The following is a 288,358-nucleotide window of genomic DNA, read 5'->3' on the forward strand; positions in this document are numbered from 1 at the left end:
CAGACTGCGCGGAGCCCTCGCCGGGTGAACATGGATTATTTTTTTTTGCGCTCGTTTTTTTTTTTTTTTTTTTAATTGCGTCGGTTACTATGGTTTTTTATTTGGCTTTTTTGGGGCTGAAAAAAGAAGATTTAGAAGAAAGAAAACATCGAATGGTAAGTAAAAAATTTTTGTTTACAGGTACTTAGTTAAAGGTCCCCCCCTCATTATTTTTAGGGTGAGGGGGGTAGATAGGTTTTTTTTTTGGGGGGGAGGGGAGGGGGTGACTACGGGTTTGGAGACCCCTAGTCACCTGGGGGGTGGGACTTTTTTTTTAGGGCCCCCACGCGCGGCTCCGGGTTGGGGGCCAGGGGGGAGGACATTAGGTCCCCCCGCCTTTTTCGTATTTAGGGCCCCCACCCGCGGCTCAGGGGTGGGGGCCAGGGGGGAGGACCTTAGCCCCCCCTTTTTAGTACTTAGGGCCCCCACCCGCTGCTCAGGGGTGGGGGCCAGGGGGGAGGACCTTAGGTCCCCCCCCTTTTAGTATTTAGGGCCCCTACCCGCCGCTCAGGGTTGGGGGCCAGGGGGGAGGACATTAGGTCCCCCCATTGTGATTTATGGCCCCCACCCACAGCGCAGGGGTGGGGGCCAGCGGGGAGGACAGTAGGTCCCTCCCCCTCATTATTTTTATGGCCCCCACCCACCGCGCAGGGGTGGGGCGGAGGGGGAGGACACTAGGTCCCCCGCTCATTATTTTTATGGCTCCCACCCGCCGCCCAGGGGTGGGGGCCGGGGGGAGGACAGTAGGTCCTCCCCCCTCATTATCTTTATGGCTCCCACACGCTGCCCAGGGGTGGGGGCCAGGGGGAGGACAGGAGGTCTTCCCCCCCATTGTAATTTATGGCCCCCACCCGTCGCACAGGCGTGGGAGCCAATAGGTTTTTTTTTTTGTGTTTTTTTTTTACAGTGAGCAGCCACTGGCTGCTCACTGCTTACTAGACATGCCCCTACTCGCAGTATAGCGAGTAGGGGCAGAATTTACTAATACTAAGTAATCTTTACTTAGTATTAGTAAATGTGGCTGAAAGACCAATTTAGGTCTTTCAGCCTTTTAGTAGATAACTCCCTAATTCCCACGGTATTAGGGAGTTATCTACTAAGCGGCTGCAAGATGCAGCCGCGGATCGGAGTTTGCATGCCACAGTCCAGGTGTTAGTCCCCTTGAAACAACTTGTGGGTTTTAAAATTCGACTGCCTATTGAAGTCTATGGCGGTTCGCGGGTACGCGAACATTTGCCGAAATTCGACATCACTATTAGGCACTTATTGCAGAACTTTGTTATCTTTATTAGTATTAATATTTATATAGCGCCAATTCTGCAACACTGTGCAATGGGTGGAAAATCAGTCAAGTATGTGTAACCAGACGAGATGGATACACAGGAATAGATGGGGTTGAGGGTCCTGTTCAAAAGAGTTTATGAGAGGTGAGAGTTGATTGATGAAAAAAAGATGATTGAGTGCTGGGGGCAGAGGCAGCTCTTTAACCCCTTAAGGACTGAGCCAAATGTACACGTTGTGATAAGTGTTGTCGCGAACCTGAAATTTTCGGTTCGCGAACGGCGAACGCAAACTTCCGCAAATGTTCGCGAACCGCCATTGACTTCAATAGGCAGGCGAATTTGAAAACCAACAGGGACTCTTTCTGGCCACAAAAGTGATGGAAAAGTTGTTTCAAGGGGACTAACACCTGGACTGTGGCATGCCGGAGGGGGATCCATGGCAAAACTCCCATGGAAAATTACACAGTTGATGCAGAGTCTGCTTTTAATCCATAAAGGGCAGAAATCACCTAACATTGACACCTGTCCTCAAAGCCCCTGATACACACTGACACAGAGCAGAATAGAGACTGTTCCCCGTCCTCAGAGACCATGATACACACTGACACAGAGCAGAATAGAGACTGTTACCCCTACATAGGGTCACTTGGCATATATGGCGGGGTCGTGGGAGGGGGAGGATGACTTTCACCTCTTCCCCTGTTAAATTCCCATTGTGCTGTGACATCACCCTTATACTCTGTGTAAAACATACTATTTAATTTGATCAGCATGGCCACTTGAGTTTTTATAGTTTTCACGCTGCTTGTAGTTTATATATGGTTCACAAAAATCAAACAAACGATAAAGTAAACATGTAAGGATTCAGAATATTCTTTCAAACCCTTACACATTGTGTGTACGTATTTTTTGTCTTAAGTTTGTGGCTTTAAAGAGGTTCAAGTTGTTTCTATGATGTGCATAACCTGTTCTTGTAAATGTTAAATTTTTCCTGGAATTGTAATTTTTGAATCTGAATAAAGATAGTCAAATCCCTGATACACACTGACACAGAGCAGAATAGGGACTGTTCCTCCTACATAGGGTCACTTGGCAGATATGGATTGACACCTGTCCTCAAAACCCCTGATACACACTGAAACAGAGCAGAATAGGGACTGTTCCTCCTACATAGGGTCACTTGGCAGATATGGATTGACACCTGTCCTCAAAACCCCTGATACACACTGACACAGAGCAGAATAGAGACCGGCGGTCTAGTAGTGTGGACACCCAGCACAGGTTGTTCTCCTTCAGCCTTTTTATACGAGGGTCCCTCAACAGGCACGACAGCATGAAAGACCCCATTTGCACAAGGTTGGATGCCGAGCTACTCATTTCCCGTTCCTCCTCCTCACACAGAGCAGAATAGGGACTGTTCCCCCTACATAGGGTCACTTGGCAGATATGGATTGACACCTATCCTAATGATCCCTGATACACACTGACACAGAGCAGAATAGGGACTGTTCCTCCTACATAGGGTCACTTGGCAGATATGGATTGACACCTATCCTAATGATCCCTGATACACACTGACACAGAGCAGAATAGGGACTGTTCCTCCTACATAGGGTCACTTGGCAGATATGGATTGACACCTGTCCTCAAAACCCCTGGTACACACTGACACAGAGCAGAATAGGGACTGTTCCCCCTACATAGGGTCACTTGGCAGGTATGGATTGACACCTGTCCTCAAAGCCCATGATACACACTGGGGGAGCTACTGTCCTCCCCAACCCCTGCGTGGTGGGTGGGGGCCATAAATCACAATGGGGGGACCTACTGTCCTCCCCCCCTCGGCCCCCACCCCTGCGCGGTGGGTGGGGGCCATAAATCACAATGGGGGGGACCTACTTTCCTCCCCCCCGGCCCCCATCCCTGCGCGGTGGGTGGGGGGCATAAATCACAATGGGACGGACCTACTGATAGGAGTGGAGTATTGTTCATCAGTTTAATACCTTCCGCGTCTCCTATCAGTGGACGTGTATATGGCAGCCATTTTAGGAACCGCACACCTGGGACCCGAGCAAGGTCACCTCGTTCAAGCTGCTCTGGTTCCTTGATGAGCCAGCTGCCCGTGAGTTAACATGTCCCGTGGAGAAGCACTCTGTCCTGTAAAGCCTCACCACAAAAAAATTAAATAAATAACAGCACTCGGAGTGGTGAGTTTAGTAAATGTTCATATCAGTTTAATACCTTCCGCGTCTCCTATCAGTGGACATGTATATGGCAGCCATTTTAGGAACCGCACACCTGGGACCCGAGCAAGGTCACCTCTTTCAACAGGCGACATGATTTGGCCCTGTAAAACTATCCTGGATATTCTCTACAATTTCTATGGATATGGCATTGATTTATGTAAGAAGGGCTGCCAGGTAAGTTCCCACATCGCGATCGCAAAAAGCTGATAAGGAAAGTCTCTGAGGTAATACTTCAAACCTGAATGGCACTGCTGCCATCTTCTGAGTTAAGATGATAAATCTGGTGGCTGAGGAGGACGCACCCAAGGGTAACATTAAAGCAAGAAATGGTGTATTTTGTAAACCCATCAATTAGATAATACATATATGTATAAGATAAATACATATTTAGCCTGTTTCTTACAAGAGTCCCATATAAACCAGTCTGTAAATGACTAAATCCACATAGTCTAGCACAAAGTATCGAGTTTCTTTTTATTGCAGTCTTACACCAGGTAAGCAAAAAGGAAGGGTAATAGGCGCTCACTATTGTAACCAGGCAGCAGTATACAGAACAAGGATTCCCCAACCTTGTGAGTGAATAGTAGAAAAAGAGAAGGCGTATACTGCGCTTATTGTTTTAAATGTAAAATATACAAAAATACATACATATGTTCTTGGATATTCCAATTAATCGTGACCTCAAAGAGAAATAGAAATAAAAGGATAATAGCGCAATACAGCAAATGTTGTTTAAAAGATAGATGATAAGTAACTAAGTACAGTCCACTCACATGAAATAGAGCTATAACAGAGCTCTACTGTAAAGCGCTTGGACGGTACAATCCCCGTCTTTGGATTTGTGGTGGTTGCCGCAGATGTTTTCAAGGTGCCATATGTATAGTTGGTATAAAAAGAAAAGATGGCAGCAATATGGTGAAGTAAGTCCAAATGGTAAAAATAAATAATAAATAGTAATGTACTTACACTTTCCAGAGCATGTAACCTGCTCTAGTGTAAACAGCTTAGGTGGTATGATCCCCACCAAGGATATACAGGATACCAGGAAATGAAGATTATAAGTCTAGAAAGTAACTTAAAGGACCACTCTAGGCACCCAGACCACTTCAGCTTAATGAAGTGGTCTGGGTGCCAGGTCCAGCTAGCTTTTACCCTTTTTTTTATAAACATAGCAGTTTCAGAGAAACTGCTATGTTTATTCTGAGGGTTAAGCCAGCCTCCAGAGCCTCTAGTGGCTGTCTCACTGACAGCCGCTAGAGGCGCTTGCGTGCTTCTCACTGTGAAAATCACAGTGAGAGCACGCAAGCGTCCATAGGAAAGCATTATGAATGCTTTCCTATGCGACCGGCTGAATGCGAGCGCGGCTCCTGCCGCGCATGCGCATTCAGCCGATGACGTCGCGAGGAAGAAGAGGAGGAGGAGTAGAGCTCCCCGCCCGGCGCTGGAGAAAGAGGTAAGTTTAACCCCTTCCTCCCCCCAGAGCCCGGCGGGAGTGGGTCCCTGAGGGTGGGGGCACCCTCAGGGCACTCTAGTGCCAGGAAAACGAGTATGTTTTCCTGGCACTAGAGTGGTCCTTTAAAAGTATACTTTAATATAAACAAACTAAACAATGAAATCTAAAATATAGATATAAAATATAGTCCCACTTAACGCGTTTCGCCTAATAGGCTTCTTCAGAAGTGTGGTGTGAAGTTCAAACAGTCCGTTTATATATCTTCATTGATGAATAGATGATTTCCTGGTGAGATGACTTCCGGGTTTCGGCTTTGTGCTGACACGCATGCGTCAGACCGGAAATGGCGCGACATCCGTGTCGCACCGGAAGTGATGCGATGTTCCAATTCAGGCCGGGATGAAGATATGTAAATGAAGATATATAAACGGACTGTTTGAACTTCACACCACACTGAAGAAGCCTATTAGGCGAAACGCGTTAAGTGGGACTATATTTTATATCTATATTTTAGATTTCATTGTTTAGTTTGTTTATATTAAAGTATACTTTTAAGTTACTTTCTAGACTTATAATCTTCATTTCCTGGTATCCTGTATATCCTTGGTGGGGATCATACCACCTAAGCTGTTTACACTAGAGCAGGTTACATGCTCTGGAAAGTGTAAGTACATTACTATTTATTATTTATTTTTACCATTTGGACTTACTTCACCATATTGCTGCTATCTTTTCTTTTTATACCAACTATACATATGGCACCTTGAAAACATCTGCGGCAACCACCACAAATCCAAAGACGGGGATTGTACCGTCCAAGCGCTTTACAGTAGAGCTCTGTTATAGCTCTATTTCATGTGAGTGGACTGTACTTAGTTACTTATCATCTATCTTTTAAACAACATTTGCTGTATTGCGCTATTATCCTTGTATTTCTATTTCTCTTTGAGGTCACGATTAATTGGAATATCCAAGAACATATGTATGTAATTTTGTATATTTTACATTTAAAACAATAAGCGCGGTATACGCCTTCTCTTTTTTTACACCAGGTAAGACTCCTCCAACCATGCCCACCATAAACACAGTACACAAAGGTCACAGACAGCCCACCATATATACAAAACACTGCAAACAGTTACCTCACAAACATATGGTCCCAGGCACAAACATAGACATGCTCACAGAAACATACATTCACATACAAGGATACTCACTGTCAGACACACACAGGTAGACAATGCCAGACACACTCAGAAACACACACAGCCAAACCCACATTGTAACTATATGTCTGTATTAGTCAATATTCGTGTCTCTGTGAATCAGTGTGTTAGTATGTATGCATGTGCATGTATTCGTGTGTGTATATGTATTTGTGCATTAGTTTATATGTAAAGGTGGTATGGTAAGGGCTATACATAGGTAAAGTGGCAAGCAACATATATATTATATACATACATACATATACAATACATTGGGAAACACATATATGATATGTATGTAAAGAATTATAGAATATGTAGGGATAATATATATGACACTGTTCTCTTATCTGTAACTTTATTATTTGGCAAATGATTTTTTAAAAGTATAACCAAAATTTTAATTTTTGTTTCCAATAACCCCTTCAGCCTACACTTATATATACACAACTGCCAGGCTATACAACCATACCCCGCAATCGTGTATAAACAATTAGCATAATTGCTAACTCAATTTGTTTATTGCAAATTATGCCATAACTACAGTCAGGGAACTCACAACGCAGCGGCACAAGGAAGCCGCAACAGTGGAAGTCTCTGTATTTAACGCTGCAAGCATGCCCTTCTATATGTCTACTTCTCCTAAAAAACACCCTATTTTGTTTTTCACTAATGTTGTTGGTGGGGGCCTCATGTTTGAGTTTTTCAATTAAGGTGTCACAAAGTCTAGAGCTGCTACTGGCTGGGGGACAGTCAGGAAATGTTCCTATTAGTGCCCTGCACAATATATACATACTATTTAGATTATGTATATAGTTACAGGACACTGAATTACCCATTTTCTTTCCCTTTTGGTTTGTCTGATTAAGTTCCACTAATCAATTTTTCAGTACCAAAATTCTGCCAAGCCAGACAAACTGAGGGCACCCTAAAAAATCCTGAAAAATCTTTATTTGTGAAAAATATTATCTCACAATGCACAAGTCCAGAGCCAACTTTTCCTGCAGTAGTCTAAAATTATAATGTTAAAAATAACAGAAAGCAGTTTAAAAAACACTGCAAATTACTGCAAGTGTTAACAAGAGGACTCAGATAAACAAGTTTGCAATCAAGAGGAAGTGAACAAAACAAAAACAAAACAAGACAAAGCAATCCACAATCAACCCCACATGTGTGAGTAACCACACCATTGGGGGTACTCATTAATAGGTGTACCTCTGGGAACTGGTGCACAAACCCTTTAATGTGGCAGTCAATAGTGCACTATGGACAGGAGAGACAGATCATGTGGTCCCTTTCTCAGTGGACTTGGTAATCTCTACTCCAAAAAGGGGAAAGCCATTAGAACATTTGCCATTATTCTCTAACATGAATCTAGAGTTTGTAGTATGTATCTGATGTCCAATGAGTTGCAAACTTATATATGAGAAAGTGATACATTAGAAAATGACTTATATTATCGACAAAAACCCACATTTTAACCAACTGAGCCATGCTGGTTCTTCAAGTAGACGTTTCAGTTGAGGGCTTCCCGCTGTGGTAACTTAAGAATCTTATATTAAAAAAGAGCTTGACTGTGTTGATTTGCCACCTCACCAAATCAATCTTCTATTAACCTCATAGTAAATGGAAGGGCAAGGGTGCATAGGTTAATAGATTCCTTGCAGATAGTCTTTAGTTTAAAAAAAAAATCTATTTTCTATTATTTACATTATAGTTTTTTTTAATTCCAGAGGTTAGACATTTCACTAATTTCTACAGCTATTGTGTGCTATCAGATAAAGATTATGTCTTGCAATAAAATACAGGCATTAAGTGATTTATGTCCCTCTTGGACATTCTCATATAGTCTCCCACTGTTAATTCAGTGTCACTCAGCCACACTACTAAAGAAGGGGAGAAAATATAAATATTTGTATATATTGTGTGGGTACCCACTGGGGCTATCTCAGGAGATGGGAGGCACTTGCCCCTGAATGTTAGGTAGTAATATTATTTGCTTTAAAGGGACAAATGAAAATCGCTATATAATAGATATACCCCAAATGAAAACATGCATGCATTTAATTATGCGTTTGTTTTTAATTGAGCATATATGTCAAGATTTGGTTTACTCTCAGTCTGGTAAAGTACCTCACAGTACCACTACCTGTCTGTGGTGCTATTGGAGATTGCTGCACCCAGACTTAGATCTCTCTATGTTCCCAGCTGGCCTTACTTTACAATTATCTTCTCCCTATGTAGTTGAGCATCACCCCTTTCGGTTTGCCAGTTAATTAATGTTAATATTGATGGTCTGTGATGGTCTGGTCCTTTTATTCCTCTGTATCCAGAGGCCTTTCATGCATTTCCTGTATCCAGAGGTCTTCCTGGGTTCCCTGTATCCAGAGGCCTCCCCTGCCTTCCAGAGGCCCTTCTCCTACATTCAGTTATCTGTATTTGTTTTTTTATTGAACTGTCTTCCTTGTAAATAACAATACACTTATATTTTTGCTTGACTTGTGTATATATTGGTTTCTTTGCATTCTGGGCTCCACCCTATAGAGGTTGTTGCACTGGTTAGCACACCTTCCCTGTCAGACCCATGACAATATATTTTCAAACAGCTTGTAAAAGCTACATACCTCTTGTCTGAAGCAATTACAAGCTTTCTCCTTGTTCCAGAGTACAAACTTTCTGTGGCTGTCCAATTACAGAATTCACAATTCAGCTCAATGAGAAGCCTTTGCAAGGCAGATGCTCTGACCTATACACAAAACTAAGTCCTGCGCTCAAATCCCCACTACTCCTGTGCAAGAGCAATGACCAGAGTACACATCAACCATGATACATACAATAAAACCAAAGAATAAAAGTTACTTGTGGACTATTACAAATCCCTGTGCATATTTATATAAATTGAGGTTTTTAGTTTCACTCCAATGGTCATTAGATGTAAGCCCACCTGCCACGTCAAGGCAAACCTCTTAAGTGGGCCCTACACTAACAATTCACTTTGCTTGCTTCAGCTGAAGGCAAAAGAAAAGCTCTAATGAGACAGAGAGGAGTATTTTTTTGAACCTCTTACATACTTATTAAACCTTAATAGGGAACACATGGGATAGGTTAATACAAATACACAAATAAAAGTCCTATGCTCAAACTTCCACTACTGCTGGGTGGCAGCAATGACAATAGTACACATCAGCCCCAATACATGCAATAAAACAAAAACAAAAAAAAGTTACTTGCGCATTATTCCAAATCACTGTGCACATTTATATAAATTGAGGTTTTTAGTTTCCCTCCAATGGCCATTAGATGTAAGCCCACCTGCCATGTCAAGGCAAACCTCTTAGGTGGGTCATACACTAACATGCCCTGAGCTATTGCTAAGATGCTCTCACCTATTGCTGCTTCTTGAGTTTAGCTGCAACCGGGAAGTGACAGGATATGTTCTCTGCTTGAAAGCCAGGATTATATAACAAGGTTAATGTAAAAAAGTTGTGAATATGAGAACTCTGAGAATAGACAAAAGCTTAGGAAAACTTGATAGCTTGACCTTCGGTAAACTCCTGTTCAGGTCACAAACTAGTTTTCGCTCACGTGTGCCATTACAGACTGAACCTATACCATTTGCATACATATTTGATTCTTTATTTTGCTAGGTAATTGATTCTTTATTTTGCAAGATTTTCACACCACACAATTTTGTTTTTTAGCGTGACTTCTCTGCTTGCAGATTTTTCTGAGGACACATATTCTGGGAAGCTGCAACAAATGCAAGTCCCAATATCACAGTCTGAATTTGTTCTATTTTTTTTTCTGGCTAGGAAGTCTAATAAAGCTTACCTCGAATGCTTAGTTGGGGACCCACTGCATGACCTAGATTCTGACATATGGGCAGCTAAAATTAAAAAAAAAAGTTCAGGAAAAAGTTACAAACTAGATAGGAAATAATAGGTTATAGAATCATAGTAAAAAAGACCAGAAGAAACACATACCTTAACTAATACTCCAATGGAAAAAAAGAAAGCCAAATGCTAGTTGCATCCAATTGTGAGACTCAGAGTATACTATGCAAAAAGTCAGCTGCTTATATAAGTAAATCTAAGCTTATAGGAAAGTCTGTCATCGTCTGTAGAAATGTCACAATTGACCACAGAATAAAAAACAAACAGAACCAATCGAAGATCGAATATGCCTGTTGGCGAGATGCAAATTTGTGAGGACCCATATGAAAAACTAGTTCAGTCTCCCAATCATTACGGCAACATTTTGGTGATGTCAAAAAACATGGAAGTAAAGGGCAGGCAATGATTTTTCAGGTTAGAAGAAGGACCCAGGACCCAGTTGCTGCACTTATAGTCATAGTTCTATATATATAGTTCTGTAGGTAAAGCAAAGTGATAGACAAAAACATGTTTAGGTATAGAACTATAGTTAAACTTCACAATATGTAAATACCACTGGGCCCAAGGACACAACAATAGCCAGTGCTCATATGAAAGAGGCTAACAAATAAAAACAAACAAACAAACAAAAAAACAGTGCATGGAGATTGCTTAGCATGGTCAGGAAAGAGACAGATGAGTTGGCAGCATGGTATGAGTATCAGTGACACTGACAGCCTAAATGATGGATTCCTTCTGCTGTGCCTAGGTAGTGGTACTTCCCAAGAGCTTTCCCCCACCTGCAGTGTAGCTGGGTACATGAGTGACAGGTCACTGAGCTTTGTGGGACGCTTCGGGAGTTAGTGAATTTGCCTGCCTAGTTTTGGGGTGAGGTAACACAGCGTTGGGACATTGCCCGCCGACCCTGCAGCCTCCTGTGTCTTCATCTTCATCAACCATCTAGGAACCCATGCAGGGAGCCCTATCAAGCCATGCCAGGCAGCTGGTTGGGCTGTGGAGGCCATGACTCGGCTCAGCAGAGTAGAGGTAAGTCCCCTGGTGCAAGGTGATGTTTGAGCCCTTTCTTCCAGGGCTGCACAGAAGCATTCACACATCTGATTGAGCTTCTGCAGGATACTTTTGACAGTGCCTGGCTGTGGTCTGGATAAGCTGTGTGAGTTAGTGGTGGCTGTGTCCATGTTGGCACAATTTATTTGATAATGCCGGCAAGTTGAAGCATCCTTTCAGCCTCACAGGAGATTTGCAATTTAACCCAGTGGGGACCAGGATAACCCGCCGGCCCAGAGTGGGGGAGAACGGGGCAGCAAGAAGGGGCTGTGTTAAACAGAGCCGGAGAGCGGCCACCTCTCCCGCCAGATGCATGCATTAAGCCTCGTTTGGGTTTGAGGTGAATCAAGCAGGTAGTGCTTCGTGGGGTCATCCAAGACACCTCGCTGGGTTCAGGCTTCAGGTAATTCCCAAAGGGTGTTGTAAGTGATCACACCAGATAGGTAATCTGCCAAGATTCGATTAGTAGCTGAGGAGCACTCTCGAGATGCGTGCTGCCACAATGAAGCCCAGGCTCCTCACCCAACACCCATATTTTTTAAATGAAACAGATAGCCAGGGGGGGCCCAGGTTGTGCAGGCCTGGCCTAGAGGGCAGGGAAAAAAGACTGGAGACCTTGGGAGGGAGAACTTCTATTTATTATTTAATTCCTGTCCTAAACAACCAAGTGGGCAAGATTATCCTATTGTGATGCTGCTTTGGTTATAGCCAGGAAAAACTAATCTTTGTTTATCTTTAAAATTTAGATTTTCATAGTTATTCACTAAAATGAGAATTGTAGAAGAGTTCATCCTTTTATCAAAAAAAGGAGAAACCAACTTCAAAAGTGTGATAAAAATCACTTTCCTCAGTAACAAAAGAATTAAAAAAAAGCCTAAAAAACTTGAAATCCAGTACCAGCAATGTCTGTAATCTACTCATGTGCATAAATTAGTAAACAATGCACATACAGTTGGAAATATGCAAAAACGAAGCGAGAGCATGCATTATCATGTAGAAATGACTATGTGATCGAAGAAAGTTATTGGCAGGAAAAAACTTTGCTATTTATAATTTCAAATTAAATTTTTTCAGAGAGAAAATAACACCTATTATCCTCTAATACGTAATATATCTCCTTTTCACAGTATTAGTCTTCCATCTCCACCTTGTGTCTCATTTCTCCTCTTCCCCTAAATAAAAACTACTGTTCCAAATAATTTAATAAAATGATGAGATTTATTCAGTAAATTTAGAGAATTAATCTGTGAACAACAAATTGTATCTCAAAATAGCAGAATTGGAAACATTCATACCACAAATCCTGGTTTAGTAAATTTACACCTGTTCATTCTTTTTAATCGTTATATCTAGTGAAAGTAAATTTATGGCAATACAAATATATATATATATATATATATATATATATATATATATATATATATATATATATATATATATATATATATATTATACATTATATATATATTATACATTATATAAAAAAATGTATTGAAAAAACTAAATAAATAAGATGTTTCAATTTAATATAAAGTTGCATATTGCTGAGAAGATCTTAAAGTTGCATTGTTGAATAATAAACTAAATATTGACTATATAAAATATTCCTAATTATAGTCTTGGCTGATAAACTAGAAGGATGCTTCTCAAAATGTTAAAGTAAAGTGATTCTTTACAGGCATTCCTGTTTATTTATGCAAAATGTTAATGGATGAAAGAACAATTATGGCAACAAAGGCACTAGTTTCATCAAAATTTCATAATACTACAAATCACTTAAAGGTTTCCTATGCTTCACTACGTTCATCATTTTGTTGGCCTGAATGGAGAATTTATATGGGAACAAGTGTTTGAACTGATGCACAGATGTCTACATTCGCAACTGTTAATGACAAAAGTAAAAATTGGCAGACATTGTTTAGTGCACTATTTGAGTTTGCTGATCTTGCTCATAGTTACAGTTGTCAGGCAATAAACTGAAGAAAGTCAAATTTCAGCATTTAGAGATCTCCATGAGTTAAAATAGAAATAGATCATTTGGACAAGAGTGGGCTCAATTTTTGTTTCAATATTTTAAGCAAGTATTGATTGTTTGATTGGCACTAAAATGTTATTTAACCCCTTAAGGACACATGACATATGTGACATGTCATGATTCCCTTTTATTCCAGAAGTTTGGTCCTTAAGGGGTTAAAACATAACAAGGGGGGGCGTGGCTAGCCGAGCAAGCAACCAGACGTGCTGATGTGGAGCTCCTGCAAGCCCCATCGATAAAAACACTATTTAGCCACGAAGATTAATCTTAAAACAACCAAAAGTAAACCTGTGCACAACAGAACCCCCACAGAGAGAAATGGGACGGAAAAACCGCAAACTGACCCACTCGGGGAGCTCTAAACAGCCCGATATCCGTACGTCCTTCGACAGGCCGCAACAACAGGCGCAGCCCAAGATGGCGCCCGAACGGGCCCGAGACTCTAGCTCTTCCGACGACTACCTAGAGGAAGATGACAACGAGCCATCGGGGACACCGACCCGGGTGTACCCGAGCGAAGACTCAGACTCCGACACCTCACCCTCCACTAAAGGGGACATTAAAAGACTGCTGGTGGACCTGCGGGAGGTCTGGAAGGCCGACCTGGCGGGGGTGCGGTCTGAAGTTGACGGAATAACCACGCGGATCAGCGCAGTGGAAACAAGGGAGGGGGAGAGAAACCAAGAGCTGACAGCAGCAAAGGCCCAAATAGAGGCCATGTCCCAGCAACTTACCAGACTCACACGAGCAGTCACCTCGCTGGAAGCGAGGCATCGTAAGAAAAACATAAGGATTCGCGGAGTCCCGGAGAGTGTGGGTATAGAGGCCATACTGGGTGTGGCGAAACCAACCTCGCCACTGGGCCCTGGAGAAGCCTGTTTGCCCGCCTCCTACCTGCTGACTATGGCCCCTGGATTATTTGGGGCATATTGTATTTTATTGTGCGACTGCTGGCCCTTTAAGTACAGTGAATGGTATTTTATTGTACTGCTGCTGGCCCTTTAAGAACTGTCTGGGGACATATTGAGACTTCGGGTAACAATACCCTTTAAGACTATGGCCCCTGAAAAGGAATGGACTTTTATTGGGTGTGTATGGCCCTTTAAGAACCGTCTGGGGACATCTTGTAACTTCGGGTAACAATGCCCCTTTAAGACTATGTCCCCAGACCTGTAAAATAACTTGTTCCTGGCTTTCTCCCACTTGGTTCAGTAAATAGGGCTTACTGAACCAAGTACCACACAGGCGGACCACCCAGAAGCTAAAGTGTGCAGGCAATTTACCTCCCAAGCTGTGAGGTTACTGCAGGTTAATTGCCGAGCGCTGGGTGGCCGCCATTCGGCAGCCGAACACGTGGCGGCGGCCATTTTGGTCATTCGAATGCGGTCAGCGGTGTATGCTAAAGATTCTGTGGAACTAAAATCGGCTACACATTCTGCCGAACACCGCTGACCCTTACCTTCTCCCATACGGAACTTGCAGCTCCAGAGACTAAGTCCCGTTCGAAATGGGACTTAGTCGTTTTTTCGCATGAAATTGACCGACCGCACAGCCCAAATCTATGGAACTGTTTTGGGCAGGAAATTGTGCTTGCGGTCGGTCATAAAGGACTTCCAGCTAACTTTTGATCCACTGGATGGATTTGTCTGATTTTTGGAAGGGTTTATGTTTAAAGTGTGCTGATTCCAAATATGTGGTATTTGGGAAGATTGGATGTATGGATTTAAAGTTATAGCACATGTATAAAAACTGTAGTTTCCTGGCTGTATAATTATGTTAACTGGTTATCTGAGGGGAGGGGATGTGTGGGCTGAACCATGTATGTGATTGGTTATTTTATGCCTCCCCCTGGGTGTGGCCTGTAAGTGTACAAGTGTAATAAAAGCCAGGCTGGATGAGCCAGTCGAGAGTTCCTGTTTTACCCTCAAAGTGATGTGTCGTCTCATTATTGGGGGAAGGATTTATTGTATGCTGTTCCAGTTGACTGCTAGGAGTACAAGCCTATTCGTATGGTTCCTATTCAATGGTCTACAGCATTCATACGCTTGGGAGAATTTAAAGGTTTCTCGGATTCGGTGATTGTGGTGTCTGCCAGAGTGCTTGGAGTCCTCAGGAAGCACTAGGAGCATCCATTAACGGAGGTACCAAGTCGGGGTGCCAGGTGATCCGTTACACTGGGCTTCGCCAACACAGTCGCTGAAACACTGGGAGTGCGACCCACAGCAGGAGCCTCACCCGTTACGGCGGCATTCAGAATTAGAAAGGCCCCAACGGCACCAGCAGACGCCCCAAGGGACGTCATAGCAGTCACGCAAGATATATCCACGAAAAGTGCGATCCTGGCCCGCTCCAGGAGCAACCCTACCACCATGGTGCAAGGCAACCCTGTCCGGATTTATGACGACCTCCCTTTCACGGTGCTCCTGGAGAGGCGGAGGTTCATGCCCGTGACAAGGGAACTCCGCGACAAGGGAATACGATACAGATGGGGAGCATCGGGCACCCTCATAGTGCAACAGGGAGATTTGGTGCTCACTTTATCGGCACATGAGGACCCGGCGGACTTCCTGAGGGCGCTACACCTGCCGACACAAACCTCCTCTACAAGGAAGGAAAACACTAACCTCAAGCCCGAGGGGCCCAGCCGGGCACGGAAGCAGACCACTGACGCCGAACACACGCAGCATAAGATAAGAGTTCTGCAACCACCATAGATTGGGGCACTGGGCGGTAAGCAAGACTTTTGCTACCCCAGAGGACACAAAAACACCCACCTTGCCCCCTGCCCAGGTCTTAGCCTGAATCGCTCACCACGGCCTCACAGGGACTCTCCCAACAGATGTGAACCGTCCACATTACCATACTCATGTAAATTTTTATTATTATTTTATATATTTTAATGGTTTTTTTTCACTACACAAGTCACCTTTTGCAGTGTAAAATGTTTTTCTATTTTTCGATAAGGAAGGAAGAGCAATTCGCTAATTTTGTGATTCCCTGGCTGAACAAACGTTTTGATGGACAGTTGTGTCTATGCAGACTTTGCTTTCATGCTACCTGCCAACCTAGCAATGAGAAATAACTGGGCAACTAGTAGTTTTATGAGAACCTAAATGTTTTATATTCACTTGACTAATATTAGACACACTGGTTTATAGAGTGTAATGTTTCTTTCCATCTGTGCTTATGCATGTCTTGTCGGAAGTAACTCGTAGGGTGCGAGGACAAATGCATTACATGCCTTAGTAAACAAACCAATTGTTCCGAACGCAATCCACAATGCCATTGTTAGAACTAGGTTCCTCACATGTGACAAGTGACGCACGTCATCATAGGGTAATTCTAGCAGGACCTGCACGGCCGTTTAACAATACGTACCGTTCGCTAGAAATCTTTAATCTAGATGCAGTTTTGATAGCCTGGTAGATTGGCAATTATGGTCTCCCAACGTCTTTTGAGGGAACCCCTTTTTTCAAATTTAAATTTTCTGTATTCCCGTTGGCATTTAACGATGAATACCACTTTCACCCTGATTCGAACTTATACCTGCATCACCCACCTGAGTGTTTGACATGACCGGGAGATGGCGTGCAAACCAGTTACCCCTGCGGGTCATCCGGGGGGATTGTACCGCTGTCTCTGCGATATGCCCCGCACTCAGGCTCAATATCTCTGAGGGAATCTCAATACTTACACGAGGCGTCAGATCAGGTGTATTACCGACACGAGTCGAAGCCCACTCACATATTCCAACACAAAAGTTTACCTGGCCATATCGAATGGGTAATCCTCGATAACCTGATAGGTAATATAAATATGTCACCCCCAAGACTGCACTGTTGTCACACTGAGAATAGATAAGCTTGAATCTACCATTATACGCTGTTTACATCACATGTCTACAATGTTAACTTTGTTAATTTTTATATCACTTTCCAAGGTGCACTGTATTTCTTATGCCATGTCATTTAATGTTAATGAAAGGTTCGCTGCACTATTGTGGCGCAGCGGGCCAGATTGTACTTTCATGCACAAACAAAAATAAAGAATTTAAAAAAAAAAAAAAAAAAAAAACATAACAAAACTAGGGGGCGGGGCCTGACCGCGGAGCAGAGAGGACGCTTGCCTCAACAGCTCCGGCTAAGGGACCAAAATAAGCGACATTACTTGCAAGCACGGTGAAAAAAAACAGGCAACAAAGGCCACCAGGAGCAAGGGAATATCGAGGAGAACGCACAGACACCTGACAAGCGACACACCCGACACCCTGGAACGGCCTTCTAACATGGCACACGCGGGAGAGACGGCCAAAAACGACAGGACACCCGACAGGGAGACCTCGTTCCCCCCCTATGGCCCGGCGGGGGTTATCCCGGGCCACCCCCACTTAAGCACCCGGTCAAGCTACCCCCGAGAGGAAAATTCAGTTAGTCCGGAGGAAGCTCCTAAAGCCCACAAAATGGCGGCCGCCTCATGTTGCTACACCAGCATCGCTGAACGAGCGGGGCAATGTTTGGCGGAGGCCACACACAACCCTACTCCCGGCTTCCCACTGCCCCCTCTATCGGAGAGGCTTGATCGTCTACTAAACGATTTTTGGGCCAAACTTGCCTCTCGGCGGAGCACCCGTCAAACAGACCCACTGGCAAAGATTCCGCAGAATCTCGCACGGCGGCCACCAGCTCCTGGATGGGGCCGGAGAGCGGCTCGATCAGCGGGGGGGAAAAGGCGGACGAACCGACGAAAACCCTGACGCAGCAAAATCGGGCCAGCGGTATGCCGCTCTTCAACCAAGCAGCGACCCTTCCAGACAATGCCCCCTCCAAGCGACCCCCCCATACCAAAGAACACCAAGCAACCTAGGAGAACACGCTACACAAGGGGACAGAGAGCCTCAGTAACACTCTACCGCAGAACGGACGCAACAGGCTCACAGCAGTACATCGGAACCCAGTATTGGAGGACCCCACACATACAGCTAGCTGGACTCTGGCAAACACATACCTGCAACCTCCCAGCGCGGGGCATTGGCTGGACAGCCCACAAACATCACGACACCGAGCCCCATCGAGAAACCAGCAGACTTATGCACCCCAAACCCGACAACCTACCAGAAAAAGGAGTTGGCTAAACAGCCACATGCAGGTCCCGGGGGTCAAGCTCCACTTTGGGGACATGAGATGAATTGACCTGCAGCTGCATTATAAGCCTTTAGCAAAATTGAATCATATCTCCTCTGGCATGACTAATGAGGGGGGGCGACCCAGAGGCTTTATTGTCTTATTATTTTGTTATTGTTATTTTTATTATTAGTATTTTATTTAGCTTTACCTCGCAGCGAACCCTAAAGCATAATGGCTCAATCTGTTATATCTCACTGTTGCTTTCTTATTAGACAAGCCCGTCCCAGCACACATGACACTGTCCCCAAACAGGATATCTTATTATGTATCAATTGTCCGGCATGCTCAACATTTACTTAACTAAGCGAGACTTGTAGCTGTCGTAAATATGGCATAAGCATCAGGGTTAGTGACTTAGCGCTGCATTAACTCTTTGTTCACCAGGATGTGCAGAGCTGGGGCCTTTTGTCTTTCATTAGCCCACGGTCGACTGCCTCTGAGATAAAAGACGGCGCTGCATTATTATAACTCACCCTAGAGGAAACTGATGTTATAGACCGTTCTACCTAGCCTGACTTCTCTTGTCTAACCAAAAAATCAAGCAGATTGTTTAACGCTTAGACTTCTCTTTCTAGCTTGTTTTGCTATGTTTTAATGTGTCTTATGTCTTGAAAAAAGAACAAAAAAGTGCAGTCTTTATTGACATTACCCATATCTATAACAACTCTCTACATGCTTATATTTTGTCAACTTCAACTCATGTATCTTTAAATGCACTACAAAAATAAAGAATAAAAAAAAAAAAAAAACATAACAAAACTTAATATAACATATTTATTATGCGGTACAGAAACTCCAGGTGATATGTATAATAAATTAAACATTTTTGTTTTCTGTACGCACCCCACAGGGTTAAGTCCTCCTTTTACTATTCAGGTAAGTGTCTGAAAGGGGTTTCAACCTCTTCAGCAAAGTCAGAAGGGGGACAGGAGGGAGGGGGGCACTCCAGGACTTTCTAGTGCCAGTAAAACGGGTTTGTTTTCCTGGCACTGGAGCATCCCTTTAAAAGTTTTGTAAAATGAAATGCAGTTCTTCAATCAATAGGCTACTATAATGAACTAATACATCAAAATGGTGCACATCCAATATTTACCCACTTATAATATATAAAAAAGTGCTAAAATGATAGATCCCATGAAATATTGCAACCAATTATAAAGTGGAACAGTGCATGAAAAGTGCTACTAAAAGTAATGTATGTGATGACAGCAATCCTTTAATGCATACATCAATACTTATATGAATTTCTATGAATCCACTAGATTAATATATAAATAATTTCACCATAACATATCATATTCATAAAGTGGTATAGTGCATGGAAAAGGCTGCTCACACAGTAAACACCCATCAAGAATCCTGTAGACAAGTCCAGCAAATTCTGAAGTTTCTCAGAAAACTCAGTCACCCATGCTAAGCATTCTGAGAAATTAAATAGTGTAAAGGTTCCCATAATGCTCCTTGACCTTGCCAGCCATGCAGATGCAGACCTACGTTATATGGCACCTGAGGCAGAAAAGTATTTTGGCAGACCCCACCCCTCCAAACTGTACCACCTTAACCCACTATTGTTAGGGGAATAACAAACACATAATGACATTCATATACAAATACACATTTGTGTACATACACATTCATATTCACGTGTACTAACATTCATCATGTACATAAACACATTCATATACACACACATGCACACATACTCACAGACACACACACACATTGGTATAAATGCATGAACGGACACATAAATGTACAGACACAGACAAGTTGTGAATGTGTGTAACTAAGAGAGTTTAAAAACCAATAACAGACAGTAATACAATAATTAAGTATATTAATGAATACTGTCAGAAACAATATATAATGTGTTTAAAAGTGGACAAATGAAACCAAATACTATGTATGAATTAAAGCTGCTCAGACACCTAAAAAAACATGGCTAATTCCTGTTCATGGACAGATCGGTTCTTAGAGGATTTAAAGGGACACTATAGGCACCCAGACCCTTCAGCTCATTGAAGTTTGTCTGGGTGCAGTGTCCCAGGTCCCTTAACCCTGAGCAGGTAATTAATGCAGTTTCTCGGAAACTGCTAAAATTATTTGCTATGGTTAACTCCACCTCTTGTGGCTGTCTACCAGACAGCTACTAGAAGGTCTTCCGGGCATTGAATAATGTTTTCCTATGGAGAAATTCTAATTCGAGAGTGGCTATTGCCCTGCATGCGCATTAGGTCTCCCCCGCCTGCTGACATTGGAGTAGAGAAGACGGACCTGACCCAGGTAAGTGACAGAAGGTTTTTTCACCCTCCCTGCTCCATGAGTGGGGAGGCCTGGCACTATAGTTTCCCTTTAAGAAAACTGTCTGGAAATACTTGCCTTACCATTTAGTGCAATGTTTCACAGCTCAACTATCGCACGTGTTATAATTTGCTGGATATATATAATAAGCTTTAAAAACCCAGATAGCATTTTTAGTACTCTGTCTAATCTTTTATAGAAATTAAAGATAACATAAAACTGATAAGAATCAATTTGACTTTAAACCACTTCAAAATGGTTTAAATTCACGAGATCACAAATATTTAATCTACAATTTGTCATTCTATATTGTTAACCAAGTTCAGCTCTCATTCCAGTTCATCATTTCTCTTTAAAGGACCACTCTAGGCACCCAGACCACTTCAGCTTAATGAGGTGGTCTGGGTGCCAGGTCCTTCTAGGGTTAACCCATTTTTTCATAAACATAGCAGTTTCAGAGAAACTGCTATGTTTATGAATGGGTTAAGCCTTCCCCCTATGTCCTCTAGTGGCTGTCTCATTGACAGCCGCTAGAGGCGCTTGCGTGCTTCTCACTGTGATTTTCACAGTGAGAGCACGCCAGCGTCCATAGGAAAGCATTATGAATGCTTTCCTATGTGACCGGCTGAATGCGCGCGCAGCTCTTGCCGCGCGTGCGCATTCAGCCGACTGGGAGGATCGGAGGAGAGGAGCAGGAGGAGATCTCTCCGCCCAGCGCTGGAAAAAGGTAAGTTTTAACCCTTTTCCCCTTTCCAGAGCCGGGCGGGAGGGGGTCCCTGAGGGTGGGGGCACCCTCAGGGCACTCTAGTGCCAGGAAAACGAGTATGCTTTCCTGGCACTAGAGTGGTCCTTTAACTATCAGTAAAATGTATGTATGTAGTAATACTCTAAATGGCCTCAAATCCAATCACTGAGCTCAAGCTCAACAAACAAGTATAACTGTAGATGGAATAAAAGACCTGTCTTTTTCCTTTTTCTCTACACAGGTAGGAATTACAAGCTAGAGTGATATATAAAATATCTAACTAGTACAATTACAATTATCCTAGAACAAGTTTATAAAGTGGAACAAATGGTTTATACAAAGAGTTGGCACAATTGCTAGCAAACATTTAAAAAAAAAAAAACATTACGGTAAAAGTTCACTTATAAAAGTAAAAAAAATATTGCAATTAGTAGGGGGCAAGTGAAATTAATTTGTAAGATCAACAGTAAGATTATATTGCATTTGAAATTATTTGAGAAGAGTTTAATAAGAGCACCTGCTTCCAATATTATTGATTTTAAAAACATTATTGATGCTATCTTGCATTAATAAGAGCTAGACAAAGTGTTGCAATTAGATTTATTCAACTGTAGTGCCCCTAAATGTCCCCAATGAGTTACTATTAGACCAAAATCTAGACTATGATGTTATATTCAAGTGCCAAAATATCACCAGAAAACTATCTATTTGGGACTTCTCTAAATGAGCATATTTTTGGTCAAGTATTGGGACTTCAAATATCTTGCTTCATCTGGTAACTACAACCTCATATTTAGTGGCATCTGAATCTTCTAAATCATGGTTTAATCTAAATTTGTCAAATGGTAACAATTAATTATTTGAGAAAAAAATCATCCAGATTATGTAGATAGAGATACCCCCAAAAATCAACATCAACCCCAGGAGTATCATATTTTAAAATGGACACTGGCATGGCCCTGGACCACAAAATTGTTCCCTGTATCTGCCTAAAAACTATATCCCAAATCTTTAACATTGTCCCGGTTGTGTAAAGTATTTTCCTGATTTTAGGTCACAAATTATGAAGTTTACTATAACAGTTCATTAATCAAATCTGGAAGTAACTTTCCTTTTCAATTAATAACCACTGAGGTAGATCGGCAGTCAGCATAAACTTAAAGGACCACTCTAGGCACCCAGACCACTTCAGCTTAATGAAGTGGTCTGGGTGCCAGGTACCTCTAGGATTAACCCTTTTTTTTATAAACATAGCAGTTTCAGAGAAACTGCTATGTTTATAATGAGGGTTAATCCAGCCTCCAAATCCTCTAGTGGCTGTCTCATTGACAGCCGCTAGAGGCGCTTGCGTGCTTCTCACTGTGAAAATCACAGTGAGAGCACGCAAGCGTCCATAGGAAAGCATTGTAAATGCTTTCCTATGCGACCGGCTGAATGCGAGCGCGGCTCCTGCCGCGCATGCGCATTCAGCCGATGACGTCGCGATCAAGATGGAGAGGAGGAGGAAAGCTCCCCGCCCGGCGCTGGAAAAAGAGGTAAGTTTAACCCCTTCCTCTCTCCAGAGCCCGGCGGGAGGGGGTCCCTGAGGGTGGGGGCACCCTCAGGGTACTCTAGTGCCAGGAAAACGAGTATGTTTTCCTGGCACTAGAGTGGTCCTTTAAAGTGCTGTACGACATTCGTTGCAAACTAATAACTTTGAAAATCAGGTACACCCAAACCACCATTCGCTCTAAAATGTTCCAGAATAGACCATTTGATCCTGCTAGGTTTGCCTGACCAAATATATTTTATTATAGCAGAATTAAGTTTCTTAAAAAAGGAAAGTGGGATGGACAGTGGGATGGCCTTTTAAAAAGTATAGTATTTTCAGGAGAATATTGTATTTTATTCACCTACTGTATTAAGATCTAAAATATTGGACATCAATTGGTCTGACCATGCCCCAATAATGTTACATGTTTCTGAGTGCTTCTAAGTGACTCCAGACAGACCATGGAGATTAATTGACAACTTGGTTTTGGAACTTGAAAATAAATTACTAGCTGAAACTACCCTTACTAATTACTTTAACCCCTTAAAGACCAAACTTCTGGAATAAAAGGGAATCATTACATGTCACACATGCCATGTGTCCTTAAGGGGTTAAAGAGAATTTGGATCCAGACCTGGCTCTTGAAACAGTTTGGAATGCTCACAAATCTGTTATGAGAAGTCACTTTATTCAACGAGCATCCTACTTGAAAAAAAATAAATCTAAAAATGTGAAATCTTTGGAGAAGGATTTATACAACTTAAATCAGGCGAATAAACTTGGCCCCTTTATTACTGGCTATGATAAATGACATCAAGCAACAAATTGATACTATACAATTGACTTGTACAAGCTTGATTTTGAAATCAAATATTATATACAGATTTTCTCGCCATTAAATGTTTTTTTCTAAAGATACCATTATTTTCATCATATTTTAGAATTTACTGTAAAAAATATTATAAAATATGATGAAAAAATGTAACAAAACACACCTTTTCTAACTCTGACCCCCAAAATCTGTTACGCATCTACAACCGCCAAAAACACCTATGCTAAATAGTTTCTAAATTTTGTCCTTAGTTTATAAATACCCAACGTTAACATGTTCTTAGCTTTTTTTGGAAAGTTACAGGGCTATATTTACAAGTAGCACTTTGCTATTTCCAAACCATTTTTTTTTTAAATTAACGCAAGTTACATTGTAACACTTATATCTGTCATGAATCCCTGAATAACCCTTCACATGTATATATTTTTTTAAAAGAAGACAACCTAAGATATTAAACCTGGGGTATTTGGACTCTTTTGTGCTCTTTTTATGCAACTATTTTACCACCAATCTATGCCTAATTAAAAAAAAAAAGAATAATTGGTCATTTGTTTGACACACATAGCAATTTAAGAATACATGTACAGAGAATTTTAAGGGTTACTGCCAAAGAACACCCTAGTATGTGTTCAGCAACATCTCCTGAGTACAGTGATACCTCCAATGTATAGGTGTGTTGGGTTCTCTGGTGGCTAAAAGACCTTATCTGGAGGGTGCGCCGGCCAGTGTCAGTTACCCCTATCAAACCATACATTTTGGAAAAGTAGACAGCCTAGGGTATTTCAAATGGTGGTATTTTAACACTTTCCATGCACTAATTCTACCACCCGTGTTTGTCAAACTTTTGTTTAGTCATTTTATTTTGTTATTTTTCTCTCACATTGTACTTTAGGCATGGATTCTCAATTCCTGTTATGGGTTACTGACAAAGGACACCCAAATATGTGTTCATCAACATCTTCCGAGTACAACAGTGCCCCCAATGTACAGGTTTTATGGGTTTTTACACTCATACAGGGGTCAAATATGGGACTTTTCCCTTTCCATGTTTGCACATTGAAATTTGCCAGATTGGTTTGCTGGGCCTCTGTTGCCTTTGAGACCATATAGCAGCCAAGGAATGAAAATTAACCCCATCATGGCATACCATTTGTAAACGTAGACAACACACAGTATTCAAAATGGGGTATGTCCAGTCTTTTGTGGTAGCCACTTAGTCACAAACGCTGGTTAAAGTTAGCGTTTTTATTAGTTTTCTGCATTTTTTTCACACAAAAACTGCACTTTTACTGGTGATGTCATTGTCACTGTCACGTTTTACTGTTGTAAACACTCATATTTGTGTTCAGCAAAGTCTCCCGAGTATAACAATAACTCCCCATGTACAGGTTTTATGGTGTTTTGAAAAGGTACAGGGTCAATATAGGGATTGCCCAATTCAGTTTGCCAGATTGGTTTGCTGGGTCTGTGTTGCCTTTTGAGCCCATATGGTAGCCCAGGAATGTGAAATAACCCCATCATGGCATACCATTTTCAAATGTAGACAACCCAGGGTATTCCAAATGGGGTATTTCCAGTCTTTTGTAGTAGCCACTTAGGCACAAATGCTGGCCTACGTTAGCGTTTTTATTTGTTTTTTATAAAAAAACTATTTTTCAATTTATATATATATATATATATACATATAATATGTGTGTATATAATACCTATGTGTGTGAGTGTGTATACACACACACACACACACTTTTATTTCCTATATATGTATAATATATTATATTTAACACATTTTATAATATAAAATAGCAAATTGGATTTAGGGAGGTGCAACAGAGAATAAATAATGAACAGATTATACTTATATTTAGTGAATCCTGATTTCGACCTAGAATTCAAGAAAAATGCATAGTATAATACTGTAACACTTAAAAGCAGAGTGAAATCAGAGGTAATGGGTCACTCACGATCTGCAGAGCCTTAGGAAGCAGGCTCTAGCTGTAAAAGCATGCGAATAATAAGCTTATGCAAGCTATCTCCACTGGTTCCTGGTGATAAGGCCCTTTTTCTCCCCACAAAGGACCACTGTTAGCTGTCCTGTGTCCAGTGGGCCTCCCTAAATCCAATTTGCTATTTTCTATGTATGTTCATTGTGCTTTTTGGTGACTTTGTAGCACTTGGGAGTAGTTGCATCCTTTCCTAATAGCGCCAATCCACCCATTTATTTTTCCTGGTTTACCAGGAATTATATATTTGCTTCTTTTTACATTTTATAATATATTATACATATTTAATGCATATATTTGATTTCATTAATGAAATCATATATGTGTAATATATTATAAAATGTTTTACTTATATAAATATATGTATTATTTTTTTTTTACTTTTTAGCAGCCTTGGGGATTGTCTGACAGCTCAACACACAGTGTGTGCTTGTGTGACTTGGTAAGTGTGTGCTTTGTCATAGGTTGCGTCTGTGCCGCCATCTTGACTAGGCCCTGACGGTCCCGTTTGGTTGAGGGTTTTGTCGCTTGGGCAGGCAGTAATGCGGGGATATTCATCCCCAGCGAGGACCGGGATGTCCCCCGCCGGTCCAGAGCGGGGGGCAGCAGGCCTGTAGTGTGCTCTTGCTTGTGAGTGCGTCCCGTGCTGGGAGATTGGCCACCTCCCCCGGACCTCAGGCTCCTGCCTGGTTCAGGCCGCATGGCTGGTGCAGGATTTTCCACGGTGCACCGGTGCCAGGCAGGTACCATTTTATTGCTCATGTCGTCCTTTGTGTGTTCCCGGACACCGTTTGCCACTAACACTATTGTGTTGCTCGGTAGCAACGCTCTTTTGCCTGTTGTTGCAGGAGCTCTTAGAATATGCGACCGGACATCTTGGCTGTCAGGCCATGCCCCCTTGTCCCATCTTTTAAATATTATCTTCCTTCCTCCAGCTAAGTTGAACTTTCTGAATTCCTATAAAGTCCATTTGGCTGGGGTCACTGTTATGTTGATTTTTTTAAATGAAAGGATAAACTATGTTTAATAAAGCCATTCCTAATATTCCTTGTATCCTTATTTGCAGCGGACGAGTGGTACGTCCTATACAAGCAAGTCCACATGGACAGTCATGATATAGATCACTATTTTTGGAATAACACGTAATAACCTCTTTAATCTTAAAAATTACATTTTATTTTGTGGACATGTAAACTCTTTTATATCTCTTTTCTTACTGTGGGTATTTTTACATGCTCCTTAAGTTCCCTAACTATAAAATCCCTTTGGCTCATTAAATTGATGTTTTATTGACTTTTTTATATTTACATGATTTTGTGTGTTAAATTGCTTCTTAAATTAGGAACACCTCTATAAATAATTTTAGGTTTCTCAATGAGTATTTTATGAAATGCTTTGTCATTCTATATAATTGCCCAATATTTAAAAATGTTTTTTTTTTCAGCTGGTTACTCTGACAATTAAAATCACAAATAAAAGTTAATTGATTAATATTTTCTAAATCATAAATGTCTTTATATTTTATTAATCTGTCCTTATTTTCAAGACCAACTTCTTCGTAAGCTCTACCTTCTTCATAACCTTTATCTCTAAAATCACTGTAAATGTTTTGTGCCTGCTCATGACATAATATTATCTGTACAATTGTGTTTGATTTGTAATAATTGTGCTTTTGGTACATTTAAGAGCCATGGATAATAGTGGCAACTACTCTCCTGGATGTCACTGTTTGCATGCATTTTTTATTTTTTTTTCAAAAAAAATGCTCAATTTAATTTTATTGTCATCTATCATTTATGTAAACATGTTAAGTCCAAAAAGCTCACAGAACTTCATTAAAGCTAATAAAATTTTTAGTAGTGGCACGGGTGATGATGATGATGATGATGTTATTTGGGGGGTTACCCCTCCCCCCAGATCCGACAAACTGGCAGTGTTTGGGAGCGCTAATACTCATATTCAGGGGAGGACCAAATGTACACCCCTTCACCCACACCTATTGGCAGTGGGTGGGGTTAAATATTCATTTTCAAGGTGGATGGCCTAATGTAATTCACCTACCTTCACCCATGGATTAATCTAACAATTTATTTAACAAAGTGGGTGTTCACCTTGCCTTAATAATGACATGCCCCACTTCCCTGAAACCCATCCCCCTTTCCAGGTCCATAAAAAATAAATGTCCATACCTACACCTCCCACCCTAATAGTAGTGAAAGGGGCCTTTTAAATAAATACCTGTAAAAATATAGATACTTACCATTAGAAGTATTATTTCTTCTAGTTCTTCAGCCTCAAAAGGAAGTCAAATAAACATCCATAATTCCTGACACAATTAATGAAAATTAAAAAACCCAATTCACAAAAAAAAGTTGGAAAAATTTAAAGCGCAAAGAAATTAAATTAATCCATCTTCACTCATGGAAGGCTTGTCGCAGAGTAAGCTCTCAAAGCAAGGAACCCCTTTATAAATACTTACCCATGATATGTCAGCTATTACATTATGTGGGAAGATTGTAAGCCAAACAATCAGAACTCTCTAAAATCCTAGTCTCATTCCATTCAGGAACATGACAGAAAATGTGAGTCAAAGTAATTTCAGTCTGGGACAGGTCATCCCCTTCACCAACCTCATTAAACATAAATAAATAAAATTACTCAATTTGTTGATGCAGCCCCTTCTTTTTTAAAAAAATGCCTTTCATTGTACTGGTTGCACCCTGCCCAGGGCTAGATTTACATGTCAGGTGCTTGTAGACACAATATTCTGCTTCCAGACCCACAAATAGGGCAGATAAATGAATTATTAGCAGGGCATTCCATGCCTAAACATATCTAAAATACAAATTCACATTTGATAATTGCATAAGTATTAATGTATGTATGTGCATATTTCTGCTCTGATTGTAATGTATTGTGTTTGAATATGTGGGTATAGTGAGTGTATGCAGTTGGGTAAATGCATGCTGGGTTAACGATAAGGTTAGAAGTGGTTATAGTTAGGGTTACCAGACCCACCATGTTTTCAGGGGCACATGTCACATATACATATGAAATGGGGTTGCCCTGTAGAATGTAGAATTCAGAAGAAGGTGTGTATGATTAGGTAATTAGGCAATGAAGAATCCTGCAGAATATGCATTATACATACAGCAAGGCAACTCTTTTCATTATTATTATTATTATTTTATTAATATAACACAATTAAATGTGTCCTTGAAAATATGGTGAACCCGGTAATCTTAGTTATGCTAAAAGGAGGTGTAAGGTTAGAGAGGGATTAATATCAAAGTTAGATTACATAGGGTGTTTAGTGTTAAGGATATTAGCCATTTGAGATGGGTTTAAGTTGTAGTATAAAGGCTGTTTATGATTATTGAGTTTAGGGTTAGAGGGTTAGAGTTTCAATAATTTATTATTGTGGTACTTAAGATGTTTTGTTTTTAGGAGGTGTTAGATATAGCATTAAGGTAAATTGTTTATTTTCAGGATTAGTCTCTGAGTGATGGAGTTTGAAGGGTTATTTAGTACTCACCCTACATCTTCTGTAGATCAGTCAGATTGATGACATTAGAGCAGCAGGAGTGGTTATACAGTGTGCATCACTCAGAGCTTCCTCTACTCCTCCTGACAGCTGTAGAACTACAGCCGGTGCAGCTACATCAGGGATCGCATGCTGGGGCAACACATCGGGAGGCCCATGGATATATTTTCTGAACAGGGGTCTGCTTGGGGGAGGTTCAGCCCTTCAATAGCGCGACTGGGCCCCCGTCATATCACCAATGCTGGGAGGAAGTGAGAGCAGGTCACTTCCTCCCAGATACATATAAAGTGCCACAGTGGAAGGCAGAGACAGGAGGAGGAAGAGAACAAGGCACAGACAGAAGGAGGGAGAAGAAACATACACCCAGCTCCATCCACACACTAACTTCAGCATCAGCCAGCAGCAAGGACCCCAAGGAAGCCACCCTCCTGTACATAAAAAGTATGTTGACATGAGGGCAGGTAAAAAGATAAGACTTATGATGTGTGTATGTGTCAGTGTGTGAGTATTTATGTGTTAGTTTGAGTATCTGAGTGCCACATACACACACTGATGCATGCACACACACTATGTATGCATCAGTGTGTTTATATGTATGTATCTGTGTGCATGTCAGTGTGTGTAAACATACATGTATGTGGCAGTGTATGTGTATATGTGCATACATACCAGCAATCAAACACCAACACTATATGCATACACACCCTTGCAATCAAATGCCAATATTACATTCAAACACACCCTTGCAGTCAAACACCAAAATTATGTGCAAGTACAGATGGGTGTGTGTATGTACATACATACCAGCAATCAAATACCAACACTACATGCAAACACACTCTTGCAAACAAATGCAAGCATTGCATACAAACACACACATGTAGTTAAACACCTAAATTATGTACAAGTACATATGGATGCTACAGTAGGAGCGTGTGTATCAGCAAAAGGAATTAGACATGCATAATTTGTGAGTTGTGAACAATAAATACTTGCTGACTAAGAGACTGTTATGTTGTAAACAAGCTATCATCAGACATAACAACACTCCATAGTAAAATGCCAATAGTATATGCAAACACCCCTTCATTCAAACACCAACATTTCATTTAAAAGTTCACCTGCATTGAAAAGCTAAAACAACATACAAACACACCTCTGCATTCAAACATAAACATTACATAGAGGTACACTACTGCATTCCAAAGACAATAGTACAAACACATACTTACATGCACACACACATACTCCATACAAAAACACGAATACTTTCAAACTCACAAACACTTATCACAAACACAAATCCTTTTGAAGAAAAAAGTTCAAGTATAGTATGAATTCGAGCGCACAGCAGCCCAAACAGATATCCAATATGACTAGGTTATATTACATTACATTACAAGACATGGCACACCATCTTCAAAGACCATTTGACTTGAATATTCTATGAAATTAATTATGAAATGAACTCTGGATTTGTAGTACCATTGTTTCTTCTCTTGTATGAGAACATATACTCAACTCACCGAATTGAAGAAATTGCCTCTCCTGGGCCCCATTCCATAATGTACGTCATTAAAACAGCATCCTGTTTCATTTGCTAAAACAAGATTTTGACTGAAATACTAAGTTTAAGTTCTGAGTTTTATGTGCTAAACAAATAAATGTCGATTTTGCTAGTTAGATGTTTGTTTGTTTTTGGCTTAATAACAATATTTCTATTTCATTGTACTGGTTTTGCACCACCTGGATGAGTGTTGTGGTGCCTGCTACCACTGCAAACACAATTGGGAGAAGCTGTGTTTTTTTCCACACTGAAGGAGGGTCACTGAAACTACAGACTGGATGTGTGGGAAAGCTTAGTTCTTGTCACGGTAGTAGGGATTAGTGAGTGGTCAATTGCCCACTAACATTTTCCTTTCCTTTTTGGACATATCCTCTTTCTGCTGAAGAACCAAATTTGTTCAGCCTGTGCAAGTCTATTACTTTTTCCTCCAACTTTACCTTTCCATCGTATTCAAAAGCTTTATAGATACATGTTTATGGTTATTTAAATTATGTTTTATTACAATAGTAACAGTTTATTTGAACTATACCAATAATATGACCTTTAACAATTTCAGCAATGGGGGAATGGACAGATACTGATCTGATCATGTATTAACGCAAACATTAGAATAGACCTCTAAGAATACATTGTACACAGTGGTCTGAACACACACCTGTAGTTTGGTTCTCTTTTATCTGTACAGAATAACTCAGTGGAAACATCAGTGTCAATTTATTTGATATACAGTGTCTTGTCAGGGTAAACAATTCAAGCTTCCAGAGAGTGAGATTTTGCAAACATATTACCTGCTTGGAATATTAAGCAATCATGTTGCATACTGTGATATTACAGATTTAGCCTGCAGAAGTTAACACTTCTAAATCAGAATGGTTCTGTGCAGTATTGTCCTCCATTGTGCTATTAAAAAAACACAATCACACTTATGTGGCTATTAAATTGAAATACTGCATGTATTTCCTGAATTTTTTTTTAAAGAACAATAAAAACACATATATTGTACTTTATAGGTTTAATTGTATTGTTTTATTGTTTATGTTATTATTCTGCTGCATTCACATCAAACCTGTAATGTAGAACAAGTAAACAATATATGTGGGAGGGGGGCTAACATGCAAGATGGCCGGATGTGTCCATCTGTAGCTTTGGATACAATGAGCTAACATTAAGCCTTTAAACTCACTATTTTGGCTACCAGTGGCCTTAAACTACCGGAGTCCTTGTTATATTACCAGCTGGTGAAACTTTTTTGTCCAGACCAGAACAGATACCTGAGCGGTGAATCTGTCCGACCTTGAGGCCTGGTGTGTCATCTGTGCCGGTGAATCGTAGAGGAGGCTGATCTCCCACCGTTGAGCACGCACCTTGCAGTCACCTTTTTTTTTTTTTTTAATTCTTTATTTTTGTTGTGCGGGTGGTTACAGTATGTTTAGTGGTCGCCACAACAGCGGTTCACATGGTTCACAACAGTTTGACAGTGGCATGAGAGAACGCACAATTTTTGTTAATTTTAAAACATGCTTAACCAAACAGATAAAAAGGTTGATAAAATAAGATGAACTCAAATATTATAAGGTATACTGACGATTAGTTGTCAATCCTATTTTGCTGTATTGTATTAGTCATAGTGTAGGGGCACAAATAGCATATTAGCAGTAACTACTTGAGAGAGTGTGCCTCAGAGATGTACTATGTGTATACAGGCTGGGGGACAACATATAACAAACATTTAACATTGCTAAAGCCTGCCACTGCTGTGTAGACATATTTCTATCCACTCAGGGTCTAGCCTGCTCTATTGGATATGTTTCAACTAAGTATTAGGGCACTAGAAACAAGGTACCACAAACAACTTTATACTGGCAAGCTGGCGGTGGCCTGAAAGAATAATAGACTATGATATAGTCATTAAGAGAGTATAAAGTCACACGTTTATCAGTTGCTGGGTGAGGTAATCGCTGGGGCATGGTTTGGTAATTACGGTATGGCGTAACTGGACAAGATGGCGTCCATCAACTTGGCGGGCTCCGAATTTAGTTGCAGTGTCTGCTGTGCTGGGAGTGTCTGCGGTTCAGCCAATCCCCCGGTTCGGGAAGTCTGCTGTATATGGAAAACGGTAAGTTGGGTTCTCTCGCCCTTTGGTCCGCGCACCCTCTCCTGTGAGCCATGGGGGGGATCTGTGTTCCGATTCTCACGCTGATGTTAGCCCTCGCTGCCTCCCGATTAGTCCCACGGCCATACCTGCGGGTTCCCGTGTGAGGGGTAGCGCCTTGTTGCGTGTGGGCCGCTCGGGAGCAAGTTGGTCGTGCTCGCTGGTGGGTCCCATGCTGAGGCGTGAGGGTGTGCTTGCCGGCATCTGTGGTGCAGTCACCTTTAATGGCCCCATTACCCTCCTTTGGACCAGTGGAGGATATTCATTTCTGAGGTGGAAAATTCCTAGTCAGCTACCTTGATTCAAGCTTCTGTAAATCTGTAATATCACAAAATGGCGACCGCGTCTGTACCTCAGCCCAGTCAACCAGCCCTTGTTGGTCTTGAGTCGAGTGAGTCATGCAATGCTAGATTCAACGCTATATGTCAGGAGTTCTGGCACAAGCTCAGCATCCTATACAAGGTACTCACCCCTCCAGCCACTCTGCTGCTCACAACAGCTGACCTTGCCACTGGTTCCTCTTCCGGGCCGTGGGCCCGCCTGGAGCAGCGTCCATACACCCATAGGGGAGACTGAATGCAGAGGACCCCGTAGGCATGAGACTCTGCCACCTGGAGATGAAGGGTGTATGGACTTGGGGCTCTAGCTCACTACAGGGCCTGGAGCTGCATTAATTGGAATGCATGGCTTGGTGGAAAGCCCTACTTTACACGGCTTAATATCCAGTGGTGCCCTCACAGTGCTGCGATGGCAGAGAGGAATGCCAGTTCTTATTAGAAACTGTATCAACGGCTGTGGCCCGCTTGTGGCATCAGGTGACTTGGGAGCTTCTTGCCATACAAAGGGATTTCAGAGTCTTTTATTCTTATCAGCCTCATGTTATTTTTTTATGTTGCTTAATTACACCAAGTGGTACTAAGTCATCTGATTTCTCCTATTTTAGTTAGAGCAGCTGAATCTGTTCTCTGTGCCCCAGCTTTACCCTCCTTCACTTACAGTTTTGCAAGCCTAGCACAGTGAAACTCATGTCGTATCTTATGTTCTTACACAAAATCAGCATGGTATTTCTTTTCACTATACTATACATTTATACCACAAAAATGAGGCAGAATTAGCTTGGGGTGCAAATGCTGCATTACACTATCTCTGACATACTCATGTAATGATCCAAGCTAAGCTATTGTACATATGTTACACCTTGTTATAACTCCTTAATATATGTCATGTTTCTCTTCAATGCCTCAATTAAACCATTATTGACAAAAAAATATGTATGTGCCTTTCTATCACGTTTCCTATAAGTTTATTAATTATTATTTTTTTGTGGAAAGGGTTAACTGGTGCTTGAGAAGGATGGTCCTGTGGCTGTTCAGCCAATCACAGAGCATAAAGCGACTTTATCAGTGATATAACACCCTCAAGCTCACCACCAATAGAGGAGAAATGGCAGACACCAAAACCAAGAAACAACAAACTAAACTCTTTATTTCCTACGGAGACAAAGAAAATGTTTACCGCAACTGACGATGTAATTTCGTCTACGCGATGTTCTTTTGAAGGAATTATCTTGTAGTTTCATTGCCATTCAACGTTTTTGCTCAATCAACCTACCCAACTGGGTAAGGTTTTTGCATGCCATACTTCACCCATCTTATTGAATGTCACCACAGGCAGAACAGAACTGAAATTTGCATGACTACTCAGTTTTAATCAAGACAATACACTGTGAAATATAATGACAGGCGTATGAAGCGTATAAATTGTAATAATAGGTTTCCCTATGGTGAAACCTTTGTGCATGACCCGCTGGAGCCCTGATATTGCGCAATCACATCACAGCATGCTGTAAAATGGGCATATAATTACATTAAATATATTACCAATGAATGTCTATGGTCTTAACTCCGCACATAAATGGCATCTATTACAGAAAGTAGTTTAATATAAGGACATTGATATTGTCTGTGTTCATGAGAAACATATTGCTAGAAAAAAAAATCCCTACTTTAGCCATCTCAATTACAACCAGGTTGTGCAGTCCATAAACCACACTAAAAAAATTGCAGTTTTATCACAATTAAAAATGACACAAAAGAACACTATAACATAATAGCTGGAACAATTAATGGCCCAGGCCTAGTTATAATAAATATGTATTTGCCAACTGACAATCCACTCTAAGCCATGTCCACCATTTCTAAAAGAGAAAGGGGTGTGTGGAGGCAAAGCAAACTATTTGGGAACCTACTCAATGAGAACAAATTTTATGGCAAGACAGGAGGCTTCATATTTGCTCTATCTTTCTTTACTGAACCTCCCAGCAGCAAAGGAACAGTTAACAATAATGTAAAAAGTTCAACCAATCAGATTGTATAACAGTATTATATGATGTCATCAAACTCCTCCCATACCCTCTTTCTTTGCTGTTTGCCTCCCAGGTGAGTCTGTTCCAATTACTTAGCTCTTAATTTCTAACCATTATACTATATTCTAAACCTACAACTACCTTATTACTACTGTTTTTTAAGGTCTTAACTATTCTCAAACAATTTAATGTGCCTGTTATCCTTTATTACACTTGCACTCAACATATAACACTTATCCGAATTTATTGTGTTTTCCCCTTTAAAAGGAGCAGGGTTAAACCCGCAAGTATTTCGTTGCTTGCGGCCGCGGTCTCTTCCGAGTGACCGCGGCTCTACTTTCAACTCTTTTATTATTATCGCGGACTCCATTTCCCAAGAGTCCACGGCTCAATTCCGCGGCTATTTTCCGCGCCCTTTGGGTTTCCCGCCCTTTCGCGGCTATTTTCTGACGCGCTTCCTTTCTTCTGGCGGCGGCCATTTTAAACCGCGGTTTTGCCTCAAAAGGACACAGATCGCTTGTCCCAACATTGGATTTGGTAAGTACCCTTACCTGATCGCTAATCAACAATTTAAAGTGCCCACTTTGTATACTGAATTCTCATTATACTCATTTGTGTTTCATTAACAGGCTATATCTGCTGTGTTCTCCATTTCTATTAATAAAGAAGGCCTTGTGGGTGAACCCCACCTTTTTATCAGTTAAAAATTGTTACTCATTTTATGTTCATTGTGGGTGACCCCCACCTTATTCTTTTATTATTCAATCTCTTACACACCATTGCTTAAGTGAGTGACCCTCACTGGTATAACATATATTATTTAAAGTGCATCACACTTTACTACAGACAGACATACACCTTTTAATAAAAGGGTCTAACTATTTGTGTGGTAACCCCACCATTTCTTTGGTACAGTGGAACAAGCCACTTGAATACAGGGAGTGCAGAATTATTAGGCAAGTTGTATTTTTGAGGATTAATTTTATTATTGAACAACAACCATGTTCTCAATGAACCCCAAAAAATCATTAATATCAAAGCTGAATATTGTTGGAAATAGTTTTTAGTTTGTTTTTAGTTATAGCTATTTTAGGGGGATATCTGTGTGTGCAGGTGACTATTACTGTGCATAATTATTAGGCAACTTAACAAAAAACAAATATATACCCATTTCAATTATTTATTTTTACCAGTGAAACCAATATAACATCTCAACATTCCCAAATATACATTTCTGACATTCAAAAACATAACAAAAACAAATCAGTGACCAACATAGCCACCTTTCTTTGCAAGGACACTCAAAAGCCTGCCATCCATGGATTCTGTCAGTGTTTTGATCTGTTCACCATCAACATTGCGTGCAGCAGCAACCACAGCCTCCCAGACACTGTTCAGAGAGGTGTACTGTTTTCCCTCCTTGTAAATCTCACATTTGATGATGGACCACAGGTTCTCAATGGGGTTCAGATCAGGTGAACAAGGAGGCCATGTCATTAGATTTTCTTCTTTTATACCCTTTCTTGCCAGCCACGCTGTGGAGTACTTGGACGCGTGTGATGGAGCATTGTCCTGCATGCAAATCATGTTTTTCTTGAAGGATGCAGACTTCTTCCTATACCACTGCTTGAAGAAGGTGTCTTCCAGAAACTGGCAGTAGGACTGGGAGTTGAGCTTGACTCCATCCTCAACCCGAAAAGGCCCCACAAGCTCATCTTTGATGATACCAGCCCAAACCAGTACTCCACCTCCACCTTGCTGGCGTCTGAGTCGGACTGGAGCTCTCTGCCCTTTACCAATCCAGCCACGGGCCCATCCATCTGGCCCATCAAGACTCACTCTCATTTCATCAGTCCATAAAACCTTAGAAAAATCAGTCTTGAGATATTTCTTGGCCCAGTCTTGACGTTTCAGCTTGTGTGTCTTGTTCAGTGGTGGTCGTCTTTCAGCCTTTCTTACCCTGGCCATGTCTCTGAGTATTGCACACCTTGTGCTTTTGGGCACTCCAGTGATGTTGCAGCTCTGAAATATGGCCAAACTGGTGGCAAGTGGCATCTTGGCAGCTGCACGCTTGACTTTTCTCAGTTCATGGGCAGTTATTTTGCGCCTTGGTTTCTCTACACGCTTCTTGCGACCCTGTTGACTATTTTGAATGAAACGCTTGATTGTTCGATGATCACGCTTCAGAAGCTTTGCAATTTTAAGAGTGCTGCATCCCTCTGCAAGATATCTCACTATTTTTGACTTTTCTGAGCCTGTCAAGTCCTTCTTTTGACCCATTTTGCCAAAGGAAAGGAAGTTGCCTAATAATTATGCACACCTGATATAGGGTGTTGATGTCATTAGACCACACCCCTTCTCATTACAGAGATGCACATCACCTAATATGCTTAATTGGTAGTAGGCTTTCGAGCCTATACAGCTTAGAGTAAGACAACATGCATAAAGAGGATGATGTGGTCAAAATACTCATTTGCCTAATAATTCTGCACTCCCTGTAAATTAGTGGTCTTCCCCACTATTGTGTGCCGCCCTTTACACCAACTGCGTTGATTTGGGTGACCCCCATCTTTAATCCACTAAACACTTTGGGTGAACCCCATTTCAATCTGATCTCAGATTTTTTGTTAACTCATTTATTAAAACTAAAACATGTCTGTTAATAATGAACCCGCAATGTCTCAAGAACTTAAAGCCTGGCTAGTCTCCACAATAGCCAAATCCATCCCTAAGGCGCTAGCAGCCTTCCATGAAAAAAACTGGCGATATCAATCCCATCACTCACATACCCTCTGACTCAGAGGACTCTCAGCCTTCAGACCAAGTACCAACTCGCAAACGCCCTTGGAAAGGGAGTAGTATTTCCACGGGCAAGGGCAAGGCTCCTGCCAGGTCCCTGAAATTATCAACCATTCGCCCAGCACATAATATTTTTGACCCCTTGGAGGGTTCTACATCTCATAGGGGCAATGAAATTCAAGACTACTTTGGCTATTCTGATGAGGACCGCTCAGCGAATGTGCTAGGGGATACCTCATTGGAATTTGTCAATGAGACCTTTATTACTCCAGAAGACACTGATACAATTATGCTAAAGAAACCCGAATCAGACATCCTCCTGGATGCTTCAGGTGCCCCCTTATTTGACCCTAGTGTCATCAGACATCCACGGTGGGCTGAATGTGCCCCACCGGACCATATTTCGAACTTTTGCAAAATGTGGTTACGCAAACCACTTGAAAAAGAAATTAGGGCAAAACTCAGAGCCGAGTGCCCTAGACCTACCATTCCCAATAAAGTGACTCTCACTCCAGAGTTTGATCCACTCTTTGTGACCTTCCTAGCTGATCTGAGCTCCCGAGAACTGGGACCAGAGGCCAACGGATTACTCTTTGGAGACTCATTTATGAAAGACCTCTCCAAACACGTAGCGGTATTCACTACCCTAAATAAGGCCCAATCAGGCCGTTTTACTGGGAGAGCTGGATGTTATAGAGGCCGAACAAACAGCAGAATTGCCTTCACAGGCTACAGGCCTCACCCGTCAGAAAATTATTTGGAGTCGGGTCAACCCCGACCATACCATAGTGTAGAGTTACTTACCTTATCCGGGGGCCGGCCGCGGTCCTCTCTTCAAGCCGCGCGCGGTCCTGCAGCTGCACGAGCCGCGCGCGGCTCATCCGACTCTTCTAACAGGAAGGCGGGCAGTGACCGCGAGATGCGGTCACGTGTCTCGCCTGAATCTAAGAGCGCACCGCGAGTCTCGGGCGCGCTCTTAAAGAGACAGTGGGAGCCTAAATTGCAAAAAGGCTCCCATTGGCCCTTGTCATGCCACTCACATGTCATGCCACTCGCTCCCGGAAAACTCTCGCACCTAAGACCTTATAGGGGACTGGCCTTGGGTGTGATTTCTAAGTCTCCTACATTGCCTCCTAACCGACTGCTTCTCCCTGTTTCTTTACATATGGGAGAGAGTTGTATAGTTGAAAACATATACGCTCTGGTTGACTCCGGGGCAGCTGAAAATTTTATAGACTCTGGTTTTGTAAAGAAAAACAACATTCCCATCAGAGAGAAGGAGATACCCTTGGCCGTTGAGGCCATAGATGGTAGACCATTAATTTCTCCAGTTGTTACTCATGAGACTGCACCGTTACACATGTACATGGGGGTTTTACACTATGAAACCATTCGGTTCCAGGTCATCACCTCTCCCTCTTCACAATTAGTGTTAGGGTATCCATGGTTACATGCCCACAATCCCATTTTTGACTGGGAGACAGGGCAGATACAATCATGGAGTGAAGCCTGCCACGAGTCTTGTACTATTGAAGTCACGCCTCTGAATTCTATTAATGTTCCTACCATTCCTCCTTTGTCTACGGCTATACCCTCCAAGTATTTATCTCTAAATGGTTAGAGTTAGGACCCACCTAGGGGGGTCTGCCTTGATGTGGCAGGTGGGCTCAATCCTCTCATGGCCATTGGAGGTAACTAAAAGACCTCCATTTGTTTTAAAAATACATAGGGATAAAGCATAGAGCGCAAGTAACATGTTTTTCTTTGGTTTTTACTATGTATTGGGGCTGATGTGTACTGTAGTCATTGCAGCCGCCCAGTAGTGATGGGAGTTGAGCGCAGGACTTTTCTTTCTGCATTTGTATCCAATTTTTGTATTACTCAGCCTTGTTACAATGCAGCCGCCCATCCCATGTGTTCCCTATTAAGGGTTAATAATGTATAGGGGTGTATATAAAAAAATACCCCTTTCTGTCTCATTAGAGATTTTTGCCAGAAGCTCAAGGAAGCAAGGTGAATGGTTAGAGTTAGGACCCACCTAGGGGGGTCTGCCTTGATGTGGCAGGTGGGCTCAATCCTCTCATGGCCATTGGAGGTAACTAAAAGACCTCCATTTGTTTTAAAAATACATAGGGATAAAGCATAGAGCGCAAGTAACATGTTTTTCTTTGGTTTTTACTATGTATTGGGGCTGATGTGTACTGTAGTCATTGCAGCCGCCCAGTAGTGATGGGAGTTGAGCGCAGGACTTTTCTTTCTGCATTTGTATCCAATTTTTGTATTACTCAGCCTTGTTACAATGCAGCCGCCCATCCCATGTGTTCCCTATTAAGGGTTAATAATGTATAGGGGTGTATATAAAAAAATACCCCTTTCTGTCTCATTAGAGATTTTTGCCAGAAGCTCAAGGAAGCAAGGTGAATGGTTAGAGTTAGGACCCACCTAGGGGGGTCTGCCTTGATGTGGCAGGTGGGCTCAATCCTCTCATGGCCATTGGAGGTAACTAAAAGACCTCCATTTGTTTTAAAAATACATAGGGATAAAGTATAGAGCGCAAGTAACATGTTTTTCTTTGGTTTTTACTATGTATTGGGGCTGATGTGTACTGTAGTCATTGCAGCCGCCCAGTAGTGATGGGAGTTGAGCGCAGGACTTTTCTTTCTGCATTTGTATCCAATTTTTGTATTACTCAGCCTTGTTACAATGCAGCCGCCCATCCCATGTGTTCCCTATTAAGGGTTAATAATGTATAGGGGTGTATATAAAAAAATACCCCTTTCTGTCTCATTAGAGATTTTTGCCAGAGGCTCAAGGAAGCAAGGTGAATGGTTAGAGTTAGGACCCACCTAGGGGGGTCTGCCTTGATGTGGCAGGTGGGCTCAATCCTCTCATGGCTATTGGAGGTAACTAAAAGACCTCCATTTGTTTTAAAAATACATAGGGATAAAGGATAGAGCGCAAGTAACATGTTTTTCTTTGGTTTTTACTATGTATTGGGGCTGATGTGTACTGTAGTCATTGCAGCCGCCCAGTAGTGATGGGAGTTGAGCGCAGGACTTTTCTTTCTGCATTTGTATCCAATTTTTGTATTACTCAGCCTTGTTACAATGCAGCCGCCCATCCCATGTGTTCCCTATTAAGGGTTAATAATGTATAGGGGTGTATATAAAAAAATACCCCTTTCTGTCTCATCAGAGATTTTTGCCAGAGGCTCAAGGAAGCAAGGTGAATGGTTAGAGTTAGGACCCACCTAGGGGGGTCTGCCTTGATGTGGCAGGTGGGCTCAATCCTCTCATGGCCATTGGAGGTAACTAAAAGACCTCCATTTGTTTTAAAAATACATAGGGATAAAGGATAGAGCGCAAGTAACATGTTTTTCTTTGGTTTTTACTATGTATTGGGGCTGATGTGTACTGTAGTCATTGCAGCCGCCCAGTAGTGATGGGAGTTGAGCGCAGGACTTTTCTTTCTGCATTTGTATCCAATTTTTGTATTACTCAGCCTTGTTACAATGCAGCCGCCCATCCCATGTGTTCCCTATTAAGGGTTAATAATGTATAGGGGTGTATATAAAAAAATACCCCTTTCTGTCTCATTAGAGATTTTTGCCAGAGGCTCAAGGAAGCAAGGTGAATGGTTAGAGTTAGGACCCACCTAGGGGGGTCTGCCTTGATGTGGCAGGTGGGCTCAATCCTCTCATGGCCATTGGAGGTAACTAAAAGACCTCCATTTGTTTTAAAAATACATAGGGATAAAGGATAGAGCGCAAGTAACATGTTTTTCTTTGGTTTTTACTATGTATTGGGGCTGATGTGTACTGTAGTCATTGCAGCCGCCCAGTAGTGATGGAAGTTGAGCGCAGGACTTTTCTTTCTGCATTTATCTCTAAAGACTGTCTTTGATAAAAGAGAGGCTGACAAATTACCGCCTCACAGACCCTACGATTGTGCTATTGACTTGTTGCCTGGCACTATACCTCCAAAGGGCAGGGTGTACCCTCTATCGGTTCAAGAAAACCGTGTCATGGAGGAATACATTAAGGAATCATTAGACAAGGGATTTATTAGGAGATCCTCTTCTCCGGCTGGAGCGGGGTTCTTCTTTGTATCAAAAAAAGAAGGTGATTTAAGACCGTGTATCGATTATAGAGGTCTAAATAAAATCACCATCAAAAATGCATACCCTATACCGTTAATCACAGAATTATTTGACAGGCTCAAACATGCCACGGTATTCACCAAACTGGATCTTAGAGGAGCATACAATTTAATACGTATAAAGAAGGACCACGAATGGAAGACATTATTTGTTATTGCATACTTGGATGACATTTTAATATATTCTACAGATTTACACACTCATCACAGACATGTTACGACAGTTCTGAAGACCCTTCTTGCTAATGGTCTTTATTGTAAACTAGAAAAATGTCTATTCGACCAATCCGAAGTCCAGTTTTTGGGGTATTTGATTTCCGCTAAGGGTTTTCGTATGGATCCCCGGAAGCTCGCCGCTGTCATAGAATGGCCTCTACCACAAGGTCTGAAAGCCATCCAGCGTTTTCTTGGTTTCTCCAATTATTATAGACGTTTTATCAAAGGTTTTTCGTCTATTGTAGCACCTATTACCCGTATGACAAAAAAGGATGGCAATACTCGTGTCTGGTCTACCGAGGCACTTCAGGCTTTTGAATTTCTTAAGACTACGTTCGCCTCTGCACCTATTTTACAGCATCCTGTCCCCTCATTGCCCTATATACTTGAAGTTGATGCTTCCGATATCGGGGTAGGTGCTGTCTTATCTCAAAGAGAGTCGCCTGAAAAGCCATTGCATCCTTGTGGCTTCTTTTCTTAACAAATGTCCAAAGCAGAAAAAAATTATGATGTGGGTAATCGCGAACTCCTTGCTATCATTTTAGCACTCAAAGAATGGAGACATTTGTTAGAAGGCACTAAGGATCCCATCCTCATATTTACGGATCATAAGAACCTATCCTACCTTAGCGAAGCTAAAAGATTGTCTTCCAGGCAGGCTAGGTGGTCACTGTTCTTGTCTCATTTCAATTATATAATCACCTATAGGCTAGGTGATCGGAACACTAAAGCGGACGCTCTGTCCAGACAGTTTGAAACTATTGACAAACAGGAGATTGATGTTACTCCTGTCATTCCCCCAGACAGGATAATAGCAACTACTATATTGTCTATTTCCTCGTCCCTCTTGCAGGCCATACAGGCGAAACAAAGCATGGCACCTAGCGAGAGGCCTAATGATAAATTGTTCGTTGACGTTCCCGAGAGACGGGATATTCTGTCACTATATCATGATACTAAGACTGCTGGACATCCTGGTATTTCCAAATGGTGTCAGCGGTTTCTCGGTATTTTTGGTGGGATTCCTTACGAAAGGATGTCACTGACTATATAAGTGCTTGTACTACTTGTGCCTGTATGAAATCCTCTTGTAGAGTTCCTTGTGGGCTGTTGCATCCGTTACCCGTTCCCGAGAGACCTTGGTCTAATCTATCAATGGATTTTATTGTTGAATTACCCCCTTCGAATGGTAACACAGTCATCCTGATGATAGTAGATCGGTTTTCCAAAATGGCTCACTTTGTGTCTCTTCGCAAGGTGCCCACATCCAAGGAACTGGCTCTTATTTTCGCTAGAGAAGTGTTTCGGTTACATGGTATTCCCTTATCTATTGTATCCGATAGGGGTAGCCAATTTATTTCCAGGTTCTGGAAAACCTTTTGTTCGGAAATGGGTATTTCTCTCTCATTTTCTTCCGCTTACCTTCCCCAGTCTAATGGAGCTGCTGAACGTGCCAACCAGTCTCTGGAGCAGTACCTCCGTTGTTTTGTGTCTCACCATCAGGACAATTGGTCTGACCTGCTTCCTTGGGCTGAATTTGCTCGGAACAACGCCACTCATGATTCTTCCGGCAAAAGCCCTTTTTACGTCGTCTATGGCCAGCATCCCGTTGTTCTTCCGGCTGCATTCTCCTCACAGGGCATGCCAGTTCTGGATGAGCATTTGGCTGGTTTGCGTAATACTTGGGAGCAGGTTCAGCGTTCTTTGGTGGACTCTGCTGCCCGCCAGAAGGCTCAGGCTGACAAGCATCGCAGAGCGGCTCCTTCCTATGTTGTGGGGGACAGGGTTTTGCTTTCCACACGGAATATTCGCCTCCGGGTGCCTTCTATGAAATTGGCTCCCCGCTTCATTGGTCCTTATCATATTATACATAAGGTTAATCCCATTTCTTATGCCTTGGGTCTGCCTAAGAATCTGCGTATACCTAATGTCTTTCACACCTCGTTGTTGAAGCCTTACGTACGCAACCGCTATACCCGGCATGCTCCTCCTCCCCCTCCTGTCTCTGTGGAGGGTCATGAGGAGTTTGAAGTGTCTGCTGTTCTTGACTCTCGTTTCCTTAGGGGTCGGCTTCAGTACTTGGTACATTGGAAGGGTTATGGGCCTGAGGAGCGCAGTTGGATTTCTGCTGATGCTGTTCATGCTCTCCGCCTTGTGCGTTCTTTCCATTCGCGTTTTCCTGCCAGGCCTGGTCCTGCCCGCCCGGAGGGCGTGTCCTCAGGGGGGGGTACTGTAGCGTTACTTACCTTATCCGGTGGCCGGCCGCGGTCCTCTCTTCAAGCCGCGCGCGTTCCTGCGGCTGCACGAGCCTCGCGCGGCTCATCCGACTCTTCTAACAGGAAGGCAGGCAGTGACCGCGAGATGCGGTCACGTGTCCCGCCTGAATCTAAGAGCGCGCCGTGAGTTTTGGGCGCGCTCTTAAAGAGACAGTGGGAGCCTAAATTGCAAAACGGCTCCCATTGGCCCCTGTCATGCCACTCACCCCATACACTTACCTTTTGGGGGTGTGGAAGTGACAGGAGCCAATCACATTAGTTTGGAAGCTACTTATACTTACCCTTTTCCCTTAGTTCCTTGCCCTATCGTGGTTTCTGTTTCAGTTCCCTTTAGCGCTTGTTGTGTTCAGTTGTGTTCCTCCGTATTTGACCTTGGCTTTGTATTCTGACTTCGTTTTCGCTTTATCCTTGTCTGTTCTGTTTGCCGGCTTGCTGTTTCCTGTGTACCAGACCCCGGCTAGTCCTCGTTTACGCTGTCTCTTTGTGCCCTTGACCTCGGATCGTTCCTGACTCTGTACTTCTCCTATATACGTCGAGTCCGGCCATTCTAAGGTCCGGTAGACGTATCTCTCCTCTGTGCTGTCTTCTGTTTAGCTGGATCCTGCGTGTAGGGGTATATTCTCGTTACACATAGGCAGTTATTCAACAATAGAGGATCTATCCGGGGAGGTGGATCTGCCTCCTTACGCGGACGCACTGCTTCAGGTAATAAACCTTCCCTCTTTCAATGTACCTATAGCAGGTCGACTAACCCATTTTTTCCAACAGTGATCAATACATCCACCTAACAGACGAAGTTCGTATAGAACTTCATTGGTGGCTCCACAACATGGAAGCCTGGAATGGCAAAGCCATCTTCGGATCCCAACCAGATTTCATTCTGGAATCCGATGCCAGTCTCCTAGGTTGGGGCGCCACTTGCTCCAAACGGTCCACAGGAGGCCTATGGTCCCCCTCCGAGAAGGCACTGCACATCAATTGCCTAGAATTGATCGCAGGATCTTTTGCAATTCGCAGTTTCACAAAAGACTGCTTCAATTGTTCACTAGTACTACGCATGGACAACGTCTCTGCAGTACATTATGTGAATCGTTTGGGAGGCTCCCGATCCAAGTTACTGTCGGACCTTACCAAGGAACTCTACCAATTCTGCCTAGAGAGAAACTTATCTATCAGAGCGGAATACCTTCCGGGCACGGACAACCTAGTCGCAGACTGGTTCTCCCGCCATTGGAGGGACGTAAGCGATTGGCAATTGGCCCCTCACCTATTCTATCAAATTCACTGTCTTCGTGGCCCCCTCTCACTGGACCTATTCGCATCTCGGCTCAATCGCCAGATGGAGACCTTTTTCAGCTGGCTCCCAGACCCCCAGTCCCGGGCAGTCGATGCATTTCTGCCTCCTTGGCCGGTGACAGGCGCATATGCATTCCCACCTTTCTCCATGATCCAACACACCCTTTACAAGGTCAAAGCCCTAGTAGTAACGATAGCCATTGTCACTCCCCTATGGAGAGCCCAGACTTGGTTCCCAACCCTACTAGAATTATCTGCGAATTACCCAATTCTTCTACCCTGACTTCCCGACATCCTCAAAAACCCAACAGGGCTCTGTCACCCACTTGCCCTTTAGGGCCGACTCCAGCTTGTGGCCTGGACCATTTCAGGGGATCCTGGAACGTGTCGGGACTTTCGGAGATAGCTCATGCTCTCCTATGGGACTCATGGGCCCCAGGTACCAGACGAGCTTACCTCTCTGCATGGCGATCTTGGGCCGGCTGGTGTTTGGAAAGGGATACCGATCCCTTTTCAGCACCTCTGACCATTATTCTGAATTTCCTATCTACCCTTTTCGATCAGGGCAAGTCTTACAGAACTATTAATGTTTTTAGATCAGCCATCTCTGCGGCCCACAACCCTATTGATAATGCATCAATAGGAAAACACCCTTCAGTCTATAGACTTTTACGATGAATCAGGCTAGCCAGACCTCCCTGTCCTAAATATTCTAATTTCTGGGATGTCACTCAGGTTTTCTCCCTTTTAGAATCATGGCCCTCTAATGAGAATCTGACATTACGCCAACTTTCTGCCAAACTGGCCTTACTCCTATGTCTGGTATCCTTCCGTAGGGTCTCAGACATTCGAGCCTTCGATTTCCACGCCATAACCTTCTCACCCGAAGGCATTACCTTTCATATTACCAGGCGTACTAAGACTAATTCATCATCTGTCTTTTACCCCTATTTCCCGAATAGACAATCACTTTGCATGGCGCTCTGCACAAGGCATTATATAAATGCCACAACCTCTCTACGTCCCCCTACAGGACCCCTTCTCGTATCCTACGCCAAAGCACACAAGCCTGTTTCGACCCCCACCGTTGCACGGTGGATCAGATGGATACTAACCCAAGCAGGAGTTGACTCTTCCTTCGGAGCGCACTCGGTCAGAGGAGCAGCTTTATCCTCAGCCTTTTGTGCGGTAGTTCCCTATCAGACATCCTGACATCTGCGGATTGGTCTATGGAGTCAACCTTTCGTACATTCTACTTCAAACCTATGTCACACACTGCATCCTCTATCATTTAGGAACGTTAAAACAGCAAATATGAAGCCTCCTGTCTTGCCAGAAAATTAGGGATTATTCTAGCTTTAGTGACTGAATAATCTAAATTTTATTAACGACAGGAGGCGAATATTCCCCCCCCCCCTTCTTTTTTCTCATTATTATTATTATACCCGCCCAGGTAAGTTACTATATATGTTCCAGTCTATCTGTTCCACACAATTCATACACCATCTGTCATAGGTTCACGCCACAACACTTCTAACCTAGTGTTTGAAATATTCCACATTATTTTACAAGAAGTAATTACAGTTATTGTTCTTAACATGCATGCCGTAAAATTGCATTCATCTAGTATGAGAACCTATACTCTCATGTCTTTTTTCTCTATTCCCTTAGTGTGAAAAATACCTACACGTGTACATATGGATTCTTCAATCACGCTGAATATTTACATGGTTGACTACATCAGGACTTCAACTTAGTCCACAGTTCATCGTTACGGTTTACACGGTTGACATAGACATATCATCGGCCACAGCAAGAAAGAGGATATGGGAGGAGTTTGATGACATCATATAATACTGTTATACAATCTGATTGGTTGAACTTTTTACATTACTGTTAACTGTTCCTTTGCTGCCGGGAGGTTCAGTAAAGAAAGATAGAGCAAATATTCGCCTCCTGTCGTTAATAAAATTTAGATTATTCAGTCACTAAAGCTAGAATAATCCCTAATTATTTGACATCTACACAACAAGGGACCCCCACAATCAGGGAATACTCTTACTACTCACACATACATAAATCAAATATTTGACAACAGTATCTTGTCAAATTTAGCTACACTTTCTAAAGTGCATTCCATACAATATGGACCAATCACATGATCAAAGGAGGGGGGGGGGGAAGGGTGTTAAAAACTTTTATTGGTTGAAAAGTATTTTGAAAGTTTTTTTTTTAAATAATAGATAGCAGCTACTACACTGAATGTGTAAAGCTCCAAAAACACACAGAAAAGTGACAATTTAATGTAAAAAACAGTGGAGCGCTATCTACTTGTAAAGTGCAACAAATGTGCTAAATGCAAAATATCAAAAGGGTAATAACTTAACTGGCATAAATAACCATCTGTAGTGTGCCAGCACGTATACCTTCAAAGAGCAATTGATACAAAATAGTGTAAAACCTGAATACATACGATAAAACAAGAAATCCAATATGGAACACTCACGTGATCCAGAACTAATAAACCTAGCTCTGGTGTGTGTAGCCTTTAGGTCTGTTTTGGCGGACCTACATTAAACAATCCCATGGTTAGACCACAGTCGTGTCTACCTACAATTAACACTAGGTCCATTGAAACCTACTTACCAGAGAAGGCGCATTAACGATCAGCTTTTACAAAAGGGTCAAACACAGAGGCATGTCAGTATGAGTCTCTGCAATTACTTTCAATTACGAACACTATGGTTAGCACACCAATCAGTCCTAATGGGACAGTTTACTTAGCATATCAATTGTCCATTAGGAAAGCAGGGTAAAATAACACAGTTGCACTGTCCCTTAAATTAACAAACCTATCTCATATACATATAGGAGGTCCCCTTACGGATGATAATCTTTCCAATGTAAAGCAATAAGGAGCTCAATGCCATCCAATTAGAAGGGTCATAATTTTTGCAAAGCAGGCTAAAGGATAAATATTACTAAAATGGTAATAAAGCAGGATGCTCCATATATAAATATACAATCCACAAGAAATAGCTAATATTTGTGCCAAGTTTTATTATTCTATATACAATTTAAAATTAAGTTAACACACTTATCAAGCTAGCCAAGCTGAAATTGACCTATTACTTTGGGATATGCCATTGCAGCAGATATCCTTAGAACCCATTGTACAGCGCTACGGAATGTGATGGCGCTATATAAATAATAAAATAATAATAATAATAACAGGAAAAGGTCCTTGCGGGGGATATTTCTGAACAGAAGGTACTGCAGGCATAGTCTCTACCTCCAGGGAAGTTACTTACTTAATCTCTTATAATATCTCCAAAAGACAGGTACGATACCTTGCACATGTCGTAACATTGCAGAAACCGGGAAACCTCAAATTTGGTGTGCAAACTTGAGACCAAACTTGAGACCAATATCATTATTAAATATAAATTACAAACTTTATGCTAAAATTCTATTAATTCGACTAGCGAAAACATTACACTATTTGATCCATTATGATTAGTTAGATTTGTATAAGGAAGGCAGACAGCATACTCTACATGATGGGTCATTACTATGAAAGACATGGTCAATAAGGGGGTTTAGTTGGATGCCTACTTCTATCTATGGATGCAGAGAAGGCATTGACTGACTGCATTGGGTATATATAGAGAAAGTATTATGAGCATGCATCTTTTCCACATCATTTGTGCAGGCAGTCATGGGGTTGTACTCACAGCCTGCAGCCCAAGTGCTCTCAGCACTTGATATAAGCAATGGAACGAGGTAGGGGTGCCCGATGCCACCACTTTTGTGATGTCTGATATCTAACTCATGTCTAATTAGAGATACAACTGGAATCCAGGGAGTGACATTACCTTATATGTCACCTCAGAAAAGTGGCATTGTTTGCGGATGATATCCTACTCTGATTAACAAAGCCCTTTGCCTTGCTCCCGTACTGGGGTACTGGGTAATAATAGTGAAGTATCGTATTATAGATTAAATGCATCAAAATCACAGGAACTAGGAATTAAACTAGGAATTAAACCCACATCAGCTACAAAATTTAAGAGATTATTATACTTTTGATTGGAAACATGAATCAATTCAATATCTAGGTATTCACCTATACCCCAAAACGGCAATGCTGGTTCAACATAACTTAAAGAAAGTATAGAATTTGGTCAAACAGAACCTTCACAGTTGGAATGCATTTGACATCTCATAGACAGTGAGATGTAACACAATTAAAATGATGTTCCTAGCTAACTTTCTGTACCTATTCGAATCAATCCCCTTAGCATTTCCATGAGCAAGTTTAAGTTCTACTCAAAGGGTTTTACATTTCTTCATTCACTCACATAAAAAATACCCAAAGGGGCAGTTACAATTCTATATAAAAATAGGATGTGGGGAGGCATGGGTATCCCTAACATGTTGCAATACTATCAGGTGACAGACCTAGCACAAATGTTATAATAGTTTTCTTACCGGGCTATGGTTCAATGGGTAGATCTGGATTACGTCACAGTAACCTCACAAACTCGCCATGCACTCTGGATCACTCACCTATCCCCAGATTCTCTATCCCTTTATCAAACTACAAAGCACTCCTTACAACTCTGGTAAAATCTAGCAAAATGCATCCCAATCATGGACAAATTATCCATGGTAGCTCCTGTTCAGACAATTCACAACTGGATGGTGTGTATAGATGCTCCACTCTGGGCTGACAGAGGCATTAGAACAATTGTCCACCTTTTTCAGGATTCACAAATGACAATATTCCAACAGTTATCTTCTCAATATCACTTACATCCTACAGACAATTACAAATGTATTCAAGTAGAACACCTATTAAGTTCACCTCTACTACAACACCTATTAAATTCACCTCCACTACAAAAGGCTTTAGTGCATACAAAAATAACTCCACTAGAATTATCTATTACTCACCCTGGGAAGATGACAATATTGATATCCATGTGTTATCGTACAATTCAGGAACACATAGCAAACCTACCTACCAATTAGCTTGGAAAAAAGACTGATCACAGATACAGATTGGCAAACCATTATTGCACAACAAAGGATTAACACACTACACTAGAACTACTTTATAAAATATTACCTCAGTGGCACATAACACCAAACAAATGTATCCATATACAATTGTGCTCAAAAGTTTACATACCCTTGGAGAATTGGTAATATATGTACCATTTTTGAAGAAAACATTACCTTGTACTTTTCTGCTGACCGTGGCTCGGTATGTAGCCTGCTCATCACATCCACCGGAGAGCTAACAAACTCATTGACTATTTATACACAGACTATTTATACACAGACACAGACATTTAACCTGTGTGTATCAGTTTGTGTATCTGTAACAAGGCCAAACATTCAAGGGTATGTAAACTTTTGATCAGGGCCATTTGGGTGATTTCTGTTATCATTATGAGTTAAAAGGAGCCAAACAACTATGTGATAATAAATTACTTCATATGATCACTATCTTTCAATAAAATGCATTTTTTTTTTGCATATTCAGTCATATTTTCAAAATCAATGCCAACATTTCACAGTTTCTGCCAGGGTATGCAAACTTTTGAACACAACTGTATATCAAGGAAAATCAAGTCTATGTTGAGGTATAAAGAATAAATAATGGTCTCAAGGTAGTAGCAAAATTGGCAGCTTAATTGGGAAAAAGCAGTGGTGAGTGTGGTATCTATTATTTATTTACTATGCCGAGTTATATGCACCATATATACATTATTGAACCCATTTGTGTTGAGGTTGCGGACAAATGGGTTCAATACTGAATATGTGGTGGGGTTGCTCTAAGATTAATTAAGTGTGGTGCACAGTATATACACTTCAAAATTCCTACTAGAGTGTGCTATTCAGGGTAGATATCATTGAGAACTCAATAAATGGCAAATAAAAAAGTTGGGATTCTACCATTGTGTTTAAAGTCTCCTCTCCTGCAACTATCACTATAAAACAAAACACTAAGCCCCCCGTGAATCGTATTCTAGCAACCTACTTTTTGACCCCTTGTGTCACTACACCCCACTCCCTCTAGCATGTAAGCTCATTGAGCAGGGCCCTCAACCTCTCTGTTCCTGTGCGTCCAGCTTGTCTGGTTACACATACTTGTCTAATAGTCCACCCATTGTACAGCGCTGCAGAATTTGTTGGCAAGTTATAAATAATAATAATATCAATAATAATACAGCTAAAAACTGGAAGTCTTTAGAAGTACCCGACCTTAATCAAGTAAAATTCTTGGGGGACCTCAAAAATGACATTATAGGAATTCCTTACATAGTGTGACAGTGTGCCAGGGGGAGGGGAACCCAGCAAGTGTTAAGCACGGGAGATGGTTGAGCCAGAGGAATTTCTTTATGTTAATTTGTGTTATACTTTAAATATTATTTTACCTTTTTTATTCTACAAATTATATAAACCTATTGTGCATTGTGATCCGTGATATTTCATTGTATATGACCAGCTTTGATGGGCGCACTGTATGCCTCACTTTGTCAACTAAAATTAATGATTGTAAAATGTAATGATTTTGCAAATTACCTATATCAGTATTAGGTTTGGAGATGCATATGCCTCTTCTAAAAATATTGAGTGATAAGTCTTGAAAATACAAAATGCATACATAAATAATAGAAACACTCTGGGAAATATAAACTTATATAAAGAAATTATTTAGAAATGATATAGACAATAACTGCTTCTATAAAGACATTGTCTTTATCAGAGCATCTTACATGCTTCTATCTCCTATCTTGGTGTGCTTCATAGGAATATTAATCCTCTTATTTCTGTCTTGTTTATTCGAATCGTGACAGGCTGTACATGTGAACTGGTGTTCATGGAGCTAGCTAAGCAGCAGTCCTTTTTATCCATTACACAGACTGACTACCAGACTGTTGACAGAATGCATCTGATCACCTCCAACTGAGAGTTTGGGGGCAACAGGTCAAGCCATCACTTATCACTTAACCCTTTGATGGCAGCTTTGAAAGGATTGCTTATGTCTTCTCTGACACTGAAAGGCTTTGTCTGTGTTCATTTTGTGCAGCTTTTTTTCCTTTGAAATATATTTTTTTCTAAATAAATTGATGCCAAAATTAAGTTGCATCAGTTATTTCAATTCTGGTTCTGGAAAACCATGGATTTTAGAGTACTAATGTGATATCACATGAAATAATATAAACCTCTCTCCATCACTGGTAATAAAACACTCTTCCACCTTTCTATTGACACTTTCCTATATAAGGCTTCTGAAGAATGGTGATGGTGTAGTACTAAAGTGTGTTAACCCAGTGTGAGAAGGAATGCTGTGTGATGCTAAATTAGGTCTTGACAGGTCAGTAAAAAAAAAAAAAACAGTTTTGTTTTTTTTTCCCTGCCATGCTAAAACTAAAATCTTAATATTTTATCCTTTTAAATAGTAGGGCATATTTTCATCTCCCTTAAAATCATTAAAAGGCAAGTTTACTGTTTTTTGTTTTTTTTTATTTATTTATAATTTATAATTATCAGTCTGCTTCATTTTTTTTCCTAATTCTTTCTCCACCTACCGTTAAAACATGTTCCTTCTTAATAGATTCTCATTATATAAATGTATATTAATTGACTCTTTCGATCCCAAGCAATAACCATATTTTACTAATCACTGGTACTGAAAGGATTAACATAACCCGTCAGTTGTCAGCGGGATAAGACATATTCACTTTCAATGATGTGTGTGTGTGTATTAACCCTTTCAACTCCACAGCAATTTACACATTTTACAAACCTCTGGCACTGAAACTGTTAAGACAGAGATAGATAGAGAGAGAGAGAGAGAGAGATTGTGTGTGTATTAATTTATTAACTATTTCAAATAAGTCACCACGTTATATAAACCACTGGGGCTGAAAAGGTTAACATATATTAACTATCGTCATTTTTGTGCCAAAAATGGTTAATTTATATCCACTATATCCACTTCCAGTGATGTTTACATTTATTAACATTTGCAGTTCAGCAGAAATCACCACGTTTTGCTAACCACTGATAGTAAAACAAAAGTGGTGTTTTCTATGGAAATGTAAAGGTTAAGGAATATACATTCACTCATCATTATATATTTATATACATCATTTCAATCTTAGAGGTGACAAATGACAGCGGATATATGTTAACCTTTTCAGTCCCAGTGGTTGATCAAATGTGGTGATTCCTGTGGGACAGAAAGAGTAAATGAATATACCTTACATAGTGAGAATCTGTGAAGAGGGATAATGTTTAATGAACAGGTGGAGATAAAAAAAAAAATCAGAAAGTGAGCAGAGTGCAAATTACTTATTATTAAAAAAAAACCAAAAAAAACAGTAAACTTGCTGCTTCATATTTGTAGAGGGAGATAAAAGAATTTGGGAGAAATGGTTAAGATCGTCTTTATACCAGTGCAGGGTTGATATAGGAGGACAGCAGATTTATTGACCTGTCAGGACTTCAATCAGCCTCTCTCAGCATGCCTTACCGCTAGTTCCTGAGAGAAGGGGTAACACATCTCTATGGGTAACACACTTTAGCACGACAATGGTGATGTGCACGAGAGGCGGGGTATCTACATGTGCGTGATGCAGGTAGGACCTCTTGAGCTTGGAACAGAAGACAGAGGCACGTTGCACACTGCTGGGAAGACCACACAATTCTACTTCAAATCTACAGCATTCTATCGTGTTTGCCTTCTCTCCCATTGCCTAGTTACTTGTATCTGGCTGAAAGGTTTTCTCTCTGCCACTGTTCAGAGGAGGGGGGAGAAGAAGACGAAAAGGGGGGTGGGGAGGGGGGAGTAGGAGAAGAGGAGGAGGAGGAGGAAGATGTGAGAGAGGCTGAAGGGACTTTAGATATAGCAGTCACATCCTAGCACATCTTACCTATAAAGTATACCTTCCTGCACTCAAAATGGATAATACATTGAACATAGACTTGCCTTTTGCTGAGACACTATTCAACAGCACCATTGGAGGAGTGGGCTATGATGGACCCCTGTATGCCATGCGATGTCCCTTTGGTGCCATGGGAAATTCTACCAGGCTGGATGGAAACCAGTCCTACCTGTGCAACCGTCCAGATACTTATGGCGAGGACACCAACTCTATCGTCATAGCAATTATCATCACAGCTCTGTACTCCATGATCTGCGTGGTAGGGCTCTTTGGAAATGTCCTGGTCATGTATGTTATTGTCAGGTAAGCAATGCACCCCCCCCCCCTTTTCCAATGGCCCACAGATTGCCATTATACTCCTCCATACAGTTACCAAGGGTTGTATCTAACTGTGCTTGGGTTGTTACCATCACAAGGTAAACATATGGGTCCAAGACAGCCATTCTTCTCCATCATGCAGGTGATCAAAAGTTATTATGTATCAGAAAGCATTTCAGCATATCATATGTACTTTAGTTTTATTAAGTTGTGTCAGGAGGACCATGACCATGACCATGTTATGAGAGGTTATCATTTTAAACTATCAAAACAAAATGTCATAAACTCCAGGGTGAATTGAATAATTTAATGAAATTACAATTCAGAATAAAAAATGGTGGTATTTCGCACACATTATGTGTTTTAATTAAAATATGAAATTGTGGAGAACTGTTACTTGGAGTTGAACAGTTCAGTGAGTCAGCCAGTCAGTGATTGCACTTCATGTATTGTTATGATAAAGAAAGTTTCACCAATGTGAATGTGTGACTTTCCATATTCTGCAATTTGCACTACCTTAAAACATCACATAGATGTTTCAGTAATTTTAAACCAGTTGTTTTGGGGGGTTTGACATCATGATGCTACCAAAGTGTGTTGTGTATATACTCTGTGTGACCAATCATTGTAAAGGCAATGCTGTACAGGTGCAATCTGATTGATATGTATTACAAAAATACTAGATTTCGGTTGCTTTTATTATTTTAAAACCATATAGAAAAATATGGTGCCTTTTTTAATTTCAGGAAAGTGGATTTAATTGTAAAATAGTTGAGGTATGATCTAGAATGAAGAGCGATTATAGGACAATCATGCACTCAGGCAATTATGTGTAAACAGCGCCATCTTTTGGGAATGTTTCATATCAAAATGGAAGTGATAAAACTATATAATACATAAGTGCTACTGCAGTGCTAAAGGTATACAAGGTATACCTATATATGTGTGTGTGTATATATGTGCTTTAAAACATAATAATTAATAAAATAGAGTATATATATATATATATATATATATATATATATATATATATATATATATATATATATATATATATATATATATATATATATATACTCTATCTATATTGTAGGTATAATTATTGTTTATCCTTTAATATTTGTAATGTACAGTGGTTGATAGGGAAGACTGTACAATCAATGAACTTGTGTTCTATTTACTTTTCTGCTCTCACAATACTTACCCCAGCTAATCATGTCTCATCCACCTCTTCAGAGCCAGTGACATGTCAAGACTGCAAGAATAACACAGCATTTGCTTAACTGAATGTGCAATGTTCCCAAAATGCCTTAGTAAAACAGTGGTTAATCAAGAATTGATATCTGTATGTATAGTACCAATACAATAATGAAGGCAAAGGTATAATAAAACAAAAAATAACCAGTTTAGTTATTAAACTTGCAAAACATAGGCCAAAATTGCTTAGGTGGAAAAAAAAATCTTCAGGTTTGCTAAGTTCTAGATTTATTTCCCTAACTCTGATATTGTTTGTTTATTATATTCAATCACCATACCACAATTTGCTATTTAATGAAAAATATAAATCAACATAATCTTTCATTCCCAAGCAAAATATTCAGTAGCAGAAGATATTTTGAAATTGGTCTCCTAAACATAAACGGTTAAACAACATATTACAAGATGAAATGACACTTACACATCTACAGTGCATCCAAGCAGTATCAGATGTCATAAAAATATCAACACAGATATATTGTTTATGATAAAACCACATTTTTTTAAATGACCAATTTTTAAGGTTTTTACAAACTAATCAATGTTACAAATGTAATTTGCTTCAGTTTAATATATATATCTATATCTATATCTATCTATATATATATATATATATATATATATATATATATATATATATATATATATATATATATATATTGTTTTTGACTGCATTATCAATCAATGGATGCTTACATTGAAGAATAGATAATGTGTGAATGTTGTCTTGTCAATAATAAATGCATTAAAGCAGACAGGTAATCTGAGGGAAATTGTGCCACTGGGGATTTGTGGAGACATCATCTTGAATGATGAGGCAATTTCACTGCTATTTATCTTTGTATTACTTCTAGGGTCCTAGTTAGGGTGAGGTGCTCTTACGGATATATATATATATCCCAGACTGCCTGAATGGGAGTTAGACTCCAAGGCTGCAGCTGCTCTTTGTGGAAACAGCTTCTAATTCAATTTAGATTCATCAAGTAAGTGAAAACTCACTTACCTTCCTTTAAGCTCCAGGAAGAATTTTCACCTTGGAGAGAAAGTAATTTAGCTGCCAAATTCATTATAACCCTTTGACATTTTGCAAATTTGCTGAAATATGACAACTTCTACTCCTCCAAAATAGTAAAGAAATGTTCAAACAACAAACTTTACAGCTGCTTTCTAACAGTCAGAAATCAGAGATAATGGAGGGCTCTGATGTCACTCAGAGCAATATAGTTATCAATGCAGATTACAATAAGACTTTTAAATCCCTGTATTTTACAAAAAATGATTGAACAGTACTATAGTCTGTCAACATTTTGCTCAGACAGACATTGTTTTTAAAATTTTCTTGCCATTTTTAGGAAACTGCAGGGCTAGGAATGGTCTTAGGATCCTCAAATACCAATAAGTAGGGTATTTAACCATTTTTAGTTATTTATTTTTGTCTCTCCCGCTGTATTTGATAACAATGATATGTGTTCTTATGCTATTGTTTCTGATGAGGTGTATTAAGGAATAAAGTATAATACCTTAAAATTTTCTTCCTGTAAATGATGAATGAATGAATATATGAAAAAAAAAGCATTTTGTGAATGTAGTTCCCTTTATTCTTTTCTAAAACTGAATAACTATATGCACACCATATGTTTCAAACAAATCATATTCTAATATTTTGTAAACAAGTGCTTGGTAGTAAAGGGGCTGAACCTTTTTTTTCCTGACTTTTCTGCTACATTTTATTTATCTATGTTTCTGTAAAGTTCAATAATATATATAGCCCAACACTTTTTGTGCCAGTACGGTATATTAGCTGACCAGCAGACACTCAGTGACCTATTCACAGCATGGCTAGTTGTGTCAATTTTGGAACTAAAGTTTATAATGTATAGTGAGAAATCCAACGTTTGAAAGAAAGTTGACTTTTCTGTAAAGGTTATGGCTAGAAAAATACCTTTCTTATTATTACAGCGAAATCAATTTGGATATTTGTTAAGTTCCAACAGGAAGCAGATATGTCCATCGGAACTACTTTGTCCTTATCTGAGATGCATATTCAAATTGGGATTTTCAGATCAAGTTTATCATTCGTGTTTTGCATTTTAGGGATAATGCCTAAAGAAAATCCCCCTCCCAGATAATCCTGGTCTTCTCAATGATTTCAGGGGTGGCACTGTACCTACAGCATAAACTTTGAGCAATATGGATTCGGATTACACATATAGCAAACCAATGTTGCACCAACCATGTTGCATATGTATGGCTTGCTCCCCTCTTTCCAGAGAAAATATATACTGGCATTTTCTCCCAAGCTATCTTACCACTTCTAGAAATAAGGTATGGCAACAGGAACTACATCATTCAAAGTATCAGGATCATTTCTTCATATGTATTCTTGAACATAAGGTGCCTGGGGTCCCTTCCCAGACATCTAGTATCAGAAGTGCTACTATATCTGATCTGGAATTCTAAAATTCAAGATAGCTTTGTTTCATTTGGATTTATTTTTTTCCCTCGGCTTTTAGCTAATAGCTTGAAATAGAAGAAAGGATAAATATGCAGGCACACCTCAGGTTTCTTCTGATGGGCAGTCTTTTATTAGGAACAAAAAAGTGGAGACAATGTTTCATCTCCTCTCTGAGCCTTTATCAAGTCTTTTGGATATTTATCTTTTCTTCCATTTGATATCTCCAGGGATGGGCCCTACCATTCTGGAGAACCCTGCAGGAAGTATTCAACCTTCTTAGTGTGTGCATTATACTCTTGTTTTCTTGCAAACAACAGTAGCTTGAAAATAGGCTGACACTTGAAATGGTCACTTAAAAATGTTTTGGCAGTTGAGTAACCTTCCGAATTTAATACTATTCAAGATAAATTACATACTGTGTTATTGTATTTTTCACATAATAAAATGTTATTACCCAACATTTTCTTTATAAAATCACTTCTGTTTTCCATATTGATGTCTGAATTGTGTGATACTAGGGGCTAATTTTCCTGACAGCGTCATTGAAATGTAGTTTGGCTTTCCTGCTGTGTAGATTTGATGCTGACTGAGGTTAGCCAATGCTCATTTTAACATGTGATGCCGTAAGAAAGAGGGGTGGGCTTTAATTATTTTGCTGCCTGTAGGAAAAAGAAGGTTAACTAATCCACAAATCTAAATAATAAAAACAGTGTAATTTAATGCAAAAGACATGCAGAAAGAGGTTGGAAACTACTTTAAAGGGACACTATAGTCACCTAAACAACTTTAGCTTAATGAAGCAGTTTTGGTGTATACAACATGCCCCTGCAGCCTCACTGCTCAATCCTCTGCCATTTAGGAGTTAAATTCCTTTGTTTATGAACCCTAGTCACACCTCCCTGCATGTGACTTGCACAGCCTTCCATAAACACTTCCTGTAAAGAGAGCCATATTTAGGCTTTCTTTATTGCAAGTTCTGTTTAATTAAGATTTTCTTATCCCCTGCTATGTTAATAGCTTGCTAGACCCTGCAAGAGCCTCCTGTATGTGATTAAAGTTCAATTTAGAGATTGAAATACAATTATTTAAGGTAAATTACATCTGTTTGAAAGTGAAACCAGTTTTTTTTTCATGCAGGCTCTGTCAATCATAGCCAGGGTATGTGTGACTAGGGCTGCATAAACAGAAACAAAGTGATTTTACTCCTAAATTACAGTGAATTGAGCAGTGAAATTGCAGGGAAATGATCTATACACTAAATCTGCTTTATTTAGCTAAAGTAATTTAGGTGACTATAGTGTTCCTTTAATTATTTTAAAAAATATTCACTTTACACAGCATGCAATAAATATTTCTAAAGTAAGTTACCATCTGATTGAAAAGTAAACATGTAGGCTGTGTGAGTCACAGCCAGAGGAGGTGTAGTTAGGGCTGCATGGACTGAAAATGATTTAACTCCTAAATAGCAGTGCATTGACTTGTGAGACTTTAGAGGTATAATCTATACACAAAAACTGCTTCATTAAGTCAAAGATGGTTTGGTGACTGTAATGTCCCTTTAAAGGAACACTTCAAGCACTGCACTGTGGTGCGTATGGTGCCAGGAGTATGCTGGAACCCTCCCAATGTAAGTAGCAAAACTGTTTACTAACAGCTTGACTTCTTACCTGTGGTACGCCAGGCCCCTCTGTCTGCCTCCGAGTTCTGCAGAGGCTTTTTGGGATTGGGTGGCTGTCAGGGGATCACCTTGCTGTCCTGAAAATTGGCAAGTGTAATTTTGACAGTTTATCATTGTTAGCCCCAAGTCCCCTGTAACACTGAGAGAGAAATAACACCTCCAATTACATGTTAAGTGACAGTACTACTTTAAAGCACCATAAAATGTACCCTTGGGCTGATGCCCCCAATCATTTTGCCACATAGGGATGCCCTGTAGTGCCTGAAGCTCTCTTCCTAAGCTAAGCCCAGTGTCAGGATGCACCATAGACCCAACACACAGAACCCAACTTAACAATACAAAAGTAGATGGGAGCAGAGACTAATGCATATTACCAGTCCTTAGAGTGGTGGACTTAATGCAAAATGGAAAAGTACAAGGCAAGCCAAGGTCAGAAACTACAAGAAATACATGCTCTCGCATAACCAGTAAGTAGAAACCATGACAGGACATACTACAAAAGCTAAAATGGACTTATATATCCTTTAGCTGGCAGGGCTTGGTAAATTTGGCTCATGTGATGCCAGAACCTGCATGCCTGTCTCCGGCATGGTGACACAAGCACATAAGCATCACTAACCTGGTTTGTGGAGGTGGAGTCATAAAAAAGGATCCAGTGTGCAACAGCCAGCATTGGAGAGGATTCCAGAAAGAGTAGCAATGAGATAGCCCTGCACACCAGAGTTTTGATCAGGAGAGCTACATGAAGCATCCACTAGAAGCTTCTGACTCTCAGACAGAAAAGGGAAGGTGCGGGAAGCAATGCCAGGTGGACTTCAGTTAAACAATCTAATCAATAGAAACTTATTTGGCTACATACAGTAGGTTGACCAAGGCAGCGTTGGCACTATAACCACTCTGGAACATTGTAATGGCATGGTGCTTGGATTGTTCCTTTAATCATAGTCAGTGCAGTTGCTTCACTGATGCCTAACATTTCAACTAACACATAAACACACACATATATATATATATATATATATATATATATATATATATATATATATATATATATAAAGTAACTCATAAAGCTGTAGAGCATTCATATCATTAACAATCCTCTAAGTATGGTAGAAGTAATCCAACTTTAGAAAGTCACATATACCTTTCTTGAACTGACTATTAAAAATGGATAGGCTGACAATGTTCTTGATTTAGTTTAAAATTAAGATATAAAAACGAAGTCACATAGCTTCTTACCCATAATTGTGACATAGTTTTCAGTGAAAGGGTGAAAAAAGTGGAAACTTCTGTTCCCTACTCCACAGAGAGAACCTAGCATGAAGTTTGCTCTATTCCAAAACCTTTGTAGTAAACAATGGTTTAATGATAATGGGTAAGAGCTGCATGGCCACCCTTACTTTTTAACCTATCCAGTGGGATGTAATACATTTTCTCAACATTTTGCATTTCAGGGGCCATAGGAACCATTATTAATTAAGGGAGCTGCACTATGCTTACCACTATTAATTTCTAGGTTATTGGAACATTAATAAGTTGTCCTCTTTACTAGAATGTACTGGAATGTTTTTCCAGGCCCTCTAATACTAAATAGTACGGGCTCTGGTACCAATAATGTTAAAAAAAAACCTTCTAAATATAAGTGTTTACTTATCCCTCTACAAATGCCCCCTATAAAAATAGTAACAGAAGCCTAATTTTCTATCAATTCTTCCAAAAACATTTATTTTATGTTACCCAATCCAACATCATACTCTCTAAAACTCATCTTCTGCCACCGATATATAGGTATCCAATCTTAAATATCTGACATACTTTAAAAATGGTAGATGACAAAATTATTGGAACCACCAGCAGCTTTGTAAAATGTATCTCTCAAGATTTATTGAATAGTATATATTGTAAATGAACACTATAGGCACCCAAACCACTTCATGTTTATTAAGTTGGCTTCGTGCCATATGCCCCCGTTTTAACCTTGCAGCAGAAAACATTGCTGTTCCTTGCAGGGTTAGCCTGCCTCTAGTGGCTGTCATACTGATAGCCACTAGAGGTACTTCCCTGAAATAGTGAAATAAACTCCACTATTTCAGTCAGGTGGTCTGATTGGCCCAGTGGGATGTTTTGCATCCATGTCCATGCATTAGAAAGCATTGGATTGGCTGAGATCATCGATCCCAATGATCTTAGCCAAGGAAGTGGGACCAGCTGCAGAAGAAGCACCTGGGGGGAGTTAGGCATACACATTTGTATCCCCGATGCTATAGTGTTCCTTTAATGATGAATGGCATAAAGTGTAGTTACCCCTTTATTATTACGGGGTTGTAAGACTCTTAGGCATTTATAAAGTATACAGAATAAAATCTAAAATAGTAATACTTATAATAATATGTGTTTTTCTGTTCTGAAAAGATGATTTTGCCTTATTGGTTGCGCTTGTGTAGTGTCTTTGTTCAGCATGCATTAAATACACAGCTAATGGTTCATTTGCTAGGGGTCAAATGTTAATTGGCTGCAGGTGAAGCAGCCACATTGATCTGGTTGTATTGACAGCTTCCATTCCAGCTATTAGCTATATAAAGTCACATAGGATTTGTTCCTTTTTTATTGCTTGTCAAACTTTAAATCAGTGTGCTCTAAATTTGCAGAAACTGGTCCATGAAGCCCCAGTGCTCAATATATTTAATAAAAATGAGGCGAGAGATGAACTAATTCAATGGTTTGTAAAAAAGGATTTACTTGCAACATAGAGGAGGTGGTAAAATCAATGAAAAGCCTGCGTGTACGGATTACTCAATACCTCATATTGTAGCTACTCTATTACTGTAGTGTTTTTTTTTTTTACTATGGTGAATAAACCCCAGCCTTACAGAATCAGCCCCCATGTACACATATATATCCAACAGTCTCAAAAATGAATAAAATATCTGTAAATTATTTCTAGTATGTGCTTTATTAATAGCTTTAATAAATCACCAGATAATTTGCGCTGGAATTTATCAACTGGAAGATATATCGGCACCAGTAACCTGAATTGGCAGTCAGGCAAATCAGTAGACTTGGAGATTCATTTAATTCTGAACTGCAATTCATCCCCTTGTGGGTCGATCAGGTGACCGTACAAATTCCAGATTTCTGAACAGCAATATAGACTAATCATAAAGCAAGCACCTCTTTCAATGGACGACCATGTTCACTTTGATTTGTAATTCAAAATTCCACCTTGGAATGGCACCCTACTTGTTTAAAACCTTTTTTGGCATGGCCAGCTCTGTGTATGAATTTCAAAATCATAATGTATAAAGACTGTAAGACCTGATGAATAAATAAAAGATAAAGTTGAGTTCTTCTTGTGATTTGTTACACTGATCACATAATCTACTTCTCATGTGTCTGCACAGCGCTTTATGTTATCACTTTTTTGTTATAAAAAATCTATTTGTCCCGACGGGATCCCTTGTATGCTTGTGCAGTAAAACAGTCAAAGCACTAAATTACTGATTGCACATCAGAATTTTAGCACTCACTCAGAATAAGTATGAATATGAAATTATTCTACTTCCACAATCTTCATTTCTATTCATGAATAGGAAGGACGTCTACTATATCAATATACAGGTGATGTGTGAGTACAGCATGTGCATCACGCATTTCTGAGCCGTGTTACTTGATGGTATCCAGTCTAACAATGAATTATACATGTAGCTTGGATGGAAAATGTGGAGGAGAATGGCAGCTGGGTAAGTACACTGTTTAATATCTAATATATGACATAACAGTTAACCAGATATAATGATATACTTGAATGATACAACATACGCTACATAAGTTTTCACTCTTTCATACTCCTTTCCAACTTTAGGAGGCTGTGGATATTGATACTCACCAAGCCTGCCAAACCTTTGTGCCTAATCCTCAAAGACCAACACAGGAGCACTACCGTGGGGTTGATCTTGGGTCAAAGCATGTGACAGGACCATCCTTTTACCTTTTAAAAACAAGAGTGTGGTGTCTGGATATTACAGGTGTTGGCTTAAACAATCTAATTACAATTTGGAGTGTGACTCTATCCTAGGGTCTTTTATTCTCCAGAACGTGGCTGTGGAGGCATCGGGGAAATCCAGCATGTGGAATGTGAGCATGCTTCAATAAATAAATCTTAGCACACAGAAAATGGGTACAGATTATCCAGCAATACTTTAGCTGTAAGTATGATCTGCTGTACACCAATATCAAAAATCTTTGAATGGTATGACACATTTTCTATATTTTTGATAACTCTGTGCTATTTTTGTTTCACATTTCTAGGATGTTGTATGGATTGCTGATAGATGAAAATATTGCAAAGCAGGTAAGTCACACATACCCATCCTCCTGCATGTTAAGGATGGTAATTTTGGTTCAAGGAGTTCCTAAGTGCTCCACGGTTAAATTTCTTCCGTGTCAAAGTGTCTTATTCTTTCCTATACAGTTTCACATACATACACAGCCAAGTGCACACTGTCCTAAACAGGTACAACATTTCAAACACAGTCAAAGGCCCAAACACAGACAGCCAGGGGCGCACAGTAAAATGCAAAGTCACAGGCTTACAGTCACCCCACACATAGTTACAGGCAAGTAGTCATAGTCACATACAGGTACAGTCATGCAGTCACACACAGTAACACACAGAAACAGACATACAGTTACCAAATTCTCTTACTTTCTGGGCAGTGGAGGGGAGCAGAGGTCTTGCAGCCCCTCGTGTTTAGTGGTTGGGGAATAAGGGACTCCTTCCTGTTACCCCCTCCGTATGCATACTAGACTTGGGAGCCACCAAATTTTAGTTTCACCTGAATATATTTGGTTGGAAAAAAATTAATTTTATCTAAACCAAGTTTAATCTTTTGTTCATTCATTTTCTAATGAAATGTGCCCTTTATTTTCGTCTTGAAATTTCATTGCTAATGAAATTTTGATCTGTGCAGGGGACCGCACCTGCATCTTGCACCCTTGTGGGATTGCCATATTTAAGTGTACCAAATTAGGGAGTTGTGTAGTAGATAGATTCTTTTTGGTATCCCTATGGAAATCTCACAAGGATTAGGGAGCTATCATCTATGAAGCTAAAAAGACTAAACTTATGATAAGCCCTTCTTTTTTCATAATTTTGGTCTTTTAGACAAATAAGTTTAAAATACTTCTTATTAGTATTGTAGTATTAGTAAATAAGGGAGATTAAATAAGGCAGTTTAAACCCTCCCTCCTGCCCATACCTGCTCTGTCAGATGTTGGGGCATGTCTTCTAAACAGCAAGCAGTCAGTGGCTGCTCACTGTTATAAAACAAAATCTAGTGACTAATCCAGTAAACGAGGACCAGGCACAGGTCTGCCATGGCCCTATGATGGTGAACCTAAAAAAATAATTAACTGAGGGGGACATAGTGTCTCCCCTTGCTTCTACCCATGCCACATGAGTGGGGGCAATTAAACTAAATGGGGACTTCAAGCCCCACCAGGGGTCACAGGTGGGGGCTATTAAAGCTTTAAATAGGATGACATTATGTCCACTATTAAGCCCCCACCAACTGTCACTGGTTTGGGCCATAAATAATAATGGGTGGTGGATCTATATCACAACCCTCCCCTCCCCCCAGGGGAGGAATTTTTTTTTTTATTTTAACCCACTCGCCACCAATGGGTAAGCGCAGTGGGGACACAGTGTACTCCATTACTACTTTAAGCACCCCAACTTGACGCATATTGGTGGGGGCTGGAGGTAACACTATGCCCCCCCCCCCCCAGTTAATTATTTTATAAGGTGCATCACCATGGGGGCATGGAGGATCTGTTCTAGGTCCCTCTTTATTGTATTAGTGACTGGGCAGCAATAGCAATAGTTTCCCAGTGGCTTGTCTTTTTTTTTTTACAGCAAGCAGGCAGCGAACAGTTGACATGCCTCTACTCGCAGCACAACTGGTATGGGCAGGAGGGAGTGCTAAACATTATATATATTTAACCTTCTATTGACTGCATAGGATGAGGGGGCATGGGGGAATTTAGGAAGCGGTGAGGAGCTGTTTCTATTCTTAAATATTACAAGGAGGGAAATGCAACCTGGGAGCTATAAAACAAATGAACAAAAGAACAAATTGCATGGACGAAATTCTGTCCAACAAGCAATTCAGTCTTTGTTTCACACCATATAATTTATATTTGGTTATTCACCTTTGGGACAAATGGACATATAGCCAAAATTCAGACAAACTAATGCCCAGGTTTAATGCATACTATGCAGTTAATAGACAGTGGGTGCTGGTGGCTTATATTTCCTTTCCCACTGCCTATACCAGAGAGGCAGCACCCTCACCGCTAGACTTAGACTGGGTAAGTCTTGTACCCAGGTCCCATGCAGTCATGCTACGAAAAGTGATACATTGCGCTGCTGTGTGTACCCTCCTCTGTCACTCAGAATGGAACTTCCCTTAGTACACTACTGGAGAATAGAAATGTCGCGAATTTCCGCAAATGTTCGCGAACGGGCGGACCGCCATAGACTTCAATAGGGAGGCGAATTTTAAAACCCACAGGGACTCTTTCTGGCCACAATAGTGATGGAAAAGATGTTTCAAGGGGACTAACACCTGGACTGTGGCATGCCGGAGGGGGATCCATGGCAAAACTCCCATGGAAAATTACATAGTTGATGCAGAGTCTGGTTTTAATCCATAATGGGCATAAATCACCTAACATTCCTAAATTGTTTGGAATAACCTGCTTTAAAACATCAGGTATGATGTTGTATCGATCAGGTAGTGTAAGGGTTACGCCCGCTTCACAGTGACAGACCAAACTCCCCGTTTAATGCACCGCAAACAACCGCAAACAGTCCATTTGCACAACCGCAAACTACCCATTTGCACAAGGTTGGATACCAAGCTAGTCATGTCCCGTTCCTTGTCCTCACTGATGTCATTGAAGGTCTCTTCCTCCACCCAGCCACGTACAACACCAAGGGTCCCCGAAAGGTGACAACAAGCCCCTTGGGACGCCTGCTGTGTTTGGTCTTCCACCTCCTCAAAGCCACCTTCCTCCTCTGACTCCTCTTCTTCAGACTCCTCTCTCTGCGTTGCCTCTCTCTGCGTTATTATAAGGTGTGTTAAGTAGTACTATTCCTATCAGTTTACTCCCTGTTATGTCCCCTATCAGGGGACGTGTATATGGCATCGATTTTAGGAACCGGGAGATGGAAAAAGATGCTTGGTCAGTCCCCCTACAAATTTGGGGCACTGCGCATGCAATCTAATGTGCCACCAGATAGGAGTGGTGTGTTAAGTAGTACTATTCTTATCAGTTTAATCCCTGTTACGTCCCCCTCATCAGGCCTTTTTTAGTCGAATGTATCGCCCACTGTCAGTCCCTTCAGGATCCATCCCTCATTCATCTTAATAAAGGTGAGATAATCTAGACTTTTTTGACCTAGGCGACTCTTCCTCTCAGTGACAATACCTCCTGCTGCACTGAAGGTCCTTTCTGACAGGACACTTGAAGCGAGGCAGGCCAGAAGTTCTATCGCAAATTGTGATAGCTCAGGCCATAGGTCAAGCCTGCACACCCAGTAGTCAAGGGGTTCATCGCTCCTCAGAGTGTCGATATCTGCAGTTAAGGCGAGGTAGTCTGCTACCTGTCGGTTGAGTCGTTTTCTGAGGGTGGACCCCGAAGGGCTGTGGTGATGCGTAGGACTTAAAAAGCTCCGCATGTCCTCCATCAACAACACATCTGTAAAGCATCCTGTCCTTGCCAGCGTGGTCGTGGGAGGAGGAGGATTACTTTCACCTCTTCCCCTGTTAGATTCCCGTTGTGCTGTGACATCACCCTTATACGCTGTGTAACGCATACTTTTAAATTTATTTTGGAACTGCTGCATCCTTTTCGACTTGCGGTAATTTGGTAACATTTCAGGCACTTTCTGCTTATACCGGGGGTCTAGTAGCGTGGGCACCCAGTACAGGTCGTTCTCCTTCAGCCTTTTTATACGAGGGTCCCTCAACAGGCACGACAGCATGAAAGACCCCATTTGCACAAGGTTGGATGCCGAGCTACTCATGTCCCGTTCCTCGTCCTCAGTGATCTCAATGAAGGTATGTTCTTCCCCCCAGCCACGTACAACACCACCGGTATCAGATAGGTGACAACGAGCACCCTGGAATGCCTGTTGTGGTTGGTCTTCCTCCTCCTCCTCAAAGCCACATTCCTCCTCTGACTCCTCTTCCTCACAATCCTCTTCGAGCGTTGCCGCAGGTCCAGCAAGCGATGCTGATAAGGCTGTTTCTGGTGGTGATGGTGACCACAACTCTTCCTCTTCCTCTTCACGCTCATCTACGGCCTGATCCAGCACTCTTCGCAGGGCACACTCCAGGAAGAAAACAAATGGTATGATGTCGCTGATAGTGCCTTCGGTGCGACAGACTAGGTTTGTCTCTTCCTCAAAAGGACGCATGAGCCTACAGGCATTGCGCATGAGCCTCCAGTAATGTGGCAAAAAAATTCCCAGCTCCGCAGAGAATGTCCTAGCACCCCGGTCATACAAATAGTCGTTAACAGCTTTTTCTTGTTGGAGCAGGCAGTCGAACATTAGGAGTGTTGAATTCCAACGTGTCGGGCTGTCGCAAATCAAGCGCCTCACTGGCATGTTGTTTTGCCGCTGGATATCTGAAAAGTGCGCCATGGCCGTGTAGGAACGCCTGAAATGGACACACACCTTCCTGGCCTGCTTCAGGACGTCCTGTAAGCCTGGGTACTTATGCACAAAGCGTTGTACGATCAGATTACACACATAAGCCATGCACGGCACATGTGTCAATTTACCCAACTTCAATGCCGCCAACAAATTTATTCCGTTGTCACAAACCACTTTGCCAATCTCCAGTTGGTGCGGAGTCAGCCACTGATCCACCTGTGCGTTCAGGAGTGCTGGTCTGGTGCGACTCTCTGCTTTAAGGCAAGTCAACCGCAAGATGGCGTGACACTGCCGTATCCGGGAGGTGGAATAGTACCTGGGGAGCTGGGGGGGTGCCGTTGATGTGGAGAAAGACGCAGCAGCAGAAGAGGACTCAGCCGAGGAGGTTATGGAAGAGGATGGAGTAGGAAGAGTAGAGGAGGTGGCAGCAGGCCTGCCTGCAAGTCGTGGCGGTGTCACCAACTCCTCTGCAGAGCCACGCATTCCATGCTTGGCAGCCATCAGCAGGTTTACCCAATGCGCAGTGTAGGTGATATACCTGCCCTGACCATGCTTTGCAGACAAGGTATCAGTGGTCAGATGGACCCTTGCCCCAACACTGTGTGCCAGACATGCCATTACTTCCTTTTGCACAATCGAGTACAGGTTGGGGATTGCCTTTTGTGCAAAGAAATTTCGGCCGGGTACCTTCCACTGCGGTGTCCCAATAGCTACAAATTTTTTGAACGCCTCAGACTCCATCAGCTTGTATGGTAAAAGCTGGTGGACTAAGAGTTCAGACAAGGCAGCTGTCAGATGCCGGGCAAGGGGGTGACTTTGTGACATTGACTTCTTACGCTCAAACATGTCCTTGACAGACACCTGACTGTGGGCAGATGAGCAGGAACTGCTCAAGGCGAGAGACGGAGTGGCGAATGGTTGAGAGGGGGCAAGGAGGACAGCAGTGGTTGACGTGGCTGAAGATGCTGGACCAGGAGGAGGATGGCGGCTTTGAGTTTGTGTGCTGCTTCTACTGATGTGTTGATCCCATAGGTGTTTGTGATGTGCGATCATGTGCCTTCGCAAAGCAGTTGTACCTAGGTGGATTTTGGACTTCCCACGACTCAGTTTCTTTTGGCACAGGTTGCAAATGGCATCACTGTTGTCAGAGGCAGACACACAAAAAAAATGCCACACTGCTGAGCTCTGCAATGATGGCATTCTGGTGGTGGCAACAGCATGCGTTGATTGGCGTGCTGTCTGGCTGACCCCGGGTGCCGATGCATGCTGTCTGACTGTGCCACTAGCTCCTTGTGACGACCTCCCCCTGGATCCAAGTCGTCTCCTCCTCCTCTCTGTCTCCCCATCTGAACTTTCCCCCTGTTCTTCATCTCTTCTAGCGGGCACCCACGTGACATCCACGGACGCATCGTCATCATCAACCGCTTCACTTCTATCTGACAACTCAGCAAAGGAAGCAGCAGCGGGTACAACATCATCATCATCACACCGTAAGTCCATCTGTGTGTAACTCTGCTGCCTGACTGAGACATATCCCTGTTATCTACATCCTCTGGCAATAATGGTTGTGCATCACTCATTTCTTCCAACTGATGTGTGAATAACTCCTCTGATAGATCAAGTGAAGCGGCTGTGGTGCTAGTGTTGGTGGTGGTGGCAGGCGGGCGAGTGGTAACTTGAGAGTAGCCCGAAGCTAAGATGGAGGAGGATGGTGCGTCAAGGTTCCGAGCGGAAGCTGTAGAAGATTGGGTGTTCTGTGTTAGCCAGTCAACTATGTCCTCAGATCTTTTCGAGTTCAGGGTACGTGGCCTCTGAACACTGGGCATTATTCTAGGGCCAAAGGGAATCACAGCACCACGACCACGACGGCCCCTGCAGGGTGGCCTGCCTCTGCCTGTCATTTTTTTTTTCGATTAGTGGTACTATGCTTGCAAGCTACTGTGACAACAGATATGAGTGGCACTGTGCACTGGCAGAAGTTGGCAGAGTAGACGCTGTAGGCCTGACACACACGCTTGCAGACCACTAACTGCTATTCAATCTATTACAGTCAAAATTGTATTTTTTTTTTAAATGTACACTACTGTTACACCAGATATGAGTTGCACTGGTGTGACACTGTGCCCTGGCAGGCCCTGAAACGCACACGCATGAAGGAAACTGACTGCTATTATTTCACAGTCAAAAAAGGCCCTGAAACGCACACGTGTGAAGGAAACTGTTATTATTTCACAGTCAAATTTCTATTTTTTTTTTAAATATACACTACTGTTACACCAGATGTGAGTTGCACTGGTGTGACACTGTGCCCTGGCAGGCCCTGAAATGCACACGTGTGAAGGAAACTGACTGCTATTATATTACAGTCAAAAAAGTTTTTTTTTTTTTTTTAAATGCAAGCTATTGTGACACCAGATATGAGTGGTGGCACTGGGCAAGTGGGCACAGTATACGCTGTGAGCCTGACACACACGCTGGCAGGCAACTGCAATTAGATTACACAAAAAAAAAAAAGCAGACTGATGTTCTAAAAAGGGCTTTTTGGGGTGCTGTCCTTACAGCAGAGATCAGATGAGTCCTTCAGGACTGTAGTGGACACTGAATACACTAGCCTAGCTATCGATTTCCCTATTAAATCAGCAGCAGCTACACTGCTCTCACTAAGAATGCAGCTTCAGGGGGGCGGGGCCTAGCTGTCATGGAGGAAAGACGCATTTCGTGTGAGCTCCCTCAATATCTCACTTTAAGCAGCTATCAACAAGCGAATTTCACCCCAGAAGGGGATGACCCAGCAATGTTGCTCCTACCTGACCGACCCGACATGCTTAATAGCGGTCAGCAACTCTACAGAGTCTTACTTACCTCTGCGTGGCAAGTGTGGCCTGGAGCTCACCGGACGAGAGAGGCGGCCGATCTCCCGATCCTGGGATGCCCAGGAGCAGCTACTTCCCGGCTGGAGCTCCGTTACCCCCCCCCCCCCCCCCGGACCGGTGGGGGTTATCCCGGTCCACCCCCGAGAGGCTGTCTGGAGCTAATATATACCCTGTTCCAAATTATTATGCAAATTCTATTGTCACAAAGATTAAATATTTTGTTTTTCAGTTTAACTCATGGATGGCATGAAACACCTGTGATAATTAGATTGCCAGGTGAGCCCAATAAAGGAAAAACTACTAAAGGAAGGTGTTTCACATTATTAAGCAGAGCACCATTTTCATGCAATATGGGGAAGAAAAAGGATCTCTCTGCTGCCGAAAAGAGTGAAATAGTTCAATGCCTTGGACAAGGTATGAAAACATTAGATATTTCACAAAAACTTAAGCGTGATCATCGCACTATTAAGAGATTTGTGGCTGATTCAGAGCACAGACGGGTTCGTGCAGATAAAGGCACATTGAGGAAGGTTTCTGCCAGATCCATGCATCAGATCAAGAGAGCAGCTGCTAAAATACCATTACATAGCAGCAAACAGATATTTGAAGCTGCTGGTGCCTCTGGAGTCCCACGGACATCAAGGTGTAGAGTTCTCCAGAGTCTTGCAACTGTGCATAAACCTTCTATTCGGCCACCACTAAACGGCTGCATTGGGCAGAACAATACATGAAGACTATTTTTCAAACAGTCCTGTTCACTGATGAGTGCCGTGCAAGCCTGGATGGTCCAGATGGATGGAGTAGTGGATGGTTGTTGGACGGCCACCCTGTTCCAACAAGGCTGCAACGTCAGCAAGGCAGTGTTTTGGCCCGGAATCATGGGAAGAGAGCTGGTCAGCCCCTTTAGGGTCCCCGAAGGTGTAAAGATGACATCTGCAAAGTATGTGGAGTTTCTGACTGACCACTTTTTTCTCTTGTACAGAAAGAAGAACTATGCTTTCCGTAATAAAATCATCTTCATGCATGACAATGCACCATCTCATGCTGCAAAGAATACCTCTGCATCAATGGCTGCTATGGGGATAAAAGGAGAGAAAGTCATGGTGTGGCCTCCATCCTCCCCTGACCTCAATCCTATTGAGAACCTTTTGGAGCATCCTCAAGCAAAAGATCTATGAGGGTGGGAGAGGCAGTTTATATCCAGGCTATTCTGACATCTTGCAAACAAATTCAAGCAGAAACTGTCCAAAAACTCACAAGTTCAATGGATGCAAGACTTGTGAAGCTGCTATCAAATAAGGGGTCTTATGTTAAAATGTAACGTGACCTGTTATAATGTTTAAAAAGTAAAAATGTTGTTATAAGTTTGATTGAAATAGCTTTTGATTTCAGTAAATATGCTACAAACACAACAAATGACACTTTTCAGTTCTTTACAACCTAAAAAGTGTTTTGAAACTTAATGTGCATAATAATTTGGAACAGTGCATTGTAAGTTTTTTATGTTTAAAAAAAATACTGTTATCATTAGGAGGTTTGTTCAATAAAATTTGAATTGCACTCTTAATAGTTGATAACGAGAATTATGCTGCATGTTATTTACATCAATTATTTAGGTAAATGAGAAAAAGAAAAATATAATTATATAATTTGCATAATAATTTGGAACAGGGTGTATACATATATATATATATATATATATATATATATATATATAAAATAAAAATAATCAATAAATGCATTGAAAAACATGAAGAAAAAAATAATAATAATAATAATACATAATAATACATAAATGTCTCTCTCTCTCTCTCTCTCTCTCTCTCTCTCTCTGTATATATATATATATATATATATATATATATATATATATATATATATATATATTTGTGTTAGGTGCTTATGATAGTACAGTGTGAAATACCACAATTAAATGTAGGATAGTAAAAAGAGCAAGTCGGCTGTGGTGTGCCAGAACCGACGATGAGGTAGGCCTGAGAATGAAGAGGGCAAAATTAAGTAATCAAAATTTATTACAGACAGCCAATACAGATACATTTATCAACCAGACATGTTTTTGAAAGAATCCCTTAATTCTTTTACTGGGTTTGGTATATATCGTGAATAAGCGGATGACTTCCAGCGTCCCAGTGTTTTTATAACATGACTCGGAATGTTAACACTGGAGGCTTTGGACGCTGCTCCCATACGAAAGGAGTGCCCTGAGTAGTTAGTTGCGTTGAGGCCCAGTTGAGTGAGCAAGGACCTTATGTAGGTCATGAAGGTTGTAGTGGTGAGTACTGAACCTTGTAACTGTAGTAATGGTTGTGAGGGTAGTAAGTTATGATGCTGTATGTATGCATCAAGAACCCTGACGGGACACCATCTGTTGTGTGTGGGATAGTACGGAATGTTTACTGGTATGTGCTGACTGGTTTTGGAGTGAGATAAAGTCAGAATGTAGTGATCCATGTGTTTTGTTAAGTGGGAATAGAGGAGGATAGGAGTAGATGGGGTTGTGGTGGTTGTAGTGAACTCTCTAGGTCTTAGAAATCCATAGAAAGCTATGTATATTGCTGTTTTGATGATAGAATTTGTATTGGTGTCAAACGGTTTTAAATCAAGCAGGTTAGACAATGCTTGGAAGATATGGTTATCTATGGGTAGCCTCTGTGCTGTATGTGTGGGTTCTGATTTCTGAATGCTTATGAGTATGGTCTTAATCTGGTGAGAGGCCATGAAACTATTGTTATTTGGGTGTAAGATTAGCATATGGTGTTGAATGCCAGTGAGATAGAGTTTGATGGTGTTATATGACATTTTAAGTTTAAGGCGGCAAAAAGAAGCAAAACCCCAAAAAGATGTCATAACAAATGGTTGCATGATGTTATGTTCCAGAAGGAATCTTTTGAATAGTGTAAAAGCCCTGTTGTATGTTTTGTGTGTATTTTTTGATAGTGCTAATTGGGACAATGTCATGCTATGCTGCATGATGGTTTCTAGTCCAGTATGAGTTGTTGAAATGTTGGAGTGGTGGTGGCTGTGGGCGCAGCTGACGGGAGTGCTTGATGAAAAGCCTGAAATGTAAAGCAAGACAAATTGTCAGCAGCTGTGTTACATATACCTGGAACATGGAAACAACATAGAAAGAAATTATGACAAGCTGCCAACCAAGTGAGTTTCCTCAGAAATCTCATGATCGTAAGGGATTTGGAACGACCTTTGTTGATGATGTGACAGGTTGCCTGGTTGTTTGAGTAACAACAAACTGGCATATTAGCCCATAAATGACCCCATGCTACGGCAGCCGCCACGATGGGATAGATCTCAAAAAGAGCTGAGTTAGTAGAAAAACCTGCCAAATCCTGAACTGCTGAAGGCCAGCTGCCCCAAAGCCATTCGTTCCCAAAAATACTTTTACCATTCCAAGTGGTTAAAAATCTCTTCCACATGTTTAGATCTGTCATAGCTTGGGTATCTAAGGACAACCTGTGTGTGTCATGTAGGAAAAGTGGAAAAAGATGCAATAGTCGTGATATAAAGGAGCGGCCTTGAGGTATGATGCGCATAGCAAAATTTAGTGATCTCAGCAGTGACTGTAGCTCTTTGCGGTTGCAAGTACCGAGCTGAAGGTATCTGTTGATGTAAGTAAGAATGTTCTCTATCTTGTCGTGTTGGTAGGCTCGCTTGCATTGTGGCTGAGTCTAATTGAATACCCAGAAAAGTGATAATCGTGTCTGGCCCCTCTGTTTTCTTAGAGGAGATAGGTACACCTAGTTGCTCAAATAGCTTGGTGGTAGCTTTGAGACTACTTGGAGGGGAAGTATTCTCCTCGATCAGTAGGAAATCGTCCAGGTAATGTAATACTGTAGGGCATCTGGCTATGTTCAATAGTAACCAGCACAATGCTTCGGCAAATGTGTCAAAAATAGCTGGGCTACTTTTGGACCCAAAAGTTAAACAGGAGAAAAAATAGTAGTTCCCGGACCACTTGATGCCATGCAGGTGCCACAGTGTGGGGTGGATTGGCAGTAATTTAAAGGCGTTAGTAATGTCGGTCTTACTAAGCCAGGCTCCAACTCCTGCTTGTATGATATCGGTAAAGGCGTGATCTATGGTGGTGTATTGCAGGGAGAATTCCTCGGAGGGTATGAGGGAGTTAAGACTGGGGTTGGCTGATGAGTGTGGTGCCGACAAATCAATGATGAGTCTCTGTTTAAGGGAAGATTTCCCTGTGACAATACCAATGGGGTTAGTGCGCCATTCTATAAATAGAGGAGTTTTGAAAGGCCCCAAAACGAAACCCTTAGCGACTTCTTGGGCTATGAGGGTGTCAACCGCTGTGGGGTTGTGTTGTGCAGATTGTAGATTAGGGCATTCCAGAGTCCCGGATGGTATGTGTAGGATACCTGTGTGGAAGCCTTCTGTTAAACCAGAGATAAGAAAGTCTGCTAGGTGTCTAGACGAGTGCTGAGACATAAATGCATTAAATACATTTTTATTTGGACACATGGTTTTTGCATGTGCCCTAAAACATTTTAAACAGATATGCAATAATCTACATCCACTATAATTACAAGACCCAACATTGAAGTTATCACATATCTGGGACTTGCCCAGAAACTTTATTGGGCGTCCCAGTTTGTCTCTTGACAATTTCTCTGGAACACCAGAGGAACTAGCTCCTTGCGTGGAGGCATGTTCGTCTGCCGTGTTGGGAAAGAAATTCGTCGTATGGGCTGTAGAGGAGCAGTATGCACAAGCCGGTGTTCTTAGACCTGCAAAGTGTCTGCAAAAAATGACGGTATCAATCCTTCCCCAGTTGGATCATGTTCCGTACTGGGAGAAGGCTCCAGACACTTTTGCAGAAAAAGACCTATGGTAGTCATAAAATGCTGAACCACCATATTTGTTGCCCAGGTCTACCACCTTGTGCATGTAAAGATCAAACTCCTCTCTTCTGTTGGGATAGACCGCACAGATGGCATCCCGGTTAAATACCAAAGGCCAGTACAAACTCAGGGATAGTCAGTTTTCTGTTTAGGCGGGCATCCCTAGATCTGACAACAACAGACACATCATCGTAAGCATAAGTCTTATTTTCCACAATATCCTGGGAGGCAATCGACAGGGAAGCCAGGTTGACGTCTTTACCTTCCAGGATATCTCTTTTAATGTGCTCAGGGATCATATGAGCAGGGCTAACTTCCTGGTCATCCAGGGTGATGGCTGGAGCAACTAATGGCAAGTCGGCTAGTGCTTGTGAAGCAGCAGCGGGTGGCCCTGCTAGCGTAAGGACCGTGGTGACCGACTCAAGTTTCTCCAGCCTGGAGTTGACCTTGCTCATGGACGCCATGAGTGAAGACAACATGGAATGTATGCCTCCTGGGTTGGACTGGCTAGGTCCTTCCCCGGCATCCATGTTTTTAGTTGATGTATGTAGCAGTTTGAAAAGTTCTGCTTTCCTTGCTGTAGCGGGGTAGGGGATTTGCCATCTCCTCAATTCCGTGGTTATGCGAGGGATCGTCCAGGATCTGATCGATACTCCTTGTGTGGGAGTGACAGCTCTAGCTGGGGTGCTAGGCAGGGAGAAATCCTCCACCCCTTCCTGAGACATACTATAAACTAAACAATTTATTAGTGTATGAAAACCACCAAATTGTACTGGCAGGCTAGCTAAGCCAGATGGCGAAACATTATACTTGTTTGGTGACAGGTGAGGCCCTTCTAATTGCCAAGCGGCTTGAGAGGTTCTATCTATGCGTTGGCGCGAGGGGATTTGAGGCCACTCGTCGTAGTGGCAGGAGTTTTAGGCCTCTCGGTGACTGTAAGACAGAAAAACAGGGGAAGGGAGTGACAGGTGAGGCCCTCTCTATGCAACATGCAAGGCGGCTAGCTACCGTGTGGCCCGATGGGTGTTTGCCTCTGAAACGTTGAGGCGGGGTGTTGGCCTCGCAGGACCACTAACTGATGGCGACTGCCAAGAAGGGGTAAATACCTATTGGGAAGCCTATGACCCTATTGCCAGTACTCTAACCTGGAGGGAAGAAATTAAATGTATGGTAGAATACGATATGAACAGGTGTACGTACCTGATAGTATGACAAATCTCACAGGTAAAAACGTGTGGTGCAAATATATTAAAGCTTGACAGCCTGAAACGGGTAAAAAGAGAGTAGTAGGATGAGTGTGGATTGTTGGAAAGAAACAGACTTTGTAGCCTGTACCAGCGATGTTTTAAGGCTTGCTGGTGTATGACTTGTAAAATGAAATGTTGTGATATACCATGGGAATATAAAATGTGTTGCCCAGGAAAAGTGATGCCGTGGCTTTAATAAAACATCTATAAGAGGAAGGGTTGAGGGAGGCCGTGGCCTATGTATATACAGTATATGTGTTATAATAACAGTGTGTAAGGGAAACATAAAATTGATGTAAGTTATATATATATGCATATTACTGTGCAGTAAAAGACGTATGATTGGTTGGATCAGTACATGTGGTTCAACCCGAGCATGCATGAAAAAGGAAACTATATCCTTATGTATGTGTCATAGTTAACCACAAAGAAATGAGGCCTGTAACGTACGCTGAGTCAATTTTAATTGAAATGGATAACTTATGGAAAACTCCTGGAAGCGTGGGAGTCAAAATGATCCATACAGAAATGTTAGCTTGTTTCATGCACTTTGATAGCATAAGTGATACCTTTAAATAGAAATGAAAATAGTCTGTCTATTAAAACAAGCAACTATTTAACCGAATGTATATACATGAAATGATGAAATGTAACTCACGAAAAAGATCTATGGGTAATACATAGCAGAATAACCGAACCCAATATGAAGGGAACCAGAAGCTAGGACGAATAGTTGAAACGTATGCCTTTTTATGCGAACTGCAAGCGTGCTTAAATATAACATGAATAAAGTGCCGAACGGAAAACACAACCGGAATGATAATTGTTCAGTGTAGCAAGGGAACAGTTTGTGCGAAATGATCACTTCACTTAATACGCCTGATTTGGCCGAACAACCGCATGAAATGAAGCCGTAAAACGGCTTGTAATTGCGACATAGCAGAGAGAAAACCGTAAAGCGAGGACCCGTGCTGTACCGTGCGCCGTGGGAACCGATCCTGGCGTGACAGGTAGGTCTGACTTACGGTTTAGGAGTCCCTGGGACGCGATCTACGACGAAGACCGGGGTAAGAAGCTGGACGAACGGAAAAGGCCTGCAACAGGATTCCTGGACACAGCTTGCCGCGGAGAAACTCGTGGGTAAGAAAACCAAGATGGCGTCTGAGAGAACTTGGAAGTGGATCCTCATTCAACGCTGACCTCGAACGGTAAGGAGCAAGGTAAGGGGAGTGCCTTAAGTAGGCTAGGAGTGGAACCCAGCACCTCCCACAAATCCAGGCAAAATTGCCTTAATACATATAGCTATATATATATATATATATATATATATATATATATATATATATATATATATATATATATATAAATCATTTATAAAATTATATATATATACACACACATATACATATATATTTCAATTCTTCAAATATATTAATTCAGCTTCCTTCTTTCCCGATACCAACGTTCCATCAACGTTCCATTCGCTCTCAGATACAAGCGAGCGGCATTCACATAAAGGGAGCTTAGCGTTAAATATCTTGTCCGCTTAATTTCACCTGGCTGCAGTTAACCACACCTGCAATGTCAGATACACTCTGGCTCGCCAGGTCCGCAGCAACAAACAGTAAGTTCAAGCCTCAATCGGCTGAATACACTTGATTTCAGCCACAGTACAATATCTGACTAGCTCTCAAGTAAAAGTGCAGGTCCTCTGGAGCCAGAGCCACAAAGCTGAAATTTTAAGTTTCCTCGTGGTGTATTAATTGACCAAAATTAGCATTCAATTTAGTTTTTTGCATTTTCCACATACAAACAAATATGAACACTAACTTTGGCCAGTATTTCTGACTAAGTGGCTACTAAAAAAGACTGGACATACCCCATGTGTAATACCTTGGGTTGTCTACTTTTGCAAATGGTATGCCATCATGGGGGTAATTTTCATTCCTGGGATACAATTTGGTCTCAAAGGCAACATAACCAGTCTGGCAAATTTCAATGTGTATACACTGAAAAATATAATGTGCTATATGTGACCCTGTAACTTTCCAAAACACCATAAAACCTGTACATTGGGGGTCCTGTTTTACCTATGAGACATCGCTGAATACAATTATGTGTACTTTATTGCAGTAACAACTAACAGTATTGTGACATTCACAGTTAAAATGCCACGCAGAACTAAAAAAATAAAAAAAAATATTATTTTCTCACTTTTTTATATTTTATTCATATTACATTATGCTTCATATACAAATATTTGATGTGACATGAAAGCCCTGTTTCTACTGAACAAAATGATATATGATAAGTGTGGGTACACATAATATGAAAGAGGTGTCTCGTCTCTCCTCCAAGCTATACATGTTAAGTTCCTTTAACCTTTCCTTGTAAGTTTTATCCTGCAATCCATGAACCAGTTTAGTAGCCCTTCTCTGAACTCTCTCTAAAGTATCAATATCCTTCTGGAGATACGGTTTCCAGTACTGCGTATAATACTTCAAGTGAGGTCTCACCAGTGTTCTGTACAATGGCATGAGCACTTCCCTCTTTCTACTGCTAATACCTCTCCCTATACAACCAAGAATTCTGCTAGCATTTCCTGCTGCTCTATTGCCTGCAAGAAATAGTTATACTCACTGGATAAACTACATTAAGCTGTAGATGTTCTGGTGACTATAGTGTACCTTTACATTTGTGTAGGACTGTCTAGAGGTGCAACACATTTTAAGGCAGGTAGTAGTTCCAATGTAATGGTCCAAAAGGTGACATTTTAAAAAATTTAGTTTGACAAGTCTCTCTAGTAAATCTTTTCCTTGGAGGGTTGTAATAATTTTGATAAATATTTGAATGTGTAGCCCTCCATCACCATATAATGGGCTCATGTGATATAAGAGGCTTTTTATATTGATTTCAGCGGTTGCAAATTCCACTTCCTCTTTTATCCTGTCTATACGTAGAAATTGGCAATGAGAAAGCATGATGTTATAAAGGCATTTACCTAGTCCTCTGTCATAAAGGTTTAAACATCATCAGTCTAATCGTTCAGAGAAAAATATAATATATTAATTAAGAACTACCAGAAAAACAAATTTTAGGTTCGATTCACAAAATCAACATTGGACAATAATGTTACTGTCTTGCATTTATAAATTCTCAGATGAACACAAAACAGACCTGTTTTAATAGATATGTTAAGATGTATGTGGTGTTTGTGTGGACCATACTGATATATTTCACTTCCTAGATTGATATAATCTGGACATGTGGACAACAATTATTCATATAAATCCCTTTTACCAGGCATAATACATTTACTGGATATTGCCTAGGTTATGCCAAGCAAAATTAATTTCTTTCTGAACTGGAGAAACTATGTTTATCTATAGCATGTGTTTCTAACAAGGAATGAAATGGCATACATTCATTGAACTCAATGAAAGCACATGTGCATGTTTAAGAATTTCATTTTGTAAATGTTTTTAGATTTTTCACTGTGATCCTGTATGATGTCTGTTTCTTGTTTATATTGTTTTATTGAGTTTTAAAATATATATATATATTTTTTCTTTTATATATATAGATTTTTATCTATTTGTATCTATTTGATATTTGAAACCTTTTTCCTCGGAGCGTATTCTGCTCCAATTTCATAGATTCCGTTTGCTTTCCCCTTGGAGAAGAAGTGGAACGCTTTTTTGCCTCCCTTTTCTCGCTGTGCTTCCGGTCCGGGAGGATTTGTTACACTGCTGCGTTCTGCTTCATTTCCGGTGAGGGTGGAACGCATATGCGTCTCAAACACGGACTAAATGGGACTTCCGGTAATACGAGAATGAGGCTTGGAACGCACACGCCGTTTGAAAGCGCGAAAAGTGGATGAAATCCGACGGAGGAGATTGTGTGCAGATGTGTTCAGCTGAAGAAACTATCCGGATTGGCTGATTATGTTTTAAGGCAGGGTATTTAAGTGTATTCATGTATGTATTATGTGTATTCTGTTGCTGCAAGCCCCTGATGAAGTCATTTTGACGAAACGCGTAGGGCGGCAGGCTTTATTTTATATTAATTTTTTTTACTGTGGATTTCTTCATCTCTTTTGTCTCCATACTTTTTCTACATTCTGATGGCGAATTTTTGCTTTGGTGGAAGACATTGAGTCTGATTTGAAGAGCCTTTTAACTTCTGTTACATTGTAAGTGTATCCAATAAAGCCACATTTTAATACTATACAGTTATACACTATGGTCTGCCTTTCTGTTTTATTTTAAGCCTCCATCTCTCCATTGAGAAGAGAAGAAGCATCTTAAAGAAGACCGTTTATACCCTGCCTCTTTACACCTTTTGTTTGTGAGTGCATTTTAGTCTTTTAGTGTTATGTGTTTTTATTTTTTTGTCTGCACTATTTGGTCTCCCTTTGTATTATTTTAGGTTGTGCTTTTTAGTGTTTTACATTTTCGATATTTGAAGACATTGAGGAGTCTTCGCACTTCCTAATTGGGGTATCTATACATTTTATATTTTTCCCCTGTTTGATAGCCACGAGGGTTGTTTTGCATTGTTTTTGCAAATCATTTTTTGTCTGTATATTGTCCTATGTATAGCCCTGTTTATGAATAGATTTCCAGATAATGCTTTTTACTGGCCCCAAATACATTTGTAAAAGGTTATCATATTTCCTCTGAGGCGCCGTTTTTCCAAACTAAAGAGATTTGAATTGTTAAGACACCTTTTGTCTTAATAAGTAAGTCACCGTTTAGTCTACCTTCCCCTCTCACCATATCAAGTCCTTGTTCGTATACTGTATCATCCACGAACCATAACCAGGGGAAGTAGTAATCTCTCGAGTAACGATATCCACCAAACGGCATAAGTTCCCAATAATAGTCCTTGAGCGTAAATAAGAATCCCCCCAATAACAAGACTGAAGCTCCGTGTTGAGGGTCAAAACAAGATCTGAGGACTGGAACATCCAGCCTGCTTTTTATTAGGAAAAGGCACACACAGGGCACTCCCAGGGGGAGGATGAAAATAACCAATTATACACAGGGTAACACCCCCACCTCTCCTCCCCTCAGATAATCACATAACACAATTAAACTGTACAATAATTCACCCCAGTTATGGATGTACCCCAAAACCAGGGGGTACACCCTTGAGTCCAGCACCGCTTGAAAGGTCTTGGTTAGGGGAACACTCTGTCCAAATCTCAGCCCATTCGGTTAAGGGGTTCGGGAGTTATGGACGATTAAAGTTTTGATCGACTGCACGGATCTTCTAGCCGAAAAGAGTTCCACAAGTTTTGGCCCTGCAGTCGGTCTCCGTTCGCCGGTTAAAATCATACGAAATCCTCATCATCCACAACTATCTCCAAGTTCGCTGGATTCCCCATAGCTGATTACAAGTAACTACCGAATGGCTCGTCGTTCGGTAGTTCCAACACGAACTTCTGGGTGTATGGAGGTCTCAGCGGTGTTCGCCTGTTTGGGTATCCGTTTTTAGTTCCACGCGTTCACAGGCAAACACCGCTGTTCGTACGCAAGATGGCCGCGAACACGTGCAACAGTCCCAAAATGGCGGCCACCCATATGTTAGACAGGGAGTTCGTGCGGAATGAGGTGAACGGCTGGAAACCAGGCTGGAACGGTAAAACATGCTTTATAACATCACAAATCAGTCCTTTAGACGGATGGCCTAAACTAGCCGAATCCACGAAAGTACTAGACAGACGGATGGTTCCGTCACACGGCTCCCCCCTTGTGGAACACTCCGGCAGACCCGGCTTGACCCTGTGGCGGGTCAACTTGGGGATGTCCGGACTTACGAGGTGGTGGATATGTCGGTCTGTCGTGATAAGCCATCCGCATTTCCGTTCAGCTTACCGGGTCTGTAGCTAATAGTAAAGTTGTAAGGTTGTAATGCCAAGCTCCATCTCAGCAGTCTCCCATTGTCGCCTGAGACCCGGTTAAGCCAAACGAGGGGGTTATGATCTGTTACAAGGGAAAATTCTTGCCCATACAAGTAGGGACTTAACTTTTTCAATGCCCAGACTAGGGCTAAACATTCTTTTTCAACTGCCGCATAACTCACTTCTCGGGGTAGTAATTTTCGGCTGAGGTATGCGACAGGATGCTCTCCTCCATCTTCCCCAACTTGGCTTAACACAGCCCCCAGTCCATACATGGAAGCATCTGTGTGAACGAGAAAGCGTTTGTTAGGGACTGGGGCAGCCAAGATAGGGGCATTCACGAGAGCTTGTTTCAGTGCCTGGAACGCAGCTTCACAAGCCGGGGACCACAGGACCTGCTTAGGCAAATTCTTTTTCGTCAGATCTGTCAGGGGCTTAGCAATAGAGCTGTAGTCAGGAACGAAACGTCGGTAGTACCCTGCTGTCCCTAAGAAGGCCAATACCTGGGTCTTAGTAGTGGGTGTGGGCCAGTTAGCCACCGCTTCTACTTTGGCAGGCTCTGTTCTCTGGTTCCCACATCCCACTCGGTGACCCAGGTACTGTACCTCTGCCATACCTACATGGCACTTTTCTGGCTTCAATGTCAGGCCAGCGGCCCGGATCTTATCCAGCACTACCCCTATGTGTACCAGGTGTTCCTCCCAGGACCCACTATAGATCGCTATGTCGTCCAAGTATGCACAGGCAAATTCTTGGAAGCCATCCAGGAGTCTATCCACCATCCGTTGGAAAGTAGCCGGGGCATTCTTCATCCCAAAAGGCATGACCCTAAATTGGTACAGGCCAAATGGGGTGACGAAGGCCGACTTGGGGATAGCATCCTCGGCCAGGGGAATCTGCCAGTAGCCCTTACATAGGTCTATGGTGGTCAGATAACGTCCCCTACGATCCAATAATTTGTCTACCCGGGGCATTGGGTAGGCGTCAGTGGTAGTCCGCTCGTTGAGTCGCCTGTAGTCCACACAGAACCGGGTGGTCCCATCTTTCTTAGGTACTAGGACTACAGGCGAAGCCCAAGGGCTGTCAGAGGGTTCGATGACCCCAAGCTGGGTCATCTCCTGTATCTCCTTCCGCATTCCATCTCGGACTGCTTCAGGGATACGGTAGGGCGGCTGTCGTAAGGGGGTCTGTCCGGGGGTCTCTACCTTGTGTATAGCGAGGTGGGTGTAACCTGGCTCCTGGGAGAAAGTTGCTTGCTTCTCCCATAACAACTGTTTCGCTTGGATCCTTTCTGTGGGGTTTAACCTGTCTCCTAACTGTACGAGGGAGGTGAGGTCAGTCTGGGGGTCCCTTTCTAATAGATCAGGGAGAGGCAAATTCTCAGGGTCATCTGTAGCTGGGGCACATACAGCTGCAATGTTCTCAGGTCGTTCTTGATACTCTTTCAGCATGTTCACATGAAAGGATCTCTGGACCCTTTCGTCTGAACAGCTGGCTATCAAATAGGTAGTATCGCAGATCTGCGCCACTATCCTGTACGGGCCTTGCCAAGAGGCTTGCATCTTGTTGGCCTTCACAGGTTTGAGCACTAATACTTTTTGCCCCACCTGGAAGGCTCGCTGTCGGGCACCCTGATCGTACCACCTCTTCTGTTTCCCCTGGGCCGCCCGGAGATTCTCCCTTACCATCAGGGACAGTTTCTCCATGCGGTCCCGAAGTTCCAGAACATATGGTACTATGGGGGTCCCTTCTTGCTCAGTCTCCCCTTCCCAGTGTCCCCGGATGAGATCTAGGGGTCCGCGGACCCGTCTCCCATACAGTAACTCAAAAGGGGAGAACCCAGTAGATTCCTGGGGCACCTCCCGGTATGAAAACAGAAGGTGCGGCAAGAATCTCTCCCAGTCCCTGCAAGTGTCCGTAAAGGTCCTCAGCATCTGCTTGAGGGTACCGTTAAAACGCTCGTAGAGACCGTTAGTCTGTGGATGGTAAGGCGAGCTAAGCAAGGGTTTAATGCCACATACTTTCCACAGCTGCTGGGTGAGCACCGCAGTAAATTGGGTTCCCTGGTCGGAGAGGATCTCTTTAGGGAACCCAACCCGGGTAAAAATCCTAACCAGGGCATCAGCAATTGTCTCTGCCTCTATGTTCGACAGCGCTACTGCCTCTGGATAGCGAGTGGCATAGTCCACTACAGTAAGAATATACTTCTTGCCTGATGGACTATGCCCGGTTAAATTGTATCTCCTCGGGTGTTAAATCCAAACTGCTGGGCACATTAGCGTTCTCCGTTCCCTGTGTTGCATCCATTTCCCTTAGCAAAGCAATAATTTCTCGTTTCTTTAAATTGCTTGCTGATCGACCTCGGCGTTCTATTATGTCCTTAAGAGTAGCACGTCTTAACTGTTCATACTGCATTTCTTTCCTTCTGTGTTGTGGGATTCATCCCGTCGCTTGCCACCAATTGTTAAGACACCTTTTGTCTTAATAAGTAAGTCACCGTTTAGTCTACCTTCCCCTCTCACCATATCAAGTCCTTGTTCGTATACTGTATCATCCACGAACCATAACCAGGGGAAGTAGTAATCTCTCGAGTAACGATATCCACCAAACGGCATAAGTTCCCAATAATAGTCCTTGAGCGTAAATAAGAATCCCCCCAATAACGAGACTGAAGCTCTGTGTTGAGGGTCAAAACAAGATCTGAGGACTGGAACATCCAGCCTGCTTTTTATTAGGAAAAGGCACACACAGGGCACTCCCAGGGGGAGGATGAAAATAACCAATTATACACAGGGTAACACCCCCACCTCTCCTCCCCTCAGATAATCACATAACACAATTAAACTGTACAATAATTCACCCCAGTTATGGATGTACCCCAAAACCAGGGGGTACACCCTTGAGTCCAGCACCGCTTGAAAGGTCTTGGTTAGGGGAACACTCTGTCCAAATCTCAGCCCATTCGGTTAAGGGGTTCGGGAGTTATGGACGATTGAAGTTTTGACCGACTGCACGGATCTTCTAGCCGAAAAGAGTTCCACAAGTTTTTGCCCTGCAGTCGGTCTCCGTTCGCCGGTTAAAATCATACGAAATCCTCATCATCCACAACTATCTCCGAGTTCGCTGGATTGCCCATAGCTGATTACAAGTAACTACCGAATGGCTCGTCGTTCGGTAGTTCCAACATGAACTTCTGGGTGTATGGAGGTCTCAGCGGTGTTCGCCTGTTTGGGTATCCGTTTTTAGTTCCACGCGTTCACAGGCAAACACCGCTGTTCGTACGCAAGATGGCCGCGAACACGTGCAACAGTCCCAAAATGGCGGCCACCCATATGTTAGACAGGGAGTTCGTGCGGAATGAGGTGAACGGCTGGAAACCAGGCTGGAACGGTAAAACATGCTTTATAACATCACAAATCAGTCCTTTAGACGGATGGCCTAAACTAGCCGAATCCACGAAAGTACTAGACAGACGGATGGTTCCGTCACATGAATTTTTTACTCTTTCTTCGTAACGAAAAAGTTATTTTCCTTTTATCAATTTTGTAGCTCGTCTCTGCACTTTTACTAGTGCCATGATATCCTTCTTTAGAACAGGTGCCCAAAATTGCACAGCATATTTAAGGTGTGGTCTTACCAGTGATTTATAAAGAGGCAAAATTATATTTTCATCCCGAGAATTTATGCCCCTATATATACATGACAAAACCTTACTGGCCTTAGCAACTGCAGATTGACATTGCATGTTGCTGCCTAATTTGTTGTCTATAACAATTCCCAAATCCTTCTCGTGTGTGGTTATCCATAATTCATTACCATTTACGGTGAAAGTTGCTTATGCATTCTTAACCCCGAAGTGCTTAACTTTGAATTTCTCTACATTAAATCGTATCTGCCAATTTAGTGCCCAGTCCCCCAATCTATCCAAATCCCTCTGCAGCAAAGCAATATCCTGCTCACATTTTATTACTTTACAAAGTTTATGTCATCTGCAAACACTGAAACATGGCTTTCAATGCTTATTTCAAGATAATTTATAAATATGTTAACTAGAAGCGGTCCCAAAACAGAACCCTGACGAACACCACTTACTACTTTTGTCCAGCCTGAAAATTTACCATTATTGACAACTCGTTGTACTCCATCCTTAAGCCAATGTTCTACCCAAGAACAAGAATATTCATCTAGACCAATTTCTTTTAGTTTGAAGACTAACCTATTGTGAGGAACCGTATCAAATGCCTTGGCAAAATCCAAGTAGATCACATCCACTGCAACACCCTGGTCTATACTTCTACTTATTTCTTTGTAGAATGCAATTAGGTTAGTTTGACATGACCTATGTTTCATAAAACCATGCTGATTATTGATAATAACAGAGTTCTTCCAAATGAATTCCTGAATATTACTCCTTAATAGCCCTTCAAATATTTTCCCAGTCACAGAAGTTAAGCTCACAGGTCTATAATTTCCAGGCAAGGATTTGAACCCTTTTTAAATATAGGAACGACATCTGCCTTCTTCCTAACCTCCGGTACAATACCCTGAAACAAAAGAATCTTGAAAAATTAAATACAGAGGTTCACTTATTTTCCCACTTAGCTCTTTAAGTACTCGTGGGTGAATACCATCAGGCCCCGGAGCTTTATTTACATAAATTTTCTTTAACTGCTGTAGCACCTTGCCTCGAGTCATCCAATCACAAGTTATCTGCAAGTTTTTTGCAGTAATCATGTGCATATCTCTTGCCATAGGATCCTCATTAATATATGCTGAAGAAAAATAGTTATTTAAAATGTCTGCCTTTCCCTGGTCTTCATTAGCTAACACACCCATCTCTGTTTCCAGTGTACCTACACTTTCATATTTTTTTTTTTTTTTAGAATTGATGTACTTGAAAAAATGTTGATTTTGCATTCTTTGGCTATCAATGTCTCATTTTGTAGCAGTTTTATTGCTTTTTTTGCAAGCATTATTGGCTTCCTTATATATTATATAGCATGCCTCTGATTTGTCCAATTTAAATGCTTGAAATGCCCTTTTCTTATTTGTAATCTCTTGTTTTACTTCTCTACTAAGCCACATTGGTTTCAATTACAAGTGTATTACCACTACATGCGGTTTACTCTTGATACTTACTTGATACTGCCATTGTAGGTATTCTAAGTTTCTCTTCCAGTATCCAGTCTATATATTAGTCAACCTCTTCATGGCAAGCTTCTTAAGTACTTAGTAGAGCACCCTTTTGCTGTTATGACCTGCTGCAAATGAGATGCATAGTCAGACACCAGCTTCTAGCAGCATTTCTGAGGAATCCAGTTCAGTAATATTCTTGGGTGCAATCACCTCCTTCTTCAAATCCCACCAGAGATTTTAGGTTCAAGTCAGGTGACTGTGATGGTTACTGTAGAATTTTTCAGGACTTCTTCTACAACCAAGCCGTGGTGGAATTTGAGGTAAGCTTGGGATCGTTGTCTTGTTGGATGGTCAAATGACACCCAAGCTTCAGCTTCCTCACAGACATAATGATGTTTTCTCCTAGGATTTCCTGATACTTCAATGAATCCATCTTACCTTCCACATGCTTTAGGTTTCCAGGCCGAGGATGCAAAGCAACCCCGGAGCATCGGCGAGCCACCACCATGCTTAACTGTGGGCAGAGTGTTCTTTTCAGCATATGTGTGACAAACTACCATTTGCCACTGGGCATTGGAGAGGACTGATTGCCAGCCTCCTGCCATGTGACTATGGCCCTGGGATATATGGCATTTGAAAACACTATTTGTGCCCAGTGACAAAATTGGAGATTGTGCACAAATATGACTTTTGCCCATATTTTTTATGATTCCCTTCGTTTGTTGCACTGTTCCCCATGTGTTTCATCTGTTGGTTCGGCTGGATAGACTCCCAGACAAACTGTGGAGTTACTGGGTGGCCACCATTTCATGTATCAGAGGCACATGGTGAGAACAATGGATGAAGCACATGGTGAGAACAATGGATGGCGGCCATTTTAACTCACAGACACTGTTTTGAATTTTCTACACGGTGCCATCTCACCGGTATTTGGTGCACAAAGACATTGTTCAGTAGTTTTAAACTACAGAACAGGAGACACATTTAACAGTAATTATTTTTCATATAGCCTGTATATGTTCTGCGGAATCTGCATTAAACCGTATCTTCCAAACTACTGAATGGATCTGGGTAAATTTTGGATATGTGGTTCACCCATATATTTTTTATGGGGTTATGGCGTGTTTTGGGGTCCCTGTGATATGTTTTATAATACTGTATTTTTCTGCCTGTGATAATTAAGTTAGTCTATTGTCTGGAAATAATTGCATCACAGGCAGAGATTTCTGCTGGGAGTGGTTTACTTTATTGTACGTGTTGTAATGTTTTTATTGGTTCTTCAGAAAAACCCTGTGGGCGGTCCTGTATGTGTAAGACCTCCATAAATGAAGGCCTGTGGTGTCCGGTGCGGAGCTTGTGGTCCTCGGTGCAGGCTAGGAAGCGTCCATCAACGGAAGGTACTCGGTTGGAGTACGGGGAGTTCCGTTACAATATGCTTCATTGTTCTTCCTCCAGACATACTGCTGATCCATTGGGCCAAAGAGTTCCCTTTTTTTTTTTCACCGCTCCACAAAAAATAATTTCTGTGGCTTATTAATATGATTTTGAGCATATTGAAGCCAATTGTTCTTGAACGTTTGGGTCAGTATAGGGTGTTTGTCTTGGAGTTCTGGCAAGGCAACCTACTGCGTTTAGTACATGCCTTACTGTGCTCACTGAAACCTCAGTGCCTGTTGCCACCGAGTCTTGCTGAAGGACTTTTGCAGTCACTTTAGGGTTTTTCACAACCTGTTTTCTCAGAAATCTGGTTTCAGCCATTGATAGCTTCCTTTTTCTGCCCTGTCCCGGTAGTCTAGTCACTGTTCCTTCAACTTTAAATTTGCCAACTATGCTTCCAATGGTGTCTCTAGGAACAATCATTGCCTTCATATCTTTTTGTATCCTGTTCCTTGTTTGTGAAGGGCGATAATCTCTTCTCTTAAATTTGTGCACCATTGTTGTGACTTAGCCATATTTCTAACATGCAGTCAAATGTGACTCTCAACAGACCCCAAGCTAGTTCAGGTATTTCAAGTGTTCCAACTCAAGCACACCTGATGTAACTAATAAAGGCCTTGATTAGATGCATCAGGTGTGCTTGGGACAACACCTGTTTTGCATATTTGTGCTGTTGTTAGAGATTCTATTCAGGAGGTTGAATCATTTTGAGACTGGAGAAGTCACTATAAGTTGCATTTTTTGTTGAATTTGTGGGAAACCACTTGAAGCATTTGTTGTGTTGAGCTCTTTCAATTGCTTTTGTTTGATTTGTTCATTGCAAACAGCTGAAAGTCTGTACATTTTAACAATAATCCTGATTTTCAATGGGGGGTTGAATAATTTTGATTAAAACTGTAAGTTACTATCCACACACAATTTAGTTCCTGCCAAATAATATTTTAGTGTCTGTGTTTTTCAAATACCAACTTCTGTATTATTTTGTTGAGATAAACATTTCATTTGAAACTTTTACAATTTTGAAACCAGGGCCCCCCACTGTTTTTTTTTTTTTTTATTAACTTGCATTCAATTCTTGCTTTCCAGCTCTAAGTATGTAATTCCTGCTGTGAAAAAAATATTCTTTCATACAAAGCAAAGTAAATGAAAGCCAACAAGAGGATCTGAATTATACACAGCGTAGTTAGTACATGTGACCCTTTTAATAAAAGGACAATCAGTCTGATATGTTCTTGATTTTCATTTAAATACAGTATGTATTTCTACTAATATTCCAAGATTTGGGATAGTTTATTTACCTATGCATTTATTTTAATGGTTTAAAGGGATTCTCCAGTGCCAGGAAAACATATTCGTTTTCCTGGCACTGCAGGACCTTCTAGTGCCCCTCTACACCCCACCCCCCATCCCAAGTTGTTGAAGGGGTTAAAACCCCTTCAGTGACTTACCAGAGTCCATCTCCGATGTCCCTCGGCGCTGGGTCAGGCTCCGCCTATGCTCCTCCCCCGCCAACGTCACGCGCATAAGACCTCCCCACCCATAAGAAAGCATTGAATAATGCTTTCAATGCTTTCCTATGGGAATTTCGGCAACGCTGGAGGTCCTCACAGCGTCGTTTTAAACCACTTTTCGTGTTCTATGAACACGGAAGTATCCTCTAGTGGCTGTCTAGTAGACAGCCACTAGAGGAGGACCTAACCCTCCAATGTAACTATTGCAGTTTATGAAAACTGCAATAATTACACTTGCAGGGTTAAGGGTAGTGGGAACTGGCATCCAGACCACTCCAATGGGCAGAAGTGGTCTGGGTGCCTCGAGTATCCCTTTAACCAAAGTGGGATTTCATAAAGCAAAATTAAAAAATTATTTCTTCACATACAGGGTTATTCATTAAAATGAAAATTGAAAGTGTATTTAAAGGGACGCTCCACTGCCCAAGTACAATACAAAATGACTGTTTAGTAGGTATACTCCAAAAACATGCTTGCATTTAATGATGCATTTTTTTTATTAGGAGTATATCTAAAAATAGCGGAAATATCTGCAGATTTATTGTCTGATGCCATCGCAAGCCCTCCATTTCTAACCCAGCACAGATTTTCTGTGGCTGTTCAATCATAGACTTCCCAATTTTTAAGGGAGGTGCTCTAAACAATTGCTGCCTCTTGAGTTTAGCTTCACCAAGTTAAACAACCAGGAAGGAAATACAACCGGACCGGTTGTCTGACTGACAGCCAGGTGGGTGTAACAAAGTGTTAATTTCTATTGAAATCTGCACTTTTTGTAAAATGAAAAAAAAAAAAAACACAATCTTCACACATAAATCAAGCTAAAGTATTTTAGGGATCCGAGACAGCCACTAGAGGCTGGATTAACCCTATTATAAACATAGCAGTTTCTCTAAAACTGCTATGTTTATAGAAAAAAAGGGTTAAACCTAGCTGGACCTGGCACCCAGACCACTTCATTAAGCTGAAGTGGTTTGGGTGCCTATAGTGGTCCTTTAAAGTACCGTTGGCTTTGAGAATTCTCCCAGTTTAGCTTTTAAAAAAAATTACATTGACTTCTCACTTTAGTAAATAACTTGGTTAATAAATATAAAGATAGGACATTCCTCGGCCTATCTAAACCATGTATGTATTTACTTGCAATTGAACCGATGCAGGAAGCTTTAAATGCTAATTCCTTTCAGGCAAGTGATTTATATTTTTAATATTGTGACATGCATGCAACACTGATATATGCACTATCCACAAACAAGTCAATCTCTAGTCATGTATATTTATTCCACTGATAATTGGCTCCCTTCGTACCAACACTGAGATTACATTTATATGTTTTTGCAATTTCTTGGGTATTCCTGCAGGCCAATGTATAATTAAAAATGCTGGTTTATTCATGTGAGCTATACATAGCCCATTTTTTTTTACATTGATTATAGTATTGTATGTTGTTGAAAAATAATCCAGTGGTGAAGGTGTTAATACAATGGCTCATGAAAGTTTTATCTAGAATAAGATGTAGTGAGTTGATAAACACTTTATAATCGTATCTGCATTACCATAAGCTAAAGAGAAGCTGATTAAACAAACAACACATTTCAATGATTTTACCACATGACAGGAGGCATCGTATTTTGCATAACTTTCTTTACTGTTAAGTTCCAGCAGCAAAGGTGAATCATAAAGTTTAAACCAATCAGGACAAAAGCTTATAATAATCAGTGTAATCTAGATACCTCTTCTTTCTTTGCTGCTCCTGCTGCAACAGGTCAGAGTATATGCTCTCTCTGAGTTATTATTATATTGTCTTGTTTTTCTTGTGGTATATTTCTATTTATTTTCTTTCATTCTTAAACCAACCCAACCACAGGACTTCCAGTTCATACAGTTGCAGCGTCAGAGGAAAAGGCACTCTCCAAAATCATCACCAAACCTCCTTCTAAGGTATCTACTCCTCAAGCAGTAGGCATGATACCTCCATGTCAGGACGACACTGTGTGCTCCAAAGTCTCCAACGCTCATGCTCCGACCTTTGTTAAATGCCACAGAAAAGGTGTCACACTCTTGCCCGCCAAAGCTAAAGGTAAAGCTACAGCTAAACGCCGTAAATGCCTAGCAGTATCAGAACTGATCCTGCCTATGCTGTCCTCTGAGGAAGATGATGATTATCATGCTGCTGGTCTGGATGTCTTGGATGAATGGCGGACCAATGACTCCGCATCAGGTGGAAACGATGACTGGTTGGACCCCCCCAGCCAAGGATTCTAACTACCTCAAGGAATCGTAACGTGGTGGTACTTTCCCTCATGGGGATACTGAGGCCCAGGTCTCACAGTAAGTGGACAGGCTGTTCCTGGACACCCATGGATGCATTATGTTTGACCTGAGAAAAATACAACACTCAAGATCATGAAGTGGTACCTGCCTCCCCATCTGGACAAATTCATCAATTTCTGGATCTGCAAACCCATTGACAGGGACATCAGAACCAGACTACTGGCAGACCTTTCCTACCAGATAAAATGGCCGTCACACCAGAGTTTGACCAAACCCCCACAAAGGCATGTAGAAAGGGCTGAAAGCCACCAAGGAAAGCCACCAATTTGCTGGACATCCTGGGACTGTTCGCAAAAATATTGTTCTCTCTCAAGGTTTTTAGCTGGACCCTCATGCCATTCGTGAGTGGGCACGGCTTAGTATTTGCCTACTAGCTAATACTAATGCTGTCTTGTGTATTGAATGGTGCAAAGCCGCGCTACTCTGGGTCAATACCTAATTGATGGATATGGCAAAAAGGGGGGACTTGGACCTTTGGCCAATGGCCTCCTGTTCGGCAATGTCTTCATTCACAAGCTGAAAAAGCATGTCTCACTCTTTACCACCTTGAACAAGGCCCAGGCTTCAATGAGGCAAGTGTTCCTCTCAACTCCATCAACAGGTGTATTTGGGAGAGCTGGTTGGTAAAGAGGTCAAGCCGCCAACCACTTCTGGCCTCATCCATCATCATCCGACTTCTTCATACCGGGACACATCCTCTTTCAGAGGATCGGACAGGTCGAGAGGTTCACATGGCAGAGGTCGAGCATGCTTTCGCTCAAGTGATTTCTTATAGACTGCAGGCAGATTGTCCTCTTTCTTACAGAAATGGGAAGAGATTTTCACAGATGCCTAGATATTACAGATGTGAGAGGCTATGTCATCAGGTTTGTCTTTACTCTACGCCAAGAACTTCCACCACCACTTCGGGTGTCTGAGGAAAATGAGGCCCTTATTGACAAAGAGATACAGACACTTTTCAACAAAGGCGTGTTGCAATTAGCACCGGACGATGGAGGTTTCTTCAGCAACATTTTCTTGGTGCGGAAGAAGATGGAGGACTTCTCCAGGTTATCAGCTTATGACAGCTCAACACTTTCATGCATAAAATGTAGAAACTATTTAGCACGGGGGTTTTTTGGCGGTTGTAGATGCATAACAGATTTGGGGGTCAAGGTTAGAAAAAGTGTGCTTTTTTAATTTTTTTCATCATATTTTATAATTTTTGTTATAGTAAATGATATGATATGATGCAAATAATGCTATCTTTAGAGAGACCATTTAATGGCGAGAAAAATGGTATATAATATGTGTGGGTACAGTAAATTAGTAAGAAGAAAATTACAGCTAAACATAAACACCGCAGAAATGTAAAAGCAGCCCTGGTCCCAAATGGTAAGAAAATTGAAAAGTTGTCTGCTCAGTAAGGGGTTAAAATAAATGAAAAAAAAAATCATCTTATTCAACAGTTATTTGTGTACTGGATTACATAAGTATTCCATGTAACACACAAATATTTACTGCACTATCAAGAGTTAACAAGGGAGTCAATATTGTTTTTTTTTTTTTAAATAAATGAGTAGATTATTTGGTCTTAATGGATCTTTTTTACACTTCTAGAAAATCCCCATTCTCTTAGCTTTTACAAGCCACTTCTTATAGTTTGCTTGTTCTGTTATTGATTTTGTCCTAAACTATTTTTTCCTTAGTTTAATTTGATGAGTGCAATGGTCTTCTAGAATCCATTGCATCCATTTCTATTCATGAATGAATATTATCAACATAGTGATACCATCTTGCACCTGAATACCCAGTTAACTCAATCTGAATTACCACTCTCACATAGTTGATAATTTTCCATATAGAAAATATATTTGTGGTATTACACCCTTTCCTGCCTTCAGGTTGTCTCCTCTCAACCTTTTGCTTTACTTTCTGACTTTTTCTTACTCTTGTTTATTAAATTCTATAAAACTCATCCAGTTTCACCCCAGAAAAACTACACTTCTACATCTTGCATAAAATATGCAGATCTACTGTAGATCTCTTCCATGCTTACTTTACTTTTCATCCCTCCTCCTTCACATATCTCCCTAACAACCAATATTTTATCCACACTGCCTATCGTCCTCCATATGAACTTGCCGTCATTGGTCTATAATCACATATCTTTAATATTCCAGTAATAATTATCCAGATCAAATCTGTTTTATCCCACATCATAGATATTTTCTGAATGATAGAAAGTTATAAGTCTTATTAATTATTATTGGACCAATCATTCTACTATATTGTTTCTCTTTGGCATTTCAGCAAGATTTCCCTATACTCTGAATACAAAGACATGCAGTACTTTTCAGGATTTCATTTTATTAGCAAATACCATACAGTGTATATTAATATTATGCCAGAATGATTACATTGATTCCAAGAACTGAGAGGATAGAGAATAACTGAGCAGTGCAATGAATCATAAATTATAATATATGCTATAAGAAACAACAAATCTAAATAAACATCTCTGTCCCTTGAAAAACGGACAGAATAGTTGTAAAGATTATATCCATATATGTACATAAAACAATATATACATTGCCGCCTCACTTTCCACTGCTCTAGCTTTTCACCGCTGCCCCTCGAAAAAGCCCTCTGGTCCCTGCTCTCTGTCTACTCTTGCCCTCAGGGCTGGTGCAAGGGATTTTGGGTACACAGGTGAAGATTATTTTGGCGTCCCCCCCCCCCTACCCTCAAAGAAAGCATCTTCACCTGTGTGTAGATATGTTCGATTTGTTTTGTTCCAAATGTACATTCGTACGAATTTCATGCCATTCAGACATTAGGATGCTTATAACTTGGTACTAAAAAATAAAATAAGAGCATGCTACTTAGCAATTGTAATCCTACTCTTATAGGATCACTCCAGACTCAATTTGATCCACAATTTAAGATTTCACAGAATATATGTTAACAATTGCAGAAAAAAACAAAAAAACATAAATCTCTTTTGAAATATGTGCATTTTTTTTGCAATGGGAATTCAGTTTGATCACATTGATTGTGGAAAAACTTATAAAGACACTTTCACAAAAACATACATACAGAAATAAACTCATAGACACAAAATGATGTACACACAGACATACACTCATGGACATATATATACATTGACTCCTAGTTACTCAAACCAGGGGCGGATCCAGAATCCAATCTCAGGAGGGGCACTGAATGTTTAAAATTGGTGTGCGTGGGTATTTATATAGCTAAATAGATAGATAGATAGATAGATAGATAGATAGATAGATAGATAGATAGATAGATAGATAGATAGATAGATAGATAGATAGATAAAGAATAGACAAAAGGGTGCACTCATAGGTCTTTTTCCAAAAATGTTTCATTCAGTTGCATATCACTATCACGGCTTACCATGGTTAGAGTCTGTAGTGCAGATATGTTCGCTCACCCCTGCAGATAAACACAGTCCAAGGTGACCAGGTAAGAAGCCAACCGGTCTGTGAATCTGTGTATGGGGGCTGTGCAGGAAAGGTGCTCCAATACGCAGTACAGGCAAGGACACAAGCTGAAGAATAGTCGAGGAATAGCTGTAGTCAGAGGTAAGGATAAACGGAGCGTGAAGCCAAGGTCAGTTTTAAGGTGGCGGTCCGATGCCCGGGACCCAGACACTGTCCGGACGGCGGTGCATGGACTGGGACCCAATATGCCTGATGATCCGAGTAGAAGTCACAGTGTGGAGGTGGATTAGCAGGGTCTGGTGCAGGGTGACCGCACGCCCCCTGGTGTTGAGCACCAGCGTTTGTGCGATCACAAACCAAGACCCTGTAGCAGCTTAGTGGAAGCCAGAGCAGACATATGCTGAGATGTATCCAGTACTAGAAACAAGATAAAGCTAGGATAGACACCAAACAAGAAAACAAGACAAAACTAGTAGAACCCAGAACCAGAGAAGGATAGTAAGCTAAACCCAGAACATATACACAAGACATGAGGAAAACAAGAACATAACATGGGCAAGACTGGACAGGACTGTACATGGACTGGGTATACAAACTAAAACAAGACAAGATAACAAAGGCAAAACAAGAGGAGAAATAACTAAGTACTACATATGAAAATCATGGGGATTTAGTCACACTATATGATCATACATTGCATAAGCCTGCCAACAACGCCAATGTACCCCATATCTGGCAGGTCCTACACTGCCTAATGTATGCTAAAACATCCTAAGTAGACATATATAGCACTTACCTGCAAGAAAGGGCAGAAGCTTTGAGCAGCTGCCTGCAGGACTCTGAAACAGAAAGGAATGATGGAAAACAAACGGGTGTGGCAACATAAAACAAACATTTAAAAGAAACCTGGAGACTGGGAAATCCAGGGACGAACTATAGAAATGAACCCAGAAATCCCAGCATAAAGAAAACCAAACATAGACTAGAAAACCAAAAAACCAAGGAAAACCAAACAAGAATTGAAACAAGAGTACTGGATACCAGAAGCCAAGTCCAGACATCAGAACAGAGCAGAGCAGATCATGACATAACCCCCCTCTTAAGGAGCGGACTCTGAACGCTCCAAACAGCTTCCAGGCAGAGACCAAGAACAAAAGCGGATCCTTCTCTTGACTTCCACAAAGGCAAGGATCCCCCAACCGAAAGGCCTCCTGCAAGGAACCACTAGGAACGAATGGAGATCACCGCTAGAAAAGGAGCATGTCACCAACCAGGAACTAGGCATCACAAGAGAACACCCGAAGCGACCACCGTACAGCTTAGCAGATCAACCCCCTCCAAAACAGAAAATCAGAAAGACTGAACAGGAATGAGGAAGCCATCTCCAGCAGACTGGTCCAGATACAGAATCTCTTGCATGCCGGGAAAACAGAAACAAAAGCAGAACAAGATGAAACCTGCAGATACAGGTACCCTTGAAAGCTGCATAGTCCAGAAAAGCAGGGCAAGATGAAACCTGCAGATACAGGTACCCTTGAATGCTGCATAATCCAGACTGAACAGGATACAGACAGAACAGATCAGGAAAGCTGCAAAGTCCATTCCACGAACTCCATTGTGCCTATGGCCATATGTCAGGGTGGCGGTCCGGTGTCCGGAACCCAGACACAGTGTCCAGGCGGCGTTGCGTGGACCGGGACCCAATATGCCTGATGATCCGAGTAGGAGTCACAGTGTGGAGGTGGATTAGCAGGGTCTGGTGCAGGGTGACCGCACGCCCCCTGGTGTTGAGCACCAGCGTTTGTGCGATCACAAACCAAGACCCTGTAGCAGCTTAGTGGAAGCCAGAGCAGACATATGCTGAGATGTATCCAGTACTAGAAACAAGATAAAGCTAGGATAGACACCAAACAAGAAAACAAGACAAAACTAGTAGAACCCAGAACCAGAGAAGGATAGTAAGCTAAACTGAGAACATATACACAAGACATGAGGAAAACAAGAACATAACATGGGCAAGACTGGACAGGACTGTACATGGACTGGGTATACAAACTAAAACAAGACAAGATAACAAAGGCAAAACAAGAGGAGAAATAACTAAGTACTACATATGAAAATCATGGGGATTTAGTCACACTATATGATCATACATTGCATAAGCCTGCCAACAACGCCAATGTACCCCATATCTGGCAGGTCCTACACTGCCTAATGTATGCTAAACATCCTAAGTAGACATATATAGCACTTACCTGCAAGAAAGGGCAGAAGCTTTGAGCAGCTGCCTGCAATCAATGAAATTACTTAATTATGTTAAAATATTATATAAATATGCACATAGAAATTAAATATATATACATACATTTATGAAATTATTTATGTAAATATGTATATGGACATATGTATATTTCATATTATTTGTATTTATATATACATATATATAATTTCATTCTAAGTGTATTTTGATATATATATATATATATATATATATATATATATAATCAAATTACAGTTGGAATAAAAATACATACACACACACATATATATATATATATATATATATATATATATATATATATATATATATATATATATATAAATAAATAAATACACTTAGTATGAATAATAGCCAGGAAAAGAAAATTATGGCAAGTATAAATACATTTTCCCTATTCCTGGCTAATCATGGCAGCATTTAACATATGGGGAATACCCAAGCAGTAAATACCACAGGGAGGGAATAGATGCCCAGAAATTTTTATTTGCTTTGAGAAGAACAAGAATTGAAGGACTGAAGGGCTAAATTGCAGATTAGAATCTGAAGAAATATCGAGTTTGTAATGACTAATAAACGTCCCTATACAAGACCAATTAGCTGCTTTGCAAATGCTCTCTGGTAATACTCCAGACTCTGCAGCCCATGAAGTGGCAATCGATCTGGTAGAGTGTGCCCTTATACCCTTTGGAACAGGAACTCCTTGGACCTTATTAGCTCTTGAAATAGAGGAAACAGTCCAGGAACGGAGAGTAGAAACAGAGGCCGCTTCACCCTTACGGGAGCCCCAAGGGTCAACAAAGAGTTGAGGAGACTTCCTCCACGCCTTAGTCCGTTGAATGTAAACCAAAAGACACCTCTTAAGGTCCAGCATGTGAAACTTTTCTTCTATCTCGTTTGAGGGAATCTGAAAGTAGACTGGAAGAACAATTTCTTGGTTTTAGGTGAAAAGGAGAGACCACCTTAGGTAGAAATTCTGGTCTGGGACGGAGAATAACCTTGTCATGATAGAAAGTGGTATAAGGTTCTTCTACCGAAAGACCTCTTATGTCTGCCATCCTTCTAGCTGAAACTAAGGCTAATAGAAACAGAGTCTTTTGAGTCAGGGATAACATAGGGATTTCGTCCAACGGTTCGAAAGGCTGCTCCATCAAGGCCTGTAAGACCAAAGGTAAATCCCAGGGACACTTGTAAACCCGGATTGGTGGTCTAATCCTAAGAACTGCTTTCATAAAGCGGATTACCATGGGGATTTCAGCCCATCTGATACCTGACATGGCAGAGATAGCAGAACAATGAACCTTGAGGGTGTTCAGACTTAGACCTCTATCCAACCCAGCCTGTAAGAATCCTAAAACCTGGGAAATAGAAGGTGACTTTAAATCCTTCACATCTTCATGAAGCCATTCCGCGAAGGCCCCCCGTACATAGAGGAGGTAGAAGATTTTCTGGAACGTAGCAAGGTGGAAACTACTTCTTCAGGAAAACCTTGTTCGCTTAAGGATTGCCTTTCAAGAGCCATGCATGAAGACGCAGCTTGCGTGTACTAGAGGTCCTTGAGACAGAAGATTCCAGAAGACTGGAATTTCCCATGGTTTGTCTATCAACAGACTCTTCAAGAGGGGAAACCATGGACGACAGGGCCAGAACGGGATGATAGCTATTATCTTGCATCGTTCTTTGGAGATTTCCTTCAGAAGGGCGGGAATGAGCTGGATCGGAGGGAATACATATCCCATTGTACAGCACTACAGAATTTGTTGGCACTATATTAATAATAAAATAATAATAGTAATAATATGCCAGCTGAAATGGCCATCTTGATGAAAGGGTGTCTTGAGCATATGCCAGTGGGTGAAATCTCCTTGTCATGAAGCATGGAAGATGAGAATTCTGAGCAGTGGCCATTGAATCCACCTGTGGGAGCCCCCACTTCATTACCAGTTGTTGGAATGCCAAATCGGATAGCTTCCATTCTGTCTCCTTCACTTGATGTCTGCTCAGGAAGTCTGCAATCATATTCACCTTCCCAGAAAGGTATAAGGCAGAGAGACCAACTAGAGTCCTCTGTGCCCAAATCATGATTGGCTTGATCTCCTTCATCAGTGCACAACTCCTGGTACCTCCCTGATGGTTGATGTACGCTACAGCTGCCCTGTTGTCTATTCTCAGCTTCACCCATTGATCCTGAATGAGAGACTTGAAGTGTAGAAGAGCTAGAAAGGTTGCTCTCAGTTTCCTTATATTTGAAGGAAGATGACGGGTGTGCAGGGGCCATAGAGCCTGAACAAAGTGGTCTTTCAGATGTGCACCCCAAGCATCTTGACTGGCATCCGTGGTGATTATCATCCAGTCCACCTCCCTCAGAGAGAAACCTTTGGATAGGTTTTCCCAAAAAAGCCACCAGTTGAGGGACAACTTTATATGATCCGGAATGGACATCTTCATCTCCCATTCCTGGGAGCCCGAATCGAACTTCTGTAGGAAGTATTCTTGTAGAGGGCAGAGGTTCCACTGAGTTCATCTCACTAGACCTATGATCCTCATACACTTTCTAGCTGTAGTCGTTCTTTCAATTTGAAATTCTCAAATGCGTGACAGTATACTCAGTTTTCTGTCGTGGGCCAGAGACACTATTGATGACACTGTGTCAAATTTTGCTCCTAAAAACACCAGCCTTTTGGCAGGCAGAAGTTGACTCTTCTGGTAGTTGATCAACCAGCCAAAGCGTTCTAGTGTCTGGAGTACCATCAGTCGATGTCTTAGTAAAACCTTGTATGTTGGAGCGACTAGCAGGATATAGTCGAGGTAATGGAATACTGCTATTCCCTTCTTTCTGAGCAATGTGATAACCATCACCAGGATCTTTGAGAAGGTCCTTGGGGCTGTGCTGATTCCAAACGGTAGAGCCTGGAACTGCAAATGTTGTTTGTTTATGCAGAATCTGAGGAACCTCTGGTGATGAAGAGCTATCGGAACATGGAAGTAGGCGTCTTTCAGATCTACTCATATTAGCCAATCTCCTTGACGTACCACCGGTATGATAGAGCGAAGAGATTCCATCCTGAATTTTCTTATCCTCAAGTGAATATTGAGTTGATGTAAGTCCAGAATGGGTCTCCACTTTCCTCCAGGTTTCTTCACTAGGAAGAGAGGGGAATAGAAGCCCTGAAACATTTGTCTTTCTGGAACAGGAACAATCACCCGTTGTTGTAGAAGATCTCCAGTGTACTGGATCAAATCGTCTCTTTTTATTGAATTCAGGGGCAAACTGGTCCTTATAAATCTTGATCGGTGAATATCCATAAATTCCAGAGAATAGCCCTCTGTAATTATGGACCTCACCCAATTGTCTGGGATCTCTGCCCAAACCCTTTGGAAATGCATAAGTCTTCCTCCTACCAAAGGTGTTTGGGCGTAGTAACCTTCAGAATTGTTTGGAAGGACGAAAGGAAGAGGTGTTAGGCTTTCCTCTGGTGGACTTGCTGGTTTGACCACTTCTCCAGGAGGTAGGTCTGTAGTATTCACGTCCTGGCCTATAAGCCTTACTGTTTCTATAGGAAGGGTGTTCCCTATAAGACCAACGTTCAAGTGGAGGTCTTCTTGGACGTCTATCTTGCGGAAGCAGAACTTGCTTGACATCCAGTGCCCTCTTGATGGCTTCTTCAAGGGGTTTCCCAAACAATACTTCACCCGAAAAAGGAAGGGAACATAAGTTATGCTTTGAGGCCATATCAGCCCCCCATGATCTGAGCCATAGGGCACGTCTGGCTGCAACCGAGAAAGCCATAACCTTCGACATAACCTTAATCATATCTGTAGAGGCTTCTAAGAGCCATTCACTGGCTAGTCTGACCTCCCGTAATGAATCTGCAATATGTTGTCTTCTGACACCTTTGTCCAAATCCTCTTCTATGTCCAGGATTCACACTCTCATTGCTCTGGACATAGCAGAAATAGAAACCGCAGGGTGACATCCAGTACCAGCTGCTAAAAACATTTTGAAATGTCAGCATCTATTCTTTTCTCCATAGGATCTCTCAGGGAAGCATTGCAATCTATCGGGAGAATAGAACGTTTAGCCACCTTGATAACTGAGGCATCAACCTTCTGGTTAGAAGTCCAAAGTTTGGAGTCCTCCTCACATATGGGGTATTACTTAGGCAGACGATTTTGCAGAGAAAGTCTCTTTTCTGGAGTCTTCCATTCATTACTGATAAGATCCTTAATGGACTTGTGTACCGGAAATGAAGGTTTCCTTTTACTGAGATCCCCGAAGTGTTTGTCCGCTGCTGAGACTTCTAGTACCTCATCAGGTAATTCCAGTGTTCTTCTCACCAGAGAGATCAAACACTCTATTGCTTTAGAGTCTAGGGGGCAGGAGTATTCCTCATCGCTAGAAGACATATGTTCAAGGTCCAGGTAACCCGAATCCTGTCCGAAATCTTTATCTGAAGAATCGTGACTCACCTGGGGATATTCACGTCTAGGATGCTTGCCTTTGTGTGATTCAGCAATGCCTTCTGCCACTGCCTGCTTTATCCACGAGGCTATATCCTGGGCTGAGGTGGATGCTTGGGGAGGCTGCTGGAATTCAGATTCTCTTGCAACTCGAGTTAAACATCTCTTACATAGCCTGCAGTTATCCAAGGGTCTGGAGCCACATCCAACACAAGCTGCCAGTTTATCCCTTCTCCTGGAAGGAGATCTAGGGCCTGTCCGGTTTTGAGGACTGAAATTACAGAAGCCAAGAGACTGTACCCTCTAGTGCACTCTTTTTATTATGAGAATGGTGGGAAAAAAATACAAACATTAATGCTCACCTATGACCTATAGTCGCTGATTTAGCTGGAGTGGGAGAGTGATCCATTATAGAAAACACAAGTTCAGGCTGAAAAAAAATTTTTTCTATAAAGAAAAGTTTTTTTAACAGAAAAAATAACCTAATTATACCAAAAGGAATCCTAAAAGGAAAGAAAAAAATAAATAAATACCTGCAGAGTAAGGGAGCTTGATTCCCAGAGAGCAGTTTACCCTTCTTGAAGGATTTGAATTTTGCGGCAGAAAAAAACCTGCACTTTTTCCCTTTAAATAGAAATGATGCACGGTTTCTTTAATCGCGCATGCGCAATTCACCGCGAGCGCCCGGAACCGCCCTTTTTATTACTGGCAAACATAGGGCTACTCGCATCCTCTTACCTTTGTGCATGTGTGGGCTTCCTGAGCCTCCGAACCGGAAATCTGGCGCCAGAATATGGAGTTTCACCTGCAGGGACAGGCATTGCAGCAGCTCTCAACAGGATGCCAGAGGAACACTAACTCCTCTGGCTACCAGGGGTCCCCAGCTAAAAGAGGTGGGTTGCATGTACCTGGTCTTCCTAAAGAGGGAGGCTGACCTCTTAGGGAATAAAAGGCTGAAAGACATTGCCAGGTGAGCATAAAATAAAGTATTTCTGTAATAAATACAAGCTGTCCTGTCTGGCTAGGAGGACAGGAAAAAAAGACTGAGGAACCTAGTATTCTGGGATCTCTTATACCTCAGGGTTAATTGAATTCTTTAATTGGTATTCCTGTCCTATTGACTGGAGGGAGGAGCTAACCCATATGTTAAATGCTGCCATGATTAGCCAGGAAATATATATATATATATATATATATATATATATATATATGTATATATAGCTTATATTATTATATATTTATTTATTTTTAAATGTATTAACTTTATTTTTTTTATTTTAAAACTTTTTTCACCAGCAAGGGGACTGCCTGTCAGTTCAGGCAGCCCTATGGATGCCTATTGCGGCCATGTGACCGCTATTTCATGTGACCATCGGCGGGGGAATGGTGCATAGGGGGCACTGGGGGGGGGGGGGGGGGTCAAGTATTTTTTTTTTTTTTTACTTTTGTAAAAGTAATTTATTCTTCACTGAGTGCCTCGACCCCTCGAGGCACTCAGCAAACAGGCAGAGCATCGGAAGCCTGCCTTATGGCTTCCGATGCTCTGCTACATTGCCGAGTGCCATGTGGCAGCGATCACCCTGTGGCCCAACAGTCAGGGGAGGTATTGCAGGATGCTTCAACATCACGGCATCACTGCAATACCGTTAGAGCTGCTGAAAGTGATCATGATCACTTCCAGCGCTCAAATTTTCAAACACACCCCTGCAATCGTAAACATTACATACAAACACACCCCTGCCCAGCGCTATACAGATATACAACCTAAAATTTTGACTTGGGGTGCCTTGAAACATTTTTTAATATTAAGGGCACCTTGGACCTAAAAAGTTTAGAAACCACTGCTCAAGATGTTGATATGCAACTGAATTAAACACAGTTATTGAAAAAAGTCCTACAATTGCATCCTTTTGTCTATTTGACATATATCAACTTGGGTTTGCACCAAGGCAAGGTGGAATTGTACACTGGAAGGGAATATATATATATATATATATATATATATATATATATATATGTAAGGCCTTGGCCTGTAGTTGTGGGAGGGGCTGAATTCCCTTAAAAGGGCTGCCAATCCTCTCTCATCTTACCGTGGACAGTCTGGTGAGTCACTTCCGGTCGGACCGCCATCTTGGTTTCTTACCTACCTTCCATGGTGGTCCTGGCTCCTGTTCTACCCGTGGGTCCTCACTTCCGTGTTAAAACAGGAGAAGACCCTTGTCGCTATTCTAGAGGTCGTGCTGCAGGGAGATGACAGCGTGTATGCCTCTAATCGTGAGTTTAACGACGAGTACAATTGTACACCGTCTGTATCATACCGGAGATTCAGCCCACCACCAGGGTTCCTGGCACCGTCCAATATGTATTCTGGATATGCTACAGACCCCCCATGGACTCATGTGTCATGGGGGTCTGCGGTATTCCTTGTTAAAGGGCTGTTTCGGCTCCCGTGCTTTACAGTGAGTACAGACGGGTAAACTGGTACACCATCTGTATCACTTAACTTAGATCGGTACCCTCCTCCCCACCCCTCTCACGGTATCACCAGGGGCACGGAGAGTACCCACATGCCAGCTTCCCACCCCCACCCTATCAGCACGGTGGGGTGTCACTTACTGGCTTCGCCAGCTGCCGCCTATCCCTTAGTAACAGGGGCACTAATGGGAGTCACATACCGGCTTCCCTGGGTCTTCTCCTCCTCCTATGATGAAGGTAACGGGTAGTGGTTGCAAGGTGCGCTCCCTCTAAGGACGGCGTCAGTATATATTTCCGGCCGTAAATGAGATCTCACCTCAGCTCTGCAACAGCAGCATAAGCGGGAAAGCAAAAGCAGCTCAAGCCCATCACGCACAGCCACATATGCCACATAAGTGAGAAATAACATCACTGTCAGAGAAACTACGTTCCCACACACTTTTATGTTACTGAGAATGATTCTGTGTGTATACATAAGGGGGAATATAGGGCCGTCGGGTCACAAGCTGTTCGCTTATATCACGCTATTCAGGCCACGTTCGGCAATTTCTATTTGAGTTTGCTGGAGCACTATTAATCGCTTTGTTTTCCCTTAAGTTCGGATGAATTCCATCATTTAGTTTAAACGATTTTGGGTGGTTGTCATATCGCCACCTGGTGGCCAGATTGTGTAATGTCATATGATGTGATTATGTTTAAACTAGTATTGCTGGCTGTAGTAAGGTTCGGCTACATTCCAGACATTCGTGTAAACGATTTTAAGTTATTTAAGTCATATCGCCACGTGGTCGGTTTATGTAATGTCATATGATGTGATTATGTTTAAACTAGTGTTACTGTCTGAAGTAAGGTTCGGCTAAATTCCTGCCATTCGTTTAAACGTTTTCAGGTTGTTTATGTCATATCGCCACCTGGTGGCCTGATTATGTAATGTTATGTCCCTAGTTTTAAGTCAAATGGGCCTTAACTTCTCGCTTTTTAGGTGCCTTGGTCATGCAGGACGGTTGCTTTTAAAGCACTGCAAATCCGTCTCCTACCTCCTTCCAGCCATATTTTCATTGCTCATCTATAGATTCTGGTAGGTTTTCCGGGTATTGTTCGGGTCCACAATCTGGGCCACTCACATATTCTGTACGCACAGATACTCCCCCTTTTTTTTACTGGGTTGCAGCATCTATCTACTGCCACCCTCTCGCTCCTATTTTTCTGCTTATAGTCTCGTCCTGACTCAAACTTTTTCAGGCATGCTTTCACACCCCCGTCCTTTCTATTTAGAGTAGTACTGGCTTTTTGAGATTTAGGTTACCCAACTAGGTTTCTGTTTTCCGGTCTTAATCCATACGAGGCCAACCCCCATCCTCATACTCGGAGGTATATGTCCCTCGGCCCAAATCTTAGGTAGCCGCCTCGCATTGTTGCATAGGGAGGGCCTCCCATGTCACTCCCATTCTATCTTATGCTTTAGTTGCCACCGAGAGGCCAACACCCCGCCACAACGTTTCGGTGGCCTCAAAAAATCCCCTCGGGCCCAGTCATAGCTAGCGCCTCTCACGCCGCTTGGCAATTAGTAGGGACTCATCTGTCATGTTAAGTTAGCTTAATTCTTCGCCGCTTGGCTTCTAGCTAGCCTGCCAGTACACGGTCCCTTCATCTCGCTTATAACAATTAAGTTACATATATATTGTTTGTTATGTATCAAGTTCCGGAGGGACTGGTGGTTCTATTTCAGGTAGGTTCTTACGTGTTTTGTTCTCTTTATTCCCGGGCTCATGCTACATCCATGTGTACAGATATAGTTTTCCTAAAACCTCACCACACTGGCATGAATGTTACGTTATTGGTTATACTTACAATACCGTCCCTCACAGCATTTGGTTAAATTTATCAGCTAAGGCTGACTCAAGGGTTACACATGGGTTTAGTACATTTTGACGCTGGGACACTAGAATGCAATAATTTGTAACTGCTTTAACAGACCAAGAGTTAGTGTGTACAGTTATAAGGGCGGAACTAGATCAAGGGTTTGGTTCCCCTCCTTTTCACATTAGGGAGAACCAACCCCATAAGACGGTCACGGGGGAACACTTTGCTTAAACCCTGTCCAATCATAAACTTATCCACTATTCCCAGTCTTCATTCCCTCGTACCCTCCGACGAACTTTCCTTACAATATGCCGCTATCACCTATGCCATTTGGGCCATCCGGGTGACTGGTACAGACGCTTGGCTCTAAGAAACGGACGTTGTTGATGTTTACATTACTTCCCTTTCACCCTTCACTATGGCAGCTGCACGGCATTTAAGTGGCTAGGGCTTTATTATTTCTCACGACTCACTTTGGCTCCATGAGCAGCCCCAGAATCTGTGCTACTTGACTGATACTTTGTGTTGGTTATGGCTTAATATGTACAGGTGTCCATCCGTTATTTCTACCTGGACAATTTCCCCATGATTAAGACCAAGGCACTCCCCCCTAGTAGCCTTACACACATGTTGGTTTTTGAGTCCCGGGCTACCCCAGTCTCCCCTCACAAGACCTTAGGTCTTGCTAACACCACACAATTTTGGGAATCCTACTTGACTCAATCCACATACAAGCTAGCCTTTCCCATGACATAGATTGAGTGCACCCTATAACGCATTTGAACTCTACTTGCAACTAGGTCTTGCAACCGCGAGGAACTTTAAGAATCTGCTGGGGTCATTCAAATTTGCCATGAGAATCATTCCACAGGGTAGATTCTTCATTTCCCGGTTACTACTCTTTATTCTCACGACTCACTACAGACACATCACGTATCACGTTAGACACTCATGCAACCTCTAATTACTTATGTGGCGCTTTCCTCAAATACTGGAAAGGGCGAGCATGTTTATTCCTCCCTCTCTGACATTTCAACCACCGTTCGAACTGATGCAGTGGCAAACTCTGGTTTTGCGGCCATCGGAGGGGATAAATGGCGTTGGGGGGTCATGGCCCACAGACGTTAAGTCCCGGCCCAGCTTCTCCTCTATTTCGGCCTTGTTTGAATGATATCCTATCATGACGGCTACCGTTGCCTGGGGACCAATATGGCGATGTTATTCACATACACCTAGCCACATTCCAGGACATTCTCATGGATTAAATGTCTGTTTTAACCTTGCACGTCCCGTTTCTCACCTTACACTTTTAGTCAACACTAGAAATTATACGATAGTGTGTTCACATATTTTCACTAAGTCTATAGTGGAGTTCAAGTTCTTTGACATGTTTGCATGGAATCTATTTTAGGTTCAATTATTTTGCCACTTTAACTTAAATTCTCATTTAACACATTAAACGGTACCTTACGGATATCTAACACCACATGCCCATACGATGAAGACCTACTGAAAGGAATTCAAATGCAAGACACAAGTACCATCTCAAAGGCTACCCATCCACACAACATATTTCATTCACTATCCGACTTAGTAGATTCCGCTCCTGTTGAGCACATGACCAATACGAAAATCAAACGGCCATACATCTAGCACGCTATGGGTTCTTACGTCCCAATGAATTACCACTAGGAATATAACTACCACTGAATACCTGGGAACGACTGATATCCAGACAACTTAGATCATTAGGTCCTATCTCTGCATCAGTCTATACCTATCCCTATAGCACATACAGTCACAATAACCCTATTACCTACTCTAAACAAATGGTGCCCTGTAAATTTCTGTGTACTTAAGGCACCACTTTCCAGATAGAACCACTCCAACCATTATCAGAACTTCACGGCTCCATTCTTACAGCATAATAAATCATGCTTCATGTTCACATACTGTTAACTAGGCTCGGCATAATACAAACCTTTCCTCAGGACACTCCTTCCGCATAGGGGCAGCATCCTCAACTTCCTCCAACCACATTCCAGCTCATATCATCAGGGCTATGGGACACTGGAAAGTCTCCACCTAGACTCTTTACATTCCGGATCCAGTTAAAAAGTTAAGGCAAGCTTTTTCGTGACTTGTCAGAATAAACGATGGTTAGTATATGATTAATTTTGTATGGTATTCTTCTTTTTGACCACTTTTATTACAGGCCTACTACTCTGTCGGTTCCGGCACACCAAAACCGACTGGTGTAATTTGAATATGTCTATTGGTTATAATATGCTATGTTACACTATCATTACGGCTAGATTGCCCCGACTACAAATGTAAGGCCTTGGCCTGTAGTTGTGGGAGGGGCTGAATTCCCTTAAAAGGGCTGCCAATCCTCTCCCACCTTACCGTGGACAGTCTGGCGAGTCACCCCTCCGACCGCTCCCTCTATTCATATCACCCTCTAAGGTGGGCCCACTTTTATTACAGCCCTACTGCTCTGTCAGTTCCGGCACACCACAACCGACTGGTGTCATTTGAATATGTCTATTGGTTATAATATGCTATGTTACACTATCATTACGGCTATATTGCCCTGACTACAAATATATATATATATGTAGCAGAAATGACTGCACTCCAAGGATCCACCACTGACTCACATTACACATATACAAATACAGACCGGCACATAGAGAGATGACAGATGACAGAACTTGAAATGTATAATCCACCCACCCTCCTTCCCTGGTTTACAATGAGCTGGAGAATGCATTTTGCCAGCTTGATACTTCTCAAGACATGGGGCCCTAGCCCTTATAGTCATCAATTGTCAACGCCTCTCTCTTTATGCAACATTATGATATCCCATCTGGCTTAATTCATTTGAATGACTTTCAAATTCAGTTGGCAAATAGAACATACAACTTGGGAAATCACCAGATTGTATTGTGTAAAATGCTGCATGATCCAAATTAATTAAGTCACAATATTAAACCTCAGATGCTTAATATACTATTAAAATGTATAGGGATGTGGCCCAAAATGTTACTTGGTCTACACAAAGTTTTCTAAATTGAGCTACATTTATTGACCAAGAGATTTTGTTAGTATGTTTAGGATAAATCCAACGTATTATTATATGCAGTCAGCAGACTGACACAACACATTTTTCACTAAATTGCATTATTTAGACAAATAATGTGGGTGTTGGCCTATCTTGCAACAAGAGTCTCTTCCATATGTAATTACATAGTGTGAAGGCTTAGAGAGTACCCAGTAAATAATATATGGCACCAACTCTTTATTTTCTTAGAGAAAAAAAAACTATTTACAACCATGTTGCAACTACTATCACACCACTATTCACCATAACGATGTATAACTATAATATCTTGTTGCCTTCTCATAAGCTACTGAGGCTCTCTGCACGAATCACATGCTGGTAGAGAGGAGGAGATATAACATTAAGTCCAAGCCCTAGGTGTTTCTGAAATTTAGAAAAGCCTCTGGAAGTCATAGTCCCAGTGCAGAGTGGTCATGAGAGCAAGCATTAATTAGCATGCTCAGGTGGCCAACGTTGCGGAAAGCAATCCAGCTCTGATGGATCTGGAGCTTCTTGATGAGTGCATTTGATATGTAAAGGGGGTTAAAACAATACAGAAAACTAAATGTACAGATTGTCTGGACCACTACACAAGTGTACCCTGCATAAGAACCTGGGTAGGGTAAATTTTATATTTAGTAGCATATTTGGCCCTACTGTGTGATGCCTGTAATTTGAGCCTAGATTAAATCAGACATTGGTTCTTCTTTATACCAGAATTTGCTGTAGAAGAATGATACCATATTCACTATCATTCACACACTAACTGCACTCAAAGATTAGAACTTGTAGGGGGAAGTACAGTGCCTTGTAAAAGTATTCACCCCCCTTGACTTTTTACCCATGTTGTTACATTACAGCTTTAAGTTCAATGTTTTATTAATCTGAATTTTATGTGATGGATCAGAACACAATAGTCTAATTTGGTGAAGTGAAATTGGAAAAATATATACATAAAACTATTTTTTAGAAATATAGAACAGAAAATTGGCATGTGCGTATGTATTCGCCCCTTCTTTGTTATGAAGCCCATAAAAAGCTCTGGTGCAACCAATTACCTTCAGAAGTCACATAATTAGTGAAATGATGTCCACCTGTGTGCAATCTAAGTGTCACATGAGCTGTCATTACATATACACACATTTTTTGAAAGGCCCCAGAGGATGCAACATCTAAGCAAGAGGCACCTCTAACCAAACATGCCACGAAGACCAAGGAACTCTCCAAACAAGTAAGGGACAATGTTGTTGAGAAGTACAAATCAGGATTAGGTTATAAAAAAATATCAAAATCTTTGATGATCCACAGGAGCAACGTCAAATCTATCATAACCAAATGGAAAGAACATGGCACAACAGCAAACCTGCCAAGAGACAGCCGCCTACCAATACTCACGGACCGGGCAAGAAGGGCATTCAGAGAGGCAGTACAGAGACCTAAGGTAACCCTGGAGGAGCTGCAGAGTTCCACAGCAGAGACTGGAGTATCTGTATATATAACGACAATAAGCTGCACGCTCTATAGAGTTGTGCTTTATGGCAGAGTGGCCAGAAAAAAGACATTACTTTGAGTTTGCGAAAAGACTCCCAAAATGTATGGAGGAAGGTGCTCTGGCCTGATGAGACTAAAATTTAACTTTACGGCCATCAAAGAAAACGCTATGTCTGGCGCAAACCCAACACATCACTTCACCCAAAGAACCCAGAACGCAGCTGGGACTGGGAAACTGGTCAGAGTTGAAGGAAGGATGGATGGTGCTAGGGCGGAGGTTCACCTTCCAGCAGGACAATGACCCCAAACACAATACTATAGCAACACTTGAGTGGTTTAAGGGGAAACATGTAAATGTATTGGAATGGCCTAGTCAAAGCTCAATCCAATAGAAAATCTGTGGTCAGACTGAAAGATTGCTGTTCACAAACGCAAACCATCCAACTTGAAGGAGCTGGAGCAGTTTTGCAAGGAGAAATGGGCAAAAAGCGAATTGGAGCTGAGATTGCTGCAAAAGGTGACTCTCCAAAGTATTGACTTTAGGGGGGTGAATAGGTATGCACATTGACTTTTTCTGTTATTTTGTCCTATTTGTTGCTTCACAATAAAAAAAAAAATCTTCAAAGTTGTGGGCATGTTCTGTAAATTAAATGATGCGAAAAATGCCAAGGGGGTGAATACTTTTGCAAGGCACTGTATATCATATGCTAAGGGTGTGTATATATAGTTAGCTATATTTACAAAATAAAGCTTTCCTTATTGTGCACTACAAGCTGCTCTATAATTTATACTAGAGTTCCGAGCAGGCTATTCTCAATTATATGGCTATTGTTATGCACATATCATTCATTGGATGAGAGAGGTCAGCTGACGCTCTCAGACAATGAATGATGGCAGGATCAGCATCCAGCTTCTACAGCTCTTTAAAAGTTAGATGCATGTCATGAAACATGAAAGGAGCCACAGTGCCCAGCAAAACACTGTAAAATAGTTTGTCCTATTACCAAAGAATGGAGCCAGTGTACTCCTACTATTATAACCACAACATCCATCTGTAGTCTTAATGATGCATGAAGTAACTCTTTATCAAGTAGACTTCACTGACTAGCCACAACATTAAAAACACCTGCCTAATATCATGTAGGTCTTCCAAATGCTACTAAAACAGTTCTGATGCACCAAGGCATGTACTCCACAAGACCTCTTAACATGCTCAGTGGTATCTGGCACCAAGACATTGGCAGCAGATTCTTTAGTTCTGCAAGTTGCAAGTAGGAGACTCTGTGGATTAAATATGTTGTTCCAGCACAACTCACAGATGGTCAGTCAGATTGAGATTTGGGAAATTTGGAGGCCAAGGGAACACACTGAATTATTTGTCATGTTCCCTCAAAACATTCCTGAACAATTTTAACAATGTGGCGGGCTGCACTATTCTACTGAAGTGGCCACTGCTATTAGGGAACACCATTGCCATGAAGGGGTGTACATGGTCTGCAACAATCTCTAGGCAGGTGGTATGTGTCAAAGTAACATCAACAAGGTTTCCCAGAAGAACATTTCCCAGAGCATAACACTGCCTCCGCCGGTCTGTCTTCTTCCCATTGTGCATCCTGCTGCCATATTCTTCATCAGGTACATAACGAACACTCACCAGGCCATCCATCTGATCTAAAAGAAGACATGATTCATTAGACCAGACTTCCATCCTCCATTGTGTCACGTGTTCATCCGCTTATAAAAATGTGGTTAATGACATTTACTGTCCACACAGGAAAAAGTGTGCTGAGCAGCAACCTAATCCACAGAAGGGTTAATGCTGAGCAGCAATTATGCAAATGGTAACCTAGTAACTGACTTTTGGGGTCAAAGGCCGGTTACAGCCTATCAGATCTAGAGGAGGGGTATTTAGGCCCATCCTGCTCAGTGCCCTTTCGTGGTTTCCCTTGTGGTTGTCCGAGAGCGCGTTATATATTCTGGTATTTCTGGTTATTTGACTTTGGCATTGTTTTTGACTTTCCTGTTTTCTGGTATCCCTGACTCCTGGCTTTTCCTTATCGTTGTGTCTCTTTCTGAATCCCTTGACCTTGGCTATTCCTGACTATTCTTTAGTACGTTAGTCCGGCCATTCTAAGGTACGGTATACGTTACCTATCAGTCCTCTGTGTTACACAATTCTACGTGCTGGATCATACTGTAATCCTGACACATTGCTCCATAGTCCAGTTCCGACAATCACATCCACATTGAAGATGCTTTTAATGGTGACCAGGTGTCATGACGGGCACTCTGACCAGTCTGCGGATTTGCAGCCCCATATGCAGCAAACTGCAGTGCACTCAGTTCAGTTCTGACACCTTTCTATTATGGCCATTATTAAGTTTTTCAGCAATTTGAGCTACAGTAATTCTTTTGTGTGATTGGACCAGACAGGCTAGCCTTCGCTTCCCAAGTGCATAAATGAGTCTTTAGTGCCCATGACCCTGACTCCAGTTCACTGTTTGTCTTTCTTTGCACCATTTTTGGTAGGTACTAACCACTGCATACCGGGAACACCCAACATGACTTGCCATTTTGGAGATGCTCTAACCAAGTCGTCTAGCAATCACTATTTAACCATTGTCAAAGTCACTTGGATCTTTTTGCTTGCCTATTTTTCCTGTTTCCAACACGTGAAACTTAAGAACTGACTGTTCACTTGCTGCCCAATATATCAACCCTTCACAGATGCCATTGTAATAATATAATTAATGTTATTCACTTCACCTGTCAGTGGTTTTAATGTTGTGACTGATCAGTGTATATACAGGGATATTTGCTGGCTATGAATAAGTCAACTTAAATGATATGAAACTAATGTTTGCCAAGCAACTTTTCTTTAAATTTAGTTCATGTCTGTGAAGCAAAGAAAATATTTGTATCTCAAAAGAGTATTTGAATTTGGATTAACCCCTTAAGGACACAGCTTCAAAAGCTTGTCTTGTCCTTAAGGACACAAGCCATTTTTTCATTTATTGCTGTTTGTGTTCAACCACAATTTGCATCTCTCTCATTTATTGCACCAACACATATTATATACCATTTTTTAGAGGATAATAAGGGCTTTAATTTGTTGCCACATATACATATGTAAATTCTTATTAATTATTTAAAAATGACAAAAATGGGGGGGGGGGTGGACAAAAAGGAATGTCACAGTTTTGGCAATAATAGCATGTTCATAATATGTCCAGCTTAGGAAAAGTAGTTCAAAATAATTTAACTTATGTGTCTTGGTTTATAGAGTTCATAATATGTATAGGATTTCAGTTTATTTTGAAAGTTACATGTCACAAAATACAAGGACTAAACATTTTTTTTAATGTGAAACAATTTTAGAAGTTGTTATGTTTGTCTAGTAAGTTTAGTAGCCATCACAAAAAACTAAATGTCCACATAAAGTATATATTTATATAAAGTAGACATCACAGACTATTTACCTAAGGTTATTTTGACACCTTTTTATAGCCATCCCATCACCAATTTTCTCTATTTTGGCATATTGTTTTTTCTCTATTTTGGCATATACACATCTAACAAGGGTTTTTAATGTGTATTTCGTAAAGCTGGTGTGTGCTATTCCTGTATTGTGTTCAGGTACATCTGCTGAGTATAACAATACCTTGGTTGTATGCCTTTAACACTATTCTGTCAAGCTATAATGTCATATAAGAGACAAGGCTATTTCAGTTTCTATAGTTCGAATTTTCATTGATGGATTTGATGGGCCTATGTCTCATTTTGGGGTATTATAGCAGTTTGGCTGTTCAATCCTACAAAGGGCTTTCATTTGAGAAAGCAGACACCCCAGGGTATCATATATGGTGTATATTGTGCCTTAACTTGTCACCATTTTTTCACCAATTTATGTCAATGTTTATGGTGAGGGAGAACAAATGTAATTTTTACATACATGTTGCGTTTTTGCTGGGTATTTCTTACAATTGATATGTGCCACTGTCATAAAATCCCCAAATTATGATCAGTTACATCTTCTGAGTAAAACAATATGCCCAAAGTATGACCTATCAGTATTTGCAAAGAGAGAAAAAAAAAAAACTGCACTCCAATCACATGAAGATCTAGGTGCTAAACTGGACCAACGGCCAACACCAGCCCCAGGGAGTAGATATCAGTGGTAGAAAGAGGATCCAGGCAATGTTTTGATCCCTGGACAAGCTTGACAAAGACCCTTTCAGGGATTGAAATGTTGTGCTGTCTCACTTGTCCTAATAAATACAATTGATGATACTTGGGGTGCCTGGATCCTATTTCTACCACTGATATCTAATGATATCTACTCCCTGGGGCTGGTGTTGGCCCTTGGTCCGCAACGTAGACTGCAACGTTTCAACCCCTGGATCCTCTAGGTAAATGTATGACCTAGACCAGGCATAGGCAACCTTTGGCACTCCAGATGGTTTGGACTACACCTCCCATGATGCTTTGCCATCATTACCGGTGTAAGGGCATTATGGGGGATGTAGTCCAAAAAATCTGGAGTGCCAAAGGTTGCCTATCCCTGACCTAGACACTAGCTTGTGAAGTTATAGTGCTGTAAAAGAGATGTGACAAGTTCAGGTTATTAAGTGTGAATTTTCATAGATGGTTTTCATGGGTCTGTGTCCCACATTGGAGCACTTTGGCAGGCTACATATTCCAACTACACCATAAAGGCATACAATTTTTTAAAGAAGACATCCCTGGGTAAGACTTATCACATTTTTTTTTTACTTTCTTAAAACTTTTTGTTATGCTTTTAAAATTGTTATAAACCTTTTTTTTTTCTGTTAACCTCTAACTAGCAGTTCAAAAAAAGAATCAGATTACAGTATAATACTGTGATCTGTATTTTGATCACTGTAGTCAGTAATCAAATAGCAGGGAAGGGGTTAATTTTAATAAAGCAGGGAAAAAGGGGGTTGGGATTTAACTTAAACTTTATTTTTTATACAGGGAGAAGGTCAGCAGCACTGATCTGTCTCCCTGCAATTCACACTGAACGCGGAAGAGCAGGGAGATGGATCAGGTGTCCCCGCAGCACTGTCAGAGAGAGCACAGATGCAGGAACAGCATGAACGGGTGCTCCCACTCTGTCTCGTATACCGAGACAGACTGAAGGAGCGTTAACCCCATGATCACGGTGATCTGGGGTTAACTTTAATAAATGACAGAAATTTTCCATCATGCGTCCTTAACGGTAGTACAAGCATGACGAAAAATTTCCATCATGCGTCACGAAGAGGTTAATGGAGCATTTTTACAATGATGCACAATTCTGGATCTTACATTAATATTTATATTTTTAAGATGGAAAACTTATCTATTTATTGTGTTTATTTTATTTTGAGTTAGAGCATTTTAATGTGCCTTGTCCTGTTACTGAGAAATTGTTTATTAATGGATTCTGATTGACTTATTTGGCAAGTTTGATCTATCCAGTGCCTATATACAGGAAAGTCCACTTCAATACTGCCAGGATTATGAGTTGAATTGTAAAAACTTTTAATACAAATGCAGATAGGCATAACGGCAATAAGTGTTCTGCTGATGTGTGCTAACTGTAAAACTGCAGGGACGGCAAGAACTGCAGTTTGTAATATGAACCAAATTATTCTTTTGAATCATAACTTTATAATCCTTCATATCTATTAGATTGCATATAATAATTATTACTATTATTTCTTATGGAAATTAATTTAATGCACAAACATTTCCCGCACTCGGTTTTAACCTTTATTACGGTTATTATTTACCAGTGAGACATATATTATCAACAAGTGAAAAAACATACATTTTATCTGACAACTTAAAAGTACTGGTAATAACCCTAATTTTATAATCACCCACAGTATGCTTAAAAACATCTTTATTTCTTAATCTGATAAATCTGAAATGTAGCATTTTTATATTTATACATTTATTTTGTACAATTGTGCAACCTCGGTAAATGATGCTTTTTAAAAGTAAATGTTCACTAAGATCCTACTATATTGGCTGTGTAATTAAGCATAAATGCAAGAGATTCAAATTATCATTACTCTAACTCAAATAATAGAAGAGTGACGATCTTTACACATGATTGAAGTGTAATAGAAATCAGGTTAGCACAGATGGCTGGTTTACAAATACATCTATTTGAAATTAATTGCTCCAGAGAACATATTTCGACTTGTAAGTAAGGCTACCCACATCTGTCTTTAGTGCCCTGAGAAAGCAGATATAGCTTTTTGATGGGGCAGCTGGCATGGGGATAAGATAAGATTTTGTCACCATGGAAACCAACAACATTTAAAGACATGCTGTAAATACTTTTTCTGAATTTAATCCAGTGAATTCATGTAGAGATATCGTGCAGCGAGATATTGCACTGTGTGATAGACTCTTAGCATTTAAATATAACATCTCAAAGTGATGCTGTAATATGATCTTCTCAAATAGTGATGCATTTACCTTTCAAGTAATTATGTATAAAAGGAACTGCTTTTGATGCATTAATTTAACACATCTTAACATCATACTAAAGCTATCATTGTGAAGGATGTAACAGAAAAGTGATTCTTGTGTTACAGTCACATTTTTTACCTTTCTACTGCTTGTTGTTTTTGTTTTTTGTCTAATTCCACGCAATAGATCAACTCAGTGGTTGTAAAATAAGACAAAATAGTTCAATGTCTGCAGATTTTTTTTTCTTTAATGTTTTTCTGTTATAATGTATGTTTTTATGTACAAAATTATGTCTTCAAAAATAGCAGTTGCTGTAGAAAAAGATGTATACTTGATTTCAACAAGCATACAATGTTTACATTTCTACATTTGAATAAATATTGGTCTGTGGGAAAAGTGGTTTCCCCTCTGATCTTTGTGTGTTGGTGAATATGTAATACACATATTTTATACAGTGTTATAATATGGAATCAAATCAGGCAATCATGGGTCTCGTTTTCAATTCTAAAAAAAATGTTTAGAATGGTAATAACATAATATTTACAAATGTTTCAAAATATATAACATCACCCATGACTTATGTCCACAACACACTATACATACATACACAAACACAATGATTATGGGCCAACTGTAGAAACAAACTTGAAATAATTATAGAATTTGTGTTGATGTTACACATTTAGTAACATTATTAATTTACAATACAAATTTCTTATCTGTAACTTCTTTGTTCAGTAAATATTTTTATTTTATTTTCCTTTTCAACAAAATAAAGATTTATTTGTCTTCATTAAATAATCCTCTGTATATGAATACTTAAACTAAAATACATTCACACATTATTTTTCAGAACACAAATAAAACTTGGTTCACTGCGGTCCTTTATTTGGCAAATTGTTTGGTAGTGAAAGGGTTGGGCAATAAAACAGATAGATAAAACGTATCAAATTCAAATTAGCCGAGTGCCGGTCGGCTGGTGTCCGGTGTGCCTCTGAGTCGGCGTGCCCCACCTGGGCCGGGGCAGCCTGGATCAGCGCAGTGGTGGGGGCATGGGAAGGGGTGGGCCTCACGGGATAACAACATGGTTACTAAGAGTACATAGGCACTTAGCAGACAGATATACATGTCAAATCAATTCTTCCATATCTTTAATCACTTGAAATCACAAAAAGAACACAACATAGTATAAAACCAACAACACCAATAAAATAGGAAAGATAATTGCACTCATAACACGTCTGTAAAGCGTCCTGTCCTTGCCGGCGTGGTCGCGGGAGGAGGATGATTACTTTCACCTCTTCCCCTGTTAGATTCCTGTTGGGCTGTGACATCACCCTTATACGCTGTGTAAAGCATACTTTTTAATTTATTTTGGAACTGCTGCATCCTTTCCGACTTGCGGTAATTCGGTTACATTTCAGGCACTTTCAGCTTATACCGGGGGTCTAGTAGCGTGGACACCCAGTACAGGTCGTTCTCCTTCAGCCTTTTTATACGAGGGTCCCTCAACAGGCACGACAGCATGAAAGACCCTATTTGCAGAAGGTTGGATGCCGAGCTACTCATGTCCCGTTCCTCGTCCTCAGTGATCTCACTGAAGGTATGTTCTTCCCCCCAGCCATGTACAACACCATGGGTACCAGATAGTTGACAACGAGCACCCTGGGATGCCTGTTGTGGTTGGTCTTCCTCCTCCTCCTCAAAGCCACAATCCTCCTCTGACTCCTCTTCCTCACAATCCTCTTCCAGCGTTGCCGCAGGTCCAGCAAGCGATGCTGATGAGGCTGTTTCTGGTGGTGATGGTGACCACAACTCTTCCTCTTCCTCTTCACGCTCATCTATAGCCTGATCCAACACTCTTCGCAGGGCACGCTCCAGAAAGAAAACAAATGGTATGATGTCGCTGATGGTGCCTTCAGTGCGACTGACTAGGTTTGTCACCTCCTCAAAAGGACGCATGAGCCTACAGGCATTGCGTATGAGCCTCCAGTCACGTGTCAAAAAAAATCCCAGCTCCCCAGAGGCTGTCCTAGCACCCCGGTCATACAAATATTCATTAACGGCTTTTTCTTGTTGGAGCAGGCGGTCGAACATTAGGAGTGTTGAATTCCAACATGTCGGGCTGTCGCAAATCAAGCGCCTCACTGGCATGTTGTTTCGCCGCTGGATATCTGCAAAGTGCGCCATGGCCGTGTAGGGACGCCTGAAATGGCCACACACCTTTTTGGCCTGCTTCAGGACGTCCTGTAAGCCTGTGTACTTATGCACAAAGCGTTGTACGTTCAGATTACACACATGTGCCATGCACGGCACATGTGTCAACTTGTCCAACTTCAATGCCGCCAACAAATTTGTTCCGTTGTCACAAACCACTTTGCCGATATCCAGTTGCTTTTCCACCTGTGCGTTCAGGGCGGACAGGAGTGCTTGTCCGGTGTGACTCACTGCTTTCACGCAAGTCAAACCCAAGACGCCGTGACACTGCCATATCCGGGATGTGGAATAGTACCTGGGGAGCTGGGGTGGTGCCGTTGATGTGGAGCAAGACGCAGCAGCAGAAGAGGACTCAGCCGAGGAGGTTATGGAAGAGGATGGAGTAGGAGGAGTAGAGGAGGTGGCAGCAGGCCTGCCTGCAAGTCATGGCGGTGTCACCAACTCCTCTTTAGAGCCACGCATTCCATGCTTGGCAGCCGTCAGCAGGTTTACCAAATGTGCAGTGTAGGTGATATACCTGCCCTGACCATGCTTTGCAGACCAGGTATCAGTGATCAGATGGACCCTTGCCCCAACACTGTGTGCCAGACATGCCATTACTTCCTTTTGCACAATCGAGTACAGGTTGGGGATTGACTTTTGTGAAAATAAATTTCGTCTGGGTACCTTCCACTGCGGTGTCCCAATAGCCACACATTTTTTGAACGCCTCAGAATCCACCAGCTTGTATGGTAAAAGCTGGCGTGATAATAGTTCGGACAAGCCAGCTGTCAGACGCTGGGCAAGGGGGTGACTTTCTGACATTGGCTTCTTACGCTCAAACATGTCCTTGACAGACACCTGTGGGCAGATGAGCGGGAACTGCTCAAGGCGAGAGACGGAGTGGCGGATGGTTGAGAGGGGGCAAGGAGGACAGCAGTGGTTGACATGGCTGAAGATGCTGGACCAGGAGGAGGATGGCAGCTTTGAGTTTGTGTGCTCCTTGTACTAATGTGTTGAACCCATAGGCGTTTGTGATGTGCAATCATGTGCCTACGCAAAGCAGTTGTACCTAGGTGGGTGTTGGACTTCCCACGACACAGTTTCTTTTGGCACAGGTTGCAAATGGCATCGCTGTTGTCAGAGGCAGACACACAAAAAAATGCCACACTGCTGAGCTCTGCAATGACGGCATTCTGGTGGTGGACACAGCATGCGTTGATTGTCCTGCTGTCGGGCTGACCCCGGGTGCCGATGCATGCTGTCTGACTGTGCCACTAGCTCCTTGCGACGACCTCCCCCTGCTTCCAACTCGTCTCCTCCTCTTCTCGTCTCCCCATCTGAACTTTCGCCCTGTTCTAATTCTTGCCGAGCGGGCACCCACATGTCATCCATGGACGCATCGTCATCATCAACCGCTTCACTTGTATCTGACAACTCAGCAAAGGAAGCAGCAGCAGGTACAACATCATCATCATCACACCGTACGTCCGTGTGTGTAATGCTGCCTGACTGAGACATATCCCTGTTATCTACATCCTCTTGCAATAATGGTTGCGCATCACTCATTTCTTCAAACAGATGTGTAAATAACTCCTCTGATAGATAAAGTGAAGCGACTGTGGTGCTAGTGTTGGTGGTGGCGGCAGGCGGGTGAGGGGTATCTTTAGAGGTGCCCGAAGCTAAGCTGGAGGAGGATGGTGCGTCAAGGTTCCGAGCGGAAGCTGTAGAAGATTGGGTGTCCTGTGTTAGCCAGTCAACTATGTCCTCAGAACTTTTCAAGTTCAGGGTACGTGGCCTCTGAAAATTGGGCATTATTCTAGGGCAAAAGGGAATCACAGCACCACGACCACGACGACCCCTGCGGGGTGGCCTGCCTCTGCCTGTCATTTTTTGGGGGGATTAGTGGGACTATGCGTGCAAGCTACTGTGAGACCAGATATGAGTGGCACTGTGCACTTGCAGAGGTTGGCAGAGTACACGCTGTAGGCCTGACACCCGCTTGCAGACAAGTAACTGCTATTCAATCTATAACAGTGAAAAAAGTTTTTTGGTTTTAAATGCACACTATTGTGACACCAGATATGAGTGGCAATGTGCAGTTGCAGAGGTTGGAAGAGTACACGCTGTAGGCCTGACACACCCGCTTGAAGACAACTAACTGCTATTCAATCTATAACAGTGAAAAAAAAAATTGGGTTTTAAATGCACACTATTGTGACACCAGATATGAGTGGCAATGTGCACTTGCAGAGGTTGGCAGAGTACACGCTGTTGGCCTGACACACAGACGCTTGCAGACAACTAACTGCTATTCAATCTATAACAGTGAAAAAAATGTTTTTGCTTTTAAATGCACGCTATTGTGACACCAGATATGAGTGGCAATGTGCACTTGCAGAGGTTGGCAGAGTACACGCTGTTGGCCTGACACACAGACTCTTGCAGACAACTAACTGCTATTCAATCTATTACAGTGAAACAAATGTTTTTGTTTTTAAATGCAAGCTATTGTGACACCAGATATGAGTGGTGGCACTGGGCAAGTGGGCACAGTATCCACTGTGAGCCTGACACAGAAGCTGGCAGGCAGGCAACTGCAATTTGATTACACAAAAAAAAAAGCAGACTGATGTTCTAGCCCTAAAAAGGGATTTTTGGGGTGCTGTCCTTACAGCAGAGATCAGATGAGTCCTTCAGGACTGTAGTGGACACTGAATACACTAGCCTAGCTATACATTTCCCTATCAAATGAGCAGCAGCTACACTTTCCCTCCTCTATCTAAGAATGCAGCTTCAGAATGAATCTAAAACGGTATGGTTTTACTTGAAAGATAAAAGCATAAATTATAGAAAGATTAGCATACGGTATGTGTTTTCTTATAGCTGCATCCTGTTAGTTTCCCTCCAGCACCATCTCCATCAAAAAAAACATGACACTTGGGAGGTATGACTGTTTTATTGTTTTTGGTTGATAAGATTCTGTAATTAGGCCCATCATAATTGTCAGCAGCATGTCCAATGGGCTCTTAATCTAGCCATGATGTGTATGAGTGTGTGTCAGGGAGCGTGTGTGTGTTTGTGTGTGTGTGTGTGTGTGTATGTGTATGAATGTGTGTCAGGGTATGTGTGTGTGTATGAGTGTGTGTCGGTGTGTGTGTATTAGTGTTTCAGGATGTGTGTGTCAGGGTGTATGTGTGTCAGAGTGTGTGTGTGAGTGTGTGTCAGGGTGTGTGAGAGTGTGTGTAAGAGTGTGTCAGGGTGTGTGTGTATGTGTGTGTGTGTGTGGCAGGGTGTGTGTGTGTATGATTGTGTGTCAGTGTGTGTGTTTGTATGCGTGTGTGTGTATATATGTCAGTGTGATTCTGTGTGTGTTAGTGTGTGTGTGTCAGGGTGTGTGCCAGGGTGTGCATCTGTGTGTCTGTGTGTGTATATGTCAGTGTGTTTCGGTGTGAGCATGTGTGCCTGTGTGTGTACATGTATGTGTGCCTGTGTGTGTACACACATCGGTGTGTCTGTGTGTGTGCACACACACCCGTGTGTCATGGTGTGCATCTGTGTGTCAGGGTGTGTGTTTTTTATGTCAGTGTGTGTATCTGGGTCATGGTGTGTGCATATATCAATGTTTGTGTCTGTCAGGGTGTGTGTGTGTATATGTCGGTGTAGGCATGTGTTAAGGTGTGTGTATGTTTCAGTATGTGTCTGTGTCTATATGAATGTATGTGTATGTGTTGGTGTATTTATATGTATCTGTGTGTTAATGTGCATGTATATATGTGTAAATAGGTGTTAATGTGGATGTATATCTGTGTAAAAATGTATGTATGTATGTATGTATGTATATATGTGGTAGTGTATGTGCATACATCCAAGCAGTCAAACACCAGCACAACATACCAACACACTCTTGCAATCTAACACAAATATTACATACAAACACACCCCTTCACTCAAACACAAATACTTCACACAAATGTACATCCACATTTAAAAGTGAACCTTAAATTCATACACACCCCCGCAATCAAACGCAAACATTACATACAAACACACCCCTGTATTAAAACACTAAAACTATATACAAGGACCCATTCAAACATTAACACTATACATTACACTATAGTGCCAGTAAATACTGCAGTGCTGTACAGATATACAACCTTGAAATTTTGACTTGGGGTGTTTTGAAAAAAATATTTAAATATTAAGGGAGATTTGGACCTAAATTGGAAATTTAAATTATATGTGTTGGACATTGTACCTAGCTGTTAAGAGTCAAAGGGCTCAGATGTAATACAATTTTTTCTAAGCTTGAGTTGCTTCCAAATAATTAATATTCAAGCAGCTCTAGAGCTTTTATAGGAAACAGTCAGGTCTTAGTGATTATATCCTTTGGTGTCACAAAAACTAGATTTGTTTTATCACAAGAAATACTGTCAATATGTTTAGCTACATGGTTGATTAACATATTTTTATTAGATATATATATATATATATATATATATATTTTTAACAATGAAACATTCACATTATTGGTATTTTTTTGCTAGAAAAAAATTAGGAAAGAAAAATACCTGTTGGTGGCTTATGAAAAATATTCAATGACACATTACATATGCAAGGATGAATGCTCTAAGTGACAATGTCATCAATATAATTTGATACACTTATAACTTGTATACATTATATCACTTTATTTTACCAAAGTTCATTTTGTAGATAGACTGAAAGGCTTTGCATAGTAAAGTTTTCCTATTATCTGTATTATCACTAATGGTTATTTGATTTTTTTTTCGTGTTTATTGTGCATTCATTATTCTTCAACGCTGACAAATTAGAAAACAATGCATTATTGTTTGCCAGATTTTTTTTTCATTTAATTCAACTTTTTATTTCTCAAAAGTAGCAATTAAAATAAAACATAGCTGATACTTGTATAACCTTCCCAGTACTACGAAACATTCTATAAAGAAACTTTCTGATATTTATCTTTAATTACAGCCTATGTATGATGATACTCGTAATTTGCTCATCATTGACCTGAGATGCTGCTTGAATTAATCAGCCTGTTATCTTCTTCAGATATATTGTTTCTAAGTTACTAAAACATTGCATCACTAGGCGTCCCAATCGGCGAGGCTGGACGAGGTTCTTCTAAAGTCCGAAGGATATGTGACTACATATGTATAATTTTCAATGACATGTATATCATATGCTATAGCCATTCCAGTTCTTTTTGAGTTTTATGTATACGAAAATGGAGGGACACCACGCACTCATATGTAAGCCTCGCTACCAAATTGCCAATGACATCAACAAAGCTGCAAGAGACTTATGAAATGCTTTATATAATGTGCCTTATGTAACTCTTGGCTCCTGAATATATTCAGGTGGTGTTATACGCTTCGATATTTCTTGTACATGTGGTGTTCAACTGTGTTATAAATAAAGAATTAAAAAAAAATAAAACCTTTCAGCATCATTACAAACTGTACTTACAACTGTGATTATAATACTATACATAGACTGACTGATTTTCCTCTCTAGTCGGTCCTCTCACACCTCACCCCTCTGTCAGCCCTGACATTGTCTTCCTGTATCCTATAGTAGTCAATTCTAAGTGCTAACCCATACATATAAAGCACTGAACAATTCTAACCCCTCTTATATCGCTTCACAGATCCATAGGTATGCCCCTTCTCGGTCCCTCCATTCTGCCCTTGACCTTCTCCTGTCCACTGCTCGCACCCGTACAGCCAACTCGCGCTTGCAGGACTTCTCGCGGGCGGCTCCCTTCCTATGGAATAGCCTGCCTACCCCCATCAGACTCTCCCCTAGTCTTCAATCCCTTAAGAAGTACTTTAAAACCCATCTCTTTAGGAAAGCGTATGGCCTCCCATTGTAACCTCTACCTTACATACCTGTCTATCCTAAAGGGCAGCACTCTACTCTCCCCTCCAGCTCTGCTTCACTCCCACCTTATTTGATTGATATTTCCTGTCCTAAAGTATTTTTTATCCCACCTCCTATAAACTGTAAGCTCGTTTGAGCAGGGTCCTCTTCAACCTATTGTTCCTGTACGTTTTCTTGTAATTGTCCTATTTATAGTTAAATCCCCCCTCCCATAATACTGTAAAGCGTTACTGAATCTGTTGGCACTATATAAATGGTGATAATAATAATATGCCAAGGTAAATGGAAAAAGGATAAAATTTAAATTAAATTAAATGTATGTATGCAGTCAGTCAGTCAATTCACACACAGTTAAATACTATAAAATCTATTCTAAACTACAAGGATTACATCCCAGTAGAATCATAGAGTACATTTTGATTATTTCATGTGATAATTAATTATCTTAGAGGCAATATTAAAATGAAAATATTAAATATTTTAATATATGAAAATATTAAAAAGCACTTTTTGGAATAATTTAAATTAAAATGAAAGTGATACTCACCGGATATTCACCTAAAATCAAATGGTATAAAAGAGAGTAATAAAAAATTAGTGAAAACATATCAACATGTAAATATAACACACTTAATCCATGAAAGCTAAAATGTCTATGTCTGTGTTGAGACCCGAAGGTACAGAGGATTTTTATTTATATTTCCATTCTGTTTCCTTCATGGCTAACATTTTCTCCATATCCCTGCCTCTCCAGTGTGGAGTAATTATATCTATTCCAATGCAAATATGTTTCTTAAAATCTAAATCTTTACACAAAGTGCAATGTTTAGGAACACTATGTTTCAAGTTTTTCTAATTGATACCAAGCCTCCTCACATGCAATTTTCTATTTGTATGTCCAACGTACTGTACACCACACTTACATTGTGGTTTATTTGTTACAATGTAAGTGTATTGTACAGTACGTTGGACGTGTAATTAGAAAATTTCATGTAAGGATGCATGTAAGAATGCTTGAACACTTTAATTGTATCAATAAGAAAAAACTTGAAACACATTGTCCCCAGACATTGCACTTCATGTAAAGATTTAGATTTTAAGAATTTTATTTGCATTGGAATAGATATTACTCCACACTAAAGAGGCGGGGATATGGAAATAATTCTAGCCATAAAAGAAACAGAATGGACCTTCGGGTCTCAACACAGACTTAGACATTTTTGCTTTCATGGATTAACTGTGTTATGTTTACATGTTGATATGTTTTCACTACTTTTTTATACCTTTTGATTTTCTATGAATATCCGGCTAATATATCTTAGATTGCTATGTTTAGGTTTTTTCTATTGCATTTATGAATTAGTCATTTTAATCATTTTGTATGGGCATATGTTTTATACTTCTTGATCTATTTACTATGCACTTTCAGTATACTTTTTAGACTCATGTATTGTCCTAATTCTTTGGTATTCGTGTATCACTATTATTTTAATTTAAATTATTCCAAAAAGTGCTGTTTAATATTGCTATTTTAATATTGCCATTTTAATATTGCCTCTAAGGTAATGAATTATCACATGAAATAATGTTCAAAATTGATTTACGGTTATGTTTCAATTAATTTTCCCTCTCAGATTTCCCCCTTTTTTTAATTTATCTTACCAATACAACAAAGAAATGCACCTTATACACACACTTATATACAAGGATACTTATCAGTGGTAGGTGAAATACAGCCTCCCTCAGATCGCTCCCAGCTAGCAATCAACTTCAACACAAATATATACAAAACACAACGAGGGAACCGGCTGGTAGCGTAAATGAAGATAAATATAAAGAAAATATAGTGTAATAAAGTTTTACAATATTGACATTGCGCAATATGAAATGCACTCACAGGATCTTGGACAGTTCAGGCATATATGGTGCCACCCCTGATGGTGTGGGGGGCTGGGGGATTGCCCTGGACACTTCCCTGGACACTTCCACCAAAAAGCAGGACTCCGGGTTAAGGTATGAAAAAGTGTCTTTAATTCAATAAAAGTATATCAAATAAATACAAAATAGAGGTCCTACGCGTTTCGTCCCTTCTATAAAGTATGGGACTTCCTCAGGGACCAACAATATTAAAATTTACAATTAATGCAATAGAATCAAAAAAAGCAGCCTTATTTAATTTATCTTAACCTACTCTATGATTCTACTGGGATGTAATCCTTGTAGTTTAGGATAGATTTTATAGTAGTTCACTGTGTGTGAATTGACTGACTACGTACATACATTTAATAGAATTTTAATTTTATCCAATATCTTTTTCCATGAGTAGGAATTATGGTTAAATTCACACACTGTTCTGGTTACCTTGGTATATATATATATATATATATATATATATTAATAGTAATATAATCACAGTTGTAAGTACAGTTTGTAATGATGCTGAAAGGTTTTAATTTTAACAGTTTGGATTTACAACTGTGCATATGAGCAATAAAGTTTATTTGTGTACCAGCTTGGATATTCGCGCATGCGAGCGACGAGCCGCTCGTGCGCCATGGCGTATGATGCCATGTTCGGCGGAGCTCGCACATGCGCGTACATCAATGTAGACGCGAGGACCGGCAGATTTAAAAAGCCAAAGACCGGGAATGAAGACAGAATCTCCTGAGAAAGTTGGATCGACAAAACACGTTGAGTATCAAGGAGAGGACCCAGAACATTTGGTATATTAGCAGCCACTTTGCACTTTAAATTGCACCTTACATCTGCACTTTACCCTGAAAAGACTTGCACTTTTGTGTGCTTTGAAAGTAAAGAGTGCTGACTGCTTACCAGTGTGGCCTATATAGGTTATAATTGCAATTGTTGCACATTGTGCCATTGCTTAATATAGCTTTAAGTGTTTACTTTCTTTTTAACTTTTGAATAAATTGTACACTGCTATCCTATAATAGTTTTTCTCTATTTGTATCTATGTTGGCTATGAGAATGAACTCTTCAAATTGGTAATTATATAGTGACTGTGGCGCCCTGTTATTGTCTATAGATATCTTCCATTCACACTGTTCTGTGTTCTTGTAGTATAGCTTCTCTTCATGCATACTTGTAGCTTTCAGTGCTATTTGCAAGTATGTGATGAGATTTAATTCATGTCTTTCTTTCCCATAATATCATGTAATGATTCCTATTGCCTCCACTTGTCATGATTTGGTTTACTCGCAATCTGATGAAGTACTGCCACTAACAGTCTATGGTGCTATTGCAGATTGCTGCACACAAACTGAGATCCTGTCTCTGTTCCCATACTTTGTAATTATCTTCTCCCTATTTATTTGAGCCTCAACCCTTCTTGTTTGCCAGTTTATTACTGTTAATGTTGTTGGTCTGGTCATTTTGTCCTGAGTTCATGTACTATTTGCCTGCCTATCCAGAGGCCCTTGCTTCCCTATATCCAGAGGTCCTTCTCTTACCTTCTGTTATATGTGCTTGTATTTTATTTTATTTTATTGTCTACCTTGTAAATATCAATACATTTGTTTGTTTGTTTTTTGCCTTGATTTGTGTGGATGTTGGTTTCTTTGCATTCTGGGTTCCACCCTATAGAGGTTGCTGCACTGGTCAACTCCCCTTCCTGACCAGACCCTTGACACCACTAGTATTGTGTACTGGCACATCCTACTTTCTCACTAACGTTAGACTTTTCTCTGGATGTTTCACGCTTCCACTGCAAACCCTCTAATACCTGAAAGCCTATGATGGAATTGTCACTGATAATTTCTGTAAATGAACAGTTGCATATTTCTGTACAGTCAAATTATGGCCAAATGGCAACTGAATTTACCTCTATAAAAATGTCCTGCACTATCCCATCACTTCTCAAATTATGAGAATGAATGTACAATGCTCTTGTTATCATTAATTGAATTTTATGTATATGACCTGATATTTTTTTTTGTTGTTCCAGAGCTCTGTATACCAGGCCTACTAAGTTTTTCATTATTTGGTACTTCTACCACTGTTGAACTTGACCTTCTATGTTGTTAAACTCTTTGCAATAAATCTGACCCCGACTAAGATTTTTAATATATATTCTGTATTTGTTCTTTATTTCCTGACCAGTTGTTGGTGTGCTGGAACTCACTCTTCGTCATGACAGTCCCTTGCAGATTTGCCTTACCTTGCAGGTTGTGACCTTGGCTAATTTCCTTGCTAATTTCCTTGTGATTTGATTTGTGGTCCCAGATCTTGCTAGTTTACCAATACTGTTAACTTTTGAAATCCTGACTCTTGCTATTTTTTGTCGTCATGCAGGTTCTCTTCTTTTTGGTGCCTCAGTGGTACTTGATTAAACCTACCTTTTCTTGAAAATTGGATTATACATTGTTACCACCTTTTATATTTACATATTTAGACTTAATATTGATAATATATTATATATTTCAGTTGCTTGACCATCTGGATAAAGTCATAATCTTATATTATGTTTCTCTGTTTTATTGGATATGTTTAGGGAACAGACTAAAACAAGAGTAACAGTGTATTGCAGGATAAAACTGTACTTTTTGTAATTGTGAGGGAGCACAAGATGTAAAGTGGCACTGTCACCCCCTCCCCTTCCCCCCCACTCCCCCCCCCCCTCCCACCACCTCCAACATGAATATTTCACTGAAATTTCATTCCAGTCAAACAGTATACTTAAACTAGTAGGAAAAAGTAGGGACTACTTTGTTTCAGTATTTTTTTTTCTGCTTCAGAGAGCTTCCAAAAAGGTGAAGCTGTCTTTTTTCAAACTTTTCATTTCCCCAGCTGTTACCAGGAAAAAGAGCTCTTTCTATGAAGGTTATCGCGGGATCCTTCATAGCCCTCATTGCTGTACTCTTGTGCATATGCAAGAATACAGCACTAACGCGGCTCCTGGCAGACTACGTGCCTAGAAGCTAAGCACAGAAGTTGTCTGGCACCTGTGTGAAAGAGCTACTCTCCACTGCACTCCAGAGTTTCCATACTCCAAAATATTTACATATACAAAGACACCTGAAGATGACATATTTGCTATAATATGCCAAGATAGCCCTCTTTATTTAACCTTTTTTTTTTTTTGTCCTTTATTTCATTTAAATAAGGATTTAATTATTACATAACGTGTAATGTAAAACTAAGAGCCTGAAACAGGGAATGCTGATTTAGGGGGAAAAAATCTCCAAGTTTAGCATGTGGGTTGCAAATTTGCTTGTTGCAACTGATTCACAGTGCACAGGCTGCATTTCATGTTATCGACTATTTCAAAATATAGATTGCTATAAATAATATATCAGTTGGCAAGATGTGAGGTTATACCCCTGCATTAAATATGAAGAGTTTTTAGCACACCTTACAGTTTTTGAGGATTACTTTTTAGTACTGCCTGATGGTGCACAGTTTGAGAAGCTGTTATGTATTGAGGTTTATGCAGTCCACCTTCCAGTAGATGGCAGCATAGTGAAGTTATGCACTTGTTCTGTTGTGTTTAGTCTCTTTTGTGTTATGTCATTATGTGTGTGTACTGAAGTAAAGAGAAGTTCTATTTTACTACAATGTCTGAGAGCCATTTGTAAATATATAACATGCTAATACTCTAAACTGGCGACGAGGATGGGATTCCAATAAATGGAAACTGCAGAATATATATAAAGGAAATGAAATCAGCCTGAGTGAGGAAGTAAAACTTTTTTTTGGAATTCTTTTATCTATAAATATTTCCAGCATGGCTTCTCTGGGACACATGGAGGAATTTTATCTGGCTAATCCAGCCTCATGGGACTCATATGCTGACAGGTTAGTGTTTTTCCTGGAAGCTAATAAGGTGGTGGATGATATTCAGAAGAGAGCTGTGTTACTGAGTGTTATTGGGTCCAAGACATTTCATATTGTCCGCTCACTGATATCTCCTGCTAAACCACAAGACTATTTGAAGACTCATTTGAAGAAATACTGGCACTGTTAAAACATCATTTAGCACCCACCCCATTTGAAACAGTGAGGCGTTTCCATTTCAATAGAAGAAATCAGAAACCAGGTGAAAGCATTGCAGTATACATTGCAGAACTGCGCAGGCTGTCTGAAAATTTAAGATTATGCTAGCTTTAGTGTACTAATAATCTTAATTTTAATAAAGACAGGAGGCGAGTATTTTGCATATCTCTCTTTACTAAAACTCCATAGCAGTAAAGAAAGTGATAACAAGAACCAATCAAAAAACAGTAGGAGGTATAGTATTCCCAGTGAACAGGCTCCTCCCCCTCTTTCAACTAGCGACATCGCAGACGGCAAAGTTCAAATAACGTTGATTCGAAACCAGTCTTGGGTCTGTAACAGAAGGATAAATCCGAGAGTCTTAGGACCATCCATGTGGAGTGTAGGGGAAACTTGGGGAATCAATCCAAACCAGTTAGGATAAACTTGGGATAATCCACGTAGCGATAGTTGGAGGTCCACATTGAGTTACGCTGAAACGAGAGTGTGGAATAGGTTAGGTACTAGTCGAGAGACTTTGAAAGCATGGGAGACTTTCGTACAGTATTTTTATGTAATATTATATAATTAACTAGTAATATATCGTTAATTCATACATTTCCTTCTAAAGAACCATAGGGCACAACAATCATGACTTAAGATATTTACAGAATGCGTAGAACAGTCGAATATGCAGGGAGAGCAGAGACTAGATCCTAGTAGAAGATAGGAGAATAGGAGAAGGACAGTATAGACAATATAGAAGACCGAAAGGGTGGGTATGGGTGGGAAAATACTCGCCTCCTGTCTTTATTAAAATTAAGATTATTAGTACACTAAAGCTAGCATAATCTTCAATTTTATTACATGACAGGAGGCTTCGTATTTTGCATTTTTAACGCTGATGTAATAAGGAAAAAGCCGCGCAGGAGTTCGGTCTAAAGTAGAAGGTCCGGAAAGTGGATTCGCGGGACCAGTCAGCTGTGCGTAGGACATCTGATAGTGAAGCTCCGGCTGAAAAGGCCAAAGAAGCAGCCGCGCCTCTCACCGAGTGTGCCCCAAAAGTGGCGTCTACGCCTGCTAGTGACAAGATCCAGCGTACCCATCTAGCGAGAGTGGTAGAGGAAACTGGATTGTGAGGTTTGACATAGGAGATCAGAAGTTGACCGGAGGGAGTCGGGCGGAGAGAGGCGGTAGCCGTCATGTAGCTGTGTAAGGTTGCGACCACGCACAATTGGGGTTCCGTGAGGAAAAAGGGATAAAAAATAGTGGTAGAGTTAGATTTGGTGCGTCGGGAGACATGGAATGTCACCCCTTCAGGATCCATTGAGAAGGCATTGGCTTCGAAGGCTCTAACGTCGGATACCCGACGAAAGGAAACTAGGCAGAGCAACACCGTCATTTTGGCTGAAAGTTGGCGGAGTGAGAGTCTGTCGTTAGGCGGCCATTTTCTTAAGAAGTTGAGGACGAGGTCCACATCCCATAGTTGATTGTATTTGGGGTCCGGAGGGCGTTTGAGTCGCATGGCCCTCAGTAGTCTACATACCATAGGATCCTTGCCCACTGGAATTCCTTGGATGGGGATATGGGCCGCTGAGATCGCTGATCGGACTATGTTAATGGTCCTATAAGATTTTCCTGTTGTAAAAAGTGACGTCAGGAAGTTCAGGACGGTGGGAATAGGTGCCGTAAGTGGATTGAGGTCCCGTTCCAAGCACCAAGAGGACCAGGAGGTCCAAGCAGAGATGTAGCATAGTCTCGTCCCCGGTGCCCACGACTCCCATAAGAGGTCCCTAGCAGACTGCGATAGTTCGCTGACTCGCCAGGTGCGCCGGAAAGAGTCCATGCCACCAGGGAGAGTCTCTCTTCCATTATCAGCGGGTGGGGGTTCCCCTTCGGATCCCTGAGGAGAGTCGTATGGGACGGTATTAAGAGCGGATCTGCGTAGGATAGCGCTAGCAGGTCCGGGAACCACGGTTGACTCTGCCATAGGGGGGTAATCAGGAGCAGAGAGATCTGGTGTGTCTTCAGATACTGGAGAGTCCTCGCTATTATGGCGAATGGGGGAAATGCGTAGGCGCCGAAGGGGGGCCAGGTCTGGAGGAAAGCGTCCACTGCACTGCATTCTGGGTCCGGGAGCCAGCTGAAGAAGTCTGGCATTTGTCTGTTGTTGCGGGATGCAAAGAGGTCTAGATGGAAGGGTCCTCTCCTTCTCGAGAGGGCATTGAATATCTCTGGATCCAGCATCCAATCGCTGCCGCCTCTCCAATGTTGAGAGAACCAGTCGGCTGTTAAATTTGTCTCCCCTGGGAGGTATTCCGCCTTGAGGGAAATGTTGCGTGGGAGACAGAAGTCGAACACCTCTTTCGTGAGTTCGGATAGGAGTCGTGAGCGGGCTCCGCCTAAGCGGTTGATGAAGCGGACGGCTGAGATGTTGTCCATCCTGAGGAGAATGCAACAATTCGATTTGTCCTTTGCCAGACTGCGTATGGCGAAGGAGCCTGCCAGTAGTTCGAGGCAGTTGATGTGTAGGTTGAGTTCCTGTGGAGTCCAGGTTCCCCCTGTTGATACATCCTCGCTGGTGGCGCCCCAACCCCAAAGGCTGGCGTCCGACTCCAGTACGAAATCTGGGGTTTCGCCAAAGATAGCTCGGCCGTTCCAGGCCTGCATGCTGTCCAGCCACCATTGAAGTTCCTCCCGGACTTCTGCCGTCACTGGTACGGGTTGATCGTAAGTGGGGTTCCGGCGGAGGAAGGATGCTTTGAGGCGTTGCATCGCCCTGTAGTGGAGCGGGCCCGGGAAGATGGCCTGGATGGATGCCGAGAGAAGGGGAACTGATTGGCATCGGATCGTCTTGCGGATTTCCTTCCGAATCGCTGCGATCTTGGTCGTCGGTAGTCGGAGCGTGCTGGAGACCGAGTCGATTTCGAAACCCAGGAACTGTATGGTTTGGGACGGAATTGTAGCGGATTTCTGATGGTTTATCGTAAATCCTAGGGATTCTAGGAGTTCCATGGCAAAACGTGTGTGTAGTCTGAGTCTTGACTTGGCGGAGCAGAAGATTAGGAGGTCGTCCAGGTATATAATGCAGCGAATTCCTCTTGCGCGCAGATGAGTAACTACCGGCTTCAACAGTTTGGTGAAACACCATGGGGCCGAACTGAGGCCGAAAGGGAGGCAAGTGAATTGCCATGGTTGGTCGTTCCACAGGAAGCGGAGGAAGCATCTGCTGTCGATATGTACCGGTACTGACAGGTAGGCATCCTTGAGGTCCAATCTCGTGAACCAGTCGCCGTCTTGTAGGAGGTCCCGTAAAAGGTGGATTCCCTCCATTTTGAAGTGGCGGTAGACCACGTGAGCATTGAGTGTACGTAGGTTTATGACCGGTCTGAGGTCTCCTGTCTTCTTTTTCACTAAGAAAATGTTGCTGAAGAATCCTCCGGTGTCCGTGGCGGGTTCTATAGCCCCTTTGTTGTAGAGTTCCTGAAGTTCGGCTTGGATGAGCTTTGAGTCCTCTGTCGAACAGTTGATTGGTCGTGGTGGGGACTCTTGGTAAGGTGTGCTGACGAAATCTATGATGTATCCCTGTACCGTCTGGAGTATCCAAGCGTCTGACGAAATGGTCGTCCAGTTCTGAAAGAAAAGAGAGAGACGACCTGCATGCAAGATGGTCATAGGTAGATGATAGCTTACCTGGAGTGAATCGGGACCTGCCACGTCCTCGGGTACTGCGTCCTCTGTCTGAGCCTCTTGAGAAGGTGAAAGGCTGGCGGTATCCCGTTTCTGGGTAGAAGGGTTGCAGTCTTGAGGATCGGGGGCCTGATGGCCAGAAACGGCTGGCAGCACGGCCCCTGTGGCGGCCAGCCCGTCCAAAAACACCCCTAGTGGGGTATTGTCTGAAAACCCTCCTCATTGAGGTCTGGGCTTTACTCAACGAGGTGAAGACGTTGACGTGGCGATTCAATTCCTTTAGGAAAGGGTCTCCAAATAACTTGCCCTGTGCCAGAGGTCCGAGTTCCTTGGTGCCCAAATCCACCAACTTCCCGTCTATTCGGAGAAGTGCTGCCTTATGCCTCTCAGATGAGAGGGCCACATTTGCGTTTCCGAGGAAACAAAAACCGCGTTGAGCCCATTCGCGGATATCATGAGCCCATTCCCTGACCATGTCGGCATCGAATTGGTCTGCCCGTTGGAAAGCATCGTCTGCTAGGTACATGATGCGTGATAGGGGTCCGGAGGTATCCAAGAGTTTGTCTTGGACTCCTTTGAATCCCCTCTCCACTCCGCGGCGGGGGTTGTGACCGCCTCTACTCATGAAAGTAGTGATTACTTGGTCAAATTCAGGTGTCATGGCTACTTGATCTGGTAGGGAAGGGCGGGGGCATTCCGATCTCAGTCGGTTGCGAACTACCTTGTCCATGGGTTTACGCATCCATAAATGCATAAACTTAGCCAGGTGTTCCGGTGGTGTCCAGTCTGTCGAGCGGGGGTGCCTGATGTTACGTGGATCAAAGAGTGTCTGGCCCATGGGGTCCAGGATAGCTTCGTCCTGAGGCAGGGTGTTGTCCCCTGTCCATTGCCATTCTGCAGCAAGAGAGTCTGAATCCCCTGCATGAAAGGGTTTAGATCTTGAGTCCCAGGCGTCGTCGTCGTCAGAATGGGACGCGTTAGCTTGCCATTCATCCAAGATGGCCATAGTGCCATCGATATCTTCTTCCTCCTCTGAGGATAGAACTTGGGTAGGAGCAGGGGCGACAGATGTTGTCGTTTTGCTCCGCTTGGTGGGTCTTTTGCCTTTGTTCAATTTGGGGTCTGTTTCCCCTTTCCAATGGCGTTTACTAGCCCGGGTGTCGTCTTTAGACTGGGTTTCAGAGTCTTCAGACTCAGTGTCTTGGCGTGTGTGGCGTGGTTTGGAGCGTTCTGGTTGAGCGGCCATCATGTGTGATAGGGCCTTTTCCATAGATGCGGCCACTGCTGCATTAACCATGGATTGAAAATCCACTGGGGTAGTTTGTGAGTCTTCCATAATGTTAGGAAAGGACTTGGCACTGTTAAGAGGGCAGTAAGGCAGGGGTCAACGTTAGGAGAGTATCCTACGGTAGTTATGGTACCAGCAGTACCAGATATAACCCCAGCAGGGTAGTATTGGGTTTTTAGTCTGGGCAGCACCCAGTATACAGAGGTTGCAATAGCAGAGCTCTGATAGGCAGTCTGGGCAGCACCCAGTATACAGAGATTACAACAGTAGAGCTCTGATAGGCAGCCTGGGCAGCACCCAGTATACAGAGGTTACAACAGTAGAGCTCTGATAGGCATTCACCTTTATGGGGTTTCACCCCAAGGAGCACAGGGTATTGAGCCCTATAGTGCACATATACCACAGGAGTAACAGAGACTGTCTGTGGGGACCCCTGCCTGGATGAGAGCAATGTGAGTTGATAGCAATCTGAAACAGTAATGGGATATGAATGAGCAACTGGATGTGACAACAGGCGGATTAACAGAAACCTGAGCAGAAAAGGATATAAATATATATATGCTTACCTTGGAGGATCCGAGTAGATGCAGATCTCAGCAATCGAGTGTGTGTGAGGCTCCAAAATGGCGGCCGCGGGTCTCGCGATTCGCGAGATCCAAGATTGCCGCCGTCACACTGAAAGTGTGGGAAAGTAGATCCGGACGCCGGCCGGAGCGTTAAAACGCGCGGTTAGGCGGCCGGGAGTGGCAAGGGTTGTGTAGCCAAGGATTCCTTAGTGAAAGGGGACTGAAAAAACTGCGAAAATGTCCGGAATAAAACGGAAACCGTGAGGGATATCAGGGTGCCCAGAGTAAGAAGGGCAAAGGTAAATAAAGGAGCCCCAAGCAAATTTGGAAAAAATTCGAAAATGAGGCAATAAGATATAAGCAAGGTGAGGCAATAAGAAATAAGAGTGAAAACAGAAAATAACAAGGTTAACAAAGTCAAGTAAAATCAATAATGAATAAATATGAGGAGCTCAATATTCTGACCTGTCTGCTGATGGAGCAGTAAAGAAAGAGGGGGAGGAGCCTGTTCACCGGGAATACTATACCTCCTACTGTTTTTTGATTGGTTCTTGTTATCACTTTCTTTACTGCTATGGAGTTTTAGTAAAGAGAGATATGCAAAATATGAAGCCTCCTGTCATGTAATAAAATTGCAATTTTGGTACCAGCTTAGAATCCTTGTTAAGGGACAGGCTTGTGTGTGGGGTGCAAGATGAAGCACTGCAGAGGAAACTGCTTGCAAGACAGAATTTAACTTTTATTATTGCACAAGAGGAAGCGCTCGCAAATGAGGCTGCATATGTCCATTCAAAAGAGATACAATCCTCCTCCAGCAAAGATAACTCACCTGAAATAAATCTAGTGAAGAAGACTGATGTTAAATCAAAACACTGTTCACCACACACTGATGTCACAGCTCCATTTAAAGGAACTTGTTATAGTTGCGGTGGAAAACACAGGCGTAATACATGTCGTTTTCGAAATGCAGTTTGCCACACATGTAAACGTACAGGTCACATACAGACAGTGGAAGTAGATTCTGGGTGCGCATATTCTTTGATTTCAGAAGAGACATTTACATTGTTATGGCCTCATAATTCTCCTTCAATAGTACCTTGTGATATTCATCTCGTGGACTACAACAAACAGGCTGTGGATGTTAACCGCTTAAGGACCAAACTTCTGGAATAAAAGGGAATCATGGCATGTCACACATGTCATGTGTCCTTAAGGGGTTAAAGGGGCTTGTTTTATACCAGTAAAATATGGTAAATTCAGAGGACATTTACGTTTAATAATTACTAAGGGACAAAGAGCAAGTTTGCTAGGTAGAGAGTGGTTTGAACCCTTAGGAATTTCATTAACTGGAGTTAATAATGTATCCACAGATATTCTACAGAATGTGATTGATAAATTTAGTGCAGTTTTTGAAGAAGGTCTTGGCATGTTTAAAGGCCCTCCTGTTTATTTTGTATTAGATTCAAAAGTACCTCCAATTCGTATGAAGCCTTGTAAAATTGCATTAGCTCTCAGACCAAAAATAGATGCTGAGATTACACGTCTTGTGGAACAAGGCATACTTGAACCCATAACACACCCAAAGTGGTGTACACCCATAGTTCCGGTCATGAAACCAAATGGTGATGTCAGAATCTGTGCTGACTACAAATGTACAATAAATAAAGCGTTGCAAGAGCATCCCTATCAAATTCCAGCTGTTAATCAAATTCTTACTACTTTGGCAAAAGGAAAAGTATTTGCCAAGTTGGATATGGCTCAAGCCTACCAGCAGTTACCTGTGGATGATGAGGCTGCTGATGCACAAACGATAATAACACACAAAGGAGCTTTCCGAGCAAGACGTTTGCAGTTTGGAGTTTCCATTGCTCCTGGCATATTCCAGAATTTAATGGAGGACCTCTTATCTGGACTTCCAGGTGTAGTGCCTTATTTTGATGACGATGTTGGTCTAAAACTTAAAAAAGAAAAGTGTGTTTTTGGTGTAAGCAGCGTGGATTTCCAAATGCAGGACAAGCTCGAGTATTGCATGCTCTTCATGAAGGACATCCTGGAATAGTTCGCATGAAAGCTTTAGCCAGAAGTTATGTTTGGTGGCCTAAAATGGATGAAGTTATTGAAAAGTGGGTGAAGAACTGTGTACCATGCCAATCTACTCGTCATGCTCCATCTAAAGTCTCAGTACATCCTTGGGAAGTGACTAGGTCACCTTGGTCCCGTTTACATATAGATTTTGCTGGCCCTTTTCACGGACAGATGTATTTTTTAGTTGTTGACTCCTTTTCAAAATGGTTAGAAGTTGTTCCAGTTACATCTGCTACCTCAGTCACAGTCATAAAGATTCTAAGGAGGCTGTTTGCTACACATGGGTTGCCAGATACAATTGTGTCTGATAATGGAACACAATTTACCTCATCAGAATTCAAAATGTTCATGGCAAGTAATCTTATTCGACATGTTACTATTGCACCATTTCACCCATCATCAAATGGTCAAGCTGAGCGTATAGTTCAGACTACCAAAGACTCATTAAAGAGAATTATTGAAGGAGATTGGAATCGTAGACTTACAAATTTCCTTCTGCAACAACATGTGACACCTTGCTCAAGCACCGGTAGTAGTCCAGCAGAGCTCCTTATGAACCGGCGTCTTAAAACTTGTTTGGATCGTTTACATCCTGATTTGACAACTGAGTTACAAGAGAAGCAAGAATTGCAATTCAATAAGAACTATAATGCTTCTACTGTCAGAGTATTTTCACCTGACAGTGATGTCTATGTCAGGAACTATGTTTCTGGGCCTAAATGGATACCTGCAAAAGTACTTATGGCCACAGGACCTTTGTCATACAAAGTACAAATTCCTGATGGTAGAATATTACGAAGGCATGTCGATCAGATTCGGGAACGGAGTGTGGAGATTGTGCCTGCTGCCGGTCCCAGTCATACTGGGTTTTCTGTGATATCAGATGATGTGGAACCACTGGATGATACAGGTCTCAGTTCTACAGGAGTTGTTATTGAAGAACCAGTTCTGTGTGGTCCATCTGACAGAGCACAGGAAGAAGGGATGGGCAAAACTGAAGGTCCAGGTGAATCAGTTCCAAACATGGTTTTTGGGCGCCCAAGACGAAATATTAAACCTCCCAGTTATCTTAAAGACTTTGAGGTCTAGGGGGGAGGAGTGTTATGTATTGAGGTTTATGCAGTCCACCTTCCAGTAGATTTCAGCATAGTGAAGTTATGCACTTGTTCTGTTGTGTTTAGTCTCTTTTGTGTTATGTCATTATGTGTGTGTACTGAAGTAAAGAGAAGTTCTATTTTACTACAATGTCTGAGAGCCATTTGTAAATATATAACATGCTAATACTCTAAAGAAGCCATTTGTTAAACAGCTTAACTCAATAACCAATCATTATCAAGAGAGCTGTCAAGGGAGAACCTGTAGGCAGGGGCATAACTAGGGACTGCTGGGCCCCTGTGCAAGAATTTAAGTAGGGCCCCCTTGTCATTCCACCTTGTGCACATTTTCGTACCTCCTCACTCCCCACTAAGCAATACACATGGTTGAGATGTGTGTGGTTTCTTTGTGTGATTGTACTTTTGCTGACTGAGTGTTGTATGTATGTGTGTAGTTCGATGAGTGTGATTGTGTGGGTGTGTGAGGGCTGGCTGAGTGTGATTGTCTTTGTGGCTGTTAGAGAAGGAGACAAAGAAACAGAGAGGGAGATAAAGTGCTAGAGAAAGAGAGGGAGGGAGAGAGGCACACAGAGAGGAGAGCCAGAGACAGCCAAAGAGCTACACATGTAAAAAAAAAGAGAGAGTCAGAAAGGGGGTAAAGACAGAGAATGACACAAGGAAAGGAGAGCCTGAGACAGCTAGAAAACTATAGAGAGACAGAAAGGAAGTGAGAAACACAGAATGAAGTAGAGCCAGGAAGAGACAGCCTCGGATGTGTGCAGGGAGAGGTGAGTATTTAGTATTTATCTTGATCATGTGTGTCACTGTTGCAGGCTGGAGCAAGGCTTTCTGTGGGCCTTAGATCTTGCAGGCTTGCTCTGAGCTTCCCTGTGCAGTCTGAGTGTTGTGGGCATCTTTCGAACTGAGAGAGAGGCACTGCAGTCAGTGTAGGAGGCAGTTCTGCCAGAACTCACACACAAACAAAGAATACAGTGGGATAAATCATCTGCATCCCACTCTGCCCCTTGTGAGGTTACTCAGTGGCGATCAGTGAGGTAAGATAATTGCTATTTAGGGGAGCCAGCCTGTCAGCAGGGGTCGACAGAGCAGCCGGGCCTCCTGGTGTGATGGGCCCGGTCGCAGCTGCAACCCCTGAGACCAAGGTAGTTCCGCCATTGCCTGTAGGGTGCCTGTAGGGTGATACACAACTGTTAATATTAAAATCATTTGTTTCAAATATGTCATTTTTAGTAAATGGATTTACTGACCAATGTAAGCCAGTCATCTTGAATTGGTCTAATAGTGCTATTAACCCCTTAAGGACACATGACATGTGTGACATGTCATGATTCCCTTTTATTCCAGAAGTTTGGTCCTTAAGGAGTTAAAGGATGCTCCAGTACCCAAATACAAAAAATAAATAAACTAATTTTAGTAGATATACCCCAAATGACAACATTCATGCATTTAATTATTCATTTTTTCATTGCGTGTACATCTTAAGACAACTTGCAAAAGGTGCCGATCTCTCATCTGCATCCCCTTCATCCCCATCCCAGACTTTTTGTGGCTGTCCAAATACAATCTTACCAATGCTCACTGATAAGTCTTTGCAAAACATGTGCTCTGCTCAGTTGTCTGCCTCTTGAGTTTAGCCCCTACCACCCTCATAGCAATTTTGTCCTGGACCCACTCCAGTCCACATAACCAATTACTAATTTTCACTTAGCCCACTTACTACAATGAAAGATGGCCCAGTGACAGCTCAGACCTGGTTTACAAACATGGGCCACACGTGGAACATATCTGGCCCAAATGTTAGACAATTAAATGCCCATACATGGCATTGCACTGGGCTATAACAAGTTTCAACACTGGAATCCACCATAACAATTTTATTTCAATGAAGTTGCTATAGTTCTCGTCACTATAGCAACTTCATTGAAATACAATTGTTATGGTGCCATGAGGTCCATGACACTTTTAGCCCAAAGGAGTTAAACCATTAACTGTACCTATTTTTATGAATGAGTATCTACTAATGGGCTTACTGCATCAGCTGAAAAACTGAATTGTCCTTGGCATGCAAAGTAGTGCTCTCCAGCCTCTCTTTTATCCTTAACCGCTCTCCCCTTCCTCCATCTCTGTCAGGAGCTATCTTAAGCCACCTCCTTAAATTTATATTGACTTTTATATCCTGTTCTGTGGCATTTCGTGTCAGCTGTTTTTTCTCAAAGTAGCTAAAAAGAAATAGAAAATTATTAAATACATATATACAAATATTGACTACACCCACTGTAAATCAATCTGGGTTGCACTTTACAGTAAGTTAGATTTCATTAGAATTACTTATAATATAGTGTTACGGTACCACCTTCCGAGCTCCTGACACAGTCGTTAGTCACTTGTATTCCCGGTTCCCCCAATAACGAGACCAAGCTCCATTATGAGGGTAAAACATGAACTGAGGACTGGAACAGCCAGCCTGCCTTTTATTTGCATTTCACACACACAGGCCACACCCAAGGGGAGGCATAAAACAACCACTGGCATCGATGGTACATCCCACACATTCCCTCCCCTTGGTGTGACACATAATCTTATTATACAGGCAGTTTAGAATATATTTTTATACAACTTTCATAACTCCAAATCCATCCATCATATTCACATAAAAGGCACATATTCAGATTCAGCATACTTAAATCATAAACAGTCTCAAAAATCACACCAATCCCTCCAGTGAATCCAAAGTTACTCGAATGTCTGTTTATGACCGACCGCAGCTACCGTTTCGTGCCCAAAAGAGTTCCCTGGATTCGGGCTATACGGTCGGTCACTTGTTGGCCTAAAAATGTCTACGTCCTGTTCGAAGTGGATCGGTACTTCGACTACGTTGTACTGTCGAAGTATCGTCGATAGTACGGGTCGGCGGATTCGAAGGTAAAATGGCCGCCGCCACGTGGCCCTTTGTCCGATGTCGGCCACCACGAGGCTTTGATAGCTTTAGCGCTTCGTTGGTTTTGGCTGTATTCGAACTGTTAGTTGTGCAAAGTCACAACTCTCCGCAGGATCTCTCAGGGACCATGAGTACTGGGCAAATCAGACGAACCCAATAGGTTTAGTCCAGCGGGATGGGTCTGTCACATGGCTCCCTCCTTGTGGAACACTCCGGCAGACCCGGCTTGACCCTGTGGCGGGTCAACTTGGGGATGACCGGACTTAGAGAGAATAGGGACGTCTATTTGCCGGGATAACCCATCCGCATTCCCATTCTGCTTACCGGGTCGGTAGCTGATAGTGAAATTATAAGGCTGCAAGGCCAAACTCCACCTCAGCAGTCTGCCATTGTCCCCAGAGACCCGGTTAAGCCAGACGAGGGGGTTGTGGTCTGTTACGAGGGAAAATTCTTGTCCGTATAGGTAGGGGCTCAGTTTCTTCAGTGCCCAGACCAGGGCTAAACACTCTTTCTCTACTGCCGCATAACTCACTTCTCGAGGTAGTAACTTTCTGCTGAGATATGCGACAGGGTGTTCTCCGCCATCCTCCCCGACCTGGCTCAGCACAGCCCCCAGTCCATACATGGAAGCGTCTGTGTGGACAAGAAAACGTTTGTTAGGGACTGGGGCAGCCAGGACAGGGGCATTCACAAGAGCCTGCTTCAGGGCTTGAAACGCGGCTTCACAAGCTGGAGACCACAGGACCTGTCTAGGTAAATTCTTTTTAGTCAAATCAGTTAGGGGCTTGGCAATCGTACTGTAGTCGGGGACAAAACGTCGATAGTAACCCGCTGTCCCTAGGAAGGCAAGTACTTGGGTCTTGGTGATAGGTGTGGGCCAGTTAGCTACTGCTTCCACCTTGGCCGGTTCGGGTCTCTGGCTCCCACAACCCACCCGGTGACCCAAGTACTGCACTTCTGCCATGCCTAAATGGCACTTGTCTGGTTTCAGAGTCAGGCCGGCGGCCCGAATCTTGTCCAGCACTACCCCTACGTGTACTAGGTGGTCTTCCCAAGACTCACTGTAAACCGCGATGTCGTCCAGGTATGCACATGCAAATCCCTGGAAGCCATCTAGGAGCCTATCCACCATACGCTGGAAGGTAGCCGGAGCGTTCTTCATCCCGAATGGCATAACCCTAAACTGGTATAGGCCAAACGGGGTGACGAAGGCCGACTTGGGGATAGCATCCTCGGCCAGGGGGATCTGCCAGTACCCTTTACATAGGTCAATGGTGGTCAGGTAGCGCCCCCTGGCAATGCGGTCTAATAACTCGTCTATCCGGGGCATCGGGTAGGCGTCCGTGGTAGTCCGCTCGTTGAGCCGCCTGTAATCCACACAGAACCGGGTGGTCCCATCTTTCTTGGGTACTAGGACTACGGGTGACGCCCACGGACTATCGGAGTGCTCAATAACCCCCAGCCGGGTCATCTCCTGTATCTCCTTCCGCATTCCTTCTCGGACTGCTTCCGGGATGCGGTATGGAGGTTGTCGTAGGGGGTTCTGTCCGGGTGTCTCGACCTTGTGTATAGCTAGTGGGGTGTACCCTGGTTCTTGGGAGAATGTCGCCTGCTTCTCCCACAGAAGCTGTCTTGCCTGGGTTTTCTCGGCCGGGCTTAGTCGGTCACCTAACTGTACGAGGCTAGTAAGGTCGGTCTGGGGATCCCTTTCTAACAGGTCCGGTAAAGGTAAGTTCTCGGCGTCGTCGGTAGCTGGGGCACAAACTGCTGCAACATCTTCGGGTCGTTCCTGATACTCCTTGAGCATGTTCACATGAAAGGATCGTTGTACCCTTTCATCCGAACAGCTGGCTATGAGATAGGTAGTATCGCATACCTGAGCTAACACCTTGTACGGGCCCTGCCAAGATGCTTGCATCTTGTTTGCCTTCACAGGTTTGAGCACTAGGACCTTCTGCCCAACCTGGAAGACCCGCTGTCGAGCACCCCGATCGTACCATCGTTTCTGTTTCCCCTGGGCCGCCCGGAGATTTTCCCTTACCATCAGGGATAGTTTCTCCATACGGTCCCGGAGTTCCAGCACATACGGTACTATGGGGGTCCCTTCTTGCTCTGTCTCCCCCTCCCAGTGTCCTCTAATGAGATCTAGGGGTCCACGAACCCTTCTCCCATAGAGTAACTCAAAGGGGGAGAACCCAGTTGATTCCTGGGGCACCTCTCTGTATGCAAATAGCAGATGAGGCAGGAATCGCTCCCAGTCTCTGCAAGTGTCAGTAAAGGTCCTCAGCATCTGTTTGAGGGTACCATTAAATCGCTCGCAGAGACCGTTAGTCTGTGGGTGATAGGGTGAACTAAGTAGCGGGTTGATGCCGCACACCTTCCACAGCTGCTGGGTGAGCACAGCGGTAAATTGGGTTCCCTGATCCGAGAGGATCTCCTGCGGGAACCCGACCCTAGTAAAGACTTTAACCAGGGCATCAGCAACCGTCTCTGCCTCTATATTGGACAGCGCTACTGCCTCTGGGTAACGGGTGGCGTAGTCTACCACAGTAAGAATATATTTCTTACCGGATGGACTAGCCCTGGCCAGTGGACCCACAATGTCAACGGCTATGCGGGAAAAAGGCTCTCCAATGATAGGCATCGGCTGTAGCCTAGCTTTTGGATGATCTCCCCGCTTACCTACCCGTTGACAAGTGTCGCACGTGCTACAATACATCCGCACATCTCGGTTAAAATTGGGCCAGAAAAAGTTTTGGGTGATTCTATGAGCTGTGCGGTGGGAACCTAGATGACCTGCTAAGGGCACGTCATGCCCAATCCGCAGAATCTCCTGCCGATACTTTGCAGGTACTACTAGTTGTCGCTTCTGCGAAGGGGCATTCGGTTTCGGGGAAGGTTTCGGGATCCTGTACAGCCTATCCCCCACCCACTCGTAGTGTTCCCCACCTACTCCTTCTTCCCCAGCGTCGGCCCTGGCTCTGTACTTGGCTAACGTCGGGTCCTCCCTAGTTTCTTTCCCGTACATCTCTGGGGTATCCCAGCCGAACGGGGCCTGGTCTAAGGTACAAGTCGGGGTAGAGAGTCTTACCTGGGTCTCAACAGCAGGTGGGCCGGCCTCAGTGGCACGGGTCTGGGCACGGGTCGTAACAGCGTCCACTGCAGCGGGGCCCATGGGAGCAAAGGCCGAAACCAGGGGGGCCAAGTCGTTGCCAAGAAGAACATCAGCGGGTAAATCCTTAATGACCCCCACATTCACGTGTCTAGCGCCCACTCCCCAATCCAAATGTACCCGGGCCACGGGTAGACGAAATACTGCACCCCCGGCTACTCGTACTGCCACGGTATCCCCGGTATGTTGCGCTTCGGACACTAGGTGCTTTTGGAGCAAAGTCAGGGTTGCACCAGTGTCTCGTAGCCCACTGGCTTCCTTTCCGTTGACCTTTACACTCTGTCTGTGGTGTTGTCGATTGTCCTGGTGGGCAGCCTGAACAGGGTCCGCCTCATGTAATATGCCCCAGCATTCCTCTTCCTCTACACAGTGGACGGCTGGAAGAGGTGCTGGGGAAGGGGCCCCCGTGGGTTTCCTCCAGGACTGGTTCCTGTTGGCACGGTTCATCGGGCACTCCTGTCGCCTGTGCCCTAGCTGATTGCACAGGAAGCACCGAAGGGGTTCAGAGTACTCTCGGGCGTTAAACCGGGGTGGACGTTGGTACTGGGCAGCCGGAGGGGGTGCGGATGGTCTGTTTATGGGAGGCTGATACGTGGCAGCGGCTGGTTGGTATTCCGCTCTGGCTGTGGCCTTGGTGATGGAATTGTCCAGTCTGCGAGCGTCAGTGTACTCGACGGCCAAGCGAGCCGCCTCGTGTAGAGTGGAAGGCTTACGGTCTCGTACCCACTCTCTGACCCCTGTCGGCAATTTGTCGAAACAATGTTCCAATAAAAACATCTGCAGCACCTCTTCTCCCGACACCGCCTGGCACCCTGCCATCCAGTGGGCGGCTGTGCGATGTACCTTGCAGGCCCATTCCACGTATGAGTCCCCAGTTGTTTTTGCAGTGTCCCGGAACCTCCTCCGGTATGCCTCGGGTGTAACGGCATACCGGGCAAGTAAAGCTTCCCGGACGGTAACATAATCCCCGATCTCCTCATCCGGAATAGCCCGAAAAGCGTCGTTGGCCCGGCCGGATAACTTGCCGGACAGTATAGCAACCCAGTCTGCCGGGGGTACCTTGTGCAGAGCACATTGCCGCTCAAAATCCGCAAGGTACCCGTCAATCTCTCCTTCGGTCTCACTGAAGGCTTTGAAGGCCGCAAACGGCACTTTCTGTTTGTCCCCCGGGTTTGCTGTGACTGGGGCCGCTGCAGTACCGTTTTGGCGTAGCAGGCTGGCCTCCACAGCGGCTTGAACCTGGGTGACGATCTCCGCGGAGGGGTTGGGGCCATAATGGGCCAGCCGAATTTTTACCGCCCGGTCAAACCTTGCCTCCTCGGGGGTTCTGTCGTCTGGGCTGGGTCCATTGGTTCCCTCTGCCGCTGGTACTCCATCCATTTCCAGCAATAAAGCAATAATGTCCCTCTTCTTGAGGTTACTGGCCTGTCCGCCCCTTTGTTCCAATAAGTCTTTTAAGGTAGCTCTTCTCAGGTTTTGGTATTGTAGTTCCATTTTATTCTTGGTCGTAGCGGTTTCTTTGGGCGTTGAAGATCATCCCGTCGCTTGCCACCAGTTGTTACGGTACCACCTTCCGAGCTCCTGACACAGTCGTTAGTCACTTGTATTCCCGGTTCCCCCAATAACGAGACCAAGCTCCATTATGAGGGTAAAACATGAACTGAGGACTGGAACAGCCAGCCTGCCTTTTATTTGCATTTCACACACACAGGCCACACCCAAGGGGAGGCATAAAACAACCACTGGCATCGATGGTACATCCCACACATTCCCTCCCCTTGGTGTGACACATAATCTTATTATACAGGCAGTTTAGAATATATTTTTATACAACTTTCATAACTCCAAATCCATCCATCATATTCACATAAAAGGCACATATTCAGATTCAGCATACTTAAATCATAAACAGTCTCAAAAATCACACCAATCCCTCCAGTGAATCCAAAGTTACTCGAATGTCTGTTTATGACCGACCGCAGCTACCGTTTCGTGCCCAAAAGAGTTCCCTGGATTCGGGCTATACGGTCGGTCACTTGTTGGCCTAAAAATGTCTACGTCCTGTTCGAAGTGGATCGGTACTTCGACTACGTTGTACTGTCGAAGTATCGTCGATAGTACGGGTCGGCGGATTCGAAGGTAAAATGGCCGCCGCCACGTGGCCCTTTGTCCGATGTCGGCCACCACGAGGCTTTGATAGCTTTAGCGCTTCGTTGGTTTTGGCTGTATTCGAACTGTTAGTTGTGCAAAGTCACAACTCTCCGCAGGATCTCTCAGGGACCATGAGTACTGGGCAAATCAGACGAACCCAATAGGTTTAGTCCAGCGGGATGGGTCTGTCACATATAGCACTGTTGAAAGGTCTATAGTTACACATCTGAATTAGTAACAGAGGGTCTGGTGATTTTTTTTTTAAAGTAGCAATGACAGCTTAGGCTGGTTTTAACCTAGATACAATGGCATAAGAAATATTTTAAACGAGCATTTTTGTTAAAAACTTTGAAAAATGTTTTTTAGGTGTGGAAACCATGGTTGAAGTGATGACTGTTCATCTAAGTAATAAAAATTAAAAAAGCCACACTTGAGGTGTAACAGCTTATTACTACTATCTCTGACATCAATATTACCACCTTGGAGTGTGCATTAATTTTAAATATTTCAACAATATGTAAATATTCCTTCCTTACTTTATTAGTTGTAATTAACTAACATTAACTAACTAATCACCATTTTTTAGCTGCATTATTTAATCTTGTTAGGAAAGGCAATGATACCGGAGAAACTGACGGAAGCCAAGCACAGAGAGATGGACACAGGTTTCTTCAGGAAGGAAGAGATTCTTTATTGGATCACCGATCGGGACTCAGAGGGACTAATGTCACCAAAATACAGCAAGTTCTGAGCCCCGGACAATAGTGCAGGCTCCTTATATAGGCATATAACTCCTCCCATATTAAGCTCCACCCGCACATTCTCTTAACCAATCAACACAATAAGAATTAACTTCCTGTTTGACCGCATGGCTTGTCCAGCATAATGGAGGAGGGGGAATACTATATCCTGTATTCTTGCACATGCTCCGTACACTACTGATCGTATCTTGCCTCGTGCAACCAACTGATCGATACGTCAGCATATGCACGTACACATGCCACGTGGTAATCTCGGCCTACTAAATTTATTTTTACCGAGATTCCACCACATTCCCCCCTTTGATGCCTCTTGATATTTTACAATTACTTGAGGCATCACATAACCTTAGTTTTGCTTACACCGCAAGTTGCCTTGAACCAGACCAGACTTATCTTATGATGTGAATCTTTTAACACTCATCTTCCTGCATTGGTTCTCCTTGATCTAGAGCCTTATACTTATATATCGCCATTATCTGTGCAGCAGCCTTCCTCTCTGCTATACTTCCTATCAGGCTTTGCACAGACCTAACTACTAAGGGTATAAGACACGGTAGGAGTAGACACAATAGTAAAATCAGTAGGACTCCACCTACCACTGCCTTAAGCCCTCCAAACCACTCATACCAGCTACCAAACCAACTACTTGGATTGTACCCTTTCCATACCTGAGTAGGCACATGCGCTAGTTTAACCATATGGCTAGTAAGCTCAGCTATTGCTTGCCCTTCGTCGTCTATTTGAAGACAGCAATTGCTCAGGTTAAACTTCCCACATACACCTCCCTCTACTGCCAAAAGGTAATCCAAGGCTAATCTATTTTGGTAGACTGCTGTCCTCATCCTGGTGTTATGCTTCGCTAGAAGATTGAGCGCTTGTGATGTCTCATTTGTGATAATCTCAACCACCGCCTGTAATCTTATAATACGGTTGAGCATATAAATAGGGGTTCTATAACCAAAGGTACCATCCTCAGCCCACGTGGCTGGCCCATAATAGTCTATGATACGCTGGGGAGGCCATTCATTATCTTCCCAGGTGCCTATCTCTATGGGTCCCCTTTTCTTCCTATGATTCACATCATACACTTTAACACCTAAAGTCTCACCTGTTTCAATAGGTAACAAGAAGAAAGATGGTTTGAGCATACCCAACACACATGCCCCTTCCCAGTCCTGTGGCAACTCCGAATAGGCTTTCTTACCACAGATCCAGTACAAATTTGCTGGGGCTCTCCAGGTAGATGTGATGGATAAATCAAACCACACGTCCTTTAAATTGGCGTATCTAGCAAACGGGTTAGATGGTTCTGAGACATTTGAAGCCGACCACCAAGTTGTATTCTTTGTATCATCATCATAAGCTTTTTGCCCTAGACAAGTTAATTCTCCTACAGAAGTGTTATACATTATTCCTTTCCTTGCTATGCAAACATAACCTATGATGGAGGTCTTTAATCTCCACTCAGATTTACCTCTAACACTCAAATGATAATCGGCTTGTGTAGATATTAGTTGGTCAACTGCCTCAGAACCGGACATTACCTCCTTTGCTTCCCAAGGCCATTGGTCTCCCATGTTAGTACCTCCACACACATAGCAGTTGGTAACATTAAGACTACCGGCAATACTTTCAGCTAGGTCAATGAACAGGTTCTTAGCGTTATGGGGGATCTTATTATCTATACTCATCTCTTCATAAAAGGAATGGTATACTTGATGAGTCTGGGAGAATACCGTATCAGTCTCTATTCCTATAAACAATAATGTCCCAGGATCTAAACCCGTCCCGTATATTTGAAACCCAAATAAATTTCCATATTTGTCTAAGAACTTGTCGGGGTTATTAATAAGTATATGGACTGGGTTGCATTCCATAGACTTACAATATGGGCTAGTCGGCAACTTAGTCACTATCATGTCTTTATCTACTGTCTGTCCCCAAGTCGCCCACCCCACACAAGACCAATATGGGCAAAAGTTATAGTCTTTATTTGGGCATCTAGGACTTACATATTTATTTTTACTACTGGGACAAATATATTTATCATTAGACCCATACGTCCTCTCCCATCTAAGATCCCCACATACATTCCACGGTTTTCTACCACTCGATATTGCTTTACACGCATCAAATAGCAGAACACCCGAAGAATGTACGGATTCTAACACCGTCTTATTAATTAGGGTCCCCTGAGGATCTCCATTCCTGAGAGTCAACCAAATTGTACGAGGTTGATACTCTGGACTGAAGCACTTAGGTTCTCCTACTCCTAAATGACACACACTATAGTCTATATTTAGGTATCTACATCTTGATACCTCTCCTTTACATTCGTATTGTGAATGCCAAATTAGGGTTTGGGAAATATGGTTACCTGTTCTCGTAGTCTTAATGCATACCTCACAGCTAGGAGTGTCGGTACCTCTACCTTCCTGAATATAAAAACACATGTAAATAAACACAATCAAAAGCACATCTTTCGCCGTCATCCTCAGTCTTCGTCCGTGCGATGGAACCTCAGCTTCCAGGATGTGAGGGCTGCAGGGAATGGAGTTCTGCTCGTCTTCACAGGTGTCCCTTCGAGACTTTCCCTGGCTTATACACTATGTGTTGGTAAGCGGACAGGCTTTATTATGGCCTTCTCACTCACACCTGTAGCAATAAAATTTGTAATCCACAATAATTCCTCGTTACTCCGACTGAGTAGTGCGTTTCAACCGGATCTTGCAGGGATTCTCTGGATCTGCTGTAACTTGCCAAGAATCGACTGCTGCTGGCTTAACCCTGGAGTGATGTATCCACGGAGTCACTTCGGCTACTTTTATCGCTGTAGGGGTAGACAAAAGAACAACATAAGGACCTCTCCACTTGGGCCCTAACGGTACATTATTCCACTCTTTAATCCACACTTGGTCTCCTGTATGATAACTATGAACAGGGGGATAAATATTCACAGGTAATCTATCTTGTACCCATTTCTGTACCTCCTCCATAGTCTTACCCAACTCTACAACCTGCTGCCGGGTAATTCCTTCTCCCAACTGACTCAAATCCCCCCTTAAGTTACCAAGTACGGGAGGTGGTCGCCCATACATAATTTCAAAAGGAGAGAGGCCCATCCTTCTGGTAGGGGTACTGCGGATTCGCAATAGAGCTATAGGTAACAGAACGTTCCACTTAAGTTGGGTTTCCTGACACATTTTAGCCAACTGGTTCTTAATAGTTCTATTCATTCTCTCTACCTTACCAGAACTCTGGGGTCTATATGCAGTATGAAGCCTCCACTTTATACCAAGCATATGAGTCAGTTGTTGTAGGCACTGATGAACAAAAGCTGGACCATTGTCCGATCCTATAGAACAGGGTAGTCCATATCGGGGTATTATTTCTCGTAGCAGGAATCTCACAACTTCTCCTGCTTTCTCTGTACGAGTAGGACATGCTTCTACCCAGCCTGAATAGGTGCACACAATTACCAGCAGGTAACGATGTCCACCCGATTTAGGCATCACTGTAAAGTCTATTTGTAGATCGGACATGGGGAGTCCCCCCATAAACTGGACTCCTGGTGGCTTTACTGGTCCTTGTCTTGCATTATTCTTAGCACACGTTACACATCTGCGTACAATGGCCTGAGTCAAGTTGGACAATCGTGGTATGTAGAAATGTTTTCTGAGAGATTCTTCAGTACTGTCTCTCCCAGAATGTGTCCCGTTGTGATAATTTTGGACAATTTCTACCGCTAGTGATGCTGGTATGACTATTCTTCCATCTTCTAGCTGATACCACTTGTTCTCCAAATACTTTCCCGGTTCAGTCTTTAACCACTCCTCTTCTTGAGCTGTATAAACTGGAGTCCATTGGGACAGTGGAGTTGGTATAAGAGCAGCTATATGCCCCACATACTCCTGTCTTCCTGATTCAGCAGCACGCTTAGCTGCACTATCTGCCATCCGATTTCCCTTGGTTACATCACCATCTCCTCTCAGATGCGCTCGACAATGTATGATACCGACTTCTTTCGGCTCCCACACTGCTTCCAATAGTTGTAGGATTTCGGCTGCGTATTTGATTTCTTTGCCTTCTGAATTCAGTAGTCCTCTTTCTTTATACAAAGCTCCGTGGGCATGAGTGGTTAAGAACGCATACTTAGAGTCCGTATAGATATTCACTCTTAAACCTTCAGCCAATTGTAACGCTCGTGTTAGTGCTATTAATTCTGCCTTTTGTGCTGATGTTCCTTTTGCCAGTGGCCGAGCTTCTATCACCTTGTCTATTGTTGTTACTGCATATCCTGCATAGCGGATCCCTTCTTTCACATAACTACTGCCGTCAGTGTAATATTGAACATCGGGGTTCTGGATGGGAAAATCACGAAGATCTGGTCTACTTGAAAATACTTCATCCATTACTTCCAAACAATCATGTTGACTTTCAGTAGGTTGTGGCAAAAGGGTAGCTGGATTTAAGGTGTTTACAGTCTCTAAATGCACTCTTGGGTTTTCACACAACATTGCTTGATACTTGGTCATACGGCTGTTACTAAACCAATGATTTCCTTTGTAATCCAACAACGTCTGTACTGCATGTGGGACTCGTACATAAAGTTCTTGACCCAGAGTGAGTTTATCGGCTTCAGCTACTAGCAGGGCGGCTGCAGCTACGGCTCTTAGACAAGGTGGAAGTCCGCTGGCCACTGCATCCAGTTGCTTAGACATGTAGGCAACAGGTCTTTGCCATGATCCCAAGTACTGTGTCAATACTCCCACAGCCATTCTTCTTTGCTCGTGTACATATAAGTAGAATGGTCGTGTGTGATCAGGTAGACCTAATGCTGGGGCACTCATCAAAGCCTTCTTCACATCTTCAAATGCCGTTTGCTGTTCTTGGGTCCATAAGAAGGGGTCGTGCTCTGTACCTTTGATAGCTGCGTACAGAGGTTTTGCTAGTATCGCATAGCTGGGAATCCATATCCTACAGAAGCCTGCTGCCCCCAAGAATTCTCGCACTTGTCTTCTATTCTTGGGTATTGGTATTTGGCAGACAGCTTCTTTTCTCTCTGGCCCCATAATCCTTTGACCTTCAGAGATATGGAATCCCAGATACTTGACAGTTGGCAAACACAACTGAGCCTTCTTTCTAGACACCTTGTATCCTGCCTTCCAGAGAATGTGTAGTAGATCGTGCGTTGCTTGCTGACAGATTTCTTTTGTAACTGCTGCTATCAACAAGTCATCTACATATTGTAACAAGACACACTCTCCTGGGATGGACTCGAAATCCAATAGATCTTGACTTAGGGCTGAACCAAATAGGGTAGGTGAATTTTTAAACCCTTGGGGCAGTCTTGTCCAAGTCATTTGGCGTTTTGAGCCCGTTACAGCATTCTCCCATTGGAAAGCGAAAATACATTGACTTTCTGCAGCAATTCGGAGGCAAAAGAAGGCATCTTTGAGATCTAAGACTGTGAAGTAAGTAGCCCCGCCCGGAATTAAAGCAAGCAGGTTATATGGATTGGGTACAACTGGATGTATACTAACAACCGCATCATTGACTGCTCTTAAGTCCTGCACAGGTCGATACTCATCTGTACCGGGCTTTTGAACAGGCAGCAATGGGGTGTTCCAGGGGGAAGTACAGAATTTTAGGATACCATACCGTATGAACTTATCCAGATAGGATTGGATGTTCTTCTTAGCCTTCTGCGGGATGTGGTATTGTCTTAGGCTCACTGGATAAACCCCAAGTTTCAGTTCAATTTTTATAGGTGGAATATTGCGGGCCAGTCCTGGTGGGTTGTTCTCTGCCCAAACTCCTGGTATGTTAAATAATGTCTCATCACTCCTAGGGTTTTGGCTAGTCAACACTGTATAAAGTCGCCACTCTTCTTCCTTTGGTACGGATAAAGTCATAATACCTGAAGGTCCATTAAACTTTAAGGATGTTGTTCCATTTGGTAGGAACGTAATCTGCGCTTGTAATTTTGATAGCATATCACGTCCCAGCAATTGGACTGGACATTCAGGCATATAAAGGAATTGATGTTTGATTACGTGGCCTCCCAATGTACAGAGTCGACTTTTAAGAACCGGTCTTTCAGCACTTCTTCCAGTTGCTCCTATCACAGTAATAGTCCTTCCAGATGGAGGAGCAACTAGATTAGTCACCACTGAATGTTCAGCACCAGTGTCGATCATGAACGCACTCCTTTTTCCCCCTATTGATACATCGACCATAGGCTCCGCTCGACCAAGGGGGATGGAGCCCGGTCGGTATCAATAGTCCTCCATGACCGTGTCAGCCAATCCTACAAAGTCCCTACCTTCTCTATCGCGGGACCTTTGCGCTGCTGGAATATACCTGTCTTCCCTAACACTTCCTCTGTTCCCATTACTCCCTCTATAACCATTACTCCCTCCGGGGCCTCCTCTACCTCTCGCTCTGCCTCTAAAGTTTCCGTAGCCTGCCCTGGGTTGGTCTCTCTCGTACTGCTCTCTTTGCGGACATTCGTTCCTCCAATGCCCTTCTTCCTTGCAATACGCGCACTGATCCCTACTCAAAGGAGGCTCCCTACTCCATCTATTATTGCCTCTATCTGGGCCCCGTTTATCTACGCCTGCGATCGCTACCGCTAGCATATCAGCCTTTTTACGCATCTTGCGCTCTTCCTCTTTCTTACTTTCGGTATCCCTGTTCATATAGACCTTATTTGCTACCTCCATTAGTTGGGTGATGGACATACCTGCAAACCCTTCTAACTTTTGTAGCTTGCGCTTAATATCTCCGTAAGCTTGGCTGACAAAGGCGGAGTTAACCATTCGGGAATTGTCTGCGTCTTCCGGATTAAAGGGGGTATACAAGCGGTAAAAGACACTGGGCGCTTCATCGCTTTTCTGGATCACCTCAACTGTCTTTGACATGTTAATGGCTTTCTTTCCTCCTGCTTTCATGCCAGCAATTATAGCGTCTCTATAGGCTCTGAGTTGAACCATATCAGCACCATTTACGTTCCAATCGGGATCAGTGTTGGGATAGTGTGTTGCGGCCCATGCTGCTGGATTAGCTAGGTTCAAAGCACGGGCTCTATCCTCTAGTGCTTTAATGGCTGCTTGATTTATTCTTGTCCTTTCCTCATTGTTAAATAAAGTCATTAGTAACTGCTGGCAATCAGCCCATGTCGGATTATGCGTCTGTACTATTGAGGTGAACAGATCAGTCATGGCTTGTGGTTTCTCAGTATACGAGGAATTATGGGTCTTCCAGTTTAAAAGGTCGGTAGTGGTAAATGGGACATATACGAAGACTGGGTCAGCGTGTGCCATTTGACCTGCGGCATCGATATAAGCTGACCCGGGATTTAGGCGAAGAGGCATCTGATAGTGCTTTAATTGTTGGGCACCAGTCAACTGTCGGGTTTGGATGGGGCTACGTAGAGAGGCGTCAGTCATGGGTTCCGGTCGGGGAGAGATAGGGTATGGGGATGTGGGAGGTTGGTTTTGGGAAAAGGTCGTAAATAAAACACTTCGAGCCGAGCTAGATGAAGCTTGACCGGAAGTCTGAAGTGGCGCCAAATCAGGATATTCGTTTCTAATGGGGGTGGGTTCTGGTTCCGGAAGGGGAGATTTAGTACGAGGGGGGGTGGATCCTGTACTGGAGGAGGAAGCGGAAGTGGATGAGGGTAATGAGGGGAGGGGTGCAGGGCTTCCTGCGTTTGCGTCACTTCTTCTTAACGGAAAGTAAGGGGGCGGCAAAGGGATCTCGGACTCAGGGGGCGTGTCCAAAATGGGCCTAACACCAGTCCTAGTGGACGAACAAGTCCTAGCTACCATGAGGCGACACTGCTCCTCGTGGCATGTCTGGAGCCATTTTGGCGAGTCATTTACGGCCTGTCTCCAACAGTCAATATAAGGAAACTGGCCGTAAAGTTCAGGCCTACCTGATACAGCCACGTGTAAGCGCTGTACCAGAGTTAGATCCAAACTGCCACGTGGCGGCCATGCCGCAACCAAAGTAGGCCACTCCCTAGTGCACAAAGTAACTAAACGTACAGGAGACATCTTAACCCCAAAATCACAAGTTTTGAATCCCTTTTTAAAATTCTTCACCATACAACCTAAGGGATCCGGAATCGTTGACTGCGACGCACCCATACTTAACAATGGAACGTCGTCGACAACGAATACTATACACGCGTACTATTCAACAATCACACCCGTTTCCTCTGGCAACAGCACCACGTGGTACGGTTACCAAGTGAAACGTACACAATAACAATAAACACTCAGGGAATTCCCGTACACACACAGCTGTTACACCAGTCACTATATAATCAATATTATGCCCTTTGGCGTAACTATACAGTCACCCACGCTATAATTCTCTATATACAAATTACCCGTCTATAACACACCCCAGTAACATCGTCTTTTACAAATAGCGGTTACAGTACGGTTAGCATAGGTCAAAGCACAAGTTAAGGTCACAATACAATTATTAGTGGTTATGGTGTTAAACATGCAATGGACAACAATGATTAGTACTTATATACAGTGTCAGTAAATATACAGGGTTATGGTACCGTGCACTATAATACAGCAACACACTATTAACACTCTCGCTAGACGGCTGAGCTCGCGCTATCTAACAAGATATACACTTTGCTAACAATCTTTAACACATTTACAATTCCCAACTAAACTATTTGGCCAGTACCTTGAATGGACTACCTAAAAACAATCTACATACGTTTTGGTTAGCCACACTGCCCAATCACCACATATATAGCGAGCTAGAGAACCGAATTTACACAGGCGCCTCTTAGTCGCACTATCAAAAGTCTAGTGGGTTCCAAATTTACACGCCTTCCCACTTAGCCCAGATAGGATGAGAACTAGCGAACCGAATTTACACAGGCGCCGCTTAGTCTCCCGGTCCCTCCGACCTAGCGAACGTAATATACACCCTAGAACGCTAGTCTAGACAAGACACCGGTGTCCGGCTAGGGCTATTTACACCAGGACCCCGCCTGACTAACCAAATCAAACGGTCTGACTAAAGAGCGTTCGATCGAGCGGTGCGCCTTCGCTCCTTCCCTCCGACAGAGGGGGCAGATACACAGATTCAAAACCCCTTTGGGCCTACCGCACAATCGGTATACCCCTAGTGGGTCCTGCCGTCTAAAACAGCAGTTGTCTTACCTCCTCGTTCCTGAACCTGAGTTCACACTCATCGACGGGGACACCCCAGCACTTCTCACGTAGAGGCCGATGATCTCCTGGACAACAGACCAGTGGCGCCGAGACGAAGGGAGGTCCACGCAGAAGTTCAGGGGTGCAGCCGTAGAGAACGTGGGCAAAGATAGACCGTCTCACGCCTCTGCCTCTCAGCTACCGTTGAACGATGAGCTTCCCGGCCAATGCACCAAATGATACCGGAGAAACTGACGGAAGCCAAGCACAGAGAGATGGACACAGGTTTCTTCAGGAAGGAAGAGATTCTTTATTGGATCACCGATCGGGACTCAGAGGGACTAATGTCACCAAAAATACAGCAAGTTCTGAGCCCCGGACAATAGTGCAGGCTCCTTATATAGGCATATAACTCCTCCCATATTAAGCTCCACCCGCACATTCTCTTAACCAATCAACACAATAAGAATTAACTTCCTGTTTGACCGCATGGCTTGTCCAGCATAATGGAGGAGGGGGAATACTATATCCTGTATTCTTGCACATGCTCCGTACACTACTGATCGTATCTTGCCTCGTGCAACCAACTGATCGATACGTCAGCATATGCACGTACACATGCCACGTGGTAATCTCGGCCTACTAAATTTATTTTTACCGAGATTCCACCACAGCAATAGTATGTATAACTTAATAATAAATTAAAACATTGTTTTACAGGAACAAATCTTTACATTAATGTAAAAATAAAAAGAGAAAATGCTTTTGATTCAAGACATTGTGAATTTCTGCTTTATATAAAGTAGAATTGGCTTACTATTTGTCTTTGGAGGTTGGGACAATTGCTGAGCCATTCTTCCAAGTTTTGGAGAGAATGAAGATACAGTTACCGTTATAAGATTTGGTTACAGGATTTGGTTCCCTTAAGGATTTAGCTCCTGGACTGTTGTGAAAATCATTGTGAATTGGTCCATCATAATCTCTTGATTAGTGAGAATATTTTGCATGAGGGTTGCAAAAAAAGTGATCATGAAAACTTACTTAAAATAAATCTTTGAAATGCTATTTGAGCAGCTCTGTCACCACCTGCCCCCTTCCCTTCTCCACCCCCTACCCCAATAAATTTTTTATTTCATAATGGTTGAAACTTTATGAAACACTCTCATGGACTGTGGTGGAATTTCACTGAAATTCCAACCCAGTCAACTAAGATAAACTAGGGACTCCAATGCATGCCCGAGAGTACAGCACTGATGTAATTTCCTGGAAGCTGAAGCATCAGCTGTTGATGTGGCAGATCAATATTGCCTTTATTTTTGGGTTTATTGTTGTTAAACAAAGCATGACACTGTTTAATAAATCATGTGTTGTTGTTCACCTGAGGTTGTATTTACTAGAGATGTGCATGGGCAAAATTCGGGTAAGTAAAAAATGTGTCTGCTTCGGCAATTCGGACCAATGGCATTTGGTTCGGTTCGGCAATTCCGAATGTTGACAATTCTAAACTTCGGGAATTCGGACCCTAACCCTAACCCCAAACCCCTAACACTGACCCCTAGATTTGCCACTTTTCAGAAATCCAAAGCACTTCGGAACATTGTCAATTCGGAACTTCTGCAATTCGGGACTTCGGCAATTCGGTTCGGTTCGGCACTTCAGAAATTCGGCAACTTGAACTTTGGACATTCGGAAGCATACGAAAGTCCGAATTGCACAAAATTTAACCGAATGTACATTCGGAACGAAACGAATTGCACGTGTCTAGTATTCCCCTAATTTTAAGACCTGCTAAGGAACAGACAATTGTTATTAAGTCCTGATATGTAAAACCATACAATTCAAAGAGGAAGTACATTTTCCCATGACTGTATATATATTATTAAATAAATCATGACACAGTGTAATATGTCTTGTGTTGTTGTTCATCTGAGGTTGTATTTACCTATAAGGTAGAATTATTATTATTATGTTCTGATATATAAAACCATTGATTTCAGAAAGAGTATACTTTCTTTTTCCCATGACTATTTCTCCATGCCTCTCTCCATTTCCCTATCATTCCCAGCCATACCTCCCTACTCAGTACCATGCAGCTGGTTTTGCAAATCTCCACACACTACTCAGAAAAAGGGCAGAAAAGCAATGTAAAAATGCCCGCCATGCTAGAGAAGAGACCAAGAGGAACATGCCATGAAAGGAAGGGAGTGACAGGGAGTGGAGAATGCCCTATTAATAACTTGTGGAAATATTAAAAAAAAACAGTAAATTCCCCTCAAAACTAGGTATACTAAGATTATTGTCAGAAAAGCCCCACAGCAAAGAACAATGAACTAATAACAGACACAGGCAGTGTAAGAATCCAAGAAAAAAAAAAAACACACTAGGAAGACAGAAGAGTGGATAAAAGGTGAATTTCTACAAAATTAAGCTGAAATTCCATATAAAAATATTTAAATATAAGTTTCACTAATCTTGTATGCTTTTTTTTTTTTTTTATGAATGCATTCTTTATAAAACACGTTTTGCTCAGTAGCACAACCTTTTTGCAATAAATGACATGATTTAATGGTCAATGCACAATAACCGCTAGTCTTTTTTTAAAAAAAATTCTCTCTCCATGGTGTTTAAAAAAAAAAAAGTGTAAAGGAGAGAGAATTATTATTTCTTATTTGTAATTATGTAAATGCTATTTGATTCTTAATGTGTCCCACATTCATTAGGATATGATCTGGGCCATAAGCCACGTATCCACAATTGGCCCAAATGCTATCCTCCATCACGTTTGCAGTATCACACATGACCCATGCTTGGCTGACATGATGTGTGCCAGCAGCATGCCAGCAGTGCCATCAAGAAATAAGAGGACTGGTTATCTGCAGTGGAGGCTGGTGAAGTTTTAAGATGGTGGGGCGCCAGACTCCTTTCCCAGAATTTTACTACTCCCTGTACAGTACAGAGATACTCATACAATACAGACAGCTGAGCATAATACAGAAATGCTTGCACAATAAAAGAAGCTGGGCGCAACATAAAGATATCTATAAAATACAAAGAGCTGAGTGCAATTCAGAGATACACATACAACAAACACAGTTGATAAAAATTAGAGCTATAATACACAGAGGTTGGCACAACACAGAAGTGCCCATACAACACACAGAGCTGTGCTCAATAACAAGATACGCATAACTATCCCACACAGTCGGAATCACTGGGATCTGGAGTTTTCCATTAACAATGATATTTAAATACTCATGTGGAGAGCATGTTGATGTATCTCAGTCCATTGTAACTCCAATATTAGTGTAACCTCTGTTTTACTATACTAAGTAAAATACTGCTTTCTTACACATTCTGAAAGCAAGTGGATCATTAATCCAATATGCCTCACTGGCCTTTTCATTAAAGAAAATGTAATCACTTAATCTTCCAAGACACGCTATACATTGACCTAATCTACAGTAATTTCTATCCAGTGATATTTATATTCTGTATATGATGTCTAGTATACATGGTATCACTTTCTGTTACAGGTATCAAGTAATGTTGTGTTTGCTGGCCATCTTGCTGCCGTTTTACTAGAAACGAATAAACCTACTGTATAAAGCTAGCATAATTTTATGCAGGATTCAGAAACAGAATAAGTGATTTGTGACCCCAATGCAAGAGTATTCTCAGACCTTCTCATCTATTTTTCAATCATTTCCACCCATTGCACCTCTCACATTAGGGTCGATGATAAGTAGATGAGTTACATTACAAATGCCTAGCAGCAACAGTGAACTGAGTTAAATACTAACACAGTCAGTATCTGGAGGCTGAATTAGATTACATACTCCCAGCTGTAATAGAGAGCTTGAGGCAGACATATAGTCTCTAAGGAGATGCCACAGAGCACAGAACACTGCTTTAATTCTTTGTTCTGCTTTCAACTCTGCTTTTACAGAATAGATGATTTCTTGTATTTTTCAAAGACCGATGTATGTAATTATTCCCTGGAGTGGGATCCAGTGTTGTGTACTCTATGTTGAGTACACAATGAAGAAGATCTGCTCCTACCCCTCTAGATTTACTCGGAGTAAAGTCCAGCAAGACCTTAATTGTTTGTTGTGCTGTGCTTTGATCTCCAGTCAACACTTCCAGAGCCATGCAGTATTGACCTCATCCGTCACAACTATATGAAGTGAAGTGAATACTTTTCTTAAGTTTTGTTTTGTATCACAAAATTGTATTTCACAAATAAAGTCTTGTTTATCTACTTTATTTTTCTATACTGTTTTTATTTTACCCTGCAGATAAATGGGCATTGAGAGAAAAAAAGCAAGATGGTTAATCTATGTCATGTTGACCTTTACTTGGTGCCAATATTTATTTTGCCCTCCATGTAATGCCAATCATTGATGAGATACTTACATATGCCTGTCCTAGTGCTGTTAATCATTATTCAGTGGAGAAAATATTCTCTGCATTAGATAAAATGCTCTGCATCATTGCAACATTGCATATATTCACTCTTCCCATCCTTAGCATGCACAATATTTTCTCGAGATAAATGTAAGTATAGGTATGCTTGCTTCTACTGATTGCTTCCCTGTCACTGTGACCCCTGGCTACCTGTTGTGCCTACACTGAGACAACAAGGGAGGGAATTGGAGGCTCACCCAGAAATGACCTATACCTACTTGAACTCACTTATTTCAGCAACAAATATCAAGATTTAGTTTCACCATATGGCCATATTTAATTTGTCTCCCACTTTGGAATTAGTGTAGGACCTATCGATATCGGGGTACTATGAAGTAGTGGTGGGCTTAACACAATATGACCGTTTGGTGGAACTGAATTCTCATATTTGTTTGCTGAGATAGGTGATTTTAAGTAGCCTTATAAAATGTAAAACTGTATTTTTATGTGTGGGCTGTTCTTTAATCTGTATTACACACTAGAGTTAATGGCAGAGCTAATGCACAAAGGATTATCTTAGAGAACATATGATTCGTACGGTATGACATTTTGCCGAGCACAAATTAGCCTCCCAATGCTTATTTATGGGGAAGGTCTCCCCCGGTCTGCAGTGATGGAGGGACACCTGCACAGAACAGTGCAGAACAGTATAGTGCTATGAATAAATGTTGTATTCCTAATGATCTGGTGTTCCTCTACTATAATGCAAAGCCAGTGGTGTATTTAGGATTTGTGCTGCCCTAGGCAGGACGGTGCTCAGGCATCCACCCTAATTTAAATTTCCCCCACCCCTTCCTGTCAAGGTTGCACTTTGACTGACAGACACTCACTCACTGACAGACGCACACACTCATTGACAGACACACACTCTCATATACACTGACAAACAATGACATACACACACACACACACTCACTGATTTGACACACTGATAGACAGCCCCATACGATTACTCGGACACGCACTGACAGACTCACTCTCACTGACAGACTCACTGACAGATGCACACTCTCACTGACAGACGCACGCACTCACTGACCGACACATACACACTCACTGACAGACGCACACACTGACAGACCGACACTTACATACACACTCACTGACCAACACACACACACACATTCACTGACAGACACACACACATTCACTCCCACACACATTCACTTAGACACACACACACACATTCACTCACAGACACACACACACACACATTCACTGACACACACATTCACTCACAGACACACATGCACATTTCCTCCAACACTTACAAATTATTATTTTTTACATTTTATTTTACATCCACCCAACCTCCCTGGGAGAGCTGGAGTGGATTACTTACCTGTCCAGTGGGGCTGCTGGGCAGGCAGACAGGGGGTGGACAAGCAGAGTAGGCGCGAGGGAGCTATAATCTTCCTGCTCAGCTCCCTCGCACGCCTCTTAGTGATGCTGGGAGACAAAGTGATGTCATATTCTGGCTCCCTGCTTCATTAAGCGGCGCGCAAGGGAGCTGAGCAGCTGCCCCCTAGCTGCCGGACGCCCGCCTCAGGGGGCTCAAATGTGGCCAGCCGGACAGCTCTTGAGCCCCCCGTACACGAGGTTGTCTGCCTGGTTGTTTGGGGTGGCTTTTTTTGCCGCCCCCTGCAAAGTGGAAGATACGTCCCTGTGCAAAGCAACCATTAATCTATCTTTCTTTTTGGTTTACTCCTCTTTCCCCTACTGTTATCATTTAATTATCTTAGTCTTGTGCTCTAGCACCAAGAACATTTTAAGGTTAACACTATATCTTACAAATGACTTGCAGCACTGGTTTATTGCCCTCATATCTGCATTTCACTGTTACTTTGTTTCATTAATTTCGGAGAATTCGGGAATGTATTCATTATAAATATTCACATTTACAAGGAGACGTTTTACAGATATAAGTTTTACGCCAGTGAATAACGTATTTGCACATACTGAAGACTGCTTCCTATGTAACAGAAATGTATTTTATCTTTTATCACAGGTTTTAAACACTCATAGAATGGGCCCTTATAATAATTTTATGCATACAATAAGAAAACTACTTTGAGAATACCTTGAAAGATTAATATCTTTCATAATAAGTAATGATTTAACTAAAAAGTCAAGAAAAATGTTTTACATTGTCTGGCAATTTGCAAAGCAATTATATTTTAATAAGAACATTATGAAGAGAAATTATTTAATTTACCACTTACATATCAATTTTGTTTTAGACAGAATGATTATAATTTTGGATAAAGAACTGTAAATGCAATTGCAATTTTCTGCTGGATAAAATATTATTTTATATAAATTATAAACATGTATGCCAATGGTCATCTCTTTTACCTGAATTTAATATATGCCAGTCAAACAGCTTGCATGCAAAACAATTTGCACAAAACAAAATAGTCAGCTATATTTTCAGGTTAGCTAGCTTGGTATATATAGATATACACATAAGTATTTGTTTATTTATTTATTTATTTATTTATTTATTTATTTAAAGTATAGACCCTCTTTTTATGAATAGCAAATCCATTCTATTGTTGCTGTGAAATTGTCTATTACAAGTTTTGGACCAGGAATTTTAATTGTCATGTACAATCTTGAGTGCTTTAGAGTAGATTTACTAAGATAAACTAGGACATATATTTTTGTCCTTTAAGTGAATCAATCATTATGTAAATATACATAAATTTTTCATAGACATATGTGTTTTTACTTTGCCTATATGAGAGAAAAAGACCCAACAAAAGGCAAAATAGTGTTAATTTCCATTGTGCAAAAACCCAAAGAAAGCAGAACAGTCAGTTTGATTGTTAGATTAAAAAAGCTCAAAACAGTTTGAAAATATGAGAAGTTTAAGTGCCAGTTCATGTAATTTATTGCCCAAAAGAAAGGCATGTGAAGCAATAACATGATCCCAGTAGAATAATATAATACAGATAATTTCTACAGCTGCAGGCATTTGTTAGAAGCGTGCACATTTGGCTGTGATTATTGCAGCGTGAGTGAAATAGAAATTAGGATTTATATTTGAGTAATACAGTAACCTCTACAAAGTTTTCTTTTGAATAAACAGCATAACATTTGAGACATGGGATGCACAGCTAGTTTAAAAGCACAAGATAAAACAGAAATAAACATGAAACAAAAATTGCTTACTTACTTGTATATTATTATTATTAACACTTATATAATGCTTTACAATAATACTTTGAGGATATAAAACAAGTATTGAGTACGAAGTAGTTATGACAGAGACAAGAAGTGAAGAGAGGTCATAATCTACATTCTTTACAGGAATATTGGGAGGCGGAAGATGTTCTGTTCTTCTAAGAGACACTACTGCACTCTTCAGCTCATCAAGTGGGCTGTCAACCTTTTTTCACATCAGAGAGGTTGCCACGCCATAAGAACTACATTTATAATGGGGGCTTCTCAAACTTTTGGACAGTTTTTGGTGAGTGGCAAGGACAATAAAATAAGGAGGGGAAACAAAAATAAAAGGGTCAAGGTGGTTGGGTAGTCAACATAGCTGGTTCCATTGTGATGTGGTTTGTTAGTCACAATAAAAACTTTTCAAAGTGTAGCCACGCTTAGATTTCTTCTTAGTTATGTAGTCTAGCTATGGCAACATTTCTTGCTGCATTTGTCTGACCTATCATGAAGGGCTGCTGTAAAAGATTCTATCACATAATAGTCTTTGCTAGCCTTTGAATTCAATAGAATAGCCTTTAGAGAATACAGGGTGCCCTCACACATGACATTCTGGAATGCCAGTGCATTGACTTCCCATATTAAGTTATCAAAAGGTTATCCCACCAGAAATGCTCATTAAAAGTTTTGCTATGTGCTATCAGATGTCCTTCAGTGTTAGAAATATTAGCATTGTTATAACAAATACTTGTCAAAACATTTTTTTTTTCTAGAGCTTTGTGGAATTTCTGGAAATCATACTATTTTGGCATGCAAATAATCCCGGTATTGTACTGATTGTCCTTAGAGCTCTTCTCCTCCCTTTATGCCTACTTAAATAGGATATTGGGGTTTGACTTGCAATAGTTGCTCTAGAGCAGGGGTCCTCAAACTCCGGCCCCCCAGATGTTGCTGAACTAAAACTCCCATGATTCTCTGGCTATCTATGTGATTCAAAGAATCATGGGAGTTGTAGTTCAGCAACATCTGGAGGGCCACAGTTTGAGGACCCCTACTCTAGAGTGTGGGACGATAGATGCAGCTTTCATTAACTGTACCTCTACAGAAAGCATATTTCCTTCCAGGACAAAAAACAGAACTAAACAAATAGACAGTTGGTGCTTTATGGGCTAAATTGTTTTAGGTTTGCAATGCAAAAGGAAAACTAGTATGTGCATACACTTGTTGGGAGGGAATATGCAAAATAAAGTAAATTAATATGCACAGCTCTGAAAAAAGTTTTTTTCATCCCCAAAATTTACCCATACAAAGTAAATGTTATAGCCAAGAGCAATGCACTTACACTTTCGATATGACATCATCACTTACCTTGTTTATTCGGATGTAGTATATGCATTGTTAACTTAAATTCATTAAAATCAAGACATTTCAATACTGTATATACTTAATAGTATTGATTTCTCTACAAATGTCGTTACACTTTTCATTATTGTATTTTTTAAAACTACTATATCTAACACTAGAATCTAAACAAACTGCTCACTTATATTGCACAATGCATAGCCACTTCTCCAGCTAAAGGTACCAGTCATGCCTATTAAAATTATATCTATACATTGGGCTAGCAGATTTCTTTAGCAAATGTATAGATTGGAAGAAAACCTATTTAAAAATAGGTTGCTGCTAGGGAACATAGGAAAGGATTGACCATTGTCACAAATATATATTGTCCTGCTTGGGAAAGCATCCCCAAGCGGGGAAAATGAAACAAGAGACTGGTTGGTGCATGGGAGTAGTGATGGTTGCTAAAGAAGAGCAACACCCATACATTTGATGACATGACGGCAGTGGATCTCATGTAAGATGAGCATATTTAGACTTTTTTCTTGTATCTCTGTGATATATGATGTGTTAAATGTATTTAGTAACAATTTAGGCAAACTTAAAATATGTGTGACACTACCAAACAACATGCTGAAGCCCAGACTCCACAGTTGTTAATTTTTAACATCCAATCCTAGCAACTTGCTCTACATACTAGTATGTATCAACAGGGCTGTACAACTTCTCATACAGAGCTTCTCAACTGTAGAGTACCCTACCACAAAGCATCAAGTCATCTGAAAGGTTTATGTAAATAAAATGTTTATGTTTTTTGCATGTTAACTGTTTAATCTCGCAAAAAATATTTTATTGTTTCTGCGCCCAGGACATTCTTAAATGAACACCATAATGATGTAGTAGCTAATGTGCTTAAAGTGTTTCTTTAAAATTGAAATATATCTCAATGCACATGTAGACCTTTATATGTAACTGTCATAGGCATATGCTTGTTGTCCTGAGTCAAGTTATACATAGTTACATTTAGTTAATGGTGATGATTAACCCTTCATGTTAGCCAACATTAGCTAAGGTAAAATGTTAGAATTCTTAATACCAAAGGTAAGCATATGAACTTACATTTTTTTACATTTCAATAAATTGCTAGTTGATTTTAATTTTCTCTATTCAAACATCATCTGCTGGGGCATCTGTCCCTCTACCTATGCAAATTATATTTGGTTGAAATACAGGCAATCACATATACTGTAATGTTCACCTAAATCCGTTAGCTCACATCATTATCTGCTATTTGGACAGAGTTACAGAAATATGTTGGTTCTCTGTGATTTTTTTGATGACAGAATGAAAGTGACCACACTTTTTCAATCATAGGCTGACTTTGAATCATCTTTTGTAAATGCAAGTCTTTTAAAATTAAAAGACTAATCAAATAACATATGGTTTGCTAAAATTGTCAAAGGTATATATGAATCATATCTAGCCTTGCCTTGACATAGTGATCTGTTTGTAATATAATAATATAATAATACAAATAAATATAGCACGTTAACATGAGAGATTTTTAAAGATCCTAAAACTATTTCCAGTATAATTTGCCGCCAATATATAAATGAGCAAATAAACTGAAAACAATTCTGTAAACTATTCTTACGCAGGATTGACATATTTAAGTATATCAAATTAGCTAAAAAAGAAAAATATATATTTTTTTTATATAAGATATTTTTTTTTTTTTTTTTTTTTAGCTCTTCAGTAGACAGCTCCCTAATTTGGTATACTTAAATATGGCAATCCCATGTAACAAATTAAGGAGCTATCTACTAATCAGCTGAAAAAGCAAAATTAAATAATGAGCTTTTTCAATTTTGATCTTTCAGTTGTTTAGTAGGTCTCTTACTCTCCCCTTTTGTGTCCTGTATCACTAAGAAACACTGCACATACATAGATAAATCACCTACATATGTAACTCCACATCTGACAGCATCATGCTATCAATGTTTTGGGCAATTATGATTTAGAGGCTTTTCTTCAGTAAAATGTTGCTGCAATATTTAGGAAGAGCTGAAAACACAAATGAAAATTAACTTTCTACAACAAACGTATGCCATCATATAATTTACCAAGTTCAATTTTTTTGAACTATACTTTAACATAGACTACTGAATATCACAAAACATCCTGCAATCTCTTTATGATGCATAGAAACTCCAGCAGAAATTAATATAAGCTGACACCAGCATCATTGGTAATTTAAAATACCAGATTTCTGTAAAATAAGCAATTTGTGTAATAAATATAATTATATTTAATTTGCACAATAATTACACATAGAAAACAATATTAGAATACAGCTATTTGTGTAACCTCTATATTCAGATCATGTAATGTAATATCTAATGTCTTTGTAATAACTGTTCTGATTTCTGTGTAAGCATTATGTGGAGTGTTCCGTTCACAATTTTAGCATTTTAATTGCTACCTAGGGATATTAGATTATATCATTTCCATGGCTCTGCACTGTAAACAATTATTTTATCCTGTCGGATTTGTGAGTAAAAAACTTTAGCCATCCTCCAGAACCCTTGGTTTGCTTGTTAGATGAAACAACATGAACTGGAATAATACCCTACGGGATCATTTGGATTGTTGTAAATAGCATATGTGGCTAATGATTCTGTTATTATTCTACTATTATTGATTTTCTTGTTCTGCTCTGTAGATGACCTTTAAGTTATGCCCTAGTTTAAAATAACTTGCTCTCTTGACGGTATGATATACAACCTAGAATGTGCATAAATTCACATTTTCTTGATAAACTCCTAATGAGTTGGACATTCTTCTTTCATAATGAATTCTTGCAAAGACATGTGAATTACATATTCACAAACCGGACTTCTATTCACAAATCAGACTTTACATAGGACACAAGGCCATGCGTTTAGACTGGAAGAAAGAAGATTTAGTCTAAGGCAAAGGAAAGTTTTTTTTTACTGTAAGAACAATCAGGATGTGGAATTCTCTGCCTGAAGAAGTGGTTTTATCAGAGTTCATACAGATGTTCAAACAGCTAGTAGATGCATACTTGCAAAAACAGAATATTCAAGGATATAATCTTTCAATGTAGGGTAATAACTGCTTGATCCAAGGATAAATCTGACTGCCATTCTGGGGTCAAGAAGGATTTTTTTCCTAGCTTGTTGCAAAATTGTGCTTCAAACTGTTTTTTTTTTTTTGCTTTCTGGATCAACAGCACAAAAAACAAATGTGAGGAAGGCTGAACTTGATGGACGCAAGTCTCTTTTCAGCTATGTAACATAGATCATGCACATAATTATCTAAATATATTAATATTTATGGTATATTTAGTTTGTCAATCATCTCATGAAACTGAAAACACTTTAAAAGCATTTATTTATTTATTTATTTAATTTCACATGTGTAGATAGTGTATTTCTAAAAAAAAAAAATTCCAGTCTAGAATAAATAACCTCTGCCCAAAACCTTATATGATTGTTCTTCTTTGGGTATTATTTATGATTCTTAATGTATCTGAACATTAATATTTGCAGAGTAATTAATACATATAATGCCTATGTAAATACATTAGTTATTGAAATAACATAAGAGTATATAACCTCCCTACCTTCATCGGAAAAAGTTGCATATTAACTTGAGATACATCATCTGTTTACAGAAGATCAAAAGGGACAATTGCACACATGGAAGAGGACATTTCATGCTGGGACAAAGTTAAGAGAGATTTTCCATTTTGGAGAAAACTGTGTACACATGACTTAATTTCTGTGACGGAAGACAGGAGCTTGTGCAAAGCCAATGGAGTCAAATAAGTATTTTCCACATGGCAACTGAACTTCAAACCTAAGCTAAATAGTAACATTATTTGTTTATCTAGTCTTTTAAGTAAACCCTGTTATAAAATCACACTGTGTGTGCCTTTACAATGTGTACTCTATTTGATAGACTCAAGCACCTGGCTTAAGAGTAATGACTGAAATGCATTGTGAGAGCTGGATCAATTAATCACTCTCATATACGTAAGCATTTCCTATTTAAACATTTTTGTTGATGTGTTTGATATATATATATATTTTTTTCATATTAAATATTTATAATTTTTAATAATCATATTTTATCATATTTCATGCAAAGAGAATTGTACTAAATTGCAGAGGAGATTAACATTGCATTTCATAGAGAAATAGATAATATACCATAAAGATGGAGTTTACTGTCTACACACAATGAGGTAAATAATATTTTCCTTTCAGTAGCAAATTTTTACCCAAGATAATTTTGAGCAGTTTGTGTAAAATGTGGTTTAATACAATTGTACTTTCTTCATTTAACCTAAATTATACAGAGGATTTATCCCCTCCTCCTTTCTTCACTCTAGTGGTCACTTCTTATTTGATCTGGGGATAAAATCGACACAATGGCTGTCCCCTAACCCTTAATAATTTTTGCCACTACAGTTTTAACTCTCAAATCATGAAACAAACAAGAAGGCTCTTCCAGTATCTCTTTCATATGCTTTATTACTCATATGACTCATGAGCAATATGGTGAATTGGATTTTGCACAAATAGCCTATCATCCAAAATTTGGTCGAACTGCGATTCAACAAGTATTATTTTGCAGTTCCTCTTCCTATCAAAGACAATTGGATTTACTGGAGAATATTTTAGTCATTGTGCTCTCTGAACTAAGCTGATTTTTTTATTTGATTCTAAAATAATACACAATATTACTAAACAAAAACACCAACATGGTTATTCACTATAGTGAAAATTCGTAAAGTGAATTAAAAGTGAATTTCAAATTTAATGTCAGAGTAACCAGAGTGAAAACATATCTGACTTAGAGATATTTTTCCATTTTGTCTATTTTGTCCTTAACCCCTTAAGGACACATGACATGTGTGACATATCATGATTCCCTTTTATTCCAGAAGTTTGGTCCTTAACCCCTTAAGGACCAAACTTCTGGAATAAAAGGGAATCATGACATGTCACACATGTCATGTGTCCTTAAGGGGTTAAAGGACCACTCTAGGCACCCAGACCACTTCAGCTTAATGAAGTGGTCTGGGTGCCAGGTCCAGCTAGGGTTAACCCATTTTTTGTATAAACATAGCTATGTTTATAAATGGGTTAATCCAGCCCTCAAAGCCTCTAGTGGCTGTCTCATTGACAGCCGCTAGAGGCGCTTGCGTGATTCTCACTGTGAAAATCACAGTGAGAACACGCAAGCGTCCATAGGAAAGCACTGATAATGCTTTCCTATGAGACCGGCTGAATGCGCGCTCAGTTCTTGCAGCGCGTGCGCATTCAGCCGAATGGGAGGAGAGGAGGAGGATCGGAGGAGAAGAGCTCCCCGCCCGGCGCTGGAGAAAGGTAAGTTTTAACCCCTTTCCTCTCCCCAGAGCCCGGCGGGAGGGGGTCCCTGAGGGTGGGGGCACCCTCAGGGCACTATAGTGCCAGGAAAACGAGTATGTTTTCCTGGCACTATAGTGGTCCTTTAAGGGGTTAAATATGATATTCACTTTGAATTAACTTGGAGTTCTCACTTTAGCGAATAACTCTATAATTTACAAGTTCACACTTGATGTAGTTTTATAGATATAATCTATTTTCTTTGATATGTTTAGTTTCTGATCCCAAATCACGAGGTAATATCCAGTGCCCAATTAACAATTGCAGTATACTTTATTACTGCACCAGCTCTCTTCAGTAAGTTCCACTAGTAAAGTAGCTCCACAGTAAAGGTCTGGCATGCTACGCATCAGAACATGCCCGAAAGCCAAATAGGAAGTTATATTAAAATGTGGTGTTAGAAAAAAAGAGTGTGGGAATAGAACACTGTTTAAAGAGGAGAAGAGATTAAATGGTATGAAAGAAGATGAAAAAAGAGGAATTGTTGCAATACAGACAAAAATAGTCTTGAATAAGAGAACATAAATTTGATAGTTCAAGTATTTTTATATTTCTACCCTTTTTTTACTCCATACTTGTACTGATAAATAAAATGGATTGTACATTAAGAGCTGTAACATTTGAACAGTAAAAGAAAATACTTCTCAATGTCTATCACTTTATGGTGGGCATATTGATCACACACTTTCTCCTGCAGTTCCCCTGCTTCCTTCCACACACATATGTATTGATGCTATTGACAGTTTTGTCTTAAATGACAAACAATTTTTTAAAGCACTAAACTAGCAGTCAATGTAAAAATTGATCAGTATAATTTATTTTATATTACCCATGGACAATTTACCTGTAACTTTCAACTGCATTAATCAAGAGCATTTTTCCACAGCTATAAATTATAGCTTTCTGTTGTTTGGTTCCCTTGAGAAATCCTGATAATGATCTTGAATATAGCAGTAAATAGTCATGGGATTTCCTGAAAGAAATCCTTTTTTTTCCCCCCACAATAAATACATTTCTTTTTTTGTGATACATTATTCATAATCATTATTTTATTTTTTATTTATCGATGTTGCTACCTTTCAATAACTACTTTCATCATTGTGAACTAATAAATAAATGATAAATTCCTTGACCTTGATGAAGGTTACCTGTTGCAGTTATTGTGGCATTTTATTATTAAACAGTTTACCCCAAAGATTATACAAAAATAATTTGTCAATTAGGTAAGGAATTAAGGAATGTAAATTTATTGGAAATATATTTAACTATTTACTTAACATTATTAGTTGCAGCATATTTTTTCTTTATCTTAATGTATTGTAATGTTTTTGTTCTGTGTACATTATATTAGTTGGTCACTTTTATGTGTGCAAATATATATGTATATATATATATATATATATATATATATATATATATATATATATATATAGATAGATAGATAGATAGATATTGATATTGATATATCTATATATATATGACAAAAGAAATAGTAAGTCTGGCACTCAATCTTCAAGTAGTGAACAAAAAAAACTTACACCAAGGTGCTGCTCTGCACTGAGTATATGAAATATAACAAAGATGAGGGCACTCAATGGATTTCCAAATCAAAAAAGTGTATTTAGAATGTTGCCAATATGGATCAATGTTTCGACCAAACAGGGCAATACAGTGCATATAATGAGTTTATATACAGTCTATAAAACAATAAAAAGTGACTTACCCAGTGCAGGTGATGGGAGTGAATGGACGAAGCTCGGAACCCGAAACCCGGAAGTGAAGCGTGCGTGATGACGTGATGATGTGTCCATGCGTGTAGTCATGGAAACTGTAAATTGTTGGCGGAAGTGTGAATCGGTGACCGAGAGTGGCAAATATAGTAATAAAATAAAATAATAACATGCTAAGTAAAAAACGAGCATGGAGGAGAGTAAGAGGGTGTCTGGAAACTGTGGAGTGGTAGAGTGATGAGTGTGAAGGAGAGAGGTAGACTAGGGAAAAATGTAACAGAGGGTGAGCTGGGTGAAGCATGTGAAGGAGAGATACGCTAATGAAAATAGGAGAGAAGTGATGTGAGCAAACTATAACTATCGTGTAAAAAGTAAAACAATGAAAACTTGCAAAAAATAGTAAAACTAAGAGGAGTGTAAAAGAGGGAAGGGGTGGGGGAAAAGAGAAGAGAGAGAGAAAGAAGGAAGAATATGGAGGAACAAGAGAGAAGTGGGCTACAGAACAGCAAGTCTGAATGTTTGTGTGATGCAAAGAAGTGTGAAGAACATAGATAAAAAAAATCTGTGCCAAGACCCCTGATAGAAAATATGAATAAACAATAGGAGCTTAAATGGCATAAACTTTTTTTCACTCCCATCACCTACACTTGTTAAGTCACTTATTATTGTTTTATAAACTGTATATAAACTCATGATATGCACTTTATTGCCATCTTGATAAAGACCTGTTTGGTCAAAATGTTGATCCATATTGGCAACATTCTAAATACACTTTTCTATATAAAGTACAGATGGTGGTGAAAAAAGTGTGGATGAAAACCCCTTCCACCTGAAGCAAGTGGATAGTTAATACATTGCTAAACACAAATATGCATGCCAGTCAAGCCATAAGACTTGCTTTTCCCACAGAAATCTCACTTTAACAGTGCTCTCACTACTGCAAGGGATTCTGGGTAGGCATATGCAAATGAGCTCAACAAAGAACCACATTTTTGCCTCATAATTCCACTTTATACATGGTTCCTTGGAGTATATGTCTGCTGTATACAACAGCTTTGAAACACCAAGAAAAGATGTTACTATCCTCATAAGAGACTGGAATGCTAAAGTAGGGAACCAAAAGACACTTGTAATAACTGGCAAGCTTGTCCTTGGAGTTCAAAATGAAGCATGTCAGAGATTAGTAGAATTCTGTCAAAATAATTCTCTGGTCATAGCAAACAGCCTCTGAGACGACTCTACACATGGACATCACCAGATGGACAATATAGAAATCAGATTGACTATATACTTTGCAGCCAAAGATGGAGGAGCTCTATACAGTCTGCAAAAACAAGACCTGGAGCTGACTGTGGCTCGAACCATGAGCTTCTCATTGCAAAGTTCAGAATTAAACTGAAGAAAAAAGGGGAAATCCATCAGACCAATAAGATATGACATAAATAATATCCCTTGTGAATATGCAGTGGGAGTAAAGAATAGATTTGAGGGACTAGACATGGACAATAGAATGCCTGAAGAACTTTGGACCGAAGTTTGCAATATTATCCAGGAAACCGCAAGAAAAAATATCCCCAATAGAAAGAAATCTAAGAAGGCAAACTGGCTATCTGATGAGGCTTTAAAAATATAATGCTGGAATCAATATTGCTGGAAGAAATATCAACGACCTCAGATACGCGGATGATACTACTCTAATGACTGAATGTGAGGAAGAACTAAAGGATGAGGGTAAAAGAAGAGAGGGCAAAAGCTGGCTTGCTGCTTAACGTTAAAAAGACTAAGATCATGGCAAACAGTAATCTCAGTTCCTGGGATATAGATGGGGAAGAAAGGGAGGCAGAGACAGTGAATCAAGTCCAGAACAAACAAAATAGGTTAGTGCATTAATGTCAAAACAGGATTGATGCAATGGAGATACATGGCAAATAATAATGGATCTTGCATTGGAGAATATAAACATAGTGATTCAAATAAAACATTGCATGAAATGATACAAAAGAGAGAAGGACAAAGAAATAGCAATGCGACATGCTTACAGGTCTAGTTCAAATAACTGTAATTGTTTTATTCTGCAGTCAAATCAATAAATATCCTTAAAATTTAATATGATGTGAATATTAGATTGAATGCATGCTCTTTTGTAAGTGATAGTCCTAAATACTTATAGAAGTTAAATTTTGTGCACAGTCCTACTACACACAGAGCTTTGGAGAATATATTTTATAGAATTACTCCTTCAATTTCTTGTTCTCATTACCCATTTTTGGTTCATTATTAATATTCACTGCCTTTGCAATCATCTAGTGAATGTCAAATCAATATTTAGTCCATGCTGCTTAAGTGTTTTTTTAAGTAAAAATATACTTTTGGGAATGTTTGTATGCAGACTGCAAATGTTTGCATTTTCTAAAAAAAAATTCTTGCTTATCTATACTATCACAGATGTAGAAGGTTTCTGAAAATTCCCGTGGAAGGTGAATGGTGATAATGTTTTTTTTTTGTTGTTGCAGTTTTTAATCAAAAGGTAGAAATAACATTGCTTTGCAGATTATATTTATGTGTATAAGAACATTTTACGAGTTTTTCAGAGATTCCCGCATGTGAAAGGTGTGAATTTTGCAAAAATTTGCAAACTTTTCCACTCTATGTGGATTTAACCACCTCTTATTCTTACTCTCGTTGCTTTATCTTAGCTTTACAAACAGCTTTGAAAACTCACTGATAAAAAACAGGCTAGCCTTGTGTACTGCAACATATATGAGAACTCTGAGAGCTGACAAAAGCTTTAGTAAATCCCCGCTCAGTTATCAAAATACTTGTGACATTACAGAGTACAACCTATACTATTTACATACCAGACTAATCACACATATAAGAGCAACCCAGAACAGAAGTGCCAGCATGTTCTCTCTGTGCAAAAGGTACATCAACACTGGACAACCAGGAGGACCTTCTTTGGACCTCATCAATGACGTGTATCTGATACCACTCCATATACAGTGAGCATGGGTTCCACACCTGGATTACCCTTTCAAATTAGGGAGAGTCTAAGTTAATGTATTGCAAGAAAAATCAGAGAATATGAGATCTCTGAGAATGGACAAAATCTTAGAAACTCAATAGCTTGCCCTTCGATAAATCCCCATTTAGCATTGCTTCTATCTTCTTCTTCTGAGAAGTGCCTAGAGTGATATAATTTAAAAAAAGAAGCAAGGTGCAAGAGAGTACTGAGAATGGACACGTAGCCAGCCTTTCAGTGGGTCACGCTCAGATCTCGAGCTAGTTTTAGTTCATCTTGCGCCATTACAAAAAAAGAACCAGGGCTATTTGCATATCATGCTGATCCCACCCAAAAGGATAGAGTGGTATCAACTACACCTAGCTGACATGCCCAAAGAACGGCAAAACAATAATCTGAAATTGCTGTATCACTTGTATATAGGGGACTTGTCGGAATTTCAGTTCTGGACTGCCCTTATGGGTGGAATCAGACTGATATGAAAATGGCATAGGTTCTCTCTGCAATGACACAAGTGAGCAAAAACATTTTTAAATATGAGCTGGAACTAACCAAAAGGCAACTACGGAGATCACATGTTTCATGTTTTTACCGGCACTTAATTTGAACAAAGTTTACTTTATTCTGTCCCTGTGGATCTAGGATATTTTTCTACCTGATGAAAACGATCTGGTAACTCAGTGAAGGTCATGTTCCCTAGCAGTTTTAACCTGTACAAGCCTTCTCCTCAAAACAGTTCCGCAGGTTTCTTGTTGTTTCCAGTGATATTTTTTTTCTCAGTTATAAAAATCTACCACACTTCCAGCTGTTTTTTTCTAGACATGCTAGATATTATTGTTGTATATAACAATGTTCTCTGTCAGGAAATAATTTTTGAATATAGAAAAATATCGGAAGACCATGCACAAGTTATATATTATTGCACGCTGAGATCTCTGCTGTCATTTGATTATATTGCCAACTGATCAGAGCAACAACAGGCAGGAGGTATTTTATTAGTGCAGGTTGAAGTTGAATATATGGACTTTATTGCTGGATATGATACTTTGATTGCTGCGTACTAGACAAAATGTTCCTCTTATTGATTGTCACCATGGTGTGAAGTAGGCTGCAGTGTTTTCCAGCAGGCATTCACAGTGGCAGATCTCTTGTTTACCACGTAGCACGATTCTACTTCATTTTATATTTATTATTTTTATTATCAAGCTTGTTAAATTACTGGCCTTACCAAAGCACGTCGGACTGAAATAAAAGCTATTTTAATGAAAGATTTACAAGATATGGAAAATAAAATATATCCTCTGATCATGGACCATTATAACATTTTGAGTACTATTGATTTGCATCAAATCTTCTCTGTTTTGGGCCATTACTACTGTTAAAACAAGAAGAAATCAGCAACTTTTATTGACGTTTCTCTAGCACGAAAAAATAGAACAGTACTAAAGCCTAACTGCATATTATATTTTTAGTTTTAGAAGTTATTCAGATTTCAAGAATACCTTCCATGAACATTTCAGATACACGCAGTACATTTTCTCTAATTTTTAAACTTCTTATACCTGATAACATTTTTAATTTTCTGTCCCTCTTTTGGTGTTTTATTCAAATTCTTACATTTTATACAGTTGCAGAGCATGTTGGTACTATATAAATGCCAACAACAATACAAATAGATTTTTCATTGAGAAGCAAAATCCCATCTTCTTGTGGTCTATGACTGTAATCTGCATAGAGCCCCAGAGGTGACATGAAAAACACTTTTATTTTGTTAAATGTATGCACACTGTACTGTCTCATGTGCACGATTTAACAAAACATAGTTAACTTGTGTGCACCATCAGCTAAATGATACCGAAGCACCAGCTCTGCTGTCCATGATATAGTTACCCTATATACTCGAGTATAAGTCGACCCGAATATAAGTCGAGACCCCTAATTTTACCCAAAAAACCTGGGAAAACGTATTGACTCAAGTATAAGACTAGGGTGGGATATGCAGCAGCTACTGGTAAATTTCTAAATAAAATTATATCCCCCAAAAATTATATTAATTGAATATTTATTTACAGTGTGTGTATATAATGAATGCAGTGTGTGTGTGTGTGTGTGTGTATGAATGAAGTGTGTGTGTATGAATGAAGTGTGTGTGTATGAATGCAGTGTGTGTGTGTGAGTGCAGTGTGTGTGTGTGAGTGCAGTGTGTGTGTATGAGTGCAGTGTGTGTGTATGAATGCAGTGTGTGTGTGTATGAATGCAGTGTGTGTGTATGAGTGGTGTGTGTGTATGAGTGAAGTGTGTGTGTATGAATGCAGTGTGTGTATGAGTGCAGTGTGTGTGTATGAATGCAGTGTGTGTATGAGTGCAGTGTGTGTAGGAGTGCAGTGTGTGTGTGTGTGTAGGAATGCAGTGTGTGTGTATGAATGCAGTGTGTGTGTGTGTGAATGCAGTGTGTGTTTGTGTGTGTGATGCAGAGCCTTAGTGGGGGGTGGGCATTTTTTATTATTATTTTTAAATTATTATTATTTTATTATTATTATTATTTTTTGTTATATTATTTTTTTTTATTTAATTATAATTTTTTTTTATTATTATTATTATTAATATTTTATTGTTTAAATTTTTATTTATTTTTTTCGTCCCCCCTCCCTGCTTGATATATGGCCAGGGAGGGGGGCTCTCATTCCCTGGTGGTCCAGTGGATGGGCTGTGTAGGAGGGGGGCTGGCAGGAAGCGTTTACTTACCTTCACAGTAGCTCCTGTCAGCTCCTTTCTCCTCTGCGCCGGTCCGGTCAGCTCCCTTTTCCTCCACTGTAAGTCTCGCGGCCGCGCGGAGCGTTGCCACAGTAACCCGTGGCAACGCTCTGACCCCGCGGCTCTCGCAAGACTTACACTGGAGGAGAAGGGAGCTGACCGGACCGGCGTGGACGAGAAGGGAGCTGACAGGAGCTGCTGTGAAGGTAATTAAACGCTTCCTGCAGTAATGAGCCCGGTGGTCCTGGTCTGTATTATGGCAATGTAAGTTGTCATAATACAGACCTTGACTCGAGTATAAGTCGAGTTGGGGTTTTTCAGCACAAAAAATGTGCTGAAAAACTCGACTTATACTCGAGTATATACGGTATTTTGTGCCCATGATATAGTAGATTCAGTGCAATAGGTAACTTTAGTTACACATTAACTACATTGTTGGCATGATCTACTAAACTGTGTACACAAGATAGTACAGCATGCACACACATTTAAAAAAATGTCTGTGCATGTCACCAGTGCGGCTCCTTAAATATTGTGTCTGCATCAACTTCTGCTAATTGTGTTTCACACTTAAAGACATGATAAAATCCAGAATAACTTTTATGCATGCTAATAATTAAGTTTTATATTTTAATGCATGCTTTGCATCAGATTTTGGAATTAAACTACATCAGAAGTGGCCCAAAGGTGTATCCCTAGCTGATGTAGACATACAGCTCCCATAATGCTCTCCTAGCTTAAAGGCTGGTAAAGCAAAACAGAAACTTTAGTTTTATAGCAGCTTTAGATGTAACATGTGGCCCACTCTGTACTAGATGTCTTAAATCAACAACAAACTTGCCGTGTAGCCAATAAAATTGGCAATAGTTAGTGTCTATAATTTTTTTGTTTAATTTACAGAATATATGTGTTCTGGAACATTAACACTTTAACAGAAATAAAAAATATGTAACATAAAATATATCATCTAATATTTTTTTATATGTGTTTTAAAAATGACTCTATGATTACTTTATTAGCTAATTGTTCATCAAAAATTGAAAAAGTATGTTAACCATGTAGTATTATTCTTCATTTCTCTCCGTGTATTGCAGATTGTGTAAAAATAACTATTAAAATTATGAAATATATATTTTTAAGCATTGCCAACACTAAAACCCCATGAAATATTTTACTTAAGTATAATTGACTTATTGTTCACTGATATCAAACACCCTTTATATACTTCTGTAAAATATAGTGTAAATGTATGCACTAAACATTTACCTACAGAGTATATCAATAGAAAGTGATGTCCCGAACGGTTCGCTGGCGAATAGTTCCTGGCAAACATTGCATGTTCGCGTTCGCCACGGATGGCGAACTTATGCGATGTTCGGTCCGCCCCTATTCGTCATCATTGAGTAAACTTTGACCCTGTACCTCACAGTCAGCAGACACATTCCAGCCAATCAGCAGCAGACCCTCCCTCCCAGACCCTCCCACCTCCTAGACAGCATAAAATTTAAATTAATTCTGAAGCTGCATTCATTTTTTTTGTGGTCTTTCAGACAAATTTACTAATACTAAGTAAAAATTACTTAGTATTAGTAAATTGTGCCCCTACTCGCAATACCGCGAGTAGGGGCATGTCTATTAAACAGTGAGCAGCCTGTGGCTCTCCCCCCTGGACCCCACCCCTGAGCGGTGGGTGGGGGCCCTAAACACAAATTGGGGGGGACCTAATGTCCTCCCCCCTGGCCCCCACCCCTGAGCGGCGGGTGGGGGCCCTAAATACCAATAGGGGGGACTTATTGTCCTCCCCTGGCCCCCACCCCTGAGCGGCGGGTGGGGGCCCTAAATACCAATAGGGGGACCTATTGTCCTCCCCCCGGCCCCCACCCCTGAGCGGCGGGTGGGGGCACTAAATACCAATAGGGGGACCTATTGTCCTCCCCCCGGCCCCCACCCCTGAGCGGCGAGTGGGGGCCCTAAATGCCAATAGGGGGGGACCTATTGTCCTCCCCCCCGGCCCCCACCCCTGAGCGGCGGGTGGGGGCCCAAAAAAAAATGTCCCCCCCAGGTGACTAGGGGTCCCAAAACCCCTAGTCACCCCCTCCCCCCCCCAAAAAAAATGATCCCCCTACCTACCCCGCTCACATTTAACTAAGAACCTGTAAAAAAAAAATAACTTACCATTCAATGTTTTCTTTCTTCTAAAATCGTATTTTTTCAGCCCAAAAAAAGGCCAAATAAATATCCATAATAACGACGCAATAAAAAAAAAAACGAGCGCGAAAAAAAATCCATCTTCACCCGGCAAGGGCTCCGTGCAGACTGAGCTCTGCAGGGCGGGGGAAGGCTTATAATGCCTTGCCCGCCTTGAATTAGGTCAGAGCACTGTGATTGGTGGGTTTAAGCCATCCAATCAGAATGCTCTGACAGGTAAATGAAGAGACTGACAGGTAAGTCTCTACATTTACCTGTCACAGCACTCTGATTGGTTAGTTTGAAATCCACCAATCAGAGTGCTCTGTGTCATTTTACACAGCGTGGGAAAGTTCTGTGGAATTTTCCCACGCTGTGTAATTTGACTCAAAACACTCTGATTGGTGGATTAAGTAACCAATCAGAGAGTTATGAGTCAAATTACACAGCGTGGGAAAATTCCAAAGAACTTTCCCACGCTATGTAAAATGACACAGAGCACTCTGATTGGTGGATTTCAAACCAACCAATCAGAGTGCTGTGACAGGTAAATGTAGAGACTTACCTGACAGTCTCTTCATTTACCTGTCAGAGCATTCTGATTGGATGGCTTAAACCCACCAATCAGAGTGCTCTGAGCCTAATTGCAGGGCGGGGCAAGGCTTTATAAGCCTTCCCCCGCCCTGCAGAGCTCAGTTTGCGCAGAGCCCTCGCCGGGTGAAGATGGATTATTTTTTTTTTTGCGCTCGTTTTTTTTTTTTATTGCGTCGGTTATTATTGATATTTATTTGGCCTTTTTTGGGGCTGAAAAAAGAAGATTTTAGAAGAAAGAAAACATCGAATGGTAAGTTATTTATTTTTACAGGTTCTTAGTTAAATTCCCCCCCCTCATTATTTTTAGGGTGAGGGGGGTAGGTAGGGGGATAATTTTTTTTGGGGGGGAGGGGGTGACTAGGGGTTTGGGGACCCCTAGTCACCTGAAGGGGGACATTTTTTTAGGGCCCCCACCCGCCACTCAGGGGTGGGGGCTGGGGGGGAAGGACAATAGGTCCCCCCCTATTGGTATTTAGGGCCCCCACCCACCGCTCAGTGGTGGGGGCCGGGGGGAGGACAATAGGTCCCCCACCCGCTGCTCAGGGGTGGGGGCCGGGGGGAGGACATTAGGTCCCCCCATTGGTATTTAGGGCCCCCACCCGCCGTTCATGGGTGGGGGCCGGGGGGAGGACAATAGGTCCCCCCTGTTGGTATTTAGGGCCCCCACCCGCTGCTCAGGGGTGGGGGCCGGGGGGAGGACAATAGGTCCCCCATTGGTATTTAGGGCCCCCACCCACCGCTCAGGTGTAGGGGCCAGGGGGGAGGACATTAGGTCCCCCTATTGTTATTTAGGGCCCCCCACCCGCCGCTCAGGGGTGGGGGCTGGGGGGAGGACAATAGGTCCCCCCTATTGGTATTTAGGGCCCCCACCCGCTGCTCAGGGGTGGGGGCTGGGGGGAGGACAATAGGTCCCCCCCAATTTGTGTTTAGGGCCCCCACCCACCGCTCAGGGGTGGGGGCCAGGGGGTGAGGACATTAGGTCCCCCCCTTTATTCTTGTTTAAGGCCCCCACCCACCACTCCGGTGGTTGGGGGCCCATCACTATTGTGGCCAGAAAGAGTCCCTGTGGGTTTTAAAATTCGCCTGCTTTTGAAGTCTATGGCGGTTCGCCGGGTTCGCCCGTTCGCGAACATTTGCGGAAGTTCGCGTTCGTCATTCGCGAACGGAAAATTTAATGTTCGCGACATCACTATCAATAGAGTAAAAACACTTGTCTATAAAAAAAAACAATTACATGTGTCTAAGTTTTTTTAAGTTAATGTTACAGATATCGCACATGAACAATAGACATACTGGGATATCAGCGAAAAAGACATCAGGCAGAGGTATAACTTATATCCTTTACCCCACCTGACATATATATTGTTATTATTTGTGCCATAATATCCTATTATTGATTTATTAATAATTTACTATTACCGGATAATTATCAATTACATTTACCCCGGTTTGTTTGTTGTATCAAAATGTAATTTGTTCCATATTAATTGTTCATTTTATTATAAAAATGTTAAATCTTTCAATAAGAAACTATTTGAAAAACAATAGACATACTGGATTTTTTGAATATTTCATTATTTGCTTTAATAAAACTATAAAAGGAGACAATATAAATTATAAAGAAAAAAGTCACTGTTAAATTGAATGCTTAACTATTCATGAATTGGGAACATCATGCACATATACTTATTAGTTTGCAGGCAATTATTCAACAAATCTGTCCCTGCTAGTGGTTCTAAAGGATTTATTTTTTTCATTAAGTCCATTTGCATTATTTTAGAGGGGCCCAGGGCTTGGACTCATCAAAAATTGATGCATGGTTATGAATCGTGCTCCAACTACCTTTCGAAGCAATGGCATGTTTTTATGACATAAAACTGTATATTTTATACATATATATCACAAAAGATGATTTACTGTAACTGCGATTTTTTTTATAAGATTATTGCCATACTTAGGGAATAGTACAAATTTCCTTGGATCATAATGTTTTGTTTTTTTTTCATCTGCAGCTCTAGATTACATATCCCCAAGAAGAAATAAATCAATAACAAGAGAGGACAAACTCTCCTCTACAATCTTTACAAGAAAACCCCAGTTCATTTATTTATTTTACTATCTAGTTGCTTTATATCTCATCAAATTAAAAAAAAATCTAAATAAAGGCCAGATAATGGAATTGAATAATCATTATTATTTAATTATTATTAAATTATACCCATTTTTAAAATAATAAAGTATCTTGACTATATTTTTTAAGTATGATAGTAAAGCAAATGGTATTTTTTAATTTTTTGACTGAATACATCAATATAATTGTGTTGTGTGTTGCTCTAAGTAACGCATGAATTATCAAGCAATAACAAAACTTTTTACATACTTTGCACCAGTGGCGGATCCAGAGCCTGATCTCGGGAGGGGCACTTGTAGATTATTTAATTTAAATACATAATCCATGCACAATAACCACTACAGTGTAGTAGTTATGGTGCCAGTAGTGCCAGATCCCATCCCAGAGTAAGTAGTCAAACTGTTTAAGAACAGTTTGACAACTTACCTGGGGTCTGCTGGCATATAGGGCATAGGAGCAGTGGTATGTGTTAGGGGTGAAGTGTGTGTGAAAGGTGCAGTGTGTATGTGAGTGGTGAAGTGTGTGTGCGCGAGTGTGTGAGGGCGGAAGTGTATGTCAGGGTTGCAGTGTGTGTGTTAGGGGGCAGTGTATGTGTGGGGCAGTGTGTGGGTGTGTGTGTGAGTGGTGCAGTGTGTATGTGAGGGTGGCAGTGTGTGTGTGTTTGGGGCAGTGTGTGTATGGGGGGCAGTGTGTGGGACAGTGTGTGTATGGGGGGCAGTTTTTGTGGGACAGTGTGTGTAGTGTGTGTATGGGGGCAGTGTTTGTGGGGCAGAGTGTGTAGTGTATGTATGGGGGGGCAGTGTTTGTGGGGCAGTGTGTATAGTGTATGTATGGGGGGCAGTGTTTGTGGGGCAGTGTGTATAGTGTATTTATGGGAGGGCAGTGCTTGTGGGGCAGTGTGTATAGTGTATGTATGGGGTGGCAGTGTTTGTGGGGCAGTGTGTATAGTGTATGTATGGGGCAGTGTTTGTGGGGCAGTGTGTATAGTGTATGTATGGGGGCAGTGTTTGTGAGGCAGTGTGTATAGTGTATTTATGGGGAGGCAGTGTTTGTGGGGCAGTGTGTATAGTGTATGTATGGGGGGCCAGTGTGTATAGTGTATGTATGGGGGGCAGTGTTTGTGGGGCAGTGTGTATAGTGTATGTATGGGGTCAGTTTGTGTAGTCTGTGTATAGTGTATGTATGAGGGGGCAGTGTTTGTGGGGCAGTGTGTATAGTGTGTGTATGGGGACAGTGTTTGTGGGGCAGTGTGTATAGTGTATGTATGGGGGCAGTTTTTTTGGGGCAGTGTGTATAGTGTATGTATGGGGGGCAGTGTGTGTGTAGTGTGTGTATAGTGTATGTATGGGGGCAGTGTGTGTAGTGTGTGTATGGGGGGACATATTTAAATATATACTTTATGTCCCCCCTCCCTTCTTACCTTTACTGGGAGGAGGGGGGACATATTTTGTTCCCTGGTGGTCCCAGTGGCATTCATTGTTGGTTCCAGTGGTAGGAGTGAACTCTAGGGCTAGAGTTCACTCTCGCGAGATTTGGAGCGTTGCCGTGGTAACCGCGGCAACGCTACATGCTCGCGAGAGGAGGACCCGGAGGAGCTGAAGGTAAGAGCTCCCGGGACCTCTCTCCTCCCTCCCAGGTCCGCAGGCACATTGCAGGGCTGGCACTTGGGCAATGCCAGCCCTGCACTAGCCGGCAGGGGAGAATCTCGGGGGGGGGGGGGGCAGTTGCCCCGTTGCCCCCCCCCCCCCCCGGATCCGCCAGTGCTTTGCACATGCTTTATATGGATATTGGTAACAGCGTGCAGAATGTTATTGAATTCAATTTACTTGTTACAGTACTTTTTCCTAAATGGTGAATTCCCTGCAAAGGGAACCTTAAATATTGAATATTAGGATTGTCATTTACCAGGTACCACTGCCACACAGACACTTACACTGAACCTAGTGTTGCTCCAATAATACAGTCCAATATATTCAGAGAATGCTTTTGTGCTTCTTAATTAACGGCACCCCAGACTTCGGCTTGCAAACCAATATATGAAAATAAAACAAAGAGATGGTCGATAATAGTTATCCAGAACAAATTCCCATTGGGGTTAAGCACCCTGCCCAAGCTCCCAGCTTCAGAGGCCTTTTTGGAAGTGACCACAGGTGTGTGCATATATGAGGAGTTTTTGAATAGTAATGTCACTTTTATTATAACCTTCATTTAGCACATATATAATTTGCATTGTGAGTAAATTCATCCAAGCACTCACACTTTAATTGTTTTGTTTTTACGTTCTGTATACTCCCAATGCTCTTACAATAGATTAATTAAATGCACATTTGAACTTATTTATCATTGACACTATTTAATTTGTCTTCCACATTTGGAACTAGTGTAGGACCCACCCATATTGGGGTACTGTGAAGTAGTGGTGGGCTTAACACAATATGGCCATATGGTGGAACTGAATCCCTGTCTTTGTTTTCTTAGGCGATTTTAGGTAGCCTGATAAAATGATTAGTGTATTTTTATGTGTGCGCTGTAACTTAATTTGTATCATGTATGAATATTCCTGGAGAATGCATATTTCCTTTCCCAATTATTTTTGTCATTTGCTTTGAAAATGTTTCAAATCTGGCACATAAAAACGTTATAATCTTTAATATAGCATAATATACAGGGCCGGACTGGGAAAACAATTTGGCCCAGGCATTGTTTATTCACAGCGGCCCACTAAGAAGGGGAGGGGGGAGGGGGGGGCAGAGAGGTTGTGTTTTGTCATCACCAGAGAGGTTGTGTTTTGTCATCACCAATGACAAGCACGCCCCCTTTCAAAGTGAGCATGTTGGTTCAATGCTCTTCCAAGGCAGACCTTGCGCAGAGCTCTGCTGAAGAGCTCTAGCATGAGAAAAAGGCCCTGCATTTGCTTTGCACAGTGCAAGCAAATTTAATAACATGCACTGTGTCCTTGCAACTTGTCTCTGGTATCTCTATAAATGGGATACCAGGAGAAAAAAAAGAGCAAGGAAAGAGTATTGTGCATGTGTTTGCAGCCTGCTTGTGGGATTCCATGTGTGTAGAGTGAGCTGATTGTGGTGTGGTTTTGTGTAATATGGTCGGTTTTAGTTGTGTTGTGTTTGTAGTGTAATGTAATGCATGTGTGGCTAGGGGCTGTAGAGAGTGTGTATATAGGGGATGTAGCAATTGTGTGCATACGGGCTATGGTGTGTGTGTGTGTGTGTGTGTGTAGGTGATGTAGTGTTTGTAGGGGTTATAGAGAGTGTGTATTTAGGGAATGTAGTAAGTGTTTGCTTAGAAGCAATCTAGTGTGTGTGAATAGAGGATCCACAGTGTGTATGTCAGGAATGTAGTGTGTGTGTATGTGGTGCAGTGTGTGTGTGTGTGTGTGTGTGCATAGGGGTATAGTGTGTGTTTGAAGGACTCAGAATATGTTTAGGTGATCTAGTCAGTGTTTGTATATAGTGGATTCAGAGTAAATATAGGGATCTAGTGTGTGTAGATGTTTCAAAGTTGGGTAAGGGATCTAGTGTGTGTCTAGAGTGTAATGTGTTTTGCATTATGTGTGTGAGGGGTGCTGTAGTATATGTGTATATATATATATATATATATATATATATATATATATATATATATATATATTGAAGTATTGTGTTTGTGTAAGGGGTGCAGTGTGTTGAGGGTTCTGTGTGTACATGTGAGGGGTGCAGTGTGTGTGAGTAAATGGTGCAGTGGGTGTGTGTGAGCAGTGTAGTGTGTATGTTAGGGGTGCAGTATGTGTGTGATGGGTAAAGTGTGTGTGAGAGGGTGATGTGTGTGTCTGAGGGTAATGTGTGTGTGAGAGCGAGCTGTGGGTGTGTGAGGGTAATGTGTGAGAGGGAGATGTGTGTGTGTGTGTGTGGGAGGGAGGGTAATGTGTGTGAGAGGTGAGAAGGAGCAGTGTGTGTGTGAGGGTAATGTGTTTGTTTTAGGGTAATGTATGTGAGAGGGAGCTGTGTGTGCGTGAGGGTGACGTGTCTGAGAGTGCTGTGTGTGAGGGTGATGTGTGTGAGATTGCTGTGTGTGATGGTGATGTGTGTGTGTGTGATGGTAGTGTGTGAGAGAGTGTTGTGTGTAAAGGTAATGTGTGTGAGAGTGTTGTGTGTGGGTGATGTATGTGAGGGTGATGTGTGTGAGAGTGCTGTGTGTGAGGGTGATGTGTGTATATGTTAGGATGGATTGCGTGTTTGGGCGGAGGCAGATTAATGCCTATGTAAGGATTTATTTATTTTAAACTTAAAAACACACACAGCCGGCGGCCTCATGTCTGTGCAAGTAGGCCGGTGAAGGGGATCTTTGATCTCCCCACCAGCCCGTCATGGAATGCAGCAGGGCCGGCGCTCAAATAGCGCGGGCCCTGTATGGACCGGCCATACATATTCAAGTTTATGAAGTTATTGTGTAACAGATTTAAATTTTTTTTTACTTAACCATACATTGAAAATAATCCAGATAAAATGTATAGAACATGGAAGAGGTCAGCATTAAGTACACTATAGCAAATTTATTATCTTTAGTTTGCTTGTCAGCTTCAATGTAAGCTTTTGTTAAAAGAGTAATGTTTTAAAAAGCATAAAATATATGATAGAAATGGTTATTTTTTTTATAATTTCTTACATTGATTGACTTTTCACCCTTTATTTTATCTTCTAGATATACGAAAATGAAGACAGCCACAAACATCTACATTTTTAATCTTGCCCTAGCAGATGCTCTAGCAACAAGTACACTGCCATTTCAGAGTGTCAATTATTTGATGGGAACATGGCCCTTTGGTAACATTGTGTGTAAGATTGTTATATCCATAGACTATTACAACATGTTTACAAGCATATTCACCCTAACTACAATGAGTGTTGACCGATATATAGCAGTCTGCCATCCAGTGAAAGCCCTTGATTTCAGAACACCAAGAAATGCAAAAATAGTTAATGTTTGTAACTGGATTCTTTCTTCTGCTATTGGCTTACCAGTGATGTTTATGGCAACCACAAAAACAGAAAAAGGCAAGTACAGATAGTTTTACCAACAAAAATGTGTCTTAACATACTTTTATTATCTTTCTGTCTGTCTGTCTGTCTGTCTGTCTGACTGTCTGTCTATCCAATTGTCTGTCTGTCTCTCTATCTACCTTTTTATTACATCTACCCACATTTTCATTATCTATCTGCCCATACATCTGACTGTCTGTAATCTTTCTATTCTGAATTTTATTCCAATTTGATCTATAAAGAAAATGTCAGAGCCCTTCAAAAATATATTTATTCAAACATACATACAGAATGGAAATGTGTTATTTATTTAAATACACACATAGAATGGAACATGTACTAAGACATTTTTAAAATTAGATGATGTGTTTTTTGCGTGTTTTTTTTAAGTTAACAAATACTACCTTTACTTGTGAATTCAACAAAAAAGTAAATGTATTATAAATCATTATGTGTATCATAATTTCTACTTTGTGTGGTGGATATGTTGCAACATTTGTTTTTATGAATACAGCCTAGGTACAGTGCTTATATGCTATATGTATTTAAAATATATTATTAGAATTTCAGTATCCATCCTACATAATTTACCTTTTCTAAAAACAAACAAACAAAAAAGCCATTTGGACTATAAACCAGCCCATCTACTAATATGTAAAGACATAGCATTTTTTGTTATTTTGAAATTGTGCTTGTGGGACTAAAATATATATTTTATATATTATATATATTGATAGAGTTATTTACTAACTTTCAAAATATAGGGAATTGTAATCTGAATGGCAAAACTGAGGCTTAAATATCCAAGCTGTTATATATAATTTTTGGAATGTTTCCTCATCAGCTATTTTAGATACATTTTGTGTTTTGGACTTTTATTCATGACTATTTCACAACAATGTAAAAACATAACAATATAAAATATGTTTCATTAAATTTAATGCTATTGAGTTTTGTGCTAATTAAAACTGGGAAATAATAAAAAATGATGCTAATAAATGAGTTAATTAAAATAACAGGTTAGTGCTGCAGTGATCCCATTTATTCTTAGCATTTATTTGACGTACATAGATTAAAAACAGGAACTTCTGCCTCCTATACAATATTAACAGTATGTTTTATATTCTTCATATTTTTGAAGTATCAACTTGAAAATTGAAAGTATCACATAGAATTACATCAACTACAGTGTCAAAATCAACTTGAAACTTTCAGATTTATAAGATTACGCCACATACCACTATGTTTACAAGGCAAGTAGAGCTGATTTTCTATTTGTTGCATTGGGAGATTATGCTTTTCTCAGCTTTAAAACCTTAAATTTTAGCAAAAGAAAATATCTATACATCTACAATAAACTATATAGGGTTTGCTAGTAATATTGTCCTGCACATATGAATTCTGAACTCTTTTAAAAAAAGAATACAAATTATTATTTTTTTCTACCTTTTACCTAGGTTCTACTGATTGTGCTCTTTTATTTCCTCATCCTTCGTGGTACTGGGACAATCTCCTAAAAATATGCGTATTCATTTTTGCATTCATAATGCCAGTCTTAATTATAACTGTATGCTATGGAATGATGATACTACGTCTCAAGAGTGTACGCATGCTCTCTGGATCCAAAGAGAAGGACCGAAACCTGAGAAGAATCACCCGTATGGTCCTCGTTGTGGTTGCTGTGTTTATAGTCTGCTGGACCCCGATTCACATTTATGTTATTATCAAAGCTTTGATCAATATTCCTCCATCTCTCTTTCAGACAGTCACTTGGCATGTTTGCATTGCTTTAGGTTATACAAATAGCTGCCTTAATCCGGTCCTTTATGCTTTTCTTGATGAAAATTTTAAAAGATGCTTCAGAGAATTTTGCATCCCTACATCGTCGACCATCGAGCAGCAGAACTCTACACGAATGCGTCACAATACCCGTGATCATGTATCCACTGCCAATACTGTTGATAGGACTAATCATCAGGTATGACTAGCAGTGGAAATGTCATCTCTGAATTCAGGAGTTCCTGCAGGAGATGACATGACTTCAGAGGTTACTCAAATAACTACAGGGCTTTAATTAACTGATGATTCAAAAGAGCCTGATTGTGTTATTTCTTGGCACACAGAATCTCCAAGCATGTTATGGTCATAGCCAAAAAGGGTAGTCTATTGAGTTGGTACATTCTCTAAAATTGCAACATGTCTGTTGCCCCTTAATCATTTAAGAAAGTGAACTTTTGTACAAATGTAATATAATCAACTAAAGTATGAGCCATAGGGCATGTAAATGTAGACATTACTATATTACTGTAGTTAGTGGATTTCCAGTAATATATTACTGGTATAAGTTCTAAAAGAAATTGAATGAAAAAATATAGATCTTTAAATTTGCATAAAGGTTTGAATTACATTTTAAAAGGGATCATACATAGTAAAATTTAGCTATATGCGCTACACACATTTCTTTTCATAGTCGTTCTGGAAAGAAGCGTACCATAAAATGAAAATATAGTTTATCAGTAGTCACCCATTTGTGTGTGTATTTTACACATTGTACTCTTTACTTTTGTTTCTGTTTTATTAATATTATTATTATTGCCACTTATCTAGCGCCAACAGATTCCGTAGCGCATTAGAATATTATGAGAGGGGGGATTTAACTATAAATAGGACAATTACAAGAAAACTTACAGGAACAATAGGTTGAAGAGGACCCTGCTCAAACGAGCTTACAGTCTATAGGAGGTGGGGTATAAAACACATTAGGAAAGGATATATAATTTATTTTAATTAAATATAGAGAAACAAATAAAACAAATGGAATTAATATTAATATAATAAATAGTATATTTAATCAAAGATAATACAGCTGACTCTATAGCCATATTCATCTTGAGCAGAAAATTTTGCTCAGAATGCATTGGAATTTCACTTAAATGTACTAAATCCAATAAAGTGTTCTATATGGAGATGTAGAGTTACATACTTCATTGAATCTAGAAAAATGGTCCAATTTGTTAATACAAATGTATGCCATAAAGCAAATGCATGCATTAATTTTAATAATGGATTTTAAGATTTATTCATTTTTGCCTTATCACTGTAAATGTTTAGTAAACTTGACAAACATTATTTTCAGAAAAGGCTATTTTATGCCAAGCTTGATACATTTAAATCAGTCCTGACCAACGTCCTGTGTGTTAGCTCACATATACGTATAGATATATGGTCTGGCGAGTGAATTTATAAGAAATATATTACAGAATAAAAAATTAAGTATTTATGTAAATTAAGAGCCATAATAGTCTCTCTGAGCTGTTTTGCACCTCAGTTGGACAAATATGTATTATACAGTATATAATCTAATACTAGATCATCATATAAATATACATAATATGTTTAACTGTTCATTGAAAATATTCAGAATAAAAATGTAAATATATTATAATTTAGTACTTGACAAGCTAAAGTATTATTCTTAAAAGAAAGGGAAATAGATTTTTAAATCTCTTGTGTATATTCTCGTATGCTTCTGTAATTTTTTTTAAATTGTATTTATGTATTACAAAAAAAGTACATTCTAAAGATCAGTAATTGTAATAAGGAACAATAACGTTGTGCTGTAATAAATGAATTGCTACACTTTTACTTAATAGAAATACATATATAAAACTCACTGATTAAAAGAACTACATGCAAAACCTTCATCATAGATTTGATGTTTCATATTACAGCAAGGTTGTTATTGGTCCCCATTTTTAAAATGCTGTTTTGCCATTATTTATAAATTGTAATGTAAAATTCATATGTAAAATATAAATGTTTACATTTTATTTTGCTTTATCTATTTAAATGTCACAATAACTATTGATTTCTTCAGCATACATCGATTTAAAACATAGAGATTGATCCACAAGAATCAAACGTTACTATTGACCTTTAAAGGAAAACCAGTTAATAAAGGTAGAAAAGGAGTTTCACGAATGTTGCTGGAAGCCATCACATACCTACACTATTTGTGTAGAGCCGTGGTTCCCAACCCAGTCCTCAAGTACCCCCTAACAGTCCAAGATTTAGTGATTACCCAGTTGTGTCTAAGGTGTTTTTAGAAGAAAAAAAAAAAACACATTAGACACAACAGGGTAATCCTTAAATCCTAGACTGGTAGGGGGTACTTGAAGACTGGGCTTGGAACCGCTGGTGTAGAGCTATGATCGAGAAAAAAACCCACTAAAAACAATATACACTGATCAGCCACAATATTAAAACCACTGACAGGTGAAGTGAATTACATTGATTCTATCATTACAATGACCCCTTTTAAAAAGTAGGATATTTTAGGAGCACGTGAACAGTCAGTTCTCGAATTTCATGTGTTGAAAGCAAGAAAAATGGCCAAGCAAAAAGACTTTGACAAGGGCCAAATAGTGATGATTAGACAATTGGGTCAGAACATCTTCGAAATGGCAAGTCTTGTGGGGTCTTTCCGGTGTGCTGTGATTAGAATCTACCAAAAGTGATATAAAGAAGGGTAACTGGTAAACCAGCGTTAGGGTCATGGGCACTCAAGGCTCATTGATGCACATGAGGAGCAAAGGCTAGCCCGTCTAGTCTGATCACACTGAAGTACCACCATAGCTCAAATTGCTTAGAAAATAATGCTGGTTATAATAGAAAGGTGTCAGAATACACAGTGCATCGCAGTTTGCTGTGTGTGGGGCTGTGTAGCCATAGGCCAGTCAGAGTGCCCATGATGACCCGTGTCCACTGTCAAAAGCACCTTCAATGGGGACATGCACATCAGAACTGGACCATGGAACAATGGAAGAAGGTGACCTGGTCTGATGAATCACATTTTCTTTTAGATCAGGTGGATGGCTGAGTGCATGTGTGTCTTACCTGGGGAAGAGATGGCAGCAGGATACACTACAGGAAGAAGGCAGGCTGGCGGTGCAGTGTTATGCTCTGGGCAATGTTCTGCTGGAAAACCCTGGGTCCTGGCATTTATGTGGATGTTACTTTGACATGTACCACCTACCTAGAGATTTTTGCAGACCCATTCATGGCAATGGCAATAATGCATGCTGCTGCACTGCAAAAATTGTTCAGGAATGGTTTAAAGGAAAATGTTCTGGGTCTTGCCTTGGCTCCAAATTTCCCAGATCGGGATTTTAGCATCTGTGAGCTGTGCTGGAACAACAAATCCAATCCATGGAGGCCCCACCTCACTACTTGCAGGACTTAAAGGATCTGCTTCTAATGTCTTGGTGTCCAGATACCATAGGACACATTCAGAGGTCTTGTGGTGTCCATGCCACGATGCATCATAGCTGTTTTGGCAGCACGAGACCTACATAATATTAGCCAGGTGGTTTTAATGTTTTGGCTGATCAGTGTAACTAAATATAATTGCATAGACTTTGTTTCTAGACTTATTAAGTCATTTTCTCCTTACACACAGTGGCATGACACTACAGAAATTTGCATACGTGCCTGTAACTTTGAGTATACTCCATTTAATTAGAATAATTGCAATCTCTCTTGCCATTCAAACTCTGCTTAAAATGCATGTGGATGCATTCTGGAATAGTGCACATGTCACTCTCTCCTCAATACTGCAGCTGCATGCATGTATGGTCAGAGGCGTAGAAGACTGTAAAAGAGAACTGTTGCAAAGTTTATAACAGCATTGTTGTGCTCTCTACCATCTCATTGAGTTGTCCCATCCATCCGACTGGACTCGGGGTTTATTGTAGAAGAAAATACAAGTAGAATAGGGTGTGTGACTCATGATTAACTGTCATGTTTTGTTAATTGACTGCAATTCAGAAAAGTCGAGGGACAGCCGGTAAGAAACAATTGTGCCTATCGGAAGAAAAAAAACACTGGAAGCATTGATCTGCATGCAGACAAACAGCTTATTTAATATGTAATTGCATAACAGAGCTGCCCACTATCCCACACATCACAAACAGAAGTTAAAGAATGAGTGTTCCCATATCTCATGCCAAGTAGAATAAGTTTTGTAGTTGGTTCTTCTTTGTTCCTGATATCCTTTATTTTGTAATTTCTGATATATTAAATATCCTTATTATTTAACATATTATTGATTCATCTAACTAAAAGCAATAAAATTGCTTGCCATGTTAAGTGAAAATTATCTTTACATACACAGACTGTATTAGAACCAATTAACCTATGTTTGGGTTCAATAAATACCTGAATGTTTTCTGTTTATTTATTAGCTGCTGTAGAACAATATGTTCGCTAATATTCCCTAATTTTAAAATAGACTATTGCAAAATGTCATCCTTGTTAATGTTCTCATGGTTTCATTGCACAATAGATCCATTCCATTTCATGATGAGATATTTCAACCAATACAACCTAACATAAATTGAGAAAATTGTGACTTAAAAACACAATTATATTATTTTTAGTAGGAACACACTAAGCACAAAATCCACAATTGCGCACCCTAGTGGTTATGGTGCATTGCATCTAAGTGCATCTTCCCCTTTCAGACATATTTGTACAAAAGTAAGGTCTTAATAAATGTTTATTAAACAGTCTATCAGTGACACTCAAGGTTGTTTGGATTAGCCCTTGATTAACTTGATATGTAATGTGGATTGGAATTCCACGAATGCCCAAGAGGAGGGCCGGTTTGTGTCATACTGTGCCAATGCAGTTTCACTTAAATCTTGAGGATGACACCGACTTACATATAGCTTTATGACCACCATAACGAGTTGTAATGGCTATAGTGCTCAGGTTATCCTTTTTAAGTAAATATGTCTTTAGCTAGAAAGTATTTTTACTTGGCCTATAAATACAGAGCACCCTCCTCCCCCCCCCCCATCGATCCCCCCAGCTTGATCAGCCCACCCTCTGCTCCCTTTATCAAGCTATTCAATTTGACTGAGCTGAACCACAATATGGCCGAAATTTAGCCATCCCAATTTTTTTTCATGCTAAATGGTTCTGAAAAAACTAATTATTTTGCCATGCACAAGTCTAAAGTTTTAAAAAAGAGAAAGTCAATCTCTATTTCTAGGTTAATATACATATTTTAAATATCAGTGATCACTTACAAAAGTATGGACCTCTTGGACAGTTCATTATGAAGAGTGTACTTACTGCCCAAGTAGATATTTCAGAGTTAAAAATTAATCTTGATCAGTTCCACTACGATTAGGACATTAAATTACTAAGTGGCAAGTTAATTGGCTGAAGTAATCTTGCTCAATTAGAGTGTAACCAGGAAATCAATAGTTACAATGAATTTTGTAATATTGCAAGTGGGTAATTTCTATCTCTAGAACCTAAAACTTTTATTGTGTCATATCAGTTCTCTTTGAGATCTTTGTCAACCCTAGGCAGACAGCTTTAATACTATCACCTGAAAGTCTTTAGATATGAACTGGAATATTGTGCAGAAAAAAACAAAACAAAACGAATTACATCTGTATATATGTGTGTATATGTATATAACAACACATGCATATAAAAATGTATTCCTTCCAGGTATTTTGAAAACTTATTTTTTTCTGAAATATTCTTACTATAAATCAGTTGGATGAGCTTATCAGATTTATCAAACCAATAGAATGGTTTTATATGATACATGGTCTGTTTTAAGCATATATACATATACACATAAAAATATATACACACACATATATATATATATATATATATACATTTGATTATGAACTTTGTGAAAATATGTTTTGTAATAAAACGGCTTATTATTTTGTATGTCCTACATTATCTGTGCTCATTGAAATGATATACACAAATAAAGTACATGTTACAATGTGAAGCTAATATCTATCAGAGGTTATATTCCAGCTTTTAAGTATCACTGCAATGTAAAAATTATTCATCCACAAATTGTTAGTCCATATATTCTCGAACATATCTGACTACTGACCATTTTTTAATTGAGCACTATTTCTGCTCAAAGTTGATTTGTTCAATTTGTGCAATATGTTCATAAGGTGTAATATGTACAATGTCTTTAATGTTTGATATGTCCTGGTTTCTCTTTGCTTATCTGCATACTGTAAATAGTATTAAGCATTTTTGAGGTTTAAATTATATGCTACCAAAATGCATTGCGTTCACTATTAATAATAAATATCATTCCATGGTCATGGAAGTTACGATGTGATGATTTATTCAGTAAAAAAAAAAAAAATGCATATTTTGAATATTGTGTTTAATATCTTGATTGTATTTCCTTACTTAAGACTTTCAAATGAAAAATAATGATAATGAAATTACTTTTTAATTTCTCACTCTTGCATATTTAAAAGCCTTTTTTCTTTATCAATGTCTAAAAATATGTAACTTATAGAATATAAACCATTCAGCTACAAATGAGCAAACAGTCATTAATGATGATATTTCTCAAATAATACACTTAAAAAGAACCAATTCACGAGATGAGAATTGATTAAAAGGTTCACAAAATTTGCTGAACTTGAAAAACATATCAAATATAACACAAGCAATGAAATACATTATACAAAATGTGTAAGAAAATAAAACAAAATCACATTTTGCAGTACTTTGATGCATTGATGCAATATTATAAATCTGCCCTGATAAAAAAAATCTTGAGATTAAATGATTGGTTTCAATGTAACTTAACATGAGATAATAGCTGTATTGTAAGATGTCTCCTACCACCAAATAAATGAATCAGCTGCTGAGCCTGTTTAAAAGCATCCAGGGGGATAAAACGCTGTCTGGATAATTTACTGATTAATGTTACTACTTATGTTGTGATATATACAGTCACATACAGTAGTCAACAACAAACAGCACCAACACCTACCTGTCATGCTTTGGTTCTTGCTGAAACAGGAAAATGTCAAAGACATAAAATAAAACAGAGCAAAGGGTGCGCTAGAGCAGTAGAGATAAAAGATACATTATTAATGAAATAAATACATAAACATTTAATTAAAGAAAACATGAAAACATTTTGAGAAAGAAAAAGATACCAAATTAAGACAATATAAAATATACGACAAACCTGCAGTCACTGCACAATGTATGATAAAGCGAATAAAACAAATTTATTGATGAAAACAATAAAAACTAAACAGTAAAACATCTATTTTAGCTACAATTTAGATAACATTAAGATGAATAAATGAACTCACAATTAATACAATAAAATGTGCATGAATCCAAAGTGTTGCATAATAAAACAAACAAAAAAATAATTAAAATTGTAATCTGAGGGTAGAATATTGCAATAACCTCTGGACAGAATAGACAGGGGTAGGCAACCTTTTAGCAGTACTGTACCAAAACAAGATCTTGAAGTCCGTTGGCGTGCCATTCCTATTTTTGTTAAATTGACTAATGTATATTGTCATACTCTGCTTGTCTTATTTATGGGTGCTGCTGTTGCTTTGTAACATTGTATTTGTGCGTATGTGGGCTGTTATATTGAATATATCATATTGTGTGTTTGGTGGTGTGTGCATATGGATTGTCAGTGTGGATTTGTGTGGGGGCAGTGTATATTATTTGCATGAGGGTGAGGCTTCTTCTGCAGCCCTTTGTACACCTAGCAGTGTGGGTGGCTTCCCTGGGGTCCAGTGGTGACCCAGCTGGCAATGTACAGGTCAAGGGCAGAAGCTGTGATAGCTGCTGTGGGCTGCTTTACTCCAGTGCACCGTTCATAAGTGCTGGGAGGATGTGAGATCACTTCCTCTAGGTGCTGTAATGTGTAAATTGAGGACTGTCCCACACCACCTACAATCACCAGTCAGGTTGCACTAGCAGATATCTGAAGTCCCACTAGGACTCCTGCCAGGCCAGAGCCTATTGGCTCTGGCAGCCTTGCCATGCAAAGGCACCCAGAGTGCCATGCATGGGACACATGCTGTAGGTTGCTGGCCACTGGAATATAGTATAGAATGTATTTTCAATGGATAAAAACCAAACAAAAAACAAGTGAGAGAAACCCAAGTAGATAATTCTAACTCTCCAAGATAACAAAATAAAAAAGCAGACTTAGCGGGTCCTAAAAGAAACATTTCTAGTGATATGTACAATTAAGCCAACAGGAATCACTGTTAAGCTGGCTTTCAGTTGATGGGGATATAAAGTGCAGTCATTACGTTCTTGGTTGGTGAGTTCCATAGATAGTCACATAAGGGCATTCACGTAAGTGTTCTGGAGAAAGGGCCTGCCCTGGAACACAGCAACAGCGGAGGACTGCAGGATATATTTGGGCAGTGGAGTGTCCATTTAAATAGCAACTGTTCTCCATGGCAACCACACTAACGCCTATGGAAAGGAATAGCCAAAAGGAACTACCAAAGCCAACAGGATTTAAATATGCAATTAACACTTTTATGCATATTATTTATTGGCACTAGTTATACATGATGCAATGGGAAATTGCAATACAAAATAAAACCATTTCAACGTATAGATTATAGATTTTGAGCCAAGTGAAATACTAGAAAGGATGCTTTGAAGTGTGGGAGGAGGTAACCCCTAACACAATATTCACCTAAAAATTTTGCAACCCGTAACAGAACTTAGCTTGTAATATTTGTTCAAATAAAAAGTAGTTAACAACCATCTATACATTATTATTTTTATTATTTTATTATTTATATAGCGCCATCAGATTCCGTAGCGCTGTACAATGGGGTAAGATAAACAGATAAAAACGTGTGTTCAGTCCATGCTGTCACTAAAGAAAAGAACAATATATTAGGTAATGCATCAAAATCTACTCCCATAAGACTTGTTTGAATAAAAGTAACTTTGATGAAATTGCTACAAAGTAGATTCTTTGGAGCGATAATGTGAAAAGTATATATATGTCAAATATATATATATGGACTGAGCTAATAATCCTGAGCTAGTAAAGCTTGTCAAGCTAGTGTGACAGATTTGTAAGTGGTCAGGTCACCTTTAGTGTTTGCTAGCTGACTGAATCGACTGTGAAACAAGTTCCATGGATCATTTCGCTGGTCAGGTAGCTCATCAGGGGACAAAGAATACCCACAAAAACTCAGGTTTGAATGAGATGCCCATGTTTGCCATGGCCAATAGATGGTCAAGATCTAAAATGACATAAGCACTAGCCAATCAGAGCAGTGGAAGGGAATGGAAACAGGATAACTGATGTAATGGCTCAGTTAGTAAGAATGGGATAAGTGTTAAGCCCAGGGAGATGCCCAATGGAAGGAAAGTCAACCACAGGAACGTCCCATACCAATGTCAGACATCAGTTGTATTCAGAAACATATTAAAATGTGGAACTTGAGTAATAATACATTTGAATATAGATTAAGTTTAGTAAAACATGGATAATTTTCCCCTTTTTCCTGTACTCTTGAAACATAACTGCATTGATCCATACATACAATGCTATTGGTTAGTAGCTACTGAGAGTAGAGTATATCCCATCCAGTGCAAATTAATTTGTATGTTTTATCATTACAGCATGTGAATTACATCCAATGAATATAAAAATAAAACCTGAGATAAACTGTGATGGTCCACAGACACAAAGTGGAGTAAATCCACAAATCATTTTATACATGTGCATAACAATGCCGGGGAAATAATCACTGCTCCCAGTCATCCTATAAAATATAAAGGGAGGGAGGAGGGGGTAGAGAGGGATCTCCTAAATGATGGCCAGTTGATCCAAAAGTGTGGATAATATAGAAAACACTTGGCATCAGCATATGATGTCAAGCAATACATTAAAAATGGCAATACCCGGACAAAACCCAACATGGATATAACATTTCGGCCGTGGGGCCTTAATCATGTATAACAAAAAGCAGTGGAATGTGCATATAAATACCCAGGTAGAAAGGGATAAGCCCACCCAAACAAGGACCTTAATTGCAGTCATAATCAGCGACACTTAAAAAAAACTGGGAAATCCTGGGGTTCCCATGGTAAAAAAACAATAAACAAAAAAAAAACAACCTAAAAGAAATGCTAAAATAAAATAAAAAATATTATGAAAACAAATGTGGGGTGTATGACTGTAATACAGGAGACTAGAAAATAAGGAACAGTAACACGGTAAGCAAAAGTAAAATGAATACACACAGTAATTACAGCCAAGTTGTCATAGCAACCAACATTGTCAAGAACACAGTATCATAGAAATAAACAGTGGCCAAAAACGAGTAAATCCTGTACATACATGCAAGGTAATATCACAAATAAATAATAAGCATATGCACTGAGGACCCAGTAGTGATAAAGTTAAAAAAAAAGCATGTAACAGTAAAATGTCCACATCAGTATGTACATAAACCTCCTTCCAACATCAGCAAATAATAGCATATGATTAGACATAACGACATAACTGGTGTATGTAGAGTAAATGGCTAGAAGCAAGTTAACAAAAGCATAGCACAAAGTCTGGCACTAAGCAAGTATATATCTGGGATCTTAAGTAGCAATCAAGTTAATATAGCTAATTCTACTGACAATATTGGCAATATAGGCATAAGGAACTCATATGAACAAATGCACCTCAAAGCATAAATACAGAGTAAACATGAATCATATAACAGTGTGTATACGTGGTGGGACCCTACCGAGAAGCCTCGAGATGAAATATGAGCACTGCAAGGTAGTCTCCTAAACAGGACACAAGAAGAAGAAATACAGGGCAAAAAGTCAGAAGGAAACATACAAGTTAAAAACCTGTATCCATGTGTCTTAAATGTGTAATTATCAGACATTGCTTTACTTGGGCTTTAAGACTAAAAACGTTCATTTGAGAATTTATTTTTTTAAAATCTTTTTTTAAAGCATTCACAATACAAAAAATGTGAGCAAATCAAAGAAATCACATGCAAATGGTGGTCCTCACAGAATGAAAATGCACAACAATAAAAACAGGCTTCCAGTCACTATGGAGCTCCATCTCTCAAAAGGGCATTACCTCCACTGGGGCTCCATGCCTGACAAAAAAATATCAAAGAGAGAGATAAAGCTTGAAGAGATGGGGGAGAGGGTGAATGGTGAAAGGTACATAGCAAATGGAGAAAGCAACTGGACAGACCAAAGGGTTTAGGGGTTTAGTTGTTATAAGTTTCAAAGCACAGTTTGGAAACGTAAGAAACCCATAATCACATATCATATAATTAAAAGAGATAGTATTCAATTGGGCATAAGTTCCACTGACCTAGGCCTGTTACATGATTAAACTATATGTACACATGTTGGCTTGGGATTTAGAAAAGAACAGGAATGTCGGTTAGTTCCAGTGTGAAAGCTCTCAGCTTGGAACTTTAAATCCATTTCATTCATTTTTAATTAGGCCACCCATGTTTAAACATCTAAATCTAATGCACTTCTGGAAGATGCAGTTAAGATCAGAGCCAGCTTGGGTATCAAAGACTATTTTACTCAAGTCACCCCCATCAAAATTCTTAACTTTTATATGCAGGATATGGATATCCAATTGGTATAACAATGGTATAAGTAGCTTAGTAGATTTCAAGTTAAAGGAGAACATACTGTTGTTTGGTGTTTTACAAGCCAACTTTAACTCACCAAACCAAAACATTTTTCTTTACCTTAGAATTAAAAATGTCTTTAAATGTAACTATATGACCGGGCCGCAACTAAAATTATTTCCTAATCTTCAAAAAGAATTTAACTTAGATACTAAAGAGATGTTTGTATACTTAAGGATTAAGAATATAATAAAGGCATATGTTATGGATAATCCAGATAATGAGGCAAATATCTTACCCTCACCAGAATTTATTTTGTCACGTAAGTCTATTAAACCATTTTCTTGGTGTTATAATGCACTGATTGAAAGCGAGGCACCAGAAAAATTAAAATATATGAATAAATGGGAGAATGAAATTGGTAAGCAATTTTCAAGGAGAGATTGGCACTTAGCTATGTTCAGCACCAAGCAAGCCTCACGTAGCTTATCGTTATGGGAGGCGTATTGTAAGGTGACAATGAGGTGGTACTTGGTACCGCAAAGATTAGCACATATGTATGCTGACTCATCAAGGTTGTGTTGGAGGTGTGAGAAAGAAGTTGGTTCTATGCTGCATATTTTCTGGGATTGTCTATATTTAAGAGAGTTTTGGAAGCGAATTCAGAATTTAATATATGAAAAAACAAAGCTTATGATTCCATTGCATGCGGAGACATTCGTACTTCATATTATTCCTGGGATTAATACACATGCTCACAGAAAGGTAATTTTAAATATCCTTACGGCAGCAAAAATAGCCCTAGCAGGCAATTGGAAGCAGAAAGGTATTCCTTCAGATGAGGCAGTATATGCTAAACTGAACAAGATTAGCTCATATGAAAAGATGGCCAGTGAAGTTAATGGTTGTCTTGACAAGTATAAAAAAGAATGGTACAGTTGGATAAAAAGCGACTGAATATGCTCTTTATATAGATATAGAGGGATTAAATAGAGTACATAAAGGTAATGGGTGACTAACCAGGGTTCGGCGGGGTGAATGGTGGTAAGGTGTTTGCAAAATTTCTTTTTTTTTTTTTTTCTTTTTTTTTGTTTTTGTTTTTGTTTTTTGTTTTTCCTTTTTTTTTTTTTTTTCTTTGTTGTTGTTTGGTTATGGAAATTAAAAAACTTAAAATTAATTGATACTGCATCAAATTAAAAGGAGTATATTACAATTGTAAGATAGATGAGAAAAAGATAAGATAGATGAGAAAAGATAAACCAGAAAGGAAGGCATTCACTTTTCTCTTCTTTTATATAATAGGAATATAATATGAATATAAATGATTACAATGCTAATGAACGATATAAAGGCAATGTTATAATGTAATGATTACAATATTAATGAATGAGATAAAGGTAATGTTAGAATGTAATGGGGAAAATGTGCTATGCAATTGTGATGTACTGCGTGTTAATTCTCTTTTTGGAACTAATAAAAACTAAAATGTAAAAAAAAAAAAAATTAACTATATGTCCTTTCTAACTCAATTTGAATATTGTATTGGCAATCAGCATAATACCAAATTAATTTCAATGTTAAAAAATTGATTATTAATAATCTGCAAATTCTGGAAGGAATGATGGACACTAGTTAAAAGAAGTTCTATAAATTAGCAGGAAATGTATTCTAAGTTACTGAATCATTGGTATTTGGTTTCTTTACATATTAACACTTTTAATAATTATGAAATACTCTCATGTGCATGGCTCATTATGTCATATATGGTGGGACTGCGGAACTTTACAGCAGATAAAGGATAAAGTAGCCAAAAAATTGATGGATATCCTCCATGTTAGTTTGCCACTTAAGCTGCAAACATGGCTTTTACCTCAAGATTTACTGAAGATGAATACTACGAATATCTTGCAGTAAATATCTTACTGGCTGTTAAAGTTTGTATTTCCGTACATTAGTGTAAACCAGACCCTAACTCTTGTTTGCCCACTGTAACGGACCCCCTATGCCCCCAATGAGTATATCGGTTGAAGTCTCCCAGGTCCCGAAGTGAAGCAGTGATTTTAACTCTGAGCTACCCCAAACATCAGCCTAGACATGATGAAGGGTGCAAATAAACTCATGTATTATGGGCAAGTTGCCTGCTTATATACACAACCCCCAGAAGGGGGTCTACACACAATACAATGCAAGCCACTCCCAAAGATCTCTGTGCCTGGGAGATAATTGCATTAAAGACTGGTAAGTTAATTATCTCCCAGGAACAGAGAGGCAAACATAAAAGTGTAAAACATAAAAATACCCCAAAACATCATAAAAATATATAATAATCCCACAAACAATACATCTTTTAATAGCCCCGATCTGAGCACCCAAGTTCTCCAAATAGAGCTCAGATCCATGCAGTGTAGGGGGAACGCCACCATGTTAAAGTGTTGACCAGCTGTACACGTGGTTATATGCCCAAAACAGTTCCAGGGTGTTTAGTGCTTTGGTCGGTCAATATTCGGGCGCCCCTGCGGCCGCAATACGGTGTGCTTCGTCTGGGTCTTGGGTAGCATTTGTTCCCCTTAGTCTCAGGCACCTTCCTTCCAAAAAGCACTCTCCTGGTGTGTTGCAAAGTCGTTCAAAACACTGGATCAAGTTGTCTGGGAGCCGCACGTTCACCTCCATAACATTCGTGGCTAAGTCCAGCTGAGGTGACTGGTAACCCACTAAGTCCTCATGACGAATTTAGTTCCATAACAATCGTGGCTAAGTACCGATGAGGACAAATAGTGGGTTTCTTCATGCGAATGGCTGCCAAGGAGCTAGTGTTCGGTTCCATTCGAATGAAGGGAAAGTGCCGAACCAGGGGCACCAGGGGAAAGCTGCTAATGGTGGCTGGGGAGATTTAACTCCCGAACAGGGTTTTGTATATGGCCCATTGTCCTTGGGCAGGAGGCTATCTAGCAGGCTCCTCCAGGAGCTCGTAGCATCGGCATGTTTGCCACACCCACTGACAAAGAAATGATCAGTCTATAATTTTAATGGTAGGTGTATTTAAACAGTGAGAGACAGAAAAACAAAAAAAAATCCAGAAAAAGGCATATCAAAAAAGTTATAAATTGATTTGTGTAATGGATCACCTGTACTCCGACCGAGTACCTTCCGTTGATGGACGCTTCCTAGCTTGCGCCGAGGATCACAATCACCGCACCGGACACCACAACCACTGCAGACTTCACAACCGCCGTAGTTTAACTGGAGTCTCGCCGTCTTCCTTCCACCCTAAATCAGCATCTGTCCTCCAGGATCATGTGGGAAAGACCTCTCCTCCAGGAGAGCTTATCAGGAACAGCTCTTAACCCCTTAAGGACCAAACTTCTGGAATAAAAGGGAATCATGACATGTCACACATGTCATGTGTCCTTAAGGGGTTAAAAGAGCTAAGTGATTAGAGCTCAGGGGAGTATTCAAAGTATAGTAATCCCAAGTGTGATTATAGAAAAGTTCCCTGCAATAACGAGACGAGGCTACGTATTGAGGGTTAAGCAGATCAGAACAGAACAGACTGAACTGGGGCTTCATTGCTTCTTATATACAAGTTTTCCCACAAGGTTACCACCCACATGGACCTTGTTGGGCACTGAAAACACAAACTCAACAACCAATAGTTTGCAGTCACACAGTTAAACACTCCCATTCATTACAGTAAATTCCTCCCCTATGTTTGGGAGATAATTGAGTTAATTGCTGTATAAATTCAATTATCTCCAAGCGAAAAATACACTTTTTACACAATTTTTATAACTTCAAAATTATACATGCAATTGCAAGAAAACTTTTTTAAAAAAAATTCTGAATGAGCATAATTAGGGAACAAACATATCCAAAAATCACACGAATGGGCCCAGTGGTTCGGGAGATAGCTGGAAGTCACATTTGACTTACCGCCAGCATGGCTTTCCTGCCCAAAACAGCTCCATGGATTTTGGCTGTGCGGCCGGTCCATTCACCACAGTTCAAATACCGTTCGTGCAAATATGCAATATTAACTGCGTTCGGCTAAATTAAAATGGCCGCTGCCTCGTGTTCGTATGCCGAACAGAGGCCCCTTGACTACTTTGGCACTTTGACTGCATCCGAAAAGTGCAGAACTGTAGCAATACAATTTAAAGGGCCAGAAACAGTCTCCAAAATACAATAGCAATAAATAGAGGCTTTTAAATGGCAATAACTCTGGGGCCATAGTCATAAAGCAAAAGGCTAGCCATTAGTCCTCTCCAAGAACAAGTGGCAAAGGGCAATTCGTCACAATTTGCATGTCAATGAGTGAAATATGTATTTGACCCCTTCGACTTATTACTTGGTGGCAAAACCGTTGTTGGCAATCACAGAGGTCAGACGTTTCTTGTAGTTGGCCACCAAGTTTGCACACATCTCAGGAGGGATTTTGTCCCACTCCTCTTTGCAGATCCTCTCCAAGCCATTAAGGTTTCGAGGCTGACGTTTGGCAACTCAAATTTTCAGCTCCCTCCACAGATTTTCTATGTGATTAAGGTCTGCAGACTGGCTAGGCCACTGCAGGACCTTAATGTGCTTCTGTTTGAGCCACTCCTTTGTTGCCTTGACTGTGTGTTTTGGGTCATTGTCATGCTAGAATACCCATTCACGACCCATTTTCAATGCCCTGACTGAGGGAAAGAGGTTCTCCCCCAAGACAAGATTTGACGGTACATGGCCCCGTCCATCATCCCTCTGATGCGGTGCAGTTGTTCTGTCTCCTTGGCAGAAAAACACCCCCAAAGCATAATGTTTCCACCTCCATGTCTGACGTTGGGGATAGTGTTCTTGGGGTCATAGGCAGCATTCTTCTTCCTCCAAACACGGTGACTTGAGTTGATGCCAAAGAGATAGATTTTGGTCTCATCTGACCACAACATTTTCGCACAGTTCTCCTCTGAATCATTCAAATGTTCATTGGTAAACTTCAGATGGGCCTGTACATGTGCTTTCTTGAGCAGGGGGACCCTGCGGGCGCTGCAGGATTGCAGTCCTTCACAGTGTAGTGTGTTACCAATTGTTTTCTTGGTGACTATGGTCCCAGCTGCCTTGAGATCATTAACAACATCCTCCCGTGTAGTTCTGGGCTGATTTCTCACCGTTCTCATGATCATTAAAACTCCACCAGGGGAGATCTTGCATGGAGCATCAGACAGAGGGAGACTGACAGGTATTTTGTGTTTCTTCCATTTGCGTATAATTGCACCAACTATTGTCACCTTCTCACCACGCTGCTTGGCCATGGTCTTGTAGTCCATTCCAGCCTTGTGTAGGTCTACAATCTAGGTCTACACCATGGCCATGGTGGAGAGTTTGGAATCTGATTGATTGATTGCTTCTGTGGACAGGTGTCTTTTATACAGGTAGCGAGCTGAGAATAGGAGCACTCCCTTTAAGAGAGTGCTCCTAATCTCAGCTCGTTATCTGTATAAAAGATACCTGGGAACCAGAAATCTTACTGATTGATAGGGGATAAAATACTCATTCACATGTAAATCAATGTATAACTTTTTTGACAAGCGTTTTTCTGGATTTTATGTTTGTTATTCGATCTCTCACTGTTAAAATACACCTACCACTAAAATTATAGACTGATCATTTGTGTGTCACTGGGCAAATGTTCAAAATCAGCAGGATCAAATACTTTTTTTCCTCACTGTAGACTTCCTTCTTAATGATCCAATAATCCATTTAGAATTATTATTTTATGTTGTATGGTAGGATATGAATGATGATTGGTTATAAGCAGAATATTTCAAATATAGTTAGCCAATTCGCTGGATATTTTCTTATTACAAAAAATTTGTGGCTAGCAATGTTTATGGATTGCAATCTTTTTACGCATATTTTTATTGGTTTGCTTATCTTTTTTGTGTGCGTATTTCAATATTTTGTATTGTAAATTCTCATTTTGTACAGTAGTTAAAACTCAATAAATATCTTTAAAACAATAGAATAGCCTTAGCTATGACACAGGTCTTTAACCCCTTAAGGACACATGACATGTGTGACATGTCATGATTCCCTTTTATTCCAGAAGTTTGGTCCTTAAGGGGTTAATGAATTTATCAATATGGCTAAATGTCCTGCGGAAATTTCTCGCCACTTATATACTCTGTAACGGAGAGTTAGTCCTAGCAGGGACTCTTCTCTGCGGGTTACTCAAAGATGTGCTCAGGAACAAGTAAAATACTCCAAGTGAACAGCCAAATACAGCAAAGTAATCCAAGAATCTCCCACCACCTCTCCAGCAACTGGACGACACTCAGCTCTGGGGGTATAACTGATTTCAATGGAGCCACAGCTGGCCTTTTATGAGAATTCCCAATGCTATGGGTTTCCAAAAACATATTCCAAGGGCATTCCCCACTGGACCTGAGAGTAGTCTGAAGCAAAGTACACAGGATAATTACATTAACTCTCAGGTCCAGGACATGTACAATCTTTATCACCCCAAAATATACATTTCCCCACAAGGTACCCCCTCAAGTTCTATATCCCCGGATAGCCTGGGTCTGAGTGCCCAATATAGCCGAAAAGGGCTCAGATCCCACGAACACAGCTGAAACGCCACCAGGGTATAGTTTAGACCAACAGCACACGATGCGCCTGCCCAAAAAGGTTCCATGAAAATAGGCTGTGCGGTCGGTCTCTTTCGGGCGTATAAAATACATGAAAACTAACTGCGGTTTGGTATTTTGGTCGGTTGTTGCCTAGAACAGTAGTAGCAAATCAGGAGAACGATATTTACCGAATTGCCAGGCGAAACAGGGGAAAAGCAGGGGGATTCAATAATAGGGAGATCTGTCCCACACAGGAACTGCAAGCTCCAAACATAGGGGACAATGTGGAGGGGGAAAACTGGGACGGACAGCCCAGAGCAGGCATAAGGGTACTGTCCCAAAGCCCATACTCCCTATTCTCAAACATAACAAAGACCCAGCCGATGTTAAAAACTACATGCCTATATCCCTCATTAACGTTGATGCTAAGGTTTTCGCGTCCATCCTGGCGGACAGACTCAAACATGTTATTCCACGGATTATATCTAGGGACCAAGTAGGTTTTGTCCCGGGTCGAAGCTCTATTAACAACTTTTGAAGATTAATTGATATTTTAGACATAGCTAAAAAAGAACAAAATTAATTAGTTTTTATTGCATTATATGCAGAGAAAGCTTTCAATCAGTTTGACTGGGGGTTCATGATGCAGAAACGTTTGGTTTTGGAGATCAATTTTGCAACACAATAAAAGCCTTGTGCAGTGCCCCTATAGCAAGAACTATTGGGCAGAACATGCGTGCTGATTGGCTCGATCTGGGAAATGGGACTCGACAGGGATGTCCACTTTCCCCACTACTGTAGGTAATTACAATAGAAATCTTGGCAATTAGAATAAGAGCTGATAGAAATATCCATGGATATCCCATTTCCCAGAAGGAATATAAAGTCAGCATGTATGTTGATGACATCCTCTGACTCTTGTGAATACTAAAAAATCTCTGCCCGCCCTTACAGCGATTACTGAGTATTCAGAACTGTCCAATTACAAACTAAACTTAGACAAAACAATAATTATGGCTCCTAAATAAAAGAATGCAAAGAAAAGCGGTTGCTATAATGCTTTCAATTTTGTCTGGACAGATAGAGAGTTCACTTACCTAGGAATTAAGATCACACCGGATGTTACGGATATTTTAGAAATAAATTTCATGACTGTATTAAAGGAGATGAACTATATTTTAAGGAGATGCAAGAATGAACATCTATCCTGGGTTGGGAGGATATATTCTGTTAAAGCATATATTATCCCAAAGTGACTGTATCTGTTCTGGCACCTTTCTATTCAAATCCTTGAGAGTTGCTTAAGCTTGGCACAGAGGAGCATTTCCTTATTTGTTTGGCAGGGGAAAAAGTCCTGTATTAGCTCCAAGAGACTGGCACAGAAAGTGAAAGATGCAGGGCTAGGATTGCCTATCCTGAGAAATTACTACTTTGCTAATATGATTGGCCATATTTATTGGATGCAGATCCTGCTGGCAGGGGGTGAAAGCTGGTTCCAGATTGAGTCATATCTGACCCAGCATCGTGATCTCCATTTGGGAAACACAGATTCATAACTGGAAAGATCTCGGGGAAAAAAAAAAAGCTTTATTATTGGACATCTTTTTAAAATTTTGGCCCAAATAAAGAAAAAGTGTGGGTGGTGGGGCAGGATAAAATTATAGATACCATTAATATTGGTATAATAGAAAAAAATATTCAAGACCTCACATTAGAAAAGTGGATGAGATCTGGTATTACTAATGTGGCGGACCTCTACACTAGTGGGAACATTAAAACTTTTTCCGAGTTAAATTCAAAATACTCTTTACCATGCAAGGAAATGTTCACGTTTTTAAGAGTTAGAGATTTATTACAGAAGGCTATGTTACAGGGAGATGATCAAATACTGGGACTACTGAAAACGATTTTTTGTGAACAATAAGCTTATGTCTAAAGCTTATTCATTAATAACTGTCGAACGGGAGGATGTATTTAAAAACATAGAGAAATTATCCAAGCTACTCCACATAGATATAAAGTAGGGAAGATTGGTTAGAGGCCATAAGGAGGTATAATAAAGATATTCACTGTATAAATATTATCAAAAAACAATTCAAAGTGGTAAAGTTTTGATATATGGACCCTGCAACAATTAATAGGTTTTCCCCAAAACATAACAGTAAATGCTTGAGATGTCACAAAGCGGGTGGGGGTTATTTACATATGTGGTGGGGCTGTAAAATTGCAGCAAATCTATGGAAGATTGCCTTTGACAAACGTCATCCCTTGGGGACATTCAAACTGGCCAGATCTATCCCAAAAATAAGCACTAATTACAACCCATTTCCTTGTTGCCACAAAACACCTCCTAGCTCGACATTGGAAAACAACTGATACAATAGCCTGGTCAAGCTTGAAGAACCAAATTCTACTCCAGTGCAGAATGGAAGTAGGACTTAAGTGGCTTAACAAGAAGGCTAATTTAAATAGTGTACATATTCAAGGTTAATTAGATACTTTGATAGATATTTAATATGGGTAACCTTGGGTAATTAGGTATAACATATTGTTTGATAGGGTTTCTTTTAGTATCCATCCTCATCAAACCTATTATTGTTTTCCAGTGATTGGGTATTCTCGATGATTGATTTAATGTTATGTTTTTGTGTTTATGTTAGATACAACTATATGCAGCTAAGGTGAGAAGCAACATGAGGGCTCTGTAACATAGTTGTTGATGTTGTAACATTGCAGGAAAAATTATTGATATAGATGTGTCTTATGTGTATTTTTACTATTTAAAAAAAAATCATAATAGAGAATATTGAATTAATATTGAATTAATATATATATATATATATATATATATATATATATATATATATATATATATATATATATGTTTAAAACACATTTGGGTGTTTGGAAGGATATGATTAAAATATATAGAATTCAAGGAAACCAAGTATCCATATATTTTCCAGCTGTCAAGTAAGGCAATCAATAATGGCTTCCATAGTATGAATTTCTTCAACCCTGCTTTAGCAAATTTCTTTATGCTAGGAGAATGTTTTGGTACCAGAGGAGTGAGATCAGGCTTCTCAAAATAAAGGCATTATGGGGCAGAACCACCATAAGTAGAGTATGGAGCCAGGGCAAAAAAACGCCTTCAACATTTTGTTTGACATAACCAGGGTTCTGTACCAAAAGCTCAAAATCTTATAATTAACTTCTTGGAATTAAGAGCAAATAGTGCCCTGTTTGTTGATAATAGAGGTGTCTAGTTCTCTCTTCCACTCCCACTTGAATTACGGTGGAGACAGCAGCTCATTCAAAAAAATAGCTGCTAATATATCAAAGAGATTCCTCTAAATAAATGCTTCTGTCCTAAACAGACACTCCCCAAAGTCATAGAAGCTCTATACAACAAAAACGATCTTTCTCATGAGACACCAAATGAAACATGCGACTAGGCTCATTAAGTCCTAGGAAGGTGAACAGTGCTTCACTTTCTCCAGTTGGCAGCATTGGATTGTTTAATTATGGAATTATGGGGTTTGTTTTAGAAGAAAGGCCACAAACACAGATGCTGGGCCAAACACAGAGTGAGGCCCCTAACTGATGATGGGTGGTCCTGTTTATCAAACAAGCTGGAAAGAGGAGACTGGAGAAAGGCCCCAAAATTTCCATAAACACTAGGTCTTCTCGTTCTCTGAGTTATGCCACTCTACAAAACCTAATCACCTCTTTCTGTGGAAAGATAACGTAGATTCAGTTTAAGTCTGGCAAAGAAACCTTTCCATATAAAACAAAAGATTGCAGATTGCTGAGTGGAGAAAAAGTACCTGAGCATCTAGGATTTACTTTCCCACTAATGGTAGCTGTTATCTATTGGCATCAGTGGCGTACATACCGGGGTCGCAGGGGTCGCGGCTGCGACCGGGCCCGGCCCACCAGGGGGCCCGGCCGCCCTGCGACCCGGTATGTATGTCACTGGGCCAGCCTCTTCTCCTGGGGGGCCCAGGAGCCGGCCACCTCCGGGCCCCCCGAGGCTGGCCCTGCTGTCATCCGGCTGGCCGGTACTGCGGGCGCGCGAGGGAGCACTGTCTCCTGGGTGCTTCCTCTTCAGCTCCCTCGCGCACCGCACTGATACCAGAGCCGGAAGATGACGTCATCTTCCGGCTCCGGCATCAGTACGCGGCGCGCGAGGGAGCTGAAGAGGAAGCACTCAGGAGACAGTGCTCCCTCGCGCGCCCGCCAGCCTGCCTGCCCACCGGGTGACCGGCCCCCCAGGAGCCCAGCAGCACCACTGGACCCCAGGGAATCCCCTCAGCTCTCCCACAGGTAAGGAGGCTGGGGGGATTTAAAAAAAAATGTGTTTGTGAGTGTTAGTGTTAGTGAGTGTGTGTTAGAGTGTGAGTGTATGTTAGTGTGTGTTTGTGAGTGTATGTTAGTGTTAGTGAGTGTGTGTTAGAGTGTGAGTGTGTGTTAGTGTGTGTTTGTGAGTGTGAGTGTATGTTAGTGTGTGTGAGTGTATGTTAGTGTGTGTGAGTGTATGTTAGTGTGTGTTTGTGAGTGTTAGTGTGTGAGTGTATGTTAGTGTGTGAGTGTGTGTTAGAGTGTGAGTGTGTGTTAGTGAGTGTGTTAGTGTGTGTGAGTGTATGTTAGTGTGTGTTTGTGAGTGTGAGTGTATGTTAGTGTGTGTGAGTGTGTGTTAGCGTGTGTGTGTGTTAGTCTTAGAGTGTGTGTGTGAGTGTATGTTAGTGTGTGTGTGTGTGTGTGTTAGAGTGTGTGTTAGTGTGTGTGTCTGTTACTGAGTATGTTTGTGTGCATCTGTTAGTGAGTGTGTATGTATGTCTGTCACTGAGTGTGTGTCTGTCAGTAAATGTGTGCGTCTGTTCATGAGAGTCTGTGTGTGTGTGTCTTAAGCACTTACCTTTCTCCGGGAATCTCTCCGCCTCTCAGCTCCGAATACGCATGCGTGGCAAGAGCCACGCGCGCATTCAAACCGCCCATAGGAAAGCATTATTCAATGCTTTCCTATGGACGTTCAGCGTCTTCTCACTGTGATTTTCACAGTGAGAATCGCAGAAAATCCTCTAGCGGCTGTCAATGAGACAGCCACTAGAGGCTGGATTAACCCTCAGTGAAACATAGCCGTTTCTCTGAAACGGCTATGTTTTCAGCTGCAGGGTTAAAACTAGAGACCTGGCACCCAGACCACTTCATTGAGCTGATGTGATCTGGGTGTCTGTAGTGGTCCTTAAAGTGTATGTGTTTATGCATGCACTGGCGTACATACCGCGGTCACAAAGGTCGCAGCCCTGCGACCCGGTGCCCGCCGCCATGTGTTGCGGCCCCTGCCCGCGCAGCGTAAGCGTGCGCGCGGGGGGGCCCACGGATCAGTTTTCGCACCGGGGCCCCATGGGTTGTGTGTACGCCACTGATTGGCATGATGTATATGCTACAGTTGTGCTCAAATGTTTGCATACCCTTGGAGAACTGGTAATATATGTACCAAGAAATAATGAGTGGGCAGGCAAAACACATTTCTTTTACTTCTTATAGGGTTCATGTTCAACAGCAGGTTATAACAGAATGGCACAATCCTAAAACAAAATATGGCAACAAAGAAAAAAATGATATGACCTTTGTTCAAAAGTCTGCATACTTTTAGTTCTTAATACTGTGTATTGCCCCCTTTAGTATCAATGACAGCTATTTCACCAGCAGCTTCATTTGCCCTGTAGAATCTGTTTCTGCAAGCTTTATTATTACCTTGCAGGGTCCACATTCAATACACTTATCTTTGATTTATTTCAATTCAGTAGATATTCCTGAATGTTCATGGAGTTTACCATTCATAAGTGATATATGCATTTCCCTGCCCGTATTACAATTAATAGCAGATGTGTATATGAATTATCCACATCCACTGTTACTATTATTACTTGTAAAGTGCCAATACATTCCAAAGATCTGTACAACAGGTGGGCTAACAGACATGTAATTGCAACAAGACAAGCTAAACGCACAGGAACCAAGGGTGTAGAGGGCCCTGCTCAGGGAGTGGGATAGAGGCAGTGGGGTAAAGTAGCACAAGAGGTATTGGCAGGATGTATTTCATGTATGTGAAAAAGTAGGTTACTGGAATAGTTTACAGTGAAGGGTTAGTTTATTTGATTAAACAGATGCAGGAGAGGAATCAGGGTTATCATATATTATCTAAAGTCCATTGGACAATACACATTGGCTTTTAACTCCTGTAGTCTTCCACTGTTGCTGTGTTCCTGGGGCAGGCCCCTTTTCCACAACACCAACTCTTGAAGCTAATTATGTGAATGGCCACTGACTGACCATAAAAGCCCTTACCAACCAAGAGCCTAATGACTGTACCAGCACTTTATATCCCCATTAACTGAATGACAGTTTAACAGTGACTCCTGATGGCCAGATTGTACATATCAATGGAAATGTTTCCTTTAGGGCTGGGAGAATCTGCTTCTCTCTATTGTTATTGTGGATATTTCTAGATCACTAGTCAGGTTTCCCCAGGTTTTTTTTTTTTTTATCAATTGGGGATATTTTCTTGGTTAGATGATATCTCTTATTCTTGGACTCTATCCTGTCCAGAGGTTACTACTGCCCAGTTTACAATGTTAACTATTGTTAATGTTTTTTTATGCAATGGTTTGGATGTATGCATTTCCTATTCTTATTGTATTAGTTATGTTTTATTTATTCATCTTAATTGTATGTACATTTTTTTGCAATTTGTTCGTTGTTTAGTTTTCTTTTTATCAATACATAGGTTTGTTAGCTTTTTCATGCATTGTTCATTTGATCCATTTTATTCATATTGTATTTTACATTTTGTTACTTGGTATTTTTTTCTCTCTCAAACAATATTATTTAATTGTATTGTTTAATTCAATTGTTATGTATTTATTATTATATCTGCTGCTCTTGAACATCAGTTGTCAAGTTTTATTTTTTGCTTTATGTTAGTTGATTGTGGAAAACTGACCAATTTCCAATAAGGGTAGCTGCAGGTGAATATTTTATGTGGTTGTTTTGTTGATCGAGCACAAGATTAATGTTTAAGTATAAATACACTTTTTTGGGGGGGAGGGCAGGGTATTCTCCAGAAAATTAAGGCAAATCAAATAAAAAAAAATTAGATACCAATGCAAATTTAAATTAAAGAATTTGCAAGCTTAATATGGTTGTTTTGTGGATTAAGCACAAGATTAATGTTTAATTAATATTATATTAACATTTTTTGGGGGGTGAGGGAGGGGAGCATTCTCCTGAAACTGGAGAAAAGGAAAATCATATTACGGTAGATTTTTTTAGATAGCAATGTAAATTTAAATTATAGAACACTTCAAGCATAATAACAACTACCGCTACAGACAAATTATGTATAGACTGCTTTGCGGGCAAACTTAAAAATGGCAAAAGGTGTGGCAAAAGGAAAACTAAAAGTGCTAGTGCAATGCATGGCTTAGTCCAGGAGGGCTACTAAAATCTCCTGCTTAGAGCTGCTAGTTATCCAGGGTTAATAGTAAAGGCATGGCACACCACCTGCTGGGCCATAGGTAAGAAGTCTAAAATTGTTTGATTCAGTCAGAAGTGTGGGAGGGTAGGCGCAAGGTAAGCTGTAGTGGTTATGGTGCTTTCTTTCTTTATGTTTCTGAACATTTTGTGTTATCTTACTTGCTATTTTTGCTATAGGATATATATGTGAGCATGTCATAGTTAATCTATTTCTGCAGCTTTATTATTAACCTGCAGGATCCACATTCGATACACTTATCTACCACTTATTTCAAATCCGTAGATATTCCTGGATGTTCATGGAGTTTACCATTCATTACAGATATATGCATTTCACTGTCCATATTTTAATTCATGGATGTGTATTTGAATTAGCCACATGCACTGTTATCATATATTATTTAACATAACAATATCTAAAAATGAAAAATAAGTTCCTTTTTATAAGTGGTAAAAGATTGAAAATGAAAAAAATAAATTCAATTGGCTGAAGGAGCTTTTTTTTTTATAACTAAAGGAATTAGAAGAAGGCTTTTATGTAATGTAGGAAATATAATGAAACACTGGCACAATAGAGGTATCCAGTTTCATTAAAACTGACGTGCAAGGCTGCTTCTAACAATACTGTATAATACAATTATACATGTTCTTCTGGAATATGTTGGTAGCGATGTAGACGTAATCTAAGTTATTTGCAGTAGATTGAAAACATAGTGCATTTTGAGCATGATCACTGTCCTCTAATTATGGTATTTTGATACACCTATGTTTCTTATGCACATTTTTATATTTTAATAGACCAATAACTTTAATTCATTCCTTTATGTCTTTTTCACTATGAATCGTACATAAATCCCTTTGGTCTTTGGTCCTACTATATCTATATGCAGTAGACTTACACAATACACTTATTACCCATTATGTTCAATCTAGCAGCTGTGACAGGGTGTTAATATCGTACAATGTCCGTTAACATTTTATTGCTTTAAACTTTCATAAAATATTTGTGCATGAATTCAATATATCATATGCTGCCAGTTGTTTCTTTTATAATGGCCTCCTGATATCGGCCAAATATTTTTACAAATATTTATATATTGCTATAACAAACCCAAAAAAATATAATACATTTGTAAAAACTTTTTATTGTCCCATCATCCCTCTAGTTTGCAGGGACATTTAGGGAACACCTAAATATATAAATAATATTTAGTAAAATACATGGTACACAAAAATAGAAAACAAAACCATATGTACAAAAACATTTAGTTTGTATAGTTTTGTAGATATCTAGGAGTAAGTACCACCTATTTTCCTCTCCAGTTAGTCCTCTCGCACCTTAACCCTCAAGGAATCAATTCAAAGTACTAATCCATACCTATAAAGCATTGAACAATTCTAGCCCCTCTTATATCTCTTCACAGATCTATAGGTATGCCGCTTCTCGGTCTCTACGCTCTGCCCTGCCCGATGCTCGCACACGTACGGCCAACTCACTCTTGCCGGACTTCTCTTGGGCAGCTCCCTTCCTATGAAATAGCCTGCCTACCACCATCAGACTCTCCCCTAGTCTAAATCATTTAAGAAGTGCTTTGAAACCTATTTCTTCAGGCAGTTTATGGCATCCCAGAGTAACCTTTACCTCACATACCTGTCCCGTGCTTTTTCTTAAAGGGTAGCACTCTCTCCTCCAGCTCTGCTTCACTCCAACCCTTTTTGATTGCTATCTCCTGGCCTATTGTGTTTTCTACCCCACCTCTTATAGACTTTAAGCTCGTATGAGCAGGGTCCTCTTCAACCTATCATGACAGTATGTTTTTTTGTAATTGTCTTATTTATTGTTAAATCTCCCCCTTTTATAATATTTTAAAGCGCTACAGAATCTGTTGGTGCTATATAAATGCCAATAATAATAGTACTATTATATATATATATCTATAATCAATAATAATAGTACTATATCTATATATATATATATATATATATATATATATAGAGAGAGAGAGAGAGAGAGAGAGAGAGAGAGAGAGAGAGAGAGAGAGATGTATATAAAGCTGTAATAAAAACAAAAATATTCAACCCCTATTGAAAATCAGGTTTATTGTCAAAATGTACAGACTTTCAGCTGTTTGCAATGAACAAAACAAACAAAAGCAAATACAATAGCTCAACACAATTCAACTGAAAATGCAACTTAATGCTTCTTCAGTCTCAAAATTATTCAACCCCCTGAATAGAATCCCGCACAACAGCACAAATATTCAAAACAGTGGTTGTCTCAAGCACACCTAATGCAACTAATCAAGGGCTTCATTCCATGCACCAGGTGTGCTTTAGCTAGAACACTTGAAATACCTGAACTGGCTAGGGGTTTGTTGAGCGTGAGCACCAGTAGTGAGCTTGTTTGTGATCCCCGCCTATTTCCTCTTGTACAATAGCCGCCATCTGGAGGGCTCAAGAGGACTAGAAGACGAGAGGACCAGAGCCCCAGATGTCCATGCTCTTCTTAAGACCCAAACTGCTACAGGCTCTGTTTCAGGCTGTCTTGGCCCTGAGTGCATAATAGTGCCATGGTGCTTTAGTTTTCACTGTGTTAGAAGAAGGGCTCTTTGAACATAATGTGAACCTTTGCAGGTAGGCAGTGTTTGCTGGAGTGTGTGTAGTAGACCCCATAGGAGATCTGGACCTTTGCAAGTTGGTGGTGTGTGCCGGAGCAACTGAGGCATGCTGTCGGGTTGTCAGGTCAGAGTGCTGCCTCACCTCTATGGTTGCCCAGACTTTTGTAAAGATGAGGTCCAGCTTAAACAGCATAGTTGCCATATGGGTCTCGACTGAGCCTCTGGTTGCCTTAGTCACCATCTTAGATGCCACGTGGCACACTCCATCTGGTAGGAGTAGTGGTGGGTGATCTCCTGGGACCGTGATAACCCCTGCCAGTCAAAAGTGCAGAAACTGTTTCAAGTAGCAGGTATTGGTGTCAGGACAGCAGCCATCTCTCCGACACCAGCCAGGCTTGTAGGTTGCAAGAAAAATGTAGTGGGGGTTTACCAGTTCTGGAAAGCACAGAATGTGGTATCAAACAATTCACCAGGGAAAAACTGTGAGATGGCAGTTATAAGAAGTCAATAAGGCAGGTTTTGCTCAGGAGCTCGCCTAGCATGCATCTGCTCAGCCTGCCAGTCAGGCTCCGCTTCCCTCCTCCCCACCCGGGTGATCTTTTTTAATTATATATTATTTATTTATTGAGCATTTAAACCATTTTCCAATTTCCATCTAAATTATACCTGTTGAGTTTTTTTATTTTTTTTAATTTTTTTTAGACAAATACAAAAGTATAGGAATAGTAATTCTCAAATTGAGCAACCAAGCTGACTTATTTTCAGTGGTCAGCTATAATTTAGCTCTTAGCAAATAGCCCACTTACAATATTTGCAATAAGGTGTAAGCTCTTTTTGATGCTGCATTTATTCCTACCCAGGCCAGGTAGTGTGAGACGGATTTTGACAATGTTTAAGTAGAAGTGATTATATGTTATCAAAATTCAAAGGATTATTTCAAAAACATTAAAGGTAAGTTCCATCTGACACTTACAGTAAAAAAACAAACAAATAAAAAACCCAAAAAACAATTGATATAGCTGAAGAAGAATTTACTTAAAACATATTTTAGCTCTATTGAAAAGACTTGAAGGTCCACAGATGCAAAGGGGTATCCAGGTAAGCGTCATGAGTTTTGCTTATATGACACTGACTTTGTGATGACTTGATCATGGACCTAAGAGTTCATAAACCGGCGGATGTAAAAGTGAAAAGCTGTGGATTTTGTTTACAAAAGTTGGATAGCAGTGGAACAAGAATTAAACATGTAGTTTGATTTATACTTACAGCTCTTGCTACATCTTGATTAAATGATACTTTAATACAAGAGTTGCATTTAAAGGGACATTATTGTCCCCAGAACAACTACAGCCTATTGTATTTGTTCTGATGAGTGTAATTGTAATGAACCTCATGTACCCAGAGTGGTATGTTCGTCTGTACTCTCCGGAATTCCCACAAGGTTCGTGTGATTAAAGACGCTCTTTCTATTGCATACCAAACCACAGTCGATACTAGATGAAGGGTACAACAGGAATGCTTCATTCTGGCATGCTTAAATACACAGACCCCCTAGCATTGGGTCTCCAGTAAAAACATAGGAAAGCCCACCCAGGCATCTTTGTGTCTGGAAGATAAGGGAGTTTGCTTTGCTAAAACAAATTATCTCACAGGCACTAGAGGTACAGTTAATTAAACATAAAACACCTCAAAACACATACAATAAAAATAGAAACCCCCACAAGTCTTATATCCCTGGATAGCCCTGATCTAAACACCCAACTTGTCCAAATAGTGCTCAAATCCCTGTAGTGTTGCCGAATCGCTGCCGAATCGCTTCACTGTTTCAACACAATCGCTTAAGGTTAAGATGGAGGGTAATACATGTAGGCGATTTGCATAATTCACTTACTCTGGGGATTTAATAAAACAATCCACTTTCTTTCAAGGGTTACTCCAAGCACTGTGACTATATCAGTAATTTGAGTCTGTGCTTGCAGCATTTCACTATGATACTCTGTGGCATTGTCACTGGGGAGTTATTAGCCAGTCGGGACTGCTAATGTAAATGATGTGCATATCTCTATGCACAGAGTTGCATTTATTGACTAAAGGCAAAACAGTGTGTCTCATTCTTGGGAACCGTAGCCAGGGCACCTGTAGCATTATAACCACCACTAGTGACGGTTGTAGTGGTTATTATGCTTGGGGAAACCCTTTAATTGTCATTATTTCACGTTTGCTTAATTTACGTTTAAGAGGATCATAATATGTGGACATTTTATCCATACACTCCACCTTGATTTTGTACAGGTTAATTTGTTCCCCAGTTTTTGGTACTGTGTTTAATAAAATTGTCCAATCAATAATTTAGCTTACAAATTATGTGTTCTTCATGATTTTTTCTATATATTTGCAAGCATATGGATACATACATGATTGATGTTAATCCAGACATTGAAGGATGACACATGTAAGCATTATATTTTCATATTTTGCCCTTGAGGAATCAAAGTTTTCATTATTTTATTGAACAGACACAATTGAAAATGGCATTGCACATTTATAAATTGACAGGAGTGGCAATATACATTTCTATATCCTTTGTAGATCATCTCTGAATGGATTAGGGTCAATATACAGGGAGTGCAGAATTATTAGGCAAGTTGTATTTTTGAGGATTAATTTTATTATTGAACAACAACCATGTTCTCAATGAACCCAAAAAACTCATTAATATCAAAGCTGAATATTTTTGGAAGTAGTTTTTAGTTTGTTTTTAGTTTTAGCTATTTTAGGGGGATATCTGTGTGTGCAGGTGACTATTACTGTGCATAATTATTAGGCAACTTAACAAAAAACAAATATATACCCATTTCAATTATTTATTTTTACCAGTGAAACCAATATAACATCTCAACATTCACAAATATAAATTTCTGACATTCAAAAACAAAACAAAAACAAATCAGTGACCAATATAGCCACCTTTCTTTGCAAGGACACTCAAAAGCCTGCCATCCATGGATTCTGTCAGTGTTTTGATCTGTTCACCATCAACATTGCGTGCAGAAGCAACCACAGCCTCCCAGACACTGTTCAGAGAGGTGTACTGTTTTCCCTCCTTGTAAATCTCACATTTGATGATGGACCACAGGTTCTCAATGGGGTTCAGATCAGATGAACAAGGAGGCCATGTAGATATTGGTGCGGTGTAAGTGACAAGGACCTACACCTATAAGTGGAGCGCTCAAACACAGATAAATCTTACCAAAACGTAGTCTCATTCAATGGTAAAATATGGGGTACATGTCAAAGTAAAATACAGAAAATACAATATAGTGTAGATGGTACTGAAAAATGGCTTCACAGTGATTATAATGATATCGTGCTGAATATTACACTCACATTTCAAGGAGCCTGTATATAGAAAACACTGGCTCCGTATCAAGGCTTGTGTGCTGTTATGGTAGCACCACCCTCCTACTTCGGCTTGAAGAATTTCTCAGGAACACAAAAAAAAGGGGAAGAAAGCAGACCAATGTGTAGACTTATGGTGATAAATGACACAGGTATATGTTCAATAAATGGGGTGCTCACCTGGTCCTGAGCCTACGTATCCCGGCTCTAGGTGTGTAGGTTTTGTGCCAATTTGAATGGGGATGGCACTTCCCCTGTGAGGATTCCTTGGAGGCTCCAAAAAGGACTTGGATGAGGTTTTGAATGAAAATGGTGAATTTATTGGTTTAAAATAAACATAAAAACAAAGATGATAAAAGTCCTCAAATAAAAGTCCTTTAAAAATGGCCAATACGCGTTTCACTCTCAAATAGAGCTTCTTCAGTCAGCTGTGCTGAGGAGGCCATGTCATTAGATTTTCTTATTTTATACCCTTTCTTGCCAGCCACGCTGTGGAGTACTTGGACGCGTGTGATGGAGCATTGTCCTGCATGAAAATCATGTTTTTCTTGAAGGATGCAGACTTCTTCCTGTACCACTGCTTGAAGAAGGTGTCTTCCAGAAACTGGCAGTAGGACTGGGAGTTGAGCTTGACTCCATCCTCAACCCGAAAAGGCCCCACAAGCTCATCTTTGATGATACCAGCCCAAACCAGTACTCCACCTCCACCTTGCTGGCGTTTGAGTCGGACTGGAGCTCTCTGCCCTTTACCAATCCAGCCACGGGCCCATCCATCTGGCCCATCAAGACTCACTCTCATTTCATCAGTCCATAAAACCTTAGAAAAATCAGTCTTGAGATATTTCTTGGCCCAGTCTTGACGTTTCAGCTTGTGTGTCTTGTTCAGTGGTGGTCGTCTTTCAGTCTTTCTTACCTTGGCCATGTCTCTGAGTATTGCACACCTTGTGCTTTTGGGCACTCCAGTGATGTTGCAGCTCTGAAATATGGCCAAACTGGTGGCAAGTGGCATCTTGGCAGCTGCACGCTTGACTTTTCTCAGTTCATGGGCAGTTATTTTGCGCCTTGGTTTTTCCACACGCTTCTTGCGACCCTGTTGACTATTTTGAATGAAACGCTTGATTGTTCGATGATCACGCTTCAGAAGCTTTGCAATTTTAAGAGTGCTGCATCCCTCTGCAAGATATCTCACTATTTTTGACTTTTCTGAGCCTGTCAAGTCCTTCTTTTGACCCATTTTGCCAAAGGAAAGGAAGTTGCCTAATAATTATGCACACCTGATATAGGGTGTTGATGTCATTAGACCACACCCCTTCTCATTACAGAGATGCACATCACCTAATATGCTTAATTGGTAGTAGGCTTTCGAGCCTATACAGCTTGGAGTAAGACAACATGCATAAAGAGGATGATGTGGTCAAAATACTCATTTGCCTAATAATTCTGCACTCCCTGTACACAGAACAAAGCTGCATTGCCTGCACATTGATTACAGTATAACATATGTCATCTTTAACCTTCTGCATTAATTAAATGTTTAGGCAATTGGCCAAATAGAAGACTGATTAGGGGAAACATATATTTGTGTTGATTAGTATCAAATTACAAAATGTATTAAAGGGAAATAACAAGAAGAGAATGGGAGCAATCCTAACAAATGGATCATTGTGATACAACAATGATGGTGAACATTTTTGAGCCCAAGTGCCCAAATTGCAAGTGGTAACAAACCTACTGTATTTATCTTCAGATTCCTAAATTGAAATTAAACATGAAAATAGAATTCAGGTTGTGGGTGATAGGTGTTCTGTGTGTATATTTTATTTTTACAGCATTAATAAAATAAAATAGAAACATGTTTTGCCCACTCTCTTGCACACTTTCTTTTGGCAGGGAGGAGGCTATCTTCCCAGATAGTTCTGTAGTGGTTAAAGTGACATTTCATGGAAGTGGTCTGGGTGGAGGGTCCCTGTCCCCAGGTCCGGCCTCATGCCTTTTGGGTGGCCCTGTATGAAAAATATTCACAGCACCTCTCTCTGGTCACATCTGCTCATCCAAATGTAGTATGTACAGGAGTGTAGTGTTTGTATAGGGGCTTTATTAAATGAAATAAATTTATATATACATAAAAAAAAAAATCATTCCCCATTCTCTGTTGTTACCTTGCAGGGAGGGACATGCTGATCTCTTAGGGTCCAATGTGCTGGGAAACTGGTCTGCACCTCCACCTGCATATTTATAATGGGTGTATTGACTGTGTGTGATATAAGTGTGTGTTGACTGTGTGTGATACATGTGATTGGTATTTAATAATAATTAATAATAAACAATGCATGTAGGCCAAATGTGTGAATGCAGGTGTGTAGTTTTGCAGTGCCACGTGCACACAGTCGCACAGTCAGACACACAGTCGGATGGACACAGTTATACACACATGCTGTCAAATACAGCCACATGCACACAGTTCAAGTCACATAGTCACAAACAAACACACACACACAGTCACAGGCAGACAGTCACACACACACACACACAGACACACACACACAGTCACAGGCAGACAGTCACACACATTGTTACCGCTTTCGATCACAAGTACCGGGAGAGGGAATTGGAGAAGTGCAGTTCTTAGTGTTCCCAAGTCGTTGGGGAAGCATGGACTCCTTCTCCCTCATGGCAGCAGGTTCCAGCCACAGTTAGCTGCGCCCCTGCTGCTCATCCACCTCCCCTGGTTTTAAAACTCTCTATCGCCAGCCCCTGTATGTGAGCTTTGTCGGCCACACGGTGCCACTGCTGCCATGGCGCCCTGCAGCTCGCACACCCCTAAGGCTGCTCCTGCCCATCCCCCTTAGTTGTGCAATGCAAAAGCATTGAAGTTTCAGAGAAATTGTCTTCAAAACAGCCACTATAGGAGCTTCTTGCTGTTTCACGGAATTTGACTCAGTGAAAAGATGCTGGACGTCCTCACACTTTTAAAGATGGGGCTTTGGACATTGTATCCGGTTTAACCATACCTGTTTTCGGGCGACCATGTCCGCATAACATCAAGCTATTGTGCTACAACCCGTATACCTTCTGCTGATACCCTCAGCTGACTACCATACTATACCGATTTCTTCCGATCATTTTGTTAAACTTTATCTCCAGCCCGGTTTTGATACTTAGATCGTTAGGTGCCCTCGAAGGCACTTTTTAAGGTGACAGCTAGACTAGCACTCAGGTAGATCACTACCTTGACTTACTGTGTCTTATACCATTTCTGGCAGATTTACCATTAGGTGCCCATGAAGGCACAGTTTAGGTGCTAATCCACTGTTTTCCGCTTCCCTAGGGCTATTTGCTATTTAGCTTCTCTCAGCTCAGCTAGCTAGCTTCCACTTTGCAGTTAGGTGCCCTTGAAGGCACAGTTTAGGAATCCTGTAGCAATCTTAGGGCAAGCTACACCTATGAGGTGCTCCCCTCAAGCACTGCTCAATACTTTCTCTGTGACCTACAGCTAAGCTATGCTCACTATGCTGACTAGGTAGTATTTCGGTTATCGTTACATTGGGCATTTATCGTTCCACCGCTGCTATACATTAGCCATATACTCTCCAGCCACTGTGTTATCACCGTACCGTGTACCAAATATTTTTATATCTTAGGTACACTGTATCGGTTACCGGTCAGCTGGAGATTTTGCAACCTACCGACTCAGCAACACGGTATGCCATTGGGTTGCAAACCGACTAGCCACAGCTATACATTTACAACTCCCAGCTATTGTGTTAGTATCGTACAGTACATATATATATATATTTTACTCGCTCAGCGCTGTTTATCTGAGATTTACTCTAGCAGCCTGACAGCTGAAGCTACTCTGTATCGATTACCAATTAGCTGGTGACTTTGCTATCCACTCTTTTAGTAATTAGCTGGTGACTTTGCTATCTACTCTTTTAGTAATATCATATGCTACTATGTGGTAATCATACCACTTGCATTAAGCAGCGAAAGATATACCTCCAATTTTCGGGTGGGCTTGATTACCCTACTCCCCCCGTTTGAGGTTAAAGCCCGCTTCCTTGTATACGTACTTTTTTGTGTGTATGTCTTATCTACTCCCCTTCTGTCTGGGGATACTCTTTATGTAGCAAACGGTATTAGTCACATCTTCTGCCTCAGCTATTGCCCGTTGAGACAGTAGCACCTTGAGACATTAGTACCTAGTGACTTATTATCAGTTTGTGTTTTAGTTTATTAATAAAGTATTTACTGTTCCCTCTTTAGTTGAACATTGGGACAGATTTCTTAGTACCATACTGGGACAGATTCGTTTCGTTTTTTCTTTCCGGACATCCATCATGCTTAAAAACCCCATAGGAAAGCATTGATTCAATGCTATCCTATGCGGAAGGTCTAATGGACATACAACGCTAGTCGCACATGTGCATTAGATTCCCCCTGTGCGCTGACATCGAAGGAGGTGGAATTGGATCCAGTACAGACAGGGCCGGACTGGGAACTAAAATCAGCCCTGGAAAAAAATTATATACCAGCCCAATAATGCGTCGCACCAGCATAGTGTGCTGATATAGAGGGTGAAAAAATAACTTAAAATTGAAAACTCTTACTCCAATGAAAGAACGCATATAGGGCTTCAAAATAAACTAAAGAGCGCCTTTATTTTAAGTAGACGTACATTTGCATGTAATCAATGTTTCAGTACAACTACTTTGGCCTATTAAGGACATTTTAGTAATGGGACTGAAATGCTGAATGTCTGCAGTTGCACAACTAAAAAAAAATTAAGTGATCTGGTTAATTTTGAAGTTCTATGGGTGCGCTCTTCACTTTGAATATGTTATTGTGCATGAGTATGCAACTAGCAACAAGACAAGGCCAATACGTGCTCATCACACACACACACACACACAAATGACATTTATGTGTGTATTAGGCATATATAAATGTATATTACTATATGTGTAAATATTATAGGCATAGTTATATGTTAGTAAAGAGTGTGTATCAAAACCACACAGGAAGGGATAGTCCCAAAAACAAGTGTAGTGGTAGACAGTAATCATAAAATACAACCTGAACATAGGCGGATGTCAGAGTCTTATCTACAAAATGTAAGTATAAAACATAACATAGTGTATACTGTATAGTACAAATATGTATTGAATAAGAATGGACTACCACTCACATTTCACAGAGCCGTACCAGGCTCTGTATTGCAGGGTCAAACGAAACTCCAAGGAAAAATTCCGTAGTAAAAAAGTGTATTTATTTAAATAAAGATAAGATAAAATAAACAAACTCCTGGTTATAAGGGGGTGGAACCCAAATACAGGTAATATAAAAAAGGTATCCACTTACCCAAACAATGTTAACCATAGGAGTGGTATAAGACAAATATATAAAAAACAATCAGATATTGGGGTATCAGCACACGCGTTTCGGCTTGGTAGCCTTCTTCCAGTGCTGTTTCTCAAGTCCTCGTGGCTTGTTTAAATGCGCCCGGCATTTTGGATCACCTGTGCGTGTTTCTCCTTCCACGTACGTCACTTCCGGTAATTTCAAACAATGTCATTTCCGGTATCGTCAGTGGAACGCATGGTGGAACGCATACAGCGTTCGATCATTTCCGGTATCGGAGAAGATTTATATTTCAAAGAGATTTATATAAAGAAAAAAGAAATGTAAATGGACACAAAATGCACCAAATAAAGACCCACAAGAGTGGCTCATAAAGCTATCAATATAACAAGCTATCCATACACATTAAACACTTGTGTCAACAAGAATAACACGGATAGGATGTAGGAGCTGGCAAAATAGGTCAAAAGGAGAGGGGATATATATATAAAAAAAGATATATCATAAGTATAAATAAGTATAACAATATAAAAGAATATCTAAATTAATTAAAAAAATTAGAAAATTCAAAATCTAAATTTAGACCCTTTGGAAATAAACAGTCCATATCAAAGATCCATTTGCTCTCTATTTTTGCCAACTCCTTTACATTATTTTCACCCCTCCAATTTGTTTCTTTCTTAAGAATAACCATAAAGGACAGTACAGATGGATCACTTCTATGTTTATTAGCAAAATGTGCTGAAACACTGTGCTTCATATACCCCCTCTGGATATTGCCCACGTGTTCCGCAATTCTAGTTTTAAATGCTCTGGTGGTCATCCCTATATATTGCAAACCACATGGGCACCAGAGGAGGTATATGACATTGGTGGAATGGCATGTCAAAACCTGACGAATAGGAAAGGTATGATGATTAGAATGAGAGGTAAAGGATGTGTTTTTTTGTTTTTTAAATAAAGTTTTTTTGCATGTGACACATGATTTACGCGTTTGCTGATACCCCAATATCTGATTGTTTTTTATATATTTGTCTTATACCACTCCTATGGTTAACATTGTCTGGGTAAGTGGATACCTTTTTTATATTACCTGTATTTGGGTTCCACCCCCTTATAACCAGGAGTTTGTTTATTTTATCTTATCTTTATTTAAATAAATACACTTTTTTACTACGGAATTTTTCCTTGGAGTTTCGTTAGCCTGAATTGGCACCTTTGAGCCTGCAATACAGAGCCTGGTACGGCTCTGTGAAATGTGAGTGGTAGTCCATTCTTATTCAATACATATTTGTCCTATACAGTATACACTATGTTATGTTTTATACTTATATTTTGTAGATAAGACTCTGACATCCGCCTATGTTCAGGTTGTATTTTATGATTACTGTCTACCACTACACTTGTTTTTGGGACTATCCCTTCCTATGTGGTTTTGATACACACTCTTTACTAATATTCACTCTGATTTAGTGTCTGGGAAACACTGTTGTATCAATCCCTGTTTTATATTTACCTCTGTTCCATCTTAAGAAGCGCCTACTCATTATCTTATAAATTTTTACTATAGTTATATGTTACTAATACACACATCAATATACATGCATATATATGTGTGTATTACTGTCAGGATCACATCAATTTGCGTCTATTACCTTTACCTCGTTTAGTGTACCTTGTCTCCAATTGTCTCCTTTTTTTTCTCTTACAGCAACCCTTGTGCATCTTTTACTTCATCCCAGTCCATGTGTGTTTCTTTTTACCCTTCTCCAGCCTCTGTATTTCTCTTTCCCCCAGCCCCTTTTGTGTTGTTCTTAGCCCCAGACACTTTGTCTCTTTCTCCCCTTCCAAATCTCATCTGTGTGTCTCTTTCTAACTCCAGACTCTGTGTGCCTCTTTCTCTTCTCCCAGCCACTCTCTGTCTCCTTTTCCCCAGCCCAGCGTTGCCTCCCACAAATCTTGTGTCACTTTGTCCCCCTTCCCTACTGTATGTCTCTTTTTCACCCCAACACACCTTCTGTGTGTCTCTCTTCCCCATCTCCTCCCTGTGTCTCTCTCTTACCCCTCTGTCTCTTTGTACCCCATCCCCTGTGTCTCTCTATTACCAATCTGTCTCTGTGTCCCCCTTCTCCCGTGTCTCTCTATTACCCCTCTCGTTGTCCCCCCCATCCCCTGTTTCCCAATTCCCCCTCTGTCTCTTTGTCCCCCCTTGCCCTATGTCTCTCTATTACCCCTCTGTCTCTTTGCCCCCCCCAACCTGGTGTCTTTCTATTACCCCTCAGTCTCTGTGTCCCCCCTCTCCTTGTGTTTCTATTATTCCTCTATTTGTCTCCCCCCCTTCCCCTCTATTAGTCTCCCCCTTCCCCTCTATTTGCCCCCCTTCCCCTCTATTTGTCTCCCCCTTCCCCTCTATTTGTCTACCCCCCTTCCCCTCTATTTGCCTCTCCCCTTTTCACTCTATTTGTCTCCCCCTTCTCCTCAATTTGCCCCCTTCCCCTCTATTTGTCTCCCCCTTCCCCTCTATTTGTCTACCCCCCTTCCCCTCTATTTGCCTCTCCCCTTCCCCTCTATTTGTCTCCCCCTTCTCCTCTATTTACCCCCCTTCCCCTCTATTTGTCTCCCCCCCTTCCCCTCTATTTGCACCCCCTTCCCCTCTATTTGTCTTCCCCTCTATTTGCCCCCCCTTCCCCTTCTGTGTGCCTGCTTAACTTGTCACAGGAGGACAGAGGGAGGGGGTGGAGCTAACGACCATGCTCCCTCATGGTTCCCATAATTCCCAGCATCTACATATCATAGAGTAGTGATTACTCTATGATGTGTCCATGCTGGGAATTATGGGAACCGCGAGGGAGCATGGTCGTTAGCTCTGCCCCCTCCCTCAGTCCTCCTGTGCTGACAGCTATGCTGCTGTCAGTATCAGTGAGTGTGCCGCCGGATTGCTTAGGTGGCCGCCCGGCTCACTCACTGATACTGACAGCAGGTACAGCTGTCAGCACAGGAGATGGGGCCGCTGGCTGCAAGGTAAGTATAAACCCTTAGAGTGTCCCGCTGGACCGGCCTCCCGGCGGCACCGACAATGCGGCCAACGGCCGCAATATTATTAAAATATTGCGGCCGGCGGCCGCAATATTTTTAAAATATAGGGAGCAGGGCTCCCTCTCTCCCTCCAGCCCCCCAGGTGCCGCGGTCCACCAGGAAATTTCCCGGTATCCCGGTGGGCCAGTCCGGCCCTGAGTACAGAGGAGCTTTGATGCTGAATAAGGTGAGTAAAAGAAAGAGTTATTTAACCCTTTCAGGGAGGGAGGGTTGCAAGGGAAGGGGGTGGCAGAGGGTCCAGTGCCATTACTGGGGTTTTAAAATAAGTAATGATTTAGTGGCCACATTATTATTTTATTCAGGAACTCCTATGCAAAATGCACAACTTATGGTTGCATTAGACATGATGTATGTGTTTTTATTTAATGTTTAATTCATATACTGATCTCACAGTTTTAATTTACTTGTGAAGAGAAGGGTAGAGCAGATAATAACGGACTCACGGCAGGCAGACATTTCACAGTTTAATAGAGTTTTTTTTTATCTCATGTTAGACAATAATTACATTAGTCATTACACACTAAAACCCAGTTACATTTTGCCATGAATTTAACGGGAGTGACAGTCTGTGACCAGTGCACAGGTCAAGGAAGCTGAAAAATCTAGAGAAGGTGCATCATGTATACAGAAGAGGTAAGGGCACTATTATAATTAGAAAGGATGGCAGATTCCTAGGAGTTTAGTTTACATCTAGGTAAGCAATGGTATAACAGTTGTCAAATGTGGAGTACAACAGGCAAACTAAGTGACTGAGATTTTGCAAGATTTGTTGAGGCAAGGTAGAGGTAGACAGTTGTAAGGAGAGGAATTACAGAGAAATTCGATAAACCTTGCTAAATTAATATTTTTATAAAGGAAAGTTTCATACATACAAATAGCATTATACATTATAATACAAATTAAACAGGAAATTAATTATGAAAAGTACATAGTAAACAATCAATATTGGCTGGCTTGCATTGCATAATATAACGGTACCACTAGATATTCATATAAGAGAGTAAGACATTCCCCAATCCCTTTTTCATGTAAGTACAGAATTATTACTAAAAGGAATTATAACATGGATAAGGACATGAGAACAGGGATGTGGATGAGCACTAGTGATGTCGCGAACATAAAATTTTCGGTTCGCTAACGGCGAACGCGAACTTCCGCAAATGTTCGCGAACGGGCAAATCGCAAAGACTTCAATGGGCAGGCACATTTTAGAACCCACAGGGACTCTTTCTGGCCACAATAGTGATGGAAAAGTTGTTTCAAGGTGACTAACACCTTGACTGTGGCATGCCGGAGGGGGTTCCATGGCAAAACTCCCATGGAAAATTACACAGTTGATGCAGAGTCTGGTTTTAATCCATAAAGGGCATAAATCACCTAACATTCCTAAATCACAATGGATATGGATTGACACCTGACATATGACATATTGACACCTTGACATATGGATTGACACCTGTCCTCAGAGACCCTGATACACACTGACACAGAGCAGAATAGGGACTGTTCCCCCTACATACGGTCACTTGGCAGATATGGATTGAAAGCTGTCCTCAGGGACCCTGATACACACTGACACAGAGCAGAATAGGGACTGTTCCCCCTACATAGGGTCACTTGGCAGATATGGATTGACACCTGTCCTCAGGGACCCTGATACACACTGACACAGAGCAGAATAGGGACTGTTCCTCCTACATAGGGTCACTTGGCAGATATGGATTGACACCTGTCCTCAGAGACCCTGATACACACTGACACAGAGCAGAATAGGGAATATTTAGTAAATAAGGATAAGGGGGGGGGACCTACTGGATAAGGGGGGGGACCTACTGTCCTCCCCCCCGGCCACCACCCATGCGCGGTGGGTGGGGGCCATAAATCACAATGGGGGGGACCTACTGTCCTCCCGCCCGCCCCCACCCGTGAGCGGTGGGCGGGGGCCATAAAAATAATGAGGGGGGGACCTACTGTATGATGCTGTATCGATAAGGTAGTGTTAGGGTTACGCCCGCTTCACAGTGACAGACCAAACTCCCCGTTTAATGCACCGCAAACAACCGCAAACAGTCCATTTGCACAACCGCAAACTCCCCATTTGCACAAGGTTGGATACCAAGCCAGCCATGTCCCGTTCCTTGTCCTCACTGATGTCATTGAAGGTCTTCCTCCACCCAGCCACGTACAACACCAAGGGTCCCCGAAAGGTGACAACAAGCCCCCTGGAACGCCTGCTGTGTTTGGTCTTCCACCTCCTCAAAGCCACCTTCCTCCTCTGACTCCTCTTCTTCAGACTCCTCTCTCTGCATTGCCTCTCTCTGCGTTATTATAAGGTGTGTTAAGTAGTAATATTCTGATCAGTTTAATCCCTGTTACGAGTAGAGGACTATTTCCTTGTTTCGCCAAACCCCTTCAAAGATGGAAAAAGCGGTATGAGTGGAAGAAACGAGGAAATGTGGTCAGGTGGTGGTGCCAGCCCCACCGAGGGCTTGTACCCAGGTATGCTAATAAACTGAAAAAAGAAAAAATCTACCAAGAAGGAGATCTAAAACTGGCATAGGAAAAGGATAGACAACTATAATAAAGTGATACCTACAAATACTAGTGAGCATAGGTGTATAATAGAGGGAGAAAGGGAAAGCAGAGTAATGTTTCCTAATACCGTGGTTAGTACCCTTTGTTAAAGTAAATTGAGTAATGGACAAAAGTCTTTATTGTATCATTTATAAATAACAAAGGGATACTATACTCATTCCCCTATAGTGGCTAATTGTGTTATAATGGTAATACTATTACCTATTATATAATATTGCCAGGGGCAAGGAAATTCCCACTAAATACATGGGTATAGGCAGAGAAAATGGAGACCGGAGTGATGCTGTCATAAAAAGTGTCAATAAGGTGATATAAAGTTAAATGTATCACAGACACACAGCCACCCTTTCTCTTAGCTTGTTTCCAGAAATGATGGATAGGTAGAAGGGCTATAAAGACTCAGAGAGGTCTAATAAGAATCCTCTAAACTAGCCCTAATCTCCTTAAATACCTTCAAGGGTGTTCTAAGCTAAAGCTCAATCTAAACGTTTAGATGACTGCCTGATTTCCCATCACAGATGCTGGCTAGGAATAACACTGTGCAAGACAAAGAGTGGGTCTAAGTGCCCATAGTGCAAGAAAGTGTCCCTAGTGAAGTGAAAAAGAGAATAACGAGCTGGCACCCAAGAGAATAACGAGCTGGCGCCCTATCAGGGGACGTGTATATGGCATCGATTTTAGGAACCGGGAGATGGAAAAAGATGCTTGGTCGGTCCTCCTTCAAATTTGGGGCACTGCGCGTGCAATCTAATGTGCTACCAGATAGGAGTGGTGTGTTAAGTAGTACTATTCCTATCAGTTTAATCCCTGCTATGTGTCTTTTTCTTGGTTTGGTTTTTGAAGCCACAGTGCAGCACCAGAGGCCCGAAAAATTAGGCATGTACACATGCCTGAAAAATGAGGTATTGTTGCAGCCTCTGCTGTAGCAGCGGCCAGAAAAATTGATGTTTGTTTCCCAGGCAGAAAGTGCCCTAAAACATTGCGGCTTGAACCCTAGTTGGTGGCGGATAAGTCACGTAAGTCAACCAGCATTCAGAGCTAAAATACAGCAGCGTGTGGACCATTTTTAGCCCAAGGCAGCCCATCTCATCAGGCCTTTTTTAGTCGAATGTATCGCCCACTGTCAGTCCCTTGGGGATCCATCCCTCATTCATCTTAATAAAGGTGAGGTAATCTAGACTTTTTTGACCTAGGCGACTTCTCTTCTCAGTGACAATACCTCCTGCTGCACTGTAGGTCCTTTCTGATAGGACACTTGAAGCGGGGCAGGCCAGAAGTTCTATCGCAAATTGGGATAGCTCAGGCCACAGGTCAAGCCTGCACACCCAGTAGTGAAGGGGTTCATCGCTCCTCAGAGTGTCGATATCTGCAGTTAAGGCGAGGTAGTCTTCTACCTGTCGGTCGAGTCGTTCTCTTAGGGTGGATCCCGAAGGGCTGTGGCGATGCGTAGGACTTAAAAAGCTCCGCATGTCCTCCATCAACAACACGTCTGTAAAGTCCTTGCCGGCGTGGTCGTGGGAGGAGGAGGATTACTTTCACCTCTTCCCCTGTTAGATTCCCGTTGTGCTGTGACATCACCCTTATACACTGCGTAAAGCATACTTTTTAATTTATTTTGCAAATGCTGCATCCTTTCCGACTTGTTGTAATTTGTTAACATTTCCGCCACTTTCTGCTTATACCGGGGGTCTAGTAGCGTGGACACCCAGTACAGGTCGTTCTCCTTCACTCTTTTTATACGAGGGTCCCTCAACAGGCACGACAGCATGAAAGACCCCATTTGCACAAGGTTGGATGCCGAGCTACTCGTTTCCCGTTCCTCCTCCTCAGTGATCTCAATGAAGGTATGTTCTTCCCCCCAGCCACGTACAACACCACGGGTACCAGATAGGTGAACGAGCACCCTGGGATGCCTTTTGTGGTTGGTCTTCCTCCTCATCCTCAAAGCCACATTCCTCCTCTGACTCCTCTTCCTCACAATCCTCTTCCAGCGTTGCCGCAGGTCCAGCAAGCGATGCTGATAAGGCTGTTTCTGGTGGTGATGGTGACCACAACTCTTCCTCTTCACGCTCATCTACGACCTGATCCAGCACTCTTCGCAGGGCACGCTCCAGGAAGAAAACAAATGGTATGATGTCGCTGATGGTGTCTTCGGTGCGACTGACTAGGTTTGTCAACTCCTCAAAAGGACGCATGAGCCTACAGGCATTGCACATGAGCGTCCAGTAACGTGGCAAAACAAATTCCAGCTCCCTAGAGGCTGTCCTAGCACCCCGGTCATAAAAATATTCATTAACAGCTTTTTCTTGTTGGAGCAGGCGGTCGAACATTAGGAGTGTTGAATTCCAACGTGTCGGGCTGTCGCAAATCAAGCGCCTCACTGGCATGTTGTTTCGCCGCTGGATATCTGTAAAGTGCGCCATGGCCATGTAGAAACGCCTGAAATGGCCACACACCTTCCTGGCCTGCTTCAGGACGTCCTGTAAGCCTGTGTACTTATGCACAAAGCGTTGTACGATCAGATTACACACATGTGCCATGCACGGCACATGTGTCAACTTGCCCAACTTCAATGCCGCCAACAAATTTGTTCCGTTGTCACAAACCAATTTGCCGATCTCCAGTTGCTGCAGAGTCAGCCACTTTTCCACCTGTGCATTCAGGGCGGACAGGAGTGCTTGTCCGGTGTGACCCTCTGCTTTCAAGCAAGTCAAACCCAAGACGGCGTGACACTGCCGTATCCGGGATGTGGAATAGTACCTGGGGAGCTAGGGGGGTGCCGTTGATGTGGAGCAAGACGCAGCAGCAGAAGAGGACTCAGCCGAGGAGGTTATGGAAGAGGATGGAGTAGGAGGAGTAGGAGAGGTGGCAGCAGGCCTGCCTGCAAGTCGTGGCGGTGTCACCAACTCCTCTGCAGAGCCACGCATTCCATGCTTGGCAGCCGTCAGCAGGTTTACCCAATGCACAGTGTAGGTGATATACCTGCCCTGACCATGCTTTTCAGACCAGGTATCAGTGGTCAGATGGACCCTTGCCCCAACACTGTGTGCCAGACATGCCATTATTTCCTTTTGCACAATCGAGTACAGGTTGGGGATTGCCTTTTGTGAAAATAAATTTAGTCCGGGTACCTTCCACTGCGGTGTCCCAATAGCTACAAATTTTTTTAACGCTTCAGACTCCACCAGCTTGTATGGTAAAAGCTGGCGGGCTAATAGTTCAGACAAGCCAGCATTGGCTTCTTACACTCAAACATGTCCTTGACAGACACCTGACTGTGGGCAGATGAGCGGGAACTGCTCAAGGCGAGAGACGGAGTGGTGGATGGTTGAGAGGGGGCAAGGAGGACAGCAGTGGTTGATGTGGCTGAAGATGCTGGACCAGGAGGAGGATGGCGGCTTTGAGTTTGTATGCTGCTTGTACTCATGTGTTGATCCCATAGGCGTTTGTGATGTGCGATCATGTGCCTACGCAAAGCAGTTGTACCTAGGTGGGTGTTGGACTTCCCACGACTCAGTTTCTTTTGGCACAGGTTGCAAATGGCATCGCTGTTGTCAGAGGCAGACACACAAAAAAAATGCCACACTGCTGAGCTCTGCAACGACGGCATTCTGGTGGTGGACACAGCATGCGTTGATTGGCGTGCTGTCGGGCTGACCCCAGGTGCCGATGCATGCTGTCTGACTGTGCCACTAGCTCCTTGCGACGACCTCCCCCTGCTTCCAACTCGTCTCCTCCTCCTCTCTGTCTCCCCATCTGAGCTTTCGCCCTGTTCTTCTTCTTGCCGAGCGGGCACCCATGTAACATCCATGTACGCATCGTCATCATCAACCGCTTCACTTGTATCTGACAACTCAGCAAAGGAAGCAACAGTGGGTACAACATCATCATCATCACACCGTACGTCCATGTGTGTAATGCTGCCTGACTGAGACATATCCCTGTTATCTACATCCTCTGGCAATAATGGTTGCGCATCACTCATTTCTTCAAACGGATGTGTAAATAACTCCTCTGACAGATAAAGTGAAGCGGCTGTGGTGCTAGTGTTGGTGGTGGCGGGAGGCGGGTGAGTGGTATCTTGAGAGGTGCCCGAAGCTAAGCTGGAGGAGGATGGTGCGTCAAGTTTCCGAGCGGAAGCTGTAGAAGATTGGGTGTCCTGTGTTAGCCAGTCAACTATGTCCTCAGAACTTTTCAAGTTCAGGGTACATGGCCTCTGAAAACTGGGCATTATTCTAGGGCAAAAGGGAATCACAGCACCACGACCACGACGGCCCCTGCGGGGTGGCCTGCCTCTGCCTGTCATTTTTTTTTGGATTAGTGGTACTATGCATGCAAACTACTGTGAGACCAGATATGAGTGGCACTGTGCAGTGGCAGAGGTTGGCAGAGTACACGCTGTAGGGAACATGGCAAATAGAAAATTTCTGGACAAGAAAGTAAAATTGGTGAGAGCACTCAATACATGCAATTTTCTCTTTTTACCAATACTGTCCTTGGTATGTAGCTAGAACAATAAAACATAAAAGAAAATAGACATAGGGTAATATTGTCTTGAATAAATAAATGACCTTGGTTAAAAGGTAAAACTCACATGGTTTTGAGTCACTTATAAAAGCTGACTCAGACTATGAACTTGTATAGGAGATGAAAAATCTTTAAGCTAGACGTCTTGTATTGCTGTAGATAATATAGATGAGTTGTCCCCGGATGTGTTGTATCAATTATTCCAGGATGCAAAATCAAAATAAAATTATTTATTTGATATAAACTCAAAAATATAAAATGCAAATACAAGATAAGAATTGTCCATAAGAAATACCACAACGCGTTTCGGCTGGAAAGTCTTTCTCAAGTGGTGCTGTGTGTTCATCTCCAATGTCTCCTTATATGCTTTGAAAAGATTGGCGCCCTTTTTCGCGGTGTTCGTATTCATTTACTTCCGCTTTCGTCATCTAAAAGTGTCCGACATGTCCCGCACGTCATGACGTCATTCCGGCGCTGTATACCGGAAATGTTGTCAACGCCATTTTTAAAAAGGCTTTACAATGTCTTATTTGCCAGTCCTTAACAATTACATTTATTTCAACACAAAAGAATACAAACATTTAGTATAAAACCTTCTAAAAAGTGAAAAACAAAGGGGAAAGAAAAAGTATATCATTAGATTAGAGGGGAAATAGCTATACAATTTATATAGACATTTAAATTGATATAAATCCTTTTACTATGTTTATAAAATAACTTAAAAAACTATTGAATTCATAAAATAATAATTATATGAATAAAAACTCCAACTTAAAATTGCTCCATTATACAATTAATAAATATTTTTATATATATGAGTTCACTTCAAAGTCTACATTTAGACCATATGGAGACAAAGTTTCCATGTTAAAAATCCATTTCATTTCAGTTTTGTTAAGGAGGTTCTCTATGTCTCCTCCCCTCCTATGTACTTTAACAGCCTCTATCCCCATAAATTCAATACCATCTGTATTACCTCCATGAGCTTCTAAAAAATGTTTAGACACACTGTGTAGGGTATATTTTATATTTATAGTATACATATGTTCCCTAATTCTAATCTTAAGTGGTCTGGATGTTCTCCCAATATATTGATACCCACAGGGGCACATGATCATATAGATTACATTTCTAGAATTACAGGTTAGGAACGATTTTATATCGAATCCTTTTTTGTTATGAAATGAATAAAATTTACTAACATTTTTATTTTTATACTTTCTTAGAGTGCAGCCTCTACAGGTCCCACAATAATAAAAGCCATTTTCTCTTTTAAACATAGTTAAAAATTGTGAGTTTTTTTCTTTATCTAAAAAACTGGAAGTTAAAACCTGTTTAAGACTTTTTGCTCCTCGAAAAATAACCTCAGGTTTTGCTCCCAGATACTGTTGTATATCCTGATCCTGTTCTAAAATATGCCAATTTCTCTTAATTATTTTTTGTAATTGGTTACTATTTGTACTGTAGTTAAAAATAATGGGTATGATGGTGTTGTCTTCTTTTTGTTCTTTTTTTCTTATATTTTAAAATATTCTCCCTTTCTTCTTGTCCAATTTGTTCCTTAATATTATTTAATAAATCATGATTATACCCTTTATCTACTAATTGGTTTATTAAAATTTGTGTCTGTTCTTCATATTGCTGTTTTTCTGTGCAATTCCATTTTATTCTTAGGAATTGTCCTTTGGGTAGGTTCGTCAGCCATGGTCTAAAATGGCAACTTTTTAAATTTATAAAACTATTTACATCTACCAATTTAAAAAATGTGTTACTTTTAATCTGATTGTCCTCTATATAAATACATAAATCCAGAAAATTTACTTTTTGGGTAGGGATCTCGTGAGTTAAATTAATGTTCCAGCTATTTTCTGGGCTATGGAGAAGATCAAAACATGTAAGACTGTACACAGGGTCATATTAACATAGGGGCTGATGGAGCTGCAGCTCCAGGCCCAAGCCCATGGAATAGGCCCATTGATTTAAAAAAAATATATATATATTTATTTTTTTACACACTACTCTTAGGGTTGGCAGGTATTTCTTAGGGTTTTCTTAGGGTTGCCAGGTATTTCTCAGAAGTATTTATCAGGTATTTCAGGCTGCCTAGCCAGTGCCGGTATTGCAGTAATATCGGTAATACAAATGTCAGTCTCAGTATAAACAGAGATTATTCTGCAATACCAGTGTAAGCCAGTAGGGGTTGCTGTTTGTGTGGAGAGAGGCAGGGATAAGAAGTTACAGCATTTCCCTCCCTGCTCTACTCACTGATCCATGGGGAGCAGCTCTGCACAGAGGGTCCAGACAGCAGCTCTGAGCAGTGAGGCATGAGGACACTGAGACACTAGGGGACACTGGGAGACATAGGGACACTTGGGAACACTGAGACACTAGGGGGCACTGGGAGACCTGGGGACACTGAGAGTTTAGGGGAAACATTGAGACATGGGGACGGTGAGAGACTTGGGGACACTAAGACATTAGGACACTAAGAGACATGGGGACACTGAGACACTAAGGGAACATGGGGACCCTGAGACACAAGGGACACAGTGGCCCCTAGTCTCTCAGTGTCCTCATGTCACCCAGCCAGTGTCCCCATGTCTCCCAGTGTCCCTGGTGTCTCTCAGTGTTCCTAGTGTCTATGTCCCTAGTCTCCCAGAGTCCCCTAGTCTCCCAATGTTCCCCTGTCTCTCAGTGTCTCCTAGTGTCTCAGTGTTTTCATGTCTCACAGTGCCCCAATGTCTGTAAGTGTCCCCTATTGCCCTAGTGACATGGGGACACTGTGAGACATGGGGACACAGGCTGGGTGACATGGGGACACTGAGAGACTAGGGGCCACTGTGTCCCAGACTCTAAGGGACACTGGGAAACATGGGGATACAAACACTAGGGGACACTGAGAGACATGGGGACACTGTGCAACTTTGAGACCTAGGAGACATGGGGCACTCCCAGTGTCACCATGTCTCCCAGCCAGTGTCCCTAGTATCTCAGTGTCCCCATGTGTCCCTGGTGTCTCTCAGTGTCCATAGTGTGCCAGTGTCCCTAGTGTCTCAGTGTTTCCTAGTCTCCCAAAGTCCCCTAGTCTCCCAGTGTCTCAATGTCCCAATGTCTCCCAGTGTCCCCATGTCTCCCAGCATAAAAAAAAAAATCTCAGGCACTTAGTGTGATAGATTTAAGCAGGTTTATCGGACACCGCAACGTTTTGACCTGTACCCAGGTCTACATCAAGTCTCCAGTGTCCCCTATGTATCACAGTGTCCCCTATGTATCACAGTGTATCAGTGCCCCATGTCTCCCAGTGTCCCCTCATGTCTCAAAGTCACCCAGTGTCCCCAATAGCTGCATCCAGCACCATCTCCATCAAATACATGATGCTTGGGAGGTAGGACTGTTTTAGTATTTTTGGTCGATAAGATTTTGTAATTAGGCCCATCATAATTGTCAGCAACAGGCCTACTGGGCTCTTAATCTGGCACTGACTATAGATTATTATCTTTGGTTTATGTTTGGATAGTTAAAGCTATTTGTCTTTGAATATGTAAAGCAGTGTTCCTCTCCCAAACCATTTCAAACAATTAGAGTAATTTTGTCACTGAAAAATAAAAATAAAATCATAAAATATATTTTTTTTAACTTAAAAAAAATTGTACAGACTTATTTTTATATACAATTTGTAGTTATAGACAACTATTAAGGATAATAAACCCAAGTCATTTGATGTGCCTATTTACTTTAAAAGGATACTACTAAGCAGTGATGTCATCATGCATCATAATAATCCGAGAGTATCTAACAAGAGTTTGAACAATCTGAAGCCAGTCAGTGTGGAGCTGGGACTACAGGGTAAACAGAAACTCATCAGAACAAACAAAAACCTTCTGGATAATCTGCTGCATGGACCTAAACAGACTCTGAAGAGGATGGTAACGTATAAGGAAGGGATTTTTTACTTGAATATTTTACCCATGTCCAAGTTTTTTCGCCTTCCTCTGGATCACTAATTCACTAAATATTGAATTGTAGCAAATTTATCTGACCAGTTTATTCACTAAACACCATTGGATTCATTATATAGTTACTTTTTAATAACGTAGGTTACAAAAATACAAAGATGAACAAAATAAATTTTAAACACCTAAAAAACGGGAAATAATATTTCATTGATGAATTGCCATATATAACTGACACTAAATACATATTATCCTTATGCTTCTGTAAATATGCAGTCACAAATATAGTGCCATGTCCCAATAGTAGGGAAAAAGCACATTATGATTTCGAATAATAATAATAATAATAATAATAATAATAATAAGTCCATTCTGACCACATCTCATCACATTTTAAACCACAGTTTTGCACTATATATTTTTTTATGATCAAACATGTCAGCATTTACTCATGAGTTAGCTCCTCCCCTCACAGCAGTAAGTACAGGAAATAGAACTCTGAAATTGGTATAAATAGATTGATCCCCTCCCCAACAGGCAGTTTTTTTTTCCTGTCTTTCACAGCAGTTTGGAAGGAGTCTGCTTAAGCAGGCCTAGATTTTTCTTCTATGTTCACCTGGCCAGTATTTTTGTGTCCCTGCCAGGGTTCAGCCTCTAAGCCCTGAAGACCCAGCAACAGCACTTCTCTATGAGTCACCAGCCTGGGTACCTCCTTTACTGACCAGGGGTCAGACCCACTCTCTCCCTCATGGGATGAAAGCGGTCCACTCTATACATGCCAGGGTTCAGCCTCTAAGCCCTGAAGACCCAGCAACAGCACTTCTCTATGAGTCACTAGCCAAGGTACCTCCTTTTCTGACCAGGGGTCAGACCCACTCTCTCCCTCAGGGGATGAAAGTGGTCCACTCTATACATTCCAGGGTTCAGCCTCTTATCCCTGAAGACCCAGCAACATCACATCTCTATGAGTTGCTAACCTGGGCACCTCCTTTCGTGACCGGGGGTCAGACCCAATCGCTCCCTCATGGGATGAAAACAGCCCATTGCATACATAGTTCAGCCTCTAATCCCTGAAGACCCAGCAACAGCATATGTCTATGAGTTGCTAGCCTGGGTAAACCCTGTAGTGACCCGGGGTCTGAACCAATTCCCTCCTTCAGAGGAGGACACGGTCCATACATGAAGCCATGCCAGGGTTCAGCCTGTTATTCCTGAAGACCCAGCAACAGCATATGACTATGAGTTGCTAGCCTGGGTAACCCCTTTAGTGACCCGGGGTCTGACCCAATTCCCTCCTTCAGAGGAGAAAAGCGGTCCATAGATGAAGCCATGCCAGGGATCAGCCTCTTATCCCTGAAGACCCAGCAACAGCATATCTCTATGAATCGCTAGCCTGGGTAACCCCTTTAGTGACTGGGGGTCTGACCTAACTCTCTCCCTCAGGGCATGAATGCGGTCCACGGTATACCTGAGGCCCAGCCAGGGTTCAGCCTCTTATCCCTGAAGACCAATCTCTATGAGGCGCCAGCCTGGGTACCCCCTTTCGTGACCGGGGGTCAGATCCAATCGCTCCCTCAGGGGATTAAAGCAGTCCATTGCATACATGCCAGGGTTCAGCCTCTTATCCCTGAAGACCCATCTCTCTGAGCCGCCAGCCTGTGTACCCCCTTTAGTGAACGGGGGTCTGACCCAACTCTCTCTCTCATGGGATGACAGTGGTCCACTGCATACATGAGGTCAAATCAGGGTTCAGCCTCACTTCACTGGACACTGCTGGTAAGGGGTATGGATTTACTTGAAAGATGAAAGTGAAAGATTAGCATAGGGTTTGTGTTTTCTGATAGCTATATCCTGCGAGTTTCCCTCCAACACCACCTCCACTAGATACATGACGTTGGGGAGGTATAACTGTTTTAGTGTTTTCTGTCGATAATATTCTGTAACTAGGCCTATCATAATTGTCAGCACCAGGCCCAACAGGCTCTTAATCTGGCCCTGACTGTACACCATACTTGTCACCAAAAGGGAGTGAGTACTAATTCCAAATCATTCATTGATCTTTGGATAACTCGACAAAGTCACCTTTAAAGACTCATGAATCTTCCAAGGGTCAAAAGTCCACGGGACATGTAAGGCAAATATGTGGTATATAACTCCTGTTTTTGAGCACATCTCCAGCAAAGTGCAGAGCAGCTAGAATAAATGTGGGCTAATCATTGTGTCACTAGATACCATCACATTAACACTTTTTCTCTGACTTCCAGCGGGGGGAGTATTAAATGCAACATGAATATGGGAAATGGCCCTCCTCCAGTCCAACAGAGAAACATTAATATCCAGATCTTGTTCCCACTTAGGATTGATAATACACAGAAAGAGGTTTCAATAAATATTTATTCTTAATGCAAACTTAATAAGTAATACTAGGTAGCCCCCTAAATGTTTAAAATATATCTAAGGATACTAACAGTATTCTTATATATTAAAATACCAAATATGGTAGACTGTCTAATGCTGTACAGGACCATTTGGACTGTAAAACCAGGCATTGGTCACACTGTTTAACAATGATCAGGTTATACTAAACTGCAATTTTGATTTCAGACATATGGAAAGCTGTCAGGTGGCTCAAATTTGGACTTGGATTGTTAAATATTGGACAAGGATGCCTTTTTTTCAATGTGTAGAGCTGCCTCCATTTTTCCATGTGTAGGGCTGCCTCCTGTGGCGGAACTAATGTAGAGAGGGACCTGGTGCAAGAAAGTTTTTTGGACTCCCCTTTAGTGCAAAAGTGGTGAAAAGGTAGATCCCCATCTGTTGTACAACTTCAATTATGCCAGCTAGGGATCTCCGATCTGCCAATCCATGCAGGGTTGTATTTGTGAGCAGTGTTGTATACAAAAACATACTCTGTGCATGTAAATGTAAGCATATGTGTGCATGTAGGGGAGTGTTTGTATGTGCTATGTGTGTACTATTTGCATTTGGATGCAGAGGTGTGTTTGTATGTAGTGTTGGCTTTTACATGTAGGTGTGCTTTTATGTGTTGTGTTGATGATTAATTGAAGGGATGCTTGAATATAATTTTAGTGTTTGAATACAGTGGTGTGTTTACATCCAAACACACCCCTGCAATTAATTGCAATGTTGACTTTTAAATGTAGGTGTACATTTGTGTGTAGTATTGGTGTTTGAGTGAAGGAGTGTATTTGTATATAATTTTGGATTTTGAATGCAGGGGTGTATTTGTATGTAATGTTTGTGGTAGTTTGAAGGAGTGTGTGCTTGTTGTGTTAGTGTTTGATAGTATCTGTGTGTATGTACATGCATCCAAGCAATCACATACACACATACATGCATATTAACACACATATAAACAAACACGTGACACATACACATACATTCATATGTATACTGACACATACCTTGACATATGCACACACCCTTACACACGGATGCACACACACTGACATGTATACACACACACTGCCATGTATACACACATGCACATGGATGCACACCCTGGCCAGTGGTGGATCCAGGGGGGATGACGGGGGCAATTGTGTGTGTATTGGAAATGTGTGCGTGTGCGTGTGTGTGTATGTGTATCTGTGTGTGCCATTGTGCGCATGTGTAGGTATGTGTGTGTCTGTGTAGGTTCATGTTTGTATCTGTGTGTGTGTGTGTGTATGCCAGTGTATGTGTCTGTGAATGTCATTTCATCTTATTACAGCCCCATCCCTCCATTATAATCCCGTACCCCCCAAAACATATCTCTATGCTCCACTAAATCCCCCTAACCCGCTAATTACAGCCCCAAACCCCCCACTACATTTCTCTGTCCCCCTGCTACAGTTCCCTGTCCCTCACTACATCCCACCACCAGTGCCCCTCCCGAGATTTGGTTCTTGATCCGCACCTGACACTGACACACACTGACCTACCTACTTACTCAAATCTACATACACATTAACACACAGATACACATATAAAATACACTGACATATACAAACACATACACAAGGACACACACACTGACACATGCACACACCCTGAAAAAATTCTTAGCGACTGTGAGTGGGAACATATCTGCTAAACAGCGATCAGCCAGCATGTACCTATAAACTAGCAACTAAGCAGTCATTGCTGTCTAGTCACTATAAAGCCCTCATTATGAGGTAAGTCCTGTAAAATAACATAAATGACTTTGCACAGGACAACCCCCTGTCCCCACCCAGAAATAAATGAGGGAGAGCTGAATTAAATATTTTTTAAAAACAAAAGCTTATGGGCCATGTTTTTTTAACCATAGTTATATTGCTTAGAGTGATGATTTAAATTCTTGATGGATATTATTATAAGACTGTCAACATTCTCTCAAATACATTGTAGAGAATGAGAAGCTATACATAAATTTCTATCTGTTACAGTACTACAACTATAAATCTTTGCCAATAATAAAAAAAAATGAATGCAGCTGGTGGCAAACATTTATGGGAGTTGTGAACTAATAACAAGGGTTCCATATTTCATTACCCCTTCTATAGGTTTTATTTGATTTGGATTTGCATATTTATGAATTAATCAACAGCTTTAGCTTGCTTTAGGAGGAGTAAGTACAATTCTCCCATCATACAACCTAGAAAATACGGGAAAATGAAATATAAAACATGCTGATAACCGATTAAATAAAGCAAAGAAAGTCAGTCACACTAAGCTAAGGAAATCTGTTGTGACAGCTATTGGCTAAGACGTATATATACACTCAATAATTATTTTCCAATTTGATAATTTTTATTGGTTCAAGCAATCCAGTTCATAATACATAATTCAGCAGGTTAATCAGTGCCGTTATCACATAATGTATACATTCATGTTACACTGTGGCATATCTATGTATCATTCCATAGACAACTTTTGAGTGCACCAATTTGTATTTTCACTAGTTATCGCATATTGAAAGAGAAGAACCAAACAGGAGGAAACGGGAAAAGTGCAAAAGGAGGTATGGAGGAGGGGGCAGCAGCAAAGAGAAGAACTTGATTTAGGAAGGCTGAACTTGATGGACTTGATGGTCTTTTTTCAGCTATGTAACTATGTAACAGAGCAAGGTGGTAGAAAATAGGACAGGAGGGGGAGATGAGGAGGATGAGGATGCTCGCTTCATAGGTCCACCCCGCCGATACTGGAATCTTCCCGGGTCTCATGACACTTCGACCCACTAGTCTGAATAGCGATTACACCAATGCATGTGTTTATTTGGAGGGTGTCCACCTTTTGTCCCCCTCTACCCAGTTATAGTTGCATTATTGGTTTATTTGTATTCTGTCTTGTGTGAATTTATCTCACAGCTCTTTTGCGCTTGCTAACACCGGTTTAGGTCCGAATTGGTGGATTCATATGTCCAATTCAGTGTAATTTGATTTAGTTGGTGTGTGAGGTCTGGTGGTTTCTTGGATTTCCAGTGTTGTGCAATGAGGAGATTCGCTGAGATAAGTGTATGGTAAATGATTGCTGGGCATTATCTCAGGTAGAATGAACAGCAGGTAGATTTCTGGTGAGAGAGCAACTGGGTTTTGTAGCATGTCCGATAGGAGCTTTGCTACTTTGACCCAGATAGGTCTAATGCTGGAGCACGTCCACTATATGTGGAACATTGACCCCATGTCTTGTTCGCATCGCCAGCAAGTGCTGAGAGAGTTTGGCCATATCTTGTGTATCCTCTCTGGCACCAAGTACACGTGGTATAGAATCTTTCTTTGTATTTCCAAGTGTTGAGTACAAGAAGTTAAGCCTTTATGTATCGTGAGTGATCTTTTCAACTGGGTCAAGCTGATCTCGAACCCTACATCTCTGCTCCATGCCCCTTTGTATGATTCTTGTGGTGGTGTTTGGCTGTGAAGTAGCAAAGAGTAGCATTGAGACAGCGGTTTCTCGGGGGATTTGCAAACTCCGAGACGGTGCCTTCATCTGTTGGTATAGGCCTCGCGGGCGGGTTATTGGTGAGAAGAGATTTTATTTGGAGCTAAGGATATATGATTCCGGAGGGTAGGTCATATTGCTCGTTTAGATTTGGGAATGTTTTGAGGCACCCGTCCTGGTATAAGTGTAATACGTGTTAGATACACCTATGCCAGGACGGGTGCCTCAAAACGTTCCCAACCTAACAATCCCTACATTAATTTATGGTTAAATGTAGGGATTGTTAGGTTGATGGCTTGCAGTGGGGTTACCATAGGTGTTGTAGGATAAGTAGTCATTGTTTTTCTCAACCCATCCTAGTGTTTATAAGCAACCAAGTGGTTGGTAGGTAGTCAGTCATGTCTGGCCTGTGTTTTTAATCTGTCCAGAATATAGAGTGAAGTGCGGAAATTTTCATCCACTACGCTTCAATCTCGGTCCATTGTGGACGCAGGAAGGCGCTATGGAGGATGAGCATTGTACTCAGCAGCACTGCCTTGTGGTAGTTTTATTGATTCGGTATACCCAGTTCACCATCCACCACCGGTCTATGTAGAATTTTGATGGCCACCCTAATTTTCTTGTTGTCCCAAATGAACAATGAAGCAATGTTGTGAGTAAGCACAGATAGGTGGTGGGTATGGCTATCTGAAGTGCCCTGAAGAGGTATAGGAGCTTGGGCAGTAATTACATCTTAATAGTCGCTATAGTCGACCCAACTCAACCATGAGAGGAATTTTCTTTCCCATGATTTGAGCGAGTCTTCAAATTCTTTGAGTAGTTTGGAATAGCTGGCTTGAAACAAATCTGAGGTTTTTGTTTTGTGATTTTGACTCCTAGATATGTTAGATAGTCAATCCAGAGGGAACGAATCTAGCAATCTTTGTCTCTTCCTGCCCTCCAGCCCCAAAGTCAGTGCCTGTGTTTTAGTGATATTCAGTTCATAATAGGAGTGTTGACCGAAGATGTCAATTTGTTTCATGAGATTGGGCAGGGATATGACCGGCTGTGTCAGCATGACCAATATATTGAAAACAAAGATGTTCAATTTATAGTATCGGTTCCCTAGGGGTATGCCATGTATGTTTGGATCTGCACGGATTTTAGACACCAATGGCTCCAGTGCCAGCACATAGAGCAGTGGGGAGAGGGGGCATTTCTGGTGGGAGCCATTAGTGATGTTGATAGTTGTAACGGATCGCCTGGCACCCAGACTTGGTACCTCCGTTAATGGATGCTCCTAGCGCTCTCAGAGGACTCCAAGCACTGCAGACGACACCACAACCACCGCAGGCTCCACAACCGCCGTAGCTTAACTGGAGCCGCGCCGTCTTCCGTCCACCCTGGAATGAACCTTCAGCATTCAGGAACGTGTGGGGAAGATCTCTCCTCCTGGAGAGCGTATCCGGAACAAGCTCTTAAAAGAGCTAAGTGATTAAGAGCTCAGGGGAATATGCAGCGCATAGCAATCCCCAGTGTGATATAGCAGTTCCCTCCAATAACGAGACAAGGCTACGTATTGAGGGTCAGAAGAGGTCTGAGGACTGGAACACCCAGCCTGCTTTTTATTAGGATCAGGTACATACAGGACACTCCCAGGGGGAGGATGAAATTGACCAATCACATGCATGGTAACACCCCCACGTCTCCTCCCCTCAGATAAACACATAACCTAATTAAAACATACATTATTTTACCCAAGTTCTGGATGTACCCCAAAAACAGGGGGTACAGCTTTAAATCTGGTATCCCCAAATAGCCCTTGTTCAGGGGAACAGTCTGTCCAAAAATCAGCCCATTCGGATGGATGGTTCGGGAGATACAGGGCTCCAAAGTTTTGACCGACCGCACAGACCAACTAGCCGAAAATAGTTCCATGAGTTTTGGCCTTGCGGTCGGTCTCCGTTCGCACGGTAAAATAGACGAAATTCTTGCCATCCATTCGCATCTTTGTGGTCGCTAGAATCCCCATACTAAGTTAAGTATAACTACCGAACGGCCGGTCGTTCGGTAGTTTCCGTGCGTATTTCTGGATGTCTGGAGGTCTTAGCGGTATTCGCCTGTTTGTGCTTCCGATTTCAGTTCCATGCGTTCACAGGCAAACACCGCTGTTCGCACGCAAGATGGCCGCGAACACGTGGAAAAGTCCCGAAATGGCGGCCACCTATTCAGAGCACAAAGAATTCGCATGAAATCATGCGAACGGCTGTATTCTCCAGTAATGTCATTCTCATGCAATATATTCGCCTAAATCCCCTGGCTGTTAGGTTATATTAGCAGTCCAAACCTACAGCATAGATAAAGGGAAAAAGACAGTCTAATACAAGTCCATATGCCTGAATACAGGGTTTGCAGTGCAATATAGTCCAGGACCATAGTCGCAGGGGAGGAGGCGGGCAAGCAGGCCTCTCCAGGACAAAGTGGCGAAGGGCACTTCGTCACACATCTCCCCTTTGGGGGGAAGACTAACCAGGCACCTGACCTTCTGTCGGTCAGTGCCTCCGTTAGTCGATCCACCAACCCACAATAAACAGATGTCCGAGTGGCCCCCCCACAACATCAAGGTACAGGAACAGCCCACCCACAACACACAGTCACTGCACCTGGGTATTTGGCTGTGGTAATGAGGCCACATGCCGAGGGTACTTGAAGGGCAGAGGCCAACTGCACTCTGCCCAGATGCCAGCTCTTCTGCTGGGGTAGCCTGCAGGACATCAGGCTCTGGACCAGGGACAAAGGTAGGGCAGAGGCCGACTGCACTCTGCCCAGCTGCCAGCTCTTCTGCTGGGGTAGCCTGCAGGACATCAGGCTCTGGACCAGGGAAAAAGGTAGGGCAGAGGCCGACTGCACTCTGCCCAGCTGCCAGCTCTTCTATTGGGGTAGCCTGCCGGTCATCAGGCTCTGGACCAGGGACAAAGGTAGGGCAGAGGCCGACTGCGCTCTGTCCAGCTGCCAGCTCTTCCGCTGGGGTACTGAGACCATAATCCGGCTCAGTAGTTAAGGGAACCTGGACGTCAGGAGGGGTTAGCATCGCCTCCGTGAACCCTGGTGCCACGCTAGGAGTTAGCTGGGGAGGGGAATTTGTACTTACCCCCTCCTCTGGGTGTCCCGGTGAGGGTAGTTGGGGATCTGGAAAGGCTGTCCAGCATCCCTGTAGGTCAGGCACAGAGACCACGGTCCCATCTGCGCCGTCTGGAGGATTGGTGTCTCCCCTTGTTGGGGAAAGCTGCCGCTGGGGAGAGGGGGTGCTGTGCTCCTTTCCTGGAAACACAGGCTGCCGCTGGAGAGGGAGACCGCCTGTCTCCACTCCCTTACCATGGTCCTGTTGCTGTAGAGAGGGACCAACTGTCTCTGCTCTCTGTAGGACATACTGCTGCTGGGGGGGAAGAACGGCACCTTCGGCCCCCTGGGGTACACACTGCCGCTGGAGAGGGAGACCGCCTGTCTCCACTCCCTTACCATGGTCCTGTTGCTGTAGAGAGGGACCAACTGTCTCTGCTCTCTGTAGGACACACGGCTGCTGGGGGGGAAGGACGGCACCTTCGGCCCCCTGGGGTACACACTGCTGCTGGAGAGGGAGACCGCCTGTCTCCACTCCCTTACCATGGTCCTGTTGCTGTAGAGAGGGACCAACTGTCTCTGCTCTCTGTAGGACACACGGCTGCTGGGGGGGAAGGACGGCCCCTTCGGCCCCCTGTAACTCACGCTGTTGTTGGGGCGCAGGGACGGAATACTTTGCCCTCACTGCCCGATATTCTGCTTCCATCTGCAGATACTCCGCCAGTTCTCTCCTCATTCTTGGTATCATTTCCTCGGTTAGAAGGGGCCCGTAGATAGCCAACCGCCGCTTCAGCATAGCGTCAAACTGTACGTGACTATACCAATAGTCCAGTTTTGCTGGGTGTTCCCAGGATGCTGTTCCTCGCCCTAGGGAAGCCATCCTGTTGTAGCCAGGGGCGCTGCCCAATGGCTAGCGTTGCCCTCAATTGTAACTCCAAACGTTACCCGTGTCTCTGAGCTGCTTCTCCTCGCACTAGGACGCCATCCCACCGCTGCCACCAATGTAACGGATCGCCTGGCACCCAGACTTGGTACCTCCGTTAATGGATGCTCCTAGCGCTCTCAGAGGACTCCAAGCACTGCAGACGACACCACAACCACCGCAGGCTCCACAACCGCCGTAGCTTAACTGGAGCCGCGCCGTCTTCCGTCCACCCTGGAATGAACCTTCAGCATTCAGGAACGTGTGGGGAAGATCTCTCCTCCTGGAGAGCGTATCCGGAACAAGCTCTTAAAAGAGCTAAGTGATTAAGAGCTCAGGGGAATATGCAGCGCATAGCAATCCCCAGTGTGATATAGCAGTTCCCTCCAATAACGAGACAAGGCTACGTATTGAGGGTCAGAAGAGGTCTGAGGACTGGAACACCCAGCCTGCTTTTTATTAGGATCAGGTACATACAGGACACTCCCAGGGGGAGGATGAAATTGACCAATCACATGCATGGTAACACCCCCACGTCTCCTCCCCTCAGATAAACACATAACCTAATTAAAACATACATTATTTTACCCAAGTTCTGGATGTACCCCAAAAACAGGGGGTACAGCTTTAAATCTGGTATCCCCAAATAGCCCTTGTTCAGGGGAACAGTCTGTCCAAAAATCAGCCCATTCGGATGGATGGTTCGGGAGATACAGGGCTCCAAAGTTTTGACCGACCGCACAGACCAACTAGCCGAAAATAGTTCCATGAGTTTTGGCCTTGCGGTCGGTCTCCGTTCGCACGGTAAAATAGACGAAATTCTTGCCATCCATTCGCATCTTTGTGGTCGCTAGAATCCCCATACTAAGTTAAGTATAACTACCGAACGGCCGGTCGTTCGGTAGTTTCCGTGCGTATTTCTGGATGTCTGGAGGTCTTAGCGGTATTCGCCTGTTTGTGCTTCCGATTTCAGTTCCATGCGTTCACAGGCAAACACCGCTGTTCGCACGCAAGATGGCCGCGAACACGTGGAAAAGTCCCGAAATGGTGGCCACCTATTCAGAGCACAAAGAATTCGCATGAAATCATGCGAACGGCTGTATTCTCCAGTAATGTCATTCTCATGCAATATATTCGCCTAAATCCCCTGGCTGTTAGGTTATATTAGCAGTCCAAACCTACAGCATAGATAAAGGGAAAAAGACAGTCTAATACAAGTCCATATGCCTGAATACAGGGTTTGCAGTGCAATATAGTCCAGGACCATAGTCGCAGGGGAGGAGGCGGGCAAGCAGGCCTCTCCAGGACAAAGTGGCGAAGGGCACTTCGTCACAATAGTGTTAGATAAAAATCAAGCATATAGCACCTGTCATGAAGGTTGGATGTATAATGCCTCTACTGTGGCAATGAATTGCTCAGGGAAATTAAATTTGTGAAGCAACCATTCCAGGAATGTCCAGTTCAATTGGTCAAAGGCCTTCTCCACATCTAGGGACACGAAGAGGCCTCCGACCCCAAGCTTCCGAGTGCTGTGCATGCAGTGTTTTCCGACCCCTGCCTGTCCCCCACGAACTCCACCTGATCATGTATTAGCTCTGGTAGAATAGTTTTCAACCTGTTATTTTGAAGTTTTGCAAACAGCTTGGCATCTGTGTTAAGCATGAAGATAGGCCGGAAATTCTGACATGTCATTACACAGTTACATAGTTACATAGCTGAAAAGAGACTTGTGTCCATCAAGTTCAGTCTTCCTCACATATGCTTTTGCTGTTGATCCAAAAGAAGGCAAAAAACCCAGTCTGATGCGCTTCCAATTTTGCAACAAACTAGGAAAAAAATCCTTCTTGACCCGAAAATAGTAGTCAGATGTCTCCTTGGATCAAGCAGCTATTACCCCACTAATTAGAAATTATATCCCTGTATGTTATGTTTTTGCAAGTATTTATCCAATTGCAGTTTAAACATCTGTATAGACTCTGACAAAACCACCTCTTCAGGCAATGAATTCCATATCCTTATTGCTCTTACTGTAAAAAAAACTTTTCTTTGCCTTAGATGAAATCTCCTTTCTTCAAGCCTAAATGTGTGACCTCGTGTCCTATGTATAGCCCTGTTTATGAATAGATTTACAGATAATGGTTTGTACTGGCCCCGAATATATTTGTATAATGTTATCATATCCCCTCTAAGGCGCAGTTTTTCCAAACTGAAGAGATTTAAATGTTTTAACCTTTCTTCATAACTAAAATGCTCCATTCCTTTTATCAATGTTGTAGCTCGTCTCTGCACTTTATCTAGTGCCATGATATCTTTCTTTAGAACAGGTGCCCAAAATTGCACAGCATATTCAAGGTGTGGTCTTACCAGCGATTTATAAAGAGGCAAAATTATATTTTCATCTCGAGAATGTATGCCCTATTTATACATGACAAAACCTTACTGGCCTTAGCAACGGCAGATTGACATTGCATATTGCTACCTAATTTGTTGTCTATAACAATTCCCAAATCCTTCTCGTATGTGGTTATCCCTAGTTCACTACCATTTAGGGTGTAAATTGCTTGTGCATTATTAACAACGAAGTGCATAACTTTGCATTTTTCTACGTTAAATTTCATCTGCCATTTTAGTGCCCAGTCCCCCAATCTATCCAAATCCCTCTGCAGCAAGGTAATATCCTGCTTAAATTTTATTACTTTACAAAGTTTTGTGTCATCTGCAAACACTGATACATGGCTTTCAATGCCCATTTCAAGATCATTTATAAATATGTTAAAAAGAAGCGGTCCCAAAACAGAACCCTGAGGGACACCACTTACCACTTTTGTCCAGCTTGAAAATTTACCATTTATGACAACTCGCTGTACTCTATCCTTACCCAATGTTCTACCCAAGAACAAAAATATTCATCTAGACCAGGGATAGGCAACATTCGGCTCTCCAGATGTTGTGGACTACATCCCCCATAATGCTCTTACACACATAATGCTGGCAAAGCATCATGGGAGGTGTAGTCCAAAACATCTGGAGAGCCGAAGGTTCCCCACCCCTGATCTAGACCAATTTATTTTAGTTTGAAGACTAACCTATTGTGAGGAACCGTATCAAATGCCTTGGCAAAATCCAAGTAGATCACATCCACTGCAACACCCTGATCTATATTTCTACTTACTTCTTCGTAGAATGCAATTAGGTTAGTTTGACATGACCTATGTTTCATAAAACCATGCTGATTATTGCTAATAACACAGTTCTTCCCAATGAATTCCTGAATATTATCCCTTAATAGCCGTTCAAATAATTTCCCATTCACAGAAGTTAAGCTCACGTCATGGGTGATTTGCCTGGTTTAGGGAGTGTGATAATATGGGCCTGCAAGAATTCTGTGGAAAATTTGTGATTTGTGATGACATGACTAAAGAGGGTTGTTAATGCGGGGGATAGTATCTGGGCATACAGTTTGAAATATGAGTTGGCAAAGGCCAGGGGTTTTCCCTGCTTGAAGTGTTATTATGTCCTCAACTTATTTTTGGGTGATAGGGGCTGAAAGAGTCATTCTATGCTCTGGTGTTAGAGGTGGTAGGTGAATGTCCTGTAGGTATGTATCAATATTTGCAGTTGTCGTTGGGCAATATGCTGATACCGGAGAAACTGACGGAAGCCGAGCACAGAGAGATGGACACAGGTTTCTTCAGGAAGGAAGAGATTCTTTATTCGATTCACCGACCGGGACTCAGAGGGACTAATGTCACCAAAATACAACAAGATCTGAGCCCCGAACAACAGTGTAGGTCCCTTATATAGGCATGTAACTCCTCCCATAATAAGCTCCACCCACACATAATCTTACCCAATCAACCGAACAAAGACTAACTTCCTGTTTGACCACATGGCTTGCCCAGCAGTGCAGTTAGAAGTAAAAGAAGCAAAAAAAAAAAAAAAGAAAAGAAGCAAAAGTGCAGTTAGAAGTAAAAAGGAGGGGGGCAGGGTGTGGGAGCGGAGCTGAACAGAAGCCATCTTCATTGGCTCCCGACCTTGCAACGCTTAATCTGCAAATATCACGAGCATCTCAACTCACCCAACTATACTAAGCCCACCAAGAGTCCTGGAAAACCGAGAGGAACCGACTCATGCCTTTCTTCCACCAAACAAAGGCAAGAAAGGTGAAACAGAAAAACTGGGCCTACCTCACACCTACGAGATACGGCCTGGAGACTCTCCTAGACGGCATCGGGACACACTACTACCCGGTCTCGGAGGAAACAGAAACCCCAACACACAGCAGCACCTCTGCCTCCATGGGGCGCCACACTCAGAAACAACACCCGGCCTCGACCGTGGATCAACCAAACATCGGGGAGATGCTACAACGACAAGCACCCTCCAAAATGGCCGCCACCTCCGCAGAAAACCCACCACCCGCAAGGACAGAAGATATGCAAGTTAACACACCCCAGACCCACACAGGCCCTGGCGACAACACCTTCACCACAAAACAAGACCTGCAGAAATGGATGCAGGAGATACTGTGGTGGTGTCAGGATCGGGACAGGGATCCAACACGCAGAGTACAAACAGTAGCCAGATACGTATACCGGACCTTAGAATGGCCGGACTAACGTAAGTAGTACAGTATAGAATGGTCAAAGACAAGCCGAGGTCGAGGGTAACAGAAGACAGGTAAGCGAGAGACAAGCCGAATCAAGGGTAACAGAGATAAGCAGAGTAAGGTAAACAAGCCGGGTCAAAACCAAAAGGGATAATAGAATATACAAGCACTGAGTGACTAGAACAAGCTAGAACCACGACAGGGCAATGAGCTAATGAAAGAAGCTCTGTTAAATACCCTGTTCAGAGCAGTAACCACGCCTCTGAGGCGTCCTGATTGGTCCTGCAGCAATTGAGTGACAGGTCATTCCGGAGGAGTGTCCTGATGACAACTTCCTGCCTAGATGCTGTAAAAGGCAGTCACTCCCTCGCGGCCGGCCTTGTATGACTGGATAGACCGTGGGGAAGGGAGCCATCAGGCCGTCTGGATGGAGGAACAGCTAAGTCTCTACCTCTTTCGGAGGTAGAGACCACAGGTACCCTGACAGTACCCCCCCTCTCAGATACGCCCACCGGGCGGAATACACCAGGGCGAGAAGGGAATCGAGAGTGAAACGCCCTGCGGAGACGGGGAGCATGCACCTCCTCCTGAGGTACCCAACTTCTCTCCTCAGGACCATAACCCTTCCAATCGACCAGATATTCCAGTTTCCCCCGGGAGATTCGAGAATCAACGATGGAATTGACCTCATACTCCTCCTGACCCTCCACCTGAACTGAGCGGGGAGGGGCGATCGTGGAGTAGAACCTGTTACATATTAATGGTTTTAGCAAGGAAACATGAAATGAATTAGGAATGCGTAAGGCATTAGGCAACGCTAAACGATACGGAACTGGGTTAATTTGAGACAGTACCCTGTAAGGTCCAATATATCGAGGAGCAAACTTCATGGACGGCACTTTTAACCGAATGTTTCTAGTACTTAACCATACTCTATCGCCTGGAACAAACACCGGTGCTGCCCTTCTACGTTTGTCAGCGTGTTTTTTAACCAGCGTAGAATTGTGCAGAAGGATTTGTCGAGTTTGATCCCACAATTCTCTTAAATTGGCAACATGAACATCCACCGACGGTATCCCTTGAGAAGAAGACTCCGAAGGAAGGATGGAAGGATGAAAGCCATAATTCAAGAAAAAAGGGCTAGAATGCGTAGAATCACAAATGAGATTGTTATGTGCAAACTCCGCCCAAGGAATCAAACCGACCCAATCGTCCTGGTGTTCTGAAACGAAACAACGTAAATATTGTTCAACTTTTTGGTTAGTGCGTTCAGCAGCTCCATTGGACTGAGGATGATAGGCAGAGGAGAAATTCAATTTGATGCCTAGTTGGGAGCAGAATGATCTCCAAAAACGGGAAACAAATTGGGAGCCTCTGTCAGAGACAATTTGGGAAGGTATCCCATGCAAACGGAAAATCTCCCTGGCGAATATCTCCGCTAATTCGGGCGAAGATGGGAGTTTGGGTAAGAGAATGAAGTGAGCCATTTTAGTAAATCTGTCTACCACAGTGAGGATGACAGTCTGCTTTTTAGAGATAGGCAAATCAACAATGAAGTCCATTGCCAGGCAGGACCAAGGTTTTTCAGGAACCTCTAAAGGGTGCAGAAATCCGCATGGAAGCGAATGGGGTAGCTTGGTCAGGCCACCAAAAATCTTTAGAGACCAGCGCATAAGTCTTGCGGATGCCAGGATGCCCAGCCACCTTGCTGTTATGGAAACAGCGTAGCACCTCCAGTTGGAGAGCGGCAGGAACGAAGTGTCGATCCCCAGGAGTCTGTTTGGGTGCCAAATGCTGAAACTTCATGATCTCAGAAAAGCAATGGAGAGTGAATCCTGAGATTCGTGTTCGCGATGATATTCCCCTTAGGAACTATGGAGGACAGAAGTGGTTCAGTTATAGTGGATGGTTCATATTGACGAGACAAAGCATCGGCTTTAGAGTTCTTAGAACCAGGTCTATACGTAAGTACATAATTAAAGTGAGTGAGGAACAAAGCCCAGCGAGCCTGCCTGGCGGACAAGCGCTTAGCCTCCCCAATATAAGACAAGTTCTTATGATCCGTTAGGATAGTAACAGGGTGTAGTGTCCCTTCCAGTAAATGTCTCCACTCCTTTAAAGCCTTAATGACCGCTAACAGTTCCCTCTCCCCGATGTCATATCTGCTCTCAGGCCCAGAATTTTTTTTAGAGAAGAAACCACAAGGGTGTAACGGTTTATCCACCCCTAACCTTTGAGACAGAACAGCCCCAACTCCTGTCTCAGAAGCATCGACCTCGAGCAAGAAAGGCAGAGTCGTATCAGGATGAACTAGAATGGGAGCTGAGGCAAAAAGTTCCTTGGAATCTTAAAAGCACCAAGAGCTTCCTCAGACCAGAACTTAGTATCAGCCCCTTGTTTGGTCATATTGGTAATAGGCGCAATGATAGAGGAGTAACCCTTAATGAAGCGCCTATAGTAGTTGGAAAAACCAATAAACCTTTGGATAGCCTTGAGTCCTTTGGGCAAAGGCCAGTCTAAAATAGATTGGAGTTTACCAGGATCCATTTTAAAACCTTCCCCAGAAATCACGTACCCAAGAAAGTCTACCTGAGACTGATCAAAACTGCACTTCTCCAATTTGCAGTATAGACCATGTTGCAGAAGTTTGTGTAACACCTTTCTGACCTGTCTATGGTGAGTTTCAATCTCCTTAGAGTGTATTAGTATGTCGTCCAGGTAAACAATAACACAATCATGCTGAAACTCCCTAAGTACCTCATTAATCAACTCTTGAAATACTGCAGGAGCATTGCATAGTCCAAATGGCATAACAGTGTATTCGTAATGGCCATACCGGGTATTGAATGCCGTCATCCACTCGTGACCTTGCTGGATTCTCACCAAATTATAAGCCCCTCTGAGATCTAACTTGGTGAAGATTTTGGAGCCCTTAAGACGATCAAATAACTCGGTAATCAGTGGGATAGGATAGGCATTTCTGACAGTTATTTTATTCAAGCCTCGGTAATCGATACAAGGTCTCAGCGTGCCATCCTTCTTAATGAAAAAGAACCCCGCCCCGGCCGGAGAAGAAGACCTCCTGATGAATCCCTTTTCTAAATTCTCCTGAATATACTCCTCTAGAACCGAGTTTTCCTGAACAGACAAAGGATATACATGGCCCCTCGGAGGCATAGTCCCGGGTAGAAGCTTAATTTTACAGTCAAACGACCTGTGTGGCGGCAAAGAATCGGCATTCTTCTTGTCAAACACTGCCCTTAAGTCTAGGTAAAGGTCTGGTATTTGTCTTTCTGTGGACTGAGTAGGATTCTCCTGTATGTTAATATTAGCTAATGGAGAAACCTTGCACAAACACCAATCCTGGCCGCCCTGGCCCCACAAGAGTATCTCCCCTAACTCCCAATCAATAATAGGGTTATGTTCTTTCAACCATGGGTACCCCAGAACTATGGGAACGGAAGGAGACGAAATGAGCAGAAGAGATACATTCTCCACGTGTAGGATACCAACATTTAAATCAATGGGTATGGTCTCACGAAAAATAACAGGGTCTAGTAGTGGTCTACCATCTATTGCCTCAACGGCCAAGGGTGTCTCCCTTAGCTGGGATGGGAAATTGTTTTTACTAGCAAAGGCTTGGTCGATAAAATTCTCAGCAGCACCGGAATCTATCAAACCATAGCCCTTACTACTTCCCTCCCGCAAGTTAAGGAAACTGGTAGCAGAAACCTGTGATCTTTATAATTAGGAGTAGAGGACAAAATAGAAACACCCAAGGCCTGTCCTCTAGAGAGACTTAGGTGCGAGCGTTTCCCGGGCGGTTAGAACAGTTCGAGAGTAAATGACCCTTAGCTCCACAATACATACACAAACCCTCTCTTCTCCTGTACTGTCTTTCCTCCTCAGAGAGGCGGGTATACCCTATCTGCATAGGTTCAGGAAGCAAAGATACCGTGGGGTCAGGACTTGGAAAAGCGGGGGCTAACCTAAAAGAAGGTCTCCGGTTCTTCTCTCGAGTGTTCTGTCTCTCTCTTAAACGTTCATCTATACGAGAGATGAACGAAATTAAATCCTCTAAATTCTCAGGGAGTTCTCTGGTAGCAACCTCATCAAGGATTACTTCAGATAAGCCATTCAAAAATACATCCATATACGCCTGCTCATTCCACTTGACCTCTGACGCCAGAGACCTGAACTCTAGTGCATAATCCACCAGTGTTCGGTTCTCCTGTTTCAGACGCAACAGTAATCTGGCTGCATTAACCTTTCTACCTGGAGGGTCAAATGTTCTTCTAAAAGCAGCTACAAAGGCGTTATAGTTATAAACTAATGGGTTATTGTTCTCCCATAATGGGTTGGCCCATCTCAGAGCTTTCTCAATAAGTAGGGTGATAATAAATCCTACCTTTGCCCTATCTGTAGGATAAGAGCGAGGTTGCAATTCGAAATGGATACTAATTTGGTTTAAGAACCCACAACACTTCTCAGGAGCCCCACCATAGCGTACTGGGGGGGTAATGCGAGAAGAAGCACCCACTGTGGCTACCTCTAGACCTGAACCGACAGGAGAAACAGGGGTATTACGTATCTCCTCTGGTGGGTTATTGGCACGAGATAATAGAGCCTGTAGCGCAAGCGCCATCTGATCCATTCTGTGATCCATGGCTTCAAACCTAGGATCAGGAGAAGCAAGCTGACTGTTTGTACTTGCAGGATCCATTGGCCCTGTCGTAATGTCAGGATCGGGACAGGGATCCAACACGCAGAGTACAAACAGTAGCCAGATACGTATACCGGACCTTAGAATGGCCGGACTAACGTAAGTAGTACAGTATAGAATGGTCAAAGACAAGCCGAGGTCGAGGGTAACAGAAGACAGGTAAGCGAGAGACAAGCCGAATCAAGGGTAACAGAGATAAGCAGAGTAAGGTAAACAAGCCGGGTCAAAACCAAAAGGGATAATAGAATACACAAGCACTGAGTGACTAGAACAAGCTAGAACCACGACAGGGCAATGAGCTAATGAAAGAAGCTCTGTTAAATACCCTGTTCAGAGCAGTAACCACGCCTCTGAGGCGTCCTGATTGGTCCTGCAGCAATTGAGTGACAGGTCGTTCCGGAGGAGTGTCCTGATGACAACTTCCTGCCTAGATGCTGTAAAAGGCAGTCACTCCCTCGCGGCCGGCCTTGTATGACCGGATAGACCGTGGGGAAGGGAGCCATCAGGCCGTCTGGATGGAGGAACAGCTAAGTCTCTACCTCTTTCGGAGGTAGAGACCACAGGTACCCTGACAGGTGGAATCTCGGTAAAAATAAATTTAGTAGGCCGAGATTACCACGTGGCATGTGTACGTGCATATACTGGTGTATCGGTCGGTTGGTTGCATGTGGCAAAGATACAATCAGTAGTGTACGGAGCATGTGCGAGAATACCGGATGTAGTATTCCCCTCCTCCATTGTGCTGGGCAAGCCATGTGGTCAAACAGGAAGTTAGTTCTTGTTCGATTGATTGGGTAAGAGTATGTGTGGGTGGAGCTTATTATGGGAGGAGTTACATGCCTATATAAGGAGCCTACACTATTGTCCGGGGCTCAGATCTTGTTGTATTTTGGTGACATTAGTCCCTCTGAGTCCCGTTCGGTGAATCGAATAAAGAATCTCTTCCTTCCTGAAGAAACCTGTGTCCATCTCTCTGTGCTTGGCTTCCATCAGTTTCTCCGGTATCAATACAATCCTTTCTGGCTGCGGACATCGGAACCTTAAAGGCAGATGTACGCCAAACCACCGAGTGGGTGAGTGCTATGGAGGGGGATATACAAACATTGAACTGTGGGGTGTCAAACCTTACAGAAACCCTGCAAAAAGCCCACCAAGCACTAGCAACACAGATGGCCACCCAGGAAGACCGCCTGCTCCGCAATCATGTAAAGCTCAGGGGAGTGCCAATAGAAATCACCTCAGAGGAGTTGCCCCACTTTATCAGGAGGCTCTTATCCACTATCTTACCCCCATCAACGGCCCGGAAGCTCACACTAGAGGGCATATACCGCCTACCGGCAGGGAGCAACACGTCTGCCGCAGAAGAAAGAGACGTTATCCTGCGATGTGCTACATCACAAGACAAATCAGCATTAATGGCGGCAATTAGAGGCAAAACTCCTCTTCCATTCGAAAACTCACATTTTCTTTTCTGCCAAGACTTAACCAGAGCAACATTACATTGGCGAAGATCGATAAAACACCTAACAGCCCGCCTGAGGACTGCAGGCATACAGTACAGATGGGGTATGCTGAGGGTACTGCTAATCACACACAACGGGACCACCCAAAGAGCTACATCAGAGGCGGACATACTCGCAGTCTTCACGATCCTGGGACTCCCGGATACACCCCAGACAACTGCTCAGGCAGGACTATCCCGGATGGGAGACCCGGCCACCACAAGACCATTTACCCCTCGCTCCCCACGATCGGAATTGGGGACCTGACAACGACCGCATAAGAACATAACCAACCCAGCTAAGCCGGAAACTATTATGCTTGCATACTGTTTTGTTAATATTGTTCTGTTAATTTTTTCGTTCTACTCTTCGTTTTCAATGCCATGATCTGTACAAATACACACTCCGCATGGTTAGGAATACAATCATGACCAGACCGAGGGATAACCAAGCAGAACCACATTATCATAGAGAGGCTCCACACGCTCCCCACTTACCCCCTCCCCCTGCTGCACCCTAGGTTAGGAGCTCCCACACTTCCAGCAACCACCGAGACCTAACATTTAAACTCTACCCTCTCCTTCAGAGGGAGAACAACGACCGATTAGAACAAAATGGGAGACAAAACCACACACAAAACTGCCGGCTTCATTACCCCCGACCACTCATGATAACCACAACATGGTGCAATTACACATAGCAAACATGTGACCCCAACTTAATGGTGTACCAATGTGGGCTAGAGTTACTCCAGATGGGTCATAAGCCCAGGAGCAAATGTAGGCACTACTATTTACAACTGTTATGTAACATGGATAAAAGGAAAAAATTGTGTGCTGTTCAACTTGACAAATACTGTGATATATATGCTAATGTAAACTGAAACACTCACCTCCTGTAAATGTCAATGCCATGCATGAAACCTCATAACGCACCAATAAAATAAAGAATAAAAAAAAAAAAAAGAAGAAGGAAAAATGAAAGATAGAGTGCGCTAAAGACCTTCATGCCCTGGTCGGGCCGAGTACCTAGAGCTGGTACTATAGAGGCTGGCAACTGTAAACAACTGTAAATGAAACAATAAAACAATAAATCGCAAGCAACTAGCCCAATGTATAATTTTGGTGATTAACTGGTATTCCGGACCAAAAGATGAATATTGCATGCATGTTACGCTACTGGAGCTCCTGTGTCTTAAAAGAAAAGGGTTACAAACAGAACTATCCCTAATGTGAACGCTATCTTCCCAAAGATAATCAGGTGCATATATGGGTGAGCTAATGCTTTGCCAATTCGAGTTGGGAGGTGTCATATCGCTCCGTATCATAGTGTGGTTGGAAGTTATATTGTAAAGACCTTGTTTTGTAGAGGCTATGGAGGTATTGTGGGGTCTATAATTTGCTCTCAGCCTCAACGACTGTGAGGCGTGTTGCTCTGTTCCACTTTGCCCAGTCATCTTATAGGCATCCTCGCTTGCCATGTTGACATTCCTACCTATCCCCGTATTGCCTCTCCCAGGATGCTCCTAATTGCCCCACCCCCAGGATTAGTGTTGATGTCATGGTGACAATTTTCCGATTCCCAGCTCTTATTGGGCCTAAGGCTAAGGTGGTACGGAGTCATCTAAATGCCATGTTAGTATATACAGATCCACAACATTTGCAGTGCATATAAATACTAAGAGATATTAGCATATAACAATACATTTTTTACATTTATTTTTTGTGTAAGATTTTGTTTTGTTTAGTTTGTCGAGTTTGTTCAAGGTGGAGGCATGCCCTCCACATGTGATACAAAGAAAACATATATAAAATTAGCTTAACAAGTAAAACATATATGAGGGAAGCTTTAATAATGAAAAGGGATGTTGTGTGCGTTCTTCCCCCCTTTTGTGCCTGCGACTTACTCTTGGGGATGGTGGGTGTGGCAAACCTAGCCACTTCAGACTATAGAACTGTGACTCTAAAGGTTGTCCAGAACATCGCTGCCCTATTCTGTTTAATGTACTGTGCTTGCTGTATGGAAATGTATCTTTGCTTGTAATCCCCATAGAATTCGTATGCTAGCAGCCGAAAGCCGCTAGCATTTACCTGGTTGTTTCACAAACAGCTGTTTTACCGGCTGTTCGTGAAACGAATTATGTACCGAACCCAAGCCCACACACTGAGGGTCGTGTGGCACCAATTACCGGATTGCAACATTGTTGCAATCGGTAATTAAGTGCGTTCCTAGGTGGCCGTCGTTCGACTACCGACCACGCGGCGGTCAGCCATCTTGGATCCTTTGTCTCCCCAGCGGTGTTTGGTCGTCGAGCGCGTGGAACTGAAAATGGCTGCTCGACGACACGAACACCGCTGTACTTCCAGGCCGTTCGGGAGCTCCGGTCTTCTCCTATTGTGGTTCCCCATCGGTGTTCGGTACTTTTAAACTAATGTAATAAGCAAATGTATTTTGTGCGGCGTTCGGTTGTTTTAGCTGGGATCTGAGCGGTATTTACACGAAAGGTGCACTCAGACCCCAGCTATCTACCGAATGTCCGTTCGTGCAAATAATGTGAATATTGTTGGAGTTATAGATTTAAATGTGAAATGCCGGTTCTGCTACACGGAGGGATAATCCACTTAACGGTGTATTTCAGTGGGAGTGTCCCTCTCGTGCAACAGTGCCTGATGGGAGAAATGCTCCAAAGGTTAAGTCCCCCATGTAGTCCCTTACTGTATTACCCCTGCTATGTCAGTAAGGAAACCCCTTGCATGTGGACTTGCATAAATACTGGAAGCTGTGAATAAAGACCTCAGTTGACTCCCAGAACTGTGTTTCGTCCGGTTACTGGGGGATTTGGGATATTGCCTTACTTTTAAGCGCTGACTATGGATTACCTGTAATACCAGCGGAGATCGTGGGATTTAATATTGCCGCTCCGCTACAGTGGGTATGCAGGTTGGTGAGAGGGATAGCTGTCCTAAGCTTTAACAAAGTAATGCGTGTAATCCTGCGCATGAGGTGTTAAGTCTTACTAATGGAACCTCAGACCGTGTCAGTTTAGGATCAGTAGCTCCAACATTTCCTCCAACATTGCCTCCTATGGTATTTATGGCTTTCCCCTTTCCACTCTGGTGATAGCCGTGGTGGTCTCCAGGCCCTCTCCACTAGCTTGCGGGTGATGGCTTTCATTCCTTCCTCAAGAGTGAGTGCATGGGTGAATGTCCCGTTGCGTTGTATAATGAGACGGACTGGGTGCCCCCAACTGTACAAGATTTTATGGTCCCTGAGTATGTTGGTTACTTCCTTGAATGCTCATCTTCTTGGTAGTGTAACCACTGATAGGTCAGAAAAAAATTGTAACACTGCATAATTTGGAGGCATGTTGGTGCGGTTTCTTGCCGCTTCTTATAATTGCCTCCTTTGTGTGGAAGTAGTGGAGGTGGGTTAGAGTGTCCTGTGCAGTCTCCGCTGGTAGACACACATGGTGCACTCGATCAAGAAGCAGCATCTCCAACGGCATATCTGGTATTAGGCACTTGAAATAGCCAGTCAGGAATTCAGGTTTTACCACCTGAAATTCTGTCAGCGTGAACGGTCTTCCAGGTCTGAGATTTTTAGATTGGATGCTGCAAGCTGTTTTTACAGATTCTGGGCATGCTCAGCCATATGGTTATGGGCCTTGTGTGGGCCAGAGGCCATACTTTGGACTGGTCCGGCTGTGAAAAAGCATGTTTTGCCCCCTCTATCAGGGTGTCTCTTTCCGTTCTGCAGGGCCATTTTGTGGAGGCAGGTAGAAGCTTCGTGAGGTCGGAATTGCTAGTAAATGTCGCTATTTGGGCTAGTTTGAAGCGGAGCTCTAATGAAGTGCGACCATCTGCTTCAGCGTTCAAGCCACGCCCTCCATATTCAATAATTTTAAATGAAATACATATATGCTCACATTACCTCTTCCAAAAAGGAAATGTTTGGCAGATACATTTAAATATGCTGGTAGCATATTGGTATATACAGATGTAATATTCAGGTTAGCATACCTTTCAATTAATACATTTGCTAACTGAATTTTTTTTTATTTTTTTTAAAGATCCATGTTTTGTAATTGATACGTCCAATTAAACTACTCTTAGCACCATAACCACTAAAGAGCACTGTAGTGGTTATGAAACCAGGAGTCATTTGGCATTGTTCCATGTTTAAGAGACATATCCATGTCTTTGGATGGAATTAATTCACAGTGAGTGTCATCTGATGCTCAGTCCTGCAGTTCAGTTAAGCAATTTTCTGTTTAACACTGCATGAAGGTCCCTTGGCACAGACAGTCTGTCCTCCACTTGCAGTATAGCTAAAATGGGGTTACACTCAGCATTAGCCATACCAGCTCATACCAGTGATAAGTGCAGGGCCATCTATAATATTTATAGGACCCTGGGCAAAGCATTTTCTTGGGCCCCCTGGACCTTGCCTCCCCCACTCCCTAGCATTCAATCACGCATTTCACCCTAACACAGTGGGGGAACTAAAGTAGAGAGGTGCAAGACATACTTACACAGACATATACACTGACAGACAAATTGACACATACACACACACATAGACAAACATACTGACACTCATATTTACTGACACACACACACACACACACACTGACAAACATACGGACACACACAAACACATACTTGACAGGCATGCTGACAGACACACATATACTGACAGACATACTAACACAGACACATACACCCACTGACACACACACTGACAAACATGCTGGCACACGGACACATATACTGACAGACATGCTGACACACACACACACTGTCAGACATACTGATACACACAGAAACATCCACTGACAGACATACTGACAAACACAAACACATAACTGACAAACATACTGATACACATACACAGACATACACTGATATGAAAAAAGATCTTGCACTCCATATATCAAGTAACTTGCCCGGTGCTTGTCAAGCCAAATGCATAGAAGATACTCCTGATAGCACTCTCAGGACTTGTCAAAAAAAACAAAAAAACTTAGCTTCTAATTACCTTTGCATAAAATATTAACATTTCAGTTTGTTACACACAAACTTTCATCAGGACTCCTGATGAAAGTTTGTGTGTAACAAACTGAAACATTGATCTGGAGTACCTTGTAGACATACACTGATAGATATACTGACATACACACACACACAGTCACATACACTGACAGACATACTCAAGCACAAAGGCACATACATTGACAGACATACTGACACACACATACATTGATAGACATACTGACACAAACACTGACAGACATATTGACACACAAACACACATCCACTGACAGATATACTGACACACACCGACACATACACTGATATACATCCTGACACACACACACACTGACAGACATACTGACATACATAGACACATACACTGACAGACATACTGACACACATTCACACACATGCACAATTTACACTTTTAAACCTACCTCTCGTTTCCAACTTCCCTGGTGTCCAGAGTGGTGGCTGAGGCAGTTGGGAGTTAGGGACTGGCTCTCCTGGCCCAGCCCCCCTCCTCACTGCCTCCATGGTCTTTCCTGCACGGCTCTGTGTTTTCACTGGGAGGATGTGACGCACGGCAGTCACTTCCTCCCATGGTGCCGAAAAGCAAGGGGCTTACTAATGCAGACCGGGTTGCCCTTAGTGCATGGGCTACCCGGTGGGCCTCTTTAATGTGCGGTCCCCTGGCTGCACCTGGGGCCCATGGGGGGGAAAAGTAAATAGGTGAGGGCAGAGGAGCCCACGGTGCAGCTGCTTTGGGCACCACTGGGCTAACTGGGCCTAAAGCAGCTGCCCTTTTTGCCTCGCATTAAAGACAGCCCTGAATGAGTGGCGAAGATCGATTGTGAGTGTTTTACTGAAGCATCAGCCCAAGCCTCAGAGAAGGGCTTTGCTGTTGGAATGTGGGGATCCTCATCAGTTTTAAATCTTTCCAAAATGGTTTAACATTGAACCATGTGCCCATGCAAGGGTACTCAAGGCATCATAATTATTATTTTTTGCGATTAGGTGGTTATGGTTCCAAAAATGTCCCTTGAAATACAAGGAATGTAACATTTGAATAAATCGTATATTTTACATTTTAATTGTAAAAAGTATGCATTCAATTATGATGCAGCTAAAATACATTGAATAATTAGTATTTGAACAGTAAAGTAATTTCCATAAATCTGCTTGAAAATAAGTTGTATACCACCTTTCAGAAAAGTCTCACAAATTTAATTGTATTGTATATTTCATGCGTTGAGTTAATTTATTTCCTTTTGTTTCCTGGGAATTGGAAGTAATAAGCAGAAACTGAAATGAGCTGTTAAAATAAATTGCACTGTACAGTTCTGAATCAAAGTGACAAGGGTCATGACATTGACTGCATTACAGCATTCATGCATCTGACAAGATGATGATGGCTAATGGTTTAAGCTCAGATTGCAAATCAAGGCAAGAATCAGTATGAAAACAAAGGCACCTGGACATCTCAATGGTTTGGTAATTCTGAGCCACTATTTTTTTTTTTCTAAATTAAGACACATTTTCTTAATTTGTTTTAAACCACTCACAAAGATTCAATAATACTTAAATTGGAGGGACAAGTAAGCATTTCATGATCTTAAGAAAAATGAAACTGTAATTATAAAGCTAGTGAATAAAGGGGGGGGAGGGGGGATATATATTTTTAAACAAAACTCACTCAATAATTTCGGTCATCTACACTTTACCCAAACCTCATAAGGATCTGATATGTCCTAGACATATTGTGGCAGTGTTAGATTCTCTATGTCTCCTGTCACAACATATCGCTTCAACCCCTTGAAGTTAAAAATAGAGCATATTTCAAAGACACTATTAATCTCCTTCAGATATTCGAGAATTGTATTTGGTGTGAAGACAACATTTTAGTGACTTGTGTAAAAAACAAAAAACAAAAGTGTGAAGCAGTAAAATTATTTTTAGAGAAATCCAGTGATTTTAATGAAGACCAAAATAAATAGTATTTTTAATTACATTTCTCTCATTCTTAATAATCATTCTGGTTTGAAGGAGATTTACATTTACAGAAGAGAGGCACAGCTATGGGGACTAGGTTCACGCACAGCTAGGCCAATTTATTTATATCTTTCCGGGAACATTTTTTTGTTTTGTTTTTCAAATCATGGCTGGGAAGCAAACTTGGTCCTCTATAAAACATCTATAGATTACATTTTTTTTTTTTTTTTGGAAAGGAGATCTTGCCTCGTTAGATCTATTTTTAACCTTTGTACATTTTAATTTGAGGGGTATTACATTGACCCAAGAAGTAAGCACTCAAGAAGTGCACTTTTTTTAGATTTTAGGATTTTTATTGAACCAGGTTTCATTAAAACTAGTAAAAATGTTTTTTTTAAAAAGTAGACATTGACAGCTACATAGATAAGAGTAGCTGCCTTTTAACTCTGTAGCTTACCAATATTCCAAAAGGCCAATTTGTCATTTCAAAAAGGAATCGTAGGAGGATAATGTATTTTTTACAACAATCACATATTTACAAAAAAACTATTCGTCCAGAAGGGTTATAGCAAAGTAGTAGTGTATAAACAGTTTAAAAAGCCTGTGAAAGACCCTGGGAAGATTTATTGGTATTTAAAAATGGAATAAGTGATAAAAGACAAGTTGATGAACTTTCATCTGTGATTTTAACTACCAAAGTCATGTTTTTACAAACATTTTACATAAACATTGGTATATTTTAAAACATAACAAAAATTTGATACATTTTATAGGTGAAAGACTGAAAGTCGTATACAGGGGGGGAGGTGATCTTAAAAAAAATGTTTTCACTAAGAGTTGTATCTCAAGGAAAGAGAAAAAAAAGATATGGATACTTTAGGGAATAACTTAAAAGGTTTTTATTATTTAGGGTGATGTAAGTTATGCAAGGTCACAAACGTTAAAAAGAAAAGAAAGGATATATTTATTTCTACAGTAACTAATAAGGAGTACCATATAAGGACTTCATGTGTACATGTGACATGAACGATGTTATATATTTATTGACATGTAATTGTGGTCTCTAATGCATGGGGAAACCACTATACCTATAAGAGTGAGAATAAATGAGAAAGTTTTAAATCATTCCGTCTCAGCACATTTTAATGAAGTACATAATGATGATGTGAAATCTTTGCACTTTACGAACGTACAAAAGGTAGAAAAACACTGGAGGGGTAGGACCATGTGAAAATAATAAACAAGATGTAAATGAAATGGATTTTCGACATGAAAACCCTCTCACCAAGGGGATTAAGCGTTGATTTTGAATGTACAATTATTTGTAGTATCCAATTTTTTGAGAACATAGTAGAAAATTTTATTAAACGCTCTTTTCTAAATGTAATTCATATTATCTATTTAATTTTAAAGTATTTAGAATGAGAGGTTCACATATCCTGTATTAGAATAAATTGCACATTATTTCATAAACAGTATATTGTATAAAGTTAGTGTATTTTTAAACATGTTTCTTAGCTTTCAATATAATAGTTCCCTCATCTTTTTTATATTATTCTGGACCTTTTATTAATATAACATGGGGAATGATGAACATTTAACATGGCCCCTGGACTATGGAGAACATCATTGAGCCATTGAAGATAAGTAACAATGGGGACCAAGATGGCTATGGGTGTAATATGACTGCTAAACACACCCAAAATGCTTCAAACCCACAAAGAAAATTATATATTGTAGCCACAAAATGGCTGCCGGTAAGGTGAAACACAAAAAATGGCCACTGGAAAGCAACCAGCGAAACTGGAAGTGATGTAACGGTCCCTTGCAAGCTCTAGTATGGCGGCCCTAAGTGGGTGCTCAATAAATGGCCGATTCAGCAACATCTAGGAAGGGAAAAAGAGGTGAAATTGAGCAACCAAAAATAAATTCTAGTTTGTAATTATGTACAGCACTACGGCATATATTAGTGCTATAGTGTAATGCATAGTGCTGGTGTTTGATTGAAGGGGTGCTTGTATATAATTTTAGTGTTTTAATACAGGGGTGTTTGCATTTTATTGTTTGGGAGTGTTTGAATGTAATGTTAACTTTTAAATGCAGATGTATATTTGTGTGAAGTATTTGTGTTTGAGTGAAGGGTGTGTTTGTATATAATTTTGAAACTTCAATGCAGGGGTGTGTTTGTATGTAATATTTTTGTTGGATTGCAGATGTGTGTTTCTCTGCTGTGCTGGTGTTTGACTGCTTGGATGTATGCACATATACTACCACATACATACTTACATATATACTATACATTTACACACAGATACATATAAATACAACGACACATACACACAAATTCATATAGACACCGACACAGACACACCGACACGTACTGACACATACACACCTTAACACATGCATATACCGACATATACACACACACACACACTCTGGCCCACAGATACACGCACCCTGGCACACACCAACACTGACACATACACACAGCATGACACAGATACACACTGACATAAAACCACACACCGTGACACACAGATGTATGTGCACACACAGACACACACACCGACATATATACATACAAACACAGATTCAGACCCTGACAGACAGATGCATGCCCTGAGACACATACAATCTGACATGAACACATACAAGTGATTTTTTTATATCTACAGTCATCTTCCTTTTAGCTTACCTTGTATGTCCAAAAGGCTGGCTTGCTTGAAGTCCTGGTAGGAGTGAGGGGTCTGGAGCAGCTCTTCATGCTCCTCGCCCCCTCATTCTGCCTCTTTAGCTGTCTCATCTCCCTTGCACGCTGTCTCTGGGAAGACGTGACAAGCTGTCACTTCCTCCCAGCCTACTCACACTACATGAACCCAATCTTAAAGGGCCGCGGTTCACGATCGAGCACCTGTTCAGCAGAAATGTTTCCCGGTCAGGGGCAGATCTAGAACCTAATCTCGGAAGGGGTACTGGTAGACATGGGTGTCCGCAGGTGGGGGGGGGGGGGGGCAAGGGGGTGCACCCCCTGGATTTTTAATCTTGTTCTGCTACTTTTCGTGTGAGATTTAAAATGAACTGCAATACCGGCGCCGGAGAGAGACAGGGATTGAGAGAGACAGGGATAGGAAGCTGCATCTATCCCTGCTTCTCTCTGCTGATTGTAACTGCAGGGGAGCAACACATGCAGCCAGAGACAGCCTACAGATCAGGTAAGTGAGGGATGGGGTGGGGGGTTTGAGATAGCCTATAGATTAGGGGAGTGAGGGATGGGGGCAGCCTATAGATTAGGGGAGTGAGGGATGGGGGCAGCCTATAGATTAGGGGAGTGAGAGATGGGGGGTGCATGCCTACAGATTAGCCAAGTGAGGCATGGAGGGGGGCAGCCTACAGATTAGGCAAGTGAGGCATGGAGGGGGGCAGCCTATAGATTAGGCAAGTGAGGCATGGAGGGGGGCAGCCTAAATTAAGATTAGGCAAGTGAGGTATGGGCGGGGGGCAGCCTATAGATTAGGCAAGTGAGGCATGGGGGCAGCCTATAGATTAGGCAAGTGAGGCATGGGGGGAACCTATAGATTAGGCAAGTAAGGCATGGGGCAGCCTATAGATTAGGCAAGTGAGGCATAGGGGGCAGCCTATAAATTAGGCAAGTGAGGCATTGGGGGCAGCCTATAGATTAGGCAAGTAAGGCATGGGGGGCAGCCTATAGATTAGGCAAGTAAGGCATATGGGGCAGCCTATAGATTAGGCAAGTGAGGCATGGGGGGCAGCCTATAGATTAGGCAAGTGAGGCATGGGGGGCAGCCTATAGATTAGGCAAGTGAAGCATGGGGGGCAGCCTATAGATTAGGCAAGTGGGGCATGGAGGGGGGCAGCCTATAGATTAGGCAAGTGAGGCATGGGGGGCAGCCTATAGATTAGGCAAGTAAGGCATGGGGGAACCTATAGATTAGGCAAGTAAGGCATGGGGGGCAGGCTCTAGATTAGGCAAGTGAGGCATGGGGGGCAGCCTATAGATTAGGCAAGTAAGGCATGGGGCAGCCTATAGATTAGGCAAGTAAGGCATATGGGGGCAGCTTATAGATTAGGCAAGTGAGGCATGGGGGCAGCCTATAGATTAGGCAAGTAAGGCATATGGGGGCAGCCTATAGATTAGGCAAGTGAGGCATGGGGGGCAGCCTATAGATTAGGCAAGTGAGGCATAGGGGGCAGCCTATAGATTAGGCAAGTGAGGCATTGGGGGCAGCCTATAGATTAGGCAAGTAAGGCATGGGGGGCAGCCTATAGATTAGGCAAGTAAGGCATATGGGGCAGCCTATAGATTAGGCAAGTAAGGCATATGGGGCAGCCTATAGATTAGGCAAGTGAGGCATGGGGGGCAGCCTATAGATTATGCAAGTGAAGCATGGGGGGCAGCCTATAGATTAGGCAAGTGGGGCATGGAGGGGGGCAGCCTATAGATTAGGCAAGTGAGGCATGGAGGGGGGCAGCCTATAGATTAGGCAAGTAAGGCATGGGGGAACCTATAGATTAGGCAAGTAAGGCATGGGGGGCAGCCTCTAGATTAGGCAAGTGAGGCATGGTGGGCAGCCTATAGATTAGGCAAGTAAGGCATGGGGCAGCCTATAGATTAGGCAAGTGAGGCATGGGGGCAGCCTATAGATTAGGCAAGTGAGGCATGGGGGCAGCCTATAGATTAGGCAAGTGAGGCATATGGGGGCAGCCTATAGATTAGGCAAGTGAGGCATGGGGGCAGCCTATGGATTAGGCAAGTGAGGCATGGAGGGGGGCAGCCTATTGATTAGGCAAGTTAGGCATTAAGGGGGCAGCCTATAGATTAGGCAAGTGAAGCATGGGGGGCAGTCTATAGATTAGGCAAGTGAGGCATGGAGGGGGGAAGCCTACAGATTAGGCAAGTGAGGCATGGGGGGCAGCCTATAGATTAGGCAGGTGAGGCATGGGGGGCAGCCTATACATTAGGCAAATAAGGCATGGGGGCAGCCTATAGATTAGGCAAGTAAGGCATGGGGGGCAGCCTATAGATTAGGCAAGTGAGGAATGGGGGGCAGCCTAAATTAAGATTAGGCAAGTGAGGCATGGGCGGGGGGCAGCCTATAGATTAGGCAAGTGAGGCATGGGGGGCAGCCTATAGATTAGGCAAGTGAGGCATGGGGTGCAGCCTATAGATTAGGCAAGTGAGGCATGTTGGCAGCCTATATATTAGGCAAGTGAGGCATGGGGGAACCTATAGATTAGGCAAGTAAGGCATGGGGGCAGCCTATAGATTAGGCAAGTGAGGCATGGGGGCAGCCTATAGATTAGGCAAGTGAGGCATGGTGGCAGCCTATAGATTAGGCAAGTGAGGCATGGGGGAACCTATAGATTAGGCAAGTAAGGCATAGGGGCAGCCTATAGATTAGGCAAGTGAGGCATTGGGGCAGCCTATAGATTAGGCAAGTAAGGCATGGGGGGCAGCCTATATATTAGGCAAGTAAGGCATATGGGGGCAGCCTATAGATTAGGCAAGTGAGGCATGGAGGGGGGCAGCCTATTGATTAGGCAAGTTAGGCATTAAGGGGGCAGCCTATAGATTAGGCAAGTGAAGCATGGGGGGCAGCCTATAGATTAGGCAAGTTAGGCATGGATGGGGGCAGCCTATAGATTAGGCAAGTGAGGCATGGAGGGGGGCAGCCTAAATGAAGTTTAGGCAAGTGAGGCATGGGGGGCAGCCTATAGATTAGGCAGGTGAGGCATGGGGGGGCAGCCTATAGATTAGGCAAGTGAGGCATGGGGGGGGCAGCCTATAGATTAGGCAAGTGAGGCATGGGGGTGGTGGGGGGCAGCCTAAATGAAGAGTCAGCAAGGAGCAGGAAGGGTCTGCAAGGATCAGGGGCAGCAAGGATCAGGGGCAGCAAGGAGCAGGGAGGGTATGCAAGGAGCAGGGAGGGTATGCAAGGAGCAGGGAGGGACAGAAGGAGCACAAAGGTAAAGGAGCAGAAAGAATCAAAAGGAGCACAAAGGTAAAGTAGAAGAAGGAGCAGAAAGAGACAGCAAGGAGCACAAAGCTAAAGTAGGAGAAGGAGCAGAAAGGGTCTGCAAGGAGCAGAAAGGAATCAGAATGAGAAAGGAGCAGAAGGGCGCAAAATAAGCAGAAAGGAGCAGAAAGGTAGAGGAGCAGAAGGTGCTAAATATAGAAGACCGTGTCTGAAGAAAAAGAAGACTGTCAAATGAAGGAGAAGAAAAGGAGATTGGAGCAGGAAGGACAAATGAAGTGAACCCTCCACTTTATTCTGGACACCACATCATAAGGCTTTGGTACCTGGGCCTGGCAGGGAAACTCTGGACCTTCTCATCTTCCCAGGTAAAAAAAAAAATATCAGTGTTAAGGTGTTCACTTTTATTTACTGAGTGTCAGGAAGCACAGAGTGCCGCTGGGTAGGGGTGTTGCTGATTGGCTTAGAGTGCCAGCTGACCGCTCTAGCCAATCAGTAGCTCCCCATTCATAAAAAAGTAAAAAACTTTTATGAACCGGGAACTAGCAATTGGCTTAGAGCGTCAACTGTCAACTCTAGCCAATCAGCGGCACCCATGCCTGACATCAATCTGCACTTCCTGACACTCCGTTTCAGATGCAGAATACCACTGAGCGACCTTGAGCTGGAGGAAGGCTTTGGGGTTAAACCATTTGAGAGCGGTTTAACCCCTTAAAGGAAAGGGAGCACCCAGGGGCTTCCTGGCATCATAGCCTTTTCATTTAGATGAAGTTGTTATGGTGACAAGAATGTTCCTTTAATTTGCTTAAAGGAACACTATAGTGTCAGGAATACAAACATGTATTCCTGACACCATAGTTGTGAAAACGCTATTCACCCTAGCTTTATGTGATAATGACTATGCTCCTCCCCTTCATGACACTGTCAAAAAGGGGCCAAGCATATATGTCATTACAATTATGCCCCCCCTGGAAAAATTTCTGCGGACACCCATGCTGGTAGATTATTTAAAGAAACAATCCTTGGTTGTAGGCAGGTTCCTGGTCATATAATAGGCTTTACTTAGAGAGTGTGCCTTAACAATATTGATGTCAGGATGATGGTTAGCATCATAAATTGATGCACAGCATCAATATGCACAGGTAAACAACACTGTAATGGCTGAGGCATTGTGACACAGTGTTCTGATTGGATGACACATTAACAACAGACATACATAGTTTTTCCATCACTGTTTAAAGTAAGCAGATTTTCTTTGCATATTAATACAATTTGAAGTGATGCTGTGCCTTTTGGGGTTCCTGGTTTTGTCTCCCTCCATGGTTACTGCTCAAGAAGATTACTTTACAATAGTGTGGATATCAAGTAGTGGTATCCATTCCCTCTCAAAGGGAGCTCCTCTCACCCAGAGCCAGGATTAATAAGGCTCTGGGAAATATATATATATATATATATATATATATATATATATATATATATATATATATATACACACACACACACACACACACATACATACATACATACATACATACATACTATTTTTGGTTGACTCACATGGTCATCTGCACTAGATTTCTTTTGCAAAGAACCAGATGACCCAGGTATATGTATGGCTAATCACTGATACAAAGTTATTTGGATCTGTTACTCTGTTTCACTTAAAGAACAATTTAAAGATACATTTTATAATTAAATACACAGATCATGTGTATACAGACACTCCTCACTTACAGACCGGGTTCCGTTCCTACGACCAGGTCGTAGAACGAATTGTCATGTAAGTGAGGAGTTAAGGGATTCCCTGCTCTGGTGCGTTCGTCTATGTTCGTGGAAACTTCCACGAACAAAGACGAACGCACCAGAGTGTCAGGATCTTACCGGAGTTGGGAGTCTGTAGCGCAGATATGTTGCTCACCCTTTCAAATAGACACAGGCCACGGTGGTCAGGTAAGAATTCACCTGGCCTGTGAGTCTATGCACGGGGGCTTTGCAGGATAAAGTTCCAAGTCGCAGTACAGGCAAGGACACAAACAGCAGGATAGTCAAGGGATAGCCAAAGTCAAAGGTTGCCAGAGGTCAGGATCAATGAAGAATAGCCAAAGTCAAGGGATACTAGAGGTCAGACAAAATGATGTCAGAAGCCGCGATCAATATAGAGTTGAGGTTCAATAAACAGGAACGTAACGCACACAACAGGTTTAAAGACTTGATAAAGTTCACAGGGCGAGGCTGTGTTTATATACCCTGATGATGTCTGATCAGGGTCAGGTGAAGCACAGCAATTGTCAAAAACCAGCCCCCAGTGCTGCAGACAAGTCAGGATGAACAGAACTGGAATAGCTCAAAAGAAACAAAACAGCTGTGGCTCAAAGGTAGAATGCAAGCCTAGGATCACAAGGTTCACAGGTTTAAATCCCTTGTTGGGCACTGCTGGCTGTCACAGTGTGTACTCTGACACTACCTCTCCTAAATGGCAATTAATTAAGGGCATGCTCTATACAAAAAAGCTGCTTCTTTAAACTCTAGTTGTTTTGGTGACTATAGTGTCCCTTTAACCCCTTAAGGACCAAACTTCTGGAATAAAAGGGAATCATGACATTTCAATCATGTCATGTGTCCTTAAGGGGTTAAATGAAACTTTTGCTGCTCAACCTAATTTGCCTACTATGTAAGGTTCACAGATTTGTCTCCGATTGAGAAGATGTGAGAAAAAAAGAGTACAGTACATTTAAAAAATAAATAAAAACAAGGGGAAATAGACAAAAACAAAACAAAAACAATATTCATTGAAATGGACAGTCTGCAAAGTGACAGTGTTGCTTTATGAGGAACCAAAGTTTGAGACAGAGGCAGATCAAGAACAGTTTAGAAATTCAATGCAGGTTTGACATGGTGAACAGGCTACAAATTAAGACTTGACATTATGAACACTGAGAGACAAAAGGAAAAGGAAAGACTGGGAAAAAGCAAGAGCAATTCAAAGTCAAGTAGTAGACGAACAATATACAGGAAAATAGTAGATCTTCCAATTGTGGGAGCAATGATTTACATATAGATCTAAAACTGCGTGTTATTCTTTCATCAGACATCTAATGAGCCAGCACTTGACTCGTCAAACTCTCCTACTTCACTCAGCAATAAAAGACTCAGCTAAAGTTTGATATATTGCTGAAGACAACACATCTCACCTTAATTTACTGTCCAATATATTTGCCTCCTCCGCAATCAATATCCAAAGCTGTAGGCAGGCTAATTATCTTCCCCAAAACACTTTACAAATCATTTCACTTGCTTAGTGCATTTTATTAGCTCCCATTCAAATCCCCAGTATTTGCTTACAAAGCTTACTTTAGAATTAATTGTCATGATACATATTAACCCCTTAAGGGCCATGTTAATAGTCCTATTGCTAACATCATTCTTCCTAAATACCCCTATATCATTTGGTCACATCCACTCATGACTTAGAGGATATTTCTCTTATTATATAAGTCATCCTGTCTACTTTTTTGTTTTGTTCTTGAGTATGAAAAATTAAAGTGTTATAACATTTTAATTAAATGCTGATAATCAGACAGATGTTTAAAGTTACACAAAGTCACTCACTATAGGAAGCTAAAGGAATGACATAGTTTTCTAAAGATAATTGATGGATGTAAAGCTCGGGAGCATCCTGCTTCATAATGTTGAGGAAAGGTTTATTTTGTTAATTGGTGATATTAATCACCGGCTGACTTCTTCTACCTTAATGTGATCAACTGCTTCCTTGGGCAAAAGCCATACAATTGCAATATTTATAGCTAATGATAAATTTGCTTCAAATTCTAGGTGTCTTTTCTCTTTGGCTGAAATACATGTTATGCACAGCAGTTCTTGGCAGAGATAATGATATTGGAAAGTTTGTTGAATTCTGGCCAAAAATATGTAATGTATTGTAATAGCATTGGCAACCATCTAGTACATTTACAATCACTATTACTTAAACAAAATAACTGTCTTATCTGACTTAGAATGCAATTCAGTTGAATAAAAAAAACTTAATTCAATGCCATATATATATGGTGTATATAAATAATACGTCATTATTTTATTTGTTAATTTAAGTAAAAAGAGAAGCTGTGGTGTTTAGCGAGTGACATTTGGAAGTCAGTATCTTTTGAATAGTGTCTTTTTTTTAAATTCTGTATCATATACATAATATATTAAATCTGGGTGATAGATTCACCTTGTGGAGTCTCTGTAAGATCATATTGTTTGAAATCAGAAGCTTACACTGCTTGTCCAGGTACATACTTACCAGATGTTTTAAATGATGCAAAGAAAGACATAAAACACAATTATTACAGTGTCATTGTGTAAGATTTAAAATATAGAGCAACCTTCCTTTTATGTGAGGTACATAACTTATAAAACTGTCATCTAAAGACAGGCTGACTGTTACCTTACATTTATTGTGATTATATAACAAATGTATAGTCTATGAAGACTTTAAGGGTCCACTGTGAAAAATCTGTGGGAAGAATGAAGAATTACCAATCATAACTCCCCCTGCCCTACCCTTTTCGTCTTTTGAAGTTCACACTGTCCGCCTATATAAATCCACTCCTTTAAGAATTGCTGTCATCTACCGCCACCCTGGTTATCCTAGACTATTCATTGAGCACTTTTCTTCCTGGCTTCCCCACTTCCTCTCATCTAGCACTCCTTCCATTATACTTGGGGATTTCAATATCCCAATCAACAACCCCAATTGCACTGATGCCTCTCGTCTGCTCTTTGTAACCTCCTCCTCGTTTGGCCTTACTCAATGGTCCAATTTAGCAACCCATACAGCGGGAAACACTCTTGATCTCGCCTTTACCAATTTCTGTACCGCCTCTAATATTTCCAATATTCATTTTCCTCTATCTGACCATCATCTCCTGACTTTTGACATTGGCATACCTAAGACCCAATTGACACCACCGTCTGTATATCAATCTCACAGAAACCTCTAATTTCTTGACCTAGAGCATTTCTCCACTAATCTCCAAACTCTTCTTTTACCTATGTCAAACCTCACTTGTCCTAGTTCTGCAACCTCCTTCTACAATTCCACCCTCTCCTCTCAACTAGACATCATGGCACCTCCTACATTTAAATGCCGCAGGCTCCCCTAACAACAACCTTGGCACACCATGCTGACTCGATACCTCCAATAATTTTCCAGAACTGCTGAACGCTGTTGGAGAAAGTCTCACTGTGCGTCTGACTTTCTCCACTATAAATGTATGCTGAGCTCATACAGCTTGGCTCTTTCCTCTGCAAAAGTAAATTATTGTTCCTCCTCCACCTACTAACTTGACCGCCTCAGACTTTGCAACTCTGACAAGATCTCTACAATTAGGGAAGATATCTCTCATCTTTCTTCTTCCCCTTACAATACTTCCCATAACTTCACTCCCTCTGCTGTTCTATGTTCATTCGCACCTGCTACATTGGAAGAGGATTCTGCTCTGCTCCAGTCCTCCCGCCCCACCACCTGCTCCCTACATTTAATTCCCTCGCATCTCATCCATACTCTGTCTTCTTCTCTTTCTCCAACTCTCACTAAAATTCTCAATCTCTCTCCTCTGGCATATTTCCATCACCTTTCAAACATGCAACTGTAACCCCAATTCTAAAGAAGCCCAACCTTGACCCTAACTCCCCATCCAACTACCATCCTATCTCGCTACTGCCTTTTGCATCCAAGATCCTTGAAAGAGTTGTGTATGCAAGATTGACAGACTTCCTTGAGTCCAACTCTCTGCTAGACCCGCTTCAGTCTGGTTTCCGCGCTAAGCACTCTATGGAAACGGTACTGACCAAAGTATCCAATGAACTACTCGCTGCAAAATCTCATGGTCACTACTCTGTCTGTAGCTTTTGACACTGTTGATCATCAACAGCTTCTTCTCATCCTCCGCAATATCGGTCTACATTATTTTTATTTTTTCACCTATTTCACATATATTCACTGAATGTAACACCAAATTTATTAAGTGGTGTGATACACACTCATAGGTTATTCTTATCATTTTATGCACTGCACACTTCTCTGTATTTTTTGTATTGTATCTTGAGTAGGATTTACAGTATGTGATTGATCCCACTAGTGTGTACCAGCTGCATCAACTTAGCTCCTTGTTTATTAAAATTTTCAATACCTTGTTATTTTATGCACCCAATTCCAGCCTGCCCATTTCACATGTCTAATAGACCAAAAAAAAAGTGTAAGTCTGAAATCTTTCTTAAAATTGGTTAATTGCAAGAGAGAAGTAAAGCAGACAACAACCATATCATTCCATACCAAATGGCTTCATTATATCATACTAAAAGTATAGGAAGACATTTAAAAACAAGCTGGAAAATTTAGTTCAGATGTCCTGGACCTCACAACTAATTATTGATAGATCTAGAATTGTATGCAGCAACTTTATAGAGAAAAAAAATCAGTGGTTTACCAGCAGAAATTGAGAGCTATAATTGAAAATGATTTGTGCTATGGGCCTAGAAAAAACATTAATCTATTTCAGAATTTATTGTGCAATTTACATTTGTAGTGTTGTTGAAGACACTGCATGATCCATCTTTCTCTTCACTTCTGCTGAAATAAAGCAAAATAAAACCACGTGACACAATTCTATATAAAACGTTATAGTTATACTAGTGTATGTATTGCAGAAGCATCCTTGGAATCTAAACTAAAGTGATCCCATAGGCAGTAAAGAACATAATGAGGAATATTACTATCATTATGAAACAGGGTATATAACTTGAACCTGCTATTGCTGAAGATAAGATCTAAATGATAATTTGGGGTCAACTTTAAGGAGTCATATGCCAAAATTATAGTTGCATTAAATTAGTCTTGATTGAAAATACCTAAGGCTGATAGGAAAATTAAATGGTTGCTTGATAATGTTAGGAGTTAACAAAATGTGGGAACTAATTATCTCAATTTAATAAGCTTTCTAAATGATTCGATACCGTAAGAAAATCTTACCAAATGATTTATCTACAAAAGTTCCTATAGACTGAAATGGTGACGTCTATATATAAATCATTTGGAAGTTTTTTCCAAAAGTATTGAAGCATTGGAGAGCTTATTAAATTGAGGCCGTTATTGACATACAATGAATATGACATTCTAAATATTGTTGAAATACAATGTGACTAGGTAAATATTTTAATACACATAAAACATATAATAATTTAGTAAGAAAAAGGGTAGAGGAGGGATATGTTTTGTCATGTCTGTGTCTACTTCTACTGGTTCCTGATTACTAGTAGCCTGAATCTGTATGCCTGGACTACTCACCTGTTCCTGATGTCTGCTGATTCCAGCCTGATTCCAGCCTATATAAACCACACCTTGGAATAAATTAAATAAAATCAGTAGCTAGGAACAAGAAATAAAAAAATTAAAAATAAATAAAAAAATAAAAAAAGTTTTCACTGAAGAAGATTGGGCAAAGGCATTTACATTAACAAAAAAAAAAACAATACATAATATTATTATTCATGATAATTATATTAAGATTCTACATCGGTGGTACATGGTACCAGTAAAACTTTTTAAATTTCAAACAGGTTCAAGCAACATCTGTTGGCGATGTAATATGTTTACGGGTACACATTTACATATATGGTGGGATTGCCCAAAGCTTCAATTAGTGAAAAACAAATTGGAATTAGTAATAGGTAGAATTTATGGAATGAAAATTCCTTTAACCTCCTACTCATTTCTATTTCATTTAGATTTACCAGACAGCAATAGCTATTCTCATAGACTGACGATACAGATTTTAATGGCATCAAAAATCTGTCTAGCTAGGAGACGGAAAACTAGCATAATCCCATCATGGTCGGAGATACAAGTACAGATACATTTTCAAAAAACGATGGAAAAAGCAGTGTATGTCAATATGG

At 41.4% G+C, this 288,358-nt stretch overlaps 1 protein-coding gene across 2 annotated transcripts; it reads left to right on the forward strand.

Annotated features, from left to right (window-relative positions):
* Positions 1-55,054: 55,054 nt before the first annotated feature.
* Positions 55,055-196,085, forward strand: OPRM1 (opioid receptor mu 1). Of its 2 annotated transcripts, none has more exons than XM_063441348.1 (3): positions 55,055-55,431; positions 193,099-193,451; positions 194,894-196,085. In XM_063441348.1, exons 1-3 carry the CDS (start codon positions 55,145-55,147, stop codon positions 195,418-195,420), a joined length of 1,167 nt encoding a protein of 388 aa, XP_063297418.1. In that variant the 5' UTR covers positions 55,055-55,144; the 3' UTR covers positions 195,421-196,085. The 2 variants fall into 2 exon arrangements, with proteins under 2 accessions (XP_063297418.1, XP_063297419.1); XM_063441349.1 differs by lacking the exon at positions 55,055-55,431 and adding an exon at positions 65,107-65,187.
* Positions 196,086-288,358: the final 92,273 nt, after the last annotated feature.

This window comes from Pelobates fuscus, chromosome 2 (assembly GCF_036172605.1).
Source record: "Pelobates fuscus isolate aPelFus1 chromosome 2, aPelFus1.pri, whole genome shotgun sequence".
Lineage (NCBI taxonomy): Eukaryota > Metazoa > Chordata > Amphibia > Anura > Pelobatidae > Pelobates > Pelobates fuscus.

Excerpts from the sequence above, each read along its gene's own strand:
- OPRM1 (XM_063441348.1), top strand. The coding sequence starts at position 55,145 with ATGGATAATACATTGAACATAGACTTGCCTTTTGCTGAGACACTATTC. Across the intron at positions 55,432-193,098 it reads GTCATGTATGTTATTGTCAG|ATATACGAAAATGAAGACAG; the intron begins GTAAGCAATGCA and ends TTTATCTTCTAG. Across the intron at positions 193,452-194,893 it reads AACCACAAAAACAGAAAAAG|GTTCTACTGATTGTGCTCTT; the intron begins GCAAGTACAGAT and ends CCTTTTACCTAG.